The 288,358-nt window shown below is 35.1% G+C and overlaps 1 protein-coding gene across 3 annotated transcripts; it reads left to right on the top strand.

Annotated features, from left to right (window-relative positions):
* The first annotated feature begins 109,569 nt into the window (after positions 1-109,569).
* On the top strand, positions 109,570-260,455 carry Nectin3 (nectin cell adhesion molecule 3). 3 transcript variants are annotated; one of them, XM_046464028.2, is made up of 9 exons: positions 109,571-109,976; positions 162,331-162,672; positions 167,767-168,063; positions 171,596-171,713; positions 178,343-178,494; positions 195,417-195,555; positions 198,050-198,134; positions 251,437-251,499; positions 252,341-260,455. In XM_046464028.2, exons 1-9 carry the CDS (start codon positions 109,817-109,819, stop codon positions 252,512-252,514), a joined length of 1,530 nt encoding a protein of 509 aa, XP_046319984.1. In that variant the 5' UTR covers positions 109,571-109,816; the 3' UTR covers positions 252,515-260,455. The 3 variants fall into 3 exon arrangements, with proteins under 3 accessions (XP_058441449.1, XP_046319984.1, XP_046319983.1); XM_058585466.1 differs by lacking the exons at positions 251,437-251,499; positions 252,341-260,455 and adding an exon at positions 217,872-218,205 and having other exon boundaries at positions 109,570-109,976; XM_046464027.2 differs by lacking the exons at positions 195,417-195,555; positions 198,050-198,134; positions 251,437-251,499; positions 252,341-260,455 and adding an exon at positions 184,617-187,674 and having other exon boundaries at positions 109,578-109,976.
* The last annotated feature ends 27,903 nt before the right edge of the window (positions 260,456-288,358 follow it).

Genomic DNA, 288,358 nt, shown 5'->3' with positions numbered 1-288,358 from the left:
AAAGAGCAAAAATTTGTTGGCAGGACTTTTTTGTTGGACATTCTATCATGGTGCTCATAGATAAAATAGCTACTATGGGTTTCATGATACTAATGCAGAGAATAATGTAATACCATATTCATTCTGCAAGAAATAAATCAGTATATTCAGTTATCAATTCAAATCACTTTTGATCTAAAATAAACTAAAAACTATCATACAGGCAATCAAAAACCAAGGTGAGATATCACCTCTCATGGGTTAGAATGGCTAACATCAAAAAGACAAAGATAACAAGTGATGATAAGAATACGAAGAAAAAAGAACTCTTGCATATCATTGATGGAAAGGTAAATTGATATAGCCATATGAATTTCCTTAATGAAATTAAAAAATAACTAGTATATAACCCAGCAAGCCTAGTTTTGGGTATCATTTCCTAAGGAAAGAAATCATTATCAAAAAGAGATACTGCATACCCATGTTCATAAGAACATTAGTCACAATATCCAAGTTGTGAAAAAAAACCTAAGTGTTAGTGGATGAATGAATGAATAAAGAAAATGTGTCTACATACACACATACACACAATGGAATATCATTCGCCCATTTAAAAAAAAAGAAGGAAATTATGCCATTTAAGACAACATGGATGAATCTAGAAGAAATTAATCAAAGTGAAATAAGTCAAACATAGAAGACAAATACCATATGGTCTCATTTATATGTGGAATCTAAAAATAGTTGAATTCATAGACAGAGAGTAGAGCAATAGTTGCCAGGCACTAGAGTATGGAGGATATGGGATGTTGGTAAAAAGGTACAAACTTTCAGTTATAAGATGAATAAATTCCAGGGAGCTAAGAAATAACATGGTGACATTAACTATTGTCTATTACTATTAACTATATACTGTATTTTCACTTGAAATTTGTTAAGAGATTACATCTTAAATGTTATCACCGCCTCCCCCACCACCACCACCACACACACACACACACACACACACACACACATATAAATGGTAACTAATTCTGGTAATGGATATGTTAATTTGATTGTGGTAATTACCTCATATTATATACACATATGAAATCATTACATTGTATACCTTGAATATACCACCAGTCATCTGTATTCCTGGGTTCTTCATTCATGGGAACCAATTGCCCATTAAAAATATTGGGGGAAAATATGCCTAAACTGAATATGTACAAATATTTTTGTCATCTTCTAAATAATACAATCTAACAACTGTCTATATACATAGTACTTGTATTGCATTAGGCATTATAAGTAATCAAGAGATTATTTAAAATTTTATGACAATGTGTATAGGGTATACGCAAATACCATGCCATTTTATATAAGGGACTCAAGAATCCAGGGATTTTGCTGCCTGCAAAGGGTTCTGGAGTCAATCTCTTACAGATACCAAGGGATAACTGTGTACAAAATTGTCAATTATACCTCAATGAAGCGGAAAGAAATAAAACTGTGCCACTAAAATTTTTAAGAAAAGAGAAAAACACATATTTTAGACAATACTTCACCAACAATTCATTTTTAATTCCAATTAATGAACTACAACATATAAAGTTTTTTCAATGTTTCTCTTTGCCTACTCTAGAATAAGGTACTCATCCAAACCTACTAATTAGATAATATACAAAAGTGAAAGTGTAATTTGACTACAGCACAGCATTTGGTAGATTCTACTAGAAAAGATGTGGATGATTCAGGAAACATTTCCTTTCTTCTAGAATTGATGTCAAAGTAAGAAAAGAGATGAGAGTGGCAGCCCTAGAAGAAAGAATTTTCAACTGAAACTCAATAGCTGGTATGAGGTTAATGAAAGAAAACGGTTGGTCTCTTTAGTTCAAGTAAGATGACTCTTCTGCAGAGCAAAAATTTAAGGGCAAAAATACCAAAGAGTTGACCTCTTTACAAAATAAATGATTCCCTGGATAGGAATCAAGAATGTTTCTATGTTTTCAACAGTATTCATCATCTTGCTGGTCTTCAGTGTTAATAATTATAGCATGTCTGTCCCTACTGTGACCTCTGAGAGAACTTGTCTTCCAAGTTCCTTATCCTGAGAAGACCATCCTTTTTTCTCTCCTCCAGATCCAGCCAGCCCATTTCTTTAGGCAAGGATGGCTCTCATCCAGACCATTCCCGCTGGCATCTCTTGTCTGAATCCAATTGGCCTCAGCTGGAGGTCCAGATGGCTCCTTCCTCATTCCCCAGCATGGTTTCATCAGTATCCACCCTTTCTTGATCTCTCTGCCATTAGTGCCATTAGCCCTTGAATGTTTTTCCTAAACCCTAACAGTTTAGTAAAGCATGTAGATTTAATTCTCACAGAAGATAGTCAGCCATGATATGAAGACCACTTCAGAATCAGTAAAATATTTTTATACAGTATAAATAAACAGGGCCAAATTATTAAGTGTTCTGAAAGTTGATCTTTACCCATAGTATGTATTTGTACCTATTGATCAACCTATCAATTGGCCAATAAAGTCAAACTGACAGAAGAAATTAGAAACTTTGAAGACTACCATGAACAAATAGATATAGATACAAGAAGAAATAAAGGCACATAGGAATAGAATAGTTTATATCTACAGCTATGTCTATATAGAATTGACATAATTTTTTTAAAAAGCTAATAACTAAATAGACACCCTGTCTTTTAAGAAATTACAAATAAGTCTTTATCCATGCTCCTCTCTCTATATAAATATTTTTAAGCATTTCTGACAACTTTTCATCTTACCTGTACTTGCCACAGTATATAAGACCAACTACAAAGATTTGCATCAAATTTGAAAAGCATATTTGGGATGATCTGACTTAAAATAGAGTCATGCCAAATTCAAAATACAATCTGGGAGACTTTCTAAGATAGTCAAAACTGAAGATGGATTTTCATCTCATTTAAATTATACATTTGGGATGCTCTGAATTAAGATGTTGGTTACATGAAATATATAAATTTCACTTTGTGAGCCCCAAATAACCCCTCAGTCATTTTCCAGAGCAAGTGAATTAAGGAAATGTGTTAGTTTCCTAGGGCACCTAACAAATTACCATAATCTAAATGGCTTAAAATGACAGAAATGTATTCTATCTTAGGTTTTTTTAGAGGCTGAAAATCTGAAATCAGGGAAGTTAGCAGAGCCATGATTGCTCAGATAACTCTAAGGAAAAAAATCTTTCTTTGCCTCTTCCAGCTTCTGGTGGTAACTAACAATCCTCCACATTCCCAGCATAATTCCAACCTCCATGTGACTCTTCACATAAGCTTCCTCTCCATGCCTTTTCTGTGTCTTCAAATCCTTCTCTCCATTAAGGTCATCATTCACTAGACTTAGGGCCCAGCTTAATCCAGTATAACATTATCTTGATGACATCTGCAAAGACCTTATTTCCACTTAAATCCATTTACAGGTGTCAGAGATCAGGACTTCATCGTATCTTTTTGGTGGACACATCCTAATACAACAGGAAGAATTTTAACTAACATGGTTTGAGAACCTACTTTATGCCAGCCTCTAAATATCAATATGGGCAGATAGATGGGCTCCAGGATACTATAAACACAGAAACTAAATTGGTCTGCAATTAGAACTCTGACAGGGATTTTTAAAAATTGCCCAAAGATATTTTTTTTATTTTAATTATTTTTTTCTTTTGAGGTATATATAACAGTAGAGTGTTTTGATAATGAAAGTGGGTACAATTAATAATTACCTCAAAACATTGAACAAATCAATTCTCTCCTTAACAAACTTAAAAGATATGGTCACCTTAGCCTTAAAAGAAAAGATTCAAGATTAGTTCCTTGAATTTTAATATTATTTTACATTTGAGTTGAGTCTAGATAGGGCAACTCCATGTAAGTGGCTCTAGACTTGAGTATAGTAGGGATTTATATATTTGATGAAGTTTAATAATTTATTAAGAGCAACACTAGCTAATTGAAATAAATAATTTATAGGCACTGGGGTGTTTCAGTTCACCTAAAAATCTGCAACTATTTTTGGTGTGAACTTTTTCATGCACTTATAAACAGGTCTGGATCTCATATCTTCAATATATGTTGGTTAGGCACTCTCAAAGAACTATTTCTGTGATCTTTGCTCAGTATATTTTAACACATTTGGAAGGAATGTTAGTGGTTAACTTTTCTGAATCTTATTTCTCATGCCACCAAAACAAATCCAGAATCTAAATCCTTAAGGATAAAATCACAGACTATATAATAAGTAGTTAATATAAGATAATTATAATTTTGTGGGTTAGTCCTCTATTCTATACCATTGGTCTACTAGTCTGTTTTGGTGCCAATACCATGCTGTTTTTGTTATTATTGCTCTTTAGTATAGTTTAAGGTCTGGTATAGTGATGAAGATAGCCTCTTCAACAAATGGTGCTGGGAAAACTGGAAATCCATATGCAACAAAATGAAATTTGTTGAGAGCCACAGCCGAAGGGGCCCCAGCAAATTTCCAGCTGCCAGCAAACTTCCAGCTGCTAGCTGATGATTGGCTCACAGCAGCCCCAGCAACTTCTAGCTGCCAACTGACTGGCTCCTCTGCGGTGATGCTCATTGGGCTGTTTCCCAGCCCTTTCAGACCATGGAGCTGCTCATTGGGGGACTTTTTTTGTTACATTATATAGCTGTGAAGTTGTCTTTAGACAGCTGAAATACAGCTTCCAGGGCAGCCTCGAAATACTTAAGAGCCCCAGGACAGGAGCAGATGCCCTCTGGGGTTGTAAAGGGACAGCAGCTCCCTGTTCCTCATCGCCCCCTTCTTTCACCAGAATGGCAGACCCTGGTCCAGGGCTGGGGGAAGGCCGGAGGGCGGCCGGCCCGGGCTGGGCGGCAATTACTTGGAAATCAGAAAGACCAGTATGGGTTCCTCAGTGGCCCCTGACTAAAGAAAAGATACAAGCAGCCCATGACCTGGTCAAACAACAATTAGTGGAAGGACATATACAACCTTCTGTATCTCCCCATAATACTCCCATTTTTGTCATCAAAAAGAAATCTGGTAAATGGATATTATCGCAAGATTTAAGAGCCATTAATAATGAGATTATTATTATGGGACCTGCTCAATCGGGGATTCCTCAATTGTCTGCTTTGCCAAAAACTTGGTATGTTTTAGTTATAGATATTAAAGATTGTTTTTTTTTTCAATTCCAATTCATCCTGAGGATATTCCACGTTTTGCATTTACTATCCCTGCACTGAATCATGAAGGTCGTGATCAGAGATATGAATGGAAAGTACTCCCTCAAGGGATGGCTAACCGCCCAACTATGTGTCAAATTTATGTTAACAAAGTAATCCAGCCACTTAGAAATCAAAATCCTGAACTACAAATATTTCACTATATGGATGATGTATTATTAGCACACAAAGATAAAAACACATTGCTAGAATGTTATGCCACACTTACAAACTTATAAAAAAAATTATAATCTAGAGATAGCAATAAAGTACAATTAAATTTTCCAATTAATTATTTAGGAGTTCTATTATCCTCAACCATGGTCCGTCCACCAAAAATTCAAATACGAGTAGATCAACTCAAATCACTTAACGACTTTCAAAAGTTACTAGGAGACATAAATTGGATAAGGCCTTATCTAGGTATACCAACAGGAGAGTTGGGACCTTTATTTGATATCCTAAAAGGTCCATCAGATCCAAATTCACCCCGCATGTTAACGCCTGAAGCAAGAAAGGCATTAAAAATCATTGAAACATGTATGGAAAATATGCATTTGGATAGAATTGATATAAGTTTGCCTTTATTATTTATTGTACTACCAACAAAAAATATTCCTACAGGAGTATTTTGGCAAGAAGGTCCATTATTATGGATACATTTATCTTGTTCTCCTAACACTATTCTTACTAGGTATCCTGAGGCTGTAGGACAATTAATACTCAAAGGAATAAAAGCAGCAAAGGGAGTGTTTGGAATTTCTCCCAATAAAATTATTACTCTATATACTATGAATCAAATTGATGAGTTAGCTAATGAGTTAAATACTTGGGCAATAATCATGTGCAAATCTAATGTTTCATTTGATAACCACTTACCATCTAATCCTTTATTGTCTTTTTGGTCATTGCATCCTGTAATTTTTCCAAAAATGACAAGAAAAACACCTATCATGAATGCTCCAAATATATTCACTGATGGGTCAAATAATGGTACAGCAGCAATAGTTACACCTGATCAAACTTTTACATTTTTAGTACCCAATCATCTCAAAAGGTAGAGCTTAATGCGGTATTACAAGCTTTTGTGATGTTTAAAGATTCTGTATTTAATTTATTTTCCGATAGTCAGTATATAGTTAATGCTTTATTATCCCTTGAAGATGCTGGTAGGATTTCCCCTTCCTCTACTGTTTTCTCTTTGCTTTCCACTATACAAAGTCTAATCTGGGACAGAAAAGATCCATTCTTTATAGGACATATCAGGGCACATACAGGATTGCCTGGAGCCCTTAGTTTGGGCAATGATTTAGCAGATAAAACTACACATGACATACATATTTTCTCTACACTAGAAGAAGCTACAAATTTTCATAAAAAGTTCCATGCCAATGCTAATACTTTACAAAAGCATTTTAAAATAACTAAGGAACAAGCTAGACAAATAATAAAACAATGTCAAAATTGTGTGACCTTTTTACCACAAGTTAATCTTGGAGTCAATCCTAGAGGATTAATACCTAACCATATTTGGCAGATGGACGTCACACACTTGCCACAATTTGGAAAATTAAAATATTTGCATGTTACAGTTGATACTTCTTCTGGATTTTTGATGGGCTCCCTTCATGCCGGAGAAAAAACTAAAGATATTATAGCTCATTGCTTACAAAATTTTGCCACTGTGGGTGTTCCAAAACAGTTAAAAACAGATAATGCCCCTGGTTATACTTCTACCTCTTTTAAACAATTTTGCTCAACATTTGGCATTACTCATATAACAGGAATCCCATACAATCCACAGGGACAAGGCATAGTTGAAAGAGCTCATCAAACTATTAAAATGTACTTATTAAAGTAAAAAGAGGGAATTGGGAAGGGGTATATATTCCCCAAAGATAAAACAAAATAACACTCTTTACTCTAAACTTTTTAAATTTGGATTCATCAGGGCTTAGTGCTGCAGAAACGCATATGTGTCCAAAAAATGTACATAAGCCCAAGGTACTTTGGAAGGATATTCTAACAGGACAATGGAAAGGTCCTGACCCAGTAATTGTCTGGAGTCGGGGGTCTGTTTGTGTGTTTCCACAGGGAGAACAGCAGCCAATTTGGATTCCAGAGAGATTAACTAAAGTGATTTCTACAGACCAAAAAGAAGATGATTTGGCTCAAATCCATAACAGCTGATATCCAAAACTCCAGTTTGGCTATCCTTATATATGCGACAGAACCAGGATGCTTTTTTCAATATCTATTTTATTATTACCCTTTCCCACATCATAAAGTTCTATTTTGTTTTTTGAGCTCATACAGACCTAGGTTAATGTTTTGCTGATCAGTTCTATTTTTTGACTATAGAGTTTTTAAACATTGCAATGGAGATTTCACCTGTAAAAAGTTATAAGGCCTTTACTATAATGTTATGTGTTGTATGTATTATATTATGTGTGCACACTTCTGTTTTATGTTGTATGTTTGTATGTACGTATGTCCATATATCATATATGATGAGTGCTCATGAAAAAATGGATCCAAATTTTTTTTTATTCACGTGATTTAAATGGTTTAATTTAAATTGGATAAACAGCTGTTGAGGATTGTTTTAATATGTGAACAAAAAAGGAGGTTAACAGATCTGTTTGTTTACTTTCACCTTTCCTTTTCATTATATTTAATAATTCTGTTCAAGATAATGTAAATTGTTAAGAAAATTGTTTTCTTTTAGTGCCTTCTGGAATGTTACATAATTTTTTCTTTAGCCATTATTGCCAGAATTCCTATCTTCATCCCAGTGCCAGTGAAGACAAAGATAAAACCAATCTACAGCTTCTGCAATAGCCATCACTGAACTGCTTGCAGAACTTGCCTGGACTATGTATCACTTGTATGCATTGTGAACTCACTTGTATGCATTGTGAACTATCTGTTGGTGCAGCGAGTTGTGGTAGTGTTCGGGTATTTTTGCTGATGGTGTCATCGGTGGTACAATTTTTCCAAAAGGAGCCGTCAATTGGCTTGGTGTATCTTCCTCCCTTCTGCTTGTCATGGTCGTTCAACTAAACTTTGGGGGCCAACAGAGGTGAGGCAAAGAACCTCACCACCACCCCCCCCCCCGGTACAAAGACCTATCCACAGGTGTGACTGTATGCTGGACCGGTAGTCAATGACTGGTAAGATCCAATTGCAATGGTACCAACCTAAGACAGGAGGCTGACGCCTTGAGGTCAGCTCATCCGATGAATGGTAAGGACCATATGTACTATCGGACAACCTAAGGCAGGCATGGTCCCTAAGCCACACGCTTGTTGTTTAACCAGAGAGAGGGAGATGTTGAGAGCCACAGCCGAAGCGGCCCCAGCAAACTTCCAGCTGCCAGCAAACTTCCAGCTGCCAGCTGATGATTGGCTCACAGCGGCCCCAGCAACTTCTAGCTGCCAACTGATTGGCTCCTCTGTGGTGATGCTCATTGGGCTGTTTCCCCGCCCTTTCAGACCACGGAGCTGCTCATTGGGGGACTTTTTTTGGCTCCGCCCATGCGACCCAGCCAATCGGCCTCAAGAGCAGGAGGAGTGGGGGAGGTGGAGAGGCTTGTGGGAAGCCAGTGGTGGCAGTTGGGCTCTGAAGGTTTTTCCTGAGGAGCTGTGTGGTTTGGTGTGTGTGTTCTAAAAATAAAGTTTGTTTCTTTTGACAAGTGGCTCTTGAATTGTGCCTAGCCAGACTGCGGCAGAAATTTAACCCCTATCTCTCACCAAGCACAAAACATAACTCAAAATGGATCAAGGACCTAGGAATTAAACCAGAGACCCTGCATTTAATAGAAGAAAAAGTAGGCTCTAATCTCCATCATGTGGGATTAGGCCCCAAATTTCTTAATAAGACTCCTTTGGTGCAAGAATTAAAATCAAGAATCAATAAATGTTCTGCTCAAACAAAAAAAAAGTTTCTTCTCAGCAAAAGAAACAACCTGTGAGGTGAATAAAGAGCCTACATCTTGGGAACAAATTTTTACCACTTGCACATCAGATAGAGCACTAATCTGGAGGGTATATAAAGAACTCAAAAAGCTAAACACCGAAAAACAAATAACCCAATCAATAAATGGGCCAAGGACCTGAAATGACACTTCTCAGAAGATGATATACAATCAATAAACAAATATATGAAAAAATGTTCATCATCTCTAGCAATTAGAGAAATGCAAATCAAAACCACTCTAAGATTTTATCTCACTCCAGTCAGAATGGCAGCTATTAAGAACACAAAAAACAATAAATATTGGCAAGGATGTGGGGGGAAAGGTACACTTATAGGATACTGGTGGGACTGCAAATTGGTGCAGCCAATATGGAAACCAGTATGGAGATTTCTTGGAAAATTGGGAATGGAACCACCTTTTGACCCAGCTACTCCTCTCCTTGTTCTATACCCAAAGGATTTAAAAACAGCATACTACAGAAACATAGCCACATCAGTATGTATAGCAGTACAATTCACAGTAGCTAAACTGTGGAACCAACCTAGATGCCCTTCAATAGATGAATGAATTTTAAAAAAGGTGGCATATATACACAAAGGAATATTACTCAATAAAAAAGAATAAAATCATGGCATTTGCAGGTAAATAGATGGAGTTAGAGAAGATAATGCAAAGTGAAGTTAGCCAATCCCAGAAAACCAAATGCTAAATGTTTTCTCTGATATCAGGAGGCTGATTCATAGTGGGGTAGGGGAAACATGGGAGGAATAGACAAACTCTAGATAGGGCAGAGGGGTGGGAAGGGAAAGGAGGGGACATAGGTTTAGAAAAGATGATGGAATGTGATGGACATTATTATCCAAAGTACATATATGAAGACATGAATTGGTATGAATATACTTTGTATAAAACCAGAGATATGAAAAATTTGTGCTCTACATGTGTAATAAGAATTGTAATGCATTCCGCTGTCATATATAAATAAAAAATTAATTAAAGTAAAAAAAAATAAGTGGATAGCTATGCAAAGTTGGTGAAATTCAAATACAATAATAAAATGAGAAATTAGATTTTGTTTCGATTTTTTTCTAGGAAATAACTGAAAAAAAATGCAACCAGCTGATAGTTTATTTTAAAAAGTAGGTCAACTCACAGAATGAAAGGCTTTTTAATTAACTAGGAACTTAAAACACCAAAATGGGTAAACCACTGTATTTGCCTTATTAGAGATTAGCCTTTTAGACGTCTTATAAATCTGGCATGGTCCTAGATAATTATAATCAATTACATAGTTTGCAGAGCCCCTCAGTTACCTACATACAATGTTAGGTAGTGCGGTAATTATGAACAAATAAAATACCACAAGTCAACAGACATTTTTTTGAGTATTCAGAATATACTTGCTTAAAGAAATAACTAGAAAAGTGCAATAACAAATTAAAGATCTCAACTAAAAATAAAAGTATCTAAAATAGGCTGCCAATCACTGTGAACTAGAATTATAAGGGAATTCTTAGGGTAAAACTTTAAGTGTAGTTCTTTGAAGGTAAGAAGACAGAAGAGAATATACCAAGAGGGAAAGAGTATGTGTAAAGATACTATAGACAGAGACATGCACTAACATTTATTGAGTAACTACTATAATGGGCACGGTATTGAACACCTTGCTTTCATTATATAATCTGATCTTCACATGAAACCTCAGAGGTAAGTATAAGTGATAAATAAATTAGAATAACACAGCAACAAAGCAACAGAGTGAATATCTGAACAAAAAGTGTCTAAATTCAACACCTACTCTTGTGCCACCTATTCCACATAGTAAGCATGGCACCTATTCCATGTAGTAAGGAGTCTAGTTTAGCAGTAGCCAAAGCCTAAGTACTGGAAGGAGTGACTTTCTGAAGTAAGAGGAGTCTCAGCTCTCAGGAGCGACTCTTCACAGAATACTCATGGCAATGAGGTGAAGTTTCCTAATTTGGAAATTGGCACCTCATATTCATTTTCTCTTCTACAACTATTTAAAGAAATTACTCCAAGTCTTCTCTTATTATAAGAAAATGTGTGAAAAAAAACTGACTTTACACAGTTACCTGTTAGAGTGATTTTTAGCAGCTTGAATTTATATTAATATAAGCTATAAAATAAATGTAAATTTGATGAGTCAGTATACTACCATTTGGTATATTTCAGGGCCATTTTTCTTTCTTTATTTGACATTACTTACCAGATTTTTTTCTTCTCACATTTAAAGGACCACAGAGGAAGAGATAGGAAAAAAATAACTCACTTTTCCTAGAGGTTGTATAACTTGGATATATATGTAAGGGGCAAAGTTTCAACAGTTTTAAAATAATTATCACCATGAATAATCTATATAAGAATGACTAATTACCAAAGGACCAGAAAGGTACCTGGATAAAGAAATGCTTTGTACTGATAAAACTTTTTAAATGTGTATTTCCTCATTGGTAGAAAAGACTCAATGAGTATCTTAGTTCACAATGATTTTTAAAAGGGCTTTAGATGACTCTGTACATAGGAGGTTTTTTCTATTGGTTAATTAGTCAGTAAAGCCATGTGAAGTCCTAAGATAAAAATGCTGTACACTATATATAGGTGATGTTGGTGAATGTGTTATCAGCAATATTATTTGAGTTTTCTTAAACTGGAATATGAATTCTACTTAAGATGCTTCATATTCCTCAAGATGAAGATTTTAGCAAGGTAAGTTCATACTTATTGAATCAATGTTTCATAGAAAAATATAATCAATGTTTTATAGAAAAATATAAGTAGCTAATAATGTATAAAGATGTTTTCCTCCTATTATTAAAGAGTGCAGATATACAATGCATTAACTCATAAATATGATGAATGCAGAATGACTTTCCTTTCTCTAGAATTAGCTGAAGAAGACTGTCTAGGAAAGGAATAAGGGTGAGGTGGAAAGAAGGTAAATGATTTTACAAAGCTGTTTGGTGGAACAAATAAGAGTTCTTTCAATCTAAGCACTCTGGTTCATTTGAAGGGTTTTCACTATGAACAGATTCTGTACCAAGTATTTGAGGCACAACCTAAACATAGGTACAGAGCTTCAATCTAATTGGGGAAAGAAACAAGTAAATCAATAGTGAAGACAATGTGATAAGTGATGAGGACATTACTTAGAATATTAAGGAAGTTTTTTTTTAACACAAAGTTATTTCTAAGCTGAGACATAGTCAATGAGGATGAGTCATCAAGTTGAATATTTAGTCATAGACTGGGATAGGATATGAAGTGGGAAAGGATTTATTAAAGATGTTTCAGGCAAAGGTAAACATATGTTCAAAGGCCCATAGTATATTCAAGAAACTATAAAATATAAGTATGCCTGGAATAGAGAGTTCCTTGATATGGACTACTTCATACAAATACACTAAATGGACATAACTATATGACTTCCCCTCAAAGAAGTTATATCCTTGTGGGCAGACAACACTAAATTGTGGCTCAGTCAAGGAAATACAGTAAGTGTCCATATTGACTGAGGGTAGGAGCATGTGGCAAAGAAGCCACATGGCAAAAGAAGCAGATAACCAAGAAGGCAATTAGTGGATGCATATGGCCCTTTGGTATGAGTGGGAGTTCAGTAAGTGGACTGGAAAATTACAACAGGAGGTATATATCATAAAATGAATAATTTTACCATTCCCTAGGGAAAATCTAAGACCTATGTGCTAAATTATTGGAGGAAAATGGGTCTTGAGATCTCTTTAAAATCTTGTAAAAGTTGTAGCAAGAAACTTCAGCTGCTTCCAACATCAGCAGAGAAAGGCAAACATATAATCATTCAATGGTCAACCTAACAAGGCTTATCTTTCACCGAACAAATGAGTCATTTTTCTCAAGAGAATTACTAGACACCTGAATTAGTCAAGAGATTGGAGACTTCATGCTCATCTACTTATCCTCCTCTGTTGAGTGGATATACTGCTCTTTTGGTGGTCGCAAAGGTCACATCACTCTGGGAAAGTCTACAGCAATTGAATAGCGAGGGATTCCCATGCTGCTCTCTCCATACAATTTAAATGATCACATGTGTGCCTTAGAAGTAAGAAAAAGGACAAACATGAGGAAGGAAAACAGGGTATAAAGTGAGCCACAGTCACGGGGAAGCAATGAGAAAGAACATATGAGGAAAACAATTAAAGGGCAACAAAAGTATATAAGTGTGAAAAGTGAGGAAATAATCCAGTGACATGAAATACACAGGGCTATTATTTATGCAAATTTTTATACATATCAACAAAATCACATGTTGTTTTAGGGATACATTAATAAGTAGTTTTTAAAAACCAATAAGCTCACAATAAGTTCACAAAATGCACCCTCAGTGAGGAAAGTAAGAAGACTAACTAAATAAAGACTATCAACTTTTCCCTTTATTTTAAGTTCAAAGTAAAATGTAAAGATGACCATGTTTTTAAATTCCAGGTAAGCACATTGATGCTCGTAATATTATTCTGTAGTTTCATAATGTGTGTTCTTGGTTTTGTTTTTTATTTTGTTTCTTATTTGTTGTTTTTAACTTTTTGAAACAAAGGGAGAAACATGGAAAGAATTTTGAAGACAAAGTTAAAAGCATTACAGTATGAAATCTCACCATGTAATTAACTACTAGTCAAGGGAGTTGGACAACTATCTAATATCATGGAGGTTAGGAAGTTACTGGAAGGCAGTTTCCCACCCAGAATAGTGAGAATAATATTTCACTTTCTTACTATCTTGGTATGCTTTTCATAACACTACTTATATGAACCACTCTGTCTATGGATTGCTCTCTGTGGCTCAGTTTTGTTTACTTTTTGAGGTTGCTGATTAACTGGTGCTTTCTGTCAACCGAAAATTACAGATACATTACCATATTTGACAGGCACTGTGAGCTAAAGTACAAGGATATACTGAAAAGTCTGGCATGCACTCACTGTTGGAGGGCTTTCAAACTCTTCTAGACAAGGTGGTATTCCCTAGCTCTATTCACTCCATCAGTGTGAAATGTTAATATTTTTCTCTCACTGAAAAATTTTGTTCACCAGATGCATACATTTCCAAAAGGTAACTTTCCTTTAACCTGATATAGGGGTATAATAGATACTTATAACACAGATTATCTAGTTTATGTTTAGCAAATAAAAGAGCAGGGCAGGGCTAATGTTTCCAACCAATTGCCCAGGACTCTAAATAATTGCAAAGTCATATAAAGAGAAACTGAGGCACTTTGAAAAGCAAATAAACAGAAGCAAAGTACAGAAAAAATAGATTGATAGTGACACAGAACAGTTTTGAGATTTCCTTTAAGAACAAAGAAAGTTTCACTGAAGTTTAGAGAAAAGTGGGATTCTATCATTAAAGTACATAATATGTTTTGCCTATTTACCAATACCCACCATCAGCCTACTAATGTCATCTTACCAGAAATAAAGCAAAATGTGGCTGAGGGTCACAAAGCAATGCAGATTATAGGTCTGTTGCTTAGCTACCAAAACAGCCTGTCTTCTTATCCTCACATTGCCTGCAGCACCATTTGCATTTACTTAAATATATGTGACTGAATTGTGAAAGTGAAATAGAGACCAAGGAATTATTACGTATGATTAAGCAGAAGAAACCACTGAGTACTCCAAATACAAATCTATGGCCTGGCCTAGAGTCTGGGAGTCCTGAAAGGAAAAATTGTGGCTTTTGAATATATCTGGTCCATAGTAGAAATTCTACTAGTTAAACTAAAAGCAAAGGAACAATCAGTCACTCACCTTAAAGCAACTTCCAGATAAAACTGTCTCTTTGGTGGTTTTGTGCTAAGGAATAGATAAGTTTCATATCTGATAGGAATTGACAGTTAAGCTGCCAATCTTCTAACCTTGTTATAAGTATGTGACCATGTACACCCATACATTTAATAGATTGATATATATATATATACAGATTATATATATGTATGTGTGTATATATGTGTGTATATATATATATATATATATATATATATATACATACATACACACACCCAAATAAGTGGATTTAAAATTTTAAAGAATAAACAAATTACTCATTTGAGATAGTAAAAGCCAAGTGTTAGAATGCCATGATACAGTTTCTCTCCTTACTAAATGATTCAACAGAGAAAAAGAAAAAATTAAGCACAATGAAATTGAAACAAGAACTGGTGTTCTGGAAGATGCTTCTCTCTTGTGTGATTTTTTTTTCCTAAAGAGGGATGAAATGCAGATGAAAATGAAAAGTGAAAGTTTAAATGTGTTTTGTATAAATGTGAGGAGTAAACATGTCAAGTGGTTGAATTAGTAGCATATGTGTTGAGAGAGAAGTGTGATATCATTTGAAAAGCTAACATTGGAGGTGAGCTATGACAATGACCAAGAAACAAATCATCTAGGTGTTAGTTTCAATATAGGAGATGAGAAACAGAGCAGAGAGGCTAGAGAGAGGGGAGACTAGGAAAGACATTCCAAACATATTATATTTGGTTGAGGCTTAAGAAATGTGTGGAGAGAGGAACGTAGACTAAGTGTATCATAAGGAAGAAACAAGAAAGAAGCTCATACTAATGTGCTTTTCACAAGAAACCAAACAAATTTAATTTTAAGTTAACTTTAGTTTAACTAGTGGAATTTCTACTGTGGACCAGATATGTTCAAAAGTTAACTTGAAATGGTGATATTCATATTTTAAAGGACTGATGCAAGGAGCAGAAAAGATGAGGAAGAGTAGATGAGTATGTGCTATCTGGTAAAGAAGAAAGGACCAAATGTTTACATCATAACATCTTAGTTAGATGGTATCCCAGGAAGATGGAGGGTGGGCCTTAGTAAGTAAATTTCTACAATTATGAAAGCTTATTCCCTGAAATCTCACTAGAAAACAATGTATTCATTTTTGTTGTAATCTCAGAGAAGTATAATATTCTTCCCTGCTCAAATAAATATACAGAGTAGCATTTAACATTTTCTTAATAACATAGAGTCTTATGACCATCATATTCATGTTCTGGATGTCTCAAAGCCATTGAGATCTCCAGATTTCAGACTGGACTCACTGAATTTCTCCCTCCTGCCAGTCAATTCAAGATGTCAGTTTTTTACATCTCTGCCCCATGTGGCAATTCCAAAGGTAAGGAGGGCAGACACTACACTAAATGACCTCAGATTGTCTGCTGCTTCAGTTATTAAATTAGTTTCTTCCTCTATCCCTAGGCTGACTTCCAGACAACCATTTCCTCATTTTCTGGTTGAAATCTATCATAAAATAAAGACTGACAGGGGGAAAATTGGTTTTGTCATATTTTGAAGTATTGGGGGGAAAAAGAAAATAAAACTATGGTTCTGTTCTTCTAAGCAACAAAATATATGAGCTTAATGCACAGGCTACATTCTTATTGAGAAATATTATCTGCTAAGTTTTGAATGTAATTCAAAACTTGTCCACTGAAAATTACATGACACTTAATGGACATGAGGTAGAATTCCTTGGTGTTATCACCTTGTCTTCTCTTATTTTCTCTTTACAGTGACCCTTGTTCAGACTGTTCATACTCAGCCTTGATCATTTTCACATTTCTCACATGGGCACTTCTATGTTATAGCAAATACTCCAAAGAACCCTTAGTCTGAGACCAAGTTCAGGACACGATGTACACAAAAACAACACTTTGGGGAAATATAAAACTACCATTATTAGTTAGTTCTCTATCAGTATAATGAAATACCTGAGACTAACTTATAAGAGAAAAAGGTTATTTTGATTCACAGTTTGGAAAGTTCCAGTCCAAGATGAGGAGGGGACATGTTTTGGGCTTCTGATTAGTCAACATATCACGGTGGAATCACATTGAAGAGCGAGCCTGCTCGCTCTTCAATGCAGGAAGTAAAGCAAGAAAAGTAGGGGCCAAGGCCCTACTATCTCCTTCAAAGGCATGTGCCCAACAACCTAAGCACCTCCCATAAGGTTCTACCACACCTCCTAATAGTGCCACCCTGGGAACTAAATCTTTAACACACAGACATGTAAGAAACATTCAACATACAAACTATAGCACCACTTTAAACACAACATTTTCACAACTCTTACTTCTTGACCATCTTCCCTTCTTTCAGGAGGTAAGAAAAGTTAAATGGAATAAGATAAAGCATTCCCCCACCCTTGAAAATCTATTTGCTTAATAATCTAAGCTGTTGCTACTTCACCTAATATTTTCTTTGGTTAAAGAGTTTTGTTACAAGATAATGCCACATTGAATACAAATGTATTATCCAAGATTAATGAAATTTACTTGGATGCTTCAAGGCAAGGTTTTGTACTTCCCTATGAAATCAGTAGGAAAAGATAAATGATCCCCCTTACTCTAGAGAAAAAGTATTCTGAGTTTGTCATTTGGCTTTATTTTATTTTGCCTCTTTTTTAGAAGGAAGATATTCTATACTAAGCAGCTAGAAAAGTTTCATCATTGCTTAGGGGTGTCTTGATGTAATTTCAAAAAGCCAGAGACAAAGAGGAGCAATAAGTGCTTTTCAGTTATAATGAAAAGTATTAATGGCTTAACCATTAGAATCTGAAAACTCCTACAACAACAAGGACAACAAAAAACTCAAGAAAAAGACAATAGGAATGAACAAAGAAAAGGCTAAATAGCAAAAGAATGAGAATAAGATACTGCCTTAGCCTCAGAGTAGAGATACTACTCATTCCTGAAAAAGAAGCTAGTCATCAAAGGAAGAACTACCCAAATTTAATATGTTTGTTTCCCAATTGACTAATGATGTCTCCAACTATAAGTGCTCTAGCTTTCTGAGTTCACTTTTCTTCTAGTTATATTTAAATAGCTCAAGTATCCATCCTTGATGCTCTTGTGTGGAGTTTTACACTTTTCACACACAAAAAAAAATTGAGAATTCCACTTCTTTCCTGCTTCAAGACAGCACCAACAACCCCAAAATCAATTATTACAATTTTCCAAACTTGCTCCACATTGGAATTACCTTGGGATCTTTAAAAACCACTAATGTCTGGTGTCTAGCTCCAGATACGGGAATTTTTGTTTGTTTATTTGTAAAGTGCTTCCAAATCCCTGTATTAGACCAACAATACAGGAATGGTGAGTCTGTCATATCTGCCATCTTTTTCATTTCTAGACTAAAAGCCATCTCCAAAGTGCATCTTAAAGCTGTCCCTTGTATGAAAAATCATCTGTACTTGGATCCTACTTTAAATTGCATTTACAGGATGATGTATGGTGTGTCTAAGACCATGGTAGTAAATCAGTATTAGTTATTGTCAATTAATATTTTTTCTTTCCAAAGACTTGATATAATGTTGTTTTTAAGAACTATTTTTAGCAGAAATTTCTAAACTCAAGTGCACCTTTTCACCTATCAAATCTTGCTAATAAGACCAATAAGAGACTACTCCATAAGTGATACCCTGACATGGCCTCTTTTCAAAAGTAGTACTTAAACAAGGATGCCAATATCTTTCTCTGAGGGTGGTATTTATTAGACATGAATGATATGAATAATAATAGTATGAAATCTTCATTAGATCAAAGTCTCATCTGGGTATCAAGATAGTTACTAATGAGTTTATCTGGAGGGGCATGTGTTGTCCACAGCACTGTCTATATAGGCAGAAATTTCTGTGTCTGTTTAAATTCTCTTTCCAAGTATAATCTGCATGATCTTGAACAAGTTTTAATAATTTCTGAGCTCATATTTCCCATCTATAAGAATAGTTAAGCCTGCTATACAAACACACATACACACACACACACACACACACACACACACAATGCACATATACATGTGGAGAATTTAAAGAGAAATATATATTAAATTACTATCTACCCATTGTTTGATATATAACAAAAATTAACATTTATCCTCTGTATATAAAATCCCAGATTGTAATCATAATTGGCTACTAAGTTTTTCAAAATGTAGCTTAATTTTATATCTTTACATTTCTAATTCAAAGAGACAGTATGATAGCAGAATAGTGAACTAAATGTTGTAGAGCGCTATGAAGGGAGTATATACGTTTTCTGTATTTGAAACATATATAAACATAACAAAGATTATTATTTGAGCAGCATTATTGGTAGTGTTCAGTAGCAACAGAATCCAATCAAGTAAACTTTATAGATCAGAATTTAAGGACCTATTTTTTAAATTATTAATTATAAAAATGAATTTTGTTTTAAAACTTAAGATACAAAGTTACTATGGGATTCTCCTCCCTCTTTTCTGACAATTCTGTGGTGTTATATATAAGAGAGATGGTTCAAAGGATTTATAGAGTATCTTGTTACCTTGAAGATTAGTCTGATCTGCAATTGCCCTGCTGTTGTGTGTTTTTACTGCAGAAATTGGAAACCTTTGAATAGTTTTCACTTCGAATACTTTTAAGTCTTTTCCTAAAGTGAAATGTGTGTTTGTAGTATGTATTTGGCAGGAAGGACAGGAAAGTAGATAAAGTTTTTATTGTATTTGATGCTCTGGTAATTTGAGTTTCATTCACCTGTAATAATATGGCTAAATTTCACAATAAATAATAGTTGTACCATTCTCTAATCAACAAGGCTCTATGCTTGTACAACCAGATGGTATAAACATGTAGGCCAAAAAGTCAGTAGTCTCACTATGTATTAACAATGCTGAATTAATTAAATACCCTTTAAGATTACAGGTACGTGGATACTGTGATTTGAGATAGTTGGGATGGACAGCATGTTTTCTAGAACTATCTAGCATTATTCTGAGCTCAGATGCCTATTTTCCTTTTCCCTTTTAAGAGATCATCTATCATAGGCAATTGAAAACAAGAAATGTAAAATACAAACTCTTTTACTTCATTATCACCACTCTGAAGAGGTAAGAAACTGAGTTTTTGAGTTCTTATATGAGTCTTTCCTACATATAGAGTCCTAACTAGATGCATCCTCTCAATTAGAAAAGGCGCAAGACTTCAGTTTAAAAGAATCCTCCAAGTGCTATGAATAGAACAGGTGGATGGACTGGCTATCCTGCTTGAGTTCCTGTGGCTTCATCAACTCATTCAATCCTATACTCAAGATGTGGTAGTTCAGCATTTAAGTTCCATGAAGCTTCCCAATGAGTGGAAAACAACAAAATGTAGGACAATCTGCAATGCTTGAATCCATCATTTAGCTTAGGTTGCGTGGCAAAAAAACAAATCTGAAATCTAAGGAAACATAGGCATCTGCAAAAATAAATAAAAATCAAGAACTTGCTAGCCTGAGATAGATGATACTGGACATATATAAAAAAGAATTCAGCTAAAAATATTTAAAGAATTGGGTTAGCCAGAGAATATGACACTGTTGTGAGCAGCAAACAGAGAAGAACTTATAGGTTCTTCTCCATGGGCCTTGCCAAATTTTCACAAAAACAGTCACCAGAATAATAAGGGAACACTCTGCTGGAAAATCAAAAAACCCCACCTGGATCCTTCTCTTCTCTTTCCTAAGATCAAAGGCCTCAAACTGTGGAAGGAAGGAAAACACCCTGTTTTGCTTGGGATACTACTGAAAACCAATTTTAGCTGAAGAGTGGGAATAATAAAAAAAAAAAAAACTACCACTCAAAGGAGTGGAAAAAATGGCTGGGACCAGACCACTAACAGTCACCTCCAGCTAAGTAAGAGACTTAGGACATGAGAAGTCCCACTCCAATGAACTATGCCACAGGGCCTCAGTCTGCAGTTTTATCAGAACAAACGAGAATACCTCAGAAGCAGCAGCTATTATTATCCTTATTATCATGCAACTAAATTTGAGTAATGAGGAACAGCATTCTACTTCGGGGAAAGACGCAAGATCATGAAGACACGGATGCTCTCTGAGACACAGATCAAAGAGAAAATCTAAAGCAGAGGGTGGAACAGATATTCAGAAAACTTTTTGACAAACCAGTCCCAAACATAAGCACAAGTTAAGGTTAATTATTGAAAGTTGGTGTTACACAGAAAGTTACCATAGTAACAGCAAAATGCAAATAAACCCCAACTTCTAACATTACTGACTCAACTTCACCATATGAAAAGCCTAGCAGAAGGAAAGGTATTCCAGGCACACACAATTTTTTTCTTAGCTTTTACTGTCCTACACAAGATGTTCAGCTGCCAACAAAAAATTAGGAGGAATCCAATAAAGTAAAAAACATAAATTGTTCAGAAACAAAGCATAGATCCAGTCTCAGATACAAAACACATGTTAGAAATATCAGATGGGAATTAAAATTACTAGAATACAAAATATTCTAATGAGGAGACAACCTGCAAAGCAATATGGATAATTTCAGTAGTGATACTGAAACTGTATCAAAAAATCAAATGGAAATGATAGAAATTAAAATTTAAAAAAGAATGCCTTCAATAGGCTACACTACAGACTTGATTCAACAGAGAAAAGGGGTAAATGAAACTTCAGATAAGTTTATAGAAATTAACAAGTGAAGCACAAAGGGAATGATGGGTGGAAAGAAATGAAAAGTACATCCAAGAACCATGAAACAAAATCAAATAGTTTAGTAACATACAATTGAAATGTCATAAGGAAAAGAGGGAAGGAACAGTGTAGGGGGAAAAAAAGTTTCTGAAGAAACAATGGCTGAGAGTTTTCCAAAATTCATGACTCAAAACTACAGATCTAAGAAGCTCAGAGAACACCAAGAAAGAAAAATACAAAAATACAAAAGAAAACAACCAGATACATCATATTCAAACTGCTAAAAACTGGGGACAAAGAGAAAATCTTGAATATATCTGGGAGGAGAAAACATTTTATACAGAAGAACAAAGACAAGAAATACAGCAGATTTCTCATTAGAAACAACACAAGGAAAACTAAGGGGCATTTTAAGGTACAGAGAGAAAAACAATTAATTCACAATACTTTTCTCAGTAAAATATTTTTTTTAAAATAAAATGATGGAACCAGCGCAGTGGCACACACCTGTAATACCAGCAGCTTAGGAGGCATAGACAGGAGGATCACAAGTTCAAAGCCAACCTCAGCAAAAGGAAGGCACTAAGCAACTCAGACCCTGTCTCTGAAAACAAAACAAAACAAAATAAAGCTGCGGATGTGGCTCAGTGGTGAGTGTCCTGTGTTCAATCGCTAGTACCCCAAAACAAAATAAAATGACAGAAAATCATCTTCAGAGAAAAAAAAATCTCAAAATTTATGACCATCAGAGATGTACTATACCAAATATAATCCCAGGGATGTACCATACCAGACTGAAAGCATGTGATACTAATCAGAAACCTGGATTTACAGAAGAAATAAAAAGCAAAAGTAATGGAACAATGAATGTAAATATAAAATTAATTTTTATTTTTAATTATTTTAAAAGTTTACTGACTGCCTAAAAAAAAACAGTAGCAATGCACTGTCTACTTATAATGTAAGTAAAAGTAAAATATGTCAAAAGATCATGGTGAGAGTAAGGGATTCAGACGATACTGTCATAATATCCTTACAGTATGTGTAAAGTAAAATAAAATAGGCTATCTTTAAAGATGAATGTAAAGACTAAAGAAACCATTAAAATTTTATGAAAAGGAATAGGTAATAAGCCAATAATGGTTAAAAATGGAATTATAGGGAACACATAGTCCAAAATAAAGCAGAAAAATAAGGGGACAGATAGAAAGTAACAAGTAGAAATTAAATGGGAAGATGGTAGATTTATTTAATCACCTGAGTAATTATATTAAATGTAAAGGGTCAAATACACCAATTTAAAAGAGAAATTATTACATTATATAAAAGAGCACAACATAATGGTGTTTCTAAGAGACCTACTTTAAACATAAAGCCATACATAGATTAAAAGGATGAAAGTATATCATTCAAGTATTAAAAAGAATAAAGCCCTAGTACCTATGTTAATATCAGACAAAGACTGGAGAATAAGAAATATAGCCATGGATGAAGGAAAGCATTAGATAATAATAGAGGTCAGTTCTCAGAGAAATGTTTATGCATTATTGTTAAACAGAGCTTCAAAATATATGAAAAGAAAAGTAATTGAAATGAAAGAGAAATGAATGAATTCACACTTACATTGGAAGATTTCAATATTCCACTCTCAGTAATTGAAAGAATAAGTAGAGAACACATTGATAAGGAGTAAGTATATATAAGACCTAACAACAATTTGATTTCACTATATAAAATACTCTACCCAACAACAAGATACATATGATTTTTCAAGATCACATGAAACATTCACCAACACAGGCCACATTCTGGGTTATAAAACAAAACTTAACAATTAGAAATTATAGAAATTATATCCTCAAACCACCCATCTAATCAAAGAAATATACATTGAAATTAAAAATGTTACTTTATACCTATTAAATTTAAAATAATTTGTTAAAATATTAAAATAAAATTCTGAAAACTGTTGCTAGACAGACACTCTTATGCACAACTAGTGACAGTGTGCATTGGTAATATTCAAGAGACCATAAGACAATTTATTAAACCTTAAATTTTGCATAAGTTGACTTATCAATTCAACTTGTAATAATTTATACTAAACAAATATACTAAAGAAATGTACACAAATATGTACAATAATTTTCTTGTAGTATTATTTGTAATAAAAACATGAAGTAAATTAAATATGTAACAATGTATTAATGCATTTAAGAAATAAATATTCACTTATTGATTACTATGTACCAAGAACGGTTCTATGCACTGGTTAGCAGGGAGTAAAAGAAATACAAATAAAGTTCCCTACCTCCATGGATTTTTCTCTTTAAATGGGCAAATGATTTTAAAAAATACATGATGTAATTTCTGGTAGCAATAGCAAAATTATGAATTTGCTAGGTAATTTTGGTATAATTATATAATGGTACAACATTACATGCTATGTAGCCATTACATCAAATGGCTACCTCAGGAATAAAAATATTAACACAGGAAGATGTGTCTGGTATATCATAATTTTTAATGTGCAATATGAAAAACATGTAAACTGAATAGTACATTTTCACAGGAAAAAAAGGTGTAACATCAGAAAAATAATGTAAGCACATGCCCTAATATATTAATAATTATTGTTCTATTGTGGATATTTCCTTTTGAACTCTTTGTTTTCCAAGTTTTTTGATATACATATATATGTGTATATATGTATATGTGTGTGTGTGTATATATAATTTTGTAATGAGAAAAACATGTTCTTGAAAAAAGAGATTAGGGAATGAAAGAAAACAGAAAAATAAAACAACATAAGGAAAAATTTTTGTGCTAGTGGTCCTTGTTTGGTTTTGTTTTTAAAGACAAGCAAAATGAAAGTTTAAATATAGGAAAAAGAATAAATATAAAAGGAGATGATAAAAACAGGCAAGGGAGAGTTGTTGCATAGACAAGTTTCAAAAAAGGATAAAAGATATAGGATCTTAGACACAGGAAGCAAAACATCCTTGAAAAGGAAAAGGAACACATCTTTTGAAACATGAAGAATTAGAAGATGAATAAAACTGCAAAAGCAATTTGGAAGACACATAAAAGTACAAATACAGTTTTATAAAGAAACAAAGTTGGGAAATTTTTAAATAGTTACATACAAAGTACTTAATTAAGAGATAATTTTAAGTGTTCAGTTAAAATATAGGGGATAACTACAGGAGGTTGCAAAGCAAAAATGCTTCGAATGGCCAAATGAGATGAATGTCTCAAAGGGTCAACGTGAATGAATAAAGTATTACTAAAGAACTATGAGGCCACAACTGCATTCACAGGTTCACAGTAGTTGTGACAACCACCAACATGGTGATGTTACATTCTGCAAACTTTTCAGTGTAAAAACAGGATCAGAATTAAGGGAAACACTTTAAGTTGGTTCTGTTAATGTACACATCTTATGAGATTTCTCATGTCCTAAAGAACAAGCATTATTTGTTGCCTCATATCATCCAGGCCTTCACTCAAATGGTATACTATTTTAAAACTACAATTCTCGATCCCATATTCACTTTTTATACTCAAAATTTTCTCTACACATTCGTTACCTTCTAATACACTATATATTTTCCCTATTTAGGGTTCTTTTGCTGTCTTATCCATTACACAGAAATCTCCACAAGGACAGAGATTTTTGTCTGTTTTGTCCTCTCTTGCATTGCTAGCATTAATATAGTGCCTGGCTTAAAAAGATGCTCAATAATTGTATTACAAAGCACATTTGTTATATAAATCAATTTCCTAATGAGAGTTGACTTCATTCTTTTGGGATACAATGGGAAAACATGTTACTTTCATTAACTTTTGCCTTTACTGAATCCTCATATTAATAACTTCCATGTTTTCCTAGGAGACCAAATTAAAGTGTATCTTTCAACTACATTTTCAATGTTGGTAACTGGCAAATAAAGAAAATAACTTTACCTCTTTATTTTTTTTTCATTAAGTAGTTGATTTATCACACCAATAATGTAAAGAAGAATTTTCTATCAGGCCATAAAATTTAGAACTTACATTGCTACCAAGCTGACCACAGAAAACCCACAGGGAGAACTTAGAAAACCACAGTCAGATACTTGGTAGACTTAATATGGTCCCATTAGTTATAGAACAACAGAGTACTTGACTAACGGAACCAAACGTTGGCATTCCAACCACCGAAAACTCCAGTACAGGTATGGGGCAACGATGGCATTCCTAATAGTGAACCACAGAACTGGGTAATCTAATCCCTCAAGATCACTGCCAGCGCCGAATAAACAGCTTTTCTCCTGTTTGGGAGCCTTAAGGTAAGAGACTCTACCTGGTTCAACATGGAAGAGAGCACTTCGACCTTCCTTAGGAGTGCGTGCTCCAAATGAACGGCCAGAGCACAACCACGCATGCGTTGTTCTTCCTTTCCTTCAAACCTACCTGTAAAGCATTCCTTCCTCCTTGCTTCCGGAAGATCCTCCTAGCTTCCTGGAGAGCCTGTTGGAGAGAACACAAGTGTTAGATGTCTTCCTCTTGGGAAACTAGAGAAGGAGGAAATAAAGATTCCACCCAACAGATTCCTGAAACTGAGAAGCTGTCTTGAACAGAATATTTTGAAGGAGAAAGAGCCCTCTCTTTGGGCTGATCTTTGAGATCATAGTATTGCAGGTATTATGGAAGTTCTCATGTTCACCCCAGGCAGTATTAAAGGGTGACAGGAAAAAGGATGCTTGCTTTTCCTCATATCATCTTTAGGGTACCGAAGACCTTTGGACACTTTACACAAGGTAAAATGAACTGAACGTTCTTACTGTATTAAAGGTGATATCCAATAATTAACTGTTAATTTTTATATTTATCAAAGTAACACATGCACAGAATTTAAAAGAAATAATCCTCTAACCTATCTTACCTACCAGAGATAGTCATATTCAACTTGCTACCTATTTTTCTAGCTCTTAACTTCATATTGAAAAACATATGCCTAATCTGTTATGTCTGGGTTTATCAATTTAAGTTCTTGGCTTCCTCACATATCAAGACAGTACAATCTTACCCTGTTTTCTCTCTCCCCATTCCACGATTTGAGGGTATATTTGTTTTAGTCAGCTATGTTTACAGGTTTTAGTAAATGTTGAAGTGCCCATAGTATAATAGGGAGAATGCCAAGTCATAAATGATTAGGTTTCTCCTCAGAAAATCTTAAAAGTCAAATTACCCTTTGAGATAATAATTCAGAAATAGCCACAAGGCCATGTAAATGAATAGTGTAGACAAGAAGTAATATGCCGGTCCAAATGAAGAATTGAGTGATATATGAACTTATTGTTGAAGAATCAATAGGTTCTAGGAATTTAGGAATAAGGGAGACTGTGACCCAGGCCCAGGGAACTTAAAAACTATGTGTCTGAAAAATTAAACCAAATTGTGATTAAATAAGCACTCGAAATTCTAACATGTGTTTTATACTGATGGTTTAAATCTAACATTTTCTATTCCTAAAAGTTGAAGAACTTCCCTTTAGCATACATAACCCCGAAAATACTTTAATTCGTTTCCTGTATATTACAGTTTGAATTTTTCATGAAATCAGCATCAGAAATTATAATTTTAGCTAGTCTTTGCCTATTACACCCCTCCAAAATGTTTTGTTAAAAACGTATTCATCCAGCCTCTTAACTTTTTTTATTTAATATTCAGATTTAAAAAGAAATGAGTAAATTCTAAAATTCCTTAAAACTTTCTCTCCATTCTCTCAAAGTCCCAATAAAAATCACATATAAATTAAATTTTTATCTTTTATATACTTATAAATATGTACCTCTAGAGTAAGAAAAGGGTATTTGTAGTATTTGTAGCTGTATTAGAGGAAGTAAAGAACCACAGTTGCTATGGTTTGATTTTACAAAATAAAAACAAGAACAAATCCTGACATAGCTTTAATTTTTCAAGTTTTAGGGCGTTATGGAAACTTTGAGAATTTTAGTCAGAACTTTGTAATATTTTACAGTACTGCCAAATTAAACAGCAACAGTTGTTAGATTTATCTGCAGAACACGTGGCTAATGACCTTTGAGGCAACTAGCCCCATATGTCAACTAGAAAAAAATATGAGCCATAACTATTGAGCTTAGCTGCTTTTCTTATTTTTACCCATTTATATAACTCAGTATCTGGTATAATAGATGCAACATAAGGCCATAGAGGTGTTTTCAAGAACAGTTTTTCTCTAAAAGATGTCATTTTTGAAACTAATTATTAAGAAAATTTTATTTTTTTGGCATTTTGATCTAAAATATGTCCTTGTTTCTCAAAGTAGTTGGGTTGCATTTTTCTACAAATGTGTATATTGGCTTATGTTAATCTTGGCTGAACAAACTGTTATCATGGAATTGTGTTTAAAACAACTTGTGGGACTTGTGGAAAACACATTTCAAACCCCAATAACTTGCCTTTGTATTACACATTTCTTGAAGCAACTCAAAGGAGTTCATTGGGCATATGTTTCATTATAAATGTCTTGTAAGATCTTGCAAATACTAGGCACTACTTTTATTACAAAGAATTATTATTCTCTTCTATAAGGAATGATTATCCATAAAATGTTACCAAAAAGAAAACTAGAATATTGATGAAGTTATTCACCAATAAGGGAGCTTGACTCTAAAACAGAAAATAATGATACTTTCATTAGATTCTGTGCTCATAATTTGTGTTTGTCAACAAAAGTAGAATAATATTGATAATCATTTAGGTCAACAATGGTTTATAGCATGAAAACAAAGTGTCTCTACTCTTGAGTCTAGAGTAAAATACTTGCAATTTTTATAGTCATATAGACCTGAAATTAAATAGTGTCTACCACCTTTTGTAACCTGAGGCATATTACTTCATTTTGCAGTCTTTTGATTGTCTGTTTTTAAAGGTAGTCTCCTCATATTGTCCAGGCTGATCTTAATTCCTGATCCTCCATCTCAATCTCCCAAATTGCTGGGATTACAAGCATGCCTCACTAAGCCCAGCCACAGTTTGTCAATATACATAATAGCACTAGATCATAGCAATTAAGAAAGGTCATGCTATTATTAATGTATACTCCAGGGATAACAGGTAAAAAGGGTTAAGATTTGTTTGTTCTTATTTTAAAAATCTGGAACTTGCCTGTTTTGAAAAAGATAAATTGAAGTTAAGGGAAATTTTAACAAATTTCTTTGGGAGAAATTTCTTCTACTGCCTTCTACTTTCTATTTAGACAGTACCTTGTACTTTTGCCTGATAACCTGGGTTTTTCTTGATTTCTACTATTCTGTATAGCAAAATGGCTGCCTTCAGTGTTGCTAAAAATTTATAGTTAAAAGCAAATTATAGTTGGAATTCTAGGAATGCAAAGGACTTTGTTTGGCACTATAATGGAGTATAGGTCACAGAACTCCAAGAGCTAATAATAAAGGAGTAAGAATAGACCAGATAAGGAAGGATTTTAATATTAACATTAAGAGTTTGTCATTTCTTGGGCTGGAGTAGTAGCTCAGTGGTAGAGTGCTTGCCTAGTATGTGTAAGGCACTGGGTTTGATCCTTAACACCATATAAAAATAAATAAATAAATAAATAAATAAATAAATAAATAAATAAAGATATCATGTCCATCTACAATTAAAAATATTTTTCACAATAAAAAAAAGAGTTTGACATTTCTCATGTAGACTACTAGGAGTCATTGGAGATATTAAGGAAAAACTTAAACCATTAGACTCACATTTTAAATGGATCATTCTGACAGAAAGGTGAAGAACAGATAGCATGAAAAAAAGACGAGTGATAGAAAGAATGGGAAAATAAATACCATGAAAATACAATAAGCTGGCATTGACATAAAATAATAACAGAAAAAATAGACTTTGGGAGGACTGCTTTAAATATAGGTGGGCATTTCATAATTTTAAAGGAATGAATTTACCAAAAAGCTATAACATATAGATACCTAATTACAGAGGTTCCCTATGCATGAAATGAAAACTGAAAGAGTGAAATAAAAATACAAATTAGAGTTACATATTCTAAAACTTTTCTTACATTATTTATAGAGCAATTCCATGTGGAAAAAAGTATGTGGAATATTTGAACAATAGTATCCACTAACTTAAACCAAATAATTTCATAGAACACTGTATACCACAAGGGGAGAAAATGCATTTTTTCCAAAAACACATGGACTGTTCACCAAGGTAGGACTCATGCTGGACTTTAACATAATAACTTTCAAAAATTTATAATGATACACAGTATTTCCTCTTACCACAGTAGAACTAAATTAGAAGAAACTTTTAAGCTATCTTAAATAGATGTGAATGCTTGGAAACTAAGCAACACAAGTCTTAATAGCCCATAAGGCCAAGAAAAAATTATAAGGGCAATTAACTTTTTAAAAAAATGATCATGAAAACAATATGTGAAAATTTATGGAATGTAGCTAAAACAAGGCTCAAAGGAAATATTTCAGTCTCTAATACTTATATTAGAAATGGATGGTTTAAAATACACTATTTATGCTTCTATCTTACGGATCTAAAGAACAAATTGAATTTAATAGGAGTAGAAGCAAGGAAATAAAAAAATAGAGGTGAAATCAATGAAATAAAAAATACATGTATTCAACAAAATCAAATTTGGTTATTTGTGAGGATGACTTAAATTGGTAAATCTCTTATTGGACTTATGAAGAAAAGAGAAAACATATTAGTTACTTATATAAGATTATTATGAGTATATTAGATATATATATTGAGGGGCAGTTTATGAGGTCATTCATGAACTATATATAGATTGAGAAAATTTAATTCAAAACCTTCCTACAAAGCAAACTTTATACCCAAATGGCTTCATTTGTCAATCTAATAAATAAATCATACCAATCCTCTAAGAATTATTTCCAAATATAGACAAGGGGAACATTCTAACTCATTTAATAATATCATCATTAATCTATTGCTAGAACCAGATAAGCATCCTAATGAAAGTGTATACCCTTCATGTACATAGTCTTAATAGTCTTTAACAAATTTTCAGCAACCTAGTTCAGCAACATAAGAAAGAGATAGTATATTGTCAGCAATTGGGATTTATCCCAAGAACGCAAAGTTGGTGTAACATTTGAAAACCAGTTAATCCATCACATTGACAGAAATAAAGAAAATGATAAAATAGATGAAAAGACAAGCATTTAAGAAAATCTGAGTCATTCCTAATTTTGGGAAAATCTCTTAGAAAATTTGGGAATGAAGGAAATTTTCTCAATATAATAAAGAAAGTCCATTAAAGAACTATGTATTTTGGTGGGGGGTGGGGGTATCAGGGATTGAACTCAGAGCCACTCAACCACTGAGCCACATCCACAGTCCTAGTTTGTATTTTATTTAAATACTGAGTTGCTTAGCACCTGACTTTCTGAGGCTGGCTTTGAACTCTTGATTCTCCTGCCTCAGCCTCTCAAATCACTGGGATTAGAGGTGTGCACCACTGCATCTGGCAGGAACTATATATTTAATGGAGAAAAACTTATTTTCATGTAAGGATCAGAAACAGTTCTTTGTTGTCCAATATTAACACTTCTATTCAACATTGTAATTTACAATAAGAAAAATAAAAGTATAAATATTTGAAATGATATGTAAGACTATCTGTTTTGCAGATAATATAACAGAAATCCTACCGAATCTAACAAAAAACTACTAGAACTGTTAGTTATGTTAGAAGGGATATAGAATAGAAAGTAATGCACAAATTTAATTTGAATTACTATATATTCACAATGAAGAATTCAAAACATTTTTAAAGTCAATGTGTACAGTAGGATACAACAGCATAAAATATTTAGGGACAAATTTAACTAAATACATTGTATGTAAAATATTATATATATCACACATTATCTGATCTTATGAAGTAAATAAGGCCAGGGAAACAAGACAGTGTGGTTTTCAAGAACCATAAAAGATGTGAGATTTTGGCCACTTACAAACTAACAAGATAAGCTTTCACAGCTAAATGGATTCCAGCAGAAGACATAATGCTTCTGGGTCAGAGATGAAGGGTTTTTTCATTCAAGGAAATAGGTAGAGCCTTATGTCAGCATTAGTGCTGAGCACCAAATCCAACAAAATGACAGCAAGAAAGTCAGGTGATACGCATATGCATATTGGAGTGCATCATAGGAGAGAAACCCTGAATTTAGGGAACCCAGATCTTTTTTAATAGGCAGTAAACCTCCCTGATCTTTACCTAGAAGGAAGGCATTATATTCGTTGTCTTCATTATAATAGGCTGTAAATAAGTTTGGCTTTATTGTGGAAAAATACTTTATCTTCTAAAGCTATTTACTATATAAAAATACTTGAATAGATATTTCAGAACAAAAGCCATCAGTGCCTCTGTTCATAAGACAAGTAGAAATACAAGACAGCCATGGAGATTTTTCTTCTAATAGTGGTTTTGCATGAAGATGAGTAAATAGATATATATAATATAATAATGCATTTAAAAATAGACACATTTGATCATTAATTTTTTTGTAAAAAATAAAAGTCAAAACAGGTGGAAAAATATTTTAAACAAATCACCCAAAATCATTTGAAATCTACATGAAAAGAAATGGACCTGATTCCCTCCTTCACACAGTGTTTAACAATTAACTAGAGGTGTTACTAAATGTAAAAGCTACATTTCTAATTAAATATGCAAGAGACTCTTCAAGATTATGAAGGAAGCAAAAATTTCTGAGGGTGTAGAAAGCACTAACTATGGATGAAAAGTTTATAAATAGAGTCCTTGTATGCTCATCAAAAAACTGCTGTTTTTTTTAAAGGAGAATAATCTAGACACATTGAAAAAATATTTGTGACACATATGATAAAACACTTGTATGAACAGAAAAGCTGGAATGCATGTACACATTCTATATACATAGAATGGGAACTTTTGGAGTAGCTACATTAGAACGTCAAGAAACAAGTAAGAAGAGAGCAAAGCATAAGTGAAATGTCACCAGGTATGGAGTAGATAGAAAACAAAATAAAGAAGTGGATGATAAACTGAGAGACAAGAAGTTATTGGACTAGAAGCTATAATGCTTTGTAAAACCAAGAATAGGTTTTAGAAAGCAAAGAATGCAAAGGAGACAAGAGAGAGCACTACTTGGAATTTAACATTTCAAATGTTGTGCAGAACTGGTAGTGAGATGAATCCAATTTTACTGATTCCAAAGCACAATACTGCCCTGACAATGGGCTAGTAAAAAAAGAGTAAAGAAAAAAATGACATTGGGATATTTAATGGTTGATGTCTGGTGCTGAAGAGGAAAATAAGCCAGGGAACCAGTGCCAAAGCTATGTATAATTATGGAATTATCGGGAATCCCCACTGTCGGTTAGTGGCCACATGTGAGTGAGGCTAACAAGTGTCCAATGGCATAATGGACATTTATTGTATACTATCCATATTACATATTTTTATGTTCAGTTTTAAGAACACCTCTATGATATTATTACCTAATCCTCATTTCACAGATGATTACATTGGAGTTCATAGAAGTTAACTAATTTCCCAGATTATATAGTTTATTAAGGGCAGGGCTAGATTAAAAACTGTATCTATTTGAATCAAAAGTTGATGTACTTTATACTAACCACCAGATGCCTTAGGTTAAAAAAAATGAGAAGGAATGTGAATGAAGAGTGCTGACTGAAAAGAGGTTAGGGGTCAGAAATGTGGACAATCCACTTGTAACCCATGGAGACTAGAGCAGGACCATAAGTACCCACCACTTGAAAACACTGAGAGAATTTTAAAGAAACCTGTTACCTCTAGAGAAGGATTTCTCTTAACTTAACCAAGTTGATAGATTGTTCTACAAAAATCATGCATGTATTAGGAAGGTTTTTATGATCCTTAAGGTCTACATTGTACCAGTCAAGAACCTGTTATTCTAAACCTAAACTAAAATTGTTAAATAATTATGTCTTTAATTATACAGATATTTCTGACTCTTTGTTTTGGAGCTCACAGTTCTTAACTTCTCACAGTTACAACATCTTTGGATGTAGAAGCACCTCTCCCTTTTCTAAATATATATCATACATTCATATGTTACAAAAATATAGATGAACTCTAGATAGGACAGAGGGGTGGGAGGGAAAGAGAGGGGCAGGGGGTTAGCAATGATGGTGGAAAGTGATAGACATCATTTATCCAAAGTACATGTATAAAGACATGAATTAGTATGGACATACTGTATACAAACAGAAATATGAAAAATTGTGCTCTATATGTGTAATAAGAATTGTAACACATTCTACTGTCGTGTATTTAAAAAATAAAATCAATTCAATATTTTAAAAAAAAGAAGCTTGACAGGACAAATATAAAGGTCTTTCGAAACACTAAATATTAACATTTTTAAAAAGAAATAAATAAATCATGCAGAAAACATAGTCTACATGATTTCAATTTTTTTAAAAAGTAATGGAAATGCTTTTATATTGATTGTATTAGTTACATACATTTCAAAACTGGTCAAATTGCATACTTCAAATATGTGCATTTTTAAAAATAAAGCTATGGGGGAAAATATTTTATGGATATATAGTTTATATTAGTGTATAGTCATGAAAACAAAAGACCATCCTGGCCCTAAGGTGGACATGAGACAGGCTAAGGGTATAATCTCATCAGTGTCTCCTTGGTGAAAGCTGATATCTGAAAGTAGGACAGGAGGAAGGACACATGGACTTTCCTTTCTTTTACCTTACTAATTATGCCCTAAAACATTGACAAATCATTATATTCTTGCATCAAAGCTCCAATATAGGTAGTAATTGACTTTATTTTTAGAACCATCATTACCTACAAACAAATATAATTATTAATTTGCTTATTTTAATCTCTCTTCCATGTCCTCCATAATATGAGGAAAATTGATTTCAGATTAAGGTAATATTTTTACTTATTATAGAAAAGGATAATGTTACAATTTATACTAAGTTGTACATTGCTTTAAACTCATTACATAAGTAGGAAACAGTTGTTTGAGGTGGTTGCTTTTTAAAAAAAATCTCCAGGCTTTCAGTGTAATCTTTGAATTCCAAGTTTGAGCCAATAATCAACATATTTTTATTGAAATTCTGCAGAAAAGTATTAGTAAATATTTATTGTTCTCTCTTTCTGTTTCTCTGTCTTTGTCTCTCTTTCTCTTTCTCTCCTTCCCTCCCTCTCTTTTTTCCTCCCTTCCTTCCTCTTTCCCTCCCTCCCTCTCTCAAATGTGTTCTATTTAAATTGGAAGTTGAAATTTTGGGCAACTCTTATTATGAAATGATGGAAATTACATTGTAATCAACATGTTTGAATTTGTGTTTCCTAACTGCACTATTATGTTTACCTGCAAATATATATGCCCTTCTAAGAGGAAGGCATTACAAGTAAATTTCACCTTGACAAATGAATCGTTGCTTCAATTATTCTCTAGCTTCTTGTGAGTATTTATAGAAAGTATAGAATTGTTTGAAAAATGCACTGGAGTATCTTGGGGAATATTCTTTTATTAAAAAAACATTTAACATTGTCTGTCTTCTTAGAAGTTTTATAAAGCCAAATTGCCTGTACATGTTTTCTGGCATGTAATATTTGAAAAAAATAATCTCATTGGAAATGATAAATGAATTTTCCTATAATTTACACTAAGAGCCATTAGTCTGGTGTAGTAGCATGAATACAAGGATACAAAATTAAACAACAACCTCATCAATGGTGGAAGGAGGCACAGGACTCCCCAAATAAGGTTTTTTCTTCTCTTGGAAAGAATAAATATCCACTCACAAACTTTGATTTAGAATCATAGAATTCTAGTTTGTTATAGGACTGAAAACAAAAAAAAAAGGTGAGTACAATATGATAATATCTTAATACTTCCTGCTCTATCCCTCTGTTTCATTAGTTACCCTCTTTGAAGAGCCCTCACTGCTTTATGGTTGCCAATTTTGGAGTTACCAAAAATCTCAAACAAAAACACTTACGTTGTTTTATTTTGCTTTGTTTTGTTTCAGATCAAAAACCTTGATCCAGCTGTGAGACAGGAAAGATGGAAAAGATGCACCATCAGATGCATGTTTTCTCAACCCTCCTGCAGCCAATCTATAAACTCCCATTTGAATTTTGGTGTTGCTATCATTTTTCAGATCATCAGTCTTCATATTTCTCCAGTAATGGGTTGGGCTTAGTGTGAGGCCTGGCAGTGCCAGAGAACTTTTTCCAGTGTCTCTTCATCAATCCTTACAGGCTGGTGCCTCTGAGGCTTGTATTTTCAAGTGTTTGCCCCCTCCCTCAGCGAGTAGACTTTTATTTATTGGTGCTGGGCTTATGCTAGGGACTGGGATAGTTCTTGATTCTCCTGATACAGCCTTCTTATGCACCTGGGACATGGGAACAGGGCCTTCTCAGCATTCCTACCTTTATTTGCACTACAACTAAATCTCCCTTTGTTTCTGGCTCATCTGGTCTCCTGCCCTGACCCAATATTTTGTGTGAGCATCCTGTGTAAGCCCATGGAGAAAAGTTTGCAAATGACTTTGAACTACCTTTATAAGTGGAACTCCCAGTTATTCTAAATTGTTATGCTACCCCCATATTTAGTCTTTAAGAATTTATTGAAATGTTAGCTGATTTTTTTCTTACCTGCTTCCTTTGAAGCCACCTCTTTCTCTCATACTCTACTAAAGATGCAACAGTTCCCAGGCCCTGTCACTGCTTAATGGGGGCCTGTCACTTAGTTCTCTGAGTCAACAAAAGGAGCAGCAGCATCTTCAAAGGGCTCTAATTAAAACACATTTTTCCCAGATAGACAAGAGTACTATGGTAGGGACTTGCCTTTCCGGTGTCTCTCCTTTGCATGTCTGGAGAGTTTTTTAAATCAATTCATTCATTTAACAAATATGTATTGAATAATTGCCACATTTTATATACTGCTCTGGAATGTTACAATCAGAACGGATGAGGACTTTTACCTACAGTGTGGAATTTTCATTCTATTTATAGGAAACATATTAAACAATATATGTGATAAGTAATGAATAACATAGTATGAGAAAAGTTATAAGTACTTCAGAAAAAAAAAAAACAAGGACAGTCAGAAGTCATGGAGGTAGGGTTGGGGTTGTGGCTCAGTGGTAGAGCGCTTGCCTAGCACATGTGAGGCCCTGGGTTCAATCCTCAGCACCACTTAAAAATAAATAAAATAAAGGTATTGTGTCCAACTACAACTAAAAAATAGATATTTTTTTAAAAAAGTCATGGAGGTAGCAATTTTAAATTATAATTAGGTTAACTAATGTAGACTTCAGTGCAAATGTGACAAGCAACGACTTGGACTTGGAAGAGGCAAGGGAAAGAATGTTATGGGCAAGGGATCAGCCAGAAGCCATAGCTCAGGTGGGAATGTGTTCTGTGTATTTACCAGAAGGAGAAGAGTAATATAAGTGAATAGAGAGAAGTAAGGGACACAGTGTTAGACTCAGAAAAGTACGAGTAGCAATGTCTTATTTATACATTTTGTTTCCAATCCCCATACTAAATCTCCCTTCTAGAGTGAATGATCCCATTCATTTTGCATCTGCCTTTTTTAAAAAAGAAGAAACTTAAAATGTTTATGCTGGGAGTCACCAGACAGAAATTGATTTGAGAAAACATAATTAAGACCCAGATTTATAATACAGCAGTTAATAGAATTATTGTTACCAAATACTTGACAGGAGGCCACAATCTAAAAGCCTTTGAATAAAGGTAGGTCAGTAAATTTGGGTGCTAACTATGTAAAAATACATTAAGATCATAACAAATACAGAAGTGCAGATGATTAATAAGCAAAAGGACAAGAAATTTCAGTCTTATGAGTCATAAGATATAATTTTCTGCTATCAACATAATTTATTTGTATATTATATAATTTGATAGACCACAAATTTGACATACTGTTATCCTCTATTTTCAAAGACAGGAAACAAATTCTCCTACCATGTAATTGAAAATATAAATAAGATTAGGGAATTCTCTAGTAGACCACCTTTGGACTTCAAATACACAATTGACTTTCCTAAGTCTTGAGCTTCCCAATCCACACTAGATTTTTAAGGTGAGAGGGTGGGGGTATAGGTTAGAAGTAGAATGCTTTATTAGCAAGCTTGAGACCCTGATTTCAATCTCCAGCACTGTGAAAAAATGTTTAAATGTATATTTTTATTACATATATTTATATATTTTTATTATAATATATTACATAGCTATTAACAGGTAACAACTTTACTGGAAAACAATTGGCAACACATTATCAGTTCACTTAACTGGACTCTACCTAGTTTTTAGATTTATTAGCACTCAGAAAGCTCTCTACCAAGTACACTGGCAGGGTCTCTCCACATTCTGAACCCCTGATACTTCTTTAGGATGCTTCTCTCAAATTCACCGAAGCACTACTGTTTTGTCAAAGGAATTTGTTTTCCCTAAACTTAACTCATTTTAGTTTTGTTCATTATTGTTATTAATAAATTAAAAATTAGTAATACATCACAATTTATGTTATATATTATAATTATACAATACATAACAAATAACAATTATATAATATGATCAGATGAAAAGTAGTTAATAACAATTATATATGAACATTTTTTGTTTATGTTTAACATTAATTATATATGAACATGTTTTCATATATTTTTTAACCATTCTTATTTCTTCTTCTGTGAAGTGCATGTTCAGTTCCTATGTCCATTTGTTGATTGGGTTATTTGGGGGGGGTTTTGTTGTTTGTTTGTTTGTTTAGTTTTTATATAACCTGGAGATTAATGGTCTATCTGAGGTGCAGGTATTAAAAGTAAATAATAACTAATTATATAATATGATCAGATTTATTTTCTCAATGAAAACTAAGTTCTTTGAGAAGAATCAATAAATAAAATTTAAAAAAAATAAAGGTGGAAGAAGAAAAAATGCTATCAGATATGGGTGAGTCAAATTCCAAAAAAAAAATTTTAAATCTTGAAGAAAACTGCTTTTCAAGTGCTCTAAGTTCTCTCATTTTAACAAATTGAAGCTAAAATCAGGAGTGACTCTTCTCTATATGAAAGAAAATGGCTTAGAACTCTAATCAGTACAATTTACTAGTAAAAAAAAAAAATACACCAAGGAGTGGAATAATTGGATCAAATGATAATTCCCTTAAGTTTTCTAAGGAATCTCTGTACTACTTTCCAGAGTGGTTGCACCAATTTGCAGTCCCTCCAGCAATATATGAAAAGTGACTTTCTCCCCACATACTCGCCAACATTTATTGTTACTTGTATTTTTTATAATTACCATTCTGACTGGAGTGAAATGGAATCTCAGTGTAATGTTAATTTGCATTTTTCTAATTGCGAGAGAAGTTGAAAAAAAAAAAAGAACATTTTTTCATATATTTTAACCATTCTTATTTCTTCATCTGTGAAGCGCATGTTTAGTTCCTTGGCTCATTTGTTGATTGGGTGGCTTGTCTGGGGGTTTTGTTGTTTGTTTGTTTGAGTTTTTGTATAACCTGGAGATTAATGGTCTATCTGAGGTGCAGGTAGTAAACATTTTCTCCCATTCTGTATGCTGTCTGTTCACATTCTTGATTGTTTCCTTAGCAGTGAAGAAGTTTTTTCAGTTTGATACCATCCCATTTATTGATTCTTGGTTATACTTCTTGCACTTAAAGAGTCTTGTTGAGGAAATCTCTTCCTAAGCCAACACGATACAGGGTTAGGCCTACTTTTTCTTCTAGTAAGCACAGTTATCCCACTCTTCAGTCTATACCCATAGGATTTAAAATCATCATACTCTAGTGACACAGCCACAGCAATGTTTATAGCAGCTCAGTTTACAATAACCAAGCTATGGAACCAACTTATGTGAACTTCAGTGGATGAAATGAATGGATAGAGAAAATATGGTATATGTACACAGTGGAATATTACTCAGCCTTAAGGAAGAATAAAATTATGGCATTTGCCAGTAAATTGTTGGAACCAGAGAATATCATTACAAAGTGAAATAAGCCACTCCTAAAATAAAACCAAAGGCCAAATGTTCTCTCTGATATGTGGATACTAACTCACAACAAAAGAGGATGGGAAGGGGAAGAATGGAAGTCCATTGGATTAGACAAAGGGAAACAAAGGGAAAGGAGGGAAAGGGAATAGGAAAGACAATACAATTAATTGGACATAACTTGTATACATGACTAGGGTAACTTGGCATCAATACAACCACAAGAATAGGATCCTAATTAGACTAACTTATCCTTTGTGTATGTATAATATGTCAAAATACAATTCTACTATTATGTAAAACTAAAAAGAACAAATAAATTTTTTTTTAAAAAACTTTGGTTCAACGTTAAAGTATTGGTGACTGAAGGTACATAAAGCAAATAAAACATATGAAATAGCATTTACCATTTTTAAAGATTTCTGCCTTAAACAACTTTTTAATAATAATCTAACTTTATAACTTACACCAGGCTTTGAATATACATGTCAAAAACCTTAAAACAATATGGTCACATTTCCAGTCTAATTATGAGGAAAACATCAGACAAATCCAAATCAAGAAAAATTATACACAACAGCAAGCTCCTACTCTTCAAACGTATCAAGGTCATAAAAGATTATTGGAAAAGATTAAGAAAGAATTATGTATATCTGCATAAGATTTGTGACTTCCTAGTAAAGGTACTGGAGCTCAAAAACTTTTTCCCAATACTCAAGATTACTAAAATTTGTGACAATAGATTGGAATAGCACAAACAGAGGCCCATAGACAAAACAAAGCAAATTGTCATTGGTTCCAATGACAATTCTAATGCTTAGCAAGTAAATCACAAAAATAGTTATGAGGGTAGAAAAAGCAAAGACCAAGCAATATGACTGAAGTGAGTACTTTGGTTCTGTGTAGGTGAGGCAGGCCAGGCCTATGCTCAATCAGTCTTATATGGTCTGTCTTGTATCTTCCTAAAGTAACTATGTGCTTATATCTAAAGAGAACATTGGAACCTCAGGATTACCTTACCATACAACATTATTTTCCTAAGAAAGCACTGAGGACAGTATTGGGGAGAAAATTCACTTTTGAAATCTTGAAAAAAATCACTGGACTACTATTGCACTAGCTGATGCTAAATCTTCTGGTGCTTAAAGTCCATTTGAAGTCTAGTCTTCTTGGATATGTTAAAAGAAGAACTTATCCAAAGATACCTACTACAGCACAATAAAGAAAACTTCAAGGACTGGGGTTGTGGCTCAGTGGTAGAGCACTAGCCTAGCATGTGTGAGGCCCTGGGTTCGATCCTCAGCACCACATATGAATAAAGTTAAAAATCCATTGGCAACTAAAAAAAAAAAAAACAAAACAAAACTTCATTTAGGATACCTTTATGTATAGATACCACTACAATGATGCCTTACAATGGGGGAGACAGATAGGTTCAATTCTGAACACAGCATGGGCAAGTAGGAATGTATACCTGTATAGTCAAGGTACAAGGTGGAGTCAGGGAAAGTAACTAAGAGGAAACATCAGGGTACAAAGGATTCTACCACATGGATCTAATAGACTGTATCTGAAGACAGGTTTGGGTTCTAAAATAACACTTGGGGGATGGTAGAAGGTAAGGAACCAAATCCGATACCAGGAATGATAAAGTATTGAGGATGTGGAATTTCTTACTAAACTGATTTACAGATTTTTGCAAAAACTGGGTTTTATAAGGAAGTACACAAATAGGCCTAGGAGAAGATTCAGAAGCCTGACTAAAGTTTGGCTAAGTAGCGAATCTTAGTCAAACACTGGCCACCCTCATTGACTACCAGACTTTACTCAGACTTTGGTTACAGTTCAGCAGTTTAGCAGCAGCATGGTATTAGAAGAATTAGTGACTTTTGAAAGAGTAACCAATGTCTGCTGGCATTTGTAAAGTCCTCCAGCTCAAGGAATTAAAATTACCATGTTTAATAAACAAATATATAAGATCCCAGTTAAATTTGAATTTTAGATAATTTTAGTTAAGGGTACCCCAAATGGCACATGGAATGACAGACATATTAAAAATTATTTATTGTTTGCCTGAAATTCACATTTAAGTAGGTGTCCTCTAACTTTTCTGTCTACCCTATCAAGTGATGAATCCAAATCCCTACTTTACCAGAATAAGCACATATTATTGTTTATTTTTATAACTTAAAGTGTTACTGGTTGTTGTTTGTTTTTGTATGTGTGCCTGGAATTGAACCAAGAACCTTGCACATACTAGGCAGGTATCTATCACAGAGCTACTTGCCCATTATAAAATCTTACTAAAGAAAATAGAAAACATTTGAGTTAGACCCAGTGACAATTCTAATGCTTAGCAAGTAAATCTACAAAGAGGAAAAAATATGAGAGAAGGCAGATGAGCTAAGACACTCTTCTAGAAAGAGATACCCTATTTCCCTTGAGCTAGGAGTTTCTACATATTGGATTTTTTTTCATTTGTTTGTTTTTTGTTTTGTATTGTTGTTTGTAGTACTGGGAATTTTATCCAGGGGTACACTGAGCTATATCCCCAACCCTTTTAAAATATGTTTTGAAACGAGGTCTTATTCAATTACTGAGGAGAGTCTTGCTAAGTTGTTATGGTTGACTTCAAATTTGTTATCTTCCTGCATTAGCCTCCCAAGTTGCTAGTATTACAGACATGTATCACCACACTCAGCTATATACTCGTTTTAAAGAAAAACTTTTAATCGTTAAGAGTTGTTTTAGGCATTGTTTAATTATAAAAAATATAAAAGTAATAGAATTAACAATAAAGAACAAAACAGGACTGGTCCTTACAATTCAAAAGGAAGGTTCAGTGAGTGTTAAGAATAAGGATTGTTCAGAAAGAAAGGAAATAAGCTAAGCTTTTAGAAGTAATTCAGGTAAGAAAACAAGAGAAATCAGATAGGTCACTGACTTCAAGTCAAGCAAATCTGGAATCCAGAAAAGCAAGTCAAAATCAATGTGTCTGATACTAGAACAGAGAAGAATTTCATAAGCAATGACTTCTTAATATTTCCTGCCAGAGGTGAACAAACTCAGGCTTCCCTGGGATCACAAGTATCTGCAGGGACATTATCATATTTAACTTTGCGTTCCTAATGTCAAAGCTTTGGCATGTCATATAAATCATTCAAACTGTTTAGCAAGATTTGATATTTCAACTAGAACACTAACATAGGATATGGATTTAATATGCTTTCTTCAGTAAGAAAGGATACTAATCCATTTTACAGCCATAATTTCCTTTAGTAAGCATTTAACAAATGCTTTTTTGATATGATTGGAATTTAATGAATAATAATAGAGGGCCAGAAAGAAACTTAAAAGGGAAAATTGACTGCCACCCATATAGAGACCAACGTGACAGAAACAGTCAGCTGAGCAAATATTTGACTCACTGTACTTGTCTCTATTTGTCCTTGCTCCAGAAGATTTTAAAAAGGTTTATTTGGGTAAATGTGTTTTTACTTGGTGGTCTAGCAAGGCACAAACATAATGACAATGAGTTATATCTTTCTAGTTGTGTGGTATTTTCTTCAGCAAAGGCTTATTTCCTTCTGGAATGGGTAAATCAAATTAAGCAATTACTAAGTCTTCACCTTGCATTCCATATTTAAATATATCCTTCATACTTGTTCCTTAGTACATATTTCCTACAAAATATTCAAAAAACTTTAAATCTACATTCAAATTATTAAAATTAATCCACACAAGTATTTCTGAGAGTCTACTCTATGTGAAGATTTTCTTAGTGTTAAAGAAAAAAAAAACTTTTTTTTCCCCTTGAGGGGACCAAACAATCCCTTTGCTAGGCAAAAGTTTAAGGATTTCATGAGCATAATAAATAATAAATAATAGCAAAACTGTAAGCAATCCAAAAGTTCATCAATAATACATTAAATAAATAGATTTTAGGTACATTCATGCAATGAAACATTTTATCAATGAAAGTGATGAATTTAACCTGTCTTCAGCAACATGAATGAATCTCAAACTCATCTGGCTGAAATCACAGACAAATGTATACAGTATGACTCAATTTATGTAAAGTTTAAACTTTGGGAAGACTAAAAATATAATAATGTTTAAAGATAGATAATTAGGTGATAAAATTACAAAGAAAAACAAGAAGAATCAAAATTTAAGGTAGAGTTTACCTCGGGGGAGAGAATAAAAGGGGGATGCATTTGGCAAGTTGCCTCCAACTTCTGATCATGTCCTATTTCATAGCTTTAGGTGATGGGTAAAGATATATTTACTTTATTATTTAGGCTATATAGAAAAGATTTATATAGATTTATATACTTTTATATGAGTATTTCAAAATAAATTTAAAGAAGTTTGAAAAGTAATTGGAGAAAAACTACTGGGGGATATTATTTTATTTCTATTTAGCTATTTAACAAATATCAAATCTATTAAAAATTTTAATTAACTACTAAGAAATAAATTTATCTAGGTTTGTAAATATTCAGACATTGGTGTATAAATAAATTAGATGATCACCATTTGTAGGGGGAATGGGGAGAAATGGGGAGTATCCATAAAGAAAATCTGATCAATATCTTTGGCTTTAGGTAATCACAACATGTTAAATTTAAAAAACTGTGTTTCCATTTAGGATAAATTTAAAATAAAATGAATTAAATGACATCTCACAACACATGACTATAGTATCTATTAGCACAAAGTAATCAACTGAATGTCAAAAAAAAAAAAATAGGACACCAAACCAACTGGATGAATCTGACCCCATTACACAGATGGTGAGACTTTGTTACAGGCCTAGTCTGTATTAAAAGTATAATACTTGAGATTTTTTAAAAATTTAATTAGAGCAGTTAATTCATATACCAAGTCTGTGCATGTGTGGTGAGAAGTAGAAAAATGATTTTTAAAGAGATTTACCAAGGAAACACTAATGGAACTGGGATTACTTGAACAGAAAATTAATACACAATTGATGACTAGCCTCAGACCCTAAAGTATTTATATAGTAGAAGCTTGAGCAGATGTTTCCTGGTCTGGAGAGGAATGAAAAGGGGTCATTGTATTTAATTTGAAATAGGATGGATAGATAGATAGATTGATTGATATATAGACATTCAAACTAACGTAGGGAAATTTTTTACAAATACATATGGAAACTACCCAGAAGGATATGGAACAAAAGCTGACAGGAATTTCATTCTTAGGAATGGCATCAAGAGAATGTGAAACTTGGATTATGCATATTTTACTTTTTGTACAGTATTGTATTATTTTATATAATTTACACTGAAATTTTTCATTTTTTACTTTCTAACTTAAATTATTAATAAAGACAAATTGTATTGGGAAACACGGGTTATATTGCATCATGGCTCTGATACTTACTCTGTTATTCCTGTTATCCTTTATCCCTGTTACTGAAATAAAGAACTTTAAATCATAAGCATTATCATAGTCAAGCTTTGTTCAGCTGCAAGAAATAGAAATTCACTTGAGCTAGCTTACAAAAAGATCTTTCAGAAGAGAGGATGTGCAGGAACTGGAAAGCAAGTCAATAGAAATCCTCCAGCCAAAATGTTGTATTTCCCCTGCTCCTTTGTTTTCATTGGCATAAATCTTCCCTTTTTTCCTATGTGTAAATAATTTTTATTTTTCTGTGCACAGAAGATCATATCTGTATTAGTCCATTTTGTGTTGCTATAACAAAATTTCTAAGACTGTGTACTTTGTAAAGTAAAGAGGTTTACTGGGCTCACAGTTCTAGCAGATGGGGAGTTCAAACAGCATGACACCAATGTCCTAATATGGACCATCTGGCTACATTGTAGCAAAGAAGCAGAAAGGGCTGTGTGCATAAGGGGCCAAGTTGAGGAGGCATTATTCTTAACAACCTGCTCTCCATAAAACTAAGTCACTCTATAAGACCAGCATTAGTTCCTTTCAACTGTGGTACCCCCATACCTAATTACCTTGCACTAGGAGGTTCTACCACATGAATATAGCCACACTAGGGACCAATCTTCCATATGAACCTTTAGGGGATACACTCAATTCATATACAAATCCCCATAGCATTGTCCTTCATTTTTGAATATGCATTATTTTCCAAAACTAGGTCCTATAGTTAACTACATAAAATGTTTGAATTACTATTCAAATCCCAATTTATCCCCTAATGTCAGTCATCTTCACTAGAGTATTAAATTCATTAGTCCATTTTTCCAGTTCACAGGGATTGGAGGAAAAAGATTTCTGAGAATGAGAAATGGACAAATTCTCTTAGATATGGAATGTGGAGGCAGGAAGGGAAGAATATTTTGTATCCTCTACAAAAGGGTTCTAAGTTACCGTAATGCTCCACTAAGGTCTGACTTTTAGAAATATGCTGTCTGCACCATGTGTTTCGAAGTTTAATATCAAATACATTTATAATACTTATGTTAGTCAGCTTTTTGTCACTGTGACAAAATATCTGAGAAAAACAATTCAAATGAAGAAATATTTATTTTTTCTCATGGTTTCAGAGTTCTTAGTCCGTGGTTGTCTAGTGCTGTTGCCTTGGGTCTAAGATGCAGCAGAATACGTGGAGGAAATCTGCTCAGTTCTTGACACCCAGAAAGCAGGTGGTAGGGGCAAGATATAGTCCACAAGGGCATTTCACCAAAGACCTACTTCCTTCAACTACATCCTCCACCTCCCAGTAGTCCATTAACTGTGAATTCATCAAATGGATTAATCCACTGATGATGTTAGAACCATCATGATCCAATCATTTCCCAAAAACCCCACTTCTGAACACAGCAGCTTTGGGGACCAAACCTTCAACACATGATCCTTTGAGGGACATTCCAGACTCAAACTGTGACAAGTTACTATGTGATTTTCAAAAGTAATATAACATTTGAATTTTTATCTATTTTATCCATGGAAACTTTTGTCCATATTATTCCAAAAAAAAAAAAAAAAAAAGATACTAGGGCCAGGGTTGTGACTTAGTGGTGGAGTGCTTGCCTAGTATGCATGAGGCACTAGGTTTGATCCCCAGCACCACATAAAAAATAAACAAATAAAATAAAGGTATGTTTTTCAAAAAAAGATATACGTAAAATGATATGAGTTTCTATGTAAATAGAAAATATCTCTTCGAATTCAGAAACCTGGGATAAAGCTTATTAGCATAAAATACCTATGGCCATCAAGAAAGATGGAAATAACAAAAGTCATCCTAGGACTATAAAGGAAGATGGCAAGTTATTAACTCTAGATAACCCTGATGTATCATGTCTAAGGACGTTTTGCCAGTTTCCTGTAGGCAGGGGGAAAATGTGGTGTTTTAGTGTTTGGGGTGGTCAGAGATAGGCTGAGAGCAAGAAGCAAAGCATTAGGTGAATTCATTCAGATAATGTATGATAAAATAAGCAATAGACATAATTTTCTAACAAAATCCAAAATTGCAATATTATGTCTAGAAAAGTAAATGCAAATAGGCCAAATTAATGGACAAACCTATTGAGAGGATAATATCTTTTTTATTGCCATGACAATGGAAGTAAGTTTTCTGCTTTTTGTTTCTCATTTTCACTTCGGCAGTACCTTCCATAGCTTCCTACCCGGATACTTAATTAAACAAAACATAGCTGAGATGTGAGGTATTTATTTACAAAAGGATTCTATCCATTGTGAATTTCATCTGAATAGCTTGGCACTGCATATCTGATCATAAAACCTTTTTTTAAGCTACAGGCGATATTTAAAATTACAGTGTAGATTAAGGATTCTTTTGAAGTATTATAGGTTGAAAACTTGAGTCAAGAGTTCCAGAAATTGATGCAGTATGAGTAAAGTATTATCCTGACAATGAGTATAATCCAAACTCAAAGATTTTTGATATATTTTAATATTATCTATAGTTCTCTTGAGTTAAGCAATTTACTTGGTATTAGGAGATGGAGGTCATGGGCTAATAGCTTTTTAAATATATCGATGCTCTTCAATGGCTTGGACTTCAAGCTATATATAGGTCTCAAATCTTGAAAACAGGTGCTGTAGGTTAGCCCCAGTAATATTTAGTAAGGCACAGCAGAGAGCTCAGTGCATTTTTTAATAATCTATCTTAGACATTTTGCACTTGGATGACAGATAATATCTTACCAATAAAATATCACAACATAAATTGAAATGAAATGATTTGTGGGGTAACCACTTGCCATAATTTAAAGTAGTCATTTGCCACTCTCACACCAGCTGTATAAATGACACCTGGAAACTTGTTGATGATACAAATTTTTAGGCTCCACCTCAAACCTACTGAATTAGAAACTGGGAGTGGGGCCCAGCAATTTTAACAAGCCTTCCAGAGGCTCAGCTGCACACCAAAATTTGAGAATCAACTCTTTAAACCATTCTAACCTGATGACCTTTATTGGAACAGGAGAAAAATGTAGGTCATTGATAATATGAATTCCTCATCAAAACACCTGCAAATGTATTTTTATGTCTTGATGGATTAATCATTCAGCCTGGAATATGAAGATTAACTAAAATAATTGCAATTCAGCAAGCTTTAAGCATTATATTATTTTAGATAAAAGAAAGCAAGTTTCCATTTTTCAGGTGAAAAGTATTACAATAGTATTACAGTAATTTTTTTGCTATTCTAATTATGGCATTCTCTCTAATCATAGCACTGCAAAAAAATGATACTCTGGTAATGACTGAGAATGCTTGTTTAATGAGGTTGTCTAATTCAAGAACTTAAATTGAAATTTCAGAGCAGGTTCCTCCTGTTATAAGAATTTTATACAGTAGACCCCCCTCATCTGTCTTTTTCCCTTTCCATGGTTTCAGTTACCTATAGTCAATCAAAGTCTGAAAATATTAAATAAAAAATTCCATAAATAAACAATGAATAAATTTTTAATCGTACACTATTCTGAGTAGTGTGAAGAGATCTCATGCCCTCCAGCCCAAGATGTGAATCACCCAGTTGTCTAGGATATCCATGCTGTATTCACTGCCTGCCTGTTAGTCTCTTAATAGCTAGTCACTTGTCAGATCACCATGGCAGAATGATAGTTCTTGTGTCAAGATAACACTGTTACATGCCTATACCATTCAGTTCACTTTGTTTCATCACATAGGCATTGTATCCTCTCACATCAGCAGAAGAGAGATATTTTGAGAAAGATCATGTTCACATGACCTTTACTGCAGTATATTGCTATAATTGTTCTATTTGGTTATCAGTCATTATTGTTAATCTCTGCCTAATTTATAAACTAATTCTTATCATAGGTATATATTTATAGAAAAAAGCATAGTATATAGTTCCATGTAGCCACTGAGGTTCTTGAACATATCCCCTGGGGATAAGAGGAGACTAGTATAATAAGTAGTCTATGTTTGAAAACAGCCTCTATTCATAACTAATTTTTCTCATCTTCCTATTTTTTCCAGGAGTGAAACTTCTGAGGACCTCTGCTGCAGTCTGGCTGGGCACAATTCAGGAGCTACTTGTCAAAATAAATGAACTTTATTTTTAGAACCACACACGCTGCCAAACAAAACCGCTCCTCAGGAAAAACCCTTAGAGCCCAACTGCCACCACCGGCTTCCCACAAGCCTTTCTCCCAACCACAAGCCTCTCCACCTCCCACAATCCTCCTGCTCTTGAGGCCGATTGGCTGGGTGATGTGGGTGGAGCCAAAAAAGTCCCCCAATGAGCAGCTCCGTGGTCTGAAAGGGCAGGGAAACAGCCCAATGAGCATCACCACAGAGGAGCCAATCAGCTAGATGTTGCTGGGGCTGCTGTGAGCCAATCATCAGCTGGCAGTCTGAAAGGGCAGGGAAACAGCCCAATGAGCATCACCACAGAGGAGCCAATCAGCTAGATGTTGCTGGGGCCGCTGTGAGCCAATCATCAGCTGGCAGTCTGAAAGTTTGCTGGGGCCCCTTGGGCTGTGGCTCTCAACAGACCTCAAAAACTGTTATAAATGAATTGATTACTATCTGTTTTATGACTTAATTCCTGTGCTGTTGTTTTTCTTATATTTCTCGGATCCCCCTTGTTGGTCCATAAGCGTCCTCAGAGGCTAATATTGTCCAGGGCTTAATGAAGCCAATTATGGATTAGAAACCAATTTGAGTTACAGAGGACAGTAACAAAAGTTTTACAAGACTTTCCATATATTTGTGTTCAGATAGCTGTTCAGGCCTAATCAAACTTTCTGCAGACAAATGACCATTTTAAAAATAGCCTCCTTAAATTATATTATTTTGAAGGAGGGTTTTAAATGCACTGTCACTTACAAAGTAAATAAATTACTACTTTGATTAGAAAGGAGAAAGACATTGCAAGCCAAGGCAGCAAGACATATTCCTACTAAAATAAATCTGTGTATGCTATGTAAAAAAAATTAGTGCTCTTTGTGATATTGGGATATATTAACAAGTACATATATTTATGCTCTGCCCTATTTTCTGGTACAAAGCCCTTGGGATCACTGAATTGGTGTCTTTCTGAATACTAATGAGATGACTGATGGCTGGAGGTTCTCAGCCTCTGGATGGTGGCTGGTTGCCAGGGGAACCAATCTTGTGAATAAAGGATTGGAACTTTCATCCTCAACCCCAGCCTCTGGGGAAGGGAAAGAAACTGAGGATTGAGTCAATTGGCTAATGATCTAATCAATCATACCTACATAATGAAGCCCCACAAAAACCCAAGTGTACAGGTTTGAAGAACTTCACAGTTGAGAACAACATGTGGAAGTACAAGGAAGGTGTTGTGCTCAGACTGGGCGTAGAAGCTCCTCACCACTGTCCCTACACCTAATCCTATGAACGTTTCCCATCTGGCTGTTCCTGAATTGTAGTCTTTTAAAATAAAGAGGGAAAAGTAAAAAAAAAAGAAAAAAGAAAAATGTTGCATTCTGCGAGCCATTCCAGTTACTTGATGGGACCTGAAAAAGGGTGGAAAGAACCTCCCATTGGTGGCCAAATGGGAAGTCATGGGTAACCTGGGGACCTACTATTCTCGACTGGCTTCTGAAGTTGGGGAAGTACTACTTACTTGAACCATTCTCTTGTAAAGTCTGAGTTAATTCATTTGAATTGAAGAACATCCAGCTAGTGTCAGAGAATTGTTTGATGTAAGACAAACCCTTACACATTTGGTGACAAGAGTGGAATACCAGGGCTCGGGTTGTGGCTCAGTCATAGAGAACCTGCCTCACACATGTGAGGCACTGGGTTGGATCCTCAACACCACATAAAAATAAATAAATAAATAAATAAAATAAAGGTAATTTGTCCATCTACAATTTAAAAAAAATATTTTAAGAAAGAGTCAATTTCTAAGTGTTGTGAATGAGAATAACAGGAGAAGGTAAAAAATGATTTGATTTTTCTCTATTTGTTGTTCATTTACAAATACTGTTCCTTTTTAGGCTTACAAATAAAAAAAGAAATTCTCTTTTTAAAGACCTCTTCTTTTTCAGTGTATATTCTTAATCTTTCTAACTTTTGACTAACAAGCATAAAAAATGTAACTTTTAAGAAAAACTTTAGATATTTTTGAATTAATATTAACAGGCAAAAAAAAATTTTCCTCTGTATGAATTGCATTAGGAGTATAATTTAGATATCACATATCCTAAGACTTTACCCTTAACCCACCCAGAGAGATAGCCAAAACATACCCAAGTATATGAAGCCATTCATTCAGTACTAAATAAATATTTCCCAAATGCTGGGGGTAAGATTGTTCTCAAACATCATAGTTTGCAGTAATAGTAGTATATAATGCTATTATTACAATACCTAGCCAAAGATCCAGAAACACCAAATTTTGTCCCAGTAGTCACTCTTCACTATAGCCAGGGTGAGATATTCATGCATTTAGTCAACACATTTATTGAGCACATGATATTTGCCAGCTTTGGGGGATATAGGAATGAACAAAACAAATTGCACTACTGCTTTCATAGGACTGACATTCTACTGACATTTGGAGTGACAAAACAAATATAACAAATATTTAACAGATGACAAAAAGTGTTGAGATGAAAAATAAAGTTGATTAAGGGGTTAGAAAAAGAATGTGATACAGTGGATATGCTTTTTAAAATACGAGATGGTTTGTTAGAGGAGCAGAAAATGAAGTGAGAGAAGCAGCTTTATGAATAGAGGGATTGGTTGATTGTGGTGGGTGAGCAAGGAGACATGAAAGAAGATGAACTTGTCAGTAGCCAGGAGCTAGATCACCAAAGCTGCTGTGTAACAGGTTTATCCTTTGGGCTTCATTCTGAGGGACAAAGAAAACACTGAAGTGTGTAGAGCAGAAGCATGATATAGATTTTTAAATGACCACTCTAGCTGCTGTATTAGTGGCAATACTGGAAGAAAGGACATAAGTTAGGAAACCATTATAATAGCCTAGCCGGAGGTGATACTGACTCAGATTAAGTGGCAGAAGTAGCTGGGTAGAAACTAGCAAGATTTTTCATATATTTAAAGATATGTTATCAAGAGGGTCTACTTGTACATTAGATGTAGGATGTGAAAGAAGGGGAGGAATCAAGGGGGGTTGAGATTTTAAAACTTGAGCATGGGAAGAATGAAATTCAGCAGAAAATGTACTTAACAGAAACAAGATAAGATACTTTTTAAAATTTTGATTCTAATTTGTTGTATATGACAGCATAATGCATTAAAATTCATATTATGCCTATAGAGCACAATTTTTCACATCTCTGAATACAAAGCATATTCACACCATTTGTGTCTTCATACATATACTTAGGGTAATGATGTCCATCTCATTCCACCCTATTTTCTACCACCATGCACCTCTCTTCCCCTCCCACCCCTCTGTCCTATCTAGAGTTCATCTAATCTTCCCATGCTTCCCCTCCAAAACCCATTATGAATCAGCCTCCTTGTATCAGAGAAAATATTTGGCATTTGGATTTTTGGGATTGGTTAACTTCACTTAGCATTATATTCTCCAACTCCATCCACTTACCTGCAAATTTCATGATTTTATTCTCTCTTATTGCTGAGAAATATTTCATTATATATATATATATATATATATATATATATATATATATATATCACATTTTCTTTATCATTTTATCTACTGAAGGGCATCTAGTTTGGTTCCACAGTTTAGCTATTGTGAACTGTGCTGCAATAAATATTGATGTGGCGTGTCCCTGTAGCATGCTATTTTAAAGTCCTTTAGGTATAGACCAAGGAGTGGGGCAGCTGGATCAAAAGGTGGTTCCATTCCCAGTTTTCCAAGGAATCACCATACTGCTTTCCATATTGCCTGCACCAATTTGCAGTCCCACCAGCTATGTAAGCGTGTGCCTTTTTCCCCACATACTCACCAACACTTATTGTTGTTTGTTTTCTTAATAGCTGCAATTCTGACTGGAGTGAGATGAAATCTTAGAGTAGTTTTGATTTGCATTTCTCTAATTGCTAGAGATGTTGAACATGTTTTCAGATATTTATTAACTGATTGTATATCACCTTCAGAGAAGTGTCTGTTCATTTCCTTGGCCCATTTTTTGATTAGGTTATTTTTTGTTTGTTTGTTTGTTTTGGTGTTTAGCTTTTTGAGTTCTTTATATACCCTAGAGATTCGTGCTCTATCTGATGTGGAAGTGGTAAAAATTTGCTCCAAAGCTGTAGGCTCTCTGTTTACCTCGTTTTAGTTTGAAACCATCCCATTTATTAATTCTTGTTTTTAATTCTTGTGCTATAGGAATCTTATTAAGAAAGTAGGGGGTCTAATCTGATATGATAGAGGTTTGGGCCTACTTTTTCTTCTATTAGACGCAGGGTCTCCTTAATTCCTAGGTCCTTGATCCACTTTGAGTTGAGTTTTTTGTATGGTGAGAGATAGGGGTTTAATTTAATTTTGTTGCACATGGATTTCCAGTTTTCCCAGCATCATAGTTGAAGAGGCTATCTTTTCTCCAATGTATGTTTTTGATGGCTTTGTCTAATATGAGATAACTGTAAATATATGAGTTATCCTCTGTGTTCTCTATTCTGTACTATTGGCCTAGCAGTCAATTTTGGTGCCAATACTATGCTGGTTTTGTTACTATTTCTCTATAGCATAGTTTAAGGTGTGGTATAATGATGTCACCTGCTTCACTCTTCTTGATAAGGATTGCTTTAGCTATTCTGGGTCTCTTATTTTTTCAGATGAATTTCATGACTGCTTTTTCTATTTCTATGAGGAATGGCATTGGGATTTTGATTGGAATTGCATTAAATTTGTATAATGCTTTTGGTAGTATGGTTATTTCCATATTAATTCTACCTATCAAAAAACAAGAGAAATTGCTCCATCTTCTAAGGTCATGTTTTAGTTCTAGCATTCTGTAGTTTTCATTGTAGAGGTCTTTCACCTTTTTTGTTAGGTTGATTCCTAAGGTTGTTTTTTTGTTTTGTTTTGTTTTGTTTTGTTTTGAGGCTATTGTAAATGAGATAGTTTTTCTTGTTTCCTTTCAGAGGATTTGTCACTGATATACAGAAATGCCTTTGATTTATGGGTGTTGAGTTTATATCCTGCTACTGTGCTGAATTCATTTACTAGTTCTAGAAGTTTTCTGGTGGAATTTTTTCGGTCTTCTATGTATAGAATCATATCTTCGGCAAAACGGGCTAAGAGACAGCACTTCCAAACTCATTCTATGAGGCTAATATCACTCTGATTCCAAAACCAGGCAAAGACACATCAAAGAAATAAAAATTCAGGCCAATATCTCTAATGAAATAGATGCAAAAATTCTCAATAAAATTCTTGAAAATTGAATACAAAAACATATCAAAAAGATAGTGCACCATGATCAAGTGGGAATCATCCTAGGGATGCAAGTTTTGTTCAAAAAACAGAAAGCGATAAATGTAATTTGTCACATCAATAGACTAAAAGATAGGAACCATATGATCATCTCAACAGATGCAGAGAAAGCATTCAACAAAATACAGCACCTCTTCATATTCAAAACACTAGAAAAAGTAGGCATAACAGGAACATATCTCAACATTGTAAAAACTATCTATGCTAAGCCCCAGGCCAACATCATTCTAAATGGAGAAAAATTGAAAGCATTCCCTCTAGAAACTGGAACAAGACAGGAATGCCCTCTTTCACCACTTCTATTTAACATAGTTCTTAAAACACTGTCCAGAGCAATTAGACAAAACAAATTAAAGGGATACAGAACACCCTAAACTCGGATCATCCTAAACCGGGAACACCCTAAACCCGGATCCGCCTTGGTCCTTGAGCAAGGTCACCTACATGCAATGTCACTGCAAAATGTCCTATTTCCACGAGTCCTTCCACTAAGCAACATGGGGTATGCTGGCAAGGAAATTGTCATACCTACTTGGCTAATGGCTCCCAGCAACCACATATGTTAGTGACTTGAGTCTTCTCTCTCCTTCTCTTTGTTAGCATGGCTAAGGATCTGTTCATTTTATTTATTTTTTTAAAGAACCAACATTTTGTTCTGTCAATTTTTAAAATTGTTTCATTTGTTTCAATTTCATTGATTTAAGCTCTAATTTTAATTATTTCCTGTCTTCTACTGCTTGATTTGTTGATTTGTGTTGATTTATTCTTCTTTTGCTAGGACTTTGAGATGTAATGTTAAGTCATTTATTTGTTGACTTTGTTGACTTTGTCTTCTTTTAAGAAATGAACTCCATACAATGAACTTTCCTCTTAGTACTGCCTTCATAGTGTCTCAGAGATTTCAATATGTTTTATCTGTGTTCTCATTCACCTTTAAGAATTTTTAAAACTCCTCCTTGATGGGTTTTTGCAACCATTTGTTCATTCGATAGCATATTATTTAGACTCCAGGTGTTGGAGTAGCTTTTATTTTTTTACTTTATCATTAATTTCTAATTTTATTCCATTATGATCTGATAGAATGCAGGGTATTTTCTCTACTTTTTTTAGATTTGCTAAGAGTTGCTTTGTGGCATAATATATGTCTATTTTAGAGAAGAATCCATGTGCTGCTGAGAAGAAAGTGTATTCATTTTTTTAAGGATAAAATATTATCTATATGTCAGTTAAGTCTAAGTTATTAATTGTATTATTGAGTTCTATAGTTTCTTTATTCAGCTTTAGTTTGGACGATATATCCAGTGGTGAAAGACATGTATTAAAGTCACCCAGAATTATTATGTTGTGGTCTATTTCACTCTTGAACTTGAGAAGAGTTTGTTTGATGAACATAGATGCTTCATTGTTTGTGGCATATAAAGTTATTATTGTTATGTCTTGTTGATGAATGGTTCCCTTAAGCAATATGAAATATTCTTTTTTATCCCTTTTTATTAACTTTGGCTTAAAATCTACTTTATTTGATATGAGGTTGGAAACCCCTGCTTACTTCCTTAGTCCATGTGAGTGCTATGTTTTTTCCCAACCTTCACCTTTAGTCTGTAGATGTCTTTTCTTATTATATGAGTCTCTTGGAGGAGGCATATTATTGGGTCTTTTTTTTTTAAAATCCAATATGCTAGTCTGTCTTTTGATTGGTGAGGTTAGGCCATTAATATTCAGGATTATTATTGAGACATGATATGTATTCTCACACATTCTGTGGCATGTGGCATTCAGTGTGTGGCTGTTGACTGACTTCAGAACCTGTGTGAAGTTCCCAGATGCAGGCAGGATACTGCACATAGGGAACTGGCTCTACTGCTGCAGAACCCCAAGATGGCGGCTACCAGGGGAACTCCACGTTGGTAGCTGGGGGTCCACACGGGAGTGGCGGCCTGAGTTCCTGCGCATAGGAAGGTGCCAGGTATCCTGTGTAGGAGTGGTGTCTGTGATTTCTGCTCAAGTGGGTAGCTGAAAGTTCTGAGTGCGGGTGCTGATGCTGATGGTCCCACTTGGGGACCTGGTAGTCCTGTGTGGGAGAGAAGTTGAGAGACCTACTCTGATGCTGAGGCCTGGAGCCCTGCATGGGCAAAGTGACAGTAATTATTGTGCTGAAGCAGGACTATCACTCACAGAGAAGCAGGTCACAGAGTCCCAGGTCACGGAGCAACACAGAATGCTGCCTCCCTCTGGCCCACCATCTTAGATCAAGAGAAAATACTTTTTTGGGGAGAGTTTGATTTTAGAAATTTTGTCACATCAGTTGAAAGAGAACTTAGCAGAAGAAGAAAACAACTGGCAAGCCAGACAATGCCCAGGAGTGGGAGTTATTCCTATCAAAGCAGCTTATCCAGGCAGGACATCTGTGGGAGGCAGAGACAGTTGTCATGGGGCATCTTCATGTGGTCGAGTAGACAACAGAACCCTCAACATTGGACATCCTCAAATGCAAGTCAGAGTTGAAGGTAAAAAAAGTGGAGATAAAATAAAATAAATGGAAGACAACATTTAATAATAGCTGATAAAATTTAGGAATAATGATAAATTATGAATGATAAGAGGCTTCTCAGATCATATCTAGGAATATCATTTCTGAACACTTCAGAAATAACTTTGGGAATGTATGCAGGAGGCTAGAGATTCTATAGTAACAGGTGTGGAAAGAGCAGTGAAAAAAATACTTATTTCATTCATCTCAATGGGGTGTGGCTCATCTAGAATTTCTTAAATATTTCATTGGTTTCAGAGAGTTTGTAAATGAGATAGGAAATTACTTCCACAATTGCCATTTTTCACTAGTGGAATGTTTGGGAATTATTTTTCTATATTGTGATATTGTGATATGGAAAAATAAGAGCTCTCCAGTTGCAAAAAAAATAGCATGCAGAATGTCTAAAACCTTTATTTCCATATGGTTTTATCAATTAAATGGTAAATACCATCAATATATATTTCAATACTACTAGGAAACAAATTTATTTCTATGTGATTTTACTCATTTTAATGTTTCTTTACATGCTATTTGTTATCTTATAGAATCAGATGTATAAAGACAGTCTACCATTTGAAATAGGTATGGTCTAAGATATGTTACATCCTGTGTTTACAGTATACGTAGCGCATGCTGCAAATGGTATTTTAAACCACTACAAATATGGTGAAAGAGAGATAAGAGGATTTTTATATCATATCTAGGAATATAAACACTCTTCTCTGAATATATTGCATCAACTGTTAGTAAGAAGTGATGATTATTTACATAATACAAAAGATGCATTTTAGCTTCTGGGATGCACACAGCTATTTTTCTCAATTATTCATGCCATTTCACCCATCATACTTGCTGAGAGCCACGGCCGAGTCTGTATGGCCCCTGGCATTTTGCCAACAGTATTGATTGACAGGCGAGGCATTACTATCCGCCTCTGCCGCAACTTTTGAGTTCTCGCACTATTTTGGAGTTCTCATGGGGATTTCCGGGGATTCCCCGAGAGTTCCCATTGGTTGGGGAAGTGCAGGAGGAGGGATTTCCGGGAGAGATATTTCCGGCTGGGGGTTCCTGGACAAGCCTCGTGGCGTTCGGGAGGTTTCCCCGGGAGCTGTGTGAAGTGTTTTCCTGCAGTTTAAAAATAAAGTTTGTTCCTGCTTCAGTGGCTCGTGATTTGTGCCCAGCCAGACTGTGGCATTTGGCGGCCCGTTCGGGGAACGTCTGAAGCTTCGGGGTAAGTGAAATTGCTTGCCCCTAAGGGAAGGCGAGAGACTGGGCGACCATTTTAAAAAACAATGTGTTCTTGTTTTGATTTGTTTTGTGTTTGTTTCAAGCTGCCTATCCCTAGAATTTCTCAGGCAGATTGGGAAAAATGGTTGGCTCAAGGTTTGAAGTTGTTCGCCCCTGAGGAAGAGATAGAAATAGACCACAAATGCACATGTCAAGAAAATAGGAAAATTGATACAACGATTTTTTGTTCTGTTTTTGTTTCATTCTGTTTCGGTTTTGTTTTGTGTTATCTTACTGGGTTGCGTTATCTTTATAACAGATTAGAAATTAGTAAAAAACAAACTGAAAGAGTGTTAAGTAAATTGTTAGAGGTTCAGACCATGGAGAAAGACATTTTAGATCAAGCAAAAGAGAAGGTCTCTCAAGCTAGTCAGACAGAGGAAGAAAATTTAAAGGAAGAAAGCTTAGAGGAGAAACAGCTATTAGGGAAAAAGCTACAACAGGAGGCTGCTACTAACACCGTTCTATCACCAGAGAGCGTAATTCAACCAACAGCTCCCCCTATGGAGATAGCTGAGTGGCCCTCAAACCCCGTAGTTGATAGATGGGATCCTGAGACAGGACCTCAAAGATTAGCATGCCCTGTACTTGAGCAGGCAGGAGGGCAGCAAATTCACCGTGCTTTAGATTTCAAAACAGTGAAGCAGTTAAAGGAGGCTGTAACAACCTACGGTCCTCAAGCACCGTTCACTGTAAGCATGGTCGAATCCATTACCAACTTGGACATGACGCCAGCAGATTGGGCTAGTATGTGTAAATCTGTGCTAAATGGAGGACAGTATTTGTTATGGAAGGTTGCCAATGAGGAATTTTGCAGGGAGACAGCTAGACGAAATGCAGCAGCCGGTTACCCTCAAAGAAATCTAGATATGTTGTTAGGAAAAGGACCTTATGAGGGTCAACGGCAACAAATTGAATATGATCCTGGCGTATACGCACAAATTGCTGTAGATGCGGTTAGGGCATGGAAAACTTTACAGGGGCATGGAGGTTTACAAGGTCAATTATCTAAGGTAATACAAGGAACTAATGAACCTTACGCTGAATTTGTAGATAGGCTTATTCAAGCAGCTTCCAGAATTTTTGGGGATACAGAACAGGCAATGCCATTTATAAAACAACTGGCTTATGACCAAGCAAATCGTTGTTGCAGAGAGGTCATTAGACCATGGAGACATGAAGATTTAAACACATATATTAAATTATGTAGAGACATTAATGAACAAGGGCAAGTCTTAGCAGCAGTACAACAGGCTTTAGATGCCAGGCCAAAAACATGCTATAATTGTGATCAAACAGGACATTTTAAAAGGAGTTGCCCCATAGGAGGAGGGTTTAACAAAGCTAGATATCAAACGAATAGAATACCGGGTATTTGCCCACGATGCCGTAGAGGGAAACATTGGGCTAATGAATGCCGTTCTCAAACCACCATAGAGGGTATTCCGTTATCAAAAAACAGACAAGGACCAAGTGTTTACCCACGATATCGTGGAGAAAGGCATCGAGCTCCATTGCCAAAAAACGGACAGGGGGGCCCAATGCTCCGGGGCCCACGACCACAAATTTACGGGGCACTGGAGGAACCCAGAAACACCATGGAGGAACCCAGCAACACCATCAGGGTAGTGCCCAGGACACATTATCCATCAGATCTCTCATCAGACGAACCAGAGGAAGCGCAGGGTTGGACATCTGCGCCTCCGACAAGCAGTACTAACTCCAGAGATGGGAGTTCAAATCATTCCCACAGGAGTAAAAGGACCTCTTCCCCAAGGAACAGTAGGCTTATTGTTAGGACGCAGTTCTTCTACGCTGAAAGGACTTATGATAAGTCCCGGGGTAATTGATCCCGATTATGAAGGTGAAATAAAAATTATAGCTAGCTCTCCAAAGGGTATATCAGTAATTTCACCAGGAGATAGAATAGCACAGTTATTAATAATACCCAGCCTACATGATAAATTTTCCAGTAGTACTATAGAAAGAGGTTCCAGGGGATTAGTCTCCACAGGTGTAGATTGGGCTATGCTGTCTTTAAATTTAGATTCTCGTCCCATGCTAAAACTAAATATTCAAGGACATGAATTTAATGGACTACTGGATACAGGTGCAGACCTTAGCATAATATCTCGTCAAGAATGGCCAAAACATTGGCCGTTACAACAAGCCACTCAAACGCTTCGAGGCCTAGGAGTGGCGACTAATCCCCATAGAAGTGCAATGGTATTAGATTGGAAGGATCCTGAAGGATGTGAAGGAACTATACAGCCATATGTATTGGATCATCTTCCTATAAATTTATGGGGAAGAGATGTCCTAGATCAATTAGGTTTGACATTAACAAATAACATCAATCCAAATGCGCCCACTATTAGGGCTAGACAAGGTTTCAGGAAAGAAAAAAGATTAGGAGAACAAGGCATAGCAGCACCAATTCAAATAGATCAGGGAATAAATAGACATGGACTGGGTTTTCAGAAGGGGTCACTGAGGCAATAAAAATTACTTGGAAATCAGATAGACCAGTATGGGTTCCTCAGTGGCCCCTGACTAAAGAAAAGATACAAGCAGCCCATGACCTGGTCAAACAACAATTAGCGGAGGGACATATACAACCTTCCGTATCTCCTTACAATACTCCCATTTTTGTCATTAAAAAGAAATCTGGTAAATGGAGATTATTGCAAGATTTAAGAGCCATTAATAATGAGATGGTTATTATGGGACCTGCTCAATCAGGGATTCCTCAATTGTCTGTTTTGCCAAAAACCTGGTACGTTTTAGCTATAGATATTAAAGATTGTTTTTTTTCAATTCCAATTCATCCTGAGGATAGTCCACGTTTTGCATTTACTATCCCTGCACTGAATCATGAAGGTCCTGATCAGAGATATGAATGGAAAGCACTCCCTCAAGGGATGGCTAACAGCCCAACTATGTGTCAAATTTATGTTAACAAAGCAATCCAGCCACTTAGAAATCAAAATCCTAAACTACAAATATTTCACTATATGGATGATGTATTGTTAGCACACAAAGATAAAAACACATTGCTAGAATGTTATGCCACACTTACAAACTTATTAAAAAATTATAATCTAGAGATAGCAATAGATAAAGTACAATTACATTTTCCAATTAATTATTTAGGAGTTCTATTATCCTCAACCATGGTCCGTCCACCAAAAATTCAAATACGAGTAGATCAACTCAAATCACTTAATGACTTTCAAAAGTTATTAGGAGACATAAATTGGATAAGGCCTTATCTAGGCATACCAACAGGAGAGTTGGGACCTTTATTTGATATCCTAAAAGGTCCATCAGATCCAAATTCACCCCGCATGTTAACGCCTGAAGCAAGAAAGGCATTAAAAATTATTGAAACATATATGGAAAATATGCATTTGGATAGAATTGATATAACTTTGCCTTTATTATTTATTGTAATACCAACAAAAAATATTCCTACAGGAGTATTTTGGCAAGAAGGTCCATTATTGTGGATACATTTATCTTATTCTCCTAACACTATTCTTACTAGGTATCCTGAGGCTGTAGGACAATTAATACTCAAAGGAATAAAAGCAGCAAAGGGAGTGTTTGGAATTTCTCCCAATAAAATTATTACTCCATATACTATGGATCAAATTGATGAGTTAGCTAATGAGTTAAATACTTGGGCAATAATCATGTGTAAATCTACTGTTTCATTTGATAATCACTTACCATCTAATCCTTTGTTGTCTTTTTGGTCTTCGCATCCTGTAGTTTTTCCAAAAATGACAAGAAAAACCCCTATCATGAATGCTCCAAATGTATTCACTGATGGGTCAAATAATGGTACAGCAGCAGTAGTTACCCCTGATCAAACTTTTACATTTTTAGTACCCAAACAATCAGCTCAAAAGGTAGAGCTTAATGCAGTTTTACAAGCTTTTGTGATGTTTAAAGATTCTGTATTTAATTTATTTTCTGATAGTCAGTATGCAGTTAATGCTATAGTATCCCTTGAAGATGCTGGCAGGATTTCCCCTTCCTCTACTGTTTTCTCTTTGTTTTCTGCTATACAAAGTCTAATCTGGGACAGAAAAGATCCATTCTTTATAGGACATATCAGAGCACATACAGGATTGCCTGGAGCCCTTAGTTTGGGCAACGATTTAGCAGATAAAACTACACATGACATACATATTTTCTCTACACTAGAAGAAGCTACACATTTTCATAAAAGGTTCCATGTCAATGCTAATACTTTACAAAAGCGTTTTAAAATAACTAAGGAACAAGCTAGACAAATAATAAAACAATGTCAAAATTGTGTGACCTTTTTACCACAAGTTAATCTTGGAGTCAATCCTAGAGGACTGATACCTAACCATATTTGGCAGATGGACGTCACACACTTGCCACAATTTGGAAAATTAAAATATTTGCATGTTACAGTTGATACTTCTTCCGGATTTTTGATGGGCTCCCTTAATTCTGGAGAAAAAACTAAAGATGTTATAGCTCATTGCTTACAAAATTTTGCCACTGTGGGCGTTCCAAAAGAGTTAAAAACAGATAATGGTCCTGGTTATATTTCTACCTCTTTTAAACAATTTTGCTCATCATTTGGCATTACTCATATAACAGGAATCCCATACAATCCACAGGGACAAGGTATAGTTGAAAGAGCTCATCAAACTATTAAAATGTACTTACTAAAGCAAAAAGAGGGAATTGGAAAGGGGTATATGTCACCCAAAGATAAACTTAAAATAACCCTTTTTACTCTAAACTTTTTAAATTTGGATTCCTCAGGGCTTAGTGCTGCGGAAAGGCATATGTGTCCAAAAAATGTACATAAGCCTAAGGTACTTTGGAAGGATATTCTAACAGGACAATGGAAAGGTCCTGACCCAGTGATTGTCTGGAGTCGGGGTTCTGTTTGTGTTTTTCCACAGGGAGAACAGCAGCCGATTTGGATTCCAGAGAGATTAACTAAAACAATTTCTACAGGCCAAAAGGAAGATGATTTGACTCAAATCCATAACAGCTGATATCCAGAACTCCAGTTTGGCTATTCTTACATCTGCGACAGTGATTAACCAGGATGCTTTTTTCAATATTTATTTTATTATTTGCCTTTTCCCACATCATAAAGTTCTATTTTATTTTTGAGCTCATACAGACCTAGGTTAATGTTTTTCTGATCAGTTTTATTTTTTGACTGTGGAGTTTTAAATCATTGCAATGGAGATTTCACCTAGGTAAAGCTACAAGGCCTTTACTATTGTCTTATGTGTTGTATGTTATGTGTGCACACTTCTGTTTTGTGTTGTATGTCTGTATGTGCGTATGTCCATATATCATATATGAGGAGCGCTCATGAATAAATGGATCCGAATTTTTTTATTCACGTGATTTTAATGGTTTAATTTAGATTGGGTAAACAGCTGTTGAAAATTGTTTTAATATGTGAACAAATAAGGAGGTTAACAGATCTGTTTGTTTACTTTCACCTTTCCTTCTCATTATATTTAATAATTCTGTTCAGGATAATGTAAATTGTTCAAAAAATTGTTTTCTTAGTGCCTGTTGGAATGTTACATAATTTTTTTCTTAGCATCATTGCCAGAATTCCTATCTTCATCCCAGTGCCGGTGAAGACAAAGATAAAACCAAACTACAGCTTCTTCGATAGTTATCACAACAAACTGTAAAAACTGATGCATCAATGAATAATAACTCAACAAGTAATGCTCAGTTAAGGAGTTGATTTACTTTGGGAGGAAATGGACATATTGACAGATTCCTCTGCTTTGAATTGCTTGCAGACCTTGCCTGGACTATGTATCCCTTGTATGCATTGTGAACTATCTGTTGGTACAGCGAACTGTGGTAGTGCTGGAGTATTTTTGCTGATGGTGTCACCGGTGGTACAATTTTTCAAAGGAGCCCTCAATTGGCTTAGTGTCATGGCATTTTGCATCCTCCTCCCTTCTACTAGTGATGGTCTAAAATTTGGGGGCCAACAGAGGTGAGGCAAAGAACCTCACCCCCCCACTAGTGCAAAGGCCTATCCACAAGTATGGCTGTATGCTGGACCGGTAGTCAGTGACGGGTATGATCCAATTGCAGTGGTACCAACCTAAGACAGGAGGCTGACGCCTAGAGGTCAGTTCATCTGATGACGGGTAAGGACCATATGTTGAATTGGACTGCCTAACAGGCACGGTCCCTAAGCCACATTGCTTGTTGTTTAATTAAACAAAAAGGGGGAGATGCTGAGAGCCACGGCTGAGTCTGTATGGCCCCTGGCATTTTGCCAACAGTATTGATTGACAGGCGAGGCATTACTATCCGCCTCTGCCGCAACTTTTGAGTTCTCGCACTATTTTGGAGTTCTCATGGGGATTTCCGGGGATTCCCCGAGAGTTCCCATTGGTTGGGGAAGTGCAGGAGGAGGGATTTCCGGGAGAGATATTTCCGGCTGGGGGTTCCTGGACAAGCCTCGTGGCGTTCGGGAGGTTTCCCCGGGAGCTGTGTGAAGTGTTTTCCTGCAGTTTAAAAATAAAGTTTGTTCCTGCTTCAGTGGCTCGTGATTTGTGCCCAGCCAGACTGCGGCACATACTAAGAACTACCTCAGAGATAAGAAACAATGACCATTTTCTTCCAGGAATAAAGTGAGAATTGTTTTGTTTCATGATGTGATTTTTCTTTTACAGTACTGAAAACCTTGTTGATGTGAATGAGTTATTTATTAAAATTTTCACACTGAAGATAGAGTTAAAAGAAAAAAGAGCCACTTTTGTAGAGCTACTTTCATATGGCAAAGGAGCACTGGTGAAGAGAAATTATGATCCAAATATTCAGGAGCAATTTTAAGATAATAACCAGGGAAGTCACACAGGGAAGACTGAGTTTACATGTTAATTCATTCTGGTAAAAAAAAGTGAACCCTATGAATTAGATGGGAGAGTGCATGATATATTATAAAGTCTTGTTCTTAAAAACAATCACATGACAATTAGGGACCTCTGTATATTAGAAACAACTGCTTATGTATTCAACCTGGATGATATGCTGGTGAACTTGTCATTGAGAAAAGGAGTAGAAAGAATTATTTTTACAAAATCTATAATTAACCCAAGGGATTTTGCACTGAATTTATAGCTCAGCAAGGATTTTAGATGGATTTAAAAGGTAGGCGAATGTAACTATTGCATTTTCATGAATAACTCTCAAGAGCTGCAACTGACATGAAATGAGAATCTCAGTTTTCCTCCTTTCCAAGTACTAGCACTACTTCCAGGATGTAGGGAGAATTTCAATGAGATCAAGGTAGCAGATTCCTCAAATGAAACTTGGAGTATCATTTCCATTATAGGAGGCAGTTATCAGTCTTGCTCATCTCTGGCACTCAGCATAGTATATAGTCCATACTAGAAGCTTGACAAATATATTCAACACATTATTGAGCCTATCTTGGAAAATCATACATGGTGCCATGACTTCTAGTGCAGGATGTATAACAATCTAGATCTCCAATATATGGGAATGAGCCAAAATATCATATTATCTGGAAGTGTTGGAATAACTCTCTCCAGTGCCAGTTAAAGAACTTTCTATGATTTCATTTAAAAGGTAAAATTAATTATGAGAATGGGTATGTAGAGTTTAACTCTTTGAAACTGTAGCATGAACTGTTGTCCCACCTATATTCCTGGTATCTGATGATATTAACAAAAGAGAAGAATGTTGTGATATAGAAATTTAAATGGCATTTGTTGAGCATCTACTGTATGTCATACCCTGTTGCTAGCTTCTTTCAGATGCATCATCTCCTCTAATTCACCTCATTTATATTGCACAGACAAGGAAATGAGTTTCAGAAATGTTAAATGACTTGTTCAAAATTACACAGGTTATATGGTTAATTTGTAGTTAAATCCTTGGCACCTAATCTGTATCCAATTCAATATGCCATGAGACTTTCAGATAAAGCATGTGAAACAAAAGTGAAGAAAATAAGAGGGATAATATCAACAGGGAACAATGGCCAATGTCTCAAATTGCTACAATGTTTAAAAAAGCTTTGAATTGGTAATACTTTCACAGTAAAACTGGATAAGCAGAATTTAAAGCTGAATAATAATCTGTGGAGATTTGTATTGAGGTTTTTGTTAAGTAGCTTGAATAATAATTAAACTCCTAAAATCAGTGGTTCTCAAAGTGTGATCTCTGGATTGGTAACACCAATATCACTTGGAAGCTTGATAAAAATGCAAATTCATGGACTCCAGTTCAGACCCAGACCCAGACCCAGAATGACATCCATGCTTCTCAAACTTTAGATGCACAGAAATCACCTGAACAGCTAGTTACAACAAGGATTTCTTGGTCCCACCTCAGAGATTCTGATTCAGTTGGAATGCACTAAGGACTGTGAATTTGTATTTCTAACAAGCTCCTCGATGATGTTGATTCCGCCGTTTCACAGACCACTTTTGAACTTGAATTGTAGATCAAATAGGTTATCAGTTTTTGTTCAAGGAATGTACAAATGAAGGAATAAATGAATAAACTATTCATCAAGAAAAAGGAGTGGGATAGAGCAGGGGGATAAGTACAGGGGACAGTTAGTCCTGAAGAACCAGGGAAAAGGGTGGAACTGTTAGGTGGTACTTAAGATCCCTAGTAGTCAGTGTTATATCCAGAACAGCTGATGTTTGCATCAAGTGCTTATGTTAGGCAATGATCTATGACTTTTCTAAGCCTTAGCTTGGTATCATTCATCCCACATTTATTAGGTGTAAAACATGGCAATGGAGGAATTCAGAGTTTTTTTTTTCTTTTTAATCAGGTATTGAAACTAGTTTTATCCAAGAGGCTATTAGTCATTGGAGGGAAAAGGAAGCAGGTGGAAATTAATTTCTAATTTTGACCATCTCTTTTTTTTCTCTCTAAGGCAATTCCTCCAATGAGAAGTTTGAATAAGGTACCGAGAGCACCTTCTTATCTCTCTCTTGCTGTCACATCAGCAGTAAGAAGCAGTTTCCGAGGACATAACATTTTTTTTTTAAATCAAGTTTCATGGTATAAAAAAATAAAATTCTAAAAAATGACATAACAGAAAAATTTAAGTACAAAACATATTTTATCATCTTTCTACCATGTCCAATTTTTATTCAAATTTGAAAAAAAAAGGTGGAAGTCATATTTTCAGATTCATTTGAACATATTTGTTTTCCAGAAAGGACAAAAAATGCATTGCATAATTTGAGGATCATATTTACCAAAAAATACTACCATACAAGAATTTGGAAATCCATAGAAATTATCTATTATTATTATCTACTGCATGCTTTTAGGGTAATAGGTTTAGAACAACATTTCTCTTTCAGAGAGAACTAGAAGATTAATAGCATTAGAGAGCAGGGAGGATCTCTACTGGAACTCTCTTTCTTCAGATCAAAGAAAAAGAAAATAAATGGAGGAAATTAGGCTCAGCCATGCATCCTAGACACTACAAAGTATTCAAAAATACAAACCCTAGGACTTTGAAGGAGAGAGAAGCATCTGGAGGAAAGAACCTTGGTATACTGGAGGTGTTTATTTTTTAATTAATCAAGGATACTGGAAATACCTTTGAAAGCCTGGCAAGGGTGGTACACGCATGTAGTCACAGCATTTGGGAGGCTGAGGCAGGAGGATGGCTTGTGTCCAAAACTTTAAGACCATCCTGGGCAACATAGCAAGGCCTTGTCTCCAAAAATAAATATGAAATGCCTTCAAATGTTGGCTGGCAAATCTACAAAGTTATTGTGTGTGTGTTAAAATTATTGGCATCTATCAATTTCAAGTAATATGCATCCATAAGTGGTATGCAGATGCTGTTTCAGTAGTCAAGTCCTGGATTACTTAGTAACTAACTAACTGAACTATTAGTAAGTAACTAATCTTTCAAGTCTCAAAGGTTTTTGTGAGAATGAACTAAATTATGTAAGATTTTAGAAACAGATATTCAGCAAATGATTACTATCTTATAAAGAAAATAGGGATAATAATTTTATTTTTAAAATGACTAAGCATGCAAGTTTTTTCATAAGAAAATTATATCAAAGATAGTTCAATTCACAAATGCTAATATATAGTTTCATGAGCAGAAATAAGTACTCAGCTTCATAATATAGCATCACAGTATCTTTAGATCAGGGGTCTAAATTATGACACACTGCTTGTTTTTGTACAGTGTGCAAGCTGGGAATAACTTAAACACTTTTAAAAATATTTTTGACATGTAAAAACTTTATAAAATTCAAAGTTCAGTGTCTGTAAATTGTTTTATCATAACACTATCACACTCATTTATACATTTCCTATGGCTACTTTTATAAAACAACAGCAGCTAATTAGTTGCATTGGAGACCTTATGGCCTGCAAAGTTAAAATATTTACTCTTTGGATATTAACAGAAAAGTTTGCTAATAAGATACAGAGAGTAAATTTTCCCATGCCACAACCACCACCCTCAGTCCTGATTTCTTGCTACATAGCCACAATGTGTTGAGAGCCACAGCCAGTCGGAATGGCCCCTGGCATTTTGGTTGAGAGTCGAGCCATTAAGATGATGCTGGATTGATTCAATTGTATATAGACCCCTGCTGTCTGCCTAGGGCGACCACTACTTTGGAGTTCTCGCGGGGATTTCCTGGGGAGTTTGCGTTGGTTGGTGAAGTTCCAGTGGAGGGAGTTCCGGTTGGTGTGGTGTGCCAGAGAGGGGCTGCGTGGGTGGCGTTTGGGAGAGTTCCCGGGGAGTGTGCGTGGAGTGCTGTTGGAGTTCAGGCAATAAAGTTTCCTGTTTGAACATACAAGTGCTTTGTGGTGGCTCGGTGATTTGTGCCCAGCCAGACTGCGGCAACAATGCAACAAGATCATTCTAGTACCCTCACATTGTTGTCTGTCTGTCTGGAAATGGGTCACTCTAAGTGCCTAGTGTTCCATCTGTCAATCCATCCTGACTCCTGAGTTTCTGGTTCTTTATCTTCTGATATCTGTGGTTGCTCTAGTGGCTCTGACGTCAGCATTTTGTCTTAAACACAACTCACCCTTAATTCTAATACTATATCATCCCCTGCTTATCAGAGAGAAGAAGCTACTAGATTGTATTCAGATGTAAAACCCTGCTCCAGCAAGTTAGTCCTACAGGACTCTCCTTGGTTTTTTGGAAGAAAACTTATGGGAAATGCAGTGCATTTCTTCACAGGGTTTATTTTTGCACACCTACTACTGATATTGAGCATCTACTACATACCTAACACTGTACTATGTAAGAGGGAGGGCTTTAGGAGGTAGGCAGAAAGATGGATTAAGGAAGAGGTAAGGACAAAGGAGAGTGATAGGATAAACAATTAAGAAGACAAACCAGATTAGTGTTAGGGACAAAGTGATATAAATTTAAAAAATAAAAGAATGGTTTATAGAGAATAATTAACAGAGACTTGACTGAGAAGATTGGAACTGAGTTCACTAGACCTAGCTGTCAACATTTAAAAATTGTAACATTTCTCAAAGAAATCTAAATTTCCTTTCTCTTGAATTATTAAAAGATTTGGCTGACATCACTGTGTCCACACTCCTACATGGCAGTCATCTGAGGAAGCCAAATTTTAGAAATGTCCTTTTCAGTAAGAGAAGTATTTTTTGATTGGTTATAAGGTTCACCCAGTTGGTGTCACTCTACCTTGCCTGCTTGGTGTGTGCAGGGACTTAAATTTTCAACTTCAGTTCTCAGATGAGTAAATGAGTTAATATTTGAGTGATACAGTTGCAAGATGGAGAAAAAAATGAAGAAAAAGAAAAAGCACCAGGATAGGGAAAGAAAGAGGATAAGGAATTACTATATTCCAGCTGGAAAGGACCTGAAAGATCACTTGACTTCACATCCCCATTTCATAGAAACTGAATCCCTGAGTGGTAGAGGCCTGAATTTGAAGTCTCACATACGGTTGATATCGAGGTTAAGATCAGCACTAGGTTTGGGGGGTCTTAGTCTAATATAATTAATATTAAATTCATTGCTTTGAGATTACAACACGCAAGCAAGGGTAAAACCAGTTAGATTTAATAACACTCCCTATCATTTAAGCAGCCATTGCCCCATCATGCTCTCAGCATATAAAGTAGGTGCTGCTCTGCCTGGTGGCCAGGTTGTGACAACTACAGAACCAGACACTTGGAGAGAGAAATTTTCTAGGAAAGAAGATAAAAATTTTGAGTTTTAAAGATGCTTTAAAATGAAACGTAATTAACAATGTGTAGTGGACAGTGGAAAATCTTTGCAAGTAGGCAATTTTATATGACATATGTTTATTGCTGCTATAAACTAATGTCAGTTTGTTTAGTCAAAGTAGTCTCTGAGAACAGTTATAACAAAAAAGAATTGTCATTACATATTTGTCAAAACCCATTGATTGTACAGCAGAAAGCGTAGACCCTAATATAAAGTATAAACTTGGGTTATTAATAATGTGTTGATATTAGCTCATCTGTTGTAAATACTGTACCAATGCAAGATGTTAATAATAGGGGAGATTTGGGGAAGAGTGGAAACTCTGCACTTTCTGCATAGTTTTTCTGAAAACATAAAATTACTAAAAAAATCAAAGTCTATTATTTATTTTTTACAAATTATATTGGTGGGACAATCCACCCACAAACTATTGTGAGGTTATGGAATCATATTGACAATTTTCTCTCTAAATGGAGCTACACTGGAAATATGTGCTTAAAAAGGCAAAAAATAAAGAGATATTAACCTGGATTTGGAATGAATATTACTTTTGTTTCTCAAAAAATGGGAATATTTAAAAAATTAATTATAATTCAGTAAAAATGAAAGGGAAATGGGCTGAAACTGATGTATCTAGCTTTTTAGCATTTTTTTCCACTGAAATTTGACCTGTTAGTCATGGGAATTATCAGGGAGATAGAGTTTTGTATCTGACAGAGGTTTTGCACTAAAAAATGAATTATAACATGCACTCTAATTCTATAGTAAATTATGGCTGAATCATATATGTATAGGCTTTTTTTAAAATGAGCTGTATCATCACCAACCCAAATATCTCGATTCCCTAGGAAATAGACACTGATTTCTTAAGCTATACTGATTATATGTTGGTCCACTTAGGTCATCATGGTCAGAGAAATTAAATCCAGGTAGGTTTAACAATCTGGCATGACATTAAACAAGGAGACTGTTTGGTTTTGTTCTCTGCTGACATGTTAGTTCTCCACTGACACTCCCAAAGTTTGTCCTTTTCTTCCGTCATCTTTATTAAGCTTTTGAAATAAAGTTACTGCAGAACCACAAAGAAGTAAATGTAACTTTTGTAAACACAGGTTTTGTTGTGCCATGAATTTAGAATATTGGATTTTTAGAACATCAAGAATTAGATTTAATTATCTTTTTTCCTGAAGGTCTCAACTAGAAAGGTTGTGTTCACCTTCCCTCCCCTCTTTCAGAACAATGGTTGTAATCAAAACTTCATTTTAAATGAAGAGACTGAGGCTCAAATAGATTGGTTGATTTTCTCAGTCTCCTTAATGACAAGTCCTAAACTTTAATTCATTTATCTTACCCTGTACAGCATCCTCTTTTTCACATCAGATTAATAGATTGATTCAGTTCTGTACACCCGTGGCCTTCGTCAATGAAATGCAAACATTTTAAAATGGGACGATCTCTACAGCCCATTACAGATTCTATGTTTCTATTACCTGTTAGTGATATGGGCAGGTATGTAGGCATGAATGTGGGGAGAAGAGGTGGGAGTATAAAGTAAACAAGGAAACGGTCCATATTTGATCCTGCATGACTTTGGAAATTATTCTGTGGCTAGTCCAAAAGTGACTTCTGGAGTCATCCTGGATAGAATTGTGGGCATCATGAGGCTGTTGGGAGATCTTGTGCTTTGTAGGTAAACTTACCTAGACTTTTCACCTTCCATTAACTACTTCTCAGTTAACAAAGTACACATATGGTAGGAATACTGTGTTAAAACTCTACTTGTTTCCATTGTACACAGATTGTAAGCAGCTGTTAGAACCATCATTCCTACTTCACGAGACTTCTTTTTGTACAAATGAAATGACTTTTTTATGGCTACTTTACCTTTCTTGGTTAGAATGATAAGATCTCATCATCCTTTCTTCCTTATCAGGTCTGGAGAAGTTTTGGGAAGCCTGGTAAATTCCTTTGTACCCAAGTCAACCCTATGACTTATATTCCTCATCATACGAGGGAGAGTCCTTTCAATATGCTTCTTTCTAATTTTGAGAAAAGCAAACTGCCTGTAGCTGAATTGCATCCTGTGACCAATAGGCAACTCCTGGCTTTTCTTTCTACTTCTATGTGTACATCTTTGAATTGTGGATATCAGTGACACAGTAGGTCACTATGGGCTATGTTGCTTTGTAAAGAGTCCTTCGAATACACATACTTTCCTAGTTATTCCATGAGTCAAAGAATATGGCAGAAATTCTTTTTTTTAATTTTTATTGTTGGTTGTTCAAAACATTACATAGTTCTTGATATATCATATTTCACACTTTGATTCAAGTGGGTTATGAACTCCCATTTTTACCCCGTATACAGATTGTAGAATCACATCAGTTACACATCCATTGATTTACATATTTCCATACTAGTGTCTGTTGTATTCTGCTGCCTTTCCTATCCTCTACTATCCACCCTCCCCTCCCCTCCCCTCCCCTCTTTTCTCTCTACCCCCTCTACTGTCATTCATTTCTCCCCCTTGTATTTTTTTTCCCTTTCCCCTCACTTCCTCTTGTATGTAATTTTGTATAACCCTGAGGGTCTCCTTCCATTTCCATGCAATTTCCCTTCTGTCTCCCTTTCCCTCCCACCTCTCATCCCTGTTTAATGTTAATCTTCTTCTCATGAACTTCGACCCTACTCTGTTCTTAGTTACTCTCCTTATATCAAAGAAGACATTTGGCATTTGTTTTTTAGGGATTGGCTAGCTTCACTTAGCATAATCTGCTCTAATGCCATCCATTTCCCTGCAAATTCTATGATTTTGTCATTTTTTAATGCAGAGTAATACTCCATTGTGTATAAATGCCACATTTTTTTTTTATCCATTCGTCTATTGAAGGGCATCTAGGTTGGTTCCACAGTCTTGCTATTGTGAATTGTGCTGCTATGAACATCGATGTAGCAGTGTCCCTGTAGCATGCTCTTTTTAGGTCTTTAGGGAATAGACCGAGAAGGGGAATAGCTGGGTCAAATGGTGGTTCCATTCCCAGCTTTCCAAGAAATCTCCATACTGCTTTCCAAATTGCAATTTGCAGTCCCACCGCAATGTACAAGTGTACCCTTTTCCCCACATCCTCGCCAGCACTTGTTGTTGTTTGTCTTTATAATGGCTGCCAATCTTACTGGAGTGAGATGGTATCTTAGGGTGGTTTTGATTTGCATTTCTCTGACTGCTAGAGATGGTGAGCATTTTTTCATGTACTTGTTGATTGATTGTATGTCCTCCTCCAAGAAGTGTCTGTTCAGGTCCTTGGCCCATTTGTTGATTGGGTTGTTTGTTATCTTATTGTCTAATTTTTGGAGTTCTTTGTATACTCTGGATATTAGGGCTCTATCTGAAGTGTGAGGAGTAAAGATTTGTTCCCAGGATGTAGGCTCCCTATTTACCTCTCTTATTGTTTCTTTTGCTGAGAAAAAACTTTTTAGTTTGAGTAAGTCCCATTTGTTGATTCTAGTTATTAACTCTTGTGCTATGGGTGTCCTATTGAGGAATTTGGAGCCCGACCCCATACTATGTAGATCGTAGCCAACTTTTTCTTCTATCAGACGGCGTGTCCCTGATTTGATATCAAGCTCCTTGATCCATTTTGAGTTAACTTTTGTGCATGGTGAGAGAAAGGGATTCAGTTTCATTATGTTGCATATGGATTTCCAGTTTTCTCAGCACCATTTGTTGAAGATGCTATCCTTCCTCCGTTGCATGCTTTTAGCCCCTTTATCAAATATAAGATAGTTGTAGTTTTGTGGATTGGTTTCTGTGTCCTCTATTCTGTACCATTGGTCCACCCGCCTGTTTTGGTACCAGTACCATGCTGTTTTTGTTACTATTGCTCTGTAGTATAGTTTGAAGTCTGGTATCTGCTTGTTTCCGAAGTCCATATGAGTGATATGATTTTTCCCAACCTTTCACCTTCAGTCTATGTATGTCTTTTCCTATCAAATGCGTCTCCTGTAGGCAGCATATTGTTGGGTCTTGTTTTGTGATCCATTCTACTAGCCTGTGTCTCTTAATTGGTGAGTTTAAGCCATTAACATTTAGGGTTATTATTGAGATATGGGTTGTTCTTCATGCCATATTTGTTTATTTATGTTACTAAACATGGTTTGTTTTCCTCTTTGATTATTTTCCCCACCTTTACTGTACTACCTCCCACTGTTGGTTTTCATTGTTATTTTCCATTTCCTCTTCCTGTAATGTTTTGCCAAGGATGTTTTGAAGAGATGGTTTTCTAGCTGCAAATTCTTTTAACTTTTGTTTATCGTGGAAGGTTTTAATTTCATCTTCCATCCTGAAGCTTAATTTCACTGGATACACAATTCTTGGTTGGAACCCATTTTCTTTCAGTGTTTGAAATATGTTATTCCAGGATCTTCTAGCTTTCAGAGTCTGTGTTGAAAGATCAGCTGTTATCCTGATTGGTTTACCCCTAAATGTAATCTGCTTCCTTTCTCTTGTAGCTTTTAAAATTCTCTCCTTATTCTGTATGTTGGGCATCTTCATTATAATGTGTCTAGGTGTGGGTCTCTTATGATTTTGCACATTCGGTGTCCTGTAGGCTTCTAGGATTTGGGATTCTGTCTCATTCTTCAAGTCTGGGAAGTTTTCTCATATTATTTCATTGAATAGATTGCTCATTCCTTTGGTTTGGACCTCTATACCTTCCTGTATCCCAATGACTCTTAAGTTTGGTCTCTTTATGTTATCCCATATTTCTTGGATGTTCTGCTCATGGTTTCTTAACAGTCTTGCTGAGCTGTCTATGTTCTTTTCAAGTTGAAATACTTTGTCTTCATGTCTGATGTTCTATCTTCTAAGTGTCCTACTCTGCTGGTAGTATTCTCAATTGAGTTTTTAAGATGGTTTATTGCTTCCTGCATTTCTAGGATTTCTGTTTGTTTGTTTTTTATAACCTCTATCTCCCTGTATAGTTGATCTTTTGCTTCTTGTATTTGTTTATGTAATTCATTGTCAAAGTGATCTTTCATTGTCTGATTTTGCTGTCTAATGTCTTCCTTGAGACTCCAGATCCTCTGAAGCATGTATATCCTGATTTCTTTATCTGAAATTCCATCTGCTGCAGCTATTACCTCTTCTAAAGTTGAGTTGAACTGCATTGCTTGTGGTCCTTTCTTTCCTTCTCTTTTCATACTGCTCGCGTTTCTTTCTGCTTGGTGAAACTGTTGTGTTATTGAAATTTTCCCCCTATATATTTATATTGCTCTTGTATAGTTGAAAAGTCTCCCTTGCAGGGGCGGGCGGCGGCTGTGCTACTCCTCCAATTGGGGTGATCTGTCTACCATGCTGACAGGCCTCTGGGCCTGTTCTGCCGGTTGGTCGCAGGTCTGCCTACCTTGCAGGCGCGGGCAGCGGCTCTGCTCTGCCCTTACTCCAATTGGGATGACGTGTCTACCACGCCGGCGGGTCGCTGGGCCTGTTCCGGGTGCGGGAGCCAGCTCTGCTCTGCCCCTACTCCAACTGGGGTGACATAACTACCACGCTGGCGGGCTGCTGGGCTTGTTCCGCCAGTCGGTCGCAGGTCTGCCTACCTTGCGTGTGCGGGCGGTGGCTCTGCTCTGCCCCTACTCCAATTGGGGCGATGTGACTACCACGCCAGTGGGTCGCTGGGCCTATTCCGGGCGCAGGCGGCGGCTCTGCTCTGCCCCTACTCCAATTGGGGTGATGTGACTGGCAGAAATTCTTATAAGAAAAAGTATGCCTCAAATATCAAGTATTATAATATTTGTGTAGTGTAACAGGAAATTCAGTATCCTATGGAACAAGTAAAGTTGGAGGTGCAGTCCTTGACTATATAGAAACCATGCTTTAAATGGGACCCCATTAATGACTAACACTTACAAAACTGTTTTCTTTACAAACATAGAAGAGTAACCCAGAGTTGTGGTTCATATCATTAGAAATCAAATTTGCAAAAGTATTACTAATTCTATTTACTCCACAGATGATCAAAACACATCCAAAAGCACATGCATTTTAAGAGGAAAAAAGATATTGCTTCAAATATACTGTGTGTGTATGTGTGCATTTCAAGATAATAAATATGACTCTCAGGACAGGTTACTTGAGAGCTACAAAAACATCATTACTTTTATAATTAGCAGCATTGTCTTTCTTTGTGGAACATTTTGTATGAGGTAGAATGTTCCCCTGTTCTCACCAGCTCAAACAAATGGGGCCAAACAAAGACTAAGAGCCAAGCTTGTCTGGTCTGCTTGAGCTCCACCTGAGGGTGGGGAGTGCAGCATGAGCCAGGATTCACTCCCCAGCTGCCTCCCAGATGTCTCTCACTGGTTTGCCTTATTTGCCTTTTCCCTCCTGGACTTTTGCATAAACAGCTGAAAAAGTGTCTGTAATCTTCCCACAAACACTGGACAACAACTAAACTGGATTTTCAAGAACTGCCTGACCCCAGTCCTCTGGACCAGATTTTCAGGTTTAGGATCTGAAATTTGAAAACAAAATAATAAAAAAAAAAATCTCAGGACAAGAATGCGTTTTAAATCACTCCTTTTCCTCTCTCTTTCTCTTTTTCAAACCTGTCTTTTAATGGAAGGTGGGGGAATGTGAGTAAATAGGGAATTTATTCATTAAAAGAATTGTCTGTTCTTTGCCTTTACAATTTGCTTGTTTAACAAATATTCATTGAGTGCATCTATGTATTAGCTAAGTGGCGAATATGTACATGAGGGATGACAATATGCACAATGTCTTAAGGAAACTTATACTCTAATAAGTTAACCAATAAATCAAATGAGCATTTGCTATATGAAGAAATAATCATAACTACATAATTTAGACGGGAGGGTCAGGGGAGGCTTCTCTGAGGGAATACACGTATGAACATCTGAAAGATATTTGAAAATGATTCTAGATATTCTGGAAAGATTGTTCTCCTAAATCTTCTGATAGAAAAATATCTTTAAGCATATCTGTATACCTGCAAAATAAATGTAATGGAAAAGTGTGAGCATTTATTTGTAAGTAGAGATATTCATTTTTTCAGCATTAAAACCAATTTCATCCAGGAAACTTGCATTTTCTAGCACAAGGAGAAAAGATCCCAAGTAAAATGTTTCATTATTTGATGTCAATGGGGCATACTAAAGTGACAAAGTAAGACAAAAGCAATGAGCCAGACAAACCTTCCTTTAGATGTGTATGAAATAGATTTAATACATCAATATGAATGAAGGAGGTAGTCTGTTTATATGATAAATAGATCCCAACCCTTTTTTGATTACACCTTTGTTTTAATACAAGCAATGTAGAGGGAACGCAAAACATAAAAACATAAAGGAGTAATTTTTCTAGACATTTTCTTACTTACACTTTGGAACTTTGTTAAAAATTCATGAAATCTTATCTACTTCAAAAGAGGTATATACTGGATCCACCCTTAATTAAATTAATAATTATCAAGCTAACACATTTATAACTTGTTCTCTCAGTTTCATAATGCTTACACATAACATTAATATCCCACCTGATTTTCAAACCATGTCTTTGATGTAAGTACTATTATCACCATTTTAAGAATTTAAGAAATAGTTTAAAAGATGTGTTCATAGAGCATTAATGAATAGGGAAACTGAGTTTCAAATTTTGTCTTCTGATACCAGAGTCTTGGGTCTTGCTGTTGTACCATACTGCCAGCCCTTGTTGTGAGTCAGAGAGCTCCTGAGGCTGTCCCAACAGCAATGAAGACTAAGATTCCATACAACAAAGTGGTAATTGAACAATCACACTTTCTGTCATGTCATCCCCTGGAGTCCAAGAGATCACAATGTCATCCTAGTTTTCTCAAAGACCCAGGATCTCACTTTCAGAAACAGAAGGATAGATAAATCTTAGCTTTTAATGTCGTTTTGAGGTACTTTGTGACTAGTACCTGCAGAGAAATACTTGACTCAAGTAAAATCCGAGACTTGTAGAAGCAAACATTTCCGCCATGCATATCTTTTAGAAAGAAATATGCAGAAGAAAGAGGATAGAGGCCCCTGAATAAGAGGAGAGCTTGCAAATTCATGAGATTCAAGACACACTTCCCCAAAACATGGCACCTTGGCATTTGAGAAAACAGCAGAATTGGGAAAGTCTCACTTGCTTCTCTTGCCCTTCTCCCCTGAAACAAGCCATAAAAGATTCTCTAACTTCCTTGAAAATAGGTCATAAGAACTTCATGAGTGAGAGAGACTCTCCCCCTATGTGGAGGAAAGGAAAATACTTATCTGTGAAATCACAGGGACACAAAGAAGAAACTGAACAAACAAGTCTTCCTAAATCCCTCCAGTTTATCATCAATCATATATCTTCTGTTTAATTATATTTCTCTATGACTATCTACTTTTCATCAAGCCTAGCATAAAATATATACAGGTTTACCTGTTACTTGCGTCTTCATTTCCTTCTGAAGATTTCTATGGCACATAACATTTATATTAAATAAATTTATATGCTTTTCTCTTAATCTGTCTTTTGCTGTGGAGGCCTCAATTGTGAACCTAGCAATAAGTGAGAAATCTGCAGGTCTAAGTTTCTTTGTGTAGTACAAAAGAGGAGAAGAGAGTTGAGCCCTTTTAGAAATAAGAATTCTGTGATTCAAAAAGTATATTGGTAGGGAGGGTGCATGGGGGCAGGAATGATGGTGGAATGAGATGGACATCATTATCCTAGATACATGTAAGACTGCACATAGAATATGACGCTATATGGTGTACAGCCAGAGAAATGAAAAGTTGTGCTGCAATTATGTACAATGAATCAAAATGCATTTTGCTGTCATATACACCTAATTAAAGTAAATTTAAAAAAGAAAAAAGATATTTTTCTTTGATTATAGCAATAATAAACAAGTGCTTTATGTTTCATAAAAACAAAACAAAGCAATAAAAAAGTATATTGGACTCATCATTTAGAAACAAAAAAGATACCATCTCATCTCAAGATTCTGTTTTTAATTTTATACAATGCAATGGTTAGATAAAATGTCATATATTTTATTTTAAACATATATGATGTTGTTTACTATTTAAATGGTTATGTAATTTTAATTAAAAATGCATTGTTTTCATAATTCTTCACAAGACTGGTTCTATGCAATGGGACTGTCCTATTTATGGAAAAGCAAAAAAAAATGGTGTTTTAAGGATGTACAATGAATATCCCCCCACATAAATACATAAGGAACTATTGGCCCATCACTGAAGATTATCTATTTTAAAACAGAACTAAAACTTAATTATAAAAGGCTTATCAGTCAAGTCCTTTCTCTAAGCCCAGCACAAGGAAAATACCTTTTCCAGTGACAACTCTGAAGATAAAGCCTTTATATTGTTGCTATATAAAGATAACTAGGTGAAATAATACTTGGGCATTGACAAGGCACTACCTCAGTATGGAAGTAAGGGCTTTCTAATGCACTTCCTAAGTAGATTGGCAGCAACAGACTTTCAGGAGATGAATATCGCCTTCATTTTAAATCAGAGACTGTGCTATCATAATAAAAGTAAACTATTGTGTCATCTCACATATAATTTTAAGAGTTTTAGCTATGCCTCAAGATTAAACTTCTGAGAAATTGACTTTATTTTCAATCTTAAAAATTAAGATTTTTTCAAAAGCACCTTACAAGAAGAATTAGAGTGCTATATTTGAAGGAAAAAGCTTAAAAATAATAATGTCTTATTTTATGAGCTTCAAGTTTTTAACAGCTAAGTTTTCAAGAACAGTAGATACAGCCTTTCTACTCTTTAATATTTTAGTAATTATAAACCACCACGATTCAGGATATAGCTCTACTTCAACATTTGACTTAAATGGTTGAATACTTTAAAAATTCAGTATAATATACTGTTATTTTTAAAGTTCCTCTGAAAAACCTCTTAAAACAGGTTCATATTATGCTACATTTAACATGAATGACAAGTAAAAAAGAGTCTGTACTAAGCTGACAACTTGTTTATAGTTTTTATAGATGGCGCTTGAACTTTTTGTGAAGATCTAACAAAACTTCTGAAAACCTAAGAAAATCAAACAGTATTTCTGTTGTTTCTGTATAAGCAAACCCTTTTTAAATTTGTTCTTGTCTCTGTGTGACAGATGGGGGAAAACAATAAAATGGTACTTCTCACTACCAGGGTGGCCTTTCCTTGCAGTTCAATCACCCATTCTGAGAGTATCCTTACAGTATCAGAGATTATTTTATCTTCAGCGCTTCTCTTCAGAGTAAAAATGTAAAATATGGCATGTTCATTTCCCTTTATATTGCACCCCAGCCACTAAGAGTTCATGACGAAATATAAGACAGCTGATCAGAGAGGACTATCTAACCTCTACTACCAACTGCTATGCAATTTTACATTACTACGATCAGTATTCTTCTGCACTCACTTAATTATTTCAGACTTCATCCTTGCTGTACCTATATTCTCATGACATTGTATTCTCTCTTTAAAAAATAATTAAAGAACATTTCTTCAACCTCCTGAACCAAATCAGTGTTACATCTCCCTCTCTCTTCTTTTTGACCTGTAAAAACAGAGAAAACATTTCTTCTTATTATTCAAGGACAATCTCTGCACATATTATATGGAGTCTATTCACTTGCATATTTTGTTCTCAGATTTCAATTATTTTGCTAAAGCAATGTATAATTGGTTCAAAGTTCAAAAATTACAGAAGAGAATATGATTAAAAATCTCTTTTCCATTCCTGGTCCCGGTCACCTGTTCTATTCTATGGATAGTTATGCATAAATAAATGTTTACACACATTTTTTTCCTTAAGTACTAAAAAAAATGCCCACACAGTTTACACAGTTAGGCATCTTGCTTTTCTCATTTAAAATTTATCTTAGAGACAATATTAACTTATGAAGTATTAGTTCATTCTTTTTTAACGGTATTGCATAAACTATAAACTTCCTCTATTTTAACCTGGTCTTACTGATGGACATTTAAGTTGTCTTCCCAGTTTTACTATTATAAATGATATTGTAGTTACAAAATTTGTACATTATTTTGCATATGCAAAAACTTATCTATAGGTTAGTTAGTGCGATTAATTTTGATAGACATTGCCAAAAAGTCTGCCACCAAAAAATATGTGAGAGTAATCATACTCATCTAACATAAAACTATCACAAATATATTTTCTTATATTCTGTTTACTAAAAGTTGAGTGAAGTGGGCTGGGGATATAGCTCGGTTGGTAGATTGCTTGCCTTGCATGCACAAGGTCATGGATTCAATCCCCAGCACCAAAAAAAAAAAAAAAAAAAAAGAAGAAGTAGTTATTCATAAAAACCAGCTTTTGTAATATGTGTTGCAATTTTTTGGTCATATCAAAATTTAACGGGTATATTAAAGTTTTATTTTTATATATTCTGGCTTTTATGATATACTTAGAAAGTCCTTTCCTCCCCCAAAATTATGGAAAGCAAATTCTTATGGTATTCTCTACCACTTTTTTGATTTGTTTTAAATGTTTATTCATATAAATTTTACATATTTCTGTATATTTTATCATTTTTATTGCTATTTAAGTAAATCCTGTCTTTTATTAGAAATTCAAATTCATTATTTCAGTATATGAAGACTATTAACTTCTGTGTATCAATTTTGTAGTTACTGAATTCTGATTTTAATTGAGTTTTTAATTAATCACATGTGTAATTATATAACCTTAAAGTAGTAATAACTTAACCTCTTTCTTTCTCACATTTAAACCTCCAAATTTTCTATTTTATTTTCCATGTTTAGTATCCCCAGAATAATGTTAGACGACATACCACTAGGCATTTTTACTAGATTATTTTCTAACTTCCTAATATCATCAGCGTCTCCCTATTTGCTAAATCCTCATCATCTCAAAAACTCTCTGGGGATACCACATTACCCTTAATCTACTGCTCTCTTATTTTTTTTCACAAATACTTGAAAAAGTTACCTATAGTTGTTCTTCTCATATTCTCACCCTCCATTAATTTCAGTATAATTTCTATATCTTCCACAAGGCAGTCTGTTTGGTGATGGTGATGGGGAGGGAAATTATGCTCCAGAGATGACAATGGCAGCATTGTTAAGAGGTGATACCTAATGTACAGTTCGAACCTTCTCCTTGGCAGCTTATGTCTAGTGGCTACATTAATAGTCTCCTTTCTTGATTACTTCTGCAGTGTGATTTTTCGGCATTGTATCTGGCTATTTTATTCAGATCTCTTGGATCACACCTTCTAGAGATTTCATAAACTATCTAATATCTTTTAAGTTCAGTGTCTATTTATATTAGCCACAGTTGGTTTCTGTTACTTGCTCTTTTTATTTTTTTAATTTTTAACTTTTTTTTAAGATGTTGATAGACACAATACCTTTATTTATTTTTTTATGTGTGCTGAGGATTGAACCCAGTGCCTCACATGTGGAAGGCAAGGGCTCTACCACTGAGCTACAGTCCCAGCCCCTCTGTTACTTACTCTTGCTGAGATTACCAACGCTCTCATTTTATCATAGTAATCAACCTAATTGATCATTCCTGCTTTCTAGAATATTCTTATTTCTCTGTTTCTATAATTCATCATATTTTTAATTTCCCTTTTATTTCTTTGGCAATCCCTGATCTACTTTGCTGGCACTGCATTTTCTTTAGTATGTCATTTAAATATTCCCACTTCTCATGATAAAGCTTTATCTTTTCATGATGCATTAAACAATCTCATATACTTATATGACTTGAAGTACAATCACTTTGCTGATACTTCTAAATTTATCTCCCCATCATAGACTTACATTATGAGTTTTCTATCTGCATATAGGCTGTATTTAGCATATTTGCTTGGGTATGTCATGTGCAATGCAAATTCAGTATTATGCTATTTGCTCATAAAAATTCATTGCTTTATCTTAGTCAGTGTTATTACCATCAACCCAGAGCTCATGGTAGACACCTCAAAATCATCCTTGACTTGTTTACTGATACCTTCTATATTCAACCAATGTCTAAGTCCTACCTGTTCCTTTTTAGCTTTGTCTATTTTGTTTTTATAACTTTAGGACAAACTACCATCATTTCTTATTTGAATTTCTGTATTAACTGATTCATGAATTCAGTTAATTCAATTCTTAGAATTCTTATTCTGACCAATTCATTCTTTCTATTGTAGTCAGATTGCTCTTTTTAAAAATCAAAATCGATCATGTCATTACCATGTCATTTCTATACGAGGATTCTTTAATGGCTTCCCATTACTCTTAGGCTGAAGTCCAAAATAATATGACATATAAGAATCTGCTTTACCTGGCCCTTTTCTGTCTTACTAGGCTTTGTGTGTTTTTTTGTTTGTTTTGTTTTGTAGTTGTAGATGGACAGCATGTCTTTATTTTATTTGTTTATTTTTATGTGGTGCTGAGGATCAAATGCAGTGCCTCACACATGCAAGGCAAGTGCTCTGCCACTGAGCTACAGCCCCAGACCACTTGCTTGGCTTTTATACCACTCTTCTATTGTATTTGTCAATGTACAATCCAAAAAAAAGAATTGAATAATCATTTCCATGGGTGAGATATAACCTGCAGATGAGGAGCTACTATTCCCCTTGGACTGGAGCCCACTAATCTCAACTTCCCTTACACATGCTGGAGGCACTGTGCCTGTCCCTGCTCCTGTTGGAACTAAATAGGCACCTGCCTTTTCTACAGATGCTGCCAAAATTTTCTGTTGACTATTGGAGTCCAGAACCTACCACTTCCATTGCTGACATTAGAATCCACACTAGAAACAGAAAAGAAGAGGGAGGAGGGGCTTCATTTCCCCTGTTTTCTAGTGTCCTGCCAGTATGGCCCAGTGGCAGAAATGAACAACACATAAATGTGTTGACAAGAGCATGTAAAATTTTGTTTTCAGGCAAAAAGCCCCTGAATTGAGATGAGAACATAGAAAGTCAGGAATGGATCTGAGAGACACATTATTCCACTTTTTTTCCCTTTTGGTAGCAGGAATTAAACCCAGGGGCACTTAACCACTGAGCCCCAGGTCTTTTTATATTTTACTTAGAGACAGGATCTTGCTAATTTGCTGAAGCTGGCTTCAAACTGCTGGAATTACAGGCATGCAAAACAACTCCCAACCACAATTCCACTTTTACTTCTTAAAATTAACCAAACTCTTGGTTTTTGCAGTCAACCCCTCAAGATATGTGTGCACATACAGAGTTTTTATAAGGTTAATACCAATTTATCTTTCGGGTCTTAGCTTAAATAACAGTTCATTAGTAAAACTATTTTTGGCCCAACACATTAATTTAGATCCCTCAATATATACTCTCTATCAACATGTCTCTTTCTTCATAACGCCAATAAAATTGAACCTAAATAATTAATTCCATCATTATTCATTTAATATCTACCTTCCATGCTAAAGTGAAAAGCCATTGAAGAACATATGTGTCTTATTCATTGATACATTTCCACCAAATGGAGCATGGAAGATCTGGAATAAATATTTGTTGAATAAATGAAATGTATCATTTATAATAGCATTCCAAAATGTAGTTTCTTCATTCAGGACAAAACATTTACTAGTTCTAAAAGTTGTAATTAGGCAAAAGGGTCAGTTTCTCAAGAATTTCTCTCATGTTATATATTTTGGGTGAAATGACATACTTTCTCTGGGTAAATTGCTAGAAGAATAAATGTCTGGGTATTTTTTCAAAAATCTAGTATTTTCACATTAATTTAAGTAACCATGGAGATAGTTATAGAAATAGACAGGAAATGACAAATTTGAAGAGTTAAATAAATGGAATTCTTATGTAATGCATGAAGAAAATAATAAAAAAGTCAAGAAAATTAGCAAAGACTCTAATTATGAGGTTCTAGCACATCCAGTTATTGAATCATAGAAAATGAAAATATCTATTTGTTTACCTAAGTATCTCATATATTTTGTTCCAAAATGATATTTTCAAACACCAAATGACAGTAGCCAAGCATTACATTACAAGTATTGATCATGAGAGGTTTGGTAAGATGATGGAATAGAGGAGGTCAGTTTCCTGGCTGTTCTATGGTGTGAAACCAAGAAAGCAGATAGGCAGATTCTCAGCAAGGTAGGTAAAAAGAAGTGGAGGACATTACTGGGAATTATTAATGGATAGTCAAAGCAAATCAGAGACTCAGGAGATTGGATATAATAAAATAAGAAAATAATACCCAGTACAGCTGCCACCACCACAGCCAATGCCAACCAGAGTGATCTCCATGCAAGCAAAGTGGAGAGAAGAGGGAATTAAAGGAATCCAAATTTTCAGGAGGCCTATGGCATGTTTGGGTATAGAGAGGTCAGAGATAAAAAGAGACAGCCAACTGACCTGCAAATCATGCTGCTCATTATCCCAGTGCAAGAGAGGTACAGAGTCTCTCCAGGCTGCCCATGGAGGACAGAAGAAAGAGCCATTTTTCCAGCTGTGCCATGGGGCCCAGCAGCTACAGGGGCTGATTCTTGGTAAACTCATGCTGGGCTCCAAAGTTTGGGCCTGTCAAACCCACACTGCCGGACAAAGAAAGTGTCTATGTGATCAGAGAGAGTCTCAAAGAGGAGTTTACATGGGAAAATACAGGTCATGGAAATTGTCTGGGAGCCTCCCTTCCCCTTGAATCCAATGACGTACAGGACCAGCTGGGAGAGATGTGACCAGCAGGGAACTTGAAAGGGCAGGGTCAGGAATGATTGAGTTTGGAAACTGAACCAGCAAGACCAGGAAACAAGGGGTTCATGGGTGATGAAGGGAGCAAAGAATTGGATCCTCTGCCACATGAGCAGAAGCCAAGGGAGATCCTTGGGAAGTAGTTTCCCAGCAGGGACTAGCAACTGCTGTGTCCTGGATGTGCATTGATTTAAAATCTTCAGACCAATCACCATTCAACAAAGAACCTGGAGCCTACCTAATCCTAAGTCTCACCTCCCATGTCTATGGGATCTCCTCTCAAACTCCAGCAACCCTACCATGAAGGTGAAACAGACATCACAGTGGAACCCACCCCACCTAACACTGCTGAGAAAGGAAGCTGAAATCTTTTGAACTTCAATGGACAAAATTCTTTTACTTTTCATCAAGAACTTTTCTTTTTTTCTGCTTAATTTTGAGCTTAATGGTTTTATGGACACACATATATTTATCTCTTTATTCTCATTTCTAGCATATTTTGAAGGCAGTTTTTTTTCATGGCTCGAGCTTTTGAGGGCTACGATATTTTATTAGTACATGTCAGTTTTGTTTTTTATTCTTTTTTATTTATTTTTTATTTTTTTATTATACACACACACACACACACACACACATATTTCTCTCATCTATTTCCCTTAATGCTCTTTCTCTCTTTTCTTCTGCTAACAAACTCTATTGTTCACTCTTTCACTCTTCATCTGATTTTTTTTACTTCTATTTTCTCTTCCTCCTTCATAACCATCACATCTTACATCTCTTTGTTTCTCTCTTTGTTCACCATTCAAAATTGTAAACCCTTTTGCAAACTTAATGTTTTTACTGTAGGCAATAACTGATCACATCATTTCTGTTCATTGTGACAATTAACGTTGTAGATGTCATAACAGGAAATATTTGATTTAATTTTGTATACTGTTTGCATTGGTTGTTGTAATTACTTGTTTACCCCTAAATTGTGAAGTACTGGAAATTTTCAGGGACACTATAAGTCCACAGATCCAAACTCTTATATGGGTAGACACACAAACAACATGAAAAAAGCAAGGGAAAAAACTGCCTCAAGCAAACCAAAAAACTTCCATAACAGAATTCATCAACACCATGCTGGAAGAAATGTCAGAAAAGGAGTTAAGGATGTACATAGTTAAACAGATCGATGAGGGAAAGGATGACAGAAGGAGTGAAATCAGGGAGAAAATACAGGAAGTGAAAGATCACCTCAATAAAGAGTAATTCTGAAAAAAAAATCAAGTGGAAATCCTTGAAATGAAGGAATCAAACCAAATTAAAAATTCAATGGAAATTATCAATAGCAGACTAGAACACTTGGAAGATAGAGTTTCAGGCAACAAAGGCAAAATATATAATTTTTTTTCAAAGGATTGAACCTAGGTGCACTTAACCACTGAGCCACAATGCAGCCATTTTATTTTATATTTTGAGACAGGGTCTCACTAAATTCCTTAGGACCTCACTAAATGGCTGAGGCTGGCTTTGAACATGTGATCCTCCTACCTCATCCGCCTGAGCACTGGGATTAAAGATGTGCACCACCACACCCAACTAAAATATGTAATCTTGAAAATAAAGTTGAACATGGGGAAAAGATGTTAAGAGACTATGAACAGAACTTGTAAGAAATATGAGATAACGTGAAAAGACCAAATATAAAATTTATCAGGACACATGAGGTTCAGAGATACAAATTAAAAGAATTTACAAATTTTTCAATGAAATAATATCTGAAAAATTCCAGAACCTTAAGAATGAGATGGAAAATCAAATACAGGAGGCTTACAGTACCCCAAATATATAAAATTACAACAGGCCCACACCAAAGCACATTATTATGAAAATGCCTAATATACACAGTAAGGATATGATTTCAAAGGCTGCTCCAGAAAAAGGACAGGTCACATTCAGAGGGAAACCCACATGGATCTCTGGTGATTTCTCAACTCAGACCCTGATAGCTAGGAGGTCTTAGAATAACATATACCGAGCTCTGAAAGAAAATGTTTGCCAGCCAAGAATATAATACACAGCAAAATTAAGCTTCAGAAATGACAAAGAAATAAAAACTTTTCATGAGAAAAACAGGTTAAAAGAATTCACAATTGGAAAGCTTGCACTAAAAAACATACTCAATAAATTATTTCATGAGGAAGAAATAAAAAATAGAAGTATAACCTAGAAAAGGAAGAAACTACACTAGAAAAATAGTTAATCAAAGAAGAAATTAATTCAAATTAAAAACCAGAAATTAATCAAATGATAGGAAATAAAAATAATTTGTCAATAATAACACTGAACAGAAATGGCCTAACCTCATCAATCAAAAGACATAAACCGGCATATTGGAAGAAAAAACAAGATATAGCAGTATGCTGTCTCCAAGAGACTTAGCTCATAGGCAAAGACATCCTCAGACTGAAGGTAAAAGGATGGGGAAAACATGTCATTCACATGGATCTCATAAACAAGCAGCGGTTTCTATCCTCATATCAGATAATTTGGATGTCAAGCCAAAGTTAATCAGAAGGGACAAAGAAAGTCATTTCATACTGCTTAATGGACTTATACATCAACATAATTGTAAATATTTATGCCCCAAACAATGGTGCACACATATACATCAAAAGAAACCTTTCTTTCTACCTTCAAGAATCAAATAGGTCACAACATAATAATAATAGGTGATTTTAACTGTCTTATCACTGGATACATCTTCAAAACAGTAACAAAATAAATAAGCTTTAGAAATAAAAAATGCAACTAATAATTTAGACTTAACAGACATATATGGAATATATCATCCAGCAATGACTAAATACATTTTCTTTTCAGAAAAACACATATCCTTTTCTAAAATAGACCATATATTAGGCCACAAAACAACTCTTAGCAAATTAAAAACAAACAAACATACAAAAAACAGAAAAAGAAAGAAAATACCTTACATTTTATAGCTCATAATATAATGGAATTCAGAATAAATGATAAAATAAAAATAGAAGCTACTCCAACACACGGAGACTAAATTATATGCTACTGAATGTCCAATGGATAGCAGGAAAAAAAATCAGGGGTAAAATAAAAAAATGCTTAGATGTAGATGAGAATAGCAATACAACATATCAAAATTTCTGAGACATTATGAAGGCCATTCTAAAAGATTCATTGCATTGAGTTCTTTCATTGGAAGAATAGAAAGTCAACAGATAAACAACCTAACACTATATCTCCAGGCCCTAGAAAAAAAAACAGAACATATCAACACTAAAAGCAGTAGAATACAGGAAATAAATACAATCAGAGCTGAAATCAATGAAATTACAACAAAAAATAAAAATCAACATAACAAAAAGTTGTTCTTTGAAAAAAATAAATAAAATTGATGAACCCTTACCCAAGCTAACCAGGAAAAATACAGATTGCTAAAATTCATGATGAAAATGGAATTATCACCATGCACACCACTGAAATACAGAGGATAATCAGGAAGTATTTTGAAAATTTATACTCTAATAAAATAGGATATCTTGAAGACATTGACAAATTTCTAGGGACATATGACCTGCCCAAATTGAATTAGGAGGATATAAAAAATTTAAACAGCCTGGCACAGTGGCACACACCTGTAATCTGAGCCTCTCAAGAGGCTGAGGCAGGAGGGTCACAAGTTCAAAGGAGGATCACAAGTTAAGCAATGGCAAGGCCATAAGAAACTCAGTGAGACCCTGACTCTAAATAAAATATAAAATAGGGATGGGGATGTGACTTAGTGGTTGAGTGCCCCTGAGTTTAATACCTGGTACCAAAAGAAAAAAAATTTAAATAGATCAATTTCAAGTAATGAAATTGAAGATGCCATCAAAAGCCTACCAACATAGAAAAGCCCAGGACCAGATGAATTCTCAGTCGAGTTGTACCAGCTCTCCAAAGAAGATGTAATACCAGTCTTCCTCAATTTATTCAATAAAATATAAAAGGAGGAAACTCTTCGAAATTCACTTTATAAAGCTATTATCACCCTGATCTCAAAACCAGACAAAGAAACAACAAAGAAAGAAAACTTCAGACCAATATTCCTGATGAACATAGATGTGAAAAATTATTAATTAAATACTGGCAAATCACATGCAATAACATATTAAAAAGATAGTGCACCATGATTGAGTTGGTTTCAACCTAGAGATTCAAGGTTGGTTCAACATATGGAAATCAATAAACATAATTCACCACATCAACAGACTTAAAGGCAAGAATCACATGATTATCTCAACAGAGGCAGAAAGAACATTTGAGAAAATACAGCATCCATTCATCCATTCAAACACTAGAAAAACTAGGGATAGTAGAAACATACCTCAACATTTAAAATCTCTATATATTGAACCCAAGGCCAACATCATTCTAAGTGGGGAAAAATTGAAAGCATTCCTTCTAAAAACTCAAACAAGACAGGGATGCCCTCTTTCAGCACTTCCATTCAAGATATTTATTGAAACCCTAATCAGAGTAATTAGGCAAAAGAAAGAAATTAAAATGGACATGAATAGGAAAAGAAGGGCTGAAACTATCCCTATTTGCTGACAATATGATTGGCTATTTAGAATACTCCAAAAATTCCAACAGAAAACTTCTAGAACTCATAAGTAAATTCACAAAGAAGCAGGATATAAAATTAACACCCATCAATCAATTGTGTTCCTATACACCAATAATGAATCAGTTTTGAGAGAGAAATTAGGAAAACTAACCCTTTCACAATAGCCTCAAAAAATTTTTTTTTGGGGGGGATCAATCGAACAAAAGCAGTGAAAAACATCTACAATGAAAGCCACACAATACAAAAATACAAAAGAAAGAAATTGAAAAAGAACTTAGAAGATGGAACTATATCCCATGTTCTTAGATAGGTACAATTAATATTATCAAGATGACCATATTGTTACTGGGGTTGTGGGTCAGTGGTAGAGCACTTGCCTAACACATGTGGGGCACTGGGTTCAATCCTCAGCACCATATAAAAATAAATAAATGAAATAAAGGTATTGTGTCCATCTACAACTAAAAAAAATAGAATTTAAAAAAAGGATGGCCGTATTACCAAAAGCACTGTATAGATTTAATACAATTCCTATTAAAATTTCAGTGATATCTAGTCTAGTCAGCTATTTTGCAGTTGTGACTAAAGGACCCGAACTTTAGTCACAACTATAGAGAAGGAAAGTTTATTTGAGGGCTCATGATTTCATATGTCTTAGTACATAGAAGGCCAGCTCCTTTCCTTGGGGCTCCAGGTGAGGCTGAACATTATGGCGGAAGAGTGTGGCAGAGGGAAGCAGCTCACATTGTGATCAGAGAGCAGAGAGAGAGGTCTCCACTTGTGAGATACAAATATGTACCCAAAGCCACACTCCACTTCCCACCTCCTCCAGCCATATCATACCACTTGAATTACCACTCCGTTAATCCCTATCAGAGGATTAATTCACTGATTGGGTTAAGACTCTTACAACCCAATCATTTCTCTTCTGAACCTTCTTGCATTGTTTCACACACCAGCTTTTGAGGGACACCTCACATCCAAACTATAACAACGTCCTTCACAGAAATAGAAAAAGCAGTCATGAAATTCATTTGGAAAGACATGAGGACCAGAATAGCCAAAGCAATCCTTAGTGTGAAAAGTGAAGCAGATAGTATCACAATACCAGATCTTAAATTATAGTACAGACATATAGTAACAAAAATGGCATAGTATTGGCATAAAAACAGACATGAAGACCAATGCAACAGAAGAGAAGACACAGAGACAAACGCACATAAATACATTTATCTCATAGTAGAAAAGGTGCCATAAACATACATTGGAGAAAAGATAGCCTCTTCAACAAATGGTGCTATGAAAACTGGAAATCTATATGTAGCAGAATGAAATGGAAACCCTATCTCTCACCCTGCACAAAACTCAATTTGATGTGGATCAAGGACTTAAATACTAGACCAGAGAGCCTGCAACTATTAGAAGAAAATATAGAGCCAACTCTACATCATGTAGTCTTAGGAACTGACTTCCTCAACAAGATGCCTAAAGCACAAAAATTAAAATCAAGAATCAATAAATTGGATTTTACCAAGCTAAAAAGCTTCTTCAATGCCAAAACCAAAATAAAACAAAACAACAACAACAAAAAAAACTCAATCAAGATCATGAAGAGACTGCCTATAGAATGGGAGAAAATCTTCATCACCTGTATTAGGTGCAGGACAGGCTGAACTAAGTTGTTTGTAGGGCAGGCTGAATGAATGTTAGCTGCAGGATAACCCATGCACTTAAACGCCCCTCTGTCTGGTCCTTTATCACCTGTTTGAGTCAAGTCTGAACACTCAACCCCACTCAAGGCTGAACACTCGACCCCCACCCATCTTGTGCAATGGAAACCAAAATCTAGCCCCTGCCCCGCCTGCCTGAAGGCAGAAGATGACACTACTGTATGATCCAATTACTTTATGCCAACAAGGCAGCTTGCAGACCAGAGACCCCATCACATTTTGGCTATAAAAACTCACCCCTGCCGGGCCCCTCTCTCTTGCTCTTGCTCTCTCTCTCTTGCTTTTCTTTCCTCTCCTCCTCCTCCTCCTCCTCCTCCTCCTCCTCCTCCTCCTCCTCCTCCTCCTCCTCCTCCTCCTCCTCCTCCTCTTCTTCTTCTTCTTCTTCTTCTTCTTCTTCTTCTCTCTCTCTCTCTCTCTCTCTCTCTCTCTCTCTCTCTCTCTCTCTCTCTCCTCCTCTTTCTCACTGCTGCAATAAAGATCTCTTGGTCACTCCAAGTGTTGTGGTCACTTTCCTTTCAACCTGTACCTCAAAGCATTAATCTCCAGGATAGATAAAAGTCAAAAAACTTAACACCAAAACAAACAAACAAAAAACCCATACACAAGTAAAACAAACAAACAAAAAACAAATAACCCAATCAATAAACAAAAAAAGGAACTGAACAGCCACTTCACAGAATAAGAAATACAAATGGTCAATAAATATATGAAATAATTTTCAACATCTCTACCAATTAGAGAAATGCAAATTAAATCTATGCTGAGATTTCAACTGACTTCAGTCAGAATGGCAACAATTAAAAATACAAGCAACAAAAAATGTTGTTGAGGATGTGGGGTGCCTGGTGTGCCTGCAAATTGATGCAAGCACTCTGGAAAGCAGTATGGAGATTTGTGAAAACTAGAAATTGAACCACCATTTGATCTAGTTATACTGCTCCTCAGCATATATCCAAAGAACTTAATTTCAGCATATTACTGAACACAACCATACTAGTGATACAATCACATCAATGTTTATAGAAGCTCAATTCACAATAGCTAAGCCCTTCAACAGATGAATGGATAAAGAAAATGTGGTCTACATACACGATGGAATAATATTCACCCAGAGAAAAAGAATGACTTCATAAATTGGCTAGTAAATGGTTAGATTTGGAGATTATTTGCTAAGTGAAATAAGTCAATCACAAAAATCAAAGGTGGAATATTCTCTCTGATATGTGGATGCTAACACACAACAAAGCGGAGAGGTGGGGGAGGATAGAAGTTAATTGGATTAGACAAAGGGGAATAAAGGGAATGGAGTGGGTACAGGAATAGGAAAGACAGCGGAATGAATCAGATATAACTTTCCTATGTTGATATATAAATACACCACAGTGAAAATCCACATCATGTACAACCACAAGAATGGGATCCTAATTAGAATAAGTTATATTCTCTATATATATGATATGTCATACACTCTATGGTCATATATGTCTAAAAATAATTTTAAAAAATATTTCCTAAAGAGAAAGTATTTGATCATGAAAGAAACAGAACTCATTTCCTTGACCAGCTGACTGATGGCTCCCAATTTAATTCCATAAATTAGGTCAAATCCTTTGGCCTTTTTGATATCATAACAAAGTCTCTACAGTACAAAAGGACAGCCACGCTATTATCAGCAATTTGTTATCTTTGAAGCTGGGTTCCTTGGTCTGAAATTAGATTTTAAGAATTATAATACTCAAAGTGTTTGATCTATTCTTAAGAGATAAGTTGTATCTCTGCTCTTACACACTCAGCTGTGAAAAAAAAATTATTGCTGTTGAGTTGGGGAGTTGAGGAGGGTTGAGGATGAGTTTACTCCCATTGGTATTTTAAGTCATTGTTGAAAGAAAAGGGTAACAATTTAAATTAGAAAGTGATAGAAGTACTTCATCTAGAAGGGGTTCTTTTTTTTTTCCCCCATGGAAATTGGAAGCTTTGTTAACCAATGAGAGTGCATGGTGAAGGAAGAGGATGGAGGCCGAGGAGAAAGGGGAAAATTTGGAACAGTTGTTGCAAAGGCTTCAATAAGGATAACTGTAAGAATTGTTGCATATCTTTGGGAACCTGAGGGTAAGTTTGATACCATGAAATTTCGGGAATTATAGCTGGCATCCTGTTAAGATTTTATCAAGCAACTTTGATGAATGTCATTAGCAAAGGTTTGCAAAGCAGATAAGGTCTTGAGAAGTGCATTACTGAAAAGTTTACCATGAAGTTCATTCTGGATAGGAAGACAGAAAAGCCAGAACAGGAATAATGATTTGGAGATGTGTCAGAAGACAAAACGTGTAAGACAAAGAATTCAATGGTGATGATGATGTAGGAAAACAGGAGCTAGATTAGAAAAAGTGGGGACAACTTTGGAGGGAGGGCATTATTTTACTGACCACTGGAGATTTGTAAACCATAAAGTAGAAGGGTGAATTAGTGTACTCTGGCCAATGGAAGGCAGAGTTGATCAAAACTGGCTTTAAGATTTCAACTGGATTGTTAGGAACATTAGCCTTACCAACATTCTACTCCCAGGCTTCTGTGATCCATATGTATTTCTTGAATATATGCTTAAAATATTACTACTAATAATACTAATACAACTATGGTCACAACTACATCTCTTATGCTTTATGTTTCAGGCCTATTCTAATGTTATTATATGAACTAGTTTAATCCTTAAGCTGTACTGTGATGAAGGAATTACTCACGTTCCGTTCCCTGTTTTCATACTAGGAAACTCAAGAATCCATAACTTGTCCAAGGTCATGAAGTAGAGGATTTGCATACCTTTTTGGGTTGGGGGAAATGGAAGGCTGAGGCTAATCTATCTTTTCCCTCTCTTCAATCAAAAATCTGATTATTGAATTTGGCAGTGTAAAGAAACTTGCTGAACATTATATGAACCTGATTAACTGAGATTAAAACTCAGTGGAATAATATTTAGTAGAAGTAATTATAAAATGTGGTAAAATTTTATCTGATATTTTATAACATCATTGATTGCATTATTGCAGCCTATGTCATTTGCTCCTTTCCTAATTTCCTTCTCCATGGTCTGTTACTATCCTTCGACCTCTACCCACATTCTCATATCCTTTTTGAGTAATTTTCTCTTCATTCTTTTTTTATCAGTTTTTTCTTCTCCCTTCCTCCTCCTGCTTCTCTCAGTCACCTAGGTTATCTCCTACCTACCCATACCATAATCAGCTCACTCTGGAAACAGATTTTGTTTTAGAATACTAAAATTCTCTTGAATTCACTTTCTCATTTACATACAAGTTTCCCCTTTATTCCATCTACAAATGAAAGTTCAGACCTTCTTTCATTCTGCTCCTTACAATTTATAATTCCTGGTTATGATTCTCTCAAATCTCCTGGCAATCCATTCGTCTTCAAGTTTGCACTCTTTCCTGACTTTTCTAATAAATTTAATCTTGTCATTTACCTGCTCAAAATTATTCAACTGTTCTCACAATCTATCAAATAAAATCAAAACTTCTTTACCAGGTTTTTAAAAATCCCAGACTACTCATCTAACTTCACTTTCACCTTTTCCCATAACGACTCTTTGCATGCTACCCTTTGGCAGCACAGAAATGCTTGTGTTTTCCAGAACATATGATGCTGTGTCATGCCTCTTTAACCTTCATCTGTCATTTCTCTATTCCCTTGTTGCTTTTCTCCAAAGTGTATGGAAAACTTCTAGTCATTCACTCTCAATCTTCCTGCCTCAGCCTCCTGAGATGCTGGGATTACAAGCATGTACTATAGCATCCGGCTCTAGTCATTCTTTACGATTGTTCACATGTTTCTTTTGTGAGGGCTTCCCAGTCTTTTTTAGGCAAACCTTGAACATTTTCTCTGCTTGCTCCTCTACTTTGCATTCTTCAGTGTTTGCACGAATATTGTTATTAGTATATGTGTTGAGAGTCACAGCCGAAGGGGCCCCAGCAAACTTCCAGCTGCCAGCAAACTTCCAGCTGCCGGCTGATGATTGGCTCACAGCGGCCCCAGCAACATCTAGCTGATTGGCTCCTTGGCCCCAGCAACATCTAGCTGATTGGCTCCTCTGCGGTGATGCTCATTGGGCTGTTTCCCTGCCCTTTCAGACCACGGAGCTGCTCATTGGGGGACTTTTTTGGCTCCGCCCACGTGACCCAGCCAATCGGCCTCAAGAGCAGGAGGATTGTGGGAGGTGGAGAGAAGCTTGTGTGGGAGAGAGAGGCTTGTGGAAAGCCGGTGGTGGCAGTTGAGGCTCTGAGGGTTTTTCCTGAGAGGCTGTTTTGTTCGGCGTGTGTGGTTCTAAAAATAAAGTTAGTTTCTTTTGACAAGTGGCTCCTGATTGTGCCCAGCCAGACTGCGGCATTTGGTGGCTCGCACGGGGAGCGACTGAGGGTAAGTTAACTGCTTGCCCCTGAGGGCAGGGCGAGAGGATGGGTAGCCATTTTAAGATTCTTCTTTTATTTTGCTTCACTTTTGTTTTAAGTTGCCTGTCCCTGGAGATGTGTAAGATGGAAGAAAAACCGCTCACATCTGAGGAACAGATAGGGAGAAAGGACGGATGGACATTTCAGGAGGCTATTATAATGATTTTGTGTTTCAATTTTGTTTCACTCAGTTTCAGTTTTGTTAGGCGTTATCTTGTTGGGTTGTATTATAGTAGAAATACGGGATCAGAAATTAGTAAAAAACAAACTGAAAGAGTGTTAAGTAAATTGTTAGAGGAAGGAGGCATCTCAGTAAAATCAAGAACAATCAGGGCATTCGTTGATACAATACAAAAATGTAGCCCATGGCTTTTTAAGGAGGAGTTGTTAAATATATCACAATGGAACCATCATGGTGAAGATTTAAAAAGAATAGAAAAGAAAAGCCCAGGGACTCTGCCAGTTGGCACATTGCCATTGTGGACGTTCATATCTTGTTTGCTTAGTCCAAAGCCTTCAGTTTAGACAAAGGTAGAGGAAGGAGAAGACATATTGATTCAAGTAAAAGAGAAGGTCTCTCAAGTTAGTCAGACAGAGGAAAAGATTCAAGTAAAAGAGAAGGCCTCTCAAGCTAGTCAGACAGAGAAAGAAAGTGTAAAACAGAAAAAGCCATCAGGGGGAAAGTTACAACAGGAGACTGCTACTAACAACTTTCTATCACCAGAGGATGTAAGTGTCCAACTAACAAGGCCACGTCCATATGCTGGGAGGTCCCCAACCCCCGCAGTTGATAGTTGGGATCCTGAGACAAGATCTCAAATATTAACATGCCCTGTATTTGAGGCAGGAGGGCAGCGATTTTACCAAGTTTTAAATTTCAAAACAGTGAAGCAGCTAAAAGAGGCTGTAACAACCTATGGTCCTCAAGCACCCTTCACTGTAAGCATGGTCGAATCCATTAACAACTTGAACATGACGCCAGCAGATTGGGCTAATATGTGTAAAGCTGTGCTAAATGGAGGACAATACCTGTTATGGAAGGTTGCCAATGAGGAATTTTGCAAGGAGACGGCTAGGCGAAATGCAGCAGCTGGTTATCCTCAGAGAAATCTAGATATGTTGTTAGGAAAGGGACCTTATGAGGATCAGCAGCAACAAATTGCATATGATCCTGGCGTATACGCACAAATTGCTGCAGATGCAATTAAGGCATGGAAGACTTTACAAGGACATGGAGGTTTACAAGGTCAATTATCTAAGGTAATACAAGGAGATAATGAACCTTATGCTGAATTTGTAGATAGGCTTATTCAAACAGCTACCAGAGTTTTTGGGAATACAGAACAAGCAATGCCATTACTAAAACACCTGCCTTATGAGCAAGCGAATCGTTGGTGCAGAGATATCATTAGACCATGGAAACATGAAGATTTAAACACATATATTAAATTATGTAGAGACATTAATGAACAAGAGCAAGTCGTGGCAGCTGCAGTAAAACAGGCTTTAGATGCCAGAGACATTAATGAACAAGGGCAAATTGTGGCAGCTGCAGTAAAACAGGCTTTAGATGCCAGGCCAAGAACATGCTACAATTGTGAACAAACAGGACATTTTAAAAGGAATTGCCCCATTGGAGGAGGGTTTAACAAAACTAGGTATCAAAGGAGTAGAATACCAGGTATTTGCCCACGATGCCGTAGAGGGAGACATTGGGCTAATGAATGCCGTTCTCAAACCACCATAGAGGGTACTCCATTATCAAAAAACGAACAAGGACCAGGTGTTTATCCACGATATCGTGGAGAAAGGCATCGGGCTCCATTGCCAAAAAATGGACGGGGGGGCCCAATGCTCCGGGGCCCAAAACCACAAATATACGGAGCACTGGAGGAACCCAGCAACCCAATCAGTGTAGTGCCCAGGACACATTGTCCATCAGATCCCTCATCAGACAAACCAGAGGGAGCGCAGGGTTGGACATCTGCGCCTCCGCCAGAGCAGTACTAACTCCAGAGATGGGAGTTCAAATCATTCCCACAGGGGTGAAAGGACCTCTTCCCAAAGGAACAGTAGGCTTATTATTGGGACACAGCTCTTCTACTCTAAAAGGACTTATGATAAGTCCTGGGGTAATTGATCCCAATTATGAAGGTGAAATAAAAATTATAGCCAGTTCTCCAAAGGGTATATCAGTAATTTCACCAGGAGATAGAATAGCACAGTTACTAATAATACCCAGCCTACATGATAAATTTTCCAGTCGTACTGTAGAAAGAGGTTCCAAGGGATTAGGCTCCACAGGTGTAGATTGGGCTATGCTTTCTTTAAATTTAGATTCTCGCCCCATGCTAAAACTAAATATTCAAGGACATGAATTTAATGGGCTACTGGATACAGGTGCAGACCTTAGCATCATCTCTCGTCAAGAATGGCCAAAACATTGGCCATTACAACAAGCCACTCAAACGCTTCGAGGCCTAGGAGTGGCGACTAATCCCCATAGAAGTGCAATGGTATTAGATTGGAAGGATCCTGAAGGATGTGAAGGAACTATACAGCCATATGTATTGGATCATCTTCCCGTAAATTTATGGGGATGAGATGTCCTAGATCAATTAGGTTTGACATTAACAAATAACATCAACCAAAATGCACCCACTATTATGACTAGACAAGGTTTTAGGAAAGGAAAAAGATTAGAAAAACAAGAACAAGGTATAGCAGCACCAATACAAATAGATCAAGGAACAGACAGACATGGGTTGGATTTTCAGAAAGGGCCACTGAGACAATAAAAATTACTTGGAAATCAGAAAGACCAGTATGGGTTCCTCAGTGGCCCCTGACTAAAGAAAAGATACAAGCAGCTCATGACCTGGTCAAACAACAATTAGCAGAAGGACATATACAACCTTCTGTATCTCCCCATAATACTCCCATTTTTGTCATCAAAAAGAAATCTGGTAAATGGAGATTATTGCAAGATTTAAGAGCCATTAATAATGAGATGGTTATTATGGGACCTGCTCAATCAGGGATTCCTCAGTTGTCTGCTTTGCCAAAAACCTGGTATGTTTTAGTTATAGATATTAAAGATTGTTTTTTTTTCAATTCCAATTCATCCTGAGGATAGTCCACGTTTTGCATTTACTATCCCTGCACTGAATCATGAAGGTCGTGATCAGAGATATGAATGGAAAGTACTCCCTCAAGGGATGGCTAACCGCCCAACTATGTGTCAAATTTATGTTAACAAAGTAATCCAGCCACTTAGAAATCAAAATCCTGAACTACAAATATTTCACTATATGGATGATATATTATTAGCACACAGAGATAAAAACACACTGCTAGAATGTTATGCCACACTTACAAACTTATTAAAAAATTATAATCTAGAGATAGCAATAAAGTACAATTAAATTTTCCAATTAATTATTTAGGAGTTCTATTATCCTCAACCATGGTCCGTCCACCAAAAATTCAAATACGAGTAGATCAACTCAAATCACTTAATGACTTTCAAAAGTTACTAGGAGACATAAATTGGATAAGGCCTTATTTAGGTATACCAACAGGAGAGTTGGGACCTTTATTTGATATCCTAAAAGATCCATCAGATCCAAATTCACCCCGAATGTTAACGCCTGAAGCAAGAAAGGCATTAAAAATCATTGAAACATATATGGAAAATATGCATTTGGATAGAATTCATATAAGTTTGCCTTTATTATTTAATGTACTACCAACAAAAAATATTCCTACAGGAGTATTTTGGCAAGAAGGTCCATTATTATGGATACATTTATCTTATTCTCATAACACTATTCTTACTAGGTATCCTGAGGCTGTAGGACAATTAATACTCAAAGGAATAAAAGCAGCAAGGGAGTGTTTGGAATTTCTCCCAAGAAAATTATTACTCCATATACTATGAATCAAATTGATGAGTTAGCTAATGAGTTAAATACTTGGGCAATAATCATGTGCAAATCTAATGTTTCATTTGATAACCACTTACCATCTAATCCTTTATTGTCTTTTTGGTCATTGCATCCTGTAATTTTTCCAAAAATGACAAGAAAAACACCTATCATGAATGCTCCAAATATATTCACTGATGGGTCAAATAATGGTACAGCAGCAGTAGTTACCCTTGATCAAACTTTTACATTTTTAGTACCCAAACAATCAGCTCAAAAGGTAGAGCTTAATGCAGTTTTACAAGCTTTTGTGATGTTTAAAGATTCTGTATTTAATTTATTTTCTGATAGTCAGTATGTAGTTAATGCTATAGTATCTCTTGAAGATGCTGGTAGGATTTCCCCTTCTTCTACTGTTTTCTCTTTGCTTTCCACTATACAAAGTCTAATCTGGGACAGAAAAGATCCATTCTTTATAGGACATATCAGGGCACATACAGGATTGCCTGGAGCCCTTAGTTTGGGCAACGATTTAGCAGATAAAACTACACATGACATACATATTTTCTCTACACTAGAAGAAGCTATAAATTTTCATAAAAAGTTCCATGTCAATGCTAATACTTTACAAAAGCATTTTAAAATAACTAAGGAACAAGCTAGACAAATAATAAAACAATGTCAAAATTGTGTGACCTTTTTACCACAAGTTAATCTTGGAGTCAATCCTAGAGGATTGATACCTAACCATATTTGGCAGATGGACATCACACACTTGCCAGAATTTGGAAAATTAAAATATTTGCATGTTACAGTTGATACTTCTTCTGGATTTTTGATGGGCTCCCTTCATGCCGGAGAAAAAACTAAAGATGTTATAGCTCATTGCTTACAAAATTTTGCCACTGTGGGTGTTCCAAAACAGTTAAAAACAGATAATGCCCCTGGTTATACTTCTACCTCTTTTAAACAATTTTGCTCAACATTTGGCATTACTCATATAACAGGAATCCCATACAATCCACAGGGACAAGGCATAGTTGAAAGAGCTCATCAAACTATTAAAATGTACTTATTAAAGAAAAAGAAGGAATTGGGAAGGGGTATATATTCCCCAAAGATAAACTTAAAATAACCCTTTTTACTCTAAACTTTTTAAATTTGGATTCATCAGGACTTAGTGCTGTGGAAAGGCATATGTGTCCAAAAAATGTGCATAAGCCCAAGGTACTTTGGAAGGATATTCTAACAGGACAATGGAAAGGTCCTGACCCAGTAATTGTCTGGAGTCGGGGGTCTGTTTGTGTGTTTCCACAGGGAGAACAGCAGCCGATTTGGATTCCAGAGAGATTAACCAAGGTCCTGACCCAGTGATTGTCTGGAGTCGGGGGTCTGTTTATGTGTTTCCACAGGGAGAACAGCAGCCGATTTGGATTCCAGAAAGATTAAGTAAAGCGATTTCTACAGACCAAAAAGAAGATGATTTGGCTCAAATCTATAACAACTGATATCCAAAACTCCAGTTTGGCTATTCTTACATCTGCAACAGAACCAGGATGCTTTTTTCAATATCTATTTTATTATTGCCCTTTGCCATATCATGAAGTTCTATTTTGTTTTTTGAGCTCATACAGACCTAGGTTAATGTTTTGCTGATCAGTTCTATTTTTTGACTATAGAGTTTTTAAACATTGCAATGGAAATTTCACCTGTAAAAAGTTATAAGGCCTTTACTATAATGTTATGTGTTGTATGTATTATGTTATGTGTGCACACTTGTGTTTTGTGTTATATGTTTGAATGTACGTATGTCCATATATCATATATGATGAGCGCTCATGATAAAATGGATCCAAATATTTTTTTCACGTGATTTATATGGTTTAATTTAAATTGGGTAAACAACTGTTGAGGATTGTTTTAATATGTAAACAAAAAAGAAGGTTAACAGATCTGTTTGTTTACTTTCACCTTTCCTTTTCATTATATTTAATAATTCTCTTAAAGATAATGTAAATTGTTAAGAAAATTGTTTTCTTTTAGTGCCTTCTGGAATGTTACATAATTTTTTCTTTAGCCATTATTGCTAGAATTCCTGTCTTCATCCCAGTGCTGGTGAAGTCAAAGATAAAACCAATCTACAGCTTCTACAATAGCCATCACTGAACTGCTTGCAGAACTTGCCTGGACACATTGTGAGCTCACCTGTATGCATTGTGAACTATCTGTTGGTGCAGCGACTTGTGGTAGTGTTGGGGTATTTTTGCTGATGATGTCATTGGTGGTACAATTTTTCCAAAAGGAGCCGTCAATTGGCTTGGTGTATCTTCCTCCCTTCTGCTTGTCATGATCGTCCAGCTAAAATTTGGGGGCCAACAGAGGTGAGGCAAAGAACCTCACCCCCCCGCTGGTACAAAGACCTCTCCACAGGTGTGGCTGTATACTGGACCGGTAGTCAGTGACGGGTAAGATCCAATTGCAATGGTACCAACCTAAGGACCATATGTACTATTGGACAACCTAAGGCAGGCACGGTCCCTAAGCCACATGCTTGTTGTTTAAACAGAGAGGGGGAGATGTTGAGAGCCACAGCCGAAGGGGCCCCAGCAAACTTCCAGCTGCCAGCAAACTTCCAGCTGCCGGCTGATGATTGGCTCACAGCGGCTCCAGCAACATCTAGCTGATTGGCTCCTCGGCCCCAGCAACATCTAGCTGATTGGCTCCTCTGCGGTGATGCTCATTGGGCTGTTTCCCTGCCCTTTCAGACCACGGAGCTGCTCATTGGGGGACTTTTTTGGCTCCGCCTACGTGACCCAGCCAATCGGCCTCAAGAGCAGGAGGATTGTGGGAGGTGGAGAGAAGCTTGTGTGGGAGAGAGAGGCTTGTGGAAAGCCGGTGGTGGCAGTTGAGGCTCTGAGGGTTTTTCCTGAGAGGCTGTTTTGTTTGGCGTGTGTGGTTCTAAAAATAAAGTTAGTTTCTTTTGACAAGTGGCTCCTGATTGTGCCCAGCCAGATGGAGTCAGAGCATGGGGTTTTCTGTTCCCAGCACCTACACAAAATCCAGCATATAGTAGTTTAACCATCTTTGTTAAATTAACCTACCACAATGGTGTAAAATACCTCTCCTTTCAGCCTGAATATCAGTTTTTCAAGTTATATGCTTTGGAACCCTAGCACTCCTACAAAAGAGCTATATATTAAAATTAGAGGTAGGTTTTAGATAATTACATAAAATGTATGTTTATTTTCATGTTGGTTTGGGAGAGAAGTCCAATTCCTATATTTCCAAATAATCCTCTTGACTTTTAGTTTCATAATGATTGTTCAGTGTAGTCAAGGTCCATAAATGAATTAAATCACCTAAACCACCTAAAATGAAAAATTTGTATTGATTTTTTACCATGACCTAAATGATAAACATCAACAAAAACAAAGCATATATATGACTACAACATCAACCTAATTACCTCCATTTGTTTCTCACCAATTCTGCTTACTGTGAATTAGTGCCAAGGAAATGGAAAAAGTTTTGCTAATTTACCTTATTGCTTTTACTTACATTTATTGTTGGAATGGTAGTGCGATTTTAATTTTACACAGTTTGATGTAGAGAAAAATAACTGTTGTAAGGAAAATTTTTAGGAAATAGTCACTAAAAAATAGAGTATCAATTGAGGTTCAGTGAGGAATACAGATACCATACTGTGTATCTGAAGGAACTTATTATAGAGAAATATTACCAGGGTTTGGAGGGAATCTCCAGATCAAAAAGGGTAACTTTGAGGTGATGCAAAGATATGAAGTTACGTGCTGGAAAGCAGGATATTACCACCTTTAGAGCTGGGGGAACAAAAGGAAAAGGTTGGATTATTAGAGCTCAGAAGCTTGGAGGAGAGACCCTGCTGAGCTTAGAATTGGACCTATGAAATGGGGAAACTCTAGAGTTTAGCTGGGGCTGGTACCATTTAGGGGTTATGATGAGCTTTTTTAGCATGTAAAGGAAGTGAGAGTTTGGAAGCAACGGGCAAAGACAAAGTGACAGGCTATTATTGCTGAGGTGATGCTGATAGGAACAAGAAGAAAACGGAAAGGAAATAGTCCTTTCTCCCATATTCCTGCCTTCACTCTCTCTCTCTCCAGTGACCAGTGACCTCTATTGATAGAATATATCAGATAGCTAACTGGTAAAGGAGAACTGTAGTTTGCATAGTCCCAGTCCTAGAATTTCAAAGCAGAATGCAGAACAATGAATATGGAAAGGAGAAGCAATAGTTTAAAATGCAGCACCAATGGCAATTAAATCAGTCTTAAGCAATGGTCAGTGTAACCATCTTCCAGCTTGAAAAAGTTCCAGATGATTAATGATAAACTCAGGATATTAAACATTAATATACTTCTATTGAGTTTGTTTGCCATTAGATATGCACTTGAATATGCTGTCACTATAGTTATCATTTGATCATTCAATCTGGAATCTATGTAGCAATATTTTAGGTGCTTGAGTTTTAGCAGTGAAAAAAAAATAGATGCCTGAAGTGCTCCTTCACTCTAGTAAAGGAAAAAAAGAAACATAATAAATATATACATGTCTGATAGTAAAATGCAATGGAGAAAATAAAATTAAGGAGGTAGAGATTGGGGTGGAGGCAGTTCTTTCATATGGGGCAGTCTTAGAGAGCCTCAGCAAGAAAGTGAAACTTGAGTAAGGACTCAAAAGAAAATCTGAGGGAGCAGTATAACTATATGGGTGAAGATCTTTTCAATAGGAAAAGCATTGAATCTGATGGATATGAGATTGATGAAAATTTTGCCAAGTTTTGGACTTGTTGTGGGATTGCAGGTTGCTTTTTAAGTATTTGCTTTATTCTCTTCTAGAATTCTGAGAATCTAGGTAGGTAACATCAGATTATTATCTGCTACCAAGATGAAACATTCTACAAAGTATTGTTCATCTTTTCTATCAAGGTAAACACTATGCTTCTTCACACAGCAGGTTATAAAAGACTTGCTTACAGTAAGGAGAATTGGCTAAAGTATGTAATGTCCTACCTAAACTATAAGATACTTTGATCCAATCCCTTATGGACTTCTAATGATAGTTTTAATTTGGATGATTTTAATAAATGCAAAATTCTCAGCACTTTAAATAATTATTTCTTTTTTAAAGTAAAAACTTTTTATTTTAGTTAAAGAGTTAGTGAACCTTGATAATTTAAAGTCTTTGAGAAAGAAAGTGGGATGGACACCCTTAGTACTTTTAACCCAAAACAATGAAATCATTTCTGGCATTGATCACTTGGCTTTTTGTTCAGATATTATTTTTCTGAGAAGTAAATATATGTATTTAGTATTCATTGGTGTCAGAAATATTAATAAATTAGTAATAATTATTCTTTTAATTAGTTTGCTACATGAATTATCTATAAAGTTGGAAAGTGAAAAATGGGTCTAAAATCCAAGAATACTGTAAAAGATTTCAAAAAAACAAAAGTAATTCTTGTCCTTGGAAAAATGGGTTTTACTTTGAAATGAAAATCTTTTTTTTTTTTTTCTTTCTTTTTTTTTTTGTGCCCAGTCATAATTTCCAACAGGAAAGCTTGAGGTGGGTATGTCTATGCTTATTTTATCTGATGAAAATATAATTTAAGACTGGACACTTTTTAGGAGGTAGAAATTTGAGTTGCCTTAGTAAATTTGTTTTTAACTTAAAGAAGAATATTAAGTGGTCAGTGGTGCCTATTGGAAGGCAAGAACACGGTTCTGGCTGGAAAAACCACTGCTTATGGTGGCAATGTTTGCACAGTACTCAACCTCTGTGCCCAGGTTATTCCTGCTGTCAAGTAGTGATAATAGTAATTGGTACCTTCCCTGGGAAGTGAGCATGAGCTTTGCCATCTCTGGTTGAAGATGATATATCAACACAAATTATTATTAGAACATAATACATGTAGGTAAAACAACAGCATGCTGCTATTTTAGTACTTATATAACATCTATAAATGCTTTTGTTCCATACTCTTTATACTGTAGGTGAGAGAATATAATCATAGCATGCCATTATTTAATTTCTCAAAACCCATATAGGAAATTTATTTTTAAAGCTCATATCATTTTTTTTTTTTTTTTTTGAGAAACTCATGGTCTCTGTAGCAAATTGCATGGATAGACCCCATATTAAGCCTTTGGCACATTTTAAAAATGTTGACTGAATTAGTTTTCCTGAAGACTAGAACCATCAGGGAAAAGCTGGGGGAATAAAATTGGCTAGCGATATTAAAATTTTGGTTGTTTAACATTGAACTGTGTCTCAACAACGTAGTATTACAGTGCTATCTAAACAGATAACTAGCTAGTTCTTGCTCAGTGGGTCTTTCTAAATTTAACAGTAAAATTAGATTTAGGTATGGGATAATAGGAAAAGACATTTTCTCAAGGGAAACTACTGTCAACAGAGCTGAGGAATGTCACAATAGCTACATTCTGTCAATTATGAACATCATCAGGGGATCTCCCTATGCTATGCAGGACAAGGTTTATTCATAAGTGCATCCTGAGGATAGGTGATACAAAGCATTGGCTGCAGGAGACAGGCTTACAGGAGATGACAGTGGCTGGCAGAAAAAGGGAGGGAGAGAGTAGAAAGAAGGGGTGGTGGATAAAAGAGGTACAAGACCAAGCTATGGGAGACTGGATGGGAGGCAGAAGTAAAGAAAATGAGAGGCGGGCAGGGTGTAGAATGATGTGTATCCTCTGAGGTGAGTAAAACACTGTAAGCCAGTGGGTGGAATGTGGGGGGACCCCAGTGACGTGGTCTTGGCCGCAGGCAAGCTTTAGTTTATCTGTGATAGGCTCATCTCTGGGTGGCTAATTATTGTTCATCTGACTGGAGCACATTTGTGACTATCTGGTTGAGATGACAAGACTATATAAAATGAATGTTGAAGGCCCTAGGACTGGTACCCTTAGCCTCTCCCAACTCCACCCCCGTGGACAGTCCAAACTTAATCCTTTCCTCCTCCGCAGAAAGGCGAGTGTCTGGGGTTTCAAGGTCATGGCACCCGTGCAGTGTGTGGCGAGTAGATGAGGAGAGCTGGGCGGAGAGCCATCTGGGCTGAGGGAGGGTCTTAGTGGACCTACAGGCGCTCACTTACTGGCAAATGTTTAATACTTCCCGAGGTCGCTATTCTGCGATTAGTTCAATGAAAAACAAGCAAAAATAAGATTACACGTGCGAACATGCAAATGACCTAAGAACACCATCGCCCTCGAAGCCCCTCCGATGGGGAATATCCACGGCCTCCTGTTGCCAATCTCCCGGGGCCGAAATTGGACAAGCCGGCAGCACGAGAGAATCAAGAGTGAGAAAGCAAACCTTCTGGGGTCCCTCCTCTCGCCAGCTCCGCCGACCCTTCCACCAAGCCACCCACCCAAAGAAAGGCGCAAGAAAAACGCCTGTGCAAATATGCCACACCAAGAGAGCGAGGTGGGGAGTGGGGCTAGAGAGAAGGGAGAGACTCGGAGAGCACAGCTGTCCCGGGGAGCAGGAAGGAGGAGAAAGTCTCTTCTTTCAGTCCCAGCGCCCTGGCAAGGAGGAAGGCGACTAGTCTAGCAGGCTGAGTCCAGCTTCCCAGACATGAACCTTTAGCCTGGGCAACGGAAGGGCAGCCTCATCCTGCTTTCTCCTCGCCACCCCCTCCATGACCCAGGTCCCCACCAGAGGGAGAACGCTGCCCTTGAGAGGCGAGCTGGGAGCGCGATTGTCCCGCAGCACTCCGCCTCCGTCTGCGCCGGGGCCGCTGTGGACCCGCGAGGGGCGGAGTGGGCGATACCATTGGAAAGGCTGGGAATGGGGGGAAACGAGGCGGGAACGAGGGGCGGGGCCGGCTAACCTATTCCAGATTTTCTTGTCCTTTTTAAAGCTCTGTTTTGGGAGAAACCCCGTTATCAAAGTGGATGAAGAGTTTTTTTTTTTTTTTTCTTTTGAAGGGGGAGGAGCGTGTGTAGGAGGGAGGGGTGGGAGGAGGCAGCACGCACCCCGGGATCAGACGGGAGCCAGAGTTGCGGGGAGGGCAAGCGAGTCCGGGTGCCGGCTTTGAGGGTCGGCTTGCTCTCCCCCTCCCGCGAGGGCGGGGTGGTGCGTTCCGAGTTCCCAGGAGTTCGAGGCGGGCGGGTGCCGGGGGGAGGGGAGTGGCGGCGGCGGCGGGCGGGCGGCTCCCGCTTCAACCTCAGCAGTGGCGTCGGCGACGGCGGAGTCGAGGCACCCGCGAGCGCTCGGCTGAGAGTCAGCCGGCGGCGACGGCGCAAGAGCTAGGAGTTAGGGACACGCGCGCCGGACCTTCAGCCGCCGCTGCGCCGCGGCCGCTGCTGCCGCCACCCAGAGCCTGAGGCGCCGGGGCCCGGGGAGCCTGGGGGCCGGCGGGAGAGCGGGCCGGGGGGAGGGTGGGGTATGGCGCGGACCCCGGGGCCGGCCCCGCTGTGTCCCGGAGGCGGCAAAGCACAACTTTCCTCCGCTTCTCCCCCCGGGGCCGGGCTCCTGCTGCCGCCCCCGACGCCACCGCCGCTGCTGCTGCTGCTCTTCCCGCTGCTGCTCTTCTCCCGGCTCTGTGGTAGGTGAACCGCGGCTGTCGGCGCGGGCTGAGGGAGGCGCCACCGAGGGTCCCGGCGCGGCGGCCCGGCCCTCGCGGGCCGCTTTCCGGGGCGGCGAGGCGGTTATGTTCGGCGGTTGGCTGCGCGAGCGTGTGCCGCGGACTTTGGCTGGAAACTTTTCGCCGCGCCCCGGGCGAGGCCCGGAAAGGGCCGGGCGGGCGATTGCAGCGCCGTCCGTCTTAGCGGCCGCGCGGGTCTCAGTGCTGATGGCCGGGGCCGGGGCCGGCGATGGTGCTTGGTGCGCGGAGCTGTGGGGACCGTTACTTCCTAGCTCTTTCGGGAAGCCAGCGGAGAGCGCGGACTTCTGGGCTGGGGTTAAGATGCCGGGATGCACGTTTTGCCGCCCCCTTCCCCCCCCCCCCCCCGGTGAAACTTGAGCTGTGATCCCGGAAACCCTAAGGACCCGAGTCCGACGGAATGAAGCCTTCTGTCCTCCTCTTATGGCCTTCCACCCGGGAGAAGGCACCATCTTAACCCACCCTGCCGCAGCATCCCTTACAGTCAGTTTTCTTAGGTCCTTGGGCCCTATTCTGCCCTGGCAGCCTCTGATCATCTCGGATTGAGACCGGTCGCTGCCTTCCAGTTTTGGGGCGTGTCTGCCCCTGCTTATTTTAGGACATTCTATTTGTCTCCAGGACAGAGACATACATGTTAAATACTTGATTACATCGATCGCCGGCTGGGCTGTTTTAATCAAAACAGCTCCATACCTATTCCTAGTGTTAGTCTTTCCCTTGATGTAGTACAGTTTCCTGGCACATTTGGGTCTAGTCTCTTTGTAAGTTCGGTTCCCAAATATCTCAGACTAGAGGCCTACTTTTTAAGGATTATATAAAAAAAATTGCTTTTTATGCAGGAAAAATAATCCTAAATAGTAATTAACGGACCACAGTGATTTGGGAAAATAAGACGACTAGTCTTTGGAGATTAGTGCAAAATGCCTTTGGGTAATATCAAAATACTGCAGGGCATTATTCATTCAAGAGCTTTTTCTTGGTGAGGAAGGTAAGGTGATGGGCAGAACTTCCCACTTGACCAAAGACTGGTTTTTAGTGTATCATGAAATCTCGAGCCGAATCTTTACCAACATTTATTAAAAGGGGGAGAGATGTGTGGGAATTTCTTGGATAGTGTGAAGTGAAAGGAAGAGAAACCTGTTTTGGCTATGTGATGGGTATGAGGTAGACAAAGTTATGAGATTTGAGTGCCCCTCATAGGCTGAGAATTTTCATTACCAATTCACCATCAGTAGTGTAATGAAAGTTTCTGATTTACAGAATGTAGTAATGAAAAATGACATGTTATCTAATGTCTAGTGTTCTTGCCACTCCTCAGATGTTTAGTTCCAAGACGCAGATCTTAATGCTATTACTCCTTTACATTGATATAAGATTCTTGATTGAATTTGTGTGATATTTTTATGTTCCACTAAGCTTACAGTTGAGTTCCAGGATAGTTGAAAAGAACATTAACAGTTTACTGTCTTGACTATTCAGTTTATATTTATGATGGGAAGAATATATGTACCTCCACAGAAGTACATTTGTTAAGGAAGAATGAGTAATATGTACAGCTGATATAGGAGATATAATTTGCATAATAATTTCACAGTTTTAAAAATGAATTGGTTATTTTTTGAAGGAGCACCTTGTTTTTTAAAAAATATGTTCAATAATATGCTATTAGAGGTCTTGATATTTTGTTTTAGAGCCTAAAAACTTCAGAAGTTAGACTTGTGGACTGTGATTTAGAGGAAGTGTAAATTGAAGTTTTTAAGAGTCAGCTCAGCTTGTAGTTGTAGTCATAGACACTAGCTTGGTGTTACTGTGCACTGCTCATTTAAAGAGCTTCTTTTTTTGGCTTATAGTGTTATAACACCCTAATTTGTGAACCCTTGTGACAAGTTTTTTCCATTAAACTCTTATTTTAGAGTTTAGTCTTTGAATAGGACACAGTTGTTGTGACCTGGGGATACTTAACTAGTATGGAAATAGAATTTTATTCTTGTAAGCTATTTGTTGATCTAACAACCTGTTGATCTGACTACTAATGCTAGTAGTGCTAACATGTATAGTACTACTTAGGAGATTCGGCATGTACTTCTGTTTGAGTAGAACTAGTTTTAGAGTTGCTAAGGTTTTTAGGCTTTAAAGAGTTTACTGATTTGTTACTCAGAATACTTGATTTTATCCTACTTAGATCTTTCTTTTCCATGCTATTTTTGATACACTGCTTATTTTTAGTATAGCCTTTGTTATGGTTAATGTTATCATGTTAAATTGACTAGGAAAAATGTCCCTCCCAACTGGTAAACCTCATATTCTGAAAATATAAAAATTTATGCCAGATATGCTATTTGTTTTGTGTTATACATTATCTTATTTGCAGATTTGAACTTTTAAAATGAGACATTTACAGGTTGACAAATTACCAGATTTCATTTCATTTTATTTTTTTTAAGTCTAAGATAGTCCTAGGTATAAAGTCAAGTGGTCTAGGTTTACAACAACATGTCACTGACAGACTTCATTTGTTTAATTCTAAAAGTCTGTTTCATTTTGATGAAAATAATCAATTCATAGGCTGGGCACGGTGGCACATGCCTGTAATCCCAGTAGCTCCAGAGGCAGGAGGATCATGAGTTCAAAGCCATCATCAGCAATTTAGCGTTGTGCTAAGCAACTCAGTGAGACATCCTGTCTTTAATAAAATATGAAATAGGACTAGGGATGTGGCTCAGTGGTCGAATGCCCCTGAGTTCAATCCCTGGTACCCAAAGGAAAAGCAGATAATCAATTCATAGATTATCAGATTTATCTGAATTTTCCTTCCTACATTTATCTTAAGAGGTAGAGAATATTAGCAGGGATATGGTATTGATGACTAAGAAGATAGACAACTTGACCTTTTATAAGGTCCCTTTGACCCTGGGATTCTATGGTTCTTTGCATTTTTAGCAAGGTTTTGTCTTAAGTTGGATGCTTAGAAGATGATAGAAAGATCCAAGATAATAGGGAACATTTAAAAAAAAATTAAGTGAAAGGATAAAATAAAACTGAATGTTAATATTTATACATAGCACATCATAAACAATCTTGTCTGATATTGGTGATTTTTAAAAAATTTTTTTTGGGTTCTGGGGATTAAACTCAGGGACACTTGACCACTGAGCCATATCCCCAGTCCTATTTTGTATTTTTATTTAGAGACAGTGTCTTACTGAGTTGCTTAGCGCCTTGTTTTTGCTGAGGCTGGGTTTCAACTCTCAATCCTCCTGCCTCAGCCTCCTGAGCCACTGGGATGACAGGCTTGAGCCAGAGCGCCTGACATGGTATTGGTGATTCTTAATTCTACTCTCTTGTCCTGAATAATTGAGCTTTCACATTAATTGACTACCTGTATTTACACTTTACATCTTTTTGTATGGAGTTTATAGCCCAATCAGTGATTTTTAAATATTTGTTAAATTTACTTCAGATAAGTATACTGATGACCAATTTTAAAAATATTAGAATGTAGTCAAATTGATTTTATTGTCTATCTATATGGAAACTATTTGAATCTTCCCTTAATGATGTTGAATGCATTTTTAAGATTTTGGCAGTTCTGTGAAGTCATTTAGAATAATAGGATTATATTGAAAATTGGGATTGAAAAGGGAGTCATAATTTAACTTCTACTTTGTCTATTTTCTGGTAGCATCAGTTTGCGGCCAACAACATTTGTTAACTATATGAATCTTTCTACATCCTAAACATGTATTATTAGAAAGTGAATCAAATTTATAAGCAAGTAAAAGGAATAAAAACTTCATTTTAAATTTTTTTGGGGGTGTTGTAATTAGGTATATGTATCTCAACATAATATAACGATATGCTTTGCTCAGTTTTGTTCCCCTGTACCTCCCCTTTGATCTTCCCTTCTATAGCATTGGAAATGTGTGGGGCATTTTGTGTGTATTATGTATATACACATACTTGTTAGGCAGGCTGAATACCCCTTACCCCTTATTCCAAATGCTTTGGCCCAGAAGTGTTTTGGATTGTTTTTTAGAGTTTAGAATATTTTCATATGCATAATAAAGTATTTTGGGAATCCAAGGTAAAATATGGAATACATTTATGTTTTTTATATATCTTATATATATAACCTGAAAGTAATTTTGTATAATATTTTAAATACTTTGTGTATGAAACAAAGTTTCATAGTGTGGAATCTTCCACTTGTGGCATCATGTGTATTCAGGATGTTTTTGATTTTTGGAGCAGTCAGATTTCAGATTTTTACATTAGGGATGCTCAACCCATTCCTACATATTTACATATTTATAATTTAATGACTCAGAAACTCAGATACATTTGTATCTGTAGAATTGAGGAATAAAACATCAGTTATTTGAAATTTATTGACAAGAAGCTAGTTATGATATCCTTACCAAAAATAGTATTTTGACGTTCTATGATTTACTGTTAAAAATTAGTCAATATTCCTTTACATATTCTGTATTCTATTAAAGCTTTCATAAAAATTGACAATAAACACTTGATGATTTTGCAAAAAATGTGACAATTAATATTATTAATATTTAAATGGTGGGATAAAATCAAGTAACCCTTATATCTGTAATGAAATGTTAAAGATGATTTTATGTAGCACACACTCATGTGGCACACATTCATCTATAAATCTGGGTACCATTAATCTTTCATACTTTTGATCTGTCATGCTTTTTTTTTGGTACTGGGGATTGAACTCAGGGGCACTAGACTGCTGAGCCACATCATCAGCCCTGTTTCGTATTTTATTTAGAGACAGGGTCTTACTGAGTTGCTTTGCACCTCACTTTTAGCTGAATCCAACTTTGAACTTTCGATCCTCCTGCTTCAGCCTTCTGAGCTGCTAGGATTACAGGTGTGTGCCACCACGTCCAACTTGTCATGCTTTTGATTACCTTATATATTTAGAAATTCCTTTAAATTCTTGGACACATTCCTTTCCTGAATTTCAGTGAACTTTTTATTTTTGTACTAATTTAATCATTTTTAAGTAAAGTTTGTTGCTAGCCTTTTTCAAGAGTTGACTTTAGGGTTCCCCCCCCCCCCCCAAATGGTTCACTTATAATGTAGTAGGTCATCATTAGAATTTTAGAGAAAGTTTGTTCAATGAGTCTAGATGTCTACATATTGTAGTTACTATAGTTTTCTTAGAAAATGTTAATTTATAATAGTTAATTTTATCTGGTCTTTTTAATGCATCATACTGAAGGTTTTTGGGTTTTTTTTGGCAAGCCTGTTGATTGCCTACTATTCATTCTGCTAATTAAGAAGGGAAGAGCTGTTAAATTGTGAGTAGATATAAACATACCAGCTCATAATTGGATTAAATAGCTGAAAAATGGCAGTATGTTTTCAACACTTTTGCTTGTGGGTTTAACATTTAGTATTTTGTATATGTTATTCTATAGATAAAATTATGATAGCTTTGCATGTTTTTAAGCTTTATTTGGCTTCCTTTAAATTCATGGTTTAAAAAAATGTTTTTATTTTAAATGGGTTGACTGTTGCTCCTAGTAGAAGCTCTTTAAGTTCACAGCCTAGGCGTCTTCAGAAGAAATAAAATAGCAACAAAAGTGGGGAGGTGTGGAGCTCTATAGTCATTATTTTTAGATTACCAAGGTTAGCAAAAAAAAAAAAAAAATAGGGTGTACGGATAGATTTAAATCATAGATATTAGGGAATCTTCCTTAAAATAGCAGTGCCAGGCTTCACTATGGTTTTATTGGATCAGTAGTTTTTGCAAGACTGTTGAAGAGTGGAGATGTATTTTGAGATACATTTTCAGATGATTCTTTCCCCCAAACTGTTCTATTTTGACAGCATTTTTATTTAATATTTCACTAGATGTGATCATACTTTTAAAAGAACTACACTCCACCATTTTATTCACAATTTTGTATCTGCATGTGTTTGCCGTGTAGTTGATACTCAAATTTCTTTATTTTGTGAGTTTAGTAGCAAAATCAAGTTTAGTTTATACTAGCATTGTACAATAGAAATACAGTGGGAGCTACATAATTTTGTTTTCCTAATGCCACATTAAAAATGTAAAAAAAAAGAATCAAATGAAATTAATCCTAGTATGCTTAATATGATAACCAAAATATAATTTCAGCATTTAATTGACATTAAAAATTTAGATATCTTATGTTTTCTTTCATATTAAGGTTTTGCAATCCTGTGGATATTTTACACTTTACAGATCATTTCAATTTGGACTAGCCATATAGTATACCCAGTAGTCAAGTGTATTGTGAATGTTGAATACCACTTTGGTCAGTGTTAAGTATCAAGTATTCATTGTCTTTGAAGTTGATTATGCTCTTTTCCAGTCCTATTCATAAGGCCTGGAATGACATTGCTCTTCCTTCCTAGCTAGTCAAATTCTGAAGCGCATGGTGTAAGATTGATTTCCCTCAGCACATCTTGCACACAGTGAGCATGCATATTCTCTTCATTTTTTTTACTCTTTGAGGTATGGGACAATGTTTGTCAAAGTGCTTCCACAGTACACTAGTTTTAGGAAATAAGTTTTTGGAAGAAAGTTCCGTATTTCATCACATAATTGTCACAACCACATTAATGTATATTCCTGAGTGTTCCAAGTATCCTGCCCTTGCACCAGTTTAGTAATAAATGTATTTTAAGTAACACTGGCACAGTTTTTAAAGAGCCTCACATAATAGTAACCACTTTTTCATAAAAAATTGGCATAAAATCTGGAACAATTATGTGGTGAAATATGGTACCATAATTGCATATATTTGGGAATGGGAAAAATGGGAAAAACTGATCATACACCCCTTAGAAAGTCATAATATGCATTAATTTATTAATGGTACATGAAATTAAGTAAAATATGCTATTTTACTTTAATTGAAAATCGTGTGTGTGTGTGTGTGTGTGTGTTTGTGTGTGTAATACCTACTGACATGTTGCAGAAACTGTACTATGTAGAATACTATGGGAAACATTCTTAGGTATGTCTTTTTTTTTTTTTTTTTTTTTGTCTTTTTTCTTTTTTGTTACCAGGGGTTGAACTCAGGGACACTCAACCACTGAGCTCTACATCCCCAGCACTATTTTGTATTTTATTTAGAGACAGGATCTCATTGAGTTGCTTAGCGACTTGATTTTGCTAAGGTTGGCTTTTAACTCGCCGTCCTCCTGCCTCAGCCTCCTGAGCTGCTACCACTGCACCCAGCTAGGTAGGCAATCTTGATATTATTCCTGTCTTGGAAGCATGCGTATTTTAAATTTTAGGTATGAACTGATAGGCTTCAATATATTACTTGAAACAGCACTATCCTGGTTTTTCCTTAAAAAAAAAATTCTATCTGCCCTCTTTAATTTCTTCTTTTTTGTTATCATCTTACCCATTTTGAATCTGAAGTGTCTGCAGTATTGACCATTTAGGAAGAATACAAGTTTCTTCAATGTTGTAAAATCAGTTTTGCATTATGTAACCAAGTATATATATATATATATATATATATATATATATATATATATATATATATATTTCACACAACTTCTGTGAGAAGTATTTTATTTATGTATGGCAAATTTCATTCTAGATTTTAGTTTTAGGAATAAAGTGGATACATTTAAGATAACTAGTGATCTTTTATTGAGATATATCAGTGCTGCTATTAGGAAAGACTTGAAAACACCACTGGGCAAATACAAAAATAGGTTCACAGAGCTATGGCTCCAACTCGGTGTTTGAGAACATTATAATTATGAGTGTGCTTGACTCTTCTAAATTACTTCAGTTAAGAGGGAAAACAAAAATATTATGAAATTTTGGTATTCATAAATTATGGTAAGATTACTTTCATATAGTAACTATTTCTGTGAGTTATCCATGACAGACAGGATTGTCATTAAAACATTTTAGATGGTTGTATTTGAAGTTTATTAATAACATTTATAATTAAATCATAGCACTGTGAGCCAGATTAGGATTTCACAAATGTCTACTAATTTGATTTAAATTGGCTATAAGTTCAACTTGATACTGACTGTGACAGTAAATTGGCTAGTTTTTAAACATGCTTAGAGTTGTGCTAGCTCTTTTATTTCAAATACAAAATTAGAAAAAATTCTTGTTAACCATTTTTTTTTCCTGACGAGATTCAAGTAGGAGAAGGTATATAGTTAGTTAATAGTTCTATCCTTGTTAAGTGTGTAGGGCTACAGTGTCAGAGCAGCATTTTTTACCAATTCATGAGTCTGTTTATGTTAAAGGCTATAGCAGCCATGCTGAATCTCTGCAGTTCTGCTTGATAAAGGAGATGAAAAACTACTGACACAAACCTAAGAAACATGCAAATGATGTAGTTGTATTCAGTATCAACATTTATGATAGCTTCCCATTCTTATAAACAGTGTTGAAATTGTGAATCTTTGATCATCTAATGATGCAGTTTGTCTAGTTTACAAACAGATTGAACTTCAGTATTGAAATAATAGTAAGGAGCCTGACATAGTGGCACATGCCTATAATCACAGCACTAGGGACTCTGAGGCAGGAGGATTGTAAGTTCTAGGCCAGCCTTGGCAACTTAGTGAGATCCCGTATCAATAAAAAATTTTTAAAAGTCTGAGATGTAAAGTGCTGAGTCTCCTTACTACTCTTCAGTCCCTAGTAACATACACACACAGAGAACAGTAGGGATCTATGTTTTTTTCAAGTTGTTGCCTTCTATTTTGTTGTTGTATATTAGTATAATGGTAAAGGATTCATATTTTTTTTCTTTTAAAGCTGGTATAGATCCTACAGTTGACTAATTTTTGAATAACTAAAACAAGGTATATCAAGGTTGGAATTAGCAATGTTAATGAAGACATCTTTTAAAAAAATATATATTATATATTTTAGTTGTAGGTGAACACAATATCTTTACTTCATTTTTATGTGGTGCTGAGGATCGAACCCAGGGCCTCACGTGTGCTAGGCAACCACTCTACCAATGAGCCACAACCCCAGCCCAGGACATCTGTTCTTATCATTAAATAACACTGTCTAGTTAGACTATTGACATTATTTTCTGTATTTGAGAAGATAAAATTAGGAAATAGATTAATTTTATATTTTTCAATTAGAAAGTATTTTCAAATTTTAGATTTTTAAAGGAGTCATCAATTATGGTGGGTATTTTAAAGCCATACATTGTTTGTCAAACTAATTTTCTATATGTATCTGGACATTGATGAATTTTCATTGTATGTAATAGTTGACAATGAAAATGTTTAAATATATAAGTAGCTGGTGAAATTTTTGTACAGCAAAATCTTTTGTCCTCATAAAGCTTTAATCATGACAACATATGTTAAAATATAAATACAAATCTAAAGTTCCCTAAGAAAAAGAAATGTTTTTCTCTGAGAATACTGCTGTTGCTTTGCTGCCCTCTACAGTCATATAAAATAATAGTTCTGTAGATTTGTCTCCCATGAGATGATTAGAGTTCTGTCATTGACCTCCAAGCTTTAAATTTCAGGAATGAGTTGAGTATTGTTTACTGTAAAAATATGGTGAAGTTTAGTCAGTCACAACAGTTGATCTATTATCCAAAAAATAAAGGACATAGAAAATAGTGCTGGGTATAGATTGAATTCTACTGATCATTAGTCAAGAAACAGGTGACAGAGCGTGAACCATGTTGCCAGGCAGTATAAAGGATACCATGGTAGAAAAAGGTATAGTAGCTGCTCTGAAGCTGATAAAAAAGCTTTATTGGTAAAGCTAATGGCGTGTTAGAAAAAAATGGTGAAGCTAATGGTGTGTTAGAAAAAAATGTGTGTGCATATATGTATATATTAAGTGTGTGTGTGTGTGTGTATTTGTAACAGCATACAAGTGGTATGACACAGCTTTTAAAAAGACAGTAAGGTTTTCCAGAACAAAGGAAAGCCAATTAGAAGAGAGAAAACTTTGGAACTGTTTTCAAGAGTATATAGAATTCAAAAAGGCAAAACAGGGCCATTTCCAAAAGTAAAGAGGTAATATTTAAAACACAAAGCATCTTTTACACAGGAGGACTCTGTTAGGTCCCTTGAAGTATTTGCCCATAAGAAATGTAAAATTCTCAGGGGTGGGGGATATGAATTTAAATCCAGTTACTTCTCTGCCTGTTTCATCCCCTATAAAATTAGCTAAGTTATACTTCTGTCATAGAATTGCTGTGAAAATGCAGTAAAGGACTCTTACAAATACAACTAACAGAAATGTAAGGGAAAATGATCTCATTTATTTTAAAAATATAAGTGTTGGGGGATTATAGAATAAGGAGTAAGGAACAATTTAACTGAGGATGGGAGAAAATTTAAAGAGCAGCTAATCTTGTGACTGAAACTTGAAGGAAGAGTTTAGATTTATATTTTTGAGGTAAGTGCCGTAGTTTGGCTGGGCACAATCAGGAGCCACTTGTCAAAAGAAACTAACTTTATTTTTAGAACCACACACGCCAAACAAAACAGCCTCTCAGGAAAAACCCTCAGAGCCTCAACTGCCACCACCGGCTTTCCACAAGCCTCTCTCTCCCACACAAGCTTCTTTCCACCTCCCACAATCCTCCTGCTCTTGAGGCCGATTGGCTGGGTCACGTGGGCAGAGCCAAAAAAGTCCCCCAATGAGCAGCTCCGTGGTCTGAAAGGGCAGGGAAACAGCCCAATGAGCATCACCGCAGAGGAGCCAATCAGCTAGATGTTGCTGGGGCCGAGGAGCCAATCAGCTAGATGTTGCTGGGGCCGCTGTGAGCCAATCATCAGCCGGCAGCTGGAAGTTTGCTGGCAGCTGGAAGTTTGCTGGGGCCCCTTTGGCTGTGGCTCTCAACAGGTAAGTTCAGTGAAAAGCAAGGAACGCATTACAAATTGAAAAGTCCACTGGGATGAGGACTCCAAGAAATTTAGTGTTCCATGGTTTTTAAGTGTGAGCTTCATGGAGGAAAGTCATGGCTTGCCTTTTTTTTTTTTTTTTTTTTGGCTGAGGTGTTTACTCTGGAGGCAGTGAGCAATGAGAAGCTTTTGAAGACAAGTAACTATTGAGGAAATGGTGATTTGAGAATATTGTGTAGCTCTGGCAGCAATGTTAGTTGGTCAACAGGCAAAAAAGGAAAACCATTGCAATGGACCATGGGAATAGAGGATTACACAAATAAGTGGCAATATAGTAGAGAGGGATTTGAAGGTAAGAATGGATATCAGAGGTTGATTACATGGCATTTGGATATTGTTTCGAGTGAGAAGGAGTTAAATGAGAATTAATTTGGGTTTCTCTCTGAAATGATTAGGAAAGGATGGTGAATAAATTGACTAATTAATATAGTGAAATTTTGGAGGGTTTTTTTGTTTTTTGTTTTTTTTGTACCCAGGATTGAATTTAGGGGTACTTAACTAAGGGCACAGTCACGTTACCAGCCTCCCCCACCTTTTGTTTTGCATTTTTTAATTTAGACACAGGGTCTCACTGGTTTGCTTAGCACCTTGCTAAGTCACTGAGGCTGGCTTTGAACTCTCTAATCCTCTGCTTTAGCCCCCCAAGATGCTGGGATTATAGGCATGTGGCACCGTGCCACACAAACTTTTGGAGGCTTTTAAATTGTGCTTTTGTGACTTGTTTTGGAGCTATAGTTGGAAGCCAGAGTAGGAGTTAGGAAGTGAAATTGGGAATTATCAGGATTGAGGTATTTGTATTGGATGAGGTATTAGGAGAGGACACAGTAGAGAGAGAAAGAAGAGGAGGAAGAGAAGGAAAGGATAATGAAACCTGGGAAGGGTATGGGTATTGGGGGGGTGGGAGTTGAGACCTGTATTTTGATTGGAGAAATTATCACAGAGAGGCAGAGAGGAGAGAAATCATCCAAGAAACTTGATAAATAAATTTAGTAGTCAGTAAAAGTTCAACTCATAACAATAAGTTTGTGCTGGTAGCTGTTAATATTTAATCAAGCACTGAGTGTGTGGGACATTATTCTTGGTATTTGTGAAAGGATAAAATATTCATTAATTAGCTGATAAAAAATAACATGTTCCTGGAAATTAATTGTACTTACATATTAAAGGAAGTACAATATAGAGTCAGTACCGAGTGCCTTTTGATAGAGGTTGAAGAAAGAATTAGGTATTGTGGAAGGTTGTATTAGTTTTCTCAGGATGCCAGAACAAAGTACCACAAATAAAGTGGCTTAAAATAACAGAAATGTATTGTCTTATAGTTCTGGAGTCTCGAAGTCAGAAACCAAGTTGCCTTACTATAGTATCTGCCTCTGTTGTCACATGACATTCCCTTTATGTTTATCATGGCATTATCCTCTTATTAGCAAAACAGCCATATTGGATTAGGGTTCATTCACCCTACAGTTCCATCATCTTAGTTACATCTGCAGAAATTCTTATCCCAATAAGGTCATATTCATTGGTAGTAGGAGTCAGGGCTTTAACATGTTTTTGGGTGGACAGAGTTCATTTCATAACAAAAGGGTGATGACTTTATTTTCTCACTGTAATCTGAGATTTGGGGCTTAATTTAAGTCAGAGTACCAGATAAATACAACATTATGAGATATAAGCTGGTTTGAATAAGATTTGAGACAGATTCATGAAATATTAAAACTTCTTTATTGACATATACATATTTGTGCAGTTGGATGAACAAAGAGAATATATCCATCAAATGATGAAGGTAAGAGGGAGGGGAATAAGAAAGACTACTTGATTTATTAAAGGCAGCATTGCACAGCAGAGGTTTTTTTTTTTTTTTTCCCATAAATAGAAATAGTTGGCTGGATGGTAAATAAAACAATTTGGAGCCCACCACATATAATTACAATAATTAATTCTAATGTAGTATCCTACCCTACAGGCAAAGTAGGAAACTTTCTAAGAGAAAAGTTTCAAGATAGTGTGTTAAATATAAATTTTGTGGACAAGAAACAAAGAAACAATTGCAAAGAAAAACATGGGTTTTGAGTAACTGAGTAACATATTAAGGAACTTCTGTGCGTCAGGACACAATTAATAGAGTGAAAAGTCCAACATGGAAGATATTTGCAATACATATAACAAAGGATTCATACCTAGGCACACGCAAATAATTTCTACAAATCCAAAAGACAACTCAACTGAATAAAATGGACAAGAGAAGGAACAGACACTACAGAAATGAGAATATTCAAATAAATCTCAGGCCTCAATTATTAAGAAAATGCAAATTAACACCACAATGATACACCATTACAAACTGACCAGAATGGTTAAAAGAAATATACTGGTATTACAAAGGACTAGTGAGAATATAGAGCAAATGAAATTCTTAATACCCTTTTGGTGGAAGTATAAATTGTTATAAACACCTTCAAAAGCAAAACATACAAAATATGAACAATTCCATCACCAAGACTGGTACAATGAAGTTCACAGCAGTACTATTCATAAAAGTCTCAAAGTGGCAGGCACAGTGGCACCCACCTTACCTTCCCTACATTCCCCTTTGTCTAATATAAAGTACTTCTATTCTCTGCCCACCCTTATTGTGGTTTAGCATCCATATATCAGAGAGAATATTTGGCCTTGGGTTTTTTGAGATTGGCTTATTTCACCCAGCATGATAATCTCCAGTTCCATCTATTTGTTGGCAAGTGCCATAATTTCATTGTAATCTTTATGGCTGAATAATGTTCCATTGTGTATATATACCTCATTTTCTTTGTCTGTTCATTGATTGAAAGGCAACTAGGTTGATTCCATAGCTTAGCTATTGTGCATTGAGCTGCTATAAACATTGTTGTAGTTATGTCACTGTAGTATGCTTATTATAAGACCTTTGTGTATATACTAAGGAGTGGGATAACTTGAGTCAAATGGTGGTTCCAGTCTGGGTTTTCTGAGGACTCTCCATACTGCTTTCCATAGTAGTTGCACCAGTTTGCAGTCCTAACAGCAATGTATGAGTGAACCTTTTTCCCCACATCCTCTCCAACATTTATTGTTACTTATTTTATTGATAATTGCTATTCTGACTGGAGTGAAAAGCAATCTCAGTATATTTTTAATTTGCATTAGCAGAATGTAGTTTTAGAAATTCCATCTTGTAGGCTTTGTCTTGTATTTGGTATATAATTATATAATTATATATAAGTATATGAGTTTAACTGTACCATCAGACGTTTTGTTTTCCATTTGTCTTTCTTTTTGCTATTCATTCATTCATTCATTGTTTTCCTTTGTATTATTTTAATTCTCATTCCCTCTTTTAAAATTGTAGGTGTTATATTCTTATTCTGTTCACTTTGTGGCTACTCTAGAGAGTATAAGATATAATAATTCTAGAGAGAGTGTCTTTGAAATGGAAGAAAGGGTACCAGTACTCTATCCCACCCTTCAGAAACTAATATGTGCAAATTCTCATGTTCTTTTTATAAAAAGGCATAGTGTTGGCCTACGTGTACTCACATGCACTTTGATTTAATTTTTTTTTTTTTTGAACCTGGGATGCTTAACCACTGAGTCACATCCCCAGCCCTTATTTATTTATTAATTAATTTATTTATATTTTAAAATGGATCACACTAAGTTGCTTAGGGTTTTGTTAAGTTGCTGAGCCTGGCTTTGAACTTGGGATCCTCCTGCCTCAGATTCCTGAGTTGCTGGAATTTCAGGTGTGTGCCACTGTGCCTGACTACTTTTAAATCATCTCTAGATACTTTTATAATTCCTTATATAATGTAAATGCTTTGTGAATAGTACTTATACTGTTTTGTTTAGGGAATAAAGGCAGAAAGAAATGTGTACATTTTTAGTACAATTTTGTTTCCAAATATTTTCAAATTTCATTGCATTTGGTTGAATCTACAGATGTAGAATCCTTGGATCTGGAAGGCTGACTGTACATATATGTCATTTCTCAAAGAATATAGGCACTATGAAACACTTTATCCCTGTTCCATCCTTAGTACTATTGTGTATGTGTATACAGTAAGGCATTTTTATTCTTTTATATAATAGATGTTTATTTCCTTTATGTATTTCCCTTTTCTGCATCATGGTCATTTCATTGGTTCTTCCTTCTTCATGATAAATTAAAGTTTCCATATGGAATTCATTTTCTTCTTCCTGAAGAGCATTCTTTATCTTTTCTTTAGTATAAATCTGATTCTTGTTGGAAATTTCTCTCTTTTTCTTTCTTTTAAAATAATAGGGCTGGGGTTATGCTTAGTGGTAGAGCGCTTGCTACCTGCTTGCCCCCCCCCCCCATATATATAATATATATAATTCAAATACTGTACAATTCATTGATAAAGTGTATGATTTAGTGGTTTTTAAATATTCACAGTTGTGCAGCTGTCACTATAATCAATTTCATAAATCCTTTAATAAATGCAGTCATTTACCTTTTACCTTGAGTCTTAACCCTAGGCTGCTTCTGATTTAGTATGTCTTTATAGATTTACCTATTCTTTTTTTGTTTTAAATGTTTATTTTTTTAGTTGTAGTTGGACACAATACCTTTATTTTATTTATTTATTTTTATGTGGTGCTGAGGATCAAACCCAGGGCCTTGCATGTGCTAGGCGAGCACTTTACCACTAAGCCACAACCCCAGATTTACCTATTCTAATGTTTCATGTAAATGCTCTCATAAAATACAGTCTTTTGTATCTGGTTTTACTTCACACAGTTTAGTGTTTTCAAGGTTCATCCATGTTGTGATATATATCAGTACTTCATTTTTAAAAATTTTAATAATATTCTGTTGTGTGGCTGAATCACATTTACCTAGGTCATAATATCTGAATATTATGAATAGACATTTGGTTATTTCTGCTTTTGATTATTATAAATAAACGAAGTTCATAAAGATTTCATACTACATGCTGTAAACATGCATGTACAAATTTTTTATGTGGCCTTATATTTTTATTTCACTTTGGAATTTACCCTGGGTTCAAATTAGCGTAGTTCTTTTCTAACTGTATTAAACTTTTGAGGAACCGCTGGACTATTTTCCAAAGGCTTATAGTTTTATATTCCCACCAGCGTTGTATTGGATTCTCTACATTCTTCAAAACTTAATTATTAGTCTGTCTTTTTATAGTCATCACAGTTGGTATAAAGTGATTTGCCTTTCCCTGATAATTTTTATTATTGGCTACATTGCCGCAGTCTGGCTGGGCACAAAATCACTAGCCACTCAAGCAGGAACAAACTTTATTATTTTTTGAAACTGCCGCCAATGTCCGGTACGCGCCCTGGAAGATTTTCGATCCACCCACGTGGCCTCCTCCCGCACCGCAGAGAGAGCTCCTCCTCCGGAACTCCCTCCTACTGTACTTCCCCAACCAATGGGAACTCTCCAGGAGTCCCTTAGCCGGCCTAGGTGAACAGCAGGAGTCCAATATCCATATGAATGCAAATCTTAACATAATCATATCATCTCAATGGCTAGCTGGCATCACCTTTCGACCAAAAATGCCATGCATCATATACTTGGCTCTTAGCATCTCCCCCCTTCTGTTTAAGTAACAAGCAATCTGGCTAGGTACCATGCCTGTTAGGTTTGTCCAATTCAACATATGGTTCTTACCCGTCATCGGAAAACTGACTTTTAGGCGTCAGCCTCCTGTCTTAGGTTGATACCACTGCAATTGGATCATACCCATCACTGACTACTGGCCTCCTGTCTTAGGTTGATACCACTGCAATTGGATCATACCCATCACTGACTACCGGTCCAGCATATAGCCATACTTGTGGATAGGCCTATGTACCAGTGGGGGGGTGAGGTTCTTTGCCTCACCTCTGTTGGCCCCCAAATTTGGCCTTGGTGCCTGTGGGGGGGTGAGGTTCTTTACCTCACCTCTGTTGGCCCCCAAAATTAGACCATCACTAGTAGAAGGGAGGAGGATACAGGAAATGTCATGACACCAAGTCAATTAACGGCTCCTAGGAAAAATTGCATCACTGGTGACATATCAGCAAAGATACGCTAGCACTACCATAATTCGCTGCATCAACAAATAGATCACAAAGCATACAAGTGATACATAGTCCAGGCAAGTTCTGTAAGCAGTTCAAAGCAGAGGAATCTATCAGTATGTCCATATCCTCCCAAAATAAAGCATACAAGTGATACATAGTCCAGGCAAGTTTTGTAAGCAGTTCAAAGCAGAGGAATCTATCAATATGTCCATATCCTTCCAAAATAAATCGACTCATTGATTGAGCATTACTTGTTGAGTTATAAATCATTGATGTATCAGTTTACACGGTTTGTTGTGATAACTCTCGAAGAAGTTGTAGTTTGGTTTTATCTTTGTCTTCACCGGCACTGGGATGAAAATAGGAATTTTGACAATGATGCTAAAAAAAAAATATGTAACATTTCAACAGGTACTAAGAAAACAATATTTAGAACAATTTACATTATCCTAAACAGAATTATTAAATATAATGAAAAGGAAAGGTGAAAGTAAACAAACAGATCTGTTAACCTTCTATTTGTTCATATATTAAAACAATCCTCAACAGCTGTTTACCCAAATTAAATTAAACTATTAAAATCATGTGAATAATAAAAAAAATTTTTTTTGGATCCATGTGCATGAGTGCTCCTCATATGTGATATATGGACATACGCACATACAGACATACAACACAGAACAGAAGTGTGCACACGTAACATATAACACATAAGACAATAGTAAAGGCCTTGTAGCTTTACCTAGGTGAAATCTCCATTGCAATGTTCAAAAACTCCACAGTCAAAAAATAAAACTGATCAGAAAAAACATTAACCTAGGTCTGTATGAGCTCAAAAATAAAATAGAACTTTATGATGTGGGAAAAAGCAATAATAAAATAGATATTGAAAAAAGCATCCTGGTTAATCACTGTCGCAGATGTAAGAATAGCCAAGCTGGAGATCTGGATATCAGCTGTTATGGATTTGAGTCGAATCATCTTCCTTTAGGTCTGTAGAAATTGTTTTAGTTAGTCTCTCTGGAATCCAAATCGGCTGCTGTTCTTCCTGTGGAAAAACACAAACAGAGCCCTGACTCCAGACTATCACTGGGTCAGGACCTTTCCATTGTCCTGTTAGAATATCTTTCCAAAGTACCTTAGGCTTATGTACATTTTTTGGATACAAATGTCTTTCCTCAGCACTAAGCCCTGATGAATCCAAATTTAAAAAGTTTAGAGTAAAAAGGGTTATTTTAAGTTTATCTTTGGGGGATATATACCCCTTTCCAATTCCCTCCTTTTGTTTTAATAAGTACATTTTAATAGTTTGATGAGCTCTTTCAACTATGCCTTGTCCTTGTGGATTGTATGGAATTCCTGTTATGTGAGTAATGCCAAATGATGAGCAAAATTGTTTAAAAGAGGTGGACGCATAACCAGGACCATTATGGGTTTTTAACTATTTTGGAACGCCCACAGTGGCAAAATTTTGTAAGCAATGAGCTAAACATCTTTAGTTTTTTCTCCGGCATGAAGGGAGCCCATCAGAAATCCGGAAGAAGTATCAACTGTAACATGTAAATATTTTAATTTTCCAAACTCTGGCAAGTGTGTGACGTCCATCTGCCAAATATGGTTAGGTATCAGTCCTCTAGGATTGACTCCAAGATTAACTTGTGGTAAAAATGTCACACAATTTTGACATTGTTTTATTAGATGTCGGGCTTGTTCTTTAGTTATTTTAAAACGCTTTTGTAAAGTATTAGCATTGACATGGAACCTTTTATGAAAATTTATAGCTTCTTCTATTGTGGAGAAAATATGTATGTCATGTGTAGATTTATCTGCTAACTCATTGCCCAAACTAAGGGCTCCAGGCAATCCTGTATGTGCCCTGATATGTCCTATAAAGAATGGATCTTTTCTGTCCCAGATTAGACTTTGTATAGTGGAAAACAAAGAGAAAACAGTAGAGGAAGGGGAAATCCTACCAGCATCTTCAAGGGATACTAACTACATACTGACTATCAGAAAATAAATTAAATACAGAATCTTTAAACATCATAAAAGCTTGTAAAACTGCATTAAGCTCTACCTTTTGAGCTGATTGTTTGGGTACTAAAAATGTAAAAGTTTGATCAGGGGTAACTACTGCTGCTGTACCATTATTTGACCCATCAGTGAATATATTTGGAGCATTCATGATAGGTGTTTTTCTTGTCATTTTTGGAAAAATTACAGGATGCAATGACCAAAAAGACAATAAAGGATTAGATGGTAAGTGGTTATCAAATGAAACATTAGATTTGCACATGATTATTGCCCAAGTATTTAACTCATTAGCTAACTCATCAATTTGATTCATAGTATATGGAGTAATAATTTTATTGGGAGAAATCCCAAACACTCCCTTGGCTGCTTTTATTCCTTTGAGTATTAATTGTCCTACAGCCTCAGGATACCTAGTAAGAATAGTGTTATGAGAATAAGATAAATATATCCACAATAATGGACCTTCTTGCCAGAATACTCCTGTAGGAATATTTTTTGTTGGCAGTACAATAAATAATAAAGGCAAACTTATATCAATTCTATCCAAATGCATATTTTCCATATATGTTTCAATGATTTTTAATGCCTTTCTTGCTTCAGGCGTCAACATTCGGGGTGAATTTGGATCTGATGGACCTTTTAGAATATCAAATAAAGGTCCCAACTCTCCTGTTGGTATGCCTAGATAAGGCCTTATCCAATTTATGTCTCCTAATAACTTTTGAAAGTCGTTAAGTGATTTGAGTTGATCTACTCGTATTTGAATTTTGGGTGGACGGACCATGGTTGAGGATAATAAAACCCCTAAATAATTAATTGGAAGATTTAATTGTACTTTATCTATTGCTATCTCTAGATTATAATTTTTTAATAAATTTGTAAGTGTGGCATAACATTCTAGCAATGTGTTTTTATCTTTATGTACCAATAAGACATCATCCATATAGTGAAATATTTGTAGTTCAGGATTTTGATTTCTAAGTGGCTGGATTGCTTTGTTAACATAAATTTGACACATAGTTGGACTATTAGCCATCCCTTGAGGGAGTACTTTCCATTCATATCTCTGATCAGGACCTTCATGATTTAGTGCAGGGATAGTAAATGCAAAATGTAGACTATCCTCAGGATGAATTGATATTGAAAAAAAAACAATCTTTAATATCTATAGCTAAAACATACCAGGTTTTTGGTAAAGCAGACAATTGGGGAATCCCTGATTGAGCAGGTCCCATAATAACCATCTCATTATTAATGGCTCTTAAATTTTGCAATAATCTCCATTTACCAGATTTCTTTTTAATGACAAAAATGGGAGTATTATGGGGAGATACGGAAGGTTGTATATGTCCCTCCGCTAATTGTTGTTTGACCAGGTCATGGGCTATTTGTATCTTTTCTTTAGTCAGGGGCCACTGAGGAACCCACACTGGTCTTTCTGATTTCCAAGTAATTTTGATTGTCTCCGTGGCCCTTTCTGAAAACCCAATCCATGTCTATTTGTTTCTTGATCTATTTGAATTGGTGCTGTCATACCTTGTTCTTGTTCTCTTAATCTTTCTTCTTTCCTAAAGCCTTGTCTAGCCCTAGTAGTGGGCGCATTAGGATTGATGTTATTTGTTAATGTCAAACCTAATTGATCTAGGACATCTTGTCCCCATAAATTTATAGGAAGATGATCCAATACATAGGGCTGTATAGTTCCTTCATATCCTTCAGGATCCTTCCAATCTAATACCATTGCACTTCTATGGGGATTAGTTGCCACTCCTAGGCCTCGAAGCGTTTGAGTGGCTTGTTGTAATGGCCAATGTTTTGGCCATTCTTGACGAGATATTATGCTAAGGTCAGCACCTGTGTCCAGTATCCCAATAAAGTCATGTCCTTGAATATTTAGTTTTAGCATGGGGCGAGAATCTAGATTTAAAGACAGCATAGCCCAATCTACACCTGTGGAGCCTAATCCCTTGGAACCTCTTTCTACAGTACGACTGGAAAATTTATCATGTAGGCTGGGTATTATTAATAACTGTGCTATTCTATATCCTGGTGAAATTACTGATATATCTCTTGGAGAACTGGCTATAATTTTTATTTCACCCTCATAATCGGGATCAATTACCCCAGGACTTATCATAAGTCCTTTTAGTGTTGAAGAACTGCGTCCCAATAATAAGCCTACTGTTCCTTGGGGAAGAGGTCCTTTTACTCCTGTGGGAATGATTTGAACTCCCATCTCTGGAGTTAGTACTGCTCTGGCAGAGGCGCAGATGTCCAACCCTGCGCTCCCTCTAGTTTGGCTGATGAGGGATTTAATGGATAATGTGTCCTGGGCACTACCTTGATGGTGCTGCTGGGTTCCTCCATTGCCCCGTATATTTGTGGTTTTGGGCCCCGGAGCATTGGGCCCTCCAGTCCGTTTTTTGGCAATGGAGCATGATGTCTTTCTCCACGATATCGTGGGTAAACACTTGGTCCTTGTCTGTTTTTTGATAACGGAATACCCTTTATGGTGGTTTGAGAACGGCATTCATTAGCCCAATGTTTCCCTCTACGGCATCGTGGGCAAATACCCGGTATTCTATTCCTTTGATACCTAGCCTTGTTAAACCCTCCTCCTATGGGGCAACTCCTTTTAAGATGTCCTGTTTGATCACAATTATAGCATGTTTTTGGCCTGGCATCTAAAGCCTGTTGTACTGCTGCTAAGACTTGCCCTTGTTCATTAATGTCTCTACATAATTTAATATATGTGTTTAAATCTTCATGTTTCCATGGTCTGATGACCTCTCTGCAGCAACGATTTGCTTGGTCATAAGCCAGTTGTTTTATAAATGGCATTGCCTGTTCTGTATCTCCAAATACTCTAGATGCTGTCTGAATAAGCCTATCTACAAATTCAGTGTAAGGTTCATTAGCTCCTTAGATAATTGTCCTTGTAAATCTCCATGCCCCTGTAAAGTTTTCCATGCCCTAACTGTGTCTGCAGCAATTTGTGCGTATACGCCAGGATCATATTCAATTTGTTGCCATTGACCCTCATAAGGTCCTTTTCCTAATAACATATCTAGATTTCTTTGAGGGTAACCGGCTGCTGCATTTCGCCTAGCTGTCTCCATGCAAAATTCCTCATTGGCAACCTTCCATAACAAATATTGTCCTCCATTTAGCACAGATCGACACATGTTAGCCCAATCTGCTGGCGTCATGTCTAAGTTGGTAATGGATTCGACCATGCTCACAGTGAAGGGTGCTTGTGGCCCGTAGGTTGTTACAGCCTCCTTTAATTGCTTCACTGTTTTGAAATCTGAAGCACGGCGAATTCGTTGCCCTCCTGCCTGCTCAAGTACAGGGCATGCTAATCTTTGGGGTCCTGCCTCAGGATTCCGTCCATCAACTATGGGAGTTGAGGGCCGCTCAGCTGTAGATGGAGCTGTTGGTTGAATTACGCCCTCTGGTGATAGAACGGGGTTAGTAGCAGCCTCCTGTTGTAATTCCCGGCCTGATGGTTGTTTTTCCTCTAAGCTTTCTTTCTTCACATCTTCCTCTGTCTGACTAGCTTGAGAGACCTTCTCTTTCGCTTGACCTAACATGTTTTCTACCATAGTCTGGACCTCTAACAATTTACTTAACAGTCTTTCGGTTTGTTTTTTACTAGTTTCTAATCTACTATAAAGGTAACGCAACCCAATAAGATAGCATAAAACAAAACCGAAACAGAATGAAACAAAAACCGAACAAAGAATATTTGTATCAATTTTCTCTTTCTCAGGGCCGAACAACTTCAAACCTTGAGCCAACCATTTTTCCCAGTTTGCCTGAGAAAATTCTAAGTATAGGCAGCTTGAAACAAAAACAAGATAAATCAAAAGGAGAACACATTGTTTTTTGAAATGGTCACCCATTTCGTTGCCTTCCCTCAGGGGCGAGCAATTTTACTCACCTCCAAGCTACAGGCGTTCCCCGTGCGGGCCGCCAGTTGCCGCAGTCTGGCTGGGCACAAAATCACTAGCCACTCAAGCAGGAACAAACTTTATTATTTTTTGAAACTGCCGCCAATGTCCGGTACGCGCCTGGGAAGATTTTCGATCCACCCACGCGGCCTCCTCCCGCACCCGCAGAGAGAGCTCCTCCTCTGGAACTCCCTCCTACTGTACTTCCCCAACCAATGGGAACTCTCCAGGAGTCCTGTAGCTAGCCTAGGTGAACAGCAGGAGTCCAATAGCCATACGAATGCAAATCTTAACAGTGTCACCTTTCGACCAAAAATGCCATGCATCATACACTTGGCTCTTAGCACTACATATAATAGTTTCTTTGAAAACATATTTGTTCACATTCTCTGCTGATGTTTTAGTTGGGGTTTGTTAATTTTTATAATTGAATTGTAAGAGTTTTTTTTTAAAACAAAAATATTCTATATAAAAGTACCTTAGATATGTTATCTGCAAATATTTTATTTCATTCTGTAGCTTGTATTCACTTTCTGATGTCCAGTGTAGCACAAAAGATTTTAATTTTCACTATGTCCACCTTATCTCTTTTTAAATTATTAGTTTTTTTATGCTTCTTGTGTCATAGTAAGAAGGCTTTGCCTAACGAAGTTCATAAATATTTCGTACTATATTTTCTTCTAGGAGCTTTAGTTTTAGCTAATATTGTTATGTTTGTGATTTATTTTGATTTTTTTTATAGAATGAGGAAGTGGGGGTCCATCTTCATTTTTTTAATGTGAATATCTAGTTTTTGCTAAATTTGTTTGTTGAAATGATTATTGATTCTCTATTGAATTGACTTGATATTGTTGAAAATCAATTGATCTTAAACACAATGCTTTATTTCTTGACTCTTACTATTCTATTGATTCATATCTTCCTTCTTATTGTATTACTGTAGTTTTGCTGCATGGTAGTTTTATTACTATGGTTTTGCAGAGTTTTGAAGTTGGCAAGTGTTAGTCTTCTAACTTTGTTATTTTTTTTTTTAAGTGTGTTTTGCTAGTTTAGTCCCTTTACTTTTCATAAATATTTGAGGTTGAATTTTATAGAGATTGTTTTGAATCTATAGATCAATTTGTAGATTATTGACATTTTAATAGTGGTATGTTGTCTCATTTCTTTTTTTTTTTAATAAATTTTTTTAATATTTATTTTTTAATTATTGGCGGACACAACATCTTTGTTTGTACGTGGTGCTGAGGATCGAACCCGGGCCGCATGCATGCCAGGCGAGCGCGCTACCGCTTGAGCCACATCCCCAGCCCCTGTTGTCTCATTTCTGAACATGGGATATCTGGGATATCTTCATTTATTTGGGTTTTCTTTAACACTATTTTGTAATTTTGGTACAAGCTTTACTTTGTTGGTGTTATCAGTGGAATTATCTTCTTAATTTTATTTTTCAGATTGTTCATTGCTGGTTTATAGAAATGCAACTCAATTTTGTGCATTCATTTTGTTTCCTGTAACCCTGTTGAACTCTTAATTCTAATAGCCTTTTCTTCCTTTGTTGTCCCTTTTGCACCATCTCCTGAGAAGGCCTAATACTGATCCACATTAAAGGAGAGATACTTAAAGAAATTTCATTTATTGCAGAGCATATGCAGAAGGGTATATTTGGAGCTCAGAAGCAATAATGCAAACATCTTCAATAGTGTAAAGGAATTTCAAAGATATTCCTGCACAAGATTAGAATTTAAGTATTATGTGTTCCATGGGTCTCTTAAACCAGATGAAATGGAAAATGTCTATGTTAATGCTATTCTAGAAACTTAGAATTATAAATATTGATTCATGTAAATAGAATGTGTTAAATATTTAGTGCATAGAGTGTAGTGAAAATATAAACAGTTTTTTCTATTGTTACTCAGTATTTTGAGTAATAACTTATATTACCTTCTTATATTTGATTTATTTCTTTAGAATATCAAATGGTGACAATTACTGTATTTCATCAAATATAAGCTGTCATTGATTAAAATTAGATGATTTTATATGCTATATAAGAAAAAAAAACAAGCTGTGAATAGTTTATCACTTACACTTGATTTTACATACATTTGATTATTTTGTCATAGTGGACTTTTATTTTTTCAATATTTTATCCATAGGCATAGTTTTGAAAAATCATCATAACTTACATACATATACGAAAAGGAAAATACAAGTGGAAAAGGTTTAAGGTTTTCCTAGTTTTTCACATTTAATCTTTTTTGTATTGCTTTTTGCCTGTGTGTGTTATACTTTTCCTCAGTGCTATAAAGAAAGAGCTCTTTGAATGCTCTCTTTCTTAAAAGTCAGGTTGAAAGGTCTCAAAAATCCTCAGATTCAGTAATTCTTTGGGACTCAGCATAATACTCATTGCTGTGTTTTATTACAGCAAAAGGATACAGGCACTATCAGCAAAGACTCAAGGGGAAAACCAGGCACAAATTTCCAGAGTCTTCTCCCAGAGTCACACAGGATGCAATGAATTCCCCCAGGAACAAGTTGTTACAGTCTTTATGAAAGTTTCTACCCTGGTTTCTGGTAGCTTTACCTTGACTTATGACTGCATAACTATGTCCACCGATTTTTACTGGGAGTCAGTTATAAAGGCATTCCCTGCTTAGTATACACCCAAATTTCATACTCCTAGAAGGAAAGTAGATATTTAGCAAAAACCAGTTTGTTTTTAAATAGTTGACTCAGTGACTCATTTTTACTAGTTAATGGTACGAACCTTCCCCAAATCTAAGTTCTCCGAGGCCACTCAAGGCACTAGGCCTTTTCAAAAATAGCATAAATTTAGGCTTATTATGTTGACTCTTGAATACCTAAAAGACTGTCTTCTCTGAGGCTTTGTATAAGCTTCTCTTATCTATTTCACAAGTTTTCATTCTGGTGTAATCTTGATCTTACCAGAAGGAATTAGTAGAATATTATCAATGTAGCCTTAAAGGTCACGGGTCATAGAGTTACACACTATCACTCATGCCATCAGGAATAACAAACAAGTTGACCTATGTATAGAGCACCCACATCCCTATATTTTAGAGATGTGGGTGAAAAAAATAGTGAAAATTTGACTTTAAAAATAAAAAAGTAATTTTTTATAATACTGTATGCTGTATTCAAGTGTTTAACCAGTTTCAAATTATGATGATCATTTGCTGTTGACATGCTTTGTGGAATTTGTGGTGGAAGAAAATAGTGTGGTTGGATGATAGTATAAATTTTCAGGGTCTACTTTGAACCATTTTTGGTCTAGAATGCAGAAGAAACAAATTGCCACATAGTGCTAAAAAGGATTCTAGACATCTAACTTGGTAATTTTCAGCCTCATTCCCTTTCCCTCCCTTTCTTCAAAACAATTTTGTGTATAGAAAAGTGAAGCTACTCTGATAGGTGCTTCAAGTCATCTCCTTTGAAATCCTCTTATAATCTTTTTGCTCATCAAAGGGTGATGAGTTTATATTATTAGAAGTGGACATGGAGAACAATTTGAAACCCACTTTCTAGTCCTGATTCTTTCTTCTATACATGAGGAATCTGATAGATTCCTATCAATTGAGTTTGTAGTTCTGCTTCTTTGGTCTTAATCCAGAATTTATTCTGTGGATTTGGAGCAGAGAAGAGAAAATACTACTAAAATAATAGTGATTCAGGGACTTTTGAGCAGTCTACAAGTCTAAACATTCTAACTATTTTTATTCAGATTGTCCCTTTTCTTGTTTTGGCCAGTAGTTTTCTGTATTAGTTTCCTAGGGTTTTTGTGACAAACTACCATATGCTTGTTGCCTTAAAGCAAATTTATTCTTTCACATTTCTAGACTGAAGATCTCCAAAATTAAGATATTGGCAGGGCCATCTACATTCCTGCCAGAAATTATAGGGGAAATTTTTCTCTCTTTGTTCTTGTGGTTTCTGGTAGCTTTACCTTGACTTGTGACTGCATAACTTCATTGACTCATTCTGTCTTCACATTGCTTTCTCCTTTTTATGTCTCTTATAAAGACACTTGCCATTGGGTTTAAGCTCACCTGGGTGATTCAGGGTGATAGGATGAGACTCTTAGCTTAATTATAACTGCAAAGATCCTTTTTCCAAAGAAGATCACCGTCACAGGTTCTTATCTACCAATTTTGTTTTCTGCATTTGTGCTTTTTCCCCCAGTAGAGGTAGAGTATGCATGTGGAATGCTAGATGAATTTTCCTACCATGCTGCAAATTTTTTGACTTCCTGTAATTTCAACCTGCACAATTTCCTATTTCCTTTCTTTCTTATTTATAGTTTCTCTGACTATACTTTAAAGCTCTTGATGTATAAGGAGGATGCCTCCTCTCTTGTTATGGTCCCACACAGATGGGTTGTTATATCAACGTTAGTTGGGGGAAAAACAGTATATCTTTAAAAACTCAATTTAAAAATTGCCTTTGTGACATCATCTCTTATTACTTTGTTACCTATACTTGAATTTTTTTTTTCTGTTATCTACAAACTGCTTGCCTTTTCTGTTTCTGTGGACTTCCCCCCTGCCCCTTTAGTGCTCGCTCTTTGTGTTGGAAAGACAAAAACAAAACCCAGTCTACTATGATCTAGCTTACACATCACTATTCTCCCACATAAATTACACAGATAAAATTAGAATCACAATTTGTGGCTTAGCTAAAGGAAAATTTCACTTTCAAGATGTAGTTTTTCTTATTCTACACACTTCTCTCATTTCTTCTCCCATTTCTTTTTAATTTTGTATCCTTAGCTAGAGTGGCTCTTATAAGGTGATATGTCCCAGTTTGCCTTGGAATGTCTAGGACTACAAATCTTATTCCAGCATAATTATTGATAATGTTCTTCTACAGTTAATAATGTTCTTCTAGGGTACTTTCATTCTTAAACTGTTTTGGCTTATAGAACAATTTATACAGTTATTCTGCCTGTAACATACATTTTCTGGTATCTATATTTTCTCTTTTAGATTCTCAGCCTTAGAGGTTTCAGGCTACTATACTATTTTCTACCTTACAGTATATAGTAGTTAATGTTCTATGAATGAAATTCCTTAAATATTTGAGCTCTTAATATGTGCTATGTATGTACCCTAATCACTTGCCCTATGGTTTTTCCGTTTTCCCAGCCTTGCAAAATCAACTCTAGACCCGTGAAGCTCTACGTATTCTTTGCACATACCTCCTAACTGCTTGTGATGCTGGGGTTGGGCTGGAAGGATCACATAACCATGCAGTTTGGTGGGACTACAGAATCAGGTTTTAGTATCTGACTTCAAACAATTCTGGTAATTCCTTCTTGTGCTCAGTGCCTGTACCATGTTTGAGTAGTCTCTTTGACTTTTTTATTAAAACTTGCTTAGTTAGGTGATAATAGTTCCATTTTATAAATAATAAAATAGGCTCAAGTACCAGATTCACACAAGTAATAATTTAAAGATCTGTATTTCCAGAGTACAGGTTGGACTGGGCTGGAAAGTTCATGCTTTTTTTATTCTCTGAGGCTTGAACCCAGGGCCTTGAACATGCTAGGTGAGCTCTCTGCCGCTGAGCCACAAACCCAGCACCAAGTTCATGCTTTTTTATTCCACCCTCTTATTCATCCACAGTTTTAAGTCTCATTCACAGGTCTGAAAAAGTATGCCTCCTTTAAACAGCGAGTTTGAGAATTTTTGGTTATTCATGCATGTCGGCCTACATGTGGTTAAACATTTTAACCTGGATTATAGGTTAGTATTTATGAGAATTGATAGTTGACTAGTTCAAAGCACTAGTTCTTTCTTTACAGTGTCTGCATCTGAGAAGGAAAGTTATCACAGACTCCTGGTTTTTATGTTTCACTTACAAAATAAGTTTACAGTAAACTAAAGGATCAGAAATACCTTGGTGGAAAAAACAATTCCTTTGCTTGAAAATAGTTTGCTGTTTATTATAATGCAATTACTATAGTATTTTGGAATATAAATTTTATCATTATGATTAAAACACCTTTAAATTTTTAAATACTGACTTTGTTAATATTTAAAAATGGCAAGAATTACATAGGATGAAAGGGCAATTCAAAGATATTTTTAGTAATTGTTATGGAAACCTTTGCTCATGCATTTTGCCTGTGGTTGAAGAAATACTGACTTGGTAACCACAGTCCCTCCTGCATTTTTATTTTGAAAAACCACTGAGCTTTTGAATGCCCTGATTAATAGCCTAGAAGATTTTCTTTCTGTGAAAGAGTCAGACTTTTTGTACTTAGCATGATGAAATTGGAAAATGACTTTTCAAATCCAGGAGGCGGCTTCTTGTCTATTTTGCCACTAGCTAGCCATATGAAAAGTGCAAATTACTTCACTGGTTCTGTAACGTGTACTTGGATCAGATATTCTGTAAATTCCCTTTTTGATCCAAAGTTTTGTGCTTCTATTCTGAAAACATTAAGAAATTATGCTTTTTGGCATAATGTAAATTCCATTAAAGAGAACTTTTATTTATGTTGGTTAAATCAAGATACTGTCCTAGTTTGAAATTATAAGGTACTAATTGAGAACAGATGGTAAAAAACACATTTTACAAACATAATTTTATAGAACCTGAAATTGCAACTTAAAGGTCATTAAAAATACTATGATTTTGTAGTTTTGTCATTGCTTTAATAAAATTCCTGAAACAGACTAACTTTTCTTTAAAGAAAAAATGTTGTATCTTGTAGTTTTCAAAGTTCCAGTGCAGGCTTTGTCATTTGCCTCAGCTCTGGAGAGGGCCCTCTTGACTGTGTCATGTTATGGTGGGAGTACACGTGTGAGGAAGAGATCATGTCTTCAGGAAGCCAGGGAGCAACTGGAGTTCTGTAATTCCTAAGGACTTCTGCTAGGTTCTACCTCTTAAAGATTTCTTACTACCTAACATTGCCACATGAGGGCCAGACTCATAGAACATGAACTTTTGGAGAACAAACAATATCCAAACCAGAGCATCGATAAAGTTGGATGGAATTTATATTTAATTTTGATATATAAAAGATATTTTAGGAGAATTTTACTATTTCCTACACATGTAATTTACTATGTTGATTACATGTAAGTTGTAATTATAGAAATGTAAACTTTTTTAAGTTAGCTCTTTGAGGATGAATCTTTTTAGCTTTATAGAAAACTCTAGAGCCATAGAAAGGAAGCTAACCTTTATTGAACTATTCTAGAACCATGCTATCTTAACTTTCAGCAGTGATGCAAATGTTATATAACTATATGCTTTAGTACTATGGTATTAAACCTACTAGCCACATGTCAAACTTGAGTACTTAAAATTTGGCCAGTGTACCCAAAAGCTTGAATGTGAAATTTAATTTAATTTCAATTAATTTAAATTTAAATAACCACATATGGCTAGTGGTCTAGACAATGATTTCTAAGAATGCTAACTAAGCACTGTATCAGATGGTAATTAGAAGACTTTAGTTCTAATTTCCTGTCATTTCTTACTATTGTCCTTCCTTCCATTTGGATTCAGCCTTTCTTTCCAGTCTTATTTGTACTACCCTATTTCGACTTAATGCTAGATCTTTGCTTAGTGTGGAATGAAGTAGTCTTCTCAGCCTATGAAAAGTTTAGCCTTCAAGGAATAGCTTTTATGGTGCTACTTGTAAAGCTTTTCTGAATCTTTTGTATTATGCCAAATAGCATTGTCTCTTATTATTTGTATGACATAGGATAAATCTTGATTCTTAATCTGTCTGGAAAAGAAATTCTTAGCTATGTACCTCCAAAGGTGATTTTTTTTTGATCAAATAAAATGGTATATGTAAGAGTTTATTTTTGGCAATTTTTAAAAATGTATAATTTTTAAGTGATTAGACATTCTATGAAGATTAAATCCCAGAGAAATCAAATTTTCCACCATTCAGCCGTCATCTCCTACTACATACCTTACTTTACTTGACACTGAATTCCAATAATTCTTTAATATATTGGGTCTGTAGTCCTTTGATCATAGTTCCTTTTCTTTCCTTCTTGACCACCTTAAAATCCATAGTGTACAGTTCTCATATAATTGTTTGCCTTATGAAACAATGTAAATCTTATTCTTTGCTTTCTTCATGACTCCACAGGTTGCTGAAAGATATCAATGTTAGATATAATTCAATATTAGTAACTTCATGTGATCATTGGAATTATCCTGAAGCCCTGCATTTTCCTAATCAACATTTTTTCAAGCTCTGTAGTCCCAAAACTTTTTTACACTCTGAAAAATCATTGAGGAGGACTACAGTGATTTTTTTTTGTTAATGCAGATACTACCTATTTGATTTGCTAAAAATTAAAGACTAAGAGATTTAAAATGCTTATTCATTAAAAAGTAGTAGTGAATTATGAGTTAACGTTTTTAGATGACATTAAATAACATTCTTAATGTAACTGTCAAAATAGTTTTTTGGTTTTTTTTTTTAACTTTATTAAATGTCTAAGAAGGTCTTGGGGATTCTCAGAGATCCAAACTTGTTGAACTGCAGGTTGAGTGTCCCTAATCTGAAAATCTTATATTAGGAACTTTTTCAGCACCTATTGAAAAAGATTTAGATTTTCTTATTAAGGATGCTTAATAGGTAAAATTTATGCAAATATTCCAAAATCTGAAAAACACTGGAATCTGAAACACTTTTGGCCCCAAGCATTTCAGATAAGGGATACTTAATCTGTATTGCATCATCAATCTATATACTTTTCCTCTACAATGTTCCACACTTCATTTCCTTTTAAGCCTCTAGAACTTCCTCTTATTCTCAGATGAAAATTTTGCTTACTTTTCCCAAAAGCAAATAGTGGTAAAAAGAGGATTTTCACTACCATTTATCTGTCTGTAATAGAAACATAAGGAAAGGCCCTCAAGGATCTCCTTTCAGCAATTGGCCTTTCCTTCTTTTGTATCATAAATTAACCTTTTGGGTCATTTCCATCACATGCAAATATATCTCCTCTTAAAAAGAAAACAAAATACTCTCATAAAAAATCTTCATAATAAAAATCCTCACAGAATTCCCTATGCAAAAAATATTCTTGAATTTCTCTTCTTTTATTTACCAAAAGAATTTTATTGGGGAATAAGTGACATAATAAGCTGTGCATATTTGTGATATATGTATAATTTGGTAAGTTTCGACAGAAGTATACACCTGTGAAACCATTACTGTAGTCCCAGTGGTGAATGTTATTCATCATCTTCCAAAGTTTTATTGAGCCCTCTAATTCATCCATCACACTTTGTTCAGTTTCTTCTTTTCAAGCATGGACTGACCTGCTTTCTGTCACTATAGTTTGCCTTTTCTAGAGTTTGATGTAAATGGAATCATATTATAAACACTTGTTCTGTCTACTTTCAGCATTATTATTTTTAAATTCATCAGTGTTATGGCATGTATAGATTTATATTATTGCTACATAGTAATTTGTTGTTTGGACATGCCATTCCTTTTTAAAAATAGACTTATTTATTTATTTTTTAACTATTTTTTAGTTGTAGTTGGACGCAATATTGTTGTTTTGTTAATTTTTATGTGGTGCTGAGGATCTAACTCAGGGCTTCACACATGCAAGGCGAATACTCTATTGTTGAGCCACAATATCAGCCCTTGGACTTATTTATTTACTTGAAGAAATTGTATTTATCTTAGCAAAGTTAAACAGAAGATATTGTGTTCCTATATTACCTCTCCTCCCCTCCACCAGCAATACAACCATTTCCAATATCAGCCTGTTACAGAGTGTAACATTTGCTCCAATTTGTGAACTCACATTGACGCATCATTATTACCCAAAGTACATCATTTAGATTAGGATTGATTTTTGGTGGTATACATTTTGTGGGTTTTAACAAATGTGATGTGTACCCACCACTATAGTATCCATGTTTTACTGTCCTTAAAGTATTTTCCTATTTCTCCCTGTTCCCTACCCACTGGTGACCACTGATCTTTTTATTCTTTAGTTTTGTTTTTTTCCCCATAATCTCAATAGAGTACAACAGGTGGTCTTTTAGATTGGCTTCTTTTTTAGTTGGCGATATGAATTTAAGATTGCTTCTTGATTCTTGTTACTCAATCACTTATTTCTTTCTAACACTGAATAAAACACAGTGTTCTTTGTATCGTAGTTTATCTGTTCACCTATTGAAAGATGTATTGATTGCTTCCTAGTTTTGATAATTATAAATAAAGTTACTATTTACATCCATGTAAAGGTTACTTTATTGAACATAAATTTTTATCTCATTTGAGTAAATACCAAGAAATATGATTGCAAGATTTTATGGTAAGAACATGTGTAGTTTTGTAAGAAAGTGCTAAATTGTCTTCCAAAGTAGACAAGTTCTTTTGTATTCCCATAAACAATGAATGAGAGCGCTATTACTCCATATCCTTTCCAGCATTTGTCAATATTTGAGTTTGGCCATTCTAATAGATGTGTAGAGGTTTTTTTTTTTTTTTTTTTTTAATTTGCAGTTCCCTAGTGAAGTAGGCTGTTGGGCATCTTTTCATATGCTTGTTGTCATATGAATATCTTCTTTGGTGGTGTTTTCCTATATTTTGGAAAGTAGCTTTATTACTATATCTTTTGCAAACATTTTCTCCCAGTCTCTATCTTGTCTTATCATTCTCTTGATAGTGCCTTTTTCAGAACAAGAATTTTTAATGAAGTACAGCATGCCACCTACTGCTTTTGTGTATCATATCTTTGGTTTTATCTAAAAACTCATTGCTATATCCAAGGTCATTCAGACTTTTTCAGTGTTAGACTTCCTAAGAGTTCTATAGTTTTGCTTTAATATCTAAGCTTCTGATCCATTTTAATTTTTGTGTAGAGTGTAAGAGAGCTGTGTGTAAGTTTTATCTTTTCATTTGAGTAGTGTCTTGTTCCAGCATCACTTGTTGAATACTTTTACCTATTGTATTTATTATTTTGGTTCCTTTTCCAGAGATTAGTTGATTGTATTTGGTGAATCTGTTTCTGGACTTCATTCTATTCCACTAGTCTATTTGTCTGTTCTTATTCCTGTATCTCTTAGACTGTCTTAATTACTGTTTACCAGATTATGCCAGTACTTTATCCTTGCACCTTTCCATCAATATTGTGTTGATTGTTCAGGCTCTTCTGCCTCTCCATGTAAGCTTTAAAACCACTTTGTTGGCATCTACAGTATAACTTATTATGGTTTGGATATGAGGAGTTTCCCCAAAACTCCTATGTGGATGTAGACATGTTTGGAGGTAAAATGATTGGAATGTGAGATTTGTAACCTAATCAGGTCTATCCTAGTTTGAATGGAGTTACTGGGTGGTAACTGTAGGTAGGTGGGGCATGGCTGGAGGAGGTGGGTTATTGGGGATGTGCCCTGGAAGTGTTAATCTTCCCTGTGGTCCCTTCCCCCTCTTCCTCTATTTGCTTCCTGTGTATCATGAGGGGACAGCTTCCCTTTACCATGCATCTTCTCCCATGATATTCTGCCTCACCTTGGACCTAGAGGAGTCTGCTAATATTTTGATGGAGATTGCATTGAATCTATCAATTGAAGAAGAACTGACATCTTGACAATATCATGTCTTTTTATCCATGGATATAAGATTCCTCTACATTTATTTACTTCTTTGATTTCACATCAGAATTTTATGATTTTCTGCATATGAGCCTTATACAGATATATTTTATTGGGTTTGTACTTGAATATTTCATTTTAGAGGTGATAAGGTGTTACTCTGCTTTTAATTTCAAATTTCATTTGTTTATGACTGGTATATAGAAAATTGATTGTCTTGTTTTTTAATCTGTGTCCTGCAACATTGATATAATTGTTTATTAGTTCCAGGAGTTTATCCTTTGTGAACAAAGATATTTTTATTTGTTCCTTCCTAACTAATATATGCCTTTTATTTATTTATTTTTTTTGTTGTTATTAGCTAGGACTTTCAATATGGTGTTATAAAAGAAGAGGTGGGAGTGGACATCCTTGCCTTGTTCTTGATCTTCAGAGGAAAAATTTCTACTTTATTATCATTAAATATGATGGTAGCTGTAGTTTTTCTGCAGATGTTCTTTATCAAGTTGAGGAATTTTCTCTCTTCTGGTTGGGTGTTTTTTCTTTTTTACTGCTAAGTAATATTTCATTGTATGATTATAATTATTTTATTCATTCATTTGTTGATGAACTTTTGGATCATTTCCGATTTTGAGCCGTTATGAATAAAGTTTCTATGAACATTTACGTACAAGTCTTAGTATATGGACACATACTTTAATGGGTAAGACATAGGAGTGGTATGGTTGCTTCATAACAGTGCCTCTTTATTTAACTTTAAGAAACTGCCAAGTATCTTCCAAGGTTGTTGTATCATTTTGCAGTCCAACCAGTAATGCAGGAGAAGTTTAGTTAATCAACATTCTCTTCAACATTTGGTATTGCCAATCTTTTAAATTTTATCCATTTTAGTGTGTATGCAGTGATATTTACTGTGTTCTTAAATTTGCATTTACCTGATGTTGAGCATCTTGTGCTCATTCTTGTATCTTAATTTGGTGACATTTCTGTTTAGCTCCTTTACTCATTTTTTTAATATTTTTTAGATGTAGTTGGACATAATGCCTTCATTTTGTTTATTTATTTATTTTTTTATGTGATGCTGAGGATCAAACCCAGGGCCATGCATATATGTGCTAGGCAAGCGCTCTACTGCTGAGCCACAACCCCAGCCCTCTTTTTTTTTTTTTTTTAATTAGTTTGTTTTCTTTCTTAATATGGGGTTTTGTGAGTTTGTTTGTTGTTTGTCTGTTTGTTTTTGGTCCTTTTCAGATATCCTTTTCAGATATATGTTATGCAGAGATTTTCTAGTCAGTGGCTTGTTTAAGAGTGTCTTTTGAAGAGCAGAAATTTTTAATTTTGATGAAGTCTTATGGTAATGTTTTTAGTGACATTGAATAAATAAGGTTCGCTCTTTTGTATGAATTTTAGAAATGTCAAGTTTCTATTAAAGCCTAAAAGAATTTTCATTGCATTGAATCTGTAGATCAGTTTGGAGAGAATTAATGTTTTAAGAATGTTAAGTCTTCTCATGAATAAGGTGTATATCTCTCAATTTATTTAGATCTTTAATTTCTTTCAGCAAATTTTGTAATTTTGACTATGTTTTTCATACCTTTGTTCACATTTATCCGTATTTTATCTTTTTTTTTTTTTTGGATACTATTCTCCACAGCAGTGTTGTTAATGTTTCATTTTCTAATGTTTCACTGTTAATACATGGTAATACAATTAATTTCTGTATATTGCTTTTAGGACCTACATGAAGACTACTATTGCATTTGCTGATCAATCTCATTATAGTAACCTTTTTATTTTTTGTAGATTTCACTAAATTTTCCATATAGATATTTGTTTTCTCTTAAATAAAGACATTTCTTTCTTATTGATCTGGATACCTTTTATTTCTCTTTTTTATTGTAGTGTTTGAATCTTCAGCACAATTTTAGTTATAACTCAGTGTTTTCGTCAGTGTAACTAAAAGATCCAACAAGAATAACTTAGAGGAGGAAAAGTTTATTTGGGGTCAGGGTTTTAGGGGTCTCAGTCCATAGATGATGATTCCATTGTTTTGGGCCCAAGATGAGGCAGAACATCATGGGGAAGAAGCCCAGCTGAGGGAAGCTGCTTAGCTCATGGTAGGATCAGCAATCAGAGAGAGAAAGTGGGAAGGAGCCACACAGAAGATGCATCCTTCTGGGCAAGCCCCTACTGGTGCACCTCCAGTCATACCCCACCTGCCTATAGTTACCACCTTGTCAGTCCATTCAGTTGGGATGGACTGATAAAGTTACCACTCTCATAATACAATCATTTCATTTCTGAATGTTCCCTCATTAACAGGAGCTTTTGGAGAACATCTCAAGTCTAAACCATAATGCTCAGGAGGAGTGCCTGCCTCTATTTAGTTTCTTTGCTGTGGTTTTGAAATTCTCTTGATGTTGTAGTAAGCTAAGGCGAGTCCCAGGGCTCACTTGGTTTAATTGTTTCTCAGGAATCAGTACGGTCTCTTGGTATCCTCAGGGGATTGGTTCCATAACTACTCTTTCACCCTCTTATGGATACCAGAATCCTTAGATGCTGAGGGCTCATATAAAAAATGGTAGTGTATTTGCATATAATCTACTCATGACTTTTTGTATACATTAAATTATTTTTAGATTATCATCTTACCTAATACTGTGTAAATAGTTGTATTGTTTGGGGAATGATGACAAGAAAAATAATCTGTGCATGTTTAGTACACATGGAACCATTATAAGACTAACTATATAGTACACAAATGAGAAGCAAGGCCAACAATGACTAATCGGTTCTAGGGAGAGACTGAGGCATCAATGAAGTGGTAGGAGCTACTTCGGGTTATACCTACACATCACTTCACATGGTTTCAGTGTAGTGCTTGGTGCATGGTAGTCAAATTTTGCTTTTTATAACCTGGAATTTTTTCCCCCTGTATATATTTTCTGTCTACAAATGTAGGACCTGTTGATAGAGAGGGCACACTGTACTTTGTTGCCTGTTGACCATTGTCTTAAATAGTTGTTTCAGACAGGAGGATGAATCTCGTTACTTTTTTCTTTTTTTTTTTGGTCTGAAAGCAAAAGTCCTTAGTCTATTTTAAATCTTTTCCAATCAAGCTTTTATCTTCACCACTCTACCAACAAACAGTGTCTAAAATCAGTGGTTACTTATCGGTCTTCCTTTTTGACCTGTTAACAGCATTTGTAATAATTATCACTCCCTCTATTTAGGTTCTTTATTCACTTACTATGCAGGATAGTACCTTCTTGGTTGTCTTCCTTCTTCCCTGGCCAATCTTTTCCCATCTTTTTTGAATTTTTTTTCTACTTCCTAATCTTTAAATGTTTTAGTGCACCTCAGATGCTTTTCTTAATACCTCATTTCTCTTTGCTATTAATACTCTACAGATGAGTTCATCTTGTCTCATGACTTCATAAAATTTTGTCCGTTGATTACTCTAAATTTATATCTCAAATCCTTCACTTTCTCCAAAATGTCATGCTTTCACATATCCCTCTCCTTATTCAGTATATTCTGAGTTCCTCTTCATCTCAACACTTAAACTTATGTAGAGACATTAATGAACAAGAGCAAGTCGTGGCAGCTGCAGTAAAACAGGACATTTTAAAAGGAATTGTCCCATTGGAGGAGGGTTTAACAAAACTAGGTATCAAAGGAGTAGAATACCAGGTATTTGCCCACGGTGCCGTAGAGGGAGACATTGGGCTAATGAATGCCGTTCTCAAACCACCATAGAGGGTACTCCATTATCAAAAAACGAACAAGGACCAGGTGTTTATCCACGATATCGTGGAGAAAGGCATCGGGCTCCATTGCCAAAAAATGGACAGGGGGGCCCAATGCTCCGGGGCCCCAAACCAACAAATATACGGAGCACTGGAGGAACCCAGCAACCCCATCAGGGTAGTGCCCAGGACACATTGTCCATCAGATCCCTCATCAGACAAACCAGAGGGAGCGCAGGGTTGGACATCTGCGCCTCCGCCAGAGCAGTACTAACTCCAGAGATGGGAGTTCAAATCATTCCCACAGGAGTAAAAGGACCTCTTCCCCAAGGAACAGTAGGCTTATTATTGGGACGCAGTTCTTCAACACTAAAAGGACTTATGATAAGTCCTGGGGTAATTGATCCCGATTATGAGGGTGAAATAAAAATTATAGCTAGTTCTCCAAGAGATATATCAGTAATTTCACCAGGAGATAGAATAGCACAGTTACTAATAATACCCAGCCTACATGATAAATTTTCCAGTCGTACTGTAGAAAGAGGTTCCAAGGGATTAGGCTCCACAGGTGTAGATTGGGCTATGCTTTCTTTAAATTTAGATTCTCGCCCCATGCTAAAACTAAATATTCAAGGACATGAATTTAATGGGCTACTGGATACAGGTGCAGACCTTAGCATCATCTCTCCTCAAGAATGGCCAAAACATTGGCCATTACAACAAGCCACTCAAACGCTTCGAGGCCTAGGAGTGGCAACTAATCCCCATAGAAGTGCAATGGTATTAGATTGGAAGGATCCTGAAGGATGTGAAGGAACTATACAGCCATATGTATTGGATCATCTTCCTATAAATTTATGGGGACGAGATGTCCTAGATCAATTAGGTTTGACATTAACAAATAACATCAACCAAAATGTACCCACTATTATGACTAGACAAGGTTTTAGGAAAGGAAAAAGATTAGAAAAACAAGAACAAGGTATAGCAGCACCAATGCAAATAGATCAAGGAACAGACAGACATGGGTTGGATTTTCAGAAAGGGCCACTGAGACAATAAAAATTACTTGGAAATCAGAAAGACCAGTATGGGTTCCTCAGTGGCCCCTGACTAAAGAAAAGATACAAGCAGCCCATGACCTGGTCAAACAACAATTAGCATAAGGACATATACAACCTTCTGTATCTCCCCATAATACTCCCATTTTTGTCATCAAAAAGAAATCTGGTAAATGGAGATTATTGCAAGATTTAAGAGCCATTAATAATGAGATGGTTATTATGGGACCTGCTCAGTCAGGGATTCCTCAGTTGTCTGCTTTGCCAAAAACCTGGTATGTTTTAGTTATAGATATTAAAGATTGTTTTTTTTCAATTCCAATTCATCCTGAGGATAGTCCACGTTTTGCATTTACTATCCCTGCACTGAATCATGAAGGTCCTGATCAGAGATATGAATGGAAAGTACTCCCTCAAGGGATGGCTAACAGCCCAACTATGTGTCAAATTTATGTTAACAAAGTAATCCAGCCACTTAGAAATCAAAATCCTGAACTACAAATATTTCACTATATGGATGATGTATTATTAGCACACAAAGATAAAAACACATTGCTAGAATGTTATGCCACACTTACAAACTTATTAAAAAATTATAATCTAGAGATAGCAATAGATAAAGTACAATTAAATTTTCCAATTAATTATTTAGGAGTTCTATTATCCTCAACCATGGTCCGTCCACCAAAAATTCAAATACGAGTAGATCAACTCAAATCACTTAATGACTTTCAAAAGTTATTAGGAGACATAAATTGGATAAGGCCTTATTTAGGTATACCAACAGGAGAGTTGGGACCTTTATTTGATATCCTAAAAGGTCCATCAGATCCAAATTCACCCTGAATGTTAACGCCTGAAGCAAGAAAGGCATTAAAAATCATTGAAACATATATGGAAAATATGCATTTGGATAGAATTGATATAAGTTTGCCTTTATTATTTATTGTACTACCAACAAAAAATATTCCTACAGGAGTATTTTGGCAAGAAGGTCCATTATTGTGGATACATTTATCTTATTCTCCTAACACTATTCTTACTAGGTATCCTGAGGCTGTAGGACAATTAATACTCAAAGGAATAAAAGCAGCAAAGGGAGTGTTTGGAATTTCTCCCAATAAAATTATTACTCCATATACTATGCATCAAATTGATGAGTTAGCTAATGAGTTAAATACTTGGGCAATAATCATGTGCAAATCTAATGTTTCATTTGATAACCACTTACCATCTAATCCTTTATTGTCTTTTTGGTCATTGCATCCTGTAATTTTTCCAAAAATGACAAGAAAAACCCCTATCATGAATGCTCCAAATATATTCACTGATGGGTCAAATAATGGTACAGCAGCAGTAGTTACCCCTGATCAAACTTTTACATTTTTAGTACCCAAACAATCAGCTCAAAAGGTAGAGCTTAATGCAGTTTTACAAGCTTTTGTGATGTTTAAAGATTCTGTATTTAATTTATTTTCTGATAGTCAGTATGTAGTTAATGCTATAGTATCTCTTGAAGATGCTGGTAGGATTTCCCCTTCTTCTACTGTTTTCTCTTTGCTTTCCACTATACAAAGTCTAATCTGGGACAGAAAAGATCCATTCTTTATAGGACATATCAGGGCACATACAGGATTGCCTGGAGCCCTTAGTTTGGGCAACGATTTAGCAGATAAAACTACACATGACATACATATTTTCTCTACACTAGAAGAAGCTATAAATTTTCATAAAAGTTCCATGTCAATGCTAATACTTTACAACAGCGTTTTAAAATAACTAAGGAACAAGCTAGACAAATAATAAAACAATGTCAAAATTGTGTGACCTTTTTACCACAAGTTAATCTTGGAGTCAATCCTAGAGGATTGATACCTAACCATATTTGGCACATGGACGTCACACACTTGCCAGAATTTGGAAAATTAAAATATTTGCATGTTACAGTTGATACTTCTTCTGGATTTTTGATGGGCTCCCTTCATGCCGGAGAAAAAACTAAAGATGTTATAGCTCATTGCTTACAAAATTTTGCCACTGTGGGTGTTCCAAAACAGTTAAAAACAGATAATGCCCCTGGTTATACTTCTACCTCTTTTAAACAATTTTGCTCAACATTTGGCATTACTCATATAACAGGAATCCCATACAATCCACAGGGACAAGGCATAGTTGAAAGAGCTCATCAAACTATTAAAATGTACTTATTAAAGCAAAAAGAAGGAATTGGGAAGGGGTATATATTCCCCAAAGATAAACTTAAAATAACCCTTTTTACTCTAAACTTTTTAAATTTGGATTCATCAGGACTTAGTGCTGCGGAAAGGCATGTGTGTCCAAAAAATGTGCATAAGCCCAAGGTACTTTGGAAGGATATTCTAACAGGACAATGGAAAGGTCCTGACCCAGTAATTGTCTGGAGTCGGGGGTCTGTTTGTGTGTTTCCACAGGGAGAACAGCAGCCGATTTGGATTCCAGAGAGATTAACCAAGGTCCTGACCCAGTGATTGTCTGGAGTCGGGGGTCTGTTTATGTGTTTCCACAGGGAGAACAGCAGCCGATTTGGATTCCAGAAAGATTAAGTAAAGCGATTTCTACAGACCAAAAAGAAGATGATTTGGCTCAAATCCATAACAACTGATATCCAAAACTCCAGTTTGGCTATTCTTACATCTGCAACAGAACCAGGATGCTTTTTTCAATATCTATTTTATTATTGCCCTTTGCCATATCATGAAGTTCTATTTTGTTTTTTGAGCTCATACAGACCTAGGTTAATGTTTTGCTGATCAGTTCTATTTTTTGACTATAGAGTTTTTAAACATTGCAATGGAAATTTCACCTGTAAAAAGTTATAAGGCCTTTACTATAATGTTATGTGTTGTATGTATTATATTATGTGTGCACACTTGTGTTTTGTGTTATATGTTTGAATGTACGTATGTCCATATATCATATATGATGAGCGCTCATGATAAAATGGATCCAAATATTTTTTTCACGTGATTTATATGGTTTAATTTAAATTGGGTAAACAACTGTTGAGGATTGTTTTAATATGTAAACAAAAAAGAAGGTTAACAGATCTGTTTGTTTACTTTCACCTTTCCTTTTCATTATATTTAATAATTCTCTTAAAGATAATGTAAATTGTTAAGAAAATTATTTTCTTTTAGTGCCTTCTGGAATGTTACATAATTTTTTCTTTAGCCATTATTGCCAGAATTCCTATCTTCATCCCAGTGCCGGTGAAGACAATGTAAATTGTTAAGAAAATTGTTTTCTTTTAGTGCCTTCTGTAATGTTACATAATTTTTTCTTTAGCCATTATTGCCAGAATTCCTATCTTCATCCCAGTGCTGGTGAAGTCAAAGATAAAACCAATCTACAGCTTCTACAATAGCCATCACTGAACTGCTTGCAGAACTTGCCTGGACACATTGTGAGCTCACCTGTATGCATTGTGAACTATCTGTTGGTACAGCGAATTGTGGTAGTGCTGGAGTATTTTTGCTGATGGTGTCACCAGTGGTACAATTTTTCAAAGGAGCCCTCAATTGGCTTAATGTCATGGCATTTTGCATCCTCCTCTACTAGTGATGGTCTAAAATTTGGGGTCCAACAGAGGTGAGGCAAAGAACCTCACCCCCCCACAGATGCAAAGGCCTATCCACAAGTATGGCTGTATGCTGGACCGGTAGTCAGTGACGGGTATTATCCAATTGCAGTGGTACCAACCTAAGACAGGAGGCTGACGCCTTGAGGTCAGTTCATCCGATGACGGGTAAGGACCATATGTTGAATTGGACTGCCTAACAGGCAGGGTCCCTAAGCCACATGCTTGTTGTTTTAAAACAGAGAGGGGGAGATGTTGAGAGCCACAGCCAAAGGGGCCCCAGCAAACTTCCAGCTGCCGGCTGATGATTGGCTCACAGCGGCCCCAACAACATGTAGCTGATTGGCTCCTCGGCCCCAGCAACATCTAGCTGATTGGCTCCTCTGCGGTGATGCTCATTGGGCTGTTTCCCTGCCCTTTCAGACCACGGAGCTGCTCATTGGGGGACTTTTTTGGCTCCGCCCACGTGACCCAGCCAATCGGCCTCAAGAGCAGGAGGATTGTGGGAGGTGGGGAGAAGCTTGTGGGGGAGAGAGAGGCTTGTGGAAACCCCGTGGTGGCAGTTGAGGCTCTGAGGGTTTTTCCTGAGAGGCTGTTTTGTTTGGCGTGTGTGGTTCTAAAAATAAAGTTAGTTTCTTTTGACAAGTGGCTCCTGATTGTGCCCAGCCAGACTGCGGCACTCTTCATCTCAACACTTAAACTATTCCACTTGCTAGTTCTCATTTGGGTAAATGGAACTCCATCATTCCATTTGCTCAGACCAAAAAAAATAAAAATAAAAAAAAAAATCTTGTTTGCTGAGCTTTTGTTACAGTTCAAAGGACTGGCATGAACCTGAGGTAACACAAGTCCCCTCTTTACCCCAATTCCTGAAATCATGCCAGAAATATTTCAGATATATTGCTCAGAGTAACAGGCATAAGTTTATTAGAAGGGATAATAGAGGGAAAAGGGGACACTCTGAATGGACAGAGTGTGTTCTTTCACAGAGGAGAAAGATGGCCTGCTCTCCACACTCCCAGTAAGTTTCCAGAGAGTCCTGCCTAAGTCTGTCTCTTGACTTTCGATTGATTGAAGGATGACGTCAGACTTTTAAGTCCCTAATGTCATGACAACTCTAGATCACATAGGCCCATGCTGACTGGTTTAATTGGTACCTGTTCTTATAGATTTTATGGTTAGGGGGGTTATCCATATATACCTAAATTATGGGATCTGATCTGTGTAAGAGTCACCAAAGTCACCCCATTTCAGAGCAACTTGTGTTCCTTTTATTGGCATTTGGGCCTGCATTTCTCCTGCAGATGACATGTAGTTTGCTGAGGAATGTTACACGTCCTTTGGATTTGAGCTAGGCAGAGCTGCAGGAAAATTTCTTTTTAAAGAAAACGTGGGGATCTGCACAGTGGGTCAGTTTATAAATTTCCTTTAATTCCTTTAATCTAATTTTCCTAACCACTCATATCTGTTCCAATCATTTTCAAAATATAATTGTCCCGAATCTGACTTCTTAAGATTATCATCTTGATTGCCCTATTTCAAACTCCATCTTCTCCTCTGTTAACATAACAGATTCTTAACTGGTATCTGTGGTTTAGTCTTGGCTTTCCTGCTATTTTCCCAACAGAGCTGCAAGGTCATTTTAAAAGATAGGTTAGAATGTCATATTTCTGCTAAAATTTTCTAGTGGTTTTTCATCTTATTCAGGATTAAACCCAATTCTTAAAATGACCTGCATGGTCCTTGCTATCTCTGTGCCCTCATCTCCTACCATTCAATCTCTCACTTATTCACTCCATGGTCACTAAAAGGACCTTTCTTCTCCCTCACTTTTTTTTTTTTAACTCTTTGCTCCATTTTCATCTTAAAATGCCTTCTTTTATATTACCCGTATATTGAAAAACTATTCTATGTCTATCTGAAAGTAATCCCTCTGTTTTAGTTAGCTTTTTCATTGTGGTGATAAATGTATCCAAGAACAACATAGAGGAGAAAAAGCTTATTTGGACTCAAGGTCCTTATCAGTCTGTTGACAGATCTATTACTGTGGACCCAAGGTAAGGGAGGACATCCTGGAAGAAGGGTGTGGGAGAGGGAAGCTGTTCCACTCTTGACAGCAAGGAAACGGGGAGGTGGTGGGGAGAATGGGGAGTTGGAGGGGGATCCCAGAGAAGATGCACCCTTCCAGGGCAAGGCCCCAGTGATCCACCTTTCAGCCTCACCCCATCTGCCTACAGTTACACCTAGCCAGTCCATTCAAACTAGTATGAACTATTTAGGTCACAAATTTCATAATCTAATCATTTACATCTGAGCATTCTTAGCATTGTTTCACATGTGAGTTTCGGGGGCCACCATACAATCCAAACCAAAACATCCTCTTGTTTTATTTTTCTCCAGAGTTATGTTATATATTTTTACTTTCTTCCTACTTGTTTCCAGTGTTCAATGTAAACTTCTCAATGGCAGAAACATCTATACCATGCTATTCTTAGCACCTGTAATAGGTCCTGGCACAAATTTAAGTGCCTCATACATACTGAATGAATGATTGGTTTTCTCAACCAAATTTAGCTATTGTGATCCAGGTTTCTCCTTAGAATATAGAATAGAACATCCTATAATCCTAGAATTATGTTTTGTAGTTAGGACATGAGAAGAGATGTGAGTAGGCAGTTTATAGTTTTTGTAATAAGTTATTTAATTCTCTTGACTATTCCTTTATGCTTATTTCTGTTTTGAGTATTGCTTGGGGATTTTGTTGGAAAGCCTTTTGAAATTTTTGAAGTTGACATGACTTAAACATTTATAAGTTCAAAATAATTCAAGCTAATTATTCAGTATTTCAGTGAGAAGTTTGATTAATCTAAAATATGTTGAAGTATGCCAAAGTTGTTGAAGATACTTAGATGTTGTTTTATAACTAGTTTATTGAAAATGTGTGCTTATTTTAATAGTTGCTTCAGAAAATTGTTCTAAAGGAATCCGAACGTGTCCATAGCTCAAAGTTGTATTTACTATATGTAGTTGGACACAGACAAAAATATATGTTTAATTTGTAGAATATCTACATATACATATTTTGTAGATCTTAATGATAGGTAAAGATAGACATAACTATGGGAATTGAGGTTGAGAGACTAATTCTGTAAACTGGGCCCATTGCATTGACCTCAGCTTTTTTTCTTTTTTTTTTTAAGGCAGCTTACCTTTGGCCCTGTCCTGTTGTAAATCGATAGGATATGCTACATTTTTAGTAAAAAAAAAAAACCCCTGTTATCTGAAGGAGAAATGCAGCCCAAAGACTCAAGTTTACCCTAAAGGGGGGAGTATACTTTTATTACCTTTATACTGACCAAAGATTCAGGATTCAAGAAAACAAGATTTCACAGGTTCAGCTCTTTCCTAGTCCCTGAAGCCTTCCTTATCACAGCAAAAGGGAGGGAGACATTCTGGTGCTAACATCAGAGCAGGGAGAGGGTTTCCAAATTCAGCTATTTCCATTCCCCTTACCCCCACTCCCTGAAAAATACACTCACCCCTGGAGATCTCTGAAGTCTGTATTCTGCTGTACTGTGCACTTACCTTTCCTACTCATTTTCCCAAATTAACTCATACTTGTTATTGTGCAACCCATTTGAAATCCTGCCTTTAAATATCTGTAGTATATCTAGAACCAATCACCTCCCTTGCTTTCCTGCAGCTGCTTTTCAGAGCCACAGCTCTGTGTGCCTGAAGTGCTGATGGCCTACCATTTCTGGTTTATAGCTGTGGAAATGGGACTGGAAAGGGAACTGCTGCTACTTTATTCATACTTTCATTTCAAGCACTTTAGCACAATCTCCAATATAAATTTGAAGTTTTTATTTTTTAAAAATAATCTGTAGTAGTTATAGAATGTAAGATCTTATATTTTCTGTCACAAGTTATTTCTTAGATAGATGTTTCCAGATACTTTGTATTCTTTGGGCACCCTCTAAATACTGAACAACCATTCAAATATAAGTCTTCTGAAGACTTCAGAAGTTATGTTTTTATCAAAATGTTTTCATGGAATTACAGGTAGGGGAAGAAACACTCCTATTCTTCAAAAGAATAATAAGTTTAGTTTAATTAATTAGCTAATTATATAAAACTAACTTGTAAATCAAGTAAAATATGTTGAAGTATAAAATATGTTGAAGTATGCCGAAGTTGTTGAGGATACTTAGATGTTGTTTTATAACTAGTTTATTGCTTTTATTTATTACATAAATGGCATATTTTGATATGGTTTCCCTTGAATCCTAGTGTGAAAGTAGCCTGGAACACCTTATGACATGGTTAGAATTCTTGGTAGATAGAGAATGATCCATTTCTTTGCTCTTCCTTAATCTCTTTGGATTCCAGATTTACATCACAACTAATGATGAACTTCAGGTCTTTGGTAACAAATGTGTCTCTAAGACACTTTGCTCTTTAGTTAAACTTAATTTCAGATTGAAAAGTAGAGGAATGAAATAGGCTGAAGATTTTGGGAGTCCCTCAAAAATAAGGCATTCTGATAGCGAGTTTTTTTGGTGGTCAGGTACTGGAGATTGCATCCAGGGGTACTTAACCACTGAGCCACGTCCAGAGTCCCTTTTTTATTTTATTTTGAGACAGCATCTCACTGAGTTACTGCAGCTGACTTTGAACTTGAAGTCCTCCTGTCTCAGCCTCCTGTGCTGCTGGGATTAGAGGCATGCACCACTGTACCCTGAAGGAGTTTGGTTTAAGAATTATAACAAAAGATTTTTTCCTCCAATTTTAAGATTTCATGGAGAAAATCTTATTTACAAGTTGTCTTTAGCTTTTTAGTTTGGCCTGGAATAGAAATGTATTAGACTTTTTTATTTGCAAGCAACAGAGTTCTATCTAACTAAAATGCAAAAGTAATATCATTAGAAATTCACAGAATATAAGGGAGAACCAAACTATCAATTCTCGAAAAGTAGTACAAAATCTTGCTCAGAGGCTTATTGGTTGAAACAAAGAAACATACACCAAAACTTACAAACATTACTCAGAATATTTTTTAGAAAAATCAGTTATTATCTCCTATAAATTAAAACAAACTTTTGATAAGTTAACATTAGTAGTTTTTTACTAGTAAAACTAAATATATTTTTATGAGTGAATTATGTCTATACATAAGATTCCTTGTGACATATTCATACATGCATGCAACATAATTTGGCGAGTTTTGTTCCCCAATATCTCCCTTTCCTTTGCACCTCTGCCTTCCTCCATACTTTCATGGTCTCCTAGTTTCATGAGACTCCCCTGCTTGTCCCTTTTTTTTCCTTTCTGAATTCCACACAAGAGAAAACATGACTTGAATTTCTGAGTCTGGAGTCAAGTTTCATCCATTTTCATGAAAATGACGTAATTCTTTCTGTCTGAGTAAAACTCTGTATATATCACATTTTTTATCTGTTGACAGACATGGTGGCTGGTTTCGTAACTTAGCCATTGTGAATTGCACATATAAACATGGGTATGCATGTGTCATATGCTGACTTCAATTATTTTAAAACCAAATGCTTTTTAATGAAAATATCAATTTGTAATTTTTGAAAGATTCTTACATTTTTATCAGAGGATTACTTTTTTGGTCAACTCATGAGCCTTTTTCTTGGTGGGTTTGCTTTTGAATGTGGTAGACACACCATACAGACACAGACAGACAGGTTGAAAATGAAAGGATGGAAATTTATATACCATGCAAATGGAGCCTGAAAACAAGCAGGAGTATACCTACTCTTGTACATGACAAAGCAGATTTCACAACAAATTCAGTCAGAAGAGACAAAGAGGGTATTTGATAAGTTCAGCAAGAAGATACAACAACAATAAATATTTATGCCCCCAAAGTGGGTTCCTCTAACTATGTAAAAGAGGCACTACTCAAATGAAGTGTCAGACCCCAGTATAATAATATTAGGTGATTTTAGCACACCTCTTTCACCATTAGATAGGTCATCTAGACATAAATTCAGAAGACTTTTTGGACATGAAAAATATTATTAATCAAATGGACCCAACAGACACTTGTAGAATATTTCATCCAACAATGGCTAAGTATACTTTCTTCTCAGCAGCTCATGGAACCTTCTCCAAAACAGGTCATATTTCAGGCCACAAGGCAACTTTTAGGAAATAGAAAAAAAGTTATATAATCCTTGCCATATTATCAGATCATAATGGAGTGAAATTAGAAATCAACAGGTCAAAACCTTATAGAAACTATATAAACACATGGAGATTGAACAGTAGTTTTTTTGAATGATGAATGGGTGATAGAAGAAATCAAAGGCAAAAATGACAAAATTCTTAAACTCAAATGAAAATAGTGACACAATATACCAGAACCTCTGGAACACTATGAAGGCAATTCTAAGAGGAAAGTTTATAGCTCTGTGTTCCTACAGAAGGAAATCAGAAAGATCCCAAATAAACAACCTAATGTGCATTTCAAGACACTTGAAAAAGAACAAACTAATTCTAAAACCTGTAGAAGGAAGGAAATAATTAAGATCAGAGCCAAAATCAGTCAACCTGAGAATAATAAAAAAAATACAAAGGATCAATGAAACAAGAGTTGCATACTTTGATTGATAAGTCCTTAGCTAAACTAACCAAAAGAAAAAGAGAAGGGTGGAATCAAATGCTTTTATTTATTACATTTTATAATTGTAAAAGATTACAATCGTTAAAAAATAGCACTCCAGTTGTTGTGGTTTAGTGAATTTGTTTTGCTTTATTGAAAAAGAATTAAAATTGATGTGTTAAAATGTTTCTCAAAGCTTAAAACATGATTTTTAAATGTTATTTTTTACTTTTAATTTTGCTTTTGGTACATCCAAATATTCAGCTTGTTTTTTCATAGTTTTTGGTATTTTCTGAAAAATCAAAAAAAGTTTTTTCTTTTAAAGAAAAAGAAAAGAAAAAGAGAGAAAACCCATATAATAAAATTAGAAATGAAAAAGTAGAAATCTCCACAGACACCTCAGAAATTCAGGGGATCATATCAGGGACTAGTTTTGAAATTTATATTCCAATAAATTGGAAGACCTAGAAGAAGTGGATATATTTCTAGACAAAATAGATGTGCCAAAAATGAATCAAGAGAACATGGAAAACCTAAACAGACCAATAGCTTATAATAAGATAATACTAATTAAGCCTTTTTTGCAAAAAAATTATAAAATTATTATTACTATTTTGGTTATATGATTCATATGTATTTTGTATAGGTTTTATAAACAGCCAGATTACTGGTTTTTATAGCCTATCACTGGACCTTGGTTTTAGATTTTTCAGATAGTAATGCTTTCTGTTTCTTTATAATACTTATCCTTTCTTGTTTCTTTTCTTTTTCTTTTAATGCACTGCTTTGGATTTGTTTTCATTTGAACAATAGCAGTGATAAATGGACCATGCTGTCATGATCTTTCTTTTTAATGGCCTTGCCTCTTTTTATACTTTTACTGTGATGATGGCCACTGTTTGAGAAGTCTCCTATATTATTAACAATCCTTTTCTCAGATGTTTTATAAAACCAGATAGTGAATATTATCTTTTTATTAAATGCTTTTATTAATATTTGCCCAACTTACTTTTTCATGAGTTTGCACAGTTTCTGGTTTAATACCAGGCTCATGATAACTTGATGTAATTCCTGATATACTACCACATTTTGTGTGTCTGGGATTAATGATTAATTGTATATACTTGAAAGTTGATAAAGAACGATAGTAAAATCATGAGGATCTCAAATATTTTGGAGCAGTGGTTTAAAAAACCAAAATTCTTTCTTCCATAGCTGTTAACTATAGTCAGTGAAAATTGTCACTTGCTTTCTATAATATCACTTAAATAGTAAAGTTTGTCCTCTAATTTACATTTTTTCCCTTCCAAAATGTGTACATGAAAGTAATAATATGAAATATTTTAGTTGTTTAGAACTGTTTGAACATGTCTAAATACATTTTTTGATTATCTTGTGATATCTTTTACATTACATATATGTATATATTTTAAAATTCTAATTAGGCAAAATTAAGTTTTAAAGGTATTCATTGTTCATATAGTTTTCATTTTTTGAATATATATTTTGGTTTACTTCTTAATTTTGGGGGGAGTAACTGGGGATTGAACTCAGGGGCATTCAGCCACTGAGCCACATCCTCAGCCCTATTTTGTATTTTATTTAGAGACAGGGTCTCACTGAGCTGCCTAGTGTCTTGCTTTTGCTGAGGCTGGCTTTGAACTTGCAATCCTCCTGCCTCAGCCTCCCAAGCTGTTGGGATACTTTTTAATTTTTGTACTTTTTTCTTTTGCTAGGCAACACATGTGAGTGGTAAACTCTTCAAGGACCTACTATTTGTGTTCTAATGTACTTGTTAATGAACTAATATCTTGATTGACTATAGTATTCATGAATGTTAGTCTTCCCTCAAAACAATATAAGTTTTGCTCCATTGCTTTTTGGAAGGAAATAAATATTATATGGAAAAAGGTCGATGTCATTTCATTTTAAGTTTTGCTTATGGAATTTTTTTTTTATCCTGAAAAGGAAAAAAATAGATTTCACATTTATATAAGCATTTCTTCATTAGTGTTTGCTAAAAATTGGTCTGTCTTGAAAGATCTTTTTTATGTTAATTTTTAATATAGGAATCCTCTAAAAGAAAATAGTTTGTTATGTTTGGTTTGAAAGCTCTTATATGAATAAGTTATTTATTGCTGTATAAAAAAATTACCCTAAAACTTAGTAACTTTAAAACAATATCTACTCATTATCTCTTTCAATGTCTGTGGGTTAGGAATTTAGACATGGGAGAAGATACATTAGATGGATCTTCAGTTTTAGAGTCTCATGGGGATGTAAAGTGTCAGCCAGCTCTGGAATCTCACATAAGAATGGTTGACTGGGGAAGGCTCTGCTTCCAAGGTTTGTCTTATTCTAGCGCTTTTTTTCCTACAGTAGTATATATTGGCGAGTATTTAGCTTGATTGATATTCACTGTTTGAATCTTACATCCAGCCCAGAGAATATCTTATTCAGTCCTTTTTGATGTTCAGTCATAAGAATGGGGGGGAGTGGTGGGGGCAGAAGGAGAGGGAATATGAATCTGAGAAAAGGGGGAAAAGTGGGGAGAGACACTGTATGTTTTGTGTAACTTCTCCATTTTAACAGCTCCATTATGTGTTTTCCCCTCATAGGTGCCTTAGCTGGACCAATTATTGTGGAGCCACATGTCACAGCAGTATGGGGAAAGAATGTTTCATTGAAATGTTTAATTGAAGTAAATGAAACCATAACACAAATTTCATGGGAGAAGGTACATGGCAAAAGTTCACAGACTATTGCAGTTCATCATCCTCAATATGGATTCTCTGTTCAAGGAGAATATCAGGGAAGAGTCCTGTTTAAAAACTATTCACTTAATGATGCAACAATTACTCTACATAACATCGGATTCTCTGATTCTGGAAAATACATATGCAAAGCTGTTACGTTCCCACTTGGAAATGCCCAGTCCTCTACAACAGTAACTGTGTTAGGTAGGTGTACTTGAATTGTGTATTTTGGTGATAGTAGTGAGGGTTATATATTGATATTCCCTGTTTGAATCTTATTTTCAAATTTTAAAATGTTTTAAATTTTCTTCAAATTTGGATTTAAAATACAGTAATTCAAATGTGATTTCTCAAATTTTGTCTTAAAACTGATTCTAGGATCTTTTATCTTTTAAATTATTATTAGTAATATCTATCCATCTGTCTATATAATTCGTCATTGTTTTAGCTTTTTACTTTTTTCATGAAAGATAATGTTTTAATTGTACTAGAAGCTGTTTCTGTGACATTTGTTTCCATTACTACCTCTTATATTTTTAACCTCGAAATAAATAATTACCATCTTTATTTAGGTTTTTCTGTTTTTATTTTCAGTGATTGATTTTGACTTCTTGGAGCCTTCTGACAATTTTTTCACATCAAAATTTTTTTTTCACATCAAATTTTATTCACATCAAATTGGCCTTTGTGGATTTGGATAGGTATTTGAATCTTGTGATATTGCTCATAATAAATGATATTACTCCATTTTTCTATCTGATAACTGTTAAAATTTATGGTGAAATTTTGAATAACCTTATTAGCATTAAGATAACCACCTGCAGAAGGATGTTAAACAATTTTGAAATACTGCAGAGTATTTTTGGAATGATGCAATAAGGATCAAGGAGCAATATTTTATTGCTCACATAGAAATATACTGCTTAGATCTTTCCTCCAAAAACTGCTCAGCTGGGGCTGGGGCTGTAGCTCAGGCGAAGAGCACTTGCCTAGCATGTGTGAGGCATTGGGTTTGATTCTCAGCACCACATATAAATAAAATAAAAATCCATCAACAACTAAAAAAAAAAAAAAAAACCTTTAAATTAAATTAAAAACAGACTGCTCAGCTGCTAGGAGTTTGGTTACTGATAGTTTTCCCTAAAGCTAATAAGAATTCCTGACATATAATAGCCATACAGTAAATGTTATATAAGTAAGGTATAAGAATGAATTTGGTGAACATGGTAGTTAAGAAATGTTTTATAGACTCAGTAGTTGTGTTAGTCTTTAATGATGGACAGTTTTTGTGTATAGGTAAAAATTAAAGAATAGGAAAATATTATTCTAAAATTGAGAGCAGGTGAGCCAAGGCAGAGAGACAGAAAACTATAAATTAAGGCAAAATTTTTCTTACTTCCCACTGTTGAATTTTGGGGTCAGAATTCTTCATTTTGGTGAGCTGTCCTATCCAAGGTAGCCTATTTAAAAGCATCCATGACCCCTAACTTACTAAATGCCAGTAGCGCTTCCATCATCCCGTTTGAAAACTCTGAATTAGTGGAACACTGAAAAAGTAATGTGTTGATTCTTCACAGAGTATTTATATAGAAAACAAAAATTTTCAAGTCTTGAAAGGTAGAATAAGAGCAAATTAAAGTAATTTGAATGTTAGACTGACATATTACTAGAAATATGACCTTAGAGTGTGTGTGTGTGTGTGTGTGTGTGTGTGTGTGTATATATATAATGGTGTAATGGTGTGCTGCTTCTTTCCTGCCTTTTTTACTCTCAGATCATTCCTGGGTCCATGAACCAGCAGCACTTGGAAGCTTATTAGGAGTACAGAATTTTGGACCTCTCTCAGAGTTACTGAACAATAATTTATGTTTTAGCAAGACCCTCTAATGATTTGTGTCCACTACTACTGTGTTCTCACCTGACTTAGAGAACTAACTTGATGACTAATTTAAAGTAGACTTCATGTAGTGAAAGTTCTGATTTAGGAAGATTAGTCTAGAATAGATTAAAATGATGAGATCCTAAAATCATACTGTTTTGGCCATGAGGCTGTAAAGTCTTGAAATTAATTTTCTAATTTCTGCCATTTGAGTGAAGAAGGGCAATATTACTAAGGAATAATTAGCAGGATTTTATAACTCTTTGTAAATATAAGAAACAAGGGAAGTTTGAATAGTGTAACAGCTTTTGAAACTTGCTGATGGAACAAAACAAATTGTTGCTATTATTTGAATGGGCTCATCTGAATTTCAAACAGGTGTTGAGAAGCTTGGATAATAGTTCAGCATTAGGTTTATTAAGTTTAACGATATATAAAGGGAAATACCTTTTGGTAGTTAGAAACGGAGGAGCCAGACTTGTAGTAAAATTGGATAAAGTTTGGGATCATATGGGCAGTTTTACTTATTGAAGTTCTAAGATGGATACAGAACAGGCCTGTGACTGATTATTAGAGCAAGAGGTTGGAAGAATTAATGGATGAAGTGTTCAGGGAAAGCTATGAGACAAGGCAGAGTACTATTATTCATAATAGGAGAAGTTTTTAAGCATTACTTTAGCAGCCTTTTTCTGCAATGAGAATTTAGCCCTACAGAAAAAGATTTCTCTTTTCAGTTTTTCTAAATGTGGAATATAGCTAGTATCATCCTAAATGCATAACCTAGAAGTTAACCCATTACTTGTAATACATAGTTTAAGGTATTAGAGCTTAATTCTTTTGAACTGATTGGGAAGGACTGTTCTGATTTATCACATTCCAAAAGGTTACTCAAAAGAAATAGGCATGGATAAGTCTATAGATTAGGTGGTCTTTGATAACAGAGTTTCGGTACAGTGGTTGCAGCAGAAACCAAATTAAAGGAATGTGATATAACAAAAAGCTTTAGGAACATCTAACAAGTGCCCCACAGTAGAATGATTTTGATATTAGTTGGTTACTTCCTCTTGATGGAATTTTATGTAGTTTCTAAAGTTGCAGTTAAGGGGAAGTACTTAAAAAAGAAATGAGGCACAACATTATATAAAATGAATCCATCTATATAAAAACTAGAATTAGAAACAAAGAGAAGGAAACAAATATGATAATGATCATTTTTAGGATATTATAGCTGTGGGTAATTCTGCCCTATTTTCAGTATTACTGGTTTTGCAATTGACTTTCATTGATGAATATGATGGCATAACAGGGTTTGAATTCATTTTCTTTACTCTGGAAAAAGAAAATCAGGCAAATAATGAACAGTTTTTAATCATTGGGTAATAAGCAATACAGGATTCTGATCTGTGAAAGATGTATGAAAATAAGGTGAGCCCCCACTATTGCTCTAGCTTCCTCTGTAGGCAGTTTCGAGGCCACAGTTCAGTGATGAGAAAAGAGGAAGGATGGGGGTAGGTAGGATACAGAGAGAATGAATGAATGGGAGAAAGGTGGAAAGTTCCCCCTCTTGGTAGCATATTTACATGGTCAGAGGAAGCAACAACAAAGTGTTGGACAGGGAAGAGTCACTACACAGAGAAGTTAATGTGATAAAACTAACTTTAGAAAACCAGTAAAAACAACTAGGAGATGAATGCCCTTAAGAAAAAATAAATAACAAAATTTAAAATTGACTTTAAAATAACTGTTTTAAGTTACCCAAAGAGAAAAGAAGGATTCTATTAATTATGGCATAAGTTATTAGATCAATCTTCTCACTGAGAGTGAAAAAAAAAAAAAAACCTTAGAAACTTCAAAGAAATACAACTAGGGCAGAATTTAGTAGAAGATGAGAAAGTAGAAGTTAGTGCTGAAAACTACATTTCACCTGAAAATGTATAACAGTTTAGAAGAAACATCTGTGATGATAAGATTTTGAGAACATTGAGAATTGAAAGAGACATGTCTGAGTGTAGTGTAATTCTGCTCAATATGGAGTGCCTAATTGTACATCTGATTTTCACTTTTTTACCTTAAACACTTATATTCTCAGAATAGTAATAACCTAAAAGTAAGCTAGCCTTCCTTGTAGACCTCTAGAACTGTATATTAACTTAAGAAAATTGTGGCCTGTTTAGTGTTTTTAGGAGCTTGTCATAAGAAAACATGGATTTGTTCTGAAGGAAAGATACCTTAATTCTAGGCTTTAAATTATTTTTACAGTAATTATTCAAGCAGAGGTCTATAGTTTGCTTGAATTCTCAGATTTCCAAGTAAAGAAAATTCCAAAAGTAGCTGCCTGCACAAAATAAGACAACAGAAACAGCTGCCAAGAAATAAGATGTTGGAATTATCAGACATTGACTTTTAAACCATAGTACTTATTACATTTGGAGAAATAAGTCAATTTATAAATTTTCTGCAGAGAACAAGAAAACAAAGTCCTGTAATAGTTGGCCTCAAAGTACAGAAGTATGGTATTTCTTAGAACATTAAGTAGTTAATTTTCAAAAGTAAATAACAACTGATAAATTTTAGTAGATTGGAATTAAAAACTTCATTAAAACACACCAGATTATATCTTACTCTAATTTAGGTAATTTAGGACCCAATTCTTGTGTATGTACTGTCATGTAACTAAAAAGAACCAGTTAAAAAGAATAAATACCGCCCTCTGTATTAAATTTGAAACTCTTACACCCAGAACAGCTCAGGAACATACACAAAGAAGTGTTGAGAGTGTGTTTAAAGTATGTCTTACAAACAAAAGTAGTTGAAAAAATTTAGCAACTGTAATCAGTTCATTTAGGTAATATGAGAAGTTAAAGATTGAATGCTTAAAAGCCAGTGTGTTTTAAATGAAATTAATGAGTCACCCTCAGGGCCCAGAAAAGCATCTGTTGAGTATACTTAAAGGATTTTATTTTACTTTTGCTTAACATTTTATCTATAGTCTCAGTAGTAGTAATTCATTTTAAAAAGTAAAACTTTTGCTACATAATGAAGTATTACATATTAAAACTGCTTCTTATTTCCCTTCAAAAGTAATTACTTTTATCTTGTAAAAGAAATTATGAATAAATTCTCAGAAATTTTTTGTGTGCACTGATTTGGAGAGAACTCATCAGTCCTCATACAATAATGTACACCTGTGTCAGGGAGGGCTGTCTTTGTAATGGTAATATAGAATCTTTGTCTCCTGTTAGTCCTACCTACAGATCTTTTCTTCTTGTTTCGCAAACTCAGTTGATGTTGGCATTATCTAAAATCCATGTATGTAGATTAGTTGTTCCTAAGCTTGTGAAATATGTCTGGATATGTCTTGGAAGGAAGGAAGTATTTTCTTAATTAAAATTTAACTATTTTGTTTTTCATTTGAACAGTTGAACCCACTGTGAGCCTGATAAAAGGGCCAGATTCTTTAATCGATGGAGGAAATGAAACAGTAGCAGCCATTTGTATCGCAGCCACTGGAAAACCAGTTGCACATATTGAGTGGGAAGGTGATCTTGGTGAAATGGAATCTATTACAACTACCTTTCCAAATGAAACAGCAACAGTTGTCAGCCAGTACAAGCTGTTTCCAACGAGATTTGCTAGAGGAAGGCGGATTACTTGTGTTGTAAAACATCCAGCCTTGGAAAAGGATATCCGATACTCTTTCATGTTAGATATACAGTGTATGTAAAACCTAATTTTTGCTTTTCAACTTGAGTCATGTATTTTTTAAAAATCTGTATTTTCCCTCAACAAATTATTGTAAATTCTTATTTTTATTTGTTCTAATTAGTTATACATGACAGTAGAATACATGTTGATACATCATGTATAATGGAATATAATTTCTCATTCTTCTGGTTATACATGATGTAGAATCCCTTTGGTTGTATAGTTATATATGTGCATAGGTTAATAATATCTGATTCATTCTACTATCCTTCCTACCCTCATACCCACTTTCCTCTTCATTCCCCTTTACCTAATCTAAAAACTAGTCTAGTCTTCTTTAGCATCCCTGCCCTATTGTGAATTAGCATCTACATATTGGAGAAAACATTTGTCCTTAAGTTTTGGGTGATTGGCTGATATTCTCCAGCTCTATCCATGTATTTTATTTTTCTTCTTTTGACATCTTTCGTCAAGCTATTTTTAATCTGAGTATGTAGTATTCAGACAATTCTATAGCTTTTCATGGCTGACATTTTTTCTTTTTATTTTTTTATTTATATTTACATAAAATTTTCATTCACTCAGAACATTTTTTATTTTTCTTTTTTGTATTCAGATTTGGGATTGAACTCAGGGGCACATCACCACTAAGTTATATTGCCAGTCCTTTTCATTTTTTATTTTGAGTCAGGATCTTGCTAAGTTGCTGAGAGCCCTTGCTAAGTTGCTGTGGCTGGTCTTGAACTTGCAATCCTTCCGCCTCACCCTGCCAAGTCACTGGGATGACAGGTGTGTGCCACTGTGCCTGGCTCCTAATCAGAGCATTTTTTATTATTTTGTGAAAAGGACTTTTATGACCTTAAAAGTAGTCTGGATATAAGGGAATTGGAAAATTTGTATCTCAAAATGTACAATACTTAGGGACAGACAACTCCATTGTGTTTGAATGATTATTTACTTTCATGGAACTTACCCATGCTTGCTGTTTTCACAAGAGTCTTATTTCCCTAGGTACATTTTTAACTAGTTTGAAAATTGTTTTTCAATATTATTTCTAATCTGATCTTATTGGTAATGTTCTAAGATTCTTAGGTAGGTAAAACAATATTTTAAAAACACTGGGATAATAATAATTATAGATATGTATTAAAGCTGGCTTGTGGTTAAATTTTGTTGTTATTAAGGGGTACTTCATCTGTATCTACTTTTTTCTTTTCTATAGAGTTTCTCAGTTTGGGGTGTATTGTGATTTGTTTATTTGCATTTTAAAATTTTGAGCAAAAGAAAAGGTGATTGAGTGTTGCTTATAATTTATAGCAAATATAATGAAAATTAAGCAGGTTAGAGTGAGAACATTAGTAAAAATATTTAGATTCTGTTGTCATTTCCATTCATGCACAAATTATAAATCTAGATACGTTTTTGAAGGAGTTACTTCATTTTTTTGTTGTTATTATTTTGTTTTTTTTTGAAGTGTCATGCATGGAATTTTAAATTATACATTCATTAAACTTGTAATGGTTTTTAAAGTTAATTCAGAGTATATTTTTCAGTTTTTATGGGGTTAAACTTGAGAGGCTGTACTTATATGAATGTTGTTACCATTGCATTCTTGAATACAAATACCATCTTTTCTTCTCAGTTCTTTGGAGAAACTATTTTCTTTTTTGAATGTTTCCTTCCTTTTACAGACTCTTTTTCCTTATAAAATTCAGATCTCAACTGTAAATACTACCATTTCTCATATATATATGTATTTACCTGTATCTAATAATGTGACATTTTCTTGTTTTTATTATTTAACATCATTATTATTAATTTATTTTCTTTAATGTAATCATAGACATATAATATTATTTTTTCTAATGTAGTTGTCATAATAATGGTATTTATTTATTTTTTTATTAATTTTATTTTATTTTAATATTTATTTTTTAGTTGTAGTTGGAAAACAGTACCTTTATTTCACTTATTTATTTTTATGTGGTGCTGAGGATCGAACCCAGGGTCTTGCACGTGTGAGTTGAGTGCTGTACCGCTGAACCACAACCCCAGCCCCAATAATGGTTTTTATTATTGACTTGCTTCTAAATGTTCTTGGAATATTCATGACTTTTTCCTTAAATGGAAAATACAACATGAACAAGTTTAAGGGGATAGTCTTGGAGTCCAATTTCATACCTCAAAATTAGGGGGTATTTTTTTTAGGAATACATTAATTCCTATTCTTTCTTCCTTTTAAAAAGAGATTAAACCCACTCACAGATGTGTACTCTTTCAACAACATAATTTAGCACAGTTTTAAGTGTTGGCTAATTCTTGGTATTTTTAAGAGGCAGGCATTTTTTTTTTTTAATTATCAAGGTTAGCAGTAACTTAGTAAAAGTTTAATTTTTTACAGCTTTTTGGTAAACTGCTTTTCAGTAGACCAGGCTTTCCTAAAAGATTTAGACTGACCTGATGTCAATTTAACCTTTCATCTGTTGTCGTTTGCTATTCACTTGTTTTCTATGTTGCTCACAGAATGGTCTCTGTATCATACATAAGAAATGTTTTAAGGAATCCTTTTATGGCTTCTCTCACCTCTAATATAGCCTCAATTTAAATTAGGTTCTTGTTCTTATTCTTTTAACATCTTACTTTTTTCTTTCTTGATTTTCACGGTAGGTTTTAGCTAAATATTTATTATTAAATGTCATCCTCCTCATTTTAGTAGAATATAAATTTTATGAATAAAGAATCTAAATAAATATATGCCACATACCTAAAATGGAGTCTTTATCTCATTAGGAGTTAAACAAAATGATGATTGAATGAATGATAGGTATTGCTGTTTATGATTTATAGGCAGACATTTATTTTTGGTAGATATGAGTAATTGCTTCTTCAATAGCCACACATATGCTAAGAGATCTTAGGGATCATTGAATGAATAAAGTTTAATTTTTAGTACTATTTAGATAATTTACTTTTAAGTATGTAGTCTCACAAAGTCTGTGCTATAGTTTTCCATGCTCATAGACTATTAGTTAACTATAACATACAGAATTTTTTTCCTCTAACTGACTTGCTATCTCTTAGCAGATATATTTCCTTTTGGATTAAATATATTTTAAATGATAATTTTATGTGGTGATTTGGTTCTACATGATACTTAAATGCCATGTCTCATTATTTAATTAAGTACTATAATGTATTTGATTTTTTTCATGTGTTGTCTACATCTCTCATAATAGGACACTCACACTTTGCTTTTTGTGATTATAGGTTTATGAGTAGTCTTATATTCAACATCGTTAATAATTAGAACTGTGTATGCTTATAGTTGTCTAGTGTCTGGGTACTCATTATCCATTCATTGATTCATTCCTTAGGCATCTAAAATTTGAGTATTATCTTCCATATTGATTGATATATGTTGAGAACAGAAAAAATAATTGCTGTTCTTATAATGTTTAGTCTGTTGTGTTTATATTTTATCATTGTATAGTGCATTTACCTATAGCCAAAGATGACTTGTTCTGTCATGTGTTTATTTTATAGATGCCCCTGAAGTTTCAGTAACCGGATATGATGGAAATTGGTTTGTAGGGAGAAGAGGTGTTAATCTCAAGTGTAATGCTGATGCAAATCCACCACCATTCAAATCTGTGTGGAGCAGGTAATGTTAGATTTTGCTTCAGAAGAGAAATTATTTAAACGTGAAGAACATTCTTTTTTCCCATACTGAGGATTGAACCTAGTAACATTGTATCATTGAACTGTATATTCCCAGAGCTTTTTATTTTTTATTTTGAGACAGCATTTCCTTAAATTGTCCAGGTTGGCTTCAAACTTGATCCTCCTGCCTCAGCCTCCTGAGTTGTGATTATAGGTATGGCCACCATGCCTGATTAAATATGAAGAGTAATCTTAAATGCATATTTAAAACTTTTTTTTATCAGTACATGCCTGATTATAATAGCTGAATAATTTATTTAAAGGAATGATTTCTAAATGTTCTGTTGCCTCATTCCTCTGTACTTTCCTACCTTGTCAGTTGCTCACAGGCTGCGTTAGCAAATTTAGTCATCCTTTCTTGTAGTTCCCCTCTTAGGTTTTAAGCTGCTGCTTCTTGATTTACCAATTTTTAATACTGTTCACTTCTTCGGTAGATGAATTAATTTTATATCCACCCCTTCACCCACAAATACACATTCTTACTCTTTATTGATTCATTGTCTGAATGAATTTAGGTTACTTTTAGTTTAACTCTGTAATTTTTATTTGCCTCCCTATAACAGGTAAGTATTTTTTTTTACCAAGGGTTAAGTAATATACCAGCATCCTGGTTTTTGTTGTTGTTTTTGTTGTTGAAAGCTCTCTTTGTTTTCCTTGTAACTAATAGTTATCTCTTTTTTACTTATGTAGTTTATTATCTATATTTCCTTGATTCTTTTTTTTCTCTAAAATTCGAAACTGTTATACTAAAGTTTTCATTTTTATTTCTCAGTATTTGGAGCTTATTTCAATCTTTAGACATATATCTTTGGACAGCTGTCTTTTGTCATTTCACTTTATTCTTTTTGTTCCCTGTTCACTTTTACTGGAACTACTATTTATATTGTATAATAAGTATATTTATTGTTTTTCTAGCAATATTTTCTTAATCAAAAATTTTTCTGTTGACTTAATTTTTTAAAAAATTGACATATTTACAATTTCTTATAAGCACATTCTTATTCCCTGTTGTTTCATAGCATTCTTTTCGTATTTTATAGATACGGTGTCTTCTAGTTTCTTTCCAGGGATACTAGAGTATTATTTCTTCCCCAGAGATTTTTTTTTTCTGCCTTCTGCATATTGTCTCATTCTCCCAGATTCTTGAGGTTTGACCTTTTCTTTTTGTAGATAATCATTTTGGTTTTCAGTCATTTCAGAGTGAGACATTAAAATAAAGTGGATGGTGGAAACTTTTTCTTCTGTAGGTTCCACTTTGAATGACCATGTAGAGATTATTTTCCTAGGGGAAACTCTAGGTTTCACAAATGGACAAGTGGGAATTTTTTTCTGCATAAATTATGTTTTCTTCATAAATTATTTATAGAATTTACCTTCATATTTTAGCCTGAGAAGTAAATGCCCGGTATTGGTACCAAGTTGGAAGGAATCTGTTGATTTTTTTGTAGCTTTGAACTAATCTTATTTTCAGCCCTTTGCCTTATGCTGACCTTCTGTAGAAACAGTGAGTCAAACTCAGTAGATCTTTCTAACCTTGACACTATTTTCATTTGGAGCTAGATAATTTTTTTGTGTGATATGTTATAGTATTTTTAGCACATCCCATGCTTCTATCCTCTAAAGTAGCACCTTCTACTCCCCCATTAGGATAACCCAGAATCACTCTTCATTGAGAAACACTGGCTTAAAGCATATAACTATTTCCTCCATCTATTTTCTGTTTTCTCAATGTTTGTCAAATCTATCTTGTCTGTCCCTTAACTTTTGTTTTTGGTGTGATTTTATAGAAACAAGAAAACAGTATACTGATTACTTTGTTTCCTTTAAGAAAGATGGTTTTAAATGGAGAGAAGTTCTTTTTTCATTAATTTTTTTAAAATGGGAAGTAGTAATGAGTTAAGATATCTATTTGTTAAGGTATTTACAAAAAACAAGTAAATCTGGGTTCTTGCCAAGTGTCTGTACTTCTAGATATCTTTTTTGATTGAGTCATTTAATCTCTCTAATACTTAGTTTCCTTGTAGATAACAGTATTTCAGATAAAAAATACTGAGACAGATGAATCAGGTACAAGAGCATAGAAGATGCTTAGCATATGCCATTCCTTACATGTATAGTGTTATATGTAGATTTTTCTGACGGTGACTTTTCTGAGTAAACTTGTGAACATTATAAGACATTTTTAAAATTTCTCAGAGAATTAAAAGGAGTAGAGATTGGGGCCCAAGGACTCATGCTTGCTAGATAATTGCTCTACCATTGAGCTACATCCCTAGCCCTTTTATTTTAAGACTGTATAACTAAGTTTCTCAGGATGCCCTCTGACTTGGGATCCGTTTGCTTTCTTCTCCCTAGAAGCCGGGGTTACAGGAATGTGCCACTCCTTCTGATGATATTTGTTTTTTAAACAATGTAAAAATATTGTCTTTACTCTTCAGTGCTGAATTAAAATTCTGTTCCCAAAATCCAAAATGTGATTTACTCCAAAATCTGAGACTTTCTGAATGCTGATGCATTTCAATTTCAGATATTTGGAATAGTGATGTTTAAATAAAAAAGTCTATGCAAATATTCAGAAATCTTCAAAATCTGAAAACTTTGTGGTCCTAAGCATTCAGATAAGAGATACGTAGTCTCTACTCATAACTACAAAAGATTGTACCCATTGTTTTTTTCACCTACTACCCTTAGGATTCCAAAACAAAATTGTGCCACCTTTGGATAGAACAAGTATCAATTTATATTAGTATTCTATGATGCTCTACAAATATGCTTTTTCTTTTTCTTTTTTTTTTAATTGGTAATTTTCAGATATATGTGGCAATAGAATGTATTTTGACATATTATACATGCATGGAGTATATTTAGGATCCCATTTTGGTGTTTGTACATACTGGTGATATATTCATATGTGAACGTAGGAAAGTTATGTCCATTGCATTCTACTGTCTTTCCTATTTCTACCTCGCTTCCCTTCCCTACATTCCCCTTTGTCTAATCCCATGGGCTTGTACCCACCTACATGCCTACCCCCGCCTATTGTGGGTTAGTGCCCACATATCACAGAGTACGTTCAGCTTTTGTTTTTTGGGTTTGGCTTACTTCACTTAGCATGATAGTCTCCAGTTCCATTAATGTACTGACAAATGCAATGATTCCATTCTTCTTTATGGCTGAGTAATCTTCCATTGTGTATATATGCCACATTTTTTTAATCCACTAATCAATTGAAAGATAACACTGAATGGTTCCATAGCTTAGCTACTGTGAATTGAATTGCTATAAACATTGTTGTGGCTATGTCACTGTTATATGCTGATTTAAGTCCTTTGGGCATATATATACCAAGGAGTAGGACAGCTGAGTCAAATAGTGGTTCTATTCCAGGTTTTCTGAGGAATCTCCATACTGCTTTCCATAATGGTTGCACCAATTTGCAGTCCCACCAGCAATGTATGAGAGTATCTTTTCCCCCATACCCTCAGCAATGTTTATTGTTACTTTTATTCTTTATAATTGCCATTCTTACTGGAGTGAGATGGGATCTCAGTGTAGTTTTGAATAGCATTTCTCTAATTGCTAGAAATGTTAAACATTTTTTCATATATTTGTTGACCATTCATGTTTCTTTCTTTTCTTTTTTTTTTTTTTTCTGGTACTAGGAATTGAACTCAGGGACGCTTTACCACTAAGCCACATCCCCATAACTTTTTTGTATATTATTTAGAGACAGGGTCTCATGAGTTGCTTAGGGCCTCACTAAGTTGCAGAGGTGGGCTTTGACCTCACAATCCCCCGTCTCAGCCTCCCATTCATATTTCTTCTTATGTGAATTGCCTGTTCAGTTTCTTTCCCATTTATTGATTGGGTTATTTGTTGTTTTTGGTGTTAAGTTTTTTTGAGTTATTTGTATATCCTGGAGATTATTGTTCTATTTGAGATGCAGGTAGCAAAGATTTTCTCTCATTTTGTAGGATCTCTCTTCATGCACTTGATTGTTTCTTTTGCTGGGAAGAAGCTTTTTGCCTTGATACCATTCCATTTATTGATTCTTAATTTTACTTTTTGTGGTTTAGGAGTATTGTTGAGGAATTTGGTTCCTAAGACAACATGATGGAGAGTTGCACCAAAGTTTCTACTAGTAGGCACAGGGTCTCTGGTGTAATGCCTGTGTCCTTGATCCACGTTGAGTTGAGTTTTGTGCAGAGAGATAGGGGTTTACTTTCTTTCTGCTGCATATGGATTTCCAGTTTTCCCAGCACCATTTGTTGAAGAGGCTGTCTTTTCGCCAATATATGTTTATGGCACCTTTGTCTGGTATGAGATATAACTATATTTATGTGCGTTTGAGACTGTGACTTCTGTTTTGTACTGTTGGTCTACATGTCTGTTTTTGTGCCAATACCATGCTCTGTGCTGTAACTTAAGGTATGGCATTGTGATGCCTCCTGATTCGCTTTTCTTGCTGAAGATTGCTTTTGTTATTATGGGCCTCTTATTTTTTCAAATGAATTTCATGACTGTTCTTTGAATTTCTATGAAGAATATCAATGGAATTTTGATAGGAATTACATTATGACAGTATGGCCATTTTGATAATATTTATTCTGCCTATCTAACAACATGGGACGTCTTTCTATCTTCTAAGGTCTTCTTCAATTTCTTTCTTTAGTGTTCTTAGTTTTCTTTGTAGAGGTCTTTCACCTCTTTTGTTAGATTGATTTTGAAGTTTTTTGTTGTTGTTGGCTTGTTTTGAGGCTATTGTGAATGGAATAGTTTTCTAATTTCTCTTTCAGCTGATTCATTATTGGTAAATAGGAACACAATTGATTTATGGATATTAATTTTATATCCTGCTAATTTGCTGAATTTGAGTTCTAGAAGTTTTTTGGTGGAGTTTTTGGGTCCTCTAAATATAGAATCATGTGGTTGGCAAATAGGGATAGTTTTGAGTTCTTCTTTTCCTATTTGTATCCCCTCAATTTCTTTCTTCTTTCTAATTGCTTTGGCTAGAGTTTTTAGGACTATAATGAATAGAATAGTGAAGACATCCCTGTCTTTTTCCAGTTTTTTGGTTATGTTTTATTGATGTATAATGCCCTTAAGCTGTATGAAAGACCTAAACTTTGGCTTGAAGTCCACTTTATCTAATATGAGGTTAGAAACCCCTGCTTGTTTAAGAGAATTTGAATCATGTTTTTTTCCCATCATTTTACCTTCAGTCTGTAATGTCTTTGCCAATAAGCTGCGTCTCTTGGAGACAGCATATTATTGGGTCTTGTTTTTTAATCCAATCTGTGTCTTTAAATTTATGAGTTTAGGCCATTTACATTCAATGTTAATTTTGAGCAATGATTTTTATTTCCTGTCATTTTGATTTATTTCTGGTTTTTAGTTTGAGTTAGTTTCTCCTTTGATGGACTGACTATTCTGCTAGTGTAGTTCCTCCCTTTCATGCTTTACTTTTATTTTTCATTTTTTTAAATATTTATTTTCTTTTTAGAAGTAGTTGAACACAAGACCTTTATATTATTTTTTATTTTTATATGTGGGTGGTGAGGATTGAACCCAGGGACTCATATGTGCTAGGCGAGCACTCTACCACTGAGTCACAGTCCCAGCCCTTATTTTTCATTTCTTAATGAAATATTTATTGAGTATGTTTTTTAGTGTCAGCTTTCTAGTTGTGAATTGTTTTAACTTTTGTTTATCATGGAAAGTTTTTATTTTAATCTCAGTTCTGAAACTTAAGTCTAGTCTACAGGATATAGTATTATTTGTTGGCATCTATTTTCTTTCAGAGTGCAATATATACTATTTGAAGACTTCCTAGCTTTGAGGGTCTGGGCTGCAAAATCAGCTGAGATTCAGATTGGTTTCTCCTAAATGTGACCTATTGTTTTTCTCTGGCAGTTTTTATAACAGTCTATCAAAAAGTCTATTTTGTACATAAGGCATGTCATAATAATGTGCCTTGGTATGGGTCTGTTTTAATTTTTATATTTTGGGTCCTGTAAGCCTCTCCTGTATTTGATTTTCCATATCATTCTTAAGGTTTGAGAAATTTTCAGACATTAATTCCTTGAATGATTGTTCCTTCCTTTGGTTTGTATCTTTGTATGCTCTCTATAACTATATTATAGAAGATGCCAAAACATCTTTTCACTAAGAAAATTGTAGTTTGTTTATGTTTATTCATAATTCATGGAGAATTTTAATTGCTTTGAAATTATTGATAATACCATAAAATAATATTTTTCTAATTTGTAGTTTTCTGAATACATATTTTTAAAACCAATTTTTTCTCTTCTTTCTTCCTATTCTATTCTGTCCATCTAGTTACACTTACATGGATTAATATTTGGAAAGAATAGGTATACTTAATGGACTTTTCTCTAATACTTATTTATTAAAATGAAAATTTCTTATGTGTTTTTGTTTCATAGTTAATTGTATCTGAAATATAATGATTATTTTACTAGCATCGAAAATTAATGTTTTTTAAAAAATAATTGTCAATAAATTCTGTATGAAGATACTTAAAATAATTTTATGCTTTTTAAAATCTAGGTTGGATGGACAATGGCTTGATGGTTTGTTGGCTTCAGACAATACTCTTCATTTTGTCCATCCACTGACTTTCAATTATTCTGGTGTTTATGTCTGTAAAGTGACCAATTCCCTTGGTCAAAGAAGTGATCAAAAGGTCATCTACATTTCAGGTAAGTTACTGTCTACTTGCAAAATACCTTACTTAAAATATTCCTTTGGTAACAATTATATAATAATGTGATACAGTAATAAAGGTATAGATTCATCAGTGTAAAGTTTTCCAGATATATAAAAGGCATATGATGAAGTAATACCTGTCTGAAATACATATATAAGGTGGTATTCTTAAAGAAATTACAAAATATCTATATAGCTTTATATATATTTTAATATGTATAGTTTTCAGTTAAGTTGTATTACTTATTTTTTTATTTTTTAATATTTTTTTAGTTGTTGATAGACCTTTATTTTATTTATTTATTTTTATGTGGTACTGAGAATCTAATCCAGTGCCTCACATATGCTAGGAAAGTGCACTAAAACTGAGCCACAGTCCCAGTCCTACTTGTTTCTTTTATAGGTATTGTGCCTTTCTAAATTCTTTTGTCTTTAAACAAAGAACGGTGATTTTCTATTCCCCCTTTGCTGAATACTCTGCATACATTTGTCTGATAAATAAAATAGGATATTAACTTTGATAACCTGCTTTGTTAAATAACATTACTTTCGACCTGACTATGTTGGGTTACTGAGAGGTGAAGTAGGAATGCTCTTGAAAATATTTTAATGAAATAGAATGTACTTTTTTTCTTATGGTCAGTTGTTAAGCTGGTAAGAACTTAGGCTTTCACTTATTATTTGTCTCATCAAATGTTAATTTGGCTGAATATGAATTTGGCCATTCACATTGTAGTTATCAATTATTAATGGAATCCTTATTTAGAAACAATATATAAATTATTTTGGGTAACTACTTAACTGTAAGTATATATCAAGCTATATGTTTAACAAATGGAAAATTAAGGGGAAAGTATAATAGAATCTAAATTGCAGATTTGTATGATAATTGTTGAATGGGTAATTAAAGTTTTATCTCTTTAAATCTAAAAGTAAATAAATTAGAGATATAAAATTTTTCATGATTGCTTAAATGTTATATTCTCAGACCTATGTAATCATTCAAGCTGAGCTTATATTATTTTCTCATAGTACTCACCACAATTTATAGTTGTTTTCATATTTGTTTATTATTGATCCTCAAATTTAAGCACCTTGTATTTATTTTATCCACTACTGTATACTCAGCAATTATCTTAGTGCCTAGCACAATGATAGACTCAAATATTTTTTTGTATTATACCTGCAAGAAGCTTAGTGCTATATACATCCCTACCTCTTTCTGCTAGTAACAATGCTTTTGTGGAAATCTGAGGGAGATTAACCATTAGTAAATGTCTTTCTTCCATTAGGGGATAAGCCATAGGAAACACATATTTAAAATGTAATTACCTGAAGTCTGTTTATTTTTGTGCCTATTGTACAGTTTGGTGTGGGATATTATTTGTAAATTTTAGGCTTTCCTGTACTCCTATTAATAGAACTCAATTTGGACGCTCTTAATATATGCTAATTCCATTTATGATATCCTAAGTTTATATCTTTTTGGCATTCTGCGTCCACTTCACAGTATCACTGATTTGTATTTTCAACTGCTTATTAATGATCATTAACTATATGTAGCAGTTGAATGGACATTTACAGTTTAACATGTTAAAAATGAAATTCTGATCTTATACCTGCCTCTTAACACCAATCCTGTTTTTCTACAGGTTTTCTAACTCAATTTTTTGTAGTTCTAGTCTTGAAAGTATCGTTAATTTTACTTTTTCTCTCAGACTCTATGCTGTCCATAAAGAAATCCGTGTCAGCTTTCCCATTGCATTAAATTGAATTCTATCAGTTATCTACCACTTCCCTGCTACCACGATGATCCAAGCCATCAGCAACTCTTTAACATCAGTATTAACATAGTCATTTAATATCTCCCATTTTGAATCTGTTATCCTTTAATCTGTCATCAGATGAGCAACCAGAGTGATCATTTTAGAACTATGCCAAATCATGTTGTTCTTCTTCTCAGAACCTTCTGTGAACTTTCCATTTTACCTACATTGAGAACCAAAATTTTATAGTGACTTACAAGGTTCTGTACTTGTTCTGGTACCAAATTACCTCTTTGACCTCATTCTTTTATATACCCTTTGCTCACTAGCTCAGCCATACTGGCCTCTTTTTTCTTGTTTGAACACGACAGATATATTTCTGCCCATCAGTCTTTGCATTTTCTGTTTCTACTGCTTGGAGTGCTCTTCCACAAGAGTATTTTCATACCTATTTACCCCACATCTTTTAGGTCTTTGATAAAGTACTGCATTTTTGAGTAAGGTCTTTCTGTTTTCATGATTGTAAAATTGAAAATCTTCTCTTCTTACTCTTTCACCCCTTTTTGTCCTGCTGTGCCTTACTTTTCTCTCAAACACTTATTGCTATGTGACATACTGCATATTGTGTTCATATGCTTGTCTAATTTTGCACTCACCAGAATTTAAGTCCTAAGAGGGAAGAATTTTTGTCCACTTTAATCACTGTTGTATTTCCATCATCTGCAGTTTTGAATGTAATAGGTATTCGGTACATTTTTGTTTATGTATGTATGTATGAATGAATAAGTTTGAGAAGAGAATAAGCAGGAAAGAATTAAAATTCCAGAATTTGCTTTTATGTAATTTTATTTGCCTTAATTAAGGGACTGATCACTTTACACATTTTTAAAAATCAACATCTACTAAATCTTTATAAGAATGAAAATCAAATTTTAAGAAAATGTGAAAATTAGTTAATTATTGCTAGATATTTCAGAAGAAGAAAGCAGTATGTGAAATGATTTTCTTCCAAGTGATCAAGAATTAGACTTTACCTTTCTACCCAAGAGTCTACACAATACAGTATACTATGCCAGGTTTAGTTTACTTTGGTAAGAGTTTCTTGGAGTTTACCAAGAATCATGGGTATAATATTGCTTTAAAAAAATTAACTATTTCGTAAAACCTTTTAAATCAGAATAAAAGGCCATAATTAAAACAGAATAAACAGTTATTTTTTTCATTGTAAACTTTAGAAAATTTTACCTCAGTATTGTTGAAATAGACACCTTAAACTTTTAGAAATGATTTTTAAAAATATAAAAGAAATATATCTTATGATGAGTCTCAAAGTTCTACTTAGAACACAGTAGAGTTAACAACTGTGAGTCAAATTGTTTTAAATTTTATTACCCATTTTCCCATACTGTTAGACATATGATTTTGAATAAGAGGCCCTTGATTCATGATTGTGATTTTCAACTGTAAATATAGATTCTACTCTAATATATTTTCACTATCCTGGGGTGCAGTGGCTCTTTATCCGATACTGAATATTGGACGTTGTTTTTCTTGTTTGCTTTTTTCCTCCCTGATTTTTCTCATATTTTCTTTAAAAATAGAAAAACAAAATTTTAAATGTCAAATAAACTCCCCTATGCCTAAAATTGTATTCCTCTGAAAAAGTTGAATTTCAGATCATACTGATTTGAGGGTCGAGACACAATGTCAAAACTAAACAATCAACATTTAGCATGCCTTAAGTTTTAAAATGCATGGATTTGTTTATTTAAACAACCCATAAAAGTCTAAAGAAATAGAAGTAATCCATGTAATTTTTTCATGGATTTTTAATTTATTTATTAGGCAAAAATCTACCTTATAGCTATTACTAGACTATTTTTACTAAACTATAGCTACCTTACTAAACTATTTTTCTGTTTGATAGGAGACATTAGTTAAAAAAGAAACTTAAGAACTTAAGAGAGGAAATCAGGATGTTCTAGAGTCCATTATATATCTATTATATTCTCATTTATCACACATTCAATAAAAAAATTTTAAAAATGTGTCTGACTGAAAAATATGGAATGATATTGGGAACAATTTTTATATCATGATAAATAAGTACCTGTTTATGATTATAAAATAGTCTTGCCTCATTTGAATTATGACTTTCATTCTAAATTTAAAAATAAATAAAATTCTCATATACATTTTCATATGTTTAAAATACAAAATGATGAAGTATTAAAAATATTCTCTATGCAATGATACTAATAGGATGTCTGTGCTGTATTTAACATTGATTAAGGAGAAGGATAGTGGATTGAAACTTATAGGATCACTAACAAAACTAAATTAAACAAAATTTAATTTTTTTAGTAGATTTTTCTGAAATCTGTATTTTGTTGAAAATGAATGAAATGAACATTAGACATCCATCAGTATTCATATAAAGAACTTTGCAAGTAGAAATAAAAGTGTCAATTATTATTTTTAGGATATGTGGTAAAAATGTTCAGTTATTTGTGTATACTTCATCAGCTCAAGTATATGCACTCTTCTGAGAAACCCAGGAACATATTAGAAGTTACGAAAAAACCAAATTGGAATATGACAAATATATGTATATCATAAATAATTTATGTAGATCTGTACTTAAATGTGCTGATGTCAGTTTGTTTTGATAGTTTTCTTTGAGAATCACTAAAGATGGCATTCAGTACTTAAAACTTGACTTCCCTGTTACTCTTTCTCTTTCAAAAACACAAATCATCTTACAAATGATTTAAGTTAGTGTATTTCTTTATTCTTTATTATCTTAATTCTATAAAGTTGGATTGTATGAGCTTTTACTCCTTTTATCCTAGAAATAATCTTCCAATTCCACATTTGTTTGTTCAGCTAGTGAATATGTTCTTAAAAATTATAACTCTTCCTTGATTCTCTTACATATACTATGATAACTAATACTCACTTCAGAGTACTTGACCAGGGTTACCTGTTATATCAGTTTTAGTCAGGAAATTAGTTATACTGTTATTTGTTAAGTTTTATACTGTACTTGCTAAATTTTTACCACATTCTATACATATGGCATACCGTGATGAAACCTGTTTCAGTAAGTATTTTTCTTTAGCTTGTAATATTAGAATAACTTACCCATGTAGATTTAGTATTTTTCTAACAATCACATTTTTAAAACTCTGTCAGTACCACTCATTTAAAAAATTAATTGTAGGATATTACCATTTGGGTCGTTTATTTTTATCTAAGAAAATATTCAAGATTTTTAAGCTCATCTTTTCTTCAAACTTTAGAATTTTTTGTGTAACATGACCTACAAATACTACTTAATTGATAATTAACCAGTCTTTAATTTTTACTATTCATGTTTAGTTGCTTTTTAATATTAATGGCTATTTACTCGTGTAATCTAATGTCTGTATACAGGTTCATTTGCATCTAATATTTAATTATTATTTGAATGTTCTCTCTAAAATATTAGCTTTTTGTGAGATGCTGTCTTGAGCAATTATATTAAATTTTGTAGGTATAGCTGAAATTCCTTAATTTTCTAAGTGTTCACCTATGTTAATCATGGAGTATTAGATGGTTTTTACTACATTGTAGATTATAATATTTTTACTTTGTTTTATTTATCAGTCTCTTTTGATAATAGCTATTTGGCTAACACAATTTAAACACATGATTTATGTTTTTTAAATTACTTAGTAATTGTCCTTACTGCATATTTCCTTTATAAAAATTTAGAGTACTCTTTATCTAAGAAAGAATATTTTTGAGAGAATTATTAAACCAACAACTTATACTGTGCCACCTTAACAAGATTCTATAGTTTTTCATTCTTTGAAAAATAAGTTCAGATTTTACCTTTTAGGTAAAGATGGACATCAAGAAAACTTTTAGTTTTTTATTCTTTCATTTTATTTATTTGTACTACTCGCTAAGAAAATATACATTTGATTACTTAATTTAATTTAATGTTTTGTACAATAATGCTTGAGCCAGCTCTATATAAGACACTGAAGTAATAATCTACATTAAAACAAAAACAGCAACTTTTTATTCCTAGAGTACAGTACACTTTTAAACTTGGAATAAAGTTATTTAGTATTCATTCTTTTCACTGTATTAGTAACTGACTAAGTGTCAGTTTTGTTATTTTTTAAAAGTATATAAAAGTACCATTACTGTCTAATCTTAATCAAATTAAGAATGAAAAACTATTGTTACTATGAATATATATTCATTAACTGTGCTATCTTTTCAACTTGCTGCTGAATTAGCCTACATTGACATTCTTTGCTTTTCTGTGTCTTGTCTATCTTTACTGTTTCCATTAGATCCTCCTACTACTACCACCCTTCAGCCTACAATTCATTGGCATCCCTCAACTGCTGTCACCGAGGATCTAGCAACAGAACCTAAAAAATTGCCTTTCCCATTGTCAACTTTGGCAACAATTAAGGATGACACAATTGGCACAGTCATTGCTAGTGTAGTGGGGGGGGCTCTTTTCATAGTACTTGTGAGTGTTTTGGCTGGAATATTCTGCTATAGGAGAAGACGGACGTTTCGTGGAGACTATTTTGCCAAGAACTACATTCCACCATCAGATATGCAAAAAGAATCACAAATAGATGTTCTTCAACAAGATGAGCTTGATTCTTACCCAGACAGTGTAAAAAAAGAAAACAAAATTCCAGTGAACAATCTTATACGAAAAGACTATTTAGAAGAGCCTGAAAAAACTCAGTGGAACAATGTAGAAAATCTCAATAGGTTTGAAAGACCAATGGATTATTACGAAGATCTAAAAATGGGAATGAAGTTTGTCAGCGATGAACATTATGAGGAAAATGAAGATGACTTAGTTTCACATGTAGATGGTTCCGTAATTTCCAGGAGGGAGTGGTATGTTTAGCGACCACTAAATGTGACTTAACTATGTACAATGTTTCATTCATACTAGTTGATCATTTTCAGATTGTTCATACTTTTCTTGAGGAAGAATAAGCTTTTTCAAGTTGATTTTCGAGCTTTTTATATTCTAATCTGACAAATGAAAATGTAAAATCTGGGTTCAATGTATCTGAGCTGCTTTACAATTTTTTTCAATGCTGTACTACTGTCTCAAGATTTAAATTTTAATGCAGAGTACTTTATTGGTCTGAGGCACACAGGTAAGAAGAAATGTCAACGTTAAATGTGTGACGTTTTTGGTACAAAAATTAAAAAAAAAAAAAAACAAAAAGAAACTACCTTGGCATTGTGTATTAAATGTTTACCTAAGACTATAATCTCAAGTATAATGTTTGTTAAACATATACCTCTTAAAATTTATCACCACTAAATGATACTACATCAAAATTGACTATAAAGGCAATTCAAAATATGTTTATATATATTTTTAGTATACTAAAAATATTCAGCCTGATGGAACATCTTTCCTTTTCAAACATTATTTTCTAAGTTTCTATACAAATGAAATCTTTACCTCTGCATTTTAATGAGCCTTGCCATAATTACTGTAGAATGGCTTTTCAAAGATATTTTGTTGCACTAAAACTGTGGTAGTAAACTCCATCAACATGATGTGTGAAAGAGTATCATTAGCTGGTCAATATTTTTGTCTCAAATACATAGAAGAGTAATAAAATACATGCCTTCTAAACATGATAATTATTACAGTTTTTGTCATCTCTGTGAGACAGTTCTTGAAATTGTCCTGTGAACATGAATTTTGGTACATTAAGCAGTAGCCTTATTTTAATGCTTTATACAAATAGTTTAAATATACAAGTAGTAATGAACATATGGTACACAATTAAATACAGAACAGAAAGGGCATTTCACTATACCGGCATACCAGTTTTAGAGATGAGGTATTTCAGCCAGGAATCTGTACAAAGGATTTTCTACACCATCTTGTTTAAGTTATTTAATGTTGATGTTGTTCAAACGGGTAAATGTACAGGAAAAAAATTAAACTTGGAAACTTGGAATTTAACTAGAAAATTTTGAATTGTAGAACCAATTGGTAATATTTGCTGATGAATATTGGCAGTCCATCCCTTTTTTCCTCTTATTTCCTCCTAAATGTATGTATGTGTTTTAAGATTTTTCTTTCTCCAATTAAAACTGGAAACATCATGAGGGGTATTTTTTGTTTTGTTTTGTTTTGGTTTTTTTTTTTTTTTTTTTTTTTTACAGAATTCATTAAGTGTATTCTTTCCAGAATCATGTATGTTTTGAGAAAGAAATGTTATCTAAATCTTGAAATGTGAATCATCTTTGGGAGGTAGTTAAATGACTTCTACAGTGGAATTCTATAAATTTGTAATCATAAAGACAGCTGTTTTGAGGTCCAGAGAATGTGTTTTGTTGATTCATTAGGAAAAAAAAAAAAAAAGACTGTGTAGAATAAATGTTTTACCAGGGCAGTGAAGTAGAAGTAGAATCATTAGGAGAATCACAAATCAAATAAATTTTTTTTAACAAAAAGGTGAAGTAGGTACTTTATTAACCCTCCCAACCACCCATGCTTCCCAATCCTTATCAAATCAAAAATGTGGTATAGAAGGCAAAAGTCTTACATGCAAGTAGTGAAAACGTTATTTTAAATAATAATGAACCAGTTTTCTTTAGAAGTATTTGCATAAATTAGAAATTCTTCCCTAATACTTATAAGTCTATAATATCAGTTTAAGGAATAAAGTTAAGTTCATGGTTACCTTGTTTAAAATGTCTGTGTTTTAATATAGTTTAACCACTTATATGCAGATACTAAGACTTCTTAGTCTAAGTCATTGGAAGGAAATGTTAATAATACAATGTGATTGAAATAACTTTATTTTTAATTTAAATATCAGCAGAGATATCAGTCACAAGAAAGATAGGTCTAAAATTTCTTCTCATAAAAATGTAAATTTGTAATTTTGTGGCTTTTCTGATCAAAATTATCTTTATAAATAAGGGTTGGAAATGCTGTATGAATATGAGCTGAATAGTCATGTTTAGGATTTTATGTAAATCTCAATCTGAGTATAATCTGAAAGAAATAGCAATGTATTTCAAGAACTGTTTTTCAAAAATATCTCCTTACTGATTATAACCTTTTTACTTTGTCATCTTATGTGGTTAGTTTTTTTGTTTTGTTTTTGTGGGAGAAGGCAACTTGAAAACACAGAAGTGAGTATTTGATATGTTCTGTATCCTTAATCTGAATCATGTGGCGTACCAAAAGGTTTCAAAGTTTTAGGAATCCTATACTGGTGCTTAAGATGTTTTGGAAGCATTGCACTGTTGCTTACTAGAGGTTTATGTATATATGGTACTGTACATAGGGAATGGTTTGTAAACATAAATAGTTACATGAAATAAACATTTTTGTTAAATTAATTTTTGAATATCAGTTATGTGCCCAGCTAATTATTAGGTATATATGAAATTCTAGTACCTTCTTGGAAAAGATAAAGGAATGATTTCTACTATTCTGGGGCGATATTTACATTTTTTTCTTTTCATATGCTTTCAACCATTTTTCCTTTAGGATTTTTTTTCCTACTGGTTAAAGTATTTCAATAATACAATGAAAATAAATACAACTCTTTTTTTCCTACCATTTTATTAAAATACACTGAAATGTTTAGTAGGCTAGGGGCTAACTTTAAAGATGATTTTTGACTCTGTAGTTTTTGTCATATGCCTAACAGAACTTTTTATTTTTGATAATTTTGATATTAAGGAAACCACTAAGATTTTTGGTAGTAAATCTAGCTTCTGATAGCCATTTGTAGTAAAGTTTAAGGTAATGATGGCTACATGTTTTGCATTAAGGAACCATAGAAAGTACAAAATGGAAGTGCAAAAACAGAAATGTGGCCGTTTCACATGCAAGAAAATGTGATTTGAGTTTCATTTTTATTTTGGTAAATACTGCTAAAACAAAATATATGAACATGTAAGAAGTTGTTATTATGTGGAAGTAATCAATGTACAGTATAAGAAAGGAAGAAATGGTACCCATATTGAAATGTGAATTCTAGTAGGGGAATAGAGTATAAATTGAATATTTTTTTTCTATTTACTCATCAACTAGAAATGCACTCTCCATGAAAAGGTCCTTTCTCAAATTTTTTGACATGTTGGGTTTGAGTTTAATTGCAGTTTTCATATTGTGTGTTAGCTCCAATAGTCATGCAACAAACTATTGAAGTTTAAAAATACTCAAAGTACTTTTCCATATTGAGACTGACTTTGTATTACCTTCATCCTCATTTTGCTTACCAGTGGTGTATATGTGTGTGTATGTGATGTATTTTCTTTAATTAACAATCAAAATATGATTTAAGATTTGTGGGAATTAGAATGTGGCTTATTTCTCTTCCCAATAATCAGGTTAAGAACATAGGTAAATAAAGTTTGGGAGGCGCATGTAGGTTGCCACGTTAGTCATTAAAATTTGACTTTAACCATTTGATTCCATATATATATCATCTCATGAATAGCATTCAAAAATGTTTGAAAAAATTGTAAAGAACATGTACCATTTTTATTTTCCCTGTAATTACTCCCTAAAACAATAGAATATAACACCTATTTACATGTCATTAGGTAATAGTAATCTAGATATTATTTAAATTATAAAAGAAGATATATGCAGATACTAAATTACAAGGAATTGAGCATCCCCAGATTTTGGTATCACGGATCCTGGAACTAATTCTGTGGATACTGATGGATAACTGTATTGGCTTTCAGTTGAAATTAATATATTTTGAATGGTATTTATGTTGCTATTTAGTGATGTTTACATATTGCTTGTGAACAGTTTTGATTAAAAATGTCATTGTTTAGAATTGTTTCTCCCGATTCCTATTTCTGACATTTTAAAATTATTATATATATATATATATATATATATATATATATATATATATATATATATATTTTAAAGTTTACATTATGTTAGAACAAGAAGCCATTTTTTGAATAACATACAAATTGGATTATTGTGTTCCCTCTTGTTATGCCAGTAAAATTTTGTTCATAAGAGTCTTTAGAAAATAGTGTCCACACAATACAAATTTTTATGTTTTAAAAAACGTCTTCTGATTTCTTCTATTATTTAAAGAAAAGCCATGAAGTGATTTTTATTTTTTTAAAGTACATACCTACTTTGACCTGAGTGGTGATATGTTTCCATCAAGATTTGAAACCAAACATAGTTGTACAAAAGCTTTTGATATATATATATATATATATATATATATAATCTATCTATCTTTAGGAGTCTTTTCTTGAACCTTGGTGATTCATGTTCATTTCATTTTGAAAGGGTAAAACGTGTTTCAATTTTGGAATAATCTTATTTCACATGGCTTTTAGCTAATAATGCTATTCCTTCTGGCTAGGCACTTGGATGAAGCCAACCAAGTGACTTTTAGGAGAATAACTTTTATAATTTTATTATAGAAAATTATACAAAAATGAGAATAATTAACTTTTTTTCTCATTTCAATTATTGTAAAATTTACCATCAATTTTGTTTCATTTAAACCTTTAGCCATGAACTCCTTGCCATTCCCTCATTAGTATAATAAATCAGTATGTTTCCCTAGAAAGGTAATGACTGTTGAGAAATTAACCATAGTATCATTATTATATCAAATACCTTAATAGCAAGTAGTGAGTGTTCAAACACTCACTAATCATATTTGTCACCTCATTAGATTGCTATGGTTTTACTTCACAATTTAACTGATAAAGTTTGTGTTAGGAGTAAGGTGTTTGCATTACTTTTTGTTAGGTATACCTGCATATATTGTGGTTGCTAGAAATGTGTTACTTCCCCTCCCTACCCATATTTTTCCCTTGTAGTTTATTTGTTGGATAAACTGCTTCATTTTTACTACACTTTCCCAATTTGGGTTGTTCTAGTTGTACCCCAAATATGCCTCTCCACATTTTCTATAAATTAGTAGAAATATCTGTAGTTTTTAATTAGATTCAGATTTTATTTTTGGCCAAGATTACTTAAAAGGTGGTGTATATTCTTTCACTAGAAGGCACTTAATGCCAGTTTTTCTATTTTGATATTAGCAGCCATTTGATAGTCAATACTTAGACAATTAACAGGGAACTTTCTCAATGTCTATATTTGTTAACATACCATGTGCTTTGATATTATGTCCTACCAAATGTTTCTTTTACTTCCGTTTTGCACATTGGAAAACCAGTCCATATTCAAAGTCCAGTTCAAATGATAGATTTATGAAAGTTTCTTCTTAGAATTAGTAACTGCTGCCTATATCCTTTGTTTCAAGTTCCATTCATCACAACTCACTTCACATTTTATCATTTTATTCTAGTTTTTGCTTATCTTTCCTAGACTCTCCATTAAAAATTCATATATACTTAAATTATATTTGTGGTACTATAGCAACTTGACTATATACATTATAAAAATGGCAATTTTAACTGATGGAATAATTTTTTAAGATTAATGTTTTGTTATTAAAGCGATAATAAAGAAAACCTTAATTATTTTGGTAATAACTGTCTTTCATCTTTGAAATTAACCTTTTTTCTTACTAAAAACATTGGAAAAAGCACATGATTGTGCTTCATTTGTTTTTTCTTCTTGGTTTTATACTTTGTGATTCAATGATTTAACAATAATATATATTACTACTTGGTTAAGTGTGTTAGCCAAAATGCTACCTATGAAACCTAACTAGATTCAAAAGGAAGAAGCAATATTATTGGGAACTTCAACAGTATTCATCCCAACTCCTCTTTTTAGACTCTTTATAGAGCTTGTTTTTATGTGCAAGGTTTTTGGATTTTTTAGTGCCTTGCTAATGACAATCATGTTACCTTGGGCATTAGGTTGTTTCAGCCCAGTATAGGTTTAGTGTGATGTATGTGTGTGTGTGTGTGTGTGTATATATATATTGTAGTTAGACACAGTGTCTTACTTTTATTTTATTTATTTTTATGTAGTGTGAGGATCGAACCCAGGACTTGCACATGCTAGGTGAGCGCTCTACTGCCAAGCCACAACCCCAGCCCTAGTGTGAGGTTTATTGTTAATGAGTAAATATAAATCTGTATTTTAGTTGATCTCCTGATGTATTTGATTTTTTTTAATCAATTTGTCATCTCATTAGATTGCCATAGTTTTATTTCACGATGTAACTGATAAAGTTTGTGTTAGGAATAAGGTGTTTGCATTATTTTTTGTTAAGTGTACCTGTATTGGTATTATCTTCATTATATCAATTCTTTTCAGGAATGAATCAGTACTTACTGGTATATAACAGATTAGCACTGATAACCCCATGTAGTACATGTGTCAGGTGTTTTTCTTTCACATGAAACTCCTATACAGTTCCTCCTTTACATTTTTAATTGTTTGTTAAATTTAAGTATCAGCTAATTCAGCTGAGCTCTCCTGTCATAAGATGTATGCATATGAGAAGGAAAAACCAAGTTACTACTACTGAAAAAAAAAAAAAACAGTACTGCAGGTGTTTTGTGTGGCAGGTAAAACATCTGCCCCATCCACCAAGTGCTGCTGTCAGAGCCAATTCTTGTGCACTATTGAATATTGAGTTTATTGAATTATTTTTAAATATAAGCAGTGAAATTTCTTTACTTGATTTGATCATGCATATTTCATGCATTCTGTGACCTCACTTTGGGAATTTTTTCTTTTTTGATCACCTAAAGATTCATTCTTGCATTCCTAACCCTTAGCACAATGCTTGGAACATATTAGATTTTTAGTAGTTTGTTGGATAAGAGACTGTGACGTCTTACCTGATCCAAATAGAGCATTTTTAATAAATATTAGAGATTAGAATTAGTGTGGATATAAAGGCTTAGATGTCATATTAAGATAAAATTAAAGGGATAGTTTAAAAATGAAGAATGAAGGACTGGTATGTGTAGCTCATTGGCAATAACCTTGCTTAGCATGCAGGAAGCTCCATATTGGATTCCCAACATTTATACATTTAATTGGAGGGAAAAATGGGAGTGGGTATGGGAGCAAATAAAAGATTGTAGGTCATTGCATTAATCTTTGAATGGTGTGATGTGATCACTGAAGTTTTTGCAAAAGAAACAAGAATATCTTGTCTCACTTTCAGAGATGGATTAGGTGTGCACATAATGCTTGATTAACTTTCACATTTCTATTCATTTTTTATTACAGTGTTAATGAAGAAAGCCTTAATGTCTGTAATATTTGCCATGTGCATACTTTTTCCAAAAAGTAATTTTTTTGTGTAAATTTTTTTAGTATGATTTGTAATTGATTTTGAACATTTTCTTAGAGGCTATATACATGATATCTTCTATAGGTGATATACCTTTGTTGTTATCATGGAATGCTATTTTTCTTTTTCTTTTTTTTTGGAGGTGAGTTGTCATTGCATATTGTGGCTACTATTATAGCAACAAGCTACTCTTTTTAGAGACGTGTGCATCAGTTTTCATGGTCAATGTAACACACTTTTGTCCTTTTATTTTTCCTTTACTTATAAACGTTATTAGACTTTAAGAACATCTTAAGTGGTGGTAATGTTGCTTCTTGTCAGCCATCAGTAAACTAGCTTAGCATTTAATAATGCTAACTTATAAATTAGCATGTTTGATTTTTTCCTTGTCATGTTTTTTTTTTTTTTTTTTTGGAATTATATATGTGGTATATGTGTGTTTAAGTGGGATGTTGGAGTGGCAGTGTAGTGACTAAGTTCTCAGTTTTCATCAAAATCCTATGATTTGAATGCATGATATTTTTTACCTCTTTGCATTTCATACTGTATTTATTGACTGCTGTCCTTCAAATTTTAATATTCTTAAATATAGTACATATTTCCCTTTCTCAATTAGTAAAAGAGTTGTAAAAGGAAATACGTACTATATTCCATTATGTATTTAACACAAATTTTACCCCCATTATCTGTTTGATGAATGGATTCATACTTAATTTTCTTCCATTTGCTCATTTCAGCACTCAACATCCTGTTATGATATTAAGAAGAGGTATGCAAAAGAGAGGATAAATATGAATAAATGGAATAAATGGAACTAGGTGAAAAAAAATGCCTAAATTAAGATAGAAGGAAATACAGTAGTATAGTAGTATACATAGAGTCAACTCTCAGCTGTAGACGCCTTGAGTTAGAAATGATAAGTCTAATGTGACAGAATTGGATAACAAGGTAATAATTAAAATGTTAAAAATAATATATATTCGAATATTCAGAATACTAAAATATTGTATCTAGGGTTGGGAATTTGGACATTAAAGTATACATGATTATGTTTTATACTTGCAATGCACTACTAAAGTTCAGATTATTGCTAAGATTAAGTGAAAGCCTTTATTGAAGATATGAAGTTTGATGAAAACTCAGTTATGACCTGTAGATTAAGAATCTCAATTTTAGCTATTAAAGATTGGTAGAGTCATCTCCTTTACAGTCAATGGTAAAACTGACCAATGGACAAGGCTGTAATTTATGTGATGGGGAAAATGAAAATGTAGGATATATTTTTCATAAATCATCCCAAATCTTCAACATTTATAAGTGCTGAGTAAATTTGCACTGTGTTCCATTTTTTTTCCTCATCCAGTACATAGTGAAATGGAAATACTAGAGATTAATGAGCAACAATAGATCTAGAGTGAGGCTAAAAAATGACACATTAATAAATAAATGCAGAATAGTAAGTATTTATGAAGAAATATTTATGATTGGAAGGAAAGTAAAATGTTCTTTTTGACCATTTAACACACCATGTGGCCACAATAAAATAGAAGATACTTCTAAATACATACTTAAATGGCAAGACTATGACATGATGTTAAGTAGATGAAATAGTCAATCCTTACAGTGCTTTAATATTTAAATTTCCCATATCTGGATCTGGATAGTAATTGAAATTGTTTAACAATATTTGTGAATAAATCAATTTAAGTGAAAACTAAGCTTTTATTAGCAAATAGGTAGCCCAAAATTCAAGTCTACATTAGACATTGCAAAAGAAAACATTATTCCCCAAACAAGGACATGAGGGTGAAGACTTTTACCCTTCCCACTCTTTTTTTCTTTGCTACTCATTGACTCAATGATCATAGGTAAATCATTCAACTTTAGAACCACAGTATTTTTCATTTATAAAATGTTATTTTCAATATCTTTTATTGGTTAGAAGGATAAAACAAAATCATGTATATAAAGAAACTTGCAACTTATGAATCACCTCACAAATTTAGTTGAATTTAATACGACTGAAATTGTCAAAATAATATACATAGGATCCATGGTTTGGTCATGTCCTTTAATACTTCCTAAATTTTAAAATATAGTTTATTATAGTAATCTTAGTGGACTCATTTTGTAGTTCAAAAATATAGCAATTTAATTTTTTAAACATTGTGTGAAATGCTAACTGCTAAATACATTTATTATATTCTTTTTTACAAAATTTGTGATATAGTCTGGGAAAGAGAAGTTGATATTCAGAAGTGATATGCTATGTCAATAGCCAGATAGGAAAGAATTTCCCTTGTTGCCATGTTTAGTCTTGTTTTAAAACATTAATATTAAAAATTTAAAAAATGTTTTAGTATGCTGTCACTATTTATACTGTATTCATTTGATCTGTGGTGTTTTTTGATATTTTTCTCTTGAAGGTTTTTGGTTTCTTTAATAATAGTTTCTTTTTCATTCTAATAGAATAAAAATGGTGAATGTATGTATTGTTGGTTGACTCTTAAAGAATATTGATTTTTGATCACCTTTTAGAGTAAGAGTATAAAATTATTTTCATATTTTTTTTCTCCTCCAGACATTTAACCATAAAGAATAGATTAATTGTTGATATCTATTGGGGATATTATTTTCATAATATGAAAAAAGCAAAACTGGGGTGCTTAATAAGGAAGAAAAAAGGATGTTAACCGAATGGTACTCAAATTAATGAATTGAATTTTGGGTCCTATAAACTGACTGTTGGATACCATACTTCAATCAAATAGCATTTGCACAATTTAGAAATTAAGGTATGTAATTTCAAGAACTCTTAAAAATGTTTTGAATAGCCTAATTTTTGTTACTTTACAGATGTTCCATTTAAGCAGACCTCTTCCATAGCTGTAGCTGGAGCTGTCATTGGAGCTGTCCTTGCCCTTTTCATCATTGCGGTCTTTGTGACTGTGCTGCTCACTCCTCGGAAAAAGAGACCATCCTACCTTGACAAAGTGTAGGTAACTTTTTTTGCCTCTGTTCTACTATCACTATTCATTATGCATTAGTCTTTATATCTGCCTTTACAACTGTATGTATTTAAAGTGTCCAAGGGAGAGAAGTTAGAATAATCTAAGACTTGTTAAATACAGCAGTGGTTTCAAAATGACATCTTAAACTACATTTTAGAAAGTGAACAACATCAAGGAATCCCATAAAAATATAAATTAAGGGGCTGGGGATGTGGCTCAAGCGGTTACGCGCTCGCCTGGCATGCGTGGGGTGCTGGATTCGATCCTCAGCACCACATAAAAATAAAATAAAGGTGTTGTGTCCACCAAAAACTAAAAAAAATAAATAAATATTAAAAAATTCTCTCTCCCCTCTCTCTCTCTCTCAAAAAAAAAAAGAAAAAGAAAAGAAATATAAATTAAACAACATTTTTACCCAGAGTGTACTAGACATTTTTCCACACTACTACACATTGATACTTTATGTTGCCTATCCTCTGACTAGAAATGCAGGCCTTTGATGAAGTACTAGTTAAAGGTTTAAAAATGCCTTAGAAACTTTTAATTTTTTACTTCTTCAGATTGTGTATGTCTGTATTATATAAAGATATAGCTTTCATCTACCAAGAGTGGTTAAATACATCAAGTTTTGAAGTTTTTTGTTTTTTTTTTAAGAGAAATGCTTGTTTTTGGTGAATTATAAAATATACATGTTTTTATTCAAGGAACAAGCAACATTCTGGGCGTAATCTTTGAGATGGTTTGATAAAATAGAAATTTCACCTTGTTGCAGAATCAAATGATATATGTCTCCATTCTCAGTTCTATCAGTAGTTTTGTTGCTTTACCTGTGAACTATGAATAATACTTTTTCTACTTACTTTACATGGTTATAATGGGAATAGAATAAGATAATGTTTTATGAACTGTACAGATCTATACAAATGGCATTCTCCCCTTCCCTCCAGGGCTGAGGATCAAACCCAGGACTTCATGTAGGCTAAGCAAGCTCTCTGTGTATCTAGCTACACCCTCAGGCCCCCCACCATTTTTCTTTTATTTTGAGGTCCAATTTTACTAAGCTCCCCAGACTGACCTCCAATTTGCAATCTTCTTGCCTTAGGCTTGCAAGTAGCTAGCATTACATCCCTGCACCATCATACCTGGCTAGCATTAAATCTTCTGCTGTTTATTTATTTTTCTATTAAGGATATAAGACTGGCATTTAAAGGATGAATTCATTTTATCTTTAAAAATGCATTGTATATTATCTGCTTCTCTAATCTGGCACAATTGCCCCTCTTTTCTTTTTGGATTGAAGATATCAGGGTGTCAGTTTCAGCTCTGCCTTGATCAAATTGATGGTCTGACTATGAAAAAGTAACTTTACTTTTGTAATCCTCAGTTTGTCCTTTGATACTTTGGAGCTAAGAATTTGGTGTGATTTTCATTAGGTGAAAAAATAAAATTACATAAATAACAGTAAAGTGCTCTTTCATTGTGACACCTTTCATAAAACGATTTCTTTAATAGAGAATGACTAGCATAGTGTACCTTTGTTCTCAAATTATCACAGTCTTTTCTATAATTTCAAATACAATTTATTATTAGGTTAATGCATCACTTAAATATTTTGTTTATTTTAAAAAATTTGTTTATTAAGTATATTATTTTATGCCCATGTGAGAAATTATTAAACCACAGAGAATTTTTTACATCAGTATCTATCTATAGCTTTCATTCCCTTCATCCTTAAATATAGTCAGTCTTATGTTTTATTTACTAATTACAAGTACTGAAAATATATAATCTTTAAAAGTACAAAGATATATATATATATATAAAATTATGTTCTAAAATATAAAGAACTACAAGATATATTTAAATCTGTTTTTAGTTCACAAGTGCATTTCCTAAGCATATATTGGTCCCTTTCTTTGTTTCAGGTGGCAAGATTGATTATGATCTGTAGACTGGAAAATCTTGATTTGTGTGATGTATATTCTAAGAGTAAGGAGGTCTTTTGAAAGTCAGACTTGGAAGTATTTCCAAAATACAATATAAACTTTTTTCAGTATTATTTGAAAATAAAGTGTTTTAAATCACTTGTATGATACTCTAGAGGAAAGTGTAATGACATATTTGTTTGATTACCTTTAAAATGCAGAGATAGTCAATGTGAAAACAGTAGTTAAGTAAATTGGTCATGTACTAGATTACTTGCATAAGTGTAACTTTCAAAAAATGCTTATTCTACTTGAGCTACTTCTTAAATTAAATATGAATAAATTAGTCCTAAACATTAAAATTAATGATTACTTTCATTTTCTGTTTGGTACATTAAAGGAAAATAAGAAGTGAGTTAAACACATAAGATGGAATAATAATTTTTTTATAGTATGAGGAAAATATCCCCTTGACTTGTGAGAACTTTGATTTTTTTCTGCCTCCTTTGTTTTGCTAAATATGGCAGTCACATTTTTAACCTTTCTAATGCAGGATTGATCTTCCACCCACACATAAACCACCGCCTTTGTATGAAGAAGGATCCCCACCTTTGCCTCAAAAAGACCTTATATATCAGGTATGTTTATGAATACTCAGTCTAAAATATAATTTAAAAATCCTAAGTCATTTCTGTTTTTTTCCCAAATATTGAATAGTCATTATACATGAAATATTGCATAATGATGCATAATCATTTATGATTATCGTATCATTTATGATTATTCATCAGTTTTTATGTTTAATCATTACTCTAAAATATCTGGAGAATCAAATTATGTCTACAAATTAGTAAGAAGAATTATACCCAATGACAGGCTAAGACTAGTCAACGATATATTGAGTGCTTTTTGCTAAAACCTTATGGTAGACTTACTATTAAGTTTTATTGACATACAGATTCATTGTAAAATTGGCATTTTTATATGGAATAAAAAGTAGAAAAATGGAATGTCTTTGGTAAAGTATGGTGAAGAGCTGCTTCTCTTTGGAGTACTGTATTTTACTTTTGTTTTTTTCAGTATGGTGAAGGTCTAAATTTTAGCTTTCTTTTATTTGGCAATGAAAAAGATTTGTATTCCAGTTTAAAATTCTAAGTGTGAATATTGATCCTCAAGCTACATTTGTGATAACTTTTAGCATTTGTTTTGGAATTAGCTTACAGGTAATTCATATGAAAGTTTAGATTCACAGATTTCATTCATGTATTCTATGCCTGAATTAATCGTTTTTTCCTTAGCATTTGGCAAAATTTAAACCAAATATTTGAATTCTTTCATCCTCAGATTTAGGTGTTTTATTATTATTGTTGTTGTTTATTTCTTTTGTCTTTTTCTCATAGTATATTGGGATTCTAAATCCTTATCAAGTATTTACTTCTGGAAATAGTCTGTAATATAATCCTTTTAAAATATGACCTATATGTTCATCCTGAATAAAGCAATTAATTTGCTCATCAGTTTGTTTAATTTGGTGGGAAAACTCCAAATAATATACCTGCCAGGATATTTTGAGTGTTGACCACCTGCTGTCCAATCACGGGACAGAAGGAGCATTCGCAACCATTGTCAATGGGTACATCTTACACTAAGTGTCTTGAGGGTGAAGATACATCATCTTTTCAGATTTCTTTTCTTACCGAAGAGTGTAGCTTCATATCTCTTGATTAATAGATGAATGTGACAAATAGTTTGAAATGTCAATAAGGTTCTTAACTAGAGCTATTAAATGCTGCAGAACAATGCTCATCTTCTACCTACAACAAAACTATTCAATAAGCAAATGGAGGGTTTCTAGATTTAGTTTTAGGAATTTATTTTTTCTGGAATATCATTAGGAATATTTTAGGAAAATATTAATTGTATTTTATTTTAATAGTCAGTAAAAATAATTGTTTATAAATAAATTGATATTGTCTTCAAATTGAATATTTACAAAAGCTTCCAAATCGAGAAAAAATATTTTTAGATCATGTGTCTTCAGTTTTAGTTAAGAAAATAGGTTTTCTATATAGACACTGCTTAATTAATCACAAAAGGAAGCATATTTATGAATGATGTTCAAGTCAACTCAGTTCACAGTGGTCCAGACGGCTATTTTTAGTATTGCTGGAGTCAGAGAAGGCTTCCTGGATGGAACAGTTTTGAAGGAAATTCTGAAATGGGTTAAATTACTCAGATTTGAGTAATTTGATTACTAGTAAGTTGTATAATAAAACACATAAACCTGGGTACAACTGAAGAGTTATATGAAAAATAATGAAAAGAATTTTTTAGAAAGAAAATTGATGGTGCATACCTGCAGTAGACAAACACTAGACCTAGGGAGTCAGAGTCCCAATTGAGTATCATTGTGATTTTTTTTTTCTCTTCAACTAAAATTAAGCAGTTGAAAACATGATTAAACAATGTTTTCCTCTCTAGATATAAAATTGATTCTATAAAATATTGCCTAACAGAGTGAGAACTTGAATTAGATATGAAATAAATAATTTACTTTTTATTCTTAATTCTGCAAAGCATCTAGGAATAAAATTTAGGCTAGTTATCCATTAATAAGATAATTTATCATGACTCATGCATTATAATGCCATATATTGTATTTGTTTCTTAAATAATCTTATAATATCAAAATGTAAAATATACATAATGTTCTTGGCTACCAAGAAATCAGTAAGTATATAATTATTGTCCAATTAATTTCATGGAGTGATAGCATGTTGCAATAATAAATTCCTTAGTAATGTTCCACTTTACTAGATAACTTGTCCCTTTTAAACTCATGAAGTAATTTCTATTTAAAGTGAGCCTATTGACCAAGGTCTCATGCTTCCCAAATGCTACCATGTCTTTGAGGAAGAGACTTTGATTTGTTCGTCTCATCAGTGGTTTGTTTCCCTTGGGAAAGTAGAGAAAGAAGCAATTCCTCCCTACCTACATTTGTTCTCTGGTTAACTATTGCTTTTGTAGTGATAATGTCAAAATTCATCCCTGAGAATTTTTCCTCTAAATTTAAGTCAAGAAAATAAAGCCTTGTATTGTGAAGAGGCAATTTTCTTGAGTTGGAACTATTGTCATATTTTAGAAAAGATATCTAGAGTAGAGACATGCATATGCAAGGAAATAGAAATGAAATGCCTTACCTGAAGGAACAGAATGCTTAGAAATACCACCAGCTTGTCATTTTAATAGTTGATAATCCTATAAAAGTGAACTATCATTTTGAAAACAAATATGAACTCATGACATTAAAAAGTATATTACCTTTTTATGATGTTTCATTTTTCTAACATATACAGGTCATACATAAGAATATTCTTGGTACAAAAATAAAATCATATATTTTATAAATCAGATTTATAAAGGCAACTATAGAAGTCCTTTTTTTCATTCCCCCATCCCCGAAGATCTCAAATTTTTGCCCCCAAATCACTACTATTATAAATTGTATCCTCCCAGACATTTTCCCATGAATTTATTTTCATAAATGTATTGTTCATATTTACATATAAAAATATATTTTTAAAAAAACATTAATAAAATCACAGAATACAACTTGTTGAAATTACTTTCCTACTTAATATATGTTACATTAGACATTAGTATTTTTCAAAGAGTGACAAATGTAGCCAGCATTATCAAAATTCTCTGGGTTATTAAAAATGAAGAATCATAAGCGGTTTCAGGTTTACTCAATCAGGAACTTTGAGATTGATAACAATGGGCATTTTACTTACCTAATTAGGTGTATTTTAATGCACTTTCAAGTTTGAGAATTATTTCATTCTTAATGCCTGAAATGATATTCTGTCACATTAACTACAAATAACCCAATGATTTGCCTATTGTTGGTTACAATTTTTGAAATACTTTATTATGTACTTTATAGTGTACATACATATATTTATAAAACCTATGCCAAGAAACAGAATTACAATTAAAATTGTTTACATTTAAATAGGTGACATATTATCAACAAAACTACCTGTACCAATTTATATATTCTCACTATGGTTAGTAATACCCATTTCCCTCATTAATACTGTTTTCAGTTTTCCTTTTTATGTTGTAAATTTGATAACTGAAAAAGTAGCTTAATTTAGGTTTTGTAGATTACTGGATGAAGTTGATCATCTTTTATCTTTTCATAATCACCTATTTGTGGTTTGATGAACTACCTATTTGTATCGCTTTTTTTCATTTTTCAGTTATATTTTAACTTTGCTTATTGATTTTTTTAGGGATACTGATATACATAGGTCTTTTTTCTGCATCTATCTCTTATTTTTTAATTTCATAGTGTCATATGGAGTCAAAATCTGATTCTCTCTTTCCTGGTATTTTTTGGCAGTTGTATCTTGCCTGAAAAGGCTTCCTTTCAGTCTCCTCTCTCCTCAATCTAAGATACTTAAAAATATCTTACAACATTCTTAATAGTTTTATTTTTAAATAATCTGATATTTATTTATGCTTATGATGTGAAGTAAAGACTCATTTTTCACCCAATGAGATAAGCTTTTATTCAAATACCATTGAATTTTTAGTCCTTTTTCATGATTTAACACATTCATCCTAAAGTAAATTCCTATCTGTATTCTATTTCTGAATTTTTAATTCTGTTATATTGCTGTTTCTATCTTTTTAAACCAAGATAGCACTATTTTAATAACTGTTGCTTTATGATACAATTTGATATTAAGTGAAGAAAATTCCTGTATCTGTTTCTGCCTTCCGAGATTTTCTTGGTTTTTTCTTCTCCCCATTGATTTTAGAATTGCTTTCACAGGTTTCCTAAGAATAATATTGAATTTATTAATTAATTTAGGGAAGATCAACAACTATAATCTACTATATTCTAAGAATTAGTTATCTGTTTTTAAGTTCCTTTATATATTGGACTGAAGTCTTACTCTCTGTTTCCTCTCTGTTTTATTAGGTTTATTTATAGGCATTTTAAATATTTTGATTGTCAGTATTATTCCTTCCCATCTCCGTGGCTTTTTCAAATTATTAACATGTAAAAATCCTTTGAATTCTAAATATGAATCTTGTATCTAGCTTTTTTCTCAAATTTCTTTTTTATTTAATAGTTTTTCAGTTTTTTTCTCTAATTTGTTAGTTATATACACTATTTGTTATAAGCGAAAGAACTTTTATCGCTTGTTTATTGTGTGATATATTGTTTTGCAGTGATTAGGACCTTTGTAGAGTTTCAAATCCAGCATAAAATAATGAACATTGACACAGAATTTGTATTAACATTTTTGACAACCTGTAAATTCTATGAATAATGCTATTTTATAGCTTTGTATGGGAAGAGTTGTATATTCTGCTGTGAAAAATATTTCCCCCAAAATTAAAATGATATGGAATATTTGCAAATATATTTAATGTTTTTAATAAAGTTTGATTTATGATATGGAAAAATTTGTGTAATTGTATGTATGTTTAAACATTCTATATTTCAGCCTAAAATAGCATTTAACCTTGGAAAGTCAGGATTAGTAGATTCCTGGAAATTGAAATCCCTTGACTGTAGATGATACCAGGATTGAAGTCAAGCAAGAATATTATGGGGAATATGACTTTTGAAGTTATTTTTACAGTACTGATGTATCAATAAGTGTTTTTAATCTCTTGAGCTGTCATATTTTTCCCCTGATATTTGCAGAAGTAGTTATATTTCAGATTATTTTTGATTAAATTTTAAAAGTCTTGAAAATGTTTTATGAAGTATTTCAGTTAGGAGTGTGCAGATCAGTTTTTGTGATTTCAGACATTTGTTATACACAAATAAGTGGGTAGGCATATCTGTGTAAGTATTCTCTGTGATACAGTGGCATGTATGCATAAAAGTATTTATATGACTGTAAAAATTATGGAAAGTTTATTGATATGTTTTCAGATTCTCCATATCAACAAACCTTAAGAAACTTCCACTTATAGACTTTTGGTATGATATGAAAGGAGAATTTTTCCTATTCTCTGAAAAAGCTATTGAAATAGTTCTCACTTTTCTGAGTATATATCTGTGCAAGACTATTTTTATCTTCATATACTCCAATTAAACAGCATATTGCCACAGATGAATGCCATAGCAGATTTGAAAATCAAGTTTTCTTCTTTCGATCCAGATATTTTTAAAACATCTGAAAAATGGAAGGAAAAAATGGCACTCTTTTCTCTAAAATAACTGTTGTATAGTTATTAACCTATATTTACATATTAATATAATTGTATTTATATGCATATTAATAAACTACATTTATATTAATACATAATGGGTTTACTACTGTTTTTAAATGAATAAGATTTTAAATTAGTTTTAGTGTTTAATATGATCATCTATTACTCATTTAAATAAAAGTGCTTTGGTACTCAAAATAGAAAAGTATAAAGAGGTCTTAAAAATAAGAACCTCTGCTGTAGTCTGTAAGCAGTTAAAGGGATCATGTCACCATTATTTAGTACCATGTCTTTACTGGAGAACACAGTGCTTGGTATATTATAGCTACCTGAAAAACATTTTTAAGTTGACATTTAAAAATTATATGTATATTTGTAGTATGCAACATAATGATTTGATACATGAATACAATGTGGAATAATTAAATCAAGGTAGTTAGTAGATGCATCGCTTCATATATGCCAATAAAATTTTTTTGGATGAGTGAGTCTAAGTCTTCTTTATATTCTCCTCAGTCTATGATCTGTGAAATTTTCTGCATTGTTCTGTGATATCTATATTTCAGATATTATATTTCAGTATATTTAATATTGGTGTATCTAATATCAGTGTATCTTATATCTAATATAAGTATATCAGATACTAATTTCAGTATATCATGAGAAAGAACACATTGAACCAGAGACTATGGAAATATTCCATAATGTTATCTATGATTACCTGTATATTAGAATTCTCAGTAAATGTTGTTTTTATATTATTCATTTTTGTAATTTTTGGTTTTCTGGAGGGCCCTTTCTCTCCTTGTCAGCAGATTTTTAGCATAGGAAAATAGAGGCCTATTAAAAAACCTCAGTCAGATTACAATGTCAAGTTGGTCATATTGGTGACACAGTGCTTCTGCCAAATTTACTGTCTGGGAAAACTTGAATTTTTTCCCTATGATTTGCTACAATATATTGGCATCCTTTAGTAAATGTTCATTAATATTCCTAGCAGAGTGTTTTTCAGGAAGATTATTTCTATATATTTATTGAATAGGTAATACATACAAAACAGCATAAATGGGTAGTTTCTGAAGACTCATTTCCATTTCTAATTACCTTACCCCACCACTTCCTATAAATAACTAATTTCATTCTTTTGTATTGATGTCATTTTTAAAGTATAGACAGGAAAACACAGATACACATAAATTTTAACTCACTTTCCCCTTGTGTAAAAAAAGAAGTAACATGTACACTGTTATGTATCTTGTCTTTTCTTCTTGTGATATTCTGGAAAGCTGTCTTTATTGGATGCAAATAGCATTCTTATTACTTTTTTATATCTATATGATATTTTAATGTGCACATATTGTATAATGTGTAATATTAAAAATGTTACTAAAACAGTTATACTACAATGAATAGCTTTGTATATATGGCATTTGGTATTTGTGTAAGTATAACCAGCAGGGTCGGTTTTTAATTTTCATCTTGCACATCATCTTTCACTTGCATTCATCTTTTACTTGTACATCAAATAGCACAAGTATTTATAGTTTTATAATATACTGATTTGCACTTCTACTCACAAAGTATAAAAGTAGTTGTGTGTCCACAGACTCAACAAAAGTGTGTGTTCTGTTTGATTATTGCTAATCTGCTAAGAGTAGTATCTACATATAATTGAAATTCTGCAGTCTTGTTAGTTATGACTAACCAGCAATGTATGAGTAAACCTTTTTCTCTTCAAGAATCTTTTAAAAATATTTTCTTTGCTCTTCTTAGATATGCATGACAGTAGAGTATGTTTTGACATATTATACATACATGGAGTATAACTTTCATCCTTGTGGTTGTACATGATGTGGAGTTACACTGGTTGTGTATTCGTATATGAACATAGAAAGTTCTATCTGATCTATTCTACTGTCTTTCCTATTTCCCTTCTCCCTCCCTTCATTCCCCTTTGTCTAATCCAGTGTACTTCTATTCTGTTCTCCCTCCCCCCACCCCATTGTGTATTAGCATACATGTATCAGAGAGAACATTCAGCCTTTGGTTTTTTTTGGATTGGCTTATTTCACCTAGCATGATAGTTTCCAGTTTTATCCATTAATGGCAAATGCCATAATTTTATTCTTTTTTATGTCTGAATGATATTCCTGTGTGTGTGTGTGTGTGTGTGTGTATGTGTGTGTGTGTATGTATCACATTTTCATTATCCATTCATCTAGTTGAAGGACATCTAGGTTGGTTCCATAGCTTAGCTATAGTGAATTGAGCTGCTGTGAACATTGATGTTGCCATGTCACTATAGTATGCTGATTTTAAATTTTGGGGGTATATGCTGAGGAATAGGATATAATTAGGTCAAATGGTGGTTCCATTCCAAGTTTTCTGATGAATCTCCATACTGCTTTCCATAGTGTTTGCACCAATTTGTAGTCCCACCAGCAATGTATGAGTGAACCTTTTTCCCAACATCCTTGCTAACATTTATTGTTACTTTTTTGTCTTGATATAATTGCCATTCTGACTAGAAACAGATGGAATCTTAGTATAGTATTAATATACATTTCTCTAATTGCTAGAGATGTTAAACATTTTTTCATATATTTGTTAACCAATCATATTTCTTCTGTGAAGTGCCTCTTTACTTCCATTGCCCATTTATGATTGGGTTATTTTTTTTTTCTCTTCAAGTATCTTAAGGCCTCCCAATACATGAATATTTTAATATATTTCCAGAAATTACCAACAATTATAAACTGTGGGATTAGGAGAAGGTAGAAATTGTACATTATTTAATGTTTTTGTGTATGATTGAATGGATGATGCAAGAAAATAAGCATTCAACATTTTTGTATGGTTTTTTTGCTTGAATAACAAAATATTTTCATTTTGCATGTTCCCTCTGGATAATAAATAATGGGAAGTATTGAGAGTGGTAGTGAAAGAATTGTGGGGTCTTATTCTGGTTTGAGGAGGGGAAGTTTTTTTATTCACCAAGTCTTAGATGAAGACTTGGTGAGAAGCGGCTTGTCTACTTTCTTGGTTTTACACCACTGAGCAGTTAGGAAAGTGTCCTCTGTTCTGCCTTCTTGAATCCACCTGAACCTTTCATTTTAATGACAGACAAATGCGTAGGATGACAACTTTCTGCCATATGTAAAAACAGCTTCATTCAATTATAACTGGCATAAGATAAACTATACATATTAAAAGTGAGAATTTGATTATGATTTAAATATACTACACATACAAGCATACATACGAAGGAAACACCACCACAATCAAGATAGGGCACATATTCATCATTTCTTAGAATTTCATCGTGCCCTTTTGTAATCTCCATTTCTTCACCAATTTCCCTTCCAATCCCCAGAGGACCAACTGCTCTACTTTCTGTCTATGTGGTAATCCACAATGGATACTTGAAGCTTCAGATAATACTGAACCCTATACATACTGTGATATACCTATGATAGAGTTAATTTAAATTAGGCACAGTAAGAGATGAACAACAATATAAAAAGAACAATTCTAGCAATTTGTGTAATAAAATTTATGTGAATGTGGTCTCTCTTGAACAAATAAAGGCATTTGTTTTTATTTTTAGATCATGCATGCATGTAACTGAAACTACAGGATTTGAAACAGCAGCTAAGGAGTAGTATTGTGCTTATTTATATATTCTCCAATTTTATACAAGTAGTTTTCATACACCATATTCTCTCTTTTGCAAAAGTCTCTATTCTTTTACTTGATATAGTAAGCTTGAGATTCATTCATGTTGTTTCGATCAATAGTTTATTCCTTTTGAGTAGATATACCTTGTTAGAAGTACTACATTTTGTTTATACATTTACCTGTTGATAGACAATTTTCCTAGTTTCTGGTTTGGGCCTATTACAAACAACTGCTGTGAACATTTTTGTGCAAGCCTTTATATAAATATATGCTTTCATTTCTCTTTGACATACACAGAGGAATGGAATGGCTGAGTCATAGGGCAAGTGTATGTTTAACTTTTCAAGAAAATACCAAACTGTCATCCTAAATGTTTTTTTTTTTTTTTCCTTTCAACAATGTAGGAGTTACTCCGTGCCCTTACCAGTACTTCTTATGGTTAATCCTTAAAATTTTTAGATATTGGGCTAGGGAGATAGCTAAGTTGGTAGAGTGCTTTCCTCATATGCACAAGACTCTGGGTTCAATCCCATACCACGAAAAGAAAAAATAAATTAGATATTATAATCAGTATATGATTGTATTTTATTTTGATGATACTTTGCATTTATTCATAGTACTAATCAGTGAAGCATTTCTTTATCTGATAATTTGGTTTTAGTTGATCATCTTTGGTGAAGTGCCTGTTTGTTCATTTACACATTTTTAAAATTAAATTATTTCCTTATTGTTGAATTCTAAGAGTTCTTTATGTATTTTGGATATAGTTTTTTTGTCAGATATATGACCTGCAAATATTTTCTTCTATTCTCTTGCTTGTCTTTCACTTAACAGTAATTTTAAAAACTATTTCCACTTTTTAAATTTTATTATTATTTTTGGTACTGGGTATTGAACACAGGGGTGGTTCTTTTGTTTTGTTTGTAGTGCTGGGGATAGAAACCAGGGCCTTCTGCATGTCAGGCAAGCACTCTACCACTGAGCCATGTCCCCAGCCCCACTTAACAGTAATTTTAAAGAACAATGATTCTTAAGTTTGATGAAGTTTCTATTTATATAACAGTGCAATGCCATACTTTCCCTCTGGAATGTGGATGTGTAGAAAGTTTTATTCATTGTGTTTTTCTTAACCAAAAGAATATGGTGAATACATTTTATAATGTATTTATCATTATCCTCATTTTCCTTTTTCCTGTAAACTTTATTGCCAGTTAGGGAATTTAACAAACTAGTTTTCCTTGGTCATCAGAGTTCCTTCAGTGTGTACTATTCTCAGGAGACATAACCGTTAATGGGTAGTTCTTATCTTGAGAAGTATGGTAGTTTTTACCTAAGAAATATGGAAGTTATAAAGATTTAACCTCTCTATGTTAGTATTTTGTGGCTACCCAGAAGGTGTTACTATGTTTTTATATATTCTGTTTATCTCCCTATCAAACATAATAATTAGCCCAAGTGGAGGATTAATCATTTTTTTTTAAATTTTTATTCTTTATTTGTTTGTACCAGGGATTAAACTCAGGGTTACTTAACCACTGAGCCACATCCTTAACCCTTTTTTGTATTTTACTTAGAGATAGGATCTCAATGAGTTGCTTAGGGCCTCACTAAGTTGCTGATGCTGGCTTTGAACTCAGAATCCTCCTGCCTCAGCCTTCTGAGCCTCTGGGATTACAGGCATGCACCACCATACCTAGCCTTAATAAAAAAAAATAATAATAATAGGACACTAGTGTGTGGGACTTGAAGGAAAAATATTTTGAGTCATGTTGTTAACTCTTAATAGAATCACATAGGACCATCAGTCTAATTATAATTAACTAAAGTGAGATCTGTTGCTATAATTTGTAGAAATATTTTAAGAAACTTTATTAATACTTATTGTATGTATAAAAGCCAGAGCTAATGTAAGGAACCTGGAGTGATCATTTCTCAACTAAGATTCTAAATTATCGCCCTTCAGTGCTTTTGCTAGCATGAAAGTGTCTGCAAATATTGCCAGCATCACCACATTAAATATGTGACTTCCCAGGAGTTTAAATGTTTACATTTGCTTTGGTTCTGATATTAGAGATTTTACCCAGGATCTTGCACATGCTAAGCCTGCACTCTACTACTGAGCTATTATTATCCCCAGCCCAGCAGTTGAAATCTCCATTCTTGTTTATATTTCTGATTTGTAACTGAACTGATTCAGAGAGGGAGAATTAGTTATATTATAAGAAAGAAACCAAAATAAGAAAAACATGAAGATATGGACTAATTCCTTCAGAGCTGTTTCTAATATTGGTTAAAATTTTAATGCAGATTAAATAATTGAAGAGTTGGCTTCATATCTAGCCACCAAAATTCGATAACAAAAGTAGATGATTAAAAGAAAATCATTAAATGTTAGACTTTTAAGATTTTTCTAAATAATCTGGAGAGTAGAACATCTACCTCATACCTTTTACTGACTTTTTAATATTCTTAGCTCTATTGATACCATAGGCCTCTTATCTTCTTTCTTCCTTTTGAATCCTTAGCACTGAATTATAACAATTGATTTATTATACATATTACACATTCACTATTTGTACTCATATGTCTATTTTTCTTTTTTTATAGTTATATTTTCTTAATCACAAGCTCTTTACAAATAAAAACCATGGCTACTGTGTCCTTTCTGACCTTTCTTGGTGTCTCATAAAATGCCCTAGATAGAGGTTATTCAGCAATTGTTGACTATCACCATAGTGAAATTAACTGATCATAAAATCAGTTTCCTAAGCAGGCTGAGGGTAATGTCAAAAATTTTTCGGGAAAGGGAAGACATGAAAATCCATATATAGTGCCCCTTCATCCTTATGTCTGTGTCAACACCTAGAAACTTGATTTTGAACAACATGGAAATTGTATAGCTCTTCATTGTTTTTGGACAAGGTATCAGTTTATATCATATCAAAGTATTATTACTCTCATAATACTAGAAATGAACCTCAACTTTTTAATATTACCACCAAAAATATTTTATACTACCTAATAAGCCATAGTAAAGGCTGAAGTAATTGCTTATAAGTAATGCCAAAACTTAAAACGAAAAAACTGTTTTAGGAGGTCAATGCTAATTGGGAATTCATATAGAAAGGTATTATCCTAATCATTAATTTATAAAATTGTGTTTTTACCTCAATTTTTAAAGAATTTAGTGCATTATTGCTTGAGAAGCAATCAGAACATTAAATCTTGAATGGTTTATTTTAGACTTGTGTTAAGTTCATATCACCATCAGGGAACTGTAAGTCTTAATTAAGGGTGACTCTTGATTGACTTATGAGTAAGTACAAGTAAAAGAATGATTGAAGTTAAATACAGTAAGCTAAGTAAAGTGAAATTTCAGAGGACTTACTAGTTCCCCTTTTTAAAACCTTTTTTTTTTTTTTTTTTTAATTAGGAGCAACTCTTTTTTTTTTTTCTTTTTTTAAGCAACTCCTTTTTAAATTCACAGAAGTCTGGACACAAAAGTAAGCTATTTTAAAATGTCCAGAATAAAGCAACTAAATTGTTTTTCAGAAAATGAACTTATTCTTTATGAATTAAATTTTACTTAGGTATTATCGATCTAATTTTACCTTGAATTTAGCAATTCAGTCTTGATTTTAGACTGGACAGATTGTTTTGTTGGAGTTCTTTTGACATGTTAACAATAAAAAATTGGTAAATGTCATATAGGGACTTTTGAAAGAATAATGTAAATCCAGTTTTAGTATACCTTATCAGAAATGTTTGAGACCCAAACGTGTTTCAGCTTTTGTATTTTTTCCAATTTTGGAATACTATATTTACTCAGACTTTACTGACGATCATCCTTAATCTAAAAACCTGAAATCCAAAATGCTTCAAAATCATGACACTCAAAAAAAAGATTCTGATTTGGAGCATTTTGTATTTCAGAGTTTTGGATTACAAATGCTCATTCTGCAATTATTTAAGATAAATATTTAGTACATGTCTGAACTTAACAATGTTAGTTCATTCAGTAAATTATAGTAAGCATTATTGAGTGTTTTTGTTGTTGTTGTTTAAGATTCTTCTTTTAACATAGATTCAGTCATTTTGGAGTCCTTGACTAAATTTATGGCTGATCTAAATATAGTTAGTTGCTTTCAGCAATTATTTTCATATTATAACAAGCAATACCAGTCCAGTGAGACCCCCATGCCAGCCATAGTACCTGACTTCCAACATCAGAAACAAAAATTATCTGTTAATACCTGTAATATGAAAATGCCTGTGGGACATCCAGGATGTTGATTATTATTATTAAACTTTCCATATATATTGGTGTAGCAATACTTCATACCAGAATTTCCAGAATGTCCTGATTTTTACATATTTATGTCCTAGTGTCAATATGTATTTATATTCATATACTCTGATTTTGAATTCTTAAGTAAGCATGGTGTCATAGTGATTTCACAGTAAACTTAAACTTCCTATTTTTTAGACATTTTTCTCAGATCACCAGCTCTCACCAGTGCCTAAAGCTAGGTAGAACACTCCCCTAGTGCTCCAGATCCCTCTGTTATGCACATCCTTCTTTCTCAGTTCCATAATATGATTTTTTTTTCCATCTCTGGTCATTCCAGTTCACAACACTCTCCCCTTTAGAATGACTTATATCTTCACTGCCTCTAAAACTTCTCAAGCTAGTAAAAGAAAGTATAATTTAGATCAAATATTCCAATATGGACTATAGTAAAAGTTCTTATTACTGATAGTTTCTTACCAAAGTATAATTGTGACAATTATCTTATCAACACATATATAGTAATATTGTGAATTGATATGTAATATATAGTTTTTAATATTTCAGTTTCATTCTCTGGTTCATAAAATAGTGGAATCACTAAAAAACAGTGCAAGACATCTTTAGGAGGAGCTCAAAATGACAGATACACTGAATAAGTTAGCACCCTTTGATTTTTTAAAATATTTTTCAGGTGTCTAAAATTGGAATTAACATTTTCAGTAAAATAAAATTGTATTTAGAAACTTCTTAAATCTGAATAAATCATATCCCGATGAAGTAGTTTAAATGTTTCTAAAGACTGTATTGCTTTTTATAAAACAGAACTCAATGATGATCATAGGCCATAATACAGTTGTGCATCAGCATTCAAGGGGAATTGGTTCCAAAACTCCCTCACAGATACTGAAATTCTTGGATAGTTTGATCTCTTCTATGAAATGGCATAACATTTGTATACAGCCCACACATATCCTCCTGTAAGTTTTAAATCATTTCTAGATTACTTAAAATAATACAAGGTAAATACTATGTAAATCGCTGTTATATTTATTGTTTAGAGAGTAATAAAAAAATCTGCATATGTTCAGACATGTATGAACATTTTTTGTTTTTTGCATATTTTTTCCTAATGTTTTTCGTCTGTGGTTGTTTGATTCTGTGGATAGGCAACTAGCAGATATACAAGGCTGACTTATAAATTTAAATCAGAAACCTTAAAAATGCTGATAATTAAGAAATTGTAAAAGGTAATTGAATAGCTGGACAAACATTAGGAACATTTGTTCCTTCTGTGAGTTGACCATAGTCATTTGACTTACAGGCACTAAATTTTTCCATTTTCTTTATGAGTAAGGGAATTTTTCACCCACTCTGCCTTGGCAACCAAACCTGTCAGATGAGTTTCCATAGTTAAGCTACCATAATATGAATTTCGTGTTACTCCTAGGCATTGTGGTAGGCAATAGTTACCACTGGCTTTCCCCAGAGAAATATTTTCACCATTGGTTAAATTTGTTTATGGCATGCAGCCAATTTTATTTTGTTGATTCTTTGTCATTTAACCAATCCACTCAGATTCACATCCAGTAATCTCCTTTTGTTGATATTTGTTTAATTTGGAATGTGTTCATGATAAGCAGTTAGCCTTTTGGTAACTTGGTGTTGTTTTGAGAAGGAAAAAGTTCCCACAGATACATATTTATTTACATGGGCATTAAAAAGTCAATCTTAAAATTCAGATAACACAGCATTTTATTATTGAGGAGTTAAGACCCTTTGTTGGGGGGTATTATCTGGATTGGTACTTTAGGTTGAATTATTGATGCTTCCTTATAAATACTTTTGAAAAAGCATTAGGTCTATGAAAATCATTTTCAGATTTACCAATGAACCACAACTCACTATCCTTACTTTATGTGCTGATTATTACCAAATACATAAGTAACACATTTACATTCAGGATTATCCCTTATGATGTTTCCCATGACAACCAAATTAAAAAACTTAGAACTTAAAATATATTAAATTCTTTAGGCCTGCTTCTGGTTTTCAAGTGATTCAGCTTGAGCTCATTTAGCATTTCTGATTTTTCTACATAACCAAATTTTGTGATAATTTCTTAATGTTCCATTGATTTGTAGAGTAAAATTTTTCTTTATAGTTTTAGAAAACAGTTAAGACTAGAAGGTAAACATCACAGGAAGATAGATTTGAATACTCAGTATGCAAAAGATCTTTCTAATAACTAGGTCTTTCTGATAATGTGACTGATATCTCAGGAAGTAATGTTATTATTTAGAAGACTAAGCTGTTGTCCTTAACTATAGGTTATTGGTGACGCTGTGCATTGGGAACAGAAGTGAGCCTTAAGGTACCTTCTTGTCTTACCTCTTGAACCCCCCCCACACCTTTTTTTCTTGAGAAAATAATATAGATGATAAATTGAAAAGTAACTTCAGTGATACTTGAGAATAAATTTGTTCTTAAATATCATCATGTGATTCTTAGTGTAACGTTTAATTATATGATTGATTAATATGGTAACTTTCCATCACTGTAACAGAATACCTGAGACAATTAATTTACAAAAGAGGTTTATTTTGGCTCATAATTTTGAGGGTTTTTCTCCATGATCAGTTGGTCCCAAATGACTTTAGTGCTGTGTTGAGGCAGCACATAATTGTAAATGTGTGGCAGAGCAAAACCACTTACCTCATGGCCAGGAAACAAAAAAGAGAAGAAGAATTAAGGGGTTGATGCCCTATAGTCCCCTCTGGTGACATACCTCCAGTGATCCACTTCATTCTAATAGGCCCCTCTTCTTAAAGGTCTGCAATTTCCTACTAGTGACATCGAAGGGACCAAACTTTCTTAACACTGGGGCTTGTAGGGAAAATTCAAGATCCAAACTATAACAGTTAGCTAATGTGTTATTAAAATTACATCTATTAAAGGTAACTAGCACTATTGTTTTCATTAAATTTCATTTGAAGAGCTGTTGCCAATTCCAGATATCAATGGGTCTTTTTAAAAGCTAGTTAACTAAGCAAAAATTACTTCAAATTTTTTTCACTTGTCTCAACATTTTCATTTTCTTTTTAAAAATAATATACTATTATTTTATAGTTGCTTTACAGTTATGACTGAGTGCTCACATAGGTACCAAAAATTTTAAATTCAGTTTGAATGATATTGTTATAGTAGCTTTAAACACATGAATAGTAGATGAGAGATAAAACTTGCTAGATCAGGATATTTCTTGTACAATAAGTAACTTTGGAAGAATGAGAATTACTAAAGGTCTTTAAAAGGAAATGCTTAGCTTTATAACGATTCCCATTTTAAACTTATTGGCACTTTACAAAAGGTAATAATCTTAATTTCAGATGTGTAACTGGCGGTAATTATTTAAGCTATCAATCTTGTTTATTAAAAGAAATGGCATGTAAATGTATTGTTTGAAACATTTTAAATGCCTTATTATTGGTGTATGTGTTTCCATGGAAACCACAAATACCCCCTTAGAAGAATGATGTAAAATAGTAGCTTTACTTTTAAGTAAAGGCTGAGAAATTGCAGGCTGTGTTCAAGCAAAGGGAGCCACAAAACTGAACATTTTACTATGGTTATTTCCCACTGAGATATGACTGTATATAAAACTGCAACATTGTGTGTGCATGCATATACACACTGAACAAATTAATTATACTAAGACATAAAACATGAAATATGAAAAAGTGATAAGTTGGACTTAAAATTAATAACATGGTCTTTTAAAGGTACCATTAAGAAAATGAAGGCAAACCTCAGACTGGGAAGACATAACACATATTATCAGACAAACGAAATATATCCAGAACATATAAAGAAGTCTTATAACTAATTAGGAAGACAGTGATTCGTTTTTTTAAAAAATGGGCAGAAGATTTATGTAGTCATTTTATCGAAGTAAATATATTAATGGTGAATTAGTACCTAAAGATATATTCAGCATTGTTAAGTCACCAAATACAAATTAAATCACAGTGAAACACCACTACACATCCATTAGATTGGCTAAGATTAAGACAACTGATTGAACTGTTGATATTATAATTAATAACTCAATTTATCTTTTATAAGTTTATATTTATTTATATAAAAGTGATTTATCATTATTTTCCATTTTTGCTATACTACGTGTATTTATCATTACTAAGTTCTCAGAGTACTTTATACATTAGAAATCCCCACCGCAAAATTGTCCTTAGGGACTATTCCTCATCTCTGCTCCCATTATCATTCTTATATGCAAGGATTTATAATGAATTTGGTATTTTGTCCTATAAAAAGTAACTCAAGTTTATATTTTTAAGTCCTCAACACCTGAGTAAACCTGTCCTTGGTGGTAGTTTTCCGTTATGAACTGACTACCTATAATCTACTATACTTAATTTTTTTGAAAATGAGGAATGTTATGTTATGGATTACCTAACTTGTTAACGGAAGGGACTGAAAGGGCCACATATGGCAAGTCTGAGTTATTTCCCTGAAGTCAGATGCCATTTGAAGTCTTAGAGCTCAGACTTCCGCTCAAGAGAATATTTCTTTCAGCACCACCTCGAAAAGGTAGTCATCTGGCCTCAACCTAAGACGCTTTCATTAATAGTTTCAGTGCTACACAAAACATTGTTTTTTATTTTTTATAAAAAAATTGCTAGAAAATTTGAAATTTGGTCTTCTTTCAACTTATTTAATTAGACCTGATTGTGGTTGCTAGTTCATAAAATTCTCTTAATCATTTTAAGCTATCAGTATGAACACATTTTTAAACCCAGTGATTTTCATGCATTACCTTAAGTGCTTAAAACAATCCCATTAGGAACTGTTTGATAGCTTTTCAAATAGTTATAGTTTGCTAACCTACTCTCACCATATTTTTTAAAACCAGTTTGAATGCATCCAATGTTTTTATCCACTTCTTGTATAATTTACCATCATTCTGTGTGCCCCTCTCCTCTTCCAAACTGAAGCTTAATATTCATGAATCATGTTGTCTTTAACAAAAAATCCTTATGGTTAAAAGTGCCAAGTGAATTTGAATTGCAAACTTCCCTTTCCTAATCCCTATACTTCTGCTAACATGGTGTGCTTCCATTTATGTGCATATATGTATTTTGATAGCCTTTTGTTGCATTCTTTCAAACACTTTTCATATAATTGAATTTGTTAGCCTTATTATGTTTATCTCCATTAAATTTAACCTTTATTTTAAATGAATATCTTCAACCTGTTTTGTTTGTTTAATACAGTTAAGGTTCTGAACTTTTGATTCTTTAGTGCCCTAATCTGGTATGAGAATCAAGAAAATAAAGGGATACAACTAAAAATAAAAATGAAAGAAGACAGCAGAGTTTTTCTGGGTTATCAGTTACTATAATATTATTTACTATAAAATCACTTACTATAATATCATTTTCTGTCTATTTAAGGGCATTCTGCTACTATTTTAACTACCCCTTTTTTACATGATTTTTAAAAATTTTACTTTGTATACTTTTTACTATGTGTATCTTTTTCTGACCAAAAAAGATATTCACATTCATGTATTTCCTAATTTCAAAAATTATTTCAAATTTAAAAATTAGAGCTAATAGGAGGGAAAAATTGGAAAGTAATATAGGAAAGATCCATTTTTGAAAACAGGAATTAGAGAAAGAATGAACTCCTTTCTCCAATAATTTTTAAAGTTAAGAGTAAGTGCATGGCTTGGGGCTAAGGCAGGAAGATTGCAAGTTCATAGCCAGCCTCAGCAGTTTAGTGAGGCTCTACGCAACTTAGAGCCTGTCTCAAAATAAAAAATATAAAGGGCTGGGGATGTAGCTAAATGGTTAAGAACCCCTGCATTCAATCCCCAGTACCAAAAAAAAGGAAAAAAAGTGTGAAGGTATAAAGTTTAAAGTGGGATGAAAAGTAAAATATGTGTAGAATTTTTAAAGTTTTCCAAATGCCATCCGATGACATAGAGTATGTTATACTAATGAGGTAATTAGTTTCAAAGAAAACTCGGTGTCTAGGGTGTTAGTCTAGTACCACACTAACCATGTTTCTGGTGGTTTAAATGCTGCCGTTTGGCCTCTGTCATCCAGGATATTATTTTCTCTCATTAATTTATCCCACTTAGGTATCAGCAGTACCCACTGTCATGCCTGGGCAAAAGAGAGTAGCCATCAATGAATTCTTCAAGGATGCCAGAGTTCCACTCATGAATGCACTTCATACAGAAGTGGTAAAGGAAAGTTCTCAGAACCCTCTGAAGGACACAGTTAAGGACTGGTTAACATGATAAATTATGTTATCTGCTTACATGATAAATAAGTTATCTGCTTAATTTTACCTTCATTTAACATGGGCCTGGATTTTAGTCAACCTGCTACTATCAGAACCATACCAGTCGCTCAAACTAATATTTTGAACCTAGAATCTCAACTTAGTATGTCTATATAAACAGGTTTTAGGTCAGCATTATGTTCTTTCCACCCTGATTCCAGGCTATCAGGAGGCATTTTCACTTACGTTCTTAAGATTTCTGTCTCTATAAATTGGCAGTATCTTACAATGTATGTAGGTATCACACTTTTTGGTTTACTTTGATTTATTCCCCTGGGGTAAATTAATTTAGAAAGCAAACAGTTCCTTAAAAAATAATATTAAAAGGAAACCTCATCTCCATTATATGCAACTAAAAAAAAAAAAAGTTGGCAACCCCAGATACAAAAATCATTTAGTTTTCTGTTGTTGCTGCCCCACTAAACTTAAATGTATAATCTATAGCCGTTTTATTACTATCCCTTGTGATTCTGGGATTGACTGGATATTACAAAGTAGTTTTTGTTCTGGGTTTCTCACATTTGCAGTCAGATGGGAGCTGAGGCTGTAGTCATTTGAAGGCTTACTCATATGGAGTCTGTATAGAAAGACTCAAGTAGCTGGGGGCTGGAACAGTTGATGTTCTCACTCCCTGAGGATCTCATTCTCTATGGTCGAGTTAGAGATCAGTTATCAGCTGAGTTACCATCACTTCCACCATACCCTAAATGTTGAACCACCTGAGATAAAAGGCCTGTTGAGATAAAAGGCAAGGTGACAAGACTCTACCTCCTAATAGGTAAGTGGCAGTACTCTGGAAGGGCTCAGGTGGCTGGAAGTAGTATTGAAGCGATTTTTAGAAAAAATACAATGTTTCCTCTATTCTCTAGTGTCCAAATTGTCTCGAAGCATGAAAATATGAAATTAAAAGGATGAATAAATATTAAATATTGTAAGGGGTGGAATAAATATTAATTTAGGTAGGTAAATCTTTGCAAGGTTTGTAATGTCACTTTAAAGTCCATTTACAGTATATTTGCATTGTATTGCCATGTATCAGTGAATTGCCACATTTGGTGACCAATGACACACTGAAGAAAAAGATTTTAATGCTGATAGGAAGGAATTACATAAGGAAGATGGGATTTTAGGTGATTTTTTTTCTTCTCCATGCAGTATCATAGCTGTGGTTATTTAGAAAAATAATATTTTGATAAAAATGATTTCCTAGTTTCATATATGAATGGAAGGGATATATAAAGGAAATTGATTACTCACATGATTGACCAAATTGGAAGAGAGGCAATGTTGAAGAGCCAGGAACAATCTCAAAGTAAATCTTAGAACGAAAAGTCAAATAAAATTAAGGAATTACTATGTGTGAAACAAAAAGAAAATTTACATACATAAAATGAATGATGTGAAAGAGTTGTATTTCAAAATTTTGATAGACATCAAATATTGGAAACTTAACCAGAATTAAGATTTGAAAATTAGCAAAATACCATAGTTCCAAGAGTCAGGTTTTGTAAATCTGTACCTTGTATTTATGCTTACAAGATATCTTCTTATTATTTGTATAAAATTTAAATATTTAATTTCATCTAACATATTAGTTAAATATTTAGGTGTTATTCCTTAAAGCCGTCTCTCATGTGGAATTTCTTAGCTTTCTTTCTCTCCTCTCTACAATATCATGTCTATACTTAGTTTTGCACAGTCAGCTTTCAAAAGAATCTTTTTTCTCTGTATTCCTACATCTACAAATAACTGTGGCTGAAATACCAGTACTTGATCATGTGTGTTGGTTTCTTATGGCTGAATCAGCAAAGTAGCACAAACTGGTCATATTCTGTCACAGTTCTGAAGATAGAAGTCCCAAGTCCAGATGTATGTAGGCAAGGTGTCTGCAGGCATTGAGGAAGGCATCAAAGAAGAATTTGGTTATTGCTGGGAATCCTTGGCATTTCTTGGTTTGTTGTCCTCACATGCCATTCATAGAAAGAGAACATCAGTCATTGGGTTAGGGCCCACACTAATCTGGCATAACCTGATGTTAACATGATTATGTTGGCAAAGACCTTATTTCCAAATAAGGCCATATGCTAAGGTCCTAGGAGCTAAAGCTTGGACATACTTTTTTGGAAGCTATATTTAAATGATTGGACATGTCATGCCTGTTCATCTTTTATTGTCAAAATTTTTACTTTTAAAACAGTTATGCTTAATTCTAATCAGGAAGCAGATAAATCTTTCAGAGGGTTCTTTTTATAGCCTACATTGTGGTACCTTTGCCATTGAAGTTCTTCAGTCAAAAGGAGTTGTCCACATAGCATTTTATATTTAATACCTAGTGAATATGATAACTTTCTTTAAAACTGGTTTTCCTAAAAGAACTAGACTAAGTAAAAATTGACAGGGTCTTTGAAGGAAACGTAAGAAGTTCGAAGATGGCCACACTGCCATCTCTGGCTATTGGCAAAGAGCTGAGGAAGTCTAAAATTCTGGTTTTCCTAGAGGGCTACCTTGGATGCTTCATACTTGCTTGTAAACTTGAAAACCTTTACAAATAAGCAATTTTGGCTACTTTGCATGAGCATCACTCACCTATAGCTTGTAAGTTGCACAATAATGAATTAGTGATGATTAAGATATTCTATTTCAAGAACCATATTTGGGAAATTGCCTAGTCTGTTTTAGCCAAATATGTTGACTAAAATAATTTTAAAAGCTTTTCTGAGACTGAAATTATATATATGTGTAATTTTACATATTATGTAATTATATATACACATATATAATAATATATATATAATATATAATATTTGCTTATTTTTATCTTCATGTAGGATTTTTTAAACTGAGTATAAACTTTTTAAGTGATCTTATTTCATTTTCATTTATGTTGCAATAACCAGTTCTTAGCTATCCATAAGAAGAGGGATAATACAAAATAGAAGTAGTTGAATTCTACTAGTAAAATTCAGAAACCAATAACCCGATTTCATCCTCTAAAACAGTTTTTTCAAAGCTACTAAATGTAGCAAAACGTAAGTCCCTCTTGTAGAAATCAGGATAGGATATGAGTGGTTTTGTTGCAGGCATCAACAACCCCCAAATTTCAGGGGCTTAAAAAAACAACAAAAAAAATTATTACATCCCCAGTTCTGCTGCAGGACTTGGCAATATTCCAGGGTACCTTTCCTTCTTTTACTGAATCAGAACTGCAGTTTCACATTAATGCCTGCTTCTACCAAAACAGGGAAAGTGCCAGTTGGAGAATTGAGCCCCTGCAATTAAATACAACTCTAAGTATATTTAAAGCAAGTCACACAACTAGAAGGGGGTGGAAAATAAAATCCTCCTGAGTGTTCATAAAGAAAGGAAAATAACATATCGGTGAACAGTACATATCCACTACCCTTCTTTTTAGATCCCTGTCCACTTTCTTACGATAAGATCCACCAACTAAGGAATAAAATGAGCAGCAAGGAAACTGAATAATCTCCAAACTAACAATAAAACTAATCTACTGGTTTTCTTTTTAGAACCTTTAGAAGTCCCTCATCTGACCTAGGATATGACCATAGTATCTATTTCCTGGGTTGGAATTAAGGCTAGGACATCAGTCTACGGAGAGTGACTTTCTTACATTATTTCTCCTCTCTGTGCTTACCTGGTATTCATCTGATTCAGAATTAGAGGATCTGAGGATCCAGAGGATTCCTCTGGAATCCCATCATGGGAGTGGATTCTCAACATGTTTGAATACTGCTTTTGACAGTCTTAGAGAAAATGTTACTCACTTGATGGTAATAGTCCAAAGCTTTATGTTCATTCTCTCTGATTGTATCCCAAGCCTTAGTAATCTTTCTTTTCAGAATTTGCATCAAAGTATATATACTGTGTACACATGTGTACACATAATGGAGGAACAATATATAAATAGTACATATATGGGGTTTATAGTATCTAATATACACACATATAGATCAATGCCTATAAATGGCTGAACCAAATGCACACATGGGTGATTCACCCACTTGAGCTAAGGAATTTTGCATTCTGTAATCATGTTCATTTGTAAAATTGAAAGTCAATTAGTTATGAATTTCTGTAATGAGTCAAAATGTATTTAAAAAGATTACTCAACATCTGGGAAATATTTTAAGGACTGAAACTATTGGACTAATTGGGGCTATTTTAGGGTTAGTTGAGTCAGTTTTCAACTGAAAGGGACCTCAGAACGCATTCTCTAACCCCTTTTTGTCTTCTAAGTACATAATTAGTGTCTATAACAACATGTGATTTCCTCTAATATTGAAAATTAAGATAGTAGTTATTCTTTGAATAAAAGGTAGCCATAAAGAGAATGTGAATTTCTTTTAAAAACTGACATTCTTTTTCATATTTTTGTTATAATTAATAAAGGCTTGAATTTTTATATTGAATATAAAAGCTGGGTACAAAGTAGAGACAAATTAGAACATCCATAAAGAAGTTAAAAATAATCTTGTGAACTGTATGAAATAATGAGAGTTGCTAAGGATTGTTAAGTGGGGATTAGAACCTTTGAAGGTGAGCAGTCCCCTTTCCTGTGGTGTCTGTGATTCTCCCCTTGTGTGGACTTTATAGTCCACTTGAAGGTGGACTATTCTGGACCAAGGGAAAGCCAAACACATCAGTGTTTCTGATCATTAGAAAGAATCCCCCTTTTCACAAGCAACACAGATCAGCATTCTAATTTTCGACAACTCACTTTTATTTGTTGTATATCATATGCAAGCCACTGTGTTAGGTACTTTATAGTAGCCTTCTGTGTACAACCAAAGAAGAAAATAAAGAAAAAAAATGTTTAAATATAAGAACTGTCACAGTCCAGAGGGGAGTTATTAATTCCAAGAAGACATTACACAGAGTCATTTGAAGTTGGTTTTTAAAATAGGAAGAATTCCAATAAGTCGAGAAGAACCTAGAGGATATTCTTAGAAAGCAGATAGGTAAGCAGAAGCAGAGAGGCTAGACATGCTCACACCCAAGCACATGGATACATGCATGCATGTATAGACTTCCCGTTCCTTGACCCTTTATTTCTATTTAACACACCAGATACATATATTGTCTATTGTTGTTCTGTCCTATTAGAATATGAAAATTCTATTAGGGCAATGATTTTTGTCGGCCTTGCTATATCTTTGGGCCCTATTTCACTTAGTTCCAGGATCTGAGGTGAAGCTGTTACTTCTCCATTAAAACACTCAATGACAGGTACATTTTATTTTCTGTCTTGACTAGCTACAGAAAAGATATCTAAAATCTTGAACAATTATGGCAATAGTTTTACATTCAGTCGAAATGATTAAATTGCAAATACAAATTTTCATACACATGTATCAGATGAATCCCTTAGAAGTGAAAAGTCATGGACATATGGATTTTAATTTTGGTAGTTGTTGCCAGTCAATTTATACTCCGTACACACGTACACTGTCACCAATAGAATGTGAGAGGAAAGCGTGTCATTTAGTTCATTTATTAGCAGGCTCTGCATTTTAACAAGATTATTGTTGTCTCTCTTAAATGGTATATTGATCAATTGAAAGTGTTCTTGTGTGGCCCTTCTGTCTGAAGTGTGAGTTCTTATCCACTGATATATTGGGGTGAATTTGACTGTTTACATATTAAATTAAATCGTCTTCAAACTTTTACCCTTCTTACCATAAAGCATAAATCCCCTGCTCTGTTCTTTATTAGACATGGGGATAAAAAAAGGTAGAAGGTAGAGGGGGACCATCAGTAAGGATAAGGTGGAAGTAGGTTGGCAATAAAGAGCTAAAAATTTTTATTTAATTATTATATTGCAAATAATATTATTTACTGAGCTGTACCTATACCAGGCACTGTTGTGAGCACTTTACCTAAACTATCTCATTTAATCCATGCAGTCACCCTCTTATGTAGGAATTACTATTTTCTCCTTTCTGTTGATAAAGAAACTTAATCCTTTAGAGGGTTGTTAAAATTGTTCAGTGATACTTGTCAAAATATAATTAGAAAGATTTTATTCAGGACCATCAAAATAGGAATAGTCTGTCTATAACTGGATCTTCTAGTAGGGGAGAGAGATTGAGCTCAACACTGAATGCAGCATGCACAAGTAGTAATTATAGCAAAGGAGCAGAATGGTAGTCGGGGAGGGGAGATTACCAAGAGGAAACAGGGAAGGAGGATTCTGGTTGAACTGACCTAATGGGATCCTCTGGGAGGATCAGACATTACTGGTGGAGTGGTGGGAAATGAGGAAGCTGATTATATATCTCTTGTGATCAGATATTGGGGTGGGGATCTTGCCAAACTGACTTTCAGAGATTAGTATTCTCGATTTTCACAAGTAAGCGCACAGATGGATTTAGGACAGGGCTCAGAAGGCTGACTAAAGTTTGGTCAAGCTAGAGTCTTTGTCAGGTAATTTCTCCAAGGTCATCTCTAATAGACAGCTTCTAATTTGAGGTAATTCTTTTCCATGGAGTCTACCAAATGAACATATGTTAGTCCTAATATAGCTTGCACTTATTTAGCATTTTTCAAATCTAAGGCATTGTTTTAAGGGCTTGGTGTGCATTAACTCGTAATTCTCATAACCTACCTTCTGAGGGAGGCACTAGCTATTACTCTGCTTATTTTTGGATGAGCAAACTGAAACTCAAGCATTAAGTCAGTCCATAGTATCACCACCTGGAGAGGTGGGAGAAGAACCCTGGTAAGTGTAGTTAAAAAGCCCACTCTATTTTCAGTACAGGAAAGATCACTGGCCTGTGAGTCAAGGAGCGTGGACTAGGATTTGTGTCCCACCTCTTCCATGAGTGAACACTTGGGGAGATGTTTTCACCTCCCTGGAACTCTTTGCTCATGGGAAAAGAGGGCATTTGTTTCTGGGTAATTCCGAGAGCCTGTTTACACTGACATTTTAGAATTTCTGAGATGAAAGGGCTGAGCAATTTTGCTCCTTCTGATGCTTCAATTGTTGAGGACAATCTCATGCTTCAGAGGCTCTGTGCCTCATAGTTGCTGAGGTTGTACTCAGAAGATGCTCAGCTGCTGCAATTTAATACATCATCCTTTCCCAGCACATCAGGTGCTTTTGTGTCTCTACAGGACAGAACTCTATGAGCCTGTGCATGTTGACATTTTAAATATAAGGAAATATATGATCCTACTCTTCATATGGGTAGAAGCTAGTAAGAAAACAAATTGAAAACAGGTGTGTGTGTGTGTGTGTGTGTGTGTGTGAGAGAGAGAGAGAGAGAGAGAGAGAGAGAGGTCATCTGATAAGTCAAAAAAGATAGCACTAAAATGTAAGCACATGTGTTTTCTCAGAACAACTCCTTTTGTCATCTGGTTTCCTCTGTTACAGGTCTGTTGAACAGATTTGTAGCCATGTGCTTGAGGTAGATGATGTATGTTACAGCATTTCATAAAATAAGGAGGCATTCAGTTGTTTTGCTGACATTCATCATCTAAATATTCTTGAGTGAACTGAATTCAGATTCAAATAAAATGGTATTTTAAAATAAGGAAAATGAGTACTTTGTTACGCTTTCTTTTTTCCCCCCTGGACACTTGATATATTTTATGAATTTTTATGTAGATTTTTTTCACTCCTGTGCTGGGAATTGAACCCAGGTCTTCACATATGCTAAGAAAGTGCTCTACCACTGAACTACACCCACAGCTCTTTCTATTTTTTATTTTGAGACAGGGTCTCGCTAAGTTGCTTTAGCCTCACTAAGTTGCTTTGAACTTGCAGTCCTCCTGCCTCAGCCTCCCAAGCGTCTGGGACTACAGCAGTGCACCACAATTCCTGGTGAAATGCAGTATTCTTTTAAAAAACCAAGCTACAATTGAAAGCAAACAATTATGCCTTTTTCTTTAATACACAGGTGTTGTTCATTTGATGTGTTATCCATCCTGGGTCTGTTAGGAAAGCAGAACTCCTTTTGCAAGTGCATGCCACTCTTCTTTATTTTTTTATTTTTAATATTTTATTGTTGGTTGTTCAAAACATTACATAGTTCTTGATATATCACATTTCACACTTTGATTCAAGTGGGTTATGAACTCCCCTTTTTACCCCATATACAGAATGCAGAATCACATCAGTTACACATCCATTGATTTACATATTGCCATACTAGTGTCTGTTGTATTCTGTTGCCTTTCCTATCCTCTACTATCCCCCCTCCCCTCCCCTCCCCACCCCTCTTCTCTCTCTACCCCCTCTACTGTCATTCATTTCTCCCCCTTGTATTATTTTTCCCTTTCCCCTCACTTCCTCTTGTATGTACTTTTGTATAACCCTGAGGGTCTCCTTCCATTTCCATGCAATTTCCCTTCTGTCTCCCTTTCCCTCCCACCTCTCATCCCTGTTTAATGTTAATCTTCTTCTCATGCTCTTCGTCCCTACTCTGTTCTTAGTTACTCTCCTTATATCAAAGAAGACATTTGGCATTTGTTTTTTAGGGATTGGCTAGCTTCACTTAGCATAATCTGCTCTAATGCCATCCATTTCCCTGCAAATTCTATGATTTTGTCATTTTTTAATGCAGAGTAATACTCCATTGTGTATAAATGCCACATTTTTTTATCCATTCGTCTACTGAAGGGAATCTAGGTTGGTTCCACAGTCTTGCTATTGTGAATTGTGCTGCTATGAACATTGATATAGCAGTGTCCCTGTAGCATGCTCTTTTTAGGTCTTTAGGGAATAGACCGAGAAGAGGAATAGCTGGGTCAAATGGTGGCTCCATTCCCAGCTTTCCAAGAAATCTCCATACTGCTTTCCAAATTGGCTGCACCAATTTGCAGTCCCACGAGCAATGTACAAGTGTACCCTTTTCCCCACATCCTCGCCAGCACTTGTTGATGTTTGACTTCATAATGGCTGCCAATCTTACTGGAGTGAGATGGTATCTTAGGGTGGTTTTGATTTGCATTTCTCTGACTGCTAGAGATGGTGAGCATTTTTTCATGTACTTGTTGGTTGATTGTATGTCCTCCTCTGAGAAGTGTCTGTTCAGGTCCTTGGCCCATTTGTTGATTGGGTTATTTGTTATCTTATTGTCTACTTTTTTGAGTTCTTTGTATACTCTGGATATTAGGGCCCTATCTGAAGTGTGAGGAGTAAAGATTTGTTCCCAGGATGTAGGCTCCCTATTTACCTCTCTTATTGTTTCTTTTGCTGAGAAAAAACTTTTTAGTTTGAGTAAGTCCCATTTGTTGATTCTAGTTATTAACTTTTGTGCTATGGGTGTCCTATTGAGGAATTTGGAGCCCGACCCCACACTATGTAGATCATGGCCAACTTTTTCTTCTATCAGACGGCGTGTCTCTGATTTGATATCAAGCTCCTTGATCCATTTTGAATTAACTTTTGTGCATGGCGAGAGAAAGAGATTCAGTTTCATTTTGTTGCATATGGATTTCCAGTTTTCCCAGCACCATTTGTTGAAGATGCTATCCTTCGTCCATTGCATGCTTTTAGCCCCTTTATCAAATATAAGATAGTTGTAGTTTTGTGGATTGGTTTCTGTGTCCTCTATTCTGTACCATTGGTCCACCCGCCTGTTTTGGTACCAGTACCATGCTGTTTTTGTTACTATTGCTCTGTAGTATAGTTTGAAGTCTGGTATCGCTATACTGCCTGATTCACACTTCCTGCTTAGCATTGTTTTTGCTATTCTGGGTCATTTATTTTTCCATATGAATTTCGTGATTGCTTTCTCTATTTCTACAAGAAATGCCGTTGGGATTTTGATTGGCATTGCATTAAACCTATAGAGAACTTTTGGTAATATCGCCATTTTGATGATGTTAGTTCTGCCTATCCATGAACAGGGTATATTTTTCCATCTTGTAAGATCTTCTATTTCTCTCTTTAGGGTTCTGTAGCTTTCATTGTATAAGTCTTTCACCTCTTTTGTTAGGTTGATTCCCAAGTATTTTATTTTTTTTTTTTTTGATATGAAACATTTCATCTCCTTGAACAAGGAAGGTTGATTTCTGAACCTGAAGCTGCTCCTCATCTTCACATGAGCATCCATCTTCTCCGTGTGCTAACATTTAGGCCTTCCTGTGTTCTTACATCTTGTCACTTTTAGGTCATGAGCAGCTTTCACTTCTTTATTTTTCACCTATAATGATGCATGATCTTTCTAATCAGGAGCTTCTATAGGAACCACCAAAATCCAGGTATAAGTGCCTGGCAGTCTTATACCTTCTACTTCTTCCTGAACCTCACAAGTATTTCAGTGTCTGTAACATGACCTGCTTCTTCCCAACCTTGGGATTTTACATCTTTGTCCTCCCCAAGAACAATGGTTTCCCCCATAGCTGGCCCCTGTAATACACTCCCTCCTCCAATTGAGCTGGCATTTCTTTCTCCTTCCATTGGGTCTTTGTAAAAATCTCTTTTGTTTTCCTGAATGGAATTTGATCCTTCTCACTCCTAGACTCAATCTATAGTAATCTCATCTGTAACACACACTGTTATTCTTTTCGTAGACAAATAAAACCTTTCGTCTCACAATGAAGTGTACAGCCCACATTTATTCTTATTTCCTTGTGTTTTGCACATGTCATCAGCTTCTGTATGCTTATTTGGGTCCATTGGTATTTTGTTTGTTTTCTTTGTTTTCTCTGCCACCTAATAAAATCCTGGATTCTTCTAGTCCCTGGGAACCCTGGTCATTTCTGTTGCCAACATCATCAGCCAAATTAATATTTTCAGGTCCAGCTCTCACTGTTACCCTAGCCTGAGATCTGGAGCTTGAGCCTCTCAGTCTGGCCCTCCATTATTTGACCTCACCATACTGCCAGCATGCCCAGTGTGATCATGTGATTCCTCCCTTTCTACCAGCAAGATTTGGGTCCCCACATATACTGCTTGTCCCCCACCTTTTCATAACTTATGTTGTTTGCTCTGGCCTCTGAACATCTGTCAATCCTGTGGTCTATATTATAGCTCTTCACTCTGCTATCTACCCTAAACACTTTGTGTTTTTCCTAACATATTCTGCACCCATGTTTAACCTGAACAAATGATTTTCACAGTGTTATGGTCATTTTTCCTCACTTAATATGAATATTTATATTTCCCATTGAAGAACTGTTTGTGCTTGATTATGGAAATATGTATCAGATCCTGTTAGATGGGGTTTTTAAATATATAGAATATATGATACTTTTCTAGAATCCCCCCCAAAATTAATTTTATCAACTAAGATGTCCATTGATGGGTAAATGGATAAAAAGAATATGTGGTCTGTATACACAATGGAATACTATCAAGCTATAAAAAGAATGAAATCTTGTCATTAGTAGCAACATGGATGAAATTGGAGGGCATGTATTAAGTGAAATAAGCCAGGCACAGAAAGAAAAATATTGTGTTTTTATGTATAGAATCTAAAAAAGTTGATCTCAGAAGTAGTTGGATAATAGGCATCAAAATACAGTTAAGACAGGAGAAATTAGTCCTAGCCACCCTATATAATAAGTAGGGTGACTAGTTTATAGGAATTTATTACATATCTAAAAATAACTAGAAGAGAGGCGTTTGAAGGTTCCCAACACAAATGCTAATTGCCCTGAATTGATCATTACACATTAAATATGTGTATCAAATTATCATGCACACACTATAAATATGTACAATTTATATGTGATTAAAAATTTAAAAATTAAATCTGAATTCCAAGACACATCTGTTTCTAACAGTTGCAGATGAGAGACTGTGGACCTGTAGTGATTTGGACATATGATATTATATTAGCAAGTGGTTGCATCCCTGCAGTGCTCTGGCAAAGTAAAAGCATAACAGGCATCCCAATCGCTTTTAAACTGCCTTTCTGTGTTGTTTAACTATTTGAAAACAAAGTCATATGAAACAAAATTATAAATTCCAGGAGGGCCAAAACCCCTAAGTTCTTTTTACATCTCATTATTACTAAGGATGAGGTTATTGTATAGGACTATTATAAGTTTGTTCACTTCTGTGGAGCACAGTTCTTATAGACAACAGAATCAAAATACCCATCACATCTCAAATGTGATGACAGTTGACATTAACACTTTCTTAACTACTGCATAGGACCAGGGGAAAGGCTATTTTTGCTTCAGGACACCTCCCTAAATATTAAGAGTACAGGCAGGGTCACCCACAGGTTAGGGTTACACTAGTTTATACAGGGGAAAAATGTGCACTTAAAATAATAAGTGAATGTTTCATTAAGTGTTTGGGTGTTGATATTTAAAAAATGTTTTTTTTTTTAATTTTTTATTGTTGGCTGTTCAAAACATTACATAGTTCTTGATATATCATATTTCACACTTTGATTCAAGTGGGTTATGAACTCCCCTTTTTACCCCATATACAGATTGCAGAATCACATCAGTTACACATCCATTGATTTACATATTGCCATACTAGTGTCTGTTGTGTTCTGCTGCCTTTCCTATCCTCTACTATCCCCCTCCCCTCCCCTCCCCTCTTCTCTCTCTGCCCCCTCTACTGACATTCATTTGTCCACCTTGTATTATTTTTCCCTTTCCCCTCACTTCCTCTTGTATGTACTTTTGTATAACTCTGAGGGTCTCCTTCCATTTCCATGCAATTTCCCTTCTCTCTCCCTTTCCCTCCCACCTCTCATCCCTGTTTAATGTTAATCTTCTTCTCATGAACTTCGACCCTACTCTGTTCTTAGTTACTCTCCTTATATCAAAGAAGACATTTGGCATTTGTTTTTTAGGGATTGGCTAGCTTCACTTAGCATAATCTGCTCTAATGCCATCCATTTCCCTGCAAATTCTATGATTTTGTCATTTTTTAATGCAGAGTAATACTCCATTGTGTATAAATGCCACATTTTGTTTATCCATTCATTTATTGAAGGGCATCTAGGTTGGTTCCACAGTCTTGCTATTGTGAATTGTGCTGCTATGAACATCGATGTAGCAGTGTCCCTGTAGCATGCTCTTTTTAGGTCTTTAGGGAATAGACCGAGAAGGGGAATAGCTGGGTCAAATGGTGGCTCCATTCCCAGCTTTCCAAGAAATCTCCATACTGCTTTCCAAATTGCAATTTGCAGTCCCACCAGCAATGTACAAGTGTACCCTTTTCCCCACATCCTCGCCAGCACTTGTTGTTGTTTGACTTTATAATGGCTGCCAATCTTACTGGAGTGAGATGGTATCTTAGGGTGGTTTTGATTTGCATTTCTCTGACTGCTAGAGATGGTGAGCATTTTTTCATGTACTTGTTGATTGATTGTATGTCCTCCTCTGAGAAGTGTCTGTTCAGGTCCTTGGCCCATTTGTTGATTGGGTTATTTGTTATCTTATTGTCTACTTTTTTGAGTTCTTTGTATACTCTGGATATTAGGGCTCTATCTGAAGTGTGAGGAGTAAAGATTTGTTCCCAGGATGTAGGCTCCCTATTTACCTCTCTTATTGTTTCTTTTGCTGAGAAAAAACTTTTTAGTTTGAGTAAGTCCCATTTGTTGATTCTAGTCATTAACTCTTGTGCTATGGGTGTCCTATTGAGGAATTTGGAGCCCGACCCCACAGTATGTAGATTGTAGCCAACTTTTTCTTCTATCAGACGGCGTGTCTCTGATTTGATATCAAGCTCCTTGATCCATTTTGAATTCACTTTTGTGCATGGCGAGAGAAAGGGATTCAGTTTCATTATGTTGCATATGGATTTCCAGTTTTCCCAGCACCATTTGTTGAAGATGCTATCCTTCGTCCATTGCATGCTTTTAGCCCCTTTATCAAATATAAGATAGTTGTAGTTTTGTGGATTGGTTTCTGTGTCCTCTATTCTGTACCATTGGTCCACCCGCCTGTTTTGGTACCAGTACCATGCTGTTTTTGTTACTATTGCTCTGTAGTATAGTTTGAAGTCTGGTATCGCTATACTGCCTGATTCACACTTCCTGCTTAGCATTGTTTTTGCTATTCTGGGTCGTTTATTTTTCCATATGAATTTCATGATTGCTTTCTCTATTTCTACAAGAAATGCCGTTGGGATTTTGATTGGCATTGCATTAAACCTATAGAGAACTTTTGGTAATATCGCCATTTTGATGATGTTAGTTCTGCCTATCCATGAACAGGGTATATTTTTCCATCTTCTAAGATCTTCTTCTATTTCTCTCTTTAGGGTTCTGTAGTTTTCTTTGTATAAGTCTTTCACCTCTTTTGTTAGGTTGATTCCCAAGTATTTTATTTTTTTTGAAGATATTGTGAATGGAGTGGTTGTCCTCATTTCCATTTCAGAGGATTTGTCACTGATATACAGGAATGCCTTTGATTTATGCGTGTTGATTTTATATCCTGCCACTTTGCTGAATTCATTTATTAGCTCTAATAGTTTCTTTGTAGACCCTTTTGTGTCTGCTAGGTATAGAATCATGTCATCTGCAAATATTGATAATTTAAGTTCTTCTTTTCCTATTTTGATGCCTTTAATTTCTTTCGTCTGTCTAATTGCTCTGGCCAGTGTTTCGAGAACTATGTTGAACAGAAGTGGTGAGAGAGGGCATCCCTGTCTTGTTCCAGATTTTAGAGGGAATGCCTTCAATTTTCTCCATTCAGAATGATGCTAGCCTGAGGCTTAGCATAGATTGCTTTTACAATATTGAGGTATGTTCCTGTTATCCCTAGTTTTTCTAGAGTTTTGAACATAAAGGGATGCTGTACTTTGTCGAATGCTTTTTCCGCATCTATCGAGATGATCATATGGTTCTTATTTTTAAGTCTATTGATGTGGTGAATAACATTTATTGATTTCCGTATATTGAACCAGCCTTGCATCCCAGGGATGAATCCTACTTGATCATGGTGCACAATTTTTTTGATATGTTTTTGTATCCGATTCGCCAGAATTTTATTGAGGATTTTTGCATCTAGGTTCATTAGAAGTATTGGTCTGTAGTTTTCTTTCTTTGAAGTGTCTTTGTCTGGTTTAGGTATCAGGGAGATGTTGGCCTCGTAGAATGAATTTGGAAGTTCTCCCTCTTTTTCTATTTCCTGAAGCAGCTTGAAAAGTATTGGTATTAGTTCCTCTTTAAAGGTTTTGTAAAACTCTGCTGTATACCCATCCGGTCCTGGGCTTTTCTTAGTTGGTAGTCTTTTGATGGTTTCTTCTATTTCCTCAATTGATATTGGTCTGTTTAGGTTGTCTATATCCTCCTGACTCAATCTGGGCAGATCATATGACTTAAGAAATTTATCGATGCCTTCACTATCTTCTAATTTATTGGAGTATAAGTATTCAAAATAATTTTTGATTATCTTCTGTATATCTGAAGTGTCTGTTTTGATATTGCCTTTTTCATCCCGTATGCTAGTAATTTGAGTTCTCTCTCTTCTTCTCTTCGCTAGCATGGCTAAGGGTCTGTCGATTTTGTTTATTTTTTCAAAAAACCAACTTTTAGTTTTGTCAATTTTTTCAATTGTTTCTTTTGTTTAGATTTCATTAATTTCAGCTCTGATTTTCATTATTTCTTGCCTTCTACTTCTTTTGCTGTTGTTTTGCTCTTCTTTTTCTAGGATTTTGAGATGAAGTATGAGATCATTTATTTGTTGGTTTTTTCTTTTTTTAAGGAATGAACTCCAAGCAATGAATTTTCCTCTTAGAACTGCTTTCAATGTGTCCCATAGATCCCGATATGTTGTGTCTGTGTTTTCATTAATCTCTAAGAATTTTTTAATTTCCTCCTTGATGTCTTCTATAACCCATTGATCATTCAGTAAGCTTTTGTTCATTCTCCAAGTGATGTATTCTTTTTTCTTCCTTCTTTTATTGTTGATTTTCAGTTCCATTCCATTATGATCAGATAGGATGCATGGTATTATCTCTACTCCTTTATATTGTCTAAGAGTTGCCCTGTGACATAATATATGATCTATTTTTGAGAAGGATCCATGTGCTGCTGAGAAAAAAGTGTAACTGCTTGATGTTGGGTGGTATATTCTATATATGTCAATTAAGCCTAGGTTTTAATTGTGTTATTGAGTTCTATAGTTTCCTTATTCAACTTTTGTTTGGAAGATCTGTCCAGTGGCGAGAGGTGTGTTGAAGTCTCCCATGATTATTGTATGGTGGTCTATTAGACTCTTGAACTTGAGAAGAATTTGTTTGATGAACATAGCTGCACCATTGTTTGGGACATATATATTTATGATTGTTATGTCTTGTTGGTGTATGGTTCCCTTAAGCAGTATGTAGTGTCCCTCTTTATCCCTTTTGATTAACTTTGGCTTGAAATCTATTTTATTTGAAATGAGTATGGACACTCCTGCTTGTTTCCGAAGTCCATATGAGTGATATGATTTTTCCCAACCTTTCACCTTCAGCCTATGTATGTCTTTTCCTATCAAATGCGTCTCCTGTAGGCAGCATATTTTTGGGTCTTGTTTTGTGATCCATTCTACTAGCCTGTGTCTCTTGATTGGTGAGTTTAAGCCATTAACATTTAGGGTTATTATTGAGATATGGGTTGTTCTTCCAGCCATATTTGTTTATTTATGTTACTAAACATGGTTTGTTTTCCTCTTTGATTATTTTTCCCCCCTTTACTGTCCTACCTCCCACTGTTGGTTTTCATTGTTATTTTCCATTTCCTCTTCCTGTAATGTTTTGCCAAGGATGTTTTGAAGAGATGGTTTTCTAGCTGCAAATTCTTTTAACTTTTGTTTATCGTGGAAGGTTTTAATTTCATCTTCCATCCTGAAGCTTAATTTCACTGGAAACACAATTCTTGGTTGGAAACCATTTTCTTTCAGTGTTTGAAATATGTTATTCCAGTATCTTCTAGCTTTCAGAGTCTGTGTTGAAAGATCAGCTGTTATCCTGATTGGCTTACCCCTAAATGTGATCTGCTTCCTTTCTCTTGTAGCTTTTAAAATTCTCTCCTTATTCTGTATGTTGGGCATCTTCATTATAATGTGTCTAGGTGTGGGTCTCTTATGATTTTGCACATTCGGCGTCCTGTAGGCTTCTAGGATTTGGGATTCTGTCTCATTCTTCAAGTCTGGGAAGTTTTCTCGTATTATTTCATTGAATAGATTGCTCATTCCTTTGGTTTGAAACTCTGTCCCTTCCTGTATCCCAATGACTCTTGAATTTGGTCTCTTTATGTTATCCCATATTTCTTGGATGTTCTGCTCATGGTTTCTTAACAGTCTTGCTGAGCTGTCTATGTTCTTTTCAAGTTGAAATACTTTATCTTCATTGTCTGATGTTCTATCTTCTAAGTGTTGTACTCTGCTGGTAGTATTCTCCATTGAGTTTTTAAGTTGGTTTATTGCTTCCTGCATTTCTAGGATTTCTGTTTGTTTGTTTTTTATAACCTCTATCTCCCTGTATAGTTGATCTTTTGCTTCTTGGATTTGTTTATGTAATTCATTGTTGAAGTGATCTTTCATTGTCTGATTTTGCTGTCTGATGTCTTCCTTGAGACTCCAGATCATCTGAAGCATGTATATCCTGAATTCTTTATCTGACATTCCATCTGCTGCAGCTATTACCTCTTCTAACGTTGAGTTGACCTGCATTGCTTGTGGTCCTTTCTTTCCTTGTCTCTTCATACTGTTCACGTTCCTTTCTACTTGGTGAAACTGTTGTGCTATTGAATTTTCCCCCTATATATTTGTATTGGTCTTGTATAGTTGCAAAATCTCCCTCGCAGGGGCGGGCGGCGGCTCTGCCCCTCCTCCAATTGGGGCAATGTGCCTACCACGCCGGCAGGCCGCTGGGCCTGCTCTGCCGGTTGGTAGCAGGTCCGCCTACCTTGCAGGCGTGGGCGGCGGCTCTGTCCCTCTGCTGGCTGCTAGGCTTGTTCTGTCAGTGGTCGCAGTTCTGCCTACTTTGCAAGCGCAGGCAGCGGCACTGCCCCTCTGCAGGCCTCTGGGGCTGTTCTGCCAGTGGGTCGCAGGTCCGCCTACCTTGCAGGCGCGGGGGGGGGGCGGCTCTACCCTTCCTCAGGCCACTGGGCCTGTTCTGTCTGTCGGTTCCAGGTCTGGCCTGTTCTGTTGGTGGTCACAGTTCCGTCTACCTTGCAGGCGCGGGGGGAGGTGGCGGCTCTGCCTCTCAGCAGGCTGCTGCTCCTCTTCTGCCGGTGGGTCGCAGGCCCGCCTACCTTGCAGGAGTGATTGGAAGCTCTGCCCCTCCGCGGGCCACTGGGCCTTTTCTGTCGGTGGTCACAGTTCCGCCTACCTGGCAGGCGCGGGGGGTGGGGGGCGGCTCTGCCCCTCAGCAGGCCGCTGGGCCTGCTCTGTGGGTGCTCACAGTTCCGTCTACCTTGCCGGCGCAGGGGGAGGGGGCGGCTCTGCCTCTCAGCAGGCCGCTGCTCCTCTTTTGCCAGTGGGTCGCAGGCCCGCCTACCTTGCAGGAGTGATTGGAAGCTCTCGATATTTTAAAAATTTTATGTAGTTCCTCCACTATCATAACAAAGTGACTCTCAAGGAATGCCATCTTGCAATGGAGTTTACCAGTCCTAGACTTGTAGACGACCTGTTGTTTGTAGTAGTTTTTAACCTGTTTTAAGGGCCAATAGGAAAAATCCAAACTCTGTTCAGCCATATAAATTATATGTATATGAAGAGAAAAGATTTTTAACTGTTGTTTACTCTTGAGAAGCAGTGTTTCTTTCCTCATCAGGGTAGCATCTAGTAAGACAGTATCACTATGTAAAAATTAAGATGGATTCTGTAGAGTGAATTAAAGATCAGAAAAAATTTGAAGCCCAGAAAAATGAAAAATAAATACTAATTTCAGTAGCTAGGCAACATAGGTCCACTGGAAGAATTCTCCTACTTTATATGATCTGCTTCACTTTTCTCTGGACACTACTGGTGCTGTGAACCTTGCAGTTACTGATGGCTTCTACTTGTGCTTCTAGCTGTTGAGGGTCGCCCTGACTTTAGTGACTCTGCACAGGACAATGCCATACTGGTATTAAAGTTAACTTATTTTCAAACAAAATTGCCTTCTTTGAATTTTATATTTACAAAATTGTTGGCCCTGAAAGTTAAATATTAAGTTTTCATCTCTCTCTCTCTCTCTCTCTCTCTCTCTCTCTCTCTCTCTCTCTCTCTCTCTCCTTCTGCTGTAGCTTGTATCTCAAGTATCCCCTACAGGCTTATGTATTGAAGCCTTGGTCCCCCATATGTCACCCTTGCGTGGTGGTGGAACCCTTAGGAGGTGGGGCCTAGTAGGAGGAAGTTAGGTCATTGAGGCTATCAGGAAAAATGGTGCATGCTTTCTATATTTTGTTTCTTCCAGGAAAATACTGGTCAATTAAATTTAAGATCCCAAGAAAAATATATGTAATTATTAATTAAATGTAATCAAGGGAGAACTTAGATGGTTTACAGTAGGATAGTAGCCATTAAGGAAATGAATTGAACACTTTCTGTATTTAATTTTCTTTTTGTGGCATCCTCATTGGAAAAGATCATTCATAAATGTCTCACCTTTCAAAAGGAAGAAATACAAGGGAAGTAGTATTCTGCAGTTAGAATATTGCCTATTGTTCCGGGCTCCTCAGTATGTTCAATACTGAAGGTTTTATGAGGTCCTTTCTAGTTTTGTTTTAAGAATGATGTAAATTTTTAACCACATAGACGTTCTTAACTGAGTTTCTTTTTACATATTGGAAGTTAAGGGTCGCAGTTTGCTTTGAAATTGTAAAGGTTATTTTGAAATGTAATGAAAATGAAGTTTCTAAAAAAAACTAGATATGAAATACAGTTGCATTTTTAGCAAAGTATACATTTATCTACTATACCCTTGCCTTTTAAAGCTAATACCTAATTTTTCTCTATTTGGTATTTATTATAAGTGTAGATCTGGAATACTTGAAACCAAGAAAGAATTCAGATGCTAGATTAAATATGAGACTTGGGAAGACCTATAATAATGATCTCTGGGGAGGAATTAGATATTTGTTCTTATTTCAGCAGATAAAATTCTACTGTTAACATTTAAAAAACCATCAATGAGATTGTTTGGGGCCCATCATTCTAAGAGCACATCTTTTAACAAAACAGTATGCTATAGTGTGATGGTTGATATTTCTGCATTTAGAGACTTGAGATGCCATAACTGTGTCTGATGCAGAGAAGACAGTCTCCATCTTCTTGAGGATGTTTGGGTTTGAGGAAGAAAAACATTAACAGGTAGATCTCTGAACTGAAGTTTATCTATATCCTATAAACTGAAGCTTATAGGATAATTTGGAGATACGTGAGATGAGTGGTATAATAAGGTATAGTATTAGCATGGAGTGGAAGAGCAAAGATAACAATTGTGACACCACCATATTATCCTGATGTTAAAATGTGCATTATTAATTAATTATGGAAAATAGTGCATAGGAATGCATAACCATTTGATTTTTGCCCTGTAAATGACTAGAATTTATATGGGGACATCTTAAAATTGTATTATGTGTGTCTAGGTTGCTTGTAAATAATTTTCCATCACTTTTATCATCTATTTTAATTATATACTTTGCATACGTATTACAATGTAAGTGAAGTATAACTTTCTCATATATTTTAATGTAAGGATTAAGTTGGACTATAAACCAAGATAAAAAATTTTATTAACAGGTGTCATATTGAGGTTCATGTTGAAAAATTAAAATCTAGAATGTTGACTCAGTAGAAACAATAAATTTATTTATCAGTGATAAGAACACTGCCTTCCTTTGGGTGAACCATTTTCAACAGTGACTAAGCTATTACACTTATATGATGTCTTGAGAAAAATCCAGTGTTAACTTGTAGGATAATGTATCTATCATTCTTCTACCTAATGATTTAAGGCTACCTTTGAAAAATTTGCCATGAGATCATTTCTTCTTTGACTTGCCACATTATAAACTTTCTTCCTTTTTCTTCTTACTTAACACTAGGCCCTAGTCTTAACAAGATCTTGTGTCAAGGATCTAGTGCTTTTATGGTATTCACTCATTTTTCATAAACCATTTCAAACCTATTTCTGCCCTTGTTTTTGCAGGTAGTGGTTCAGGACTCAAGTTTCCTATCCAGCTGGCACAGGTTTCCCAACTCTCTAGCCCTAAAGTCATTGGTGAGGACCCCTGAGTAAAAGTGGGAGTTAGAACAAATTGTGTGTCTCAGTAGTACTTCAAGTGTTTTTTGAGCACCTGCTCTGTGATAGCACCAGGAGAAGCCTCCTGTCACATAGAAATGAATCTTAGCCTCTCAGACATTGCAAATAAATCTCATGTCTTAGAGAATAATATTCAGAACAGATTACCTGTTTAATTTGTAGATGTGTGATGGCAACCTGCTTTGACAATGACTGATTGCAAACACTGGAGAACTAAGAATTAACTAAAAAATAACAAGGAAAAAATTTAAATTTTAAAGAAAAAGTTTGATTAATAATATGGCAACTCCCTTGGCATTTATGGAAGGATACTTCACCTACTTTTCAGAAACCCTACATTCCTGAATAACCCTGTCTTGTATAAAAATCATACATAAGAGTAAAAATAAAAGACACACTGAGAGATGGATATTGAGTAGTCTCTCAGTACGTTAACTAGCTAAATGATTAGCTTTATCACAAAAACCTCCCAGGTCTTGATTCCAATTTATGTCTCCACAAAATTACAAATTACTGCCTGTCATAAACCTTTTAAGCTCATTTGTGAATACTTGAAATCAGCAATGTTAAGTCTGTGAATGCTAAGGGTCTACTATAATAATAAGAGACATTCATGTGACTAGTTTACCCATACGTATAATTACCATGGAGAACATAACAATTAGGTATCACATTAAACAAGTGTCTAATTAATGTTGTTATAAATTCTGCTTGATTAGAATAGTCTTTATAGTTATTGCTCCTACAACATGGGCCTCTCTCCTAACAAAGGGAAATCAACCTTTGGTTAACAGTTTTGTTTTGTTTGGGGTGGGGGATTGTTTTGTATTTTGAAAAAGGGCCTTGCTGTAGTGTCCAGGCTGACGTCCTATTTCTCAACTCAATGATTCTCCTACCCCAGCCTGTCAGTAACTGGGACAGGCACAAGCTATAGCACCCAGATAGGTCCATAGTTTTAATAATGGTTTATGAATTGTTTCAGAGAGTTACTGCACAGATAGGCATATAATATCATATAGGCCTTGTAGAATCCATACTTTGTGAATTATGTATGTTAGACATATCTGTATATCTTTACAGATTAGTAACTCAGTTATAAGAACAAAAATAAGCAATTGGCTACTGTAGCAGAAAAATTTCTGCATAGGGAACAATTTGTTACAATGTATTGAATTTACTATGTATTTTTATCATAGTGGATTCCAAACTCTAACAATAACTTCTCATTCTGTCTTATCTCTTCATAAACGGAGTGCTATAATAAGATAGAAACAGACAGTTTTTTAAAAAGTCAATTTTATTGAGATATACTTCGTACAGCACAATGCCATATTTTTAGTGTACAGTCTTATATTTTTATTAATGAGAAGTATCCTACTTTATTAGGTATACCATAATTTGTTTTTTACTCATTCAACTGTTGAATGCTATTTCAATGTAAAGTTTGGGGGAATTAATGAAAATCTTTAGCTTTATTTTCTTGTAATATCTCTCTGGTTTTGCTATACAGATGAAAATAATTTCACCAAAGGAGTTATGTAAGGTGTTTTAATCTCCCCATTTGCTGAAAGAATATAAGAGTAGTATGTGTCCTTCTTTAAATTTTTAATAGTATATACTAGGAAGTTCTTTGTGGAAAGGATTGTACTTGTGTCTTTCAAGACTTTTGTCCATTTCCTCTAGGTTGTTCAAATTAATTAGCATCAGTTGTTCATAACACATTTCTTTTTTTCCTTCTAATTTATATGGGTTCAGCAGTATGTCACGTTTTTCATTTTCATATTGATCTGATTTTCTCGTTTTTCTTGCTAGGGGTTTTCTAATATTCTGATCTTGTTGAAGAATCAGTTTTACTCTCTTCAGTGTTTGTACATTATTATGGGTTGGTCACTCTTTGTTCTTCCTTTTCCTTTTTCTTTCTTTGGATTTTATTTGTTGTTCTTCTTTGACTTTCTTAAAGAAAAATTTTAGATTATTAAAAAAAATTTGAGACTTTCTTCTTTTTCACCTCATTTAAAGTACCAGTTTTCTAGTGCAAGTATTTGAAGTATATGCAAATATACTTTGAATTCCTAAGAAGTTTGTATTTTAGGATTTTTTTTATTATCATTAAATTTAAAATACTTTCTATCTTTTTTGTTATTTCTTTTTTTCTTTCTTTCATACATGACAATAGTGGAATGCATTACATTCATAATTATCCATTCACAGCACAATTTTTCATAACTCTAAATAAAGTATGTTCACACCAAATTATGCCATTATACATGAGCTCTCTTATTGATTTTTTTTGCATTACAATTCTTAATACACCTTTATACTACAATTTATCATATCTCTGTTTGTATATGGTATGTTGACACCAAATTCACATCTTCATACATGTATTTTGTATAATTATGACCATCTCCTTCCACCATCCTTGCTATTCCCCTTCTCCCTCCTTTTTTCTCCCACCCCTATTTCCTATCTAGAGGTTTGTTATTTCTTTTTTGGTTGAATTATTTAGAAATGCATTATTTAATTTACAAATTTTGGAAATTTTTTTTTACTTATTTCTCATAAATTTTTTTTCTGACAATAATGACTATAAAATAATATATGGAATTTCAATCTTTTCAAATATATTGAGACTTCTTATATGACACATCATCTGGTTTGAACTATTGAATGCTGCATGTGCACTGATCAAATGGTATTCGGCTGTTGTTACCTGTAGTATTCTATAAATGCCAATTAGGTCCTGTTGGTCAATTCAAGCCTTCTGAATAAACACAAGTTTTCCTCTTACAGGAGAAAGTAGTATTAGCTCCAAGTATATTTGTGAATGTTATTTATTTTGCCTTTTAGTTATGTCAGTTATTATGTGTCTCTGTAGCTCTCTTATTGGGTATGTACACCTTCATAAGTGTTGGGTTATGTCTTCTTTATAATTTGATCACTTTATTACTTTATGAAAGATCTCCTTGTATCTTGGATAATTTTCCTTGCTCTGAAGTAATTTTGTCTGATATTACTATAGCCACTCCAGTTTTTAAACATTTTTATGATTTTAGTGTGTTTTTTCATCTCTTTGTTTTTAACCTACCTATATCTATGTAAAATATTTCAAATAAATCACAATGTAGTTGGATATTGATTTTTTGTGTAGTATTAAAATCTGTGCTTTTAATTTCTATATTTATTCCATTCTTATTTATTGCTATGGCTGGACTTAAAGTCACCATTTTGTTATTTGTTTTCTATTTCTGTCAATGGTTTTTTGTTCCCTTTTTCTTCTTTTCCTGCCACCTTTTAAATTAGATGAATCATGTGTTTTTATATTCACCTATTGACTTCTTCTTCTTCTTATTATTATTATTAGCTGTAGTTGGACACAATACCTTTATTTTGCTTATTTATTTTTATGTGGTGCTGAGGATTAAACCCAGGGCATTGCATATAGGCCAGCACTCTACTGCTGAGCCACAATCCCAGCCCTTGACTTATTATTATTATTTATACTTATTTGTTTTCACTATTTAGTGATTTATCTGGAATTTAGCATATACATTTTAACTTAATCTACTTTAATATAACACTGTACTGTTTTATAAAATCTATGAATCTTAATATTTACTTCTGTTTTCTCCTTCCTTTCTCTTTATTCTTACACATATAATTTTCCCATGTTGCAAAATTGACAACCCATTCCTCTTAGTTTTTTCTTAAATTATAATGTATCTTCTTTAAATAATGTCAGAATTGAAAATTTTTATTTTTGGAGTCAGTTGTATTCCATGTAAAGAAGTTTCCCAGAAGACTGCTTATGGTACATATCTACTGACCACAAATTCTCTTAGCTTTTGTTTGGGCATTTCCTAGTTTGCCTTCATTTTTAAAATATTTTTGTAAGACATAAAAATTCTAGTTTGACCTTTTTTTCATTGGGTACTTCAGGGTCCTAGTGGTGCTCATCTTCTGTTTTCATCTTCCATCATCACTGGTGAGATGCCAGGGATAATTCTCAAGTGTATTTCTCTACATGTACTCTCTTGTTTTTTCTTCTGGATACATCTTTATCTCCTTAAGGCTGGTTTTCAGCAATTTTGATTTGAAACATACTTAAAGTGGTTTTATTTATGTTTGTCATTTGGGGGTATACTGAGGTTAGAATTGTAAATCATCAAATTTGGAAAAATTTGGCAGGTCTTCAACATTTTTTTTGTTTCCTTTCCTTTTATAATTGCATAAATCACAGAATCCCAGATCACCGAGGGCCTTTTTCCATCTGTTCTTTGTATTGATAGTTTCTGCCCTCAGGTACACTGATCTTTTCTTTGTCATTGTTTGATCTGCTATTAAGATATCTAGTAACTTTTTAAATTTCAGATACTGTATTTTTTTTCAGCTTTAGGAGCTCCCTTTTTGTCTTTTTCATCATCGTTAAAATTCTCATGTTATTTTGATGCTCTCTTTTATAGCTTTAACTGCATTTATTCTAACATTCTTGCCTACTAATTCCATCATATCTACCACTTCTGGGTTCATTTTCTGTTGACTTAATTTTTTTTTCCTGCTTTATTTCATGGTCAGAAAATTTTAAATGGATGTTGGACAATTCTAATGTTATAGTGTCAATTTTTTTTTTAATTTTGCTGTTGTTCGTTAATAAAAATTAAGTTATTTTCTGGCTGTCATCTCATTTTCTTGAATATCGGCTTGATCTTCTAGAACTTTGCTTTAATCTGTAGTCTACAATTGCCTGTTCTTCAGAGTGGCTTTAACCTTACTCTAAAGGCAGGACACTGAGTCTCTACTGAGAGTCTCTTCTGGTTTAGATATGGTTTGAGTGTCTGCCAAGGTTTTATGTGTTGAAGTTTAATCCCTGTTGTGAGGTAATAAGAGGGAAGAAATGTACACCAACTATGGTGTTTTGAGGTGGGCTTTTAGGAAGTGATTGAGATTAGATAAGGTCATTAGAATGGAGCCCTGGTGGTGGAATCCTGAGGCCAGTCACTCACATGTATACTTCTTGTCTCTTGCCATGTTATGTATGCCCTGGGCTATAGTAACACTCTGCCAATAAAGAGGTCATCACCACATTCAGCCCCTCAACCTTGCAACCCCAGAACCTCAAGTCACCATGAACTAACTTTATTTATAAAGTCTCCTGGCTCTGTTATTTTGTTATAGTAACAAAAAAAAATGGAACCTATACAGTCTCACATGTAGAGAGGATTTTCCACTTTGGCTGGCTTGAACTTAAATGTCACCAAATTTTAATCAAGCTTTTATAGTTATTAAAATAACAGCTTTCTAGTACTTTCTCTTTTTCCACTTGTAGTTCTGTATTTTGTCCATGCTTAATATACAGCCAAGGGGATTAGTAGGCAAGAATGTTAGAATAAATGCAGTTAAAGCTATGCAAGTTTCTGTAGCTTTTTCTGTGTGAGGCTCTCTCTTTAGTACTATGCCCTACAGATTCCAGCCACCTCAACTTACCTGAATGCTGAATTCTGTGTCCTGAGCTCAGCAAAACCTCGTGACCTTCACATGCCAGCAGAAAAAGTCAGAAAAGTGTGTGTGTGTGTGTGTGTGTGTGTTTTTCCTAGAGGTCCCAGTCTTGTGCAGCATGTTGTCCAGTGCCTGAAAACTATCATTTTATTCACTTTGCCCAGTTTTTGCCTTGAGGCAGTTTATGACACAAAGGCTACGCTTGTCTTAATTCTCCATCACAACTGGTAGCAGAAGTAAAAAGGCATTACTGGTCAGCACAAGGAAGACATACAGGACAAGGCATGCTGATAGTCAGAAGCCCTTCAGATGCCAACAGATAGACAGCATCTTGAACAAAAAAGACCAGAAGAAGGTTTTCTCTAGCTCAGTAATTCCAGAAACTTCTGTTTGGAGTCATTTGGAAAGTTATTTGAACATGAACCCTAGGTATGAAACTGTGACCAGGTAGGGGAAAAAAGAGAGAGGGGGACATGATTCACCTGGTCAGTAATGAAATTGGAAAGCACAAATAAAACTAAAAGGAAAAAGTAATATAAAGTGTTGAATTATGAAGGGTTCAGGATTTCTTGACAGGCATAAGAGAGCAGTGTATGGCAATTTGTTCCATTTTTCTAAGAGACTGAACAAGAATTCATACAGAATCAAAGTAATTAAGTAACATTCATTATTCATGCAGTCTTCATATAACATGTACTCTTTCTATAAAAAGTAGTTAGTCCACATTAAAATATTTAGTTATGTCTGATGTGACATAATTATCAGTGGAAAATTACCAAGGGATGTGACAGGGAAGCTTAGCAAATGCTTGAAAATGGAAGGCAGCACTGGAGGACCAACCAGTTACACATGGGGTGCAAGACTACACCTTCACTTAGAGCCTTAGGAACTGAAGGGAGATGATGATCCTTGTGCAGGAAGGTGTGAGCTTGTGATATTTTTTAAAGCTGAGGATTAGGAGGGATGTGTAAAGGATTTTGGAATTCAATGTTTTAAAATATACTGTCCTTTCATTTCTCTTTTAAGATGAGAGAAGTTTGGATAGGTCTGTAAACCGGGAAGAAGGAATTGGTGGCAAGACCAATGAGAGAGCAGAGGCCTAAAGTTTCAGAACATGACAAGAGATTCTTTTTGGTGTGGGAGTGATATGCTCAAGTAGAGACAAAGATCAAAGAATGGGATGGGAGCATAAGATGAGTCATCTCTGTGAACATCAAGGTCACTGAAAGTGATGGCATGAGCAGAGGGAGAAGGCAGTGATCTAGGTACCTGAGTCCACAAAGTGAAGAGTGTGGAGGTCCCAACAGATGGGTGGAAGCAGGAGTTCTGACTGCTCTAGGCTTCAGAAACTCCTGTAAAAGGTGAATGTCAGTTAGGACTGACCAGGAGAGGGTGCGTGTTAGGGAAAAGCTTAAGAAGACAGGGGAAGTATAGTCCTAATAAAGGAAATATAGAACTTTTAGAGGATGAAATTATGAAGGAAAATTAAAGCCCAGAAAGACTTAAATTCAGCGATGGGGGCAACAGTCCCAAAAAGACTCTGGTTTGAAGATTTTCCACTTTCAAAGCAAGCGGCACTTCCTGGGTTTTTGTAGGCCCCATAACAATAAGCAGCTTGAGAGGTCTGTCATCACTGAAAATAAACCTTAACTCTGAAAGCTATGCTTATGGGATTTAAAAACATTATCTATATAGAAGTGGAGTAAAATATAATACATACTAAAAATGGAAGTTCTAGCATATTTGTTGGGTCAGAGAAAGTAAAATGTTTACTAAGACAACAAATCAAACACAAAAAGCCAATGTTGCCTTTACAAGCCAGGAATGAGAGTCCACATGACTTCAGTAAATCTGAAGAGTGAATATAGATTGTAGTTCAACAGAAATAGCTGCAGTCTAGTACATTAAGTAGGGAAATCAAAATATGTATTACAGATTCAGAATAGCCTAAGGCTTTCTAGGAAAAGATACAAGAAAAATAGAATAATATATAATGTTCAAACATTAGTCTTATTCATATATATTACGTACTAAACATAGGTAAAGTATTATGTAAGACACTTTATACACTGTAGTCATTAATTTTTTAAAAGCACCAAATAGTGGAGAGAATATGGAGCAACAGAACTCTCTGTTCATTCCTGGTGGGTATGCACAATGGTATGCTCACTTTGGAAGAAAATGTCTTATAAAACTAGGGATTCTTTTACTGCACAATCCCTCAACTATGCTCCTTGATTTTCATCCAGATGAATTGAAAACCTGTGTCCATACAAAATCTACACATAGATGTTTGTGGTAGCTTTATTCATTAGTGCCAAATCTTGGAAGCAACCAAGATGCTCTTTAATAGGTAAATGAATAAATGGGTACATCCAGACAATGGAACATTATTTAGTGCTAAAAAGAAATGAGCTATCAGGCCACAAAAAGACATGGAGGAACCTTAAGTATTATAAAGTGAAAGAGGCCAACTTGAAAAGGCTACATATGGAATGATTACAACTATAGGACATTCTGGATAATACAGACAATGGAGACAGCAAAGCATAGTGATTTCCAGGAGTGGGTAGATGGGAAAGGATGCATAAGTGGAGCAAAAGTAACTTTAAGAGCAGTGAAACTATTCTACAAGATACTACAGTGGTGGATCCATGTCATTATACATTTGTTAAAGCCTATGTGAGGTACAACATGAGAGTAAACTCTGTAATCTAAACTTTAAGGGATAATGGTGTGTATGAAAGTTTGTCTTTAATAACAGATGTGCCCCTGTGGTGCCAGATGTTGATGGGGTGGTGTTATGTATGTATGTTGGAGGGACAGGAAAGCTATATGGGAACTCTTTATGTTTTCTACTCAACCTTCCTGTGAACCTAAACCTATAGTTAAAAAAAAAAGTTTATTAATTGAAAAGGAAAGTCAGTAGGATTCAACATCTTATTTCTACATTGTAAAATTCATAGGCTCCTCCTGTGAGTTGTAGGGAATTAATGATGGAGAATTAGAAGGTGAAATGGTGAGGGGACCATGCACATTCACTTACTGTCCAGTCAGTATGCATGAAGATAGTTTGTAGTGCTCACGCACTGTTTACTCTTGTTCAGAGCTAGAAACTTTCTCATGTCCTTCCTTGTTAAATGCACCACTTCTGGCTAATTTTATATCTCTTACCATGAGGGAAAAAATAGCAATCCTTGATACTCATAAGACCCATGACTCTTTGAAATCTGTTGTATTAAAACAAAGTAAGTCTTTAGCCTCTGTAGTTCCCTAACATTATATGTGTTGCTTTGTTACTCAGGATACTTTAAGGTTGTTTTTGTGCTTCACTGATGACCAAATGCAGGTGTTACACAGCATGTTCAAGAAGAAGTGAATAATTTTGTATCCGGTTGTGTTGATTTACCATTTGGAATTTTTTACAGTAAAGAGGGAACAGCACATCTTTCATCCACATCATGTGTCCCCAATGTGCTTCTCTTCCACTGTTATCCATATCCCTACTTTCTACACACTGCCACAAATAGGAGGAATAGGCAGGGGCCAGAGTGGAAGATACCTCTTATTGCCATCAAAGGTGGTTGTGTTCAGGATTTATTTTCTATTTTCTTTCACTTTCACATGAGCAGACCATTAAATAAGGAACAAACAAGCACCAGAAATCATTTGTTGCATGCATTTGGTAGATACTCTTATTCCTTTTTGGAAGCAGGGGTTGCTTCGAACATTATCACCTTAGTTGCTTTTCCCTTCTATGAAATTGTGAGACTTAGAAATTGAGTCACACTATTAGACATGAAGAAAAGAGTGAGTACACTGTGACATGACCTTATGAAAGGTTCCTTGTTGCTGATAAAAGAGATAGCAGGTTATGATGGCTTTTACCAATTTGTTCTTCTAAAACTCAACACAAACATGGTTCGGTTTTATTATTGCAATACAGGGTATACTTGAAGTGGAAGAAGTCAGTTTATAAATAAGGTTAATTTTTAAGACATCCAGCTACCTTTTCAGAAAGAGTACTTTAACTCTAGTGGCTTAGAAATTCCACACGTATCCTCTCTACAGAGAAGCTTCTAATTCCTCTGCCTCTTATCAAATAAGATTCAACTATGAGTGATATAGAATCATTTCTTAATTATCCACATTAAAATGAAAGTGAAACAACTACAGGGATAATCCAAAACAGTGAAGAGAAGAAACAAAAGAAAATGCTAATTTTATCTTGAAGTATTTTTTAACAAGTCTGTTTTCCTTGGAGCAGGACTGACCGCATAGTTGTGAGGCCTAGTGTAAATGAAAATGCAAGATACCTTGTTCAAAATTAAGAATTGTCAGGATGGCAATATTAGGTACCTAGATTGGGGATGAGTGGGAGATTTGTTTTCACTGGGATGTGGCCTCCATGTACCTCCATGTACACCTGACCCTAAGCTTCCCTGAACTAGTGCACTGACCCCTGCTAGGGTGGAGGGCAGCAGTGGTTGGAAGAGGAGTGCTTGGTGAGACCTGGGCACTAGGGTGGGAGAGGAACAGCCAGGAATAGCATCAGGAGGCAAAATGTCTTTGAGCTAAGACTACATGTCCCTAAAGTCTATTATTTAATAGCTCCTTTGTTTATTAAGTCATTTAAAAATATAAGTTTATAATAAAGTAATTTAAAAATTCTAAGATGACCACTTTAGGTTTCTGTGTGCCTGGTCACACATTTATGAAGCTGGTCCTGTCTAGTTAGTATCAACTATTCATGTGTAAAGCACCCTACAGTCATGCTGAATATGACTAGGGCAACAAAATTGTCATAATTTGTAATGTGGATAACCTTGACATAGGATATCAAGAATTGATGGTAGATTCCAGTCAATTCATTAACTATTCACTTCTTAGTATTTCAGAAGCCTCTGCTAGAGTGTGGGGTTAGAGGTAACTATCTAAGTCTATTTGGACTGCTATAACAAAATACTACAAGGTAGGTAGCATGTAACAACAGAGATTTATTTCTTCTAGTTCTGTGGGCTGAGAGGTCCAAGATATCAGCAGATTCAGGTCTGAGGACCCTCTTTGTGTTATGGCCATCTTCTCACTGTAACCCACATAGTAGAAAGGGAAAATTCTGATCTCTTTGGCCACTTGTGGGGGCACTAATCCCCTTCATGAAGGCCCTTTCTTCATGACCTAATCACCTCGCAGAATTCCTGCCTCCTGAACCGTCACTTTGAGATGAGATTTCAGTATGTGAATTTGGGGTGGGTGGTGGGCTGGGGGACACAAATATTCAGACCCTAGCAATGGTCAAGACAGGCTCACTATCTACTGGAGTTGAAAGATACAGACACTGGGACTGTAAAGCAAGGCAGACGATATGTGCTATAAAAGGTACAGACAAGAACAGTTGGAAAATTGGGAGTAAAAAGATTAACAGGGCATGTGAGGAGAGATTGTGGAAAAAGGGATTACTTTTTAGTTCGGCCATGATGGATGGGTAGTATATCAATTGCCAGTGCTTAAGGGGCAAAAGGACAGCATAAGCAAAGACAGTGAAGTACAGACCATGCTAACAGGGGCCTACCACTGTCACATTCAGACATGTTTTTCATTTATGCAATTTCCAGACACTGAGCTGGAAGCAGTAGATATAAGACTATGGGATTTGGAATCAGATAAAACCATGTTTGAATCACAATCTACCATATCCCGGTAGATGGGAAATGCCTTACTTAACCACTCTGAGCCTCAGATTTAGTCACCTGTGAAATAAAGATACCAGTTTTGTAGAATTATTGATAGATTAGGTGAGATAATGTTTTGTAAGATGTTTCCAGAATTCTGTCTAGTAAAGAAGACAAGCAAGCAAATAAATTATTGTGATTATAGATGCCTGAGGATGCTGTACCAGGCTTCACAAAGATATGATATTTGCCAAACACAGTGGCGCAGGCTTGTAATCCCAGCAGTTTGGGAGGCTGAGGCAGGAGGATCACGAGTTTAAAGCCAGCCTCAGCAATTTAGTGAGCCCCTAAGCATCTTAACAAGATTCTGTCTCAAAAAAAAAAAAAAAAAAAAGGCTGGGGATGTGGCTTAGTAGTAAAATGCTCCAGGGTTCAATCTCTGGTATCAAAAAAAAAAAAAATTATGGTATTTGAAGTGGGGTCTAACATGTGTAAGGTATGTATTGGGAAGGCAGAGGGAAATTGAGAAAGACCCTCTGAGATTTGAAAGAGATGAACCCCTTCATAATCTGTGGGATTGGGTATGGGGGAGTAATAAGGAAGATGAGGATGACATATATATATATATATATATATATATATATATATATATATATGAAATCTTTAATGTTTCATTTCTACCCCAAACTACTTTACTAATGAAAAAAATGTCCCTCCTGGGAAAGGGCAGAAAACCTAGCTGAGCTTTCAAGTAAGATATAAAGTTTCTGCAGCAGATGTTCTGTATGTTTTTCTTTGTAAAACAAGTCTGGAGCCGGGAGGGGAGGCGGGAGAGAGAATGAGTGTGTAGTTGCTTTTTCCATCCTCCTGTGGAACATCATTTTGCTTAATTGGTAGACACTTAAAACACGATTGGCTCTTTTAAAAATAGGAGTCTTCCTGGTATTGGTTGAAATGTGTCACCATGTGTTGGTGCTTTAAAATGCCTGTCTTTTTATTTCTTCTTCCAGACTGAACACTTGCCTTTGCAGACTCAGAAAAAAGAAAGAGAAATTTGCAGTCTCCCACACTCTGTAAGTAGCATGGCCATGTTGTCAGGATCTGCCCAGCTAGAGCTGGTTACTCACATGTGTATTAAAATATCATTGGATGTCCACAAAAGTCCGTTTTTTTCATCTCTTCTCTATTAGAGTGCCTGTGCTATGATTTGGTAAAGACCTTGAGCTTCCTTACTCTTAGAAGTAATCTAAGAACTACTTCTAAGTAATTTCAGAAGTAATCAGATGTTATGAAACCAGTCACCAGGCAGAGGAGTCTGTACCAGATACACCACAGAGCATCATGTGGAATTAATTTTACTGTACAAGTCAACTGTGGCTCAAGGTCAAGCCTGAAAGAAAGGCCAAGACAAAAGGATATTTTGGGCAGCCTTTTTTATTCTCAGTGTTGTCAGGCATAAGGTCAAATGCCAGTTCATTTTGCTGTGTCCTTTCCCTAATTCCTCAGTGCTGAATTTTGAGGTTTCTTTTTGTTTTAATTCTGCTTATATATCATGTGTCAATTCTAAGCTTGAGCCTTGCTTGAGAGACTCCTGAAGTTCATAACCTTGCTCTTCTCCAGTTTATCTTACCTGATACCAACTCTTAATTTCAAAACCTAAAACCAATCACAGGCCCCTTCAGTTGCAATTTTGTATTTAAGAGCCTGCCACCATTCTTATTCAGGTATTGTAAGCAACAGATGATTGGAAAATGATAAGTTGTTGAACTTTACCTTGCCATTCAATTCCTCATCGGGTTATGAATCAGGGACACAGATTTTAATGAATTCTATTTTTGTCTATTTTTCCCCCCAAAGTGATAGAAAAATGCAAACAAACTTCTCTGCTAATGTAAACAATGTTTCAATTTTTAGAATGGACTAAATAGCAAGAGTTTTGATGATGAGAACCCAGCAGGAGAAGATGGGATTCAGCAAATGTATCCCCTTTACAATCAGATGTGCTATCAAGACCGGAGCCCTAGCAAACATCATCAAAACAACGACCCCAAGAGAGTCTACATCAACCCACGAGAACATTATGTGTGATTTTCCTCTTTTACCAATGGTTGTTCTAACAAATGTTTATTATTAGATTGGGGAGAGAAACTGAGGCCAATTGTTATTTTATTCTCTCTAGTATAACCCATCCCAATCTAACTCTATTGGAAGTCTTGATGAATGACTTGGAGCTAATAGCAGATTTCTTTCCTTCATTAAGGGTTTCTTAACCACCAGCTGTGTTTGTGAACTTGACTGTCGCTTTGTGTGGTTCAGTAATGATGGTGTTTAACTACTAACATTTGGCCTACAATGGCATGTTCATTTGGAAGTGCAGCATCTGCCTGTGATGACTGTAGTCATTCTCCAGAAAGAAAGGCCCCAGCTGGTAGTATTAAACTCGCCGGGTCTCAGGCAGGCCAGCCTGTTCATCTCTAATTCAAAGGGATGGAAAAATGAGTTCAGAATCCATTTCACTGATTGTTTAGCTGGGATTTAGATTTCCCTGACATGCTTAATGAAATTACAATACCTGTGTAAAAGGCCTGAGGAAAGAGGCAAGATTTGCTCTTTATCCAGAAACAACAATAACAAAAGGCAATTAAACCTTCAATCCTGTCAGTTGCTTTTAAATAGCCTTGTCATGGTGATATATGTCCCTTCTCTGTCAGTAAGGTCTTGCAGATCCACAGTTCTTGCTATTACCTGCCTACTTGAGACTAGCTGTATGTAACAAAAGTTTGCCTATTGCTCTGTCGAGTTCCCACAGTCCTGTACTTTTTACCAGATTAGCCCATTTTCCACCAATTAATTTCTAAAATCCCTGCCTAAATGGTATACAGCCTTTCTCCTTGTCCCCACTTTTCTCTAGGATTATACTCAGCTTTCACTTCTGGAATTTCTTTCCAACTAATATCAGTCCACATGGGCTTTAGCTCTCCTGCATACTTCATACTGCTTACCTTCCATGTTTTATCTACCTCAGAAAAGCCTACTGGAAAATCACCTGAAAGAACTCCTGCTCTTAAAAGTCAGGTGAAAAATTCAAAAATTAATTTTTTAAAAAATAAAACCACTTTAATATAGCATATGTACTAAACCCACATGTCCTATATTCTTCCTCCCATACTTTACCTCATTGAGAAGGGTAAAAAAATGCTAAAAAAACAAAACAATATAGTGACTTATCTACCAGGGCATCATTTAAACTTTGATGTCTTGAAATGTCTTCTGGGAGTTTCCTCCTCTCCCTTTGCCAACTTTCCATCGTGGGGATTAACAGTAGTAATTACAGTGGGTGAGCACAGACAGAAGGATCACAGGTACATGTGCAAATGCCCATCACTGACTTCTCACATCTGAAGGAAAATATAGATTTACTGTGTATCCTGGAAGATTAGAGGTGTGTCACAGGTATAAAAAACACTATGTAAGCTTGTTATATCTTAGGGAAGAGTATCAGAAGCACTGAAATAAAATAGTGCACATTCCCAACCTAACATAGCAAAGGGAAAGGAGAACATTAACCTAGATTTCTAATGAGATACCAAAGAAACTTTATGATTCATGTTGTACTGGCTTTAGTTTGTGTTTGAGTGTGTTTTCCTCTTTCAGTTCCATGCGTTGTCAGACAAATGATCTTCATTGTTCTACAGTAGTAATACATTCTCCCTCCATTACCTAGGGACCAATAATTCTGGGGAATAGGAAGCTTAAATTCCAACTCAAATCTTTGGCAATTTTAAAGGCAATAGATGTAGAGCATCAAAGGGTAAAACTCCAATGACTCTTATTGCAGAATCACTGTGCTACCTCTGAGTTAGAGTTTACTGCCTCTGTCACAAAGAAGATAATCAACTTTATTGCTTGGAATGCCATCACTGAGTGAGTGTAGCTGAAGGTATAGGAATCCTTGCATTGTTTTTCAAAAATAAGATGACTGTTCAGAGCTCTCTGTGACAGCAAAGTGTTTTATAAATACTGGGGGTTGTGGTGGTGCATTACCTCCTTTACAAAGCTTTAAAAATGCCTTAAGTACTGGGAATGGTTTCTAGGGACTTACTGGGGAAACGATTGTTGAATTAACTTCAAAAAAGCACACTGTGAACCCAAAGTACAGATGTCTTCGTTTGTACCACAGAAAGGGATTCAGAAGCACTGGGCTTCAGGAGTCCTTTGTCCTTTCTTCAGCACCTTCCCAAGAGGGACCACTGTCTGTCTTTCACATTCTTCATGTAGTTATGGAAAAGAAATTTCAGGATGTAGACATCTCTCTTGAAGCCAACTAGCTGAGTATCCTCTTTGCCTTCAGTCAGCTCTGATATTTCTTGAACAAACTGGTAGATTTTATAGCCATTGACCCTTTGCATGGGTCATATAAGAGGTTATTCTGGTGCCTATCATATTCTCTCTCTGAAAACAACTAAATTGAGAAAAGTTTTAAAGGGTTTGATCAACTAGACCTCTGAACTAAAATAATGCTATTCAAAATTAGGCTGTTGATCTCCAAATTTAGAGCCTAGACTGCCTGATGATGCCTTTAAAATTGGAAGTTAGACTTTAAATGTCCATGAGTGAGGTTTAGGGATATAATATACAGCTGATATTAGATACCATGACTGGTTTACTAAAATACACTGTGCTAGAAATAAATCTTCATAGCACTTGGAAAGGTATACACTCACCTTAAACACAGCCTTTATTGCCTATTTTATATGTAGCCCATCCCTGGGAGTTTGCATTGTTACTGCAAGAGCAAAACACTGGGTTCTTTGCACACCACACTAATAGGAAGAAGCATCTGCATCACTAGGATCAGCCTAACATGACAGGACAAGAATTAAATGGCAGAGACTTATTATCTCTTCTATAATAGTTTTCCCTATTCCTAGGATTTTTATGTGTTCTACATTTGAAGAAGTCCGTGCTTTTGGGGGCACATAATAATATGCAATTCTTACCTGTGCTGGGCTTTGCTGCAACATGCACATAGTAGAGTGTAAAGTGGTATACAGCAAACTAAATGAGCTGGCTCTCTTATTGTTTTCTGTGATCTTGTTTACAAGACACAGGACAGTTTCTTCATCCTTCTGAGAAAATTCCTAAGTCCTCTTTCATGGTAGTTTAAAATGCATTTTTTTCCCATCATTGTTCAGTCTCTTCCTGCCCTGATTTCCTGGTGCTATTCATTATATACAGTTAAGACTGCCTTCAAATATCTTATTCCCTAGAATGTAGAGGTTGAAAAGAACAGGTTCTACTCCCAGCTTTACCCTTTACTATGGAAAATTGGGAAAGTCACTTAACCTGTCTTGGGCATCAGTTGTCTCTTCCATAAAGCAGATTATAATATCTTCCTGAGAATTAAACAAGGAGATCATGGACAGGAAATTATAAGGTTCCAAACCAACAAATGCCTTTCACTCTATTGTATATTGAACTTCAATGTCTGGCACACTTACCAGCATTTAGAGAACTCTAATGTCCCCAGAAAGAACCAAGTAGCAACATGAAATTTTAATTTGACCTAATTCAAGTATAGCTAACTGCAAGTAGCTGACATTACTTTGACTATAATAAGTATTTCCCTTATGGAAAGTCTCACTTCTGAATTGTAGATTTTAAGCTTTAGCTAGAATGGAAAAATGCATGTTGCTATAACTAGTGGTGGTTCTTGTTTTACCAGTTACTGCTAACAGCTAACATTATTGAGTGCATAGTATGAACTAGGTCCCAGAACAAGCACCTTACATGAATTACCTCATTGGATAGGACCAGACTCTTGTTTTGTCCTCTTTCCAAGAGCCCTCAGGGGGACAGGCAGGCTCACATTCCACACCAGGCCACCACCATAGGTCATGCTTATCATCAGTCAGCTATTACTTTTTTTCCAATCTGCTTTTGGTGTTAGGAAATATAGTTGGCTTGATTTTTTTCCCCATTTTTAAGCAGAGGTATAGGAAGGATCATGAAAGAAAACTATAAGAAATATTAAGGTGAAAACAAGTGGATATGCTCATTTTTTATTTAGGTTTGATGTTCTCTAAATATTCAGAAAGGCTCTCATATCCACAGCTACAAAATAACAACCAAAACTCAAACCCATTCCATCCTACTTGATTGGGTGTTGGTGGGCACAAACTTCTCTGACATCCTTCCTCAAGGTAGTTCTTTGATATACTTATTGCTCTGTTTCTTTTTCTCACTTTCATTGAACTCCCAGAGGTGGTAACACTGGTATTGTGTACAGATAAAAAAGAGGTGCCTTTGGTAGAAAACTAGGAGAAGAATAGAAAGGGTGTGAAGTAGAAATGTCAGGGACTCACCTGTGGCTCAGCTCTGTGCTTGTCTCCTTCTGGCTTTTGACTGGCAAGGCATTCATCCATCATGCTTCAGCAGACCTTATAGAACCACGGACTTTCATTCCTACTAACTAAAAAATAATACTTGCAAGCTTATTAAACTATAGGTTATAATTGGATTAATCTTGTTACCTTTGTTGAAATGCATGGGTTTCTCTCATCAAACCAAGTGATAAGCTGGCCTCTGCCAATTTGGGCATTTACAACTATTGGGTGTTTTAGTACCCTCTAATAACTGATGGTGGGAGGGCTTTACCTCTCCTCCAGCCTCACCAGGTGATTTTTTTACACTGAACTCAGGTCTTAGCTAAGCACTGTGTCATGTGTGTTTGTAAGCAAGTAGTCACCAGAACAGCCATCCAACCTGTCCTGTAAGCTTGAAAAGAGTCTATCTCTGTCCTTTAAGGTATTCTAATGACATCCTACCTAAAAGAGTTATTAGAAGTAAATCCAACTATCCTAGCAGTTTCAGCCAGGCAGCCAGTAGACCATTTGACTTTTGCACAGGATGAGTTAGGAATCCTAGGTCAGGCTTGTTCATGGAGAGCTGGAGTGCCCTATACTACTTAGGCCATTCCACATAGCTTTAATGCCACTAATTTGACTTTTGAAAATACTCACTTATTAACAAGGTCTCTGGTATTAAACTACAGACAATTAATCTCTGAAGTGAACAGTTTTTCAAATGCTAAAGCCCCTGGAGTGTGTAGTCCTGATGGGGATACTTCGAACGTTAACCAACCAACTACCCCCAAAGTATACATAAAGACTGATTAACATTCCCAATTTCAAGACATTGTATTAAATGTAACATGATTTTATAAGGATTTCTCAGGTTTACATACCTCTAAAGTCAACTACTTGCTGAAGAAAATTTATTGGCATTTATTCTTAGTGACAGCTTGCCCCTTCTCCCCACAGGGGTGTGTGTGTGTGGGTGTGTGTGTGTGTGTGTGGGTGTGAGAGAGAGAGAGAGAGAGAGAGAGAGAGAGAGAAAGGGGGAGGGGTATATTTAAATTTCCACTGCCCACCTAAATTTGTAAAATAACATGTTTATTACTACTGTATGACCATTTCTGTATTAATTATTCTCCTCTACTCAAGTTTCAACTCAATTTTAGAAGTTTGAAACTGAGTAGACTAGAATAAGAGAATGTAAAATAATTCAAAGAAACTATTCATCTTTTTTGTCATAAATTATCAATTGGAACCATGATATAGAAGTTCCCTCTGAATCTCAGAAAGAAGAAAAACTACTATTGACAAATAAAACATTCTCCATTCTGTTGGTTATGAATAAATCTATTCCATTGTTCCCAATCAGTGTTTGGGACCTAAGGCTATTATCTATATCAAGTGACTAGGTATGTTCTTATCTTCCTGCTGTAAATTTAGTGTTAAATGCTTGAGTTTCAGATAACCAGGTTTTCTGAATATCAGTGTCTTGTAAACTTATGGAAAAGAACAACATCTCCATGAATTAATACTGGGCCAGGCCCCGTCTTCTGGTGTTTCTGTTCTACAGCTATGTTGTTTACAGCTGCCAGAAGCACAGGAGTTACACAGGAGGCAGATCAAGTGGAGATACCTTTTTGTACTTAAAGTTATTATTAGATCATAGTTGACACCCCATATACTCTTTGATAAACCAAAAGCAGCCTTATAGTCAATCTTTTGCTTCTTCTAAAGATGGATGAACAAACAGTTGCCCTCTTATGGTTTTTCCCAGCACTACCATTTGAAGTTTCTTTGACCAGTCCCCCATAGCCCAGCAGTATCCTTGGTATCATGACCTACACTGCTTGTATTTATTTCCATGGCATGGGATTTAACTGTGAAAGTTGATTAGAGGAGACCTTGAGGGAAAGCCTCCCTGGGAATCCAAAACATCAGATTTGCTACACTGACTTAGAACTGTGGCCTACCCTACTCCATATGTATCTGACAGCCATGAAGAGGTGTTTTATGTGTCTCCTCCAAAGGTTAATTTCCTTTCATAACTCACAGTGGAGCTATGGAAGCCCAGAAGTGCACATGGTTTTCCAAGTGAATGGGCACTGTTGTTTTGGTTTTCAATATCTTCCCAATAATGACCAGGTTTTTTTTTTTAATTCACCCTAGCATATTGATCAGGCTAAATTAAATTCCTCAAGTCTTATTGGTGGATCACTGTTCTTTATATTTTAAATTAGAGGCAGCAGCAGTTTGTCTTAAATGTATTTGTTAGAACTTGCCCACACTGTTTCATGTATGCCTCTGCTTTTTTCACATAGCCTTATGAGAATTTATTGCATATGTTTCCTTTAACTGATCATTTCAATACTCAGATGAGTATTTGTCATCTTAGATTTCATTATATACTTGAAATTCAAAATCCTTCATAAAAAATTTTTTTAAAAAGTTAAGTAGCTGGTATTGCTACTGGATCCCTGAATTATCCCACTTGTCTATCCATAAAAGTTTCTGTTTATCCTCCACCTTCTGTTTCTATTTCTAAGCCAATGCTTTAAGACACAACATCTGCTCCAGCATATCCACTCTTCATGGGTCTTAACCTCTTAACTTCTTTACTTCTCAGTTTTATCCTGTAAGTTAGTGCTCTCTGACTCATAGGGGTTTATGCCATGGGGGAAGATAAGATATATAAGGGTTATCTTCAAGAGAGATCCTTCTCTGAAAGTGCTTTTATAAAAGCCCCTTGGCTTAGAAAAGAGAAACTACAGTTCCTCAGATATTTTTTTTTCCTATTCTTGTTTTGCTGTTTTTATTTCTGAAAAATGATCTCTGACTGAAAGGAGTCTTTATTTTCATTTTAACTTTCTCCCCACTAACCTTTTGCCTGTTGAAACCTCTGCCTTATCCATGCTCTGAACTTTTTTACTTATGGAGCCAAAATGAATTCCCCCACAACGAATTCCAGGAATTTTATTCCTGCCATTGAGTAAATTAATGTCCTTGACGCAAAGGAGCATCTAGCTTGCTGTTCCCACAAGGAGCCAGAAGCAAATGAGGTCTTGCTCTGGCACTGGCAAAGTCTCCCCTGTGCCTTAGTTTTCCTTGTGTAAGCAGAAGTTAATTCAGCTATTTCACTGCAGCTAGGTATTGTGAGTCCTGAGTCCTGACTAACAAATGGGGCGAAGGCTTTTTGCAAATGTCCTGTACTATATAAATTCATAGTGGATGATATGGAGTGTCCTCAAGTAGACATAAGTATTTGTATCGCTCAAATCAGAACACTAATCCACCCACTGTTTTCAAAAGCAATGTTTTACTAACTTCTTTTTCATAGTGAAAATTAGTTTCTAGTTACTTGAACTTTTTATTTTGGTGTCTAGAAAGTGATCAATAGTATGTATTCTTTCTTGTCCTAAGTTATATTTTTCAGTTTTAGAACTGAAACAGTTACTTAACAGTATACATAGGTAAAGAGGGAGATAGATTCCAGCTCAGATGTTGTAAAATAGAGAAAGTCAAAGATTAGCCTTGAATTTGAGATTGTATTTTAAATAGATGTTAATGTGAAGTTTTTTTAGATATTCTTTATTTTTAAGTTACCAGAAATTGTCTTTTATTTTTGGAGTTTTGAATATATCATTCTTTACATGTTTTGAATAAAGTGTTTTATCCATTCAGTTTTTTTTTATTTTACATTATCAATAAATCAATCATTAAAACACATAAGCTAATTATATAACTATTAAACTCAAGACTTAAATAACATCTTCTATGTTAACTATTTCTATACTTGAGTCTTTTTTTAAAATAATGACAAGTGCTTTTATGCTTCAAGCAATATAAAAATGCTTTTTAAAACAAGGTAAGTTATATATTGTAGTTTATTTATGAAAATTCATAATATTGTTTTAGTGAAGCTACATTCATTCCAGTTAAAAATTATTCTTCATTGCTGATTAAATCTTAGGCATTAAAATTTCCTTTCTTTTATAAACTTTATATTGATAGTAGATGGTCAATACATGTTCTTTTTTACCCAAAACAAACAAGTTAGGTATCTGTGGTATATTCCTAAATTTGGGTGATGCTTTACTGGTATGTGCAATCCCAAGTCTAGGAACCACTTTTTAAAAAATATTATTTTATTGAGATATTATAAAATTCACTTTTTAAAAATGTTAAATTCAGTGTTCTGGTGCATGCATTACCACAATAAATTCTAAAATAGTTTTATCACCCTCAAGAGAAACCCATGCACATTCAGACAGTTACTCCTTAATACATCCTTCCCTCAAATCCCTGGCAGCCAACGTTACTTTCTGTCTCTGTAAAACTTGCCTGTTCTGGACATGTCATATAAAAGAAAACGTACAATTTGTTATCTTTAGTGACAGGCTTCTTTCACTTGGCATAGTATTTCTAAAGTTCTTCCATGTTTCAACACATATTATTTCTTCATATGGTCAAATAATATTCCATTGTATGGATATACCACATTTTATCTGTTCATCAGCTGGTGGACATTTGAGTTTATTTGCACTTTGGAGAGATTATGATTATGAATAATATTGTTATGAACATTTGTGCCAAGTTTTTTGTTCAAACGTAAGTTTTATTTTCCTTGCATATACATCAGGGAATGGGCTTGCTATAGCCTATGGCAACTCTATGGTTTAACATTTTAAGGAACTGTACTGTACCAATTTTTGTGTATCCTCACTAACACTTATTATTTTCTCTTTTTTTACTGTAGCTCTCCTGCTATGAAGCAGTATCTCATTGTGTTTGTTATTTTAATTTTTCTGGTGGCTAATGATGTTTGCTTGTTTTCTACAACCCTTTAAGAAGGTAAAATCATTCTTAGTTCATAGGCCATGAAAAAACAGGCAGACAACAATATTCCACCACAGGTAACCAACCTCTGAATTAGAATATAGAATTAGACAGTTACTTTAATACAGGTATCATAAATTTACTCCATATTGAAGAACATAGGGAAAATCATGAGTCTATAAATGATGTAGAAGAGTAATAAAAATAAATGAAATAGAGCGCTGATAAACTAGCTTGCTGGATTGAAAAAAAAAAAAACATATTAATCTTTTTTATCATTTGCTGATGGCCATGGTGTACATGCTCCTGCAATGGCCCATTTTAAACTACTAAGATAACACTGCTGAACCTGAGGTTGAGAAGGGGGATATACATCAACAGCATTGGCCAGCTGGTGCCAGCTCATACTAGTGCATCCTAACATAAAACACCTCTCACTGTGTTTTATATTGGTTGGCATAGCAGTCAGTAATTATAGCTAATGTCTTGAAAGACCATGGTTGGACTTTTATAAGCATGCAGGGGCAGAGTGAACATTTGCCCCTCACATTGTTTTTTCTTTTCTTAGTCTTCATTATTCTGGAATCATAGCCACGTGTCCACAAAGTGAAATAAGAAACATGCACACTCCCAATTCCAATTTTTTTTTCTAAAAAAAAAAATGTTGGAATAAAATCAAAACAAAGGGAACAAGGTTTCTGACCTGTCCAGAAAACTTCCTGGAAAATGTGTTTTAGTTGGGCATGAAAAATATGGGATATGGCCATGCATCCAAAGGAATGAATACATTCTATACAGGTAGATGGTTTGTGCAAGAGTTTGAAAGTAAGAGTCAAAATAATTGGGGAAAGATTTGTCTCCATGGTTAGATATGCAATATGTGATCAGATATTTTGCTTGTGAGTTTCTTCTCTCCAGGGGCTCCAAAAATAAATAATAAGCCTCAACTTTAGATTTCTGTTTCTGCTAAAACAGCACACTGCAAGGGAAAAAAATCTTCTACAAGAATACTCTAGAGAAATTAGAAGGTGAATCATCCAGCAAATAAGCAGTTCATATCTGCTTTAAATATCCTTTTGAAATTCTGATCTAATACATTTCCAAGTTGGTATTAGTGTAGGTACTATATTTTAAAAGAATCCAACTGTTTTAGTTAGCTTTCTTATTTCTATGACCAATCTTGTCATAGAAGTAAAGAACAATTAGAGGAATAAAAGTTTATTTGGGGGCTCATGGTTTCAGAGGTCTCAGTCCATAAATGGCCAACTCCATTTCTTGGTGCTCAAGGTGAGGCAGAACATCATGTGGAAGGGTGTTGTGGAGAAAAGCAGCTTGGACATGATCACCAAGAAGCAGAGAGAAAGAGAGCTCTGCTCAAGAAGGACAAAGTATACACCCCAACAACACACCTCCAGGTACTCACCTCCTCCAGCAACACTCCACCCACCTACAGTTATCACTCAGTTAATCCCTATGGGGGATTAATTCACTAATTGGATTAAGGGTCTCATAACACAATTATTCCACCTCTAAACCTCCTTTCACTGTTTCATACATGAGGTTTTGAGGAACACCACATATCTAAATCATAACACCAACCTTCATGTCCACAGTCTCCCAGGGTTCCCCTTACCTTTTCTAAACACCAGTAGGAATACTGGTAAGGCCCAAAGTTAAGTGAGGGATTGATGTGTTTGACCTATGTGTTAACTCAAAGCAAAGCAAAGAAAGCAGTAGCTTTGCTGAGTAGAAGTGGCCACTAGGTTTCATTGTTCAACATAGCAGGGGTGGTCCTATTAATTGCATGGAGACATTCACATGGAGTTCAAAATGATTGATTTTCCAAATTTAAGATTTTATGCAAAGGGACTTGAACAATCTGTAACTCCTCTGTGGACTTTCCTGTTCTTTTTTTAGCTATAGACAAAGTAAAGCATTTTCTAAAATGCAAAGGACATTCTAGCACAGATGACCCAGTGCTATAATTCAGCCAGACTTCCTGGATTTCTTAGAATCATCCTGCTTTCCAGAGTCAACCTTGTTAACTCCATGGGAACACCTGTGCATGTTAGAAAGGGTTTGACTATGGTTATACCCTGATCCAGTGCATCACTTACTACTTAAGAAGTAGTGTAATGTGAATATGGGGCCAGAGGAATGTGGCCTCCGTGTGCTTTCATTTTATCCTGAAGTTGAGACTATAGAAATGTCTGCCACTGTCCCATTCTCCATTCTGAATACAAAGAATCCCACTCTCCACAGCTGCTTGTTTCCAAGAAGGCAGTGTGAGATTGTAAAGACAGCAAGACAGGGCTGATTTGCTGGGTACAAAATAGATTGCTAAATAGTCTTTACAGGATACAATCATCAACAGAGGGCAACAGCTGGATTGTTGCTCACCAGATTGGGTTCTCTGAGAGCAAAGAGTGAAAAGGAGTCCTGGTAAAAGGGTATGTATTAGGAATCCATGTCTGAGGAAAGGATGGGGAGGAAGCAGGATTGGGCAGAGGGATAATCAAACAATGATGTGGGCCCAACAAACTTCAGCCAGGCCCATGGGAGAGTGTTACAAAATATATGGCTTATCAGAGTTAGGTTAAATAGTCCAGTCCTCCTAACTCTGCCTCATTCAGTCACTGAACATGGGCCACACAGTCTGAATTTCTGAACAGTATATGTGAAATGTCTAGTGAATCTCATGAACATAGACATATATTCACCTTCTTTGCTGTAAAATGGCTCCCCAAATCTTATCTGATGTTATGGCGTACCAGTAAGTCAAACATTCCTAAGTCCTCCACAAGTGATTTTGGCTAAAACCTCACAGGATTGAAAGCCAAACTAACATGTAGATGTGTCTATTCCTTTCAAAAGAAGTCTCTATTCCAAATGGAAGGAGCAAAATGTAATTTACTTGTCACGGACTCATCAATAGACCTGTCAAGGAGCAGTGCCATATTGAAGACTCAGCATTGATCTCCAATGCTGGCAGGTTGAGTATTGGATGAAAGTAGTTCAGAGGTAGTCCTGAAAGTGGGAATGCACGCCCTTGGGTCCAGTCAGCATCCATCTCGCCTTCCAAGAGCCTTTCCACCCACTTGCCTATTATGTCAATGCTAGGGTGGCTGGTGAGTAGGGTTGCCCTATGCTAACCTGCTGAGTTACTCATTGACTTGATTGTATTGTGTCTCTTCTATTGGGCAAGTTCTTTCTGGTGGTTGTTAGTTGTGACATAAATACCCTTGCCCTTTCTGTTCATTAACATATGTCTGTTCCTGTGCTTCTAGCTCAGATTCCCTTGTCCCAAGTCTTCCTATTTTTGTCCTTCCATATTTCTGGACAAGAAACCTCCTGGTTAACCATTCCCAAGAGAGAGAGAGAGAGAGAGTGTGTACCCACACTAACCACAGCCACTCTTTATACAGTATTTAACCATGTGCACCTCTTGAGGCTCTGCCCATTGGGAAGATTTTTCCTTTTCAACATGTTTCATGACCATTCCTAAGTGGGTCTGCAATGTAGTTGCCATCCATTTTTGTTTTGCATTCACCTGTCTTAATCCAGTTTGCACTGTTTTAACAATATGTGAGGGTGAGTAATTCATTTAAAACTGTTCTAAGACTGGAAACCAAGAAGAAGGGGGGAAAGCATCTGGCAAAAGACTTCTTGCTGTTCATCCCATGGAAGAAGGCAGAAGGGCAAAGAAAGAAATGAAGAACCAAACTTTTATGATAAAACCAATCCCACCAATGATTCTATTACAATAGCAGTTAAATTTCAACATGAGTTTTGAAGAGGACAAACATCCAAACCATACCTCCCTAAACCAAGTTCCTCAGATAGCTAGTTGCCAAGGAACTTCCATATAAGTATGATCTGAGGGAGGGTAAAATAAGGGATGTGGAGGTGTGCACCAAGTCTTAGGCCACTTATACCTTCTGGTCCTGCTCATGCTTAGTCCTGATGTAACATCTCCATATTAGAATGGATTTTTGCTGAGACTGCCCAACCTTGTGAGTTGGTGGGTTCTGAGGGAATTCAGCTCATGATGGGAAGTTCTAGATGCGTAATGTACATGGTTAATTAGTTTTCTATAATGAGGTATTGCGTCTCTGTCAGGGTCAGATAACTCATAGTCCCTTAGGGATCAAAAAGATGGACAGTTTTTTAAACAGTGTATTTTTTTTTCTATAGAACATTGAAGAAACAAGATGAAAAGTCCTCCCATGTTCATTGATAGGCAGAATTAATATTGTAAAAATAGACATATTACCAAAAACAATATACAGGTTCAATGCATTCCCCATCAAAACACCAATGATATTCTTCACCAAACTAGAAGAAACAGTACTCAAATTTATTTGGAAGAATAAAATGCCTAGAATAGTCAAAGCAATTCTAAGTCAAAAAAAGCAATGCCAGAGGAATCACCATACCGGACTTCAAATTATACTAGAGCCATAGTAACAAAAATGGCATGGGACTGGCATAAAAACATTCACATAGACCAATGGCACAGAATATGACACACAGACAAACCCACTCAGATACTCATTTGATCCTTGACAAAAGTTCCAAAAACATAAATTGGAGAAAAGAATCTTTTTAACCAATGGGGAAACTGGTTATCCTTATGATGAAAAATGAGAAAAGACCCTCATCTCTCACCCTGCACAAAAGTCAAATCAAAAGACGCAGGAATTAGATCATAAATGACACAACTCCTAGGGGAAAAAAAAAAAAAAAAAAAAACAGGCTTAACATTCTGACATATAGGCACAGACAATGACTTTCTCAGTAGGAACCCTGAAGCTCAGGAAATAATGTCAAGAGTTAATAAATGAGATGACATCAAATTAAAGTTTCTTCACTGCAAAGGACCATTAAGAGTGTAAAGAAAGAACATACAGAATGAGAGAAAAAGCTTTGCTAGTAGTAATATTGAGAATGCATAAAGAACTAAAAAAAAAAAACACCAAAAAAAGCTTCCATTAATAAATGAGCAAATGAACTAAGATGATGCTTCTCAAAAGAAGAAATACAGAAGGAAAACAAATATATGCAAAGATTTTCCATATCATTAACAATTAGGGAAACACAGATCAAATCTACATTGAGATTTCATCTTACTCTAGTTAGAATAGCAGTCATCAAGAATGCAAACAATAAGAGGCTAGGGTATGGCTCAGTAGTAGAGCCCTTGCCTGGCATGTATGGGGCACCAGGTTTGATCCTCAACACCACATAAATTAATAAATAAATAAAGGTCCATCAATAAAAACAATTTTTTTTCAATTGAAAACAATAATAAATGCTTAAGAGGATGTGGAGAAAAGGGAACAGTTTTACACTGTTGGGGATTGTAAATTAGTACAATCACTATGGAAATCAGTATGGAGGTTTCTCAAGACTAGACCACCATCTGACCCAGCTATACTTCTCCTCAGTATTTATTCTAATGAATTAAAGTCATTATACTGCAGGAAGACATGCATACCCATGTTCATACCAGATACAATTCATAATTGCCAAAACATGAAGCCAGCCTCGATGTCCATTGATGTATGAATGGATAAAGAAAATGTAGAGTTTTACTCAGCCATAAAGAAGGATGAAGTTATGCCATTTGCAGGAAAAATAGATGGAACTTGAGAAAATTATGTTAAGCAAAATAAAGCAAACTTAGAAAGTCAAGGATCATATGTTTTCTTTCATATGTGGAAGCTAGAGATGAAAAGAAAGGAAAATTTGGGGTGAAGGAGTGTCTCATGAAAATTGAAGACCTAGAGAGTATAGGAATAAGACTAAGGAGAGGGAAGAGAGAAGGAAAAGGAGAAGTACTGGGGAATAATATTGGCCAGATTATATTGTTGTGTTATGTGCATGTACAAATATGTAATGATGAATTCCACTATTAAGTACAATGCTAATGCACCAATACAAAATGAGGAAAAATAAAATTATAGTTTTGTAAAAGGTGTATAATTCTCCAATAGACAGAATTTAGCCTGGTTCTAGAAACTTAGGGGCCTATTTTATGATTTTCCCTTAAAAAACTTGCAAAAGGTTCTTAAAGCATTTTTTCCCATCATGAGCTCTGTCTGAACATGCTACAGACCACTTTTGTGCTACAAGTCTCACTTATATGAAGGTGATGAAAGACTTCTTGGTCACCTAAAAGACAGGCCAGGGCAGTATCCCCAGGTGTGAAATATGCTGTCTTTAGACCCTGAAGTGGTCTCCCGGGCCTTGTATTTCATTTCCATATGGAGGAAGGAACAATGTATAATGAATTATTTTTTACTTTTGAGGAAATATTTCAGTTACTTTCAGCAACTGGATTTTTAGACATTTTACTGACATGTTTAAAATAAACATGCACCAGGCATGGTGGCACACACCTATAATTCCAGCAGCTCAGGAAGCCGAGACAGGCAGATCACAAGTTCAAAACTATATATTTTTTCCCAAAAATCCAATGTCAGGACCTGGTATCTTCATATTTATCTCCCACACTCTGGAGTTTACAATATTGCCGAGGTCTCTGGCCTACTGGCCATTACTTGTTTATCTAGCTCTATAAGCATAATATTACTGATTAGCACATGAGACATTCAAAGAGATGTTTAAAGGGTACAGATCTCTTTGGATTATCTTATGACAGAGGGCAGGGGTGTTAATATAATCCGGAGTCAAAATTATGTGTGTATATTGTCACCCATTCAACATGAATGTAAACTCCTTATGATCTTTTCAGATCACAATAGAAAATAGCACATTCACCAAATTAATGGCCACATATATCATAACTTGGAGACCTTTTTATTCTGCTCTAGAGAAGATACCACTACTCAATTGAATTTGTGGAAGTTTACTATCATCTACGAGGGTGCACATCATTATGTTAAGGGCCAGATTGGTGAATTGGGTGGAAATATAGGAACTATTATGCCTTAAATCCTTACATGTGGCACAATTTCTGCCCTATCTCTGGGAAGGAATATTCTATTATTATTCTGTTACTATTTGGCTGGGATGGAAAGGCAGTTTTAGGGACTTCTACTTGGTCTTCCCCACTGTGATAGCTGTTAACCACAAGCTAAGGACCTAATGTGGAGCTTGTGCCAAGTATCAAGTATTTCAACATCTTACACTGGCTAAGTGACCTTTAGGTGGGTCCATAGAACTTGGCCAGAGCTCCATTAGTTACCCAGTCTCTATGTGTGCCCACTCTAATGAAAGGAAAGTATAATGATACTCAAGGACTCTGGGTATTAAAGTCAACTTGGACCCAGGGGTCATGAAATGTATTATTTCTGTAGCTTACATTTGCCCAAGTAAATGGCCATAGTTTTCTTCGGCAAGAACTAGGCAAGTTTTCATGAGTACTTTACTTACTGTGCTTCTTCAGGGTCCTTCATCATGGGGGCCTGTAGCCTTTAGTCAACCGTGGGTCTGAAAACTCTCAAGTCGAGAAATTGACTTGCTATGAGCATCCTCATTACCATTCCTCATTTCTTCTGGTAGTACAAAATAAGTACTTTTCTTGTCTGTAAAATCTTTGAGAGGCTGTGATCCATTAACTCTGTGGATCTCAAACTCACCTTGTACTGGCCTCACTTGAAGAATTTTTATACCACAGATGTCTGGGGCCCATTTCCAGAGTTTTTGATTCAGTAGGTCTGCAGAGGGCCTGGGAATTTGCATTTCGAAGAAGTTCCTTGCTGCTGCTGGTGCTGCTGCTGGTCTAGGAACCACTGTCATCATCTCCCCAACTCTCTGCAGGTCAGGACCCTTGGCTGCTCCTCCCACCCTACTGCTTATAAGATAATTGATGTCACTAACTTACTTTGAGCAATTGCACATCCTTACCTGGCCTTTGTTATTACGAGTCATATCACCACTCTTATCACAATTTGGGGATCTTTTATCATTCTGGAACATTTTAGTAATGCTAGAGCCCCAGTCTCCAGCATATTCCTGGTGGGCTTGGCAAATAGTGTTTCCTCTGGGGTTTTTGGTGGAACATAATCCTTTGGTGGGTTTTCAGGGCTCACATAACATAATATATTTAGTACATCCCACTTCCCTGTGTTATTTAATCCCTTCTTCCTCTATCTGCCAGGGAGATTGGCATTCCAGTTTTGCACAGTATGGGTCATTGCTTTTTCCATGCTTCTAGGAGCCATCCTAGAAACAAAGTTACACCATCTCCTGGGGGCATTGCAAAGATGAAAATTCTGAATCTCTAGAGAATGCTCCCAAGTCAGTAAACTCTCTTTTATCCAATCTTATGGTCCAACTCCCCTTAGTCAAGCAATCTCAGAATCCAGTCCCACTGGTACTTCCCTGCCATCTGCCAGTGTACATTGGCTAGGACTCACAGCTTCTTTGGAGTAGAGTTCCTTTTCACCCTTATCAGGCCCAGCATGTTCCTAGATGATTCGGACTTAATCCTAGTTACAAGCCTGGAAGGCAAGAAGAGAAATCGGGATAGGTCTTAAAGGGCATTCTGTCTTGAAAGGGAGAAATGCATTATTTTCTAGCAAGCATAAAGTGCTAGCTCTGAGTAATTCCTTCTGCAGGTTCAGAGAAATCAGAGAACTTATAGAGTGAATAGCAGCTCTCGTTGCTATCTAGGTGTTAGCACTAGGTATCCTAGGAACCACCTGAATCCTTGGCAAAATGAGATAGTCATGCTGGGATTCTGGGAATTCAATATTTTCAAGGACGTCTTCTCAGATGTTCTCATCCCAAGTGTCAGGGTTCCATTTTTCCCCCAGTCTGCCTTGTTTAGGTATTTAGCTGTCTTAGAAAATCAACACTAAGTTTTTGTCCTGGACTTGGACTTCACCTTTGCTTTCCTGTGCAAGATATGAAAGTCTTTTTCTAAACTTCCAGGCAAATTCTCTGGTTTTCCTATTTGACTTTCAGTTGTCTATTAATTTTCCACAGCTACTCATTATCATTTTGCAAATTTATTTAAGAAAAAAAAATATTCACCTCATTCTTATTTTTATCCTCAGTTTTTCTCATTCTCACATTCCTTCATATCACTTGCCTCATATCTTTTTCTTATTTTCAATTTCCGTATCTATGAGGTTCTGCAAGATTTCTAATAGCCAAACAATGGATTATAATTTCTCATAAAAACTTTAAATGCCACTTTAAAAATGAGCTCTTGAAGGGAATAGAACTTATCAATATTGATTTTAGAATTTGACCAGTATTATCATTACTCAGATAACGAGCAGCTGTGCATAATAATAGAAAACTGACTGGGTGGTAACTGTAGGCAGGTGGGATGTGGCTGGAGGAGGTAGGTCTCAGGGTGGGAGACAATCTTGGAAGAGTGCATTTTCCTGGGACCCCTTCTCCCATCTCTCTCTCTCTTTACTTCCTCACTTCAACATGAGCTGTGAGCAGCTTTCTCCCCTGGGCCCCTCCCTGATGATGTGCAGCCTCACCTTGGGTCCAGAGAAATGGAGTCTGCAGTCTGGACTGTGACCTCTAAAACTGTGAGCTTCAAATAAACTTTTCCTCCTCTGAGTTTTTCTTGCCAGGTATTTTACTCAGTGATGCAAAAGTAAAACAGTCTCCCTATATTTTTCCCATTCAAGGGAGTAGTAGACTTTTATGTTTCTTCATCTCAAGGGAAATTATTCTGTTGCTTTCTGGACTTTTTCCCAAAGGCCTGAAATTATTGTTCCAAGAATAGAGTTTGAAGAGGAGGCAATTCCTCTCAAACTAAAAAAGATGTTCCAGAATGAAACATCCTACAAGAAATATAGACAAACGTGTTGTTTCAAGTATTTCCTGTGCGTGTAGGAGCAACTCAGAGGGAGAGATTACTGAATAACCATAGAAGGCTGGACTGTCTTGTGTCCTAGTCCTGACCAAGGGCTGCACAGTGTGAACCTGAAGAGATGACACATGGCCTGACGTAGCATGATCTGAGCAGTACTTTCCAATAGCTACCCTATCACCATCACCCTGGTGCTTTGTAGGGCAAGAACTTTGACACAACCCTGAACTAAAGAAGGTAAACAGAACACTTGAAAGAACAGTTATAGATTTCCAGCTCGCCTGCTGGGATGGCAGTATGGCTTTAGAAGAAGTTGAGGAGAAGAAATAGAGATGCAGTATTTCTTATACACTTAAATATATGGACTGATGGAAACCAGCTTCACATATGGAAGTTCTATCCTTCCCCCTTTCTTAATCCCTCAAGTCTTGAAAGCCTCCCAGTTCCATCCACACATACCTTCCCTGTCTCTAACCTCATATTCCAGATGGATACTCAGAGGACGTTAAGCCTTTTCTGCAGAGCCTCCGTCCAGCTTCTCTCTTGTCCATAGCAGGATGATCAGGCTCATACCTTCCCCCACCCCCATCCCAACTGCTCTTTCTTTCTTGATCTAAAACACTATAGGCCTGCACATGTTTATTTATAACAGCACTTTAAGAAAAAGTTTGGTCTACCTCATTCTTGTTGTTTTTTTTCCTTAATTTTTCACATATTTCTTTATATCACTTACCTCATATCTTTTTTCTTCTTTATTTTCAATTTCCATATCCAAGAGATTCTTCAAATTTCTAATATAGCAAAACAATGAATTATAATATTTGTCATAAGGAATCTTGGATGCCCTTTTAAAAAAGAGTTCTTGAAGGGAATAGATCATATTAATATTGATTTTAGAATTATGACTAGTATTAAAACAGATCCTTTTGCAGTAATATCAAGCAGAATTAAAGACAGAAGAAGGGAAAGTACATGTTTCAAAACCTCATTAGAAACATCATGGAAATAAAAAGTTAAGATTTATTCATGGAGAAGGTCATTGAAGGAGTCTAATTCACATGTTTATTATACTTCAAAGATTATTTCCCTTCAAAAATCTCTGGCCTTATCAGTACGTGGAATCAGAATTGCTGAGTAACTGGTATTTCTGCTCAGAGGACATTTCCTTAATTCTTCTGCAGTCAACTGATGGATTTGCCATTTTCATATTCATTAACTTTTTCTATTCTTGCAGCTTACATCTACTTTGCAACCTCAACCTCTCTCACCTGTGATATTCATTCATTCATTCATTTTTCTATCCACTCAATAAATATGATTCTGTGTCTATAACAATCTGCTATAGGTGCTGAGAACATAGCAATAAAGTAAAACAAAACAAAATCTTTGCCTCAGAGATAAAGAGGTAAAGAGACAGAATATAATTCAAATAAATTGTATGTTACAGTGTAATAAGTGTGAATGAAAAACAAAGTTGGGAAGGTTTATAATTTTATAAATTATAAAATGTAATATTTAAATGGAGATCTCAAGGGGAAGGATGGTTCCCCCCAGGGAAAGAATTATCTAGGCAGAGAGTAGCAGGTGGAGAGATCCTGTAGTAGGACTGTTGTCAACCATATTTGATGAACAGCATTAAATGAAGGGCAAAGAAAATGAAGTCTAAGAGGAATATAAAGTGGGAGCTGGAACAGGCACTGCTTTTTGTGATGTGGCATGAACTTGGGCTTCTCCTTGAGTGAGATAGGAGCCATTGAAAGGTTCTCAACCGAGCGGTGAACTAATCTGCTTATGCTTTAACAGAACCCCTCTGGCTGCCCTGTCAAAATTATCCAACGGTGGTAAGGACAGCAGCAGGAAGTCCAGTTGAGAGGCTAATTCAGTCATCTAGCAGAGAGTTTGTGGGAGCTTAAATCACACTGGCAGCAGGAAAGTGCTGAGCTGATTTTGAAGGCCCATCCTCCTAACAATCCATTTCCTATCCCTTCTGCATTCTCCATGCAGAACCTGTCTTCCTAGAAAGTCCCTCTCCTCATGTCACTCTCTTACTCTTCAAAGCTCACCCAGAATCCTTGCTGACCAAATTGGGCTCTGTTCCTTTCCTCCTGTGTTCTAAGCGTTTGCATCTCGGCATCTTTCCTACCTGCTTTATTCCTTCCTCTTCCCGTTCTGCCTTCTCCATACCAGTCAGCCTATTTACCATCTTCCCCACCCCATGCACCCTAACTGCTATTCTAACCTCTGTAAGGAAAACAATACTCTTCTTTGCCTAGATCTTTCCATCCTTAAAGCCTATTCCAAGTGCCACTTTCCTGAGGTCTTTCTTCCTCATGTTCAAAGTGTGTGTGAGCACTGTGTTCTCTGGCTTGACCCTTAGAGCCTGTACCAACAATTCAGCTTACACTATTTTACAACTTATTTTTGGCTGCTTCCGTAAGTTCATAAACACTACAAAGACATGGACTGGATAAAGATGCTTTTTCAACTTGCATCCCCACCCCAACACAGGTGAAATATGTAATATGTGTTCAGCAGGTGTCTGTCAGACTGAACAAAACCCAACATATTCTCTTCAAATTAGCTATCTCATGATGAACTGGCAACCTGTCCTGACCATGTTAAAGACACGCGGCACTGGCCCTGGTGGTGCAAGCCTGTAATTCCAGCTACTTGGGAGGCTGAGGCAGGAGGATCACAAGTTCCAGGTCAGCCTGGGAAACTCAGCAAGACTCTGACTCAAACTCTGGGGATGTAGCTCAGTGGTAGAGCACCCCTGGGTTCAATCCCCAGTACCTCAAAAAAATTTTTTTAATGTGGGAAAGTATTTGATGCTACCCATTATTCACAACTCCCTACTGATGTTTTCTTAACAACGTATCCTGAAATATATTTCCTGGAGTGTGTGCTTCCTAGGACTGTAATGAGAATGGCTCACATATGTCATGTGTAAAGTCTGCTGTATAGCACATTGAATGGCACTCAGTAGGTACTCAATAGCAGGCTGCATTCTCTCATTCTTGCCCCCTCCTGCTGGCTCCTCACTCTGCCTACCCCTTTCCTGCATTATGTGGATTATTTGTAGACATCATTTGTTAAGGATGAATGTCATCAAGACCTGCTGAGCTGAATATTTATACAGGCTCCAGGTTTTTCTTACCAGCTGTGGACGTTTTTGCAAACTCTTCATTACCACTTAATTGAAACGACTGCTTGGTTCCATTTCTCTTATTAAAGACAGATTAAGGAAATAAGTTCAATACCTTAGCCATTTTAAAGTCATCATTAATCTCATGCTCTTGATTTACTAGCAGTCTTTGAGAAGAATATGTCCCTATGAACCTCTCTCCTGCTTTCCAGTCCCCCATGCCAGTATCAAAGCACACTTCACTTTGCCTGCTCATTTCATTTCCTATTTCCCTACTTTAATGGATGCAGTTTTTGCTCATTCCCTACTGAACCTTTTGTAATACTTATTTCTTTTCCTTACCCATAAATCTCTTGCAATTTATCATGTGAAGTTTCCACCTTTTTGTGAGCTTGGATGGTGAGAATGAAATGTGATACTCTGGGTTTCATTTAGGGTGTCCTTGAGAGCAGCTTCCTTGTCTGCTTTCATGATGGTTGGCTCCTTGTCACATCCGTCTCCCCATACCATGGCCAAGATCTTTCAGCCTCACCCAGAGGCAGGCTCCAGACAATATCAAGCCTTTTTAGAGGACTGGATGGAATTGGGGTCATAGGTCTCTAGTATATCCTCATCCACCTGCAAGTCAACTCTAGTAACTGACCTCATGTTTAGATATCTAGGTCCATGGACCTGACCAATAACTTGTCCAGATCCTCAAAGCATGCAAAGTTCTATTCCCCTTTACTGGTCCTTCCTCAGAAACACAGCTAAGAGCCCAGAGTCTGTCTCTGTATGTTGAAACACACTGACCTGGCCTCATGCTTGGGTAGACAATGTATTTAGCTCTCTGTACTCAATGGGGAGTCAAGGACACCCACCAGGGGTCACTCAAGGAACTCTTCAATACCAAGTGCCTTCTGCCTGTTTCAGAGTGGACACCTTGTCCCCCAGATGGCATGTTCTGCAATTCTTAGGTGGTCATACTTTCACCACGACCTGCTGCTTGACAGGAGGCTGACTCACCAGATTGTTTGTCTGACCTGTGTCATTTCTAGCATCTCACTCTGGCATCCACTGTTTTAAGAGAGTGTAATGATTTCTTCCCACTTTAGCATCTCTCCAGGCTTTCTTCTCATTAAAAACATCTCAGCCAAATGAGCTGTTAGACAGTGTTTGTTTCAGCCCCTTCCATATCCTCTGAGACTCTTTTATATCTTCCAACAACTTATTTCCCAGCATCCTGTGTCCTGAATGGGACCTGCCCATCTTTTTTTGAAGCCAGGATTCTTCAACATACTGATTTTGCAAAGCATACCCTCATGGACTGATGAGTTCTCTTGAAGAGCTACACTAAAAAAACCCCACAGTTACCAAAAAATGATTCTGTTTAATGATAGTTCAGGGAGACCCTCTGGGTAGATTCAGAGATGGTTTATAGAAAATATGCTATATACTCAACTGTGTTTCATATTTTTTCTAGAAAAAATGAGACCTTTTAAATGTTATGAGACTTTAAACAACAATGAAATGACCATTTTCCAATCTTTATAGTAAGAAAGAATTTTTTAATTATATTCAGTATTGAAAATGAGATAATAAATTAATGCTCTCATTCACTGTTTCTAGAGAAGTAAATTAATACATCTTTCTAGAAAGAAAGTCTATATTCTATGACTCAGTAATTTCCCATTTAGCAATCTACCTTGAGGATATAGAAAAAATAATCAAAGATACATGTATCAATGTTTATTAAGTTATCACAGTCATTTCTTATACCTACTGGGGATGGGTTCTACCTTGCAGATACTCAAATCTGCAGATTCTCAAGTCTTTTGGATTACATGGCATGTATTTGCATGTATGTAATGTACGCACATCCTCCCATATACCTCAGATCACCTCTAGATTATTACATTGAACACACTGTAAATGCCAGGTAAATAGTTGTCACAATGTAACATTCAGGGAATGATGACATGGGAAAAAATCTGTATGTGATCACTACAGACAGATTGCTTTTCCTAATGTCTTTTAAGTCTTAAAATTTGTTGAACCTGTACAAGTGGAATCCACAGACACCAGGGCTGACTGCATTTAAAACAGCAAATAGAGGAAAATGAAATATCACCAATAGAGAAACATTTGTATATGATGATACTTTTATACTGTGAGGTGTTATGTAGCCACTGAAACATTTTCAGACTATTTTAATATATGGAAAATAATAATAATATTGAGGAAAAACAGTAAAATTCAAAATACCGTGTTGTCATGCCATTTACATCACATTGGTACAGGAGGTACATGGGTTATGTTTATGTCTGTGTGTGTGTGTGTGTGTGTGTGTTGTATAAATATGGCTGAGATACATATATTACAGTGTTAGCAGCACAGCTCCTCGAGATTAAAATAGATTTTTATTTTATTTTTATGTTTCTGTGTCTTTTCAGATTTTTCTGTAATCAACATGTGTTACTTTTATAGCCTCAAAAATAGCATTAAAAACACAGAAGTTGTTAGACTAGAGTTCAATGTAAATATGTTTTAACAACTGGATTTGTTGAGGGATGGAGAGCCCCCAGGGGTTAACAGGAGGAGATTGAAATAGTGTCCATCTCTCATTGAATTTTTCTCTTACACTACTTGAGAGGTTATACCCTGTCAGCTTCTTATGTGTGTAACTCACATTTTCTCATGTTCAAGGGAAACAATCAAGGGTTTGAGCATGACAATCTTAATGGTATAAACTGTCTTTGTTGAGATGAACCCCATGCAACAAAATATGCTGGAACTGAACTGAGTAATTGACTCTAACCTTGGAGTTCTCTGAATTCTTGTCAGAATTCCAGAGTGTGCTGAAGAGGCCCACTGCACCAGGTCCTCCCCAGATTCAACCATGTCCACAGGAATGTGGAAGCTCTCACTAAATGAATTGCAAACAAACACAGGGCAGGTCTAGGAAAACTGAAAGTCAATTTGAACTCTGAGAATGATTTGAACTCGCTTTTAAAAATCATTTTATTTTTCTTGAAACTTTTTTTGGGGAACTTCCTAGAGGAACTGCCCTGAAGTCTTTTGTGTGAGGACAAAGGGAATGATAGCTGGATGGAATAATCAGGCAGGCGAATAAGGAGGGAGGCAAACCTCAGGCGCCTTCTCAGGCCAGGCCCACATGTGGTTTTGATTTGTTGAGCCCTGGTGCAGCTACAGTGTAAACCATTGCTTCAGGATCTTACCTTCCTCCCTGTATCAGCTGACCTGCTGCAATTGGAAGGCCACTTGGCAGGCTCTCCCAACTTCTTGCCTCTCTTTCCTGGGGTTGCGGGTGGGCAAGGGATGCTCTGCCCCGAGGGCTCCTGCATGGTCTCTGCTCAGAAGCTCAGCAACACTTCTCTTTCCTAAGCATCCAGCTTTGAGTTGCTCTGACTTATGCATTCCTTACTGTAAAGGCTATGTTTTCCTAACCTCAAACCAGAACATGTGGGATAAGGACACTTTTCCCTAATTTGTCTTTGAAAAGACTTTTCAATATAAAAATTAGATCATATTTAGTTATATTTAGTCAACATGTTTCTTTTGAGGAAAAAAATGCATGAAATTAAGCTGGCCCAGTACATCTGGCTCTTATGGTCACTGTATTCATGGCTGACTATCCTGAGAAAGCCCTGGAGAACCCGTGAGGGCTTTCCCGGGATTCCTTCCCACTCAGGTCACAGTATTCTAAACTAAACTTGGCAGCAGTTCTATCCCCTCCCACTCTTTCTCCCAAGGGAACTTGGAGCCGAAAGACTTTGCCACCCATGAATCAAGAAACAGCTTTCAGATATCTCCAAGTTTACTCCCAAAGGAACGTATTTCCACTTCCAAGCTTTTACAACACTATGTACTTGATGAGCAGGAAAAGAATTGGAGGTGTACACTCCTGTTTTTCACTGATAATTTCATTTGTTCAGAGGTCAACTAAAGACAGAAAAAAATCATCTCAAGTTAAAAATTACTTGTGGCACAATAAAGTGGGGGAAGAAAAGCAGAGAAGTTCAGTAGATTAGACAAAGGGGAATGAAGGGAAGGGAAGGGGGGGAGAGGGGTAGGAATAGGAAAGGCAGTGGAATAAATTCAACATAATTTTCCTATGTACATATATGAAAATACCTAAGTGAATCCCACCATCATAGGCACCCACAAGAATGGGGTCCTAATTAGAGTAAGATAGATTCCATAAGTTTGTAATTTTATCAAAATGATTATATTGTCCTCTATAACTAAAAAGAGCCAATAAAAAATAAATATTCTGCAATATAATTTTAATGGCTACCTACTATGACTTTAGATGAGTAAAACATAATTTTATGTTTTACTAAAGCAAGGCTAATTTTATTAATTAAATTTACTATCAAAGAAATATATGTTTATGTTGAAACCACAATATATTAACTAACCCTTTTATCAATTAGGGATTTTTTTGTAGGGGGAGGGGAGGCAATACTTTTTTAAACTTTAAAATGTATTTTATCATTCTTATAACTTTGTCCTTATTACAAGCACATAATCATTAAAAATTACTTCTGGCAAATATCTAAATAGTCAATTCTAATGAGAGTGTGGGCAATGGAGGGGATTCAGGGTTCTCCCATATCCTCTTGTGCCTCATTGGGTGTGAGATCCCCCCCCCTCTTCTATATAAGGCCAGCTCAACCTCTAAAATCTGTCTTTGAGTGTAAACTATTTTTTCAAAAACTTCAGGAGGGTTCAGCTACCTCATGGATGTTGCAATGTGAGTCAGAATCTGAAATAGCCTGATAATTCAGGAATTTTTTCTTAGGGAAAAAAGGAAAAGTTCCAGGATACTCTTTTAAAGGTAGTTCCTTATTCTAGTTTCCTTGCTTTGGAAGAGAATCTAAAGATATGTTCTTAGCCAAACTGGGTGGGACGAACCCCTCCTTGACCCTTTTGCCTGATGCTGTTTTTGAGCTGGACAATGGAGCCCAGAATGGTCACCACCAATTCCAGGTCTTGGAGGAGGGGGTTGGAGGCGTTGCTTTGTAAGAAGGTGATGGAGAGCACCCATGCTCCGTGCCTGAGGCAGCTGAAGGGAGACTGAGCACAGAGAGTTCAGGAGAAGCGCAAGTCCATCCCTCAGTGTAAACTTCACCCAGGGTCCTTGTTCTGCTTTGGGAGAATAGTTTGCCACCTTTCTCTCTACAAAGAACACTGCTGTCCTGCTGGAATTCAGATTTTTTTAAAATACCATTAAAGATACTGTTTTGTAAAATAGAAAGCCAAAAGGAAATTTCTTTAAAAGAAATCTGTTATGACAAAAATGGAAGAATTGATGAGTTCCCAGTTAAAGAAGAGGAAGGAGACTCTCTTAATACCTTTCTTGTCATTTTTTTCCTATGGAGATGTACATAAACTAGTTTCTCTCCTTAATCATCTTTATAATAGAAAAGGAGCCTGCGTCCCCCCACCCCTGCCTGAATTTTAATGCAGCAACAACTCTAGAGAATATCAAGCCTGAGGGTAGATTTACCAGGAAAAAGCAGCAACACCATTTTCCTGACATTGATAGAACCCTTGGAACTTGCTCGCCTGCCTTTCCTAAAAAGGTCTCATGAAGGTCATCAGTTCCCTCATTTGAAGCATAATCACCCAGGAAGGCTGATGAAGCAAGAAGGGAGAAAGCCAGGATCACCCAGGCATGCTTAATGTAAAACAGTCGAAGAAGAAATAGTTTCATTAGACAACTGATAGGAAATAAATTGAAATCAGGTATTTGAAAATAACTTGCTAGTGACAGACACAGACTATGAAATATAAGGTTTCAAACAATGCACAGTAATACAGTAATAATAATTCTGAGAGCTAACACTTATTTAGTGCCTGCTACATGTCAGGCATTGCCCAAAGAGCTTTTTTTTTTCTTTCTCTTTACTTTTTTTGAGACAAGGTCTCCCTATGTTGTCTAGGCTGATTGCCTAAACTCAAGTGATCCTCCTTCTCCCTTAGCTCCTGAGTCCTGGGATTACAGCCCTAAGACTGTTCATTTAATTCTTTTTGTTTGCCTGTTTCTTTTGCTGTGCTGGGGATTGAACCTACAGCCTTTGCCAGTAAGCGCTATACCACGGAGCCATACTCCCAATCCAACTAATTTAATTCTTATAAAGTAGGTGTAGTATTATTATCAGTGTTTTATAGGTGAGGACACTGGCGAATTGAGAGATGCAATTCTTGTCCACAATTATATAAGTAGAAAGTGGTAGAACTGCATTTGTGGTTGTTAAGGTCTCAAATTAGTTCCACTGTCCCTGCATGGACACTATTCTACACTAAGACATGCAGGTGAATGATGTAATATCTGCATTGCATTTGCTTTCTAGATTTTTAGTTTAAAATTATGTTTATTGTTAAGTCCATAAGATATTTACCGAACAGCATAATAATGATCAGTTAACACTGACTATTCTTTTTTTTAATAGCATTTAAAAAAATGTTTTTTAGTTTTTGCTTGACCTTTATTTATTTATATGCAGTGATGACAATCAAACCCAGTGCCTCACACATGCTAGGCAAGTGCTCTACCACTCACCTATTTGAACTGAGATCTTAAACACCTTGGCTTTGAAAGCAAGAATATGAAAACTAGCTGATGGTATAACCAAATTAACAAAGATCTCCACAAAATACCAGGTTGGCTTACAGAAGATTTAGAGACACATGTTCAATATGTATCTAATCTAACTTGAAGAATTCAAGGAGTAGAGCCCAGGGATGGCTGCTTGCAAACATTCATTTGCCCTTCCTTCTGTTAGGCCTTCTTGCTTGACCAGTGATGAGCAGAAGCTGAATTACAGACTTGGCCTTCTCTGTAGACCTCTCGTATGCCAAAAAGCAGCTGATTTATCCTTCAGATCTGTGTACTAACTGAAATCATCCAGATAAACAGATGGCCTGGTCAGGGTGGTATTTCACAGCAACATGTGTTTGTTTGAATAACATGGCCATAAACCTTTCGCTCTGGGCCTAAAACTAAATTGTGGCTTTTGAATGTTACCTGGAACTACAAAGGAGAGAACATTTAAATGTGAAATTTGTGGTTTTGTTTCATCAGTAAATTCTACGTATAGGAAAACTTAAAATAGGCACTCTTTGGATGTATATACATGTGATGGTCATTATGTATAAAAATCCAATCTTCATAATTCTTATTTACAACCTAATAGATTAGTGCATGAGTTTGTACTTTAGCAAATGAATAATATATTTCTCTACTATTCTGAAACTAAAAATTTATATTCCAACACAAAAGATAGACCAGAACTTTAGGATTCACTCTGCTGTTGATACACTCTACTGTAAGTGGCAACCTGATGTCATTGCTATGAATCTTGAGGCTATTCTTCTCAGCAGAGCCAAGGATGATGTAGGTGAAATGGAGCACTCATCAAACGTGGAACAAGTAAGAACAGAAATCGAGTCAGTGATGTGATTCTGGACAATTTTCTTTTCACATTTTCAGAAAATAAGATTGAAATTTTTGTCATACTAGAAGCACATACTATTATTTGAGACATTCTAATGAGCCCCATTCTATTCTCTGTGTTTATGCAACTACCTCCTATACCAGTAAAAGGAATGGCCATGTTGTAATGGCTAATGCAGGCATTATGGAGCTCATTTTCTCTTTCCTGTTTACTATTATGTTGGGATTTTTGTAGATGTTTTATTTTGAGATCACTGTAGATTCATATGCAATTGGAATAAATGAAATGGGATTCCTTACCTGCCTTTTATCCAGTTTTCCCAATGGTAGCATCTTGAAAATCAGTGGTACAAAGTTACACACAAGAAATTGACAAATGAGTGCTTCGCTTGCACTGATTTGTGTGTGTGTTTGGGTTTTTATCAATTTTATTACATTTATAGATTCATGTGACTGCCACAGTCAAACGCAAAACCATTTCTCATAAGGATCCCTGTGTTATCCTGCTAAGAGCTGCAGCCACTCCTCCCTTACCCATCCTTACCCCCAAAGAACCATGTGACGGTTCTCTGCACTGTACTTCTGCTATTTTGAGAATGCTACAAAAATGGGCTCATTTTTATAGTATGTAATCTGTAAAATTACAGAATACAATATGTAATCCTTTGAGCTTGCCTTTTCTACAACTCAGCCCAATTCCCTGAGATCTAACCACGTTATATTCACGGTGTAGCAGTGCCACTTAGCTGTTTGCTTCAGGGAAGGGTAAGTGGCTAAGTGAACTGTGGCTTGTTTATCAATAAGGCCACCATCAACAACTGTGTACAGGTTTTTGGCAAATGTATGTTTTCACTTGTCTGGAATAAATGCCCAAGAGTACAATTGTTGGGTTTTATGGCAAGGGTATATTTAGTCTTGTAAGTAACTTCCATACTGTCTCCAGATTGGCTGCAGTAACAATGAGTTATACTGTTTTTATAATAATCAAATTAAATTGTACACATCATTTATAACCCAGCTCATTTCAACCCCTCAGTGAGGTCTATTTTCCCTCAGCTTTTTTATCTACATGGACTACATTTTTATCTACAATTTATCCCCTAACTCGCAGCCTTTCAATATTCAAATATTTCTTTTTTATTGTATTATTTATTTAAAATACATGACAACAGTGGAATGCATTACAATCATTATTACACATATAGAGCACAGTTTTTCATATCTCTGTATATAAAGTATGTTCACGTCAATTTATACCATTACACATGTACTTTTTTGCATTACAATTCTTAATACACATATATTTTTCATATCTCTGTTTGTATATAAGGTGTGTTGACACTCAATTCAAGTCTTAATACATGTACTTTGTATAATGATGATCATCACATTCCACCGTCCTTGCTAATCCCCTTCCCCCTCCTTTTCCCTCCCACCCCTCTTCCTTCTCTAGAATTAATCTATATTTCTTAATTTAAAATCTCATTCCAACTAAATTAAAAACAGTTGCAACTCTTGTACATTGTCAGTAAGACTGCAAATTAGGGCGACCACTCTGGAAAGCAGTATGGAGGTTCCTCAAAAAAGTAGGAATGGAAACACTATATAACCCAGCTATCCCACTCCTTGGTATTTATCCAAAAGATCTAAAAATAGCATACTGTAGGGACGCAGCCACATTAATATGTATAGCAGTACATCTCACAACAGCCAAACTATGGAACCAGTCCAGGTGTTTGTCAACAGATGAATGCATAAATAAAATGTCACACACACACACACACACACACACCTATATCTAATGGAGTGTTATGCAGACATAAGAAAAATGAAATTATGGCATTTGCTGGTAAATGGATGAAACTGGAGAATATCAGGTTAAGTCAAACAAGCCAGACAGTTGAATGTTTTCTCTGATATGTGGAAGTGAGAGCAAGTAGCAAATAAGGGGGAGAAAAGAAAATAAAAGAAAAAGAAAGAGAAAAAAGAATAAAAGTGGGGGGCAGGAAATCCTATGAAAAGAGAAGAGAGATCAGTGGGATAGGGGAAGATCGTTGAGAGGGAAGGAAGAGAGATGAGAAAAGAGAAGAATAGTGGAATGAACCTAAATTTTCCTTTCTGTATACATATATGAATATACAACAGTGAATCTCACCTCCATGTCTATTGATAATGCAGAAAAAAGAAAAAAAAAAGCTGAGGTGTAAGATTGCTATTTTTCTTTGGTGTGTTTTATACAGAGCTTGACACAATAATTATAATCTCTAATCAGCAAATAGTTTTTGAATGATTAAAGTTGAATATTTAAAAAGTAATACAAATCAATGAAATGTGATGCGATTTTAAAGAATTGCCAACTTTACCTTCATAAGTAATATTATCAGTCTTGGGTAATCGTGGGACCATTGTTATTAAGCCAATTATTATAGATACAACAAACTGTGATTATTCTATTTCATTCCCAAAATAACCTTGATGCTTTCTCTAGAAAGATGTTAACCCACTAAATAAATGATACAAAATATTGCATCAAATTTAAAGCAAAATTGCTTAATTCAACTTCTAATTTTTATTGCTTTTTTCTAGTCGTTTGCCACATAACTCTCCTGGCATTAGTTAAGAGCAGTGCTATGCTGGTAAATGTTTAACAGCCAGCTCTGTGGCTTTTGTTGATTTCCATAAAGAAAATACCCAAACTTTTCCCAACTTTAAGTCACCACATTGAAAATGCTGAATGCGCAGCTGGGGAGATGAGTCCCTAGGCTCTGGTGAGGCAGTATGAGCTGGCTCCAGCATATGAGCACTAGGGAACCTATTAAGCTTGACCAAAGTTAGCTGGGGTTTTAGCTCAACATAGAGCCTGTGCTGAGCATGCTCAAGGCCTTGAGTTTCACCCTTGCACCAAAACAAAACAAAACTGAACTATGGGATAATGTTCCACAGAATACAGCAAAATTTAAATGAGTCACCTGCATGAGGAGACTGGATTTTTTTAGTGATTCAGTCTCCAAAATCTCTTTTGTTGCCAGTTATGTCTTATGGTTCATTGCTTTCCCCCAGTTATGGTCTATTCATCCTTTTTTTTCATGGGGGGGACTGGGAATTGAACTCAGGGACACTCAACCACCGAGTGACCACACTCAACTACCACATCCCCAACCATATTTGGTACTTTATTTAGAGATAGAATTACTGACTTGTTTAGCATCTCACTTTTGTTGAGGCTGGTTTTGAATTCATGATTCTCCTGCCTCAGCCTTCCTAACTGTGAGGATACCAGGCGTGTGCCACCACGCTTGGCTCTATTCATCCTTCTTTGCTGTGCACAAATGTGTCTTGCACTCTCTGCCTCCTGCCTCACCCCAATTATACTCAGGTCCATATCATAACTACTCATCAGTGTTTTATTTTGAGGTTCTATATGTGATTTGTGGATATATATTTATTTTTGTTTTTATTTAATGTTCACAACCCTTCCAGAATAGAAACTACATGAGGGCAGGAACCATGTGTATTTTATTTATCTCCAGCTCCAGTTGCACAATAAGTAAAAATGGATGAGTCAATTTCCTTGGCTGGGAATTTCTGCTCAGCTCCAGCTCCATTTCAGTGCTGCCAACTCCTGTCTGCAGTGGGGTGACCTTGACTCTGCTCACTTGCCCTTTTTGGTGGATATGGAAGTTCTCACCTCTTGAGCCCCTATCACAGCAAGCCATGCCCACATCAGCAAGATGCCTGCACCATCTCCAGTGGGTTTGGGGGCATGGTAGGGCAAATCGCTTCTTTCACTAATATTGACCAACACTTTTCCTCCATTGTTTATCATGTCCTTACCATAAAGTCACTTATGTTCTTTCAGCCTTGCAAATTGTGCCTTTCTCTTCATGTAATCTTTATTTTACAATCAAATTATACTTGCTTTATCATTACTGAAGTAAAATGGGTTTTGTTTGTATCTTTGTTCATTTTTGCATTATCCATACAAATTGCACAACAGGATTCTCTGGGCTCTTTTTTTAAAAATTATTCTTCACTAGAATATAAATTCTGTGAAAGTGTGTTGGGGGGGTTGTGTGTGTATGTGCACGCATGTGTGTAAATGTAAGGTATTGAATTTTCTATCATCTGGGATCTGGAACAGTACCCACTACCTGGTAGGCATTCCATAGACATGCATCAAGTGAGTGAATAAATGAATTTATGTTTGAGCCATTTTAAGAAGTAAGGAGAATTGTGCAGTACATTTTAGAAAGAAATCCCCAAGGTCAGAGGTTTTACACAAGCACAATACTTAAATGTTTTAAAAAGAAAAATAGTATTTTTCTAAAACTTTACAAATATTAGCAACCAAATAAATCTGAAACAAATAATTTGGCAGAGAAGTCAATATATAATGAGACTGATCTAGGTCTTTTTGTGTACCCCTTTCAGATGCTAAGTGTTCAAAGTACCAATTTTCTGAATTGCCAGCTAATAGAAATTTTTAATTTTCAACACAATACTTTACATTCATGTGGCACTTTTTGGATTACAAAGCTGTTTCTGTTATTGTCATAATTATTATACAAACTAAGAGTGTTTTATGTGCTTGGAGGCAGGTTATATCCTACTGAATACAAAGGAGACAAAGGTACTGTGTCTGAGCGTGCTACTTCCAAGATATAGTCCTTTTTCTTCCTTAAAAACAATAATACTAACTTTGAGGTGGACACAGACCACATAGCAAAAAATCTATTTTTTCTAGCACCCCTGCCACTCAATGTAAGTATGTGATAAATTTTGGTCAATGCTTTTTAAGTGATAGCATAGACACCTCCTCCCTTTAAGATAGGAGACATTCACTTCTTTGTGTCTCCCAATATCTTGCTGTCTGGAGTGTATATGTTACAGGTAGAGCTCTAATAATCATTTTAGACCATGAGTAAAGTGCTACTTGGATGTCTATTTTATCCCCTACTCTATTATAATACACTTAGCATAAGACATGGCATGTAGTATTATATAATACCTACTGATTAAATAAATGAATAAACATGATTTCCTTTATCATTTTCTCTTCTGCCTCTCATTATTTTCTTAGAAGGCTTGGACAACTCTTCTAGGGAAATAATTATGATTATAGTGATTTAAGGGTCTGCATTTACTATACCACAAATCACCTCTAGACATTTATACAATTAACTCATTTTTAAAGCTGTAAAATTATTTTGATGTCCCCATTTGTTGTTCTTGGGAGAGGCAGTGAGTGTGAGTTTTCATGATAGTGCAAAGAACTCATTTAATGGATTTTTTAATTAGTAAAAGGATACCAGATAAGGGGTATGTAAAGACTAGATTTGTACAAACTCCAGTAATATAAGTAGGCTAAGTTGGGAAAAGGAAGCAGAAGACCTAAGGAGATACCAAGTGTGACTGGTCCAGAAGGCAATGGAAGATGAATCTTAAGAGGGAGCCAAGGTCTGCATTGGGATGAGATGCAAGTCCCAGGAACCAGCTGGGGAAGGGGTGTAGGGTTCATGGTCTGGGCTGCTGCATAGGTGGTAGCTTATACCCTTGAGGTTTTATAAGAACCTATGGATGCCATTTTGTTATTGGCAATTCCTGTGATTTCATGCCTGATTTTACTTAAAATATCTTTATTTGTGATCCACACATTGCCTCAAGGTATAAAATTTACTAAAGCTTTTAAGAACATATAGAAATACATTCTATAACTACACAGCTATATTCTACAAGATCATTCAGAATATCCTAACTCACAAATTTCCAAAATACCTTAACAAATTGCTCAGGAGAAATAACATTAGTGAAGTATCTAAAAGGTTTTGGAGGCACTTTAAACCAAGTAATATATATAGTGTAGTAATATTGCTAGCTGTCCAGGCTGGTGACCTGAGCTGGGTTCACAAGAGCTGGCTGCACCAATAACTTTAGAAAACGGCGAAAAAAGCATGCAACACACAGAAATACCTCTTGCTTGCAGGAATCAGGGATGGCTCTCAACCTTAAGGGTCCACTGGAAAGAGACTGAGCCACCTGAAAATCCTCTATTTATTGGGGAGAAAGACATTGAAGAAATTTCAACCCAATTGAGACAAGGGATTGGGTTTCAGGGAGGGTGTAGCCCAGTTTCATGGGGTGACGCCCACTCCCACAGCGTCATTCCCCTGTGGAGGGGAGGTGGGGTCCACCTGCTCTGGGCTGAAACTGGCAGCCAGTCCCATACACTTCCATCGCTCAAGGCTAAGGGTCCATGCTCATTCCTGTGTGGCAGCTCCCGACAATATTGTTCCTATCTTATTGCTTTGAAATATAATGTTCATCCATGTCT

Source organism: Marmota monax, unplaced genomic scaffold (assembly GCF_021218885.2).
Source record: "Marmota monax isolate L192 unplaced genomic scaffold, Marmota_monax_Labrador192_F-V1.1 WCK01_AAM20220418_F8-fsc00156, whole genome shotgun sequence".
NCBI lineage: Eukaryota > Metazoa > Chordata > Mammalia > Rodentia > Sciuridae > Marmota > Marmota monax.
The sequence above is the reverse complement of the archived record's forward strand: the minus strand, read 5'-3'. Positions and strand labels throughout refer to the sequence as shown.

What these genes read in the sequence shown, in the direction of transcription:
- Nectin3 (XM_046464027.2), top strand. Translation starts at nt 109,817, where the DNA reads ATGGCGCGGACCCCGGGGCCGGCCCCGCTGTGTCCCGGAGGCGGCAAA. An exon ending in GCTCTTCTCCCGGCTCTGTG is followed by an intron (nt 109,977 to 162,330) that starts GTAGGTGAACCG and finishes TTCCCCTCATAG; the next exon opens with GTGCCTTAGCTGGACCAATT. An exon ending in TTTCATGTTAGATATACAGT is followed by an intron (nt 168,064 to 171,595) that starts GTATGTAAAACC and finishes TTTATTTTATAG; the next exon opens with ATGCCCCTGAAGTTTCAGTA.